This window comes from Trifolium pratense, linkage group LG7 (assembly GCF_020283565.1).
Source record: "Trifolium pratense cultivar HEN17-A07 linkage group LG7, ARS_RC_1.1, whole genome shotgun sequence".
Lineage (NCBI taxonomy): Eukaryota > Viridiplantae > Streptophyta > Magnoliopsida > Fabales > Fabaceae > Trifolium > Trifolium pratense.
In genome coordinates this window covers 58,082,993-58,306,150 of record NC_060065.1, presented here as the reverse complement: position 1 = coordinate 58,306,150, position 223,158 = coordinate 58,082,993, and the positions used below count along the sequence as shown (strand labels likewise).

Below are 223,158 nucleotides of genomic sequence, written 5' to 3'. Positions count from 1 at the left end.
GCAAGGACATTCCTTTTTCTTACTTCCCCATATCCATATATTCCAACAAACACAAGTTAGGTGGATATTGTTTTTTATATTTCTTAAATAAATAAATTGTTGCATTTGCCACTTTCTTAGATTTGCTTTCATCGCTTAAATAAATAAAGACTTCCTTTTAAAGAAAAAAATACAAATTGTACAAAGACTTTTGTCACATGAATAAATGAATGAATTGTACTGCACTTTCATTTCTAATAGAATTGAATAAAATACAAATATAGATTTAGTGTTAGCCTAACTCATTTAACTACAAACATTACCAAATTGAGTAGTGGTGGGTGTTAGGGTTGAATTCTCTACCTTTTAATTTTGGTTTATTTATGAGAGCAATTCGTGATTAAATAAAATTAATTGGGTTGAAATACAGACAAAAGTAATCATATCATATTTTAGCTTAGAGGTGTAATGTATGTATAGGTAATAGCTTGACTTTGTAATATTAAAGTCACGTTGAAATCTCATACAAAACAATGACTAAATTGGAGATAATGATTTGGGTTCTTCCTTAGGAGGAGCTGAATCACTTAGTTGAGTAAATTGGATGTAATGATTTTATTTAGTAGAAAAAACAAAAGAATGATTAATTGAAAAACTTGTTGATCGTTTTCGTGAGTGTGCCCGTAGCATAGAATCAAAGTTGAAGGTAACAAGCGAGCGAACAATTAAGTGGTGGTCTGGTCTCTAATAATAATTCCCCTCCCTGATCCCTGTTCATTATGCTGCTGCGACCTCCAATTAAGGATGATTTTTCTGTCTATATAGTGCATTTCTAGAGGGTGCGACACAGTGTGGAAAAATAAGTTGGGCGAAAAAATGAGGACTGAGAGCCTGCCTGCTGTCACCTTGAGTCCCAAGGTCTTGGATTAAGTTGAGATTTCATTCCAAAGTTGTTCTGGAAGGTGTACCCATCACTTTAATTATTTAGCCCAGTTAAAGACATTTCATTCATGTGTTGATAAAATTCAAATGAAGACTGCTGTGTCACTGATATAGATATTGCAGAATCAAAATGGAGTACGTCTTTACTCCTTGGTGACTTATTTGCGTGTCTTGTTGGTGTTGATCATACATATATAGATGATTAGCTAGCATACTTAGTTGTTCTGGTCCTATTTGAATGCAGGAATTAATGTGAAGAATTGATGTTTCATGATAATCAAAGGGATCAGCGGCACTGGGAAAGGATTTGGCCTTTCTTGGAGACGTTTGGCTGGGTTCTGCCAGCAACCACTTTTGTTGTAAGTCACTTCGCCAGACAGGGCTGGCTGCTGCTGAAAGTAGAACAAGGAATGGAGTTTTGCTAGCTGCCTTGTGGACCTCAACCTGTAGTGTAGTGTAGTGATAACAATATTATTAAAGTCTGCCCTGAGAAGGAGAGTGCATGATGACATGTGGGGTGAGACTGAGTGATAACATTTCTGCTTCATTGCTGTGTGTGTATTGTGACAAAATATGTTGACCCTCCCTATCTATTTGAAATTCCTCAATCTGCACCCATACTTCAATTTCAACTCGTATAGAAGAATAAAAAGATCATTCAGATGTCATTGCATGGGCAGATCTGGGTAAATCGTGCAAGCTGTCTGTCTTTATAGATGATGTATGTATGTATGTATCTATAGATAGGTTGTACTTTTAGGAGGATAAACTTTGTTGTGACTTGAGGTCTTTCTAGTGATACTGTAAGTTGTTAGATGTGTGCCCATATGTATGGTATAGTAATAGTTAGCAAGTAGTAAATGATTTAAGTTGCACTGTACTGTACTAAACAGGGTCACAAGTAGTAAATCTTATTGTAACTAAAACTTCAGAATGTGTTTTTCGAATTTTTTCCAAATTTGAACTAAAAAAATTTGAAAAACGCGTTTCGAATTTTTTAGTCAAGGGCAAAAATGGAAAAACAGGGGGGTGGGTGAGAAAATGAATAGGTGGGATGAGAAATTTTCCAGAAGAAACAAGTTTCAAAGTCTGGTCTTGCAAATTTTTGTTGTACTCTATTGAGGCTGATAGGTTCTTAGCTTGTGGAGAATGGACATATTCACATGGGCCTTATGCTGCCACCTAATTGTACGCAAGGGTACGATCCTTATCCTTTATATTATGTCCCTCCCAAAATATAAGAGCTAGTTTGACTACTGCATGTATGTCAACGCACAATTTTCATCACTAATATCATTAATTTTCTATTAGTAAAAATTATAAAAACTATATTTTAAAAATACTCATCACAACAAAACAAACAAGATCTTATATGCTTATATAAAAAAAAATCTTATATGCTAATATTTATATCTATATATTATTAAAAAAAATTGGTCAAAACAAGATAAGTGAATAGTGTCATTTAGTCGAAGTAGCTCTTATGGGACAAAGGGAGTATATGGCACCATAATGTTTGTAAATTACTACTATATTTTAGGTTTAACTACACATTTAGTCCCTTACATTTATTTTAGGTTTTAATTTGGTCCCTTACGATTAAAAAGTATTAATTTGGTCCTTTACGTTTATTTTAAGTTTCAAGTTAGACTCAATTCAAAGATAGATGAAATCTAGTTTTTATTCATACCAATCTTTTGGTCCCTAGTTTTAATTAAAGTCTTGTGTACTTTCACATTTTTAAATGATTTTTTGTTTCCATGTTTATAATATTATAACATCGTCTCTGTTTTAACAAATGCTAGCCTATAAGACATTGTTCAATTTGTCTCGATTTTCCAAAATATTAATTTTTCATAATTTTTAAAATGAATAATTAAAAATTTAGTGATCAAAGTTGTGCATGTGTGCAATAGTGACACTTAAAAAGGAACTTTAGAATGACATGCCAAATAAATTTTTAATGCGGTTGATGGTTCTGTTTAACTTAATATAAGGTGTGTCTTTCCTAGTCTAAATTTGTTTTATCAATATTTTTTTGTTTAATATGAATAAAAAATAAATTATTTAGTCCTATTATAAGATGGTATTAATAAATTAATTAATATAACAATAACAATATTAAAAAGTTCTCTAAAAAATAATAATAAAAAGCGGATATCGATTAAAATACTATTATAAAAATGTGCGGTAACGTATGACATGACTCGTAGGTACGCACATGTATGCAATTAATGTAATATATTGGATATATAAATACAACGTGATAAGATTGATATTAATTTGGTAAGGAAATTAGAAGATAGATTTAGAACATGTTACTGTATGTGATTAAAAAAATATGAATACAATAATTGGTAATTGAAGAGAAGAAGAAAGGAAAAACATGAGAAGAAGAAAGAAAATGTTAGGTGTGGGAGGGGGAAGTTTTTGTTGATGCTCATGATCAAGGAACTAATGGGAACTCTGACTCGGAGATGGAAATAGTGACTGAGACAATCAGTCTTTCGTAGTTTTGGGTGTTGTGATGCAAATTTCTATGTTTGTTTAATAATGAATACAAACAGTAAAATATTTGTGTGGAACTGCAGAGGTGCAGCGAGTACGTCTTTTTATCGGTTTTGTAAGCATTATGTGTCTCTACACAATCCAATAATGCTTGTTGTTATGGAGACTAGGTGTGATCCAAATAAACTTCGACGTTCATTTAGTTTACTTGGGTTTGATGAGTTCAGTGCAACAGAGGTGCAAGGGTATGCAGGAGGTATTGTTTGTGGCTGGAAAAAGGATTATATCACAGTAGATGTATGTAAAAAACATTTTCAATATATGCATCTTAGAGTGAAATATCCAAATGATAGTTGGTGGCAGTTTACACCCGTATATGCTAGTCCTAATGAGGCATTGCGGAACAGGCTGTGGGATGACTTAAAGAAGCTAGCGCTAAACATGCAGGAACCATGGTTAGTGGCTGGAGATTTTAATGATATTGCTGGTGTTGATGAGAAGAAAGGGGGGGCAGTAGCATCGAGTCGCAAGTGCAGCATGTTTCGTGACAGAATAAATGCGTGTAGTCTTCTTGACATAGGTTCCATGGGCGTTAAATTCACTTGGAGGGGACCGATGTATCATGGTGGCCAAAGAATTTATGAACGGCTCGATCGAGCTCTGTGTAATAGTAAGTGGAGGTTGATGTTTCCTGATGGTTTTGTGAAGGTACTTACTAGAGTAGATTTCTCGGATCATCATCCTATTCTTATCTCCCCGAAAGAAGCTCCTCACTTAGTGGCACCCAAACAATTTCGGTTTGAAAGTGCTTGGTTATTAGAAACAACGTACACTGATATGATGAAAGCAAGCTGGGATAGTGGTGGGACAATCCTAAATAACTTAACTAATGTTGAAAGAATTATCAAAGATTGGAAGTATCAAACTATTGATCAACTTTTACACCAAAAGAAAAAGCTTATGGCAAGGATTGGTGGTGTTCAGAGAAGCTTACAGAGGGGGCTGAACAGAAGTGGTCTTAGAAGGCTAGAGAAGAGACTTCAAAATGAATTGAGTAATATTTTAAGGAAGGAAGAATTGATGTGGTATCAACGTTCCAGAGCTAAATGGTTGATGGATGGTGACCGGAACACTAGATACTATCACCTTAAGACTGTTAATAGAAGAAGGAGGAATAATGTTATCATGCTTAAGAATGATAGTGGACAGTGGGTAGAGGATGTGGGTCAACTTCAGAATTTAGCCTCGGCTTTTTACAAGAAATTATTCTCTGATGATCAAATTAGTAGAGATTGGCACACTACTTCAGTTTCTTATCCTGGACTGGACATGATAATGAAAAATCAGCTTGCAGCGCCAGTTAGTAAAGATGAAATCAAAAGGGCCGTTTTTAGTATGCATCCTTGGAAAGCTCCAGGTCCGGATGGTTTCCCTGCTGGTTTTTATCAAAAATCATGGGATATTGTAGGAGAGACTGTTTACAAGTTTGTGGAGCGTGTGTGGCAGACTCCTAGTCTTATTGCTGACGTGAACATGACTGATATTTGTCTTATTCCAAAGATGGACAAGCCAGAATATGTGACACAATTTAGACCAATCTCATTATGTAATACAAATTACAAGATTGTGAGTAAGGTTATCGTTGAAAGGCTCAAGGAGTGTGTTGCAGCTCTTATTTCCCCATATCAAACTGGTTTCGTTCCGGGAAGAAATATTCATGAGAATATTGTCGTGGCTAAAGAGATGGCGCATACCATGCATTATATGAAGGGTAGGAAAGGAGCTTTTGCTATTAAAGTTGATTTAACTAAGGCTTATGATAAGCTCAGTTGGGAATTTATTTGGAGGGTGCTGAGAGAGATTGATCTCCCGGAGACTCTAATCAATGTTATTATGCACTCAGTGACTAGTGTAATGACAAACGTGAAATGGAATGGCACCAGGACAGAGTATTTTAGGCCTCAGAGGGGTATTCGTCAAGGAGATCCAATTTCACCTTATTTGTTTGTCCTTTGTATGGATAAGTTATCTCACATCATTCTACAAGCGGTGGAGGAAGGGAAGTGGAAGGGGATTAAAGTTGGAAGACATGGTCCAATGATTTCACATCTTATGTTTGCCGACGATCTTCTTTTGTTTGGTGAGGCTACTGAAATCCAAATGAAGTGTGTGATTGAATCCTTAAATATTTTCTGCAGCATGTCGGGGCAAGAAGTCAGCCAAGACAAAACTAGTGTGCTTTTTTCTAGGAATGTGACTAGAAGCTTGAGGTCTAAGTTATTGAACATTACTGGTTTTAAAGAAACTAGTAATTTTGGGAAATACTTAGGGGTTCCTTTGCATGGTAGAGCGCCTAAAAGAATGGATTTTCAATATCTGCTTGACCAGGTTAGTGCGAAGTTATCAATGTGGAAAGCTACTCATCTTTCATTTGCAGGAAGGGTAACTTTGGCAAAGAGTGTTATTGAAGCGGTCCCTATATATCCTATGATGTCCACTGCTATTCCAAAAGCTTGTTTGGATGACATACAAAGGATGCAAAGAAATTTTATTTGGGGAGATACTGAGAATAAGAGGAGATTTCATGCGGTTGGGTGGGATAAGATTACTGCGCCAAAATGGAAGGGAGGTTTAGGGATGAGAAAATTGGAGGTTATGAATAAGGCTTGCTTATGTAAGCTTGAATGGAAGTTGCAGACGAATAGTAAGGAGCTCTGGTGCAACGTTTTACGCGGTAAATACAGCAGAAATGCTATGTTAAATAATAGAATGAGCAAGGCTACTGATTCCAGTCTTTGGAAAGCGCTGGAAAATGTAAGGCCTTTGATAGAAAGAACGAGCTTTTGGAGTATTGGGAATGGAAGGTGTATTGATGCATGGAGTGACGCTTGGATCGAAGATGGTATTGTTTTGGACCAGATAGTTGTAATTCCTCATCACCTTCTTGGCAGGAAGTTATTTGAGCTGGTGGATGGAGAAGGGAAGTGGGATTGGGGAGTATTGAAAAATTGGATGCCTGATGTTTTATTAAAGAAAATAGCAGCAGTGCTTCCTCCCATGGATGATCATGGTAATGATGAGCGAGTGATGACTGGTGACAACAGCGATACTTTCTCTGTATCTGATATGTACAAGAAGTTGTGTGGCTATTATGGTGAAGTAGAGAACACAAATTGGAGGAGAATATGGAGGCTGAATGTTCCATAGAGGGTGAGGGCTTTTATGTGGATGATGTTGCATGGTAGAATGCTAACAAACTCTTTAAAAAGTAAAATGGGTTTGAACCATGCAATGTGTACTTTATGTGGGGATGTGGAGGAAACAATTATTCATGTGATGAGAGATTGTCCAAGAGCTATGGAGTTATGGAGGTGTGTCATCCCAATGCACGATACAGTAAGTTTCTACAGGGGTGATTTACAACATTGGATTGATTTGAATCTTAATAACTCAATTCAATGGAATGGAAATGAAAATTGGTGTGAGTTTTGGGCACTGTGTTGTCATTGCCTTTGGAAATGGAGAAATAAGGAGTTGTTTGAAGATGAGTTTGTGAGGCCATCAAGACCATTACACTACATTATGCAATTGAGTAGTGAGTATATGAGTGCAGCTTTAAGTAGCAACTTAGTCACAGATAGGGGTAAAACAGTGGCAATGATAGGATGGAGTCCTCCAAAAAATTTGTTTGTTAAGCTTAATACTGATGGGGCTTATAAGGCAAATCTTGTGGCTGGGTGTGGAGGAGTTATTCGGGGAAGTCAAGGAGAATGGTTAGGGGGTTTTGCGAAGTGTGTTGGTTTGTGTAATGCGTTCGTAGCGGAGCTATGGGGAGTCTATGAAGGGCTTCAACATGTTTACAGGATGGGATTTAAAAAAGTGGAGCTGCACATAGACTCAGAGGCTGTGGTGAGTGTTCTCAAGAAAAGAAACTCGACGAGTTCTTTAGGTTGTTCTTTGTTGAAGCAAATTTGGAAAATGTTGGAGAAGGATTGGTTAGTTGAAATCTGTCATACTTACCGGGAAGCTAATAAGTGTGCGGATGCTTTGGCTAATATCGGATGTTCGTTAGATTATAACATTGTTTTTTATGATAGTTGTCCATCCCAAATTAGGGACATGTATAATTTTGATCTCCTGGGAAACTCCACCCCTAGATTGATTAACTTGTAATCTTCTTTTCTTGGGCTTTTGCCCTCTTCATCATAAAAAAAAAAAAAAATGTTAGGTGATGTATAGCATTTTTAGGTAATTAATTAAAGTGAATAATAATAAGTTTGAAAAGAAAAAAGAAAAAAAGAAAGTGTGTTGGAAAGAAGTGATATTTCTGCGAAGCTTCGCATGGTGTGACTTCCCACTTGCCGGCCATTCAACGCTCTCTCGCTCGCTCGCTCGCCAAATATCTTCTTTCCCATCATTTCATTTTCTTTTCTTTTCTTTTCTTTCTCCTAAATCACATATTCAGATTCATTCATTCATTCGTTCCTTCCTTCCTTCCTTCCTTCCTTCCAGATATTATTATTACCTATCATCACACACCGATACATCTGCTGCTGCTGCTGCTGCTGCTATTGCTATTGCTGCTGCTAGATTCATTCATTTATTCATACACACCACCACCACCACCTGCTTCTTATGCTGTGGGCTCCACTTCTCTTGTATTGCTAAACACAACACAACACAACACAAAATCGTTCACTTTAGGCTGTAAGCTTAATTTCACAGCTAGATTTACTTTCATTTGATCTGATCTGATCTGTGAATTTTCCTTCCTTACTTCTATTGTTGTTGTTCAAGTTAGTTAGTTAGGAGTTCCAGCAGCAGATGGGTTCTGTATCTGCAGAAGACAAGATGGACACTGATTTCGATGAAGAGACACCTTTCAGTTCTACTTCTTCTACTTCTTCAGCTCCATCTAAACAACAACCACACACTTTTCATTTCGATTCTTCTTCTTCTTCTTCAGTTACTTTGCCTAAATCATCATCTTCTACTACTTCTTTCTTCAATCATTCTCGGACAAGACGAATCAGCAGGAGTATTTATCTTGTCTTAATCAAAGCTAAGATCAACATCTTGCTACCATTTGGTCCCTTGGCCATCTTCCTACATTATTTCACCGGAAAACATGTTTGGGTTTTTTTCTTCGCTTTATTGGGTATTGCTCCTTTGGCTGAACGCCTTGGTTATGCTACAGAGTAAGTTACACTTTTGGTATACCATTCATTCAGACACCTTCATTACTACTTACTAACTACTAACCAACCCATTTTGTATTCTCTCTTACAGACAGCTTGCGTTTTACACGGGACCAACAGGTATGTATGTACTATATTTGCATTGTATTTCAAACATGGAATGGAATGGAATGGTACCACTTTTTATGACTTTCTTCATTTACTACTGTTCCTATATGTATAGTTGGGGGTTTGCTTAATGCCACGTTTGGAAATGCAACTGAAATGATTATATCTATTTACGCCTTGAAAAGCGATATGATTAGAGTCGTTCAGCAATCTTTACTTGGTTCAATCTTGTCAAATATGCTTCTTGTTCTTGGTTGTGCATTCTTTACTGGTGGGATTGTCCACTACAAAAAAGTTCAGGTTTTCAATAAGGTATGTAATGTATCATGTCATCACTTTACTCAACTGTGCATGTCATGTTGTGTCCTCACCTCACGGACTTCCCCTTGCAACAGGCAGCTGCTGTGGTTAATTCAGGGTTGCTCTTGATGGCTGTAATGGGAATATTATTTCCTGCTGTGCTTCACTTTACTCACTCAGAGGTTCATCTTGGGAAGTCCGTCTTATCTCTATCCAGATTTAGCAGCTGCATAATGCTAGTGGCCTATGCAAGCTACCTTTTCTTTCAACTTAGAAGTCAACAAAATTTTTATAGTCCAGTTGACCAGGTTGGTTCTTTTTCTTTCTAGTTCTGTATCTTATGTTTGTGATGTATATTTAACTCGTCATGCACTGTTACCAAATGAGCAGTGTAAATCTAATACAAATGGGAGAAGCCATTCACATGTATTTTGTGAATGTTAGTACTTAGATAGAATTCTGATGGATTCCTTAAGACAGGGGGGAAATCTTAGGGCTACAGTCATTTATCATTCTATTACAAAAGGAACAACACTCTTTCTTTATTGTTTAAAAATTATTATAATACAGGAAGTTTATGTGAGTCAATCCGTGCCTATGATATGCCGTTTTTCTCTATTATCCAATGGTCCCTTTACAGTTAATCTCCGTAAATTATAATACAGGAAGTAGATACATGTGAAAACTCTGACGAGGAGGAAGAACTTGAGTTAACTAAATGGGAAGCGATAATCTGGCTTGGTATTTTGACAGTATGGGTTTCGGTATTGTCTGGATACCTTGTGGATGCCATAGAGGTATAACTATACAGTTACTCTCAAAATTTCTCAATTATTAAGCTTCTGTTATTTGTTATTCTCGCGAAATGTTGAGTTTGGGTCTGTTTCTCTTAATGTTTGCTTCATTTTTTTGTATTTTATTTTGGCGTAAAACTTCAATCATAGAACATGTCTATAGTCTTATAATGCGCCATAGAACCATTTCGGAACAAAACCTATGGTTTACCCTGGTCAAAGTCAAAGACCTGATGATAAAACTCATTTATAACCATAGTTTTGAGCAAGTAAAAGAAGTGTGTAAGCCCAGCTCAATATCACCTAACACAACAATGTTACTTAATACAATAAAACTAACTAAAATAAGTCGCACACTACTTAAAAACATTATGGGAGTTGAAAAAGCCACTAGATACTAAGTAGAGCAAAAAATTGAGTACACCAACCAATTGGGTCAAAAGATTGTTGATCATTTTTTATACGGCATTGAATTTTGAAGAATGGGGTGAAAAAGTGGAGAAATATATTTTAATCCACCAATAGGTTTTATTTTTAAATAATGCTGATATAAATGCTGACTTTATTTTCATAACTGTACTAAAATCTAGATCAAGTACTAGTAGTTTTCTAGGCCAACTCACTAAAACTTAAAAATAGTATTTTGACTCTTAAATCTGTTAAAATTGCAATCATACTATTCATGTAAAGATTGCCTCTTCTCCTCAGCACCTTTTGTTTTTGGTTCCGGTATGGATGGACTCTTCTGTAGCATTCCTAAGCAAAGCAACTCCTGTCAGTCACCTTCACACTGACCCATGCTATACAACAAAATAATATTGGAATTCATGAGACAAGATTCTAAAGTCATGAAAAGGAAATATGGTAACAGAAGTGAAAGGGTTTAAACACACTTTAATCTTTGCCCTAAACATTAGTTGACCCAAAAACTACACAGGAACAGAAACTTAATGATTGCTTTGTGATTTGAGATTATACACCTCTGAAACATCTATGTAATTCCTGTCCTTGATGACAATGAACTATGAAGAACTCTACTATCCCTAGTATTTTCCATAAATATCACATTAACTCCTTAGTTGAATCATAAGCAAATTATGTTTCTGGTCTCTTGCAGGGAGCATCTGAATCATTGAATATGTCAGTGGCTTTTATTAGTGTCATCTTGCTTCCAATAGTAGGAAATGCTGCAGAGCATGCAAGTGCTATCATGTTTGCCGTAAAGGACAAGCTAGTAAGTAGCTTTCAAAGCCTACATTTTTTTCTACAATACTGTTTAATCTGTTAATGGATTCAATATTTTCACAGGATATCACAATTGGAGTTGCTATTGGATCATCAACCCAAATATCGATGTTTGTGGTATGGCCTTGAACTGTTATCAAATAGTTTTTTGGGGTTTACATTTATTATTATACTGTTATGTGAATAAACTAGCCTGGTTTCTCCATGTCATAGGAAGATGTTTCTAGTTTATTGACTTATTAAAGCAGGGTGATGGTTGTTAAAAAATTGATTCTTATTCTCTTGAAATTTGTAGATCCCCTTCTGTGTGGTTGTTGGATGGTGCATGGGAAAAGATATGGACTTGAATTTTCAACTCTTTGAGACTGCCACACTTTTTATCACTGTGCTGGTAGTTGCATTTATGATGCAGGTATGTGTTTTCTTATTTAACCCTATGAAATTGTGTTGACACGATTTGTTGATGTTTCCCCACTATATAAGCAATTAATGGATATTAGTTAGTTTTCATCTAAATTGTTTAGTCAAGCCAAAAATTCATGTCTTACATATTGAAGTAGAATGGAAAATCCAAATGACTAGAGAGATAGAAGGACTTCAGAAATACTCTGAATTCTTTCAATTATTTGTCATTTGTTTTATCAAAAAGTCATGTAAGAATTAAGAAGCTTCTTATATGGTTATTGCTTATGAAACCTAATTCAAAAGTTAGGTAAAAGTAATGATTATTATTCTATTCGGCTTGTGTTTCGGTGTGATACTAAATTCCATAATCCTGTGTTTGTGTGCATCTCTTTTTAAACAAATGAATGTACTGAGGAGAGAATGGATTAAGCTGACCAGCTAATACCTTATTCCCCCTAAATGGACATGCATTAGACACTCTTTCTCAATTCTTTGTATACTATTCGCACACATGGATTCCACATGTTTCTCAATTTATTTCCTTCTCAACACTCATTTTGTACCATTACTTGCTTTGGCATTGGACATCTCTTCAGTTTACAATAAATAATTGAAACAAAGTGAAATATGGCATTATTATCTTATTTCTTTTGCTCTGGTATTCTCATTCTGCACCTTGTCCTTTTTTAAAAGCAAATATCTTGCAACGGAGATTTAGTAGATATGTCCGAAAAGCATGAACGCTGGTTTACAATTTGCTGTTAAAACGGCCTATTTATGACTATGGAATATGGATCTCGTTCAAACTGGTTAGGGTCAAGTATCTGTTTAGTCTATGCATGAGATTTTTGTTGCATTCACTTCATCTGTCTATCCTATTTTTTTATTTTTTTTCATATTTTTCTCCATTATTATGTCAGTTACAACCATCTTTACATTGCTTTTATCCTTACAGGAAGGGACGTCAAACTATTTTAAAGGCTTGATGCTTATTCTATGCTATCTTATAGTTGCTGCCAGTTTTTTCGTACACGTAGACCCTAAGAGTGGTAAGTTTACTGATAATATACTGCCTAGAGTCATAGTATAGACTTTATCACGAAGCAGAAGCTATAGACGAATCTCTAATTCTCTTATTGCTAAGAAAATCTTTCAACAATCAACATGCCTGGTGTGTTGTCACCTGTTTCTTTCCCTATCAACGTACAAGCGATGCATATAGTTATATGTTTGGTATGAACATTCTGTACTTTGACTAGAAGTACTAGTACTTACTAGACAAACCACCCTAGATCAAAACACCAAGTACAGTCTAGTAAGTTGCTCTCAAAATTGTAAGATGAAATTCACACAAATTAAATTTTAATGCAGTTCTAATTTTGTAAAATATAAAAATTCTATCGTTAAAATCTGAACCGTTAATCTCAATCAATGTCTTTCTATTCCTGAACCAGTTAGTGTTGATCAATGTCTGGATCACACTAATCCTAATTCTATTGATATATCTGAATCTAATCATGACACTACACCTAGTCATGATCAACCAACCCCTCTCAGACAATCCACTAGACCTAAAAGACCACCATCACACCTTGTGGATTACCACTGCAATAATGTAGTTCACAAGACACCTTATCCCATCAATAAATTCATCAGTCATAATCATCTTTCCCCTTCTTATTCCACATTCTGTTTATCCCTTCTCAGTGATAATGAGCCTAACAACTACGCTGAAGCTTCTAAGCATGACTGTTGGGTGAAAGCTATGCAAAGTGAGCTCCATGCATTATCTAGCAATAACACATGGACTATTGGGTGAAAGCTATGCAAAATTAGCTCCATGAATGCCGTTAAAATCTGAACCCTTCACGTAGACTCACACCTGTGTGTGTCACACGAGTCTTTCTTCAGCTCTTGGCATCCAAACAACGACTAACATGAATGAGACATGTTATTTACAAATATAAAAATTCTATCGTTAAAATCTGAACGGTTAATCTCAATCAAATAACTCTAATTTTTATTGACTAAGTTGGTTGAGTATATTACTACTCATAAAACGGAATTTCTTAGTCTTTGTTGTAAAAACAAGAAAATAGGAACACCTCAATAAAACACAAGTTTGTTTATTTCCTTTTCACCTGAAACCCTATTTTATTTTGCAAAACTATTGAATATTGAAATACATATGAATCTAAGCAGTAATAATCTTTATTCAAGTTCAAAGAAATGTTACAAATTAAGATGATTAGAAGTGTGCTAAAAAGCTAAGTATGAAGTAACAGCTAGCACATCTAATCAAAATGAGGCCGGGCTACATACATAACTAGAACCGACGGATGTCTTTAGGAGGCCTGAAGTTAAGGGGATGTGTTTCTTGAGTGGCATTTTGATCTTGTTTCCACATTTTTATTGTTTTGTCGGCTTCACATGATATAAGCCTCGTACCGGTGATATCATAGGTTAAAGCATAAATACCAGCTTCACTATCCAGTGAACCAGGTTGTACAATTGTTTGTAATTGCTGGAAATTGTGACCACTCTTCCAATCCCAGAACCACATACTACCGTTGTCACCTCCGGTAACCATAACACCCTCCTCATTGACTGCCAGTGCATTGATAATAGTTTTCTGTTGAGAGAGCATATTGTGACAAAATTGTCCTTTTGGAAGTGTGAACTTTTTAATATTATCAGCCGATGCAGATGCAAAAGCTCGCTGTTTAGGATGTGGAGCCATTGCTCGAACAGACTTTTTATGGTTTGTAAGTGTAGTTAGCAATGTTTTACCATAATACCTAACATCCCACATCTTGATTGTAGAATCATGAGAACCAGTAACAACTTGATAAGGGTCCGTTTCCGTTGTAAACACAGAGCAGACAGTATTGTCATGACCTAGAGCATGAATTTGGGTTTGTTTACGTATGTCCCAAACCCGGCAGACAGAATCACGTCCTCCGGTAACTAACATGTTGTCGTCGGGATGAATAGACAAGCAGTAAACACCACTGAGATGACCATGATAAGACCTAATAACCTTGTTCTGTTCAAGATCCCAACATTTAACTTGTTTATCATCAGCAGCAGAAAACATGTAGGTATGTTTGTTGCTAATAGCAAGTGCTCTTACTTGTTGGATGTGACCTGTTAATGTGAGTTTTAGAACACCAGTTGCTAAATCCCATATCTTGATAGTTCGATCTGCAGAACCAGTAGCAAACCATGTATTACTGGGATCAACTGCAATAGATGTCACCCATCCTAAATGACCACTGATGACTCTGTAGTTTTTCCATGGTGCATGCCAATCAGGTCGTGGCCATTTACTTTCCATTCTTTCCATCAAAGAAGATGTTGAGAAATTCCTGGAAGATCCTCTGCTTGGCATTGATGGACCTGGAAGTAGAGCAAGCCCTGGTTCTTGAGACTGATTCTTTGTAGCAGAATTCTTCGTCTGAGGTTGAGCAATGCTTTCTTGAATTCCACCATACTCGGCATTCACTTTGTAATTAACACGGATTTTCTTGCTTTCGGAATCGGGAGGAGCGAGTTGTTGATCAAGTGGAGAGAATAGATCCAGGGGACGTTTCTTGAGTGATTGTGGTTCAATTGCTTCCATAATACGACGTATTAGACGGAAGTGTTCAAAAACCAAAAACACTATGCTTTGCTTCCTTCCGATGAATGAATGAATTATGGGAATCGATTAACCAATTTGCTGTCTATATATAAGTAAAAAAATAACCAATCTTTTTTAATTTTGTTTTTTTGATATACAATCTTTTTTTTTTGAAGCAAAATCTTTTTTGATATACAATCTTCTTAAAATATTCACTAAAAGATTAAAATTTATTTTTATATCAAAATATTGCAACTAAATCTTTTTATTTTTTTTTTGGTGAGAGTAACTAAATCTTTTTATTGTTTCTATCAAAAAAATAACCAATTTTTTTTAATTTTGTTTTTTTGATATACAATCTTTTTTTTTGAAGCAAAATCTTTTTTGATATACAATCTTCTTAAAATATTCACTAAAAGATTAAAATTTATTTTTATATCAAAATATTGCAACTAAATCTTTTTATCTTTTTATTGGTGAGAGTAACAATCTTTTTTTTTGATATACAATCTTTTTTTTTGAAGCAAAATCTTTTTTGATATACAATCTTCTTAAAATATTCACTAAAAGATTAAAATTTATTTTTATATCAAAATATTGCAACTAAATCTTTTTATTTTTTAATAGAAGATTAAATTCTCTTATCTTTTAGTTGGGGGGAATTTCTTTCAAAAAGCTTGAGCTAAATAGATACTTCTCCCTCTCATATATGTTCACATTTGTAATTAGAATGGTACCTCCAACTTTTGGAAGACTGGAGTCACTGATCCCCTTTTATTGATATGACACATCCATGCGGCATGCACCAAGCCTATGTGAATTTGTTCATCAAATCTGTACTCCTATATGATATAATCTACGTAGTTTGCAGAATATGTAACTTTCCATTTGAGTCAATCATTTAGGCCTCGATAAAATTAAAGACATGAGTTTACGTTTTGGTAAATAGTGTATTCTTAAGTTGGGCTGTCCACATTGTTGATCCTGTCAGTTTGGCACAACTGTTTTCAATCTAGTCGTGTTCAAGCTGTGTACTAGATGATTGGTAGTTCTACTTTAGGAAATTTACTTACAATACATGCCGTAACACTTGTTTTAATTCTGCTTGTGGAATCTGGTACAGGTGATGACTAAATATAGTGCTGGCCTGACAGTGGCAGCTGTCGATGTTGCCTTTGTATACTCGGAAAGGTAGTACTAGTAAGCAGTGTGTTTGAAAGATTTCCCCAAAAAAGAATCTTCATCCTGCTTTCAGCAATGGCATGGAAAACCATCAAGTAATCAGGGGAAATGCATTGCACTGTACTGGAAATTTTTAGCGTTGTACTATATTGAATTTTGAATGGATGATTTAATATGTATTATTTTGATCTCCATAGTTTTCATTCATTTTACCGTAAAATCTTGGTCTTTTCAGCTCTCATCATATCTAATGAATCACATTGAAAGTAACCAATCATTGCGAAGTTTTTTTCCTTCTATTTTTGTTGCTTTTAAATGTCTCTTCGGCTCTTATAGTAGTCAGTTTAGCAACATGAGAAAGTGTCGAAGAAATCAATACCTTTAATTTGTTTGAAACTTTTGGCAACAAGCCTATCCTTGTATCATTCTAAGGAAACATCAACTTTATATTTAATTCTGTAAACTCATTTACAACCAATAAGTTTCTTATCTTAGGGTAGCTTAGTAAGGATTCAAATGTTATTTTGATGAAGAGCTTCAAGCTCTGTCAGAGTTATAGCTTAGATCCAGTAAGGATCTTTAACCTGTTTATATGCCTCAGCCATAACATATATTGTGATAAGACAAAACATGTGAAAGGGGATATCATTGGTTAGTATGGTATATAATAACGACAGATCTGCATGGGAAATCTTTCAAGTATCCAAGAGGCTTTCTAGATCTTGCAAGCCTTCAAAATAGACTAATCGATACTGCCATCGGTAGAATTAGCATCGTAATAATAGGAGCAAAACTCGTACTAAATCATGTCCTCGAAGATGGATAGAAGAAAAAGTGGAGAGAAGTGGAAAAATAGTTTAAAAAAAAAACAAAGAACCCGCATTTGTTTTTGTAAAGATAATATTTTGAGTACATTATCATAGAAATGAAAGTTGGATTGAGATTGAATAATTTTACAGAATAGTTGTAAAATAAGATGAGAAGAACACACAAGCTTGTAACATATAATACATATATGGTTGAGAAATAAGATGTGAAGGTGATCATCAATTTGAAACAGCTTCTGCTGCTAACTTTGCTCTGAGATCCTTACGCAAAATTTTGCCTGACGGTGACTTGGGAATTGCATCAATGAAGAATACTCGATTTATTCTTTTGTAAAACACCACCTGTTTGGAGATAAATTGCTTAATTTCATCCTCGGTTAAGTCAGTGTGACCATTTGATCTCACCACAAATGCAACAGGTACCTCTCCAGCAGCCTCATCCTTCATTCTGATCAAATTTAACTTATACATAGATTAATTATATGAATGAATGAACGAACGAATGGAAATTGTTGTAAGAATAGATAGAGTCTTACGGGACAACAGCAGCATCAGAGATTTTGGGATGTGAAAGAAGAAGGGCTTCAAGTTCAGCTGGAGCAACTTGAAATCCTTTGTATTTGATCAATTCCTTCAATCTATCAACAATGAATAACTCATCGTCATCGTCAATATACCCAATATCACCTGTATGCAACCAACCTTCTTTGTCTATTGTTCTCTCTGTTGCCTCCACATCATTTAGATAACCTTTCATGATCTGGTCTCCTCTTATGCATATTTCACCAGATTGGTTTCTAGGTAATGAATTACCAGTTTCAGGATCCACAATCTTCATCTCTGCATTTCTTACAACTGTTCCACATGCTCCTGGTTTCACAGTCACTGCTTCTTTTGCAAATGCTAAGCTCATCGTTAACACTGGCCCTGCCTCAGTCATTCCGTATCCCTGTAAGTAATATTCATTTATTAAACTTTAATTAACATCCCTTAATTATTAATTATACTAGAGTTAGGGTAGTAAACTTTTTTTATTTAAGGATATTATTATTATTCATTCAAATAAAACAATACTAGTTTTCCTTGTGTTATTCTAACGTAATAAGTTGAATGCCAACATCGTCAAAGTTGTGAGGTAACAGACACACAATTTAATTGACATTATTTTTGTGGTCAAAAGTGATGTGGAAAATAAGGATCTAGCAAGCGTTGACATTGACATGTAACCATAAAAAACATCAAACAGCTGGTCACATGAATATATTTATTGATATTGTTGCTTTTTATTGAAAGAATGAGAATAATTTGCCATCCCATTTTTTTTTTTGGTAGCGATTGCGATCCCATTTATTTATACAGGAAAACGTAATACTACTAATATTTATAGCAGGCACTTTATCAAATTTTTTTTTTGGTTACATAAAAAAAAAAATTTATAGCTAGCAGTTAGCTTACCATCATAAGAATTTAATTTGTTTTTGGTGTTGACACTGGATGGAAGGGTTTAAAAATTTGGAGTTCAGCCACCCTAGCTGGCCAAAAATTTAATTTTAATAATATGAAAATAATTTATGTAGTAGTATATATTATTTATTAAAGGGTTAATAAGTTTTCACCCTGCGCGAGTCTTGGTTTATTCCTTCTTTTTTTTTTTTTTTTCTTTTTGCGATTACTCCTTGTAATGTTAGCGAATTTTGGTTTATCCTCTTTTATTGAATATGTCAATTTAAGATTCTATTATTTTGCTTCATGTAATACAAATTTTGGTTTACCACCCTTATTGATCATGTCACATCATTATTTATGTGAAATCTTAAGTGAACATATTCTACTACGATAAATGATAGAATCTTTACATTACATGGATAAACACCTATTAACCCTTTATTAAAATAAGAATATTTTTTTTTTTGACAAAAATTAAAATAAAAAATAGTTAAGACTTTAAAACGGAAACTTGAGTTATATATATATATATATATAAACGCAATGCCAATGTGTTTGTTGTCTTATAGTATTATTTAGTATAGTATGTTATTTGTAGCTAGCTAGCTAACATTTTCATTGATTGCGTGGTGATCATTATTATGAAATGAATCTGGTGCGGTGCAACAGTTTAAATTTGTAGGTACTGTAATAATAATATAATACAATAAAAATAAAATATCCCGGAAATAATAAGTGCAGTGCAGTGCAGTAGAGAGTAGAGTATAGGGAACGGAATTAAATGCGTGAAGGAATAAGAAATGAAAGAAAGAGGTTGAGTGAGGAAGTAGCTATACATATATACCTGTCCAAGTATTGCTTTGGGAAATTTGGTTCTAACAGTGTGTTCAAGTTCTTTCCCAAGTGGAGCACCTCCTGATTTCAATATCCTTATTGAAGACAGATCATATTTGTTAAGATCCGGTGACTTTGCAATCGCCAAAACAATCGGAGGTACTACCGGTGCAACTGTAACTCCATGTTTATTCACAAGACTCAAGAAAGCATTTATGTCAAATTTAGGCATCAAAAGAATAGTAGCCTTGGCTCTTAATCCACATAGCAAAACAGAGTTTAAAGAGTAAATGTGAAACAGAGGAAGTACACACAGTATCACATCTTCACTGCTGTAATATAGATTTGGATTCTCTCCATCTACCTGCTGCGCTATGCTGCTCACTAATCCCTTGTGTGTTAACATCACCCCTTTTGGTAGACCCGTTGTCCCTGATGAATATGGAAGCGCCACCACATCGTCAGGGTTAATCTTCACATCCTCCGGTGGTAATTCCTCCTTCTCATCACCAGCATCGATCAGTGTTGAGAAATGAACATGATCATCATCATCATCATCATCTGAAGATGTTGTTGTAGAGGGAGGGAGAGAGTCTATGAGCACCAACTTGTTCTTCTTATTGTCCAATGACAACAATATTTCCTTGACTTTGTGGTAGTAACATGCCTGTGTTATGATCAACTTGGCTTTGGAGGCTTTTGCTTGCTTTCCAATCTCCGCAGCCATGAAGAAAGGATTGGCTGCTGTGGCTATGGCACCGAGATAAGAAGCGGCCAGAAAGGAGAAGACAAATTCAGGGGAATTGGGGAGGAGGATCATGATGACATCACCCTGTTGGATTCCCAATCTGTTGAGACCAGAGGCAACTTTACGAGAGGTGACTTCCACGTCGTCGTAGGTGTACACTTTTCCGGTGGGTGCATTGATGAGACATGGACGTGAACCAAATTGGGACAGATTTTCAAAGCAATAAGAATGAAGTGGTAGGTGTTTTGGGATGTATATGTCTGGAAGTTTAGACCTGAATATTATTTCTTCTTGTTTTTGTTCTGTTGCTGCCATTGAATTGAATTGAATTGAATTGAAGGAAGATGAGAATTCTATGTATGTATCTAACTTGTTGAAATATTGGAAGGAATTCCGTCAGACACAAACTAATAAACAACCTATGCTTTCTTCCTTCATTGTTTGTTTTGTTGGATGGATTATTATTATTATTATTTATTATAATATAATACCAAAGGATTACGCACGGCCCCGCAATTGTTGTTGGTAAGGGGCAATTTCGGGATCATGAAAACATGTCATGGGTATAGATGGAAAATGGAAACAATTATATTCAAAAAGTTGGTGAAGGGGAAATTAGAAAGTTGGTGTGATATATGCAATGTAGAGTAGTGGTTATTTTACTTTTTTTTCCTTATGGTAATGGTATAGAATAGAATAGATAGATGGATGTTGAAATTGTTGATACACCTCCCTAATCCTATTATTATTATATTATTATTGCAATGTGAGTGGGTTGTTGGGTTGGGTTGAATTCTTGAGTGAAGTGGGTGGGGTCAATCAAATCAAATCAAATCAAATCAAAACAAGGATTATCGGGTCGGGCTCTACTTTCCTTTTACACCCACCCGATCCAGATTTTGCTTTTCACCTACCTCACCTCTCATCTCATCTCATCTCAATTTCATATGGCCAACCAAAGAACTCCCATTCCATCCCATCTCCCACTCACTCTCTCAAATTGCTCTTATCCTTCTTCACCTACCACAACTCACCATCATCACAACCAGCCATTACTTTTTTTCTTTTATATTTCGGTAAATCTAAAAATTCTACATTATTTTGAGAATCGACGTCAACAATAATAATTTATATAAAACACTCACACTTCTTAATCCATTAAGATGTCTTTTGCAAAACAACAAAATTGTAAGGACTTGCACACAGCAGAAAACGAACAGGACTTCAAAGTCGTATATTTAAAGGGCCTCTATCTGCCCATCGGGCTTTCTTTGTTCTGTCCCATTTGTCATTTCAGCCCAATTCTCATTTATGGGCCTTTGGTGTACTGTTGTTCATAACCTATCTGCCACATCATTCCTCCAAAATCCAAATCACACAAAACAAGGGGGTCTCCATCATAATTATACATGGATTGGACCATACAACAGCTTATTAGACAAATAAATAATAGTCTGCAAAAGAAATTAATGATAGCATTGAAAACTTAAAGAAATGAAGATCATATAAAGGAAAAGAATGAAACCAAGTTCTATAGGAGGAATTCATTTGAAAACGAGTGAGAGAATGCACAGCTTAAATTAAATCTAATTTATTATAGATAGATAGATGATAACGACAGTAGCTAATTTGATCAATACTTGTTAACTTCTTTACTTTTTTTATTTTTTAGTTGTTTGATATAATTGTTAACTAATTAACTAACGTCTTTACTATTGAGGAGGAGTTTATTGAAATCACTGCAGTTTTCAGCCACCACCAAGTATATATATTTTTTTATACAATTTCTGGCACCCCACAAAAATATAGAGAGAAGAAAAAAAAGATAAGTGGTTACATTAATTGTAGATTGAATTAATAAAAAAGGTATCCATTTTAGGGATAAATTTTGCATATATCTTTACATATGGTTGCACGGTCATTTTGGCATATTTATTTTATATGATTTAGAGAGTGTTATAATTAGCATCTTTGGTACGTCTGAATGGTCAGTGTGATTGGATGTTAACCTTACACATTGGGCTCCCTAGCTAGCTATGAAGGTGAGAGAGGTTGAGCTAACTGTTTTCTAATTCCCCTTTATATATATATATATATATATGTGTGTGTGGATTGAAGTACTAGTGTATGTATGTATGTGTGCATGTCACATAAGTAAAATATATGCACACAAAACCAAACTGAAGAAAAAACAATTAAGCAAGCTTGCAAATAAGTTAATACTATATTATGGAGTACTACTCAAATATAATAATTAATAGTAATGGTGCGGGGTTAGTGTTGATGATGTTTTTACTTGAAGTTGCAGTGATCATGTGTTCCAAAGGTAGTAGTAGTAGTATGATGATAATCGTATCTAAGGATGGAAGTGGAGATTATAAAAGCGTGGGTGAAGCTATCAGCAATGCTCCTGATTATAGTAAGCAAACTTACAATATTCACATTTTGGGAGGCATTTATGAAGAGTACATTCTGATTCCACCAAGTAAGACTAATATTAAGCTCCTAGGTCATGGTTCAACCCACACGATAATACTGGGACGCCAAAATGGTTCCACCATAGGTACGCTATACTATACTATACCTTCACTGCTTCATCCATTTTTATTTTTATTTGGTAAAATAAAACATCCTTATAATTTCATGTATAAGTCTTACCATTTTTATTCTCACTAATTTAACTTCCGTCGTTAATTTTCTTAATTAATTAAATTTATTATTATTATTATTATTATTATTATTATTCATATCTATCTTAATTAATTACTTACGTATACTACTAATGTTCAATTTCCAACCTGTATTAATTTTAATTTCTTAGTCATAAGTTAAGTATAAAGTCAAAAAACAGTTATGTGTTTCGGAGATCATAAACTTACAAATTGAATGTTGACTGCAATTTTTTCATCAAACTTGTTTTTATTTATTTATCGAACACAGAAGCTCTAACATACTATCTAAATCTCTTATCACTAGATCAAACTTAGTCGCTTTAATCTTGTTTTTATTTGATTAAGTCCATATTATAAACCAAGATTACAATATATTTAAAAGCAAAATACAAGTGTTGGAGGGGGTGTTATACCTGCTTGCAAGTTGCAACAAAATATAATAAACAATTAAGGCAGATTTAATTTCCATACAAAGAAAAGATATTTGGTGATATATGTTAATTAGATTACTGACTCCGCACTCATATTGTAGAAAACAAGTGCAAACGCCCACAACGACCTTAGACGTGTACTTAACCTATAATTGTTATTTTTTATTTAATTAGGTACTATTTGGTATCCTACATACAACTACAAAGAAAAATTATGACCTAATTGGGTCATGTATCGCTGTCACAAAACAGTACTCAATTTGATTTTTATTTATTATTATTGTTATTTTTAATTGGGTATTCTAGTTGTGATGATTCAAATGGTTATGAGAAAAAATCCTTTTAAAAATGACATTCATAGATTTGAGAGTCACAATTTTTATGCATGATTTTTTCAAATATTTGCATAGAAAAGTCACGGCTTCTATACTAGGAAGTCAAAAGTGTCGAATGCAAATATCATAAAACACATTGATTGTTATAATAAATTTTCTCATGTTTTGCCATTTTACTTAAAACAGCTTTGAGCATTACTTGTCGGAATTAGATTTTGTGTAGTCATGATTGTATGCAGTTAACGTCTGTAAATCGTCTGATCAAAATCAGACAATTTAGATTTTAAGACAATTTTTATATCTTGCATTATTTCAAAGTTTCTCAAAGAAAATTCAAGATGAGTATCCTCTATGTGGCATATGCGCAAGAAGACAAATCATTGTGAGAAATATTGTCAACATGGTTGTGAACAACATATTATCTATGCTGCCCAAGATTTCAATGAAGAATTGAGTCGAAATTGGTAATTGGATAATTGTTTGTTGCATCAATCATATGACTAAATACAAGAGCATCTTTTAAGTAATTGATATAATGAATTTGAAGAAAATTAGAATTAAAAATATATATATTTTCCGTGAAAACAAAAGAATGTTGGAATGAATAGCTAGCTAGTATTGATTAATTGATGAGAATGCATGCGTGTGAATGCAGACATCCGTGGAAATGGGTTCATGGCACAGAACATTGGATTTGTGAACTCAGCGGGTCTAGATGCAAGCGCTGCAGTGGCAGTTCGTAACGAGGCAACCAATAGCATTTTCTTTCAATGCTCCATCCAAGGATTCCAAGACACCTTATGGGCAGTTTCAGGCAGACAATTCTACAAGAACTGTGAAATCTACGGTACCGTGGATTTCATCTACGGCAATGCAGCCGCTGTATTTCAAGACTGCATGATTTACGCACGCTATAGACAGTTTGTGACATTCACCGCTCAATCACGGGAGAGTCCAAACGAGAAGACAGGTTTCACATTCCAACGTTGTAAATTCAGCATGTCACCTGAGGATGAGAACAAAAAGTCAGAGGTGGTACGTGCCACGTTAGGACGTCCTTGGAGAGCATATTCCACTGTGGCTATACTGCAGTGTTACATAGATTCCATGGTGGATCCTGGAGGTTGGGAACAGATGCCAGGACAGCCCATTGATAAGGTTACTTATGTGGAGTATAAGAATGTTGGTCCTGGTTCTAACACTGATGGTAGAGTGAATTGGCCTGGTGTTAGAGTTCTTGGCAATCCAAATGAAGCACTCCCTTTCACAGCTTCCTATCTATTGGATGCTCACTCTTGGATTCCATCTACAGGTGTTCCATATGATACTGGACTTTAATATTCTTCTCTTCTCTTCTCTTGTTATTATTAGACCATTATTCTTAACCTTCAATATCACTTCATCAGAAGTACTATCATGTAAGCTACCCAAAAAAGATATGTACTATATATCATGCATTTACAAAAACAAAATTAGTATTAAATTTGTGCAGTTATGGTATTTTTCATTTGAATAAACACTTCTAAAATGATTGAAAATATTACTTTCTAATATTTAATCATAAATATATGCAAAAGTAAAATGTGTTTGGTCAATTTCTATCAAATACATTTTGACTTGTTTATATTTAAAGTTTGAAAGAAGATTGTAAGTTATTTTAAGTATCAAAAAAACTTTCACTCACATTCTGGGTATTATATATATGATTATATATAACACTTCTGATAAAACCTCCGAAAACCAGTCAAGTGTTTAATCTGCTCAATTTTCACCGGTTTTCAGAAGTGTTATACTTATATATAATCATGTAGTGTATAAATTCCTAGAATATTATTGTTATAAATTAAAAAAACAAATGTAATACCTTCAACAATCAAATTGGCAGCTATAGTTGGATCAAGAATTTGTGGTTGATCGAGAACTTCTGGCAAAGACACACGATTCAAATGTGGAATCTGCGGACGCTCTAAAATCTCAGCGTGAGGATGAAGTCCTTCATCTTCCACAGCATATCAAAGTTTTGGTTAGATGCAGCATCTTCATCGTTGTGTTGTTCTTCATTGATATTCAAAGGAACAAGTGATGGATTCAAACGCGGAGGCTCTAAAATCTCAGTGTGAGGATGAAATCCTTCATCTTCCGCTTGAGACATACTGAAAAGTTTAAAACTCCTAACTTGATTATGGACCACTTGAGATTAGGGGTGGCAAAACGGCCTCGGCCCGCTGGGCCGACCCGTTTGACCCGCCATTTTTTACGGGTCGGGGTGAGGTTATCAACTCGCCATCTTAAGTTGGCCCGTCTCGCCTAGCCCGCTTAAAAATGGGGCAAAGGCCGGCGGATTTGTCCGCGGGCTTTGTAATTTTTTTATATATATTTAGAATGAAAATTGAGCATGCATTGATGAAGTGTTTGACATATGTTTTGTTTTGTCCTTTATTTGTCTTTTTAACTACTAATTACTACCCCGGTCTAAAATATAAACAAATTTTAATCAAATAAAATTGACGTATTAGATCTAAATTTTATATCAAATATAAATTAACTTTATTTTAACCAATTTCTATGTATATTTGATGACCAACTTTTACTTATATTTAAAATCAAAGTAACTAAAATAATTAGCACTTTAACATTTGATTGAGGATAAATAAGAAAGGTTCGATCTTGGTGCAGTTAAAATGTTTAATATTATTTAGTTTTTATATATTGCAAAGTGCGTGATGTTACTATTTACTAGTATGTTTGATGGAACAATAATGAACATTGGAGTAAATTGCATGTTTGTTCAACGCGTCGTGCGTGAAATGAGTCGTGCTATATAGCGTCACTCTTTAATTTAATATGTGTTTGTTTTTGGTATTGTTGAAGTTCTCTTATGCGCTCTTAAAAAATATTTTTTGCCGACCTCTTTGATAATGATTAATAAATTTATAATTAATGTAGTAATTCAAACTATTTAAAAAAAAAAGGCGAGCCGGCCCGCTAATCCACCACCCCGCTAATAAATGGGACGGACTTGAGGTTTGAGGCCATACACCTTAGTTGGCCCGCCCCCACCCCGTCCTGTTCTTAAGCGGACTTAAACGGGGTGGACCACCCCTACTTGAGATGTTGTTCTATAGCGTTGACGAATCAATCTTCCTGGCTCTCCTATTAATGGAAATTAGTAGGATGTTGCATTTCTAACAGGCATATTGTGTACACAAAAATATGCAAATTAAACTTAAAGAAACCGTAGAGGAGAGCGTAATTATTTTAAGGGTCCCTATAGTTTCACAAAATTTTCTTTTTAGTCCTTGAAATTTATTTTCATATTTTTTAGTCCCTGAAATTTTTTCACTCAAGGTTTTTAGTCCCTACTTTTAATCAAACTATTGCACACTTTCACATTTTGAATGATATTTGATATTTATGTTATAATATTATAAGAACATCTTCTATAAAAATTTATATTTTTTTAACATAAGATGAATTATTTATGAATTTTTATGTGCAAAAAACTAAAAAATTCATATTTAATTCATCTCTTGTTAAAAGAAATTAAACTTTTGTAACAGAGATTCATATAATTTACTAAACATGACCGCATAAAAAAATTTAAAATTTTGAATGATATGCACAAGTTGAATGAAAAGTAGGGACTAAAAACCTTGAGTGAAGAAACATCAGGGACTAAAAAGTGTGAAAACAAACTTCAGAGATTAAAACGAAAATTATGTAAAACTACAAGGACCAAAAATATATTTAACCCTTATTTTAAATGATTTTTGGGTGATCAATATAAAATGAAAAAATTGTTTGGTTAAACAATAAGATAATATTTTTAAAAAGATAATATTATTTAAAAAAAATTATTGTTTGGTTAATTATTAGAGTTTAATTGTGGTGGACAGACAGTGCAAACCACTTTGCACACTCATCCAATAGTAATATGCCACATCATTTACTCTTAAAATATATTTTTGATTTAAAAAAAATCTAAAATTAATTATGATTTTGTTACAAGTCATGTAACTGGCCAACATAATCACATCCCCTTCATTCTAGGAGTTTCACGACAACCAACTCTGCAATCAACTCTCTTCCATTGTTCCTCCTTAAAAAAAAAAACTCTATTCCATTGTTTGTGGTTTTGTAACAACACTAATCTTCATCTCTACTACAATCTGTTGTAACGTCCACCACCTCTGCATTCCAAATTGGTAAGCTTTTGATATGTGAAAGGATAATATTTATATTTTTGTTTTTGTGCAAACTTGACAATGCTCACCTCTCTTTTCTATACCTCTATTCTACTAGTTGTTTTAGTTATATGGTTACATAAGTAGAATATTTTCATGATAATATTTATGACTTGTAATCTTTGGGTTGCTGTTGTGACTTGTGAGTATCATTACTTGAGGCGTGGATATTTCTTGTGTGGAAGTATAATATGGCAGAATTTTATTTTGTTGTTTTTCAAGTGAAACCACTTTTTATAATTATAAATATTGATAGGTAAGCATGGATGCTGATTTGATCACACATTTACATATATAACAGGATTGTGTGTGCTACAATGACAGATCATGAGATGGTAGATATGCATGAACATACCACCATGATTAGCTCCGATGAAATACATGTAAGTGCTACTGATGCAGATCCCCTAAATGATAGAATAACATCAGAGCTCGTGTTAGAGCCCTTTGAAGGAATGGAGTTTGCATCAATTGAAGATGTAAAGAATTACTACGTAAGCTACGCCAAGAAGAAAGGTTTTAGCTTTCGCATGGGCCGCGTTACCAAATCAAGAACAGACGGTGTGGTAATTGGTCAACAGATTCTTTGTTCAAAGGAAGGGTTCAGATCCAAAAAAAATTTGAAAAAAGAAAATGGTAGTCTGATAGTTCATGATGAAACAAGGGTAGGATGCAAGGCTATGTTGTATATCAAGAAAAAGGAAGATAGGTGGGTTATTTCTAGATTTATGAAAGACCATAATCATGAACTATTTTCTCCAAGAAGTTCGCAGTTTCTTCGAGTACATAGAAAGAAGACCAAGGTGCAAAAAAAACTTATTGATGTGCTAGATGATTCTGGTTTAGGCCCTAGTCAAATAGCATCAGTGTTGTGTACTGAGAGTGGTGGTGTTGATAATGTTGGAATTAGCCAACAAGATGTTATTAATTATTTAAGTGGAAAGAGACAAAAACAAATGGAAGCTGGAGATGCTCAGTTGATGTTATCATACTTTAAGAATTGTCAATTGAAGAATCCTGGGTTTTTCTACGCATTTCAAATGGACGCAGATGACAAATTAGCAAATTGCTTCTGGGTTGATTCTAGGTCTAGAATGGCTTACAAATATTTTGGTGATGTGGTGACTTTTGATCCAACATACTTAACAAATAAATACAAAATGCCATTTGTTCCATTCACCGGAGTGAATCATCACCAACAATCTATTTTATTTGGTTGTGCTATGTTATGGGATGAAACTGAAGAGAGTTTTGTTTGGTTGTTAAGTACTTGGTTAGAAACAATGGATGGAGTTAGTCCTAAAACTATTATCACAGATCAAGACGCTGCTATTTCTAATGCAGTTGCAAAGATTTTTCCAGATGTTAATCATCATTATTGTATGTGGCATATTGAGAAGAAAGTTCCACAATACTTGAACCATATCTATCATGAACATAGTGAGTTTAAAAATCAATTTTACAAGTGCATTCATCAATCTACCACCATTGAAGACTTTGAATCTGATTGGGAAGCAATGATAGATAAATATGAGTTGCAAGATAATCAATGGCTAAAGAAGATATACTCCATTCGTGCAAAATGGATTCCTTCCTATGTACGTCACAACTTTTGTGCTGGAATGTCCACCACCCAAAGGAGTGAAAGTATGAATAAATTTTTTAAGGATTTTTTGAATTCAAGCACTCAATTGAACAAGTTTGTGAAACAGTATGATAAGGCTCTTGATGCACGTTATAACAAGGAAAGAGAGAAGAACGTCAAGACAAGAAATTCAAAACCACAGTTGCGCACTTTATATCCCATGGAAGAAGAGGCTTCAAAAATTTATACAAGAAAAGTGTTTAGGAAATTTCAGGATGAGTTGGTTGGATCCCAAATATTTATTGCGGAGAAAGTTGAATCTTCTGTTGAAGTTTCCAAATACAAGATTCATGAAATTTTCAAAGAAAAACCTAACTATTATGTGACTTTTGATGTCATTTCAAAAGAAGCAAAATGTAGTTGTCACATGTTTGAATTTGTGGGTATTCTTTGTAGACATGTGTTAAATGTATTCATAAAGGAAAACGTTTATTCTCTCCCATCTCAATATGTTCTGCATCGATGGACCACAAATGCTAAGAAAGAAAACATTAAAGGGACTGCAATTGAAGACCTTCAGGAAGGCAGCAACAAAACTTCAAGTACTTCATTGTTTAATAGTATCATGGTTGAGTCTCTTCAAGTATCTGAAAGAGGTTCGCGATCAAAAAAACATCATGATATTGCAATTCAAGCTTTGCGAAAGGCAATCACGGAACTTGATCTATTGGATGTTGAAGAAACAACTAAAGAGAGTGTTGATTCGACATTTGAAGTTATGCCTAATGCCTCTAACAATCAGACCATAAATTTGTGTGATCCTCCATTTGCAGCATCTAAAGGTCGTCCACGCACTTTGCGAACGAAAAGTAGCTTGGAATTGTCCAAAAAAGGTTCATACAATTGTGGTTATTGCAAGGAAAAAGGCCATACAAAAGTTAAATGTCCAAGTTTAAAACATGGAAGGTATCTTAAAAATACATGTTACAAGTAATTGTGCAATAAATTTGATTTTTTATTTTTATTTTACCATGTTAAGTTGATTTAGTGACAAACCAATGTCTTTTAGGTCTGATATCATTAATGGTCAACTTTCAAATTCCAAGGTTAAAGCTTCTAGTTTGGCTGATTAAGAGGTATTGATATTAAGTATAAGTATTATTTTGTTGGCAATGCTATATAATTATTATTTTGATCCTAACAATATTATTGTTACAATTGTATGTTGTAGGAATATGGAAAGTACATTAACAAGTTTCAACAAGATCACATGATTCATGATGCAGGAGTTGTTAGCTCATAGTTTGCAACTTGGCTTTACTCTAGATTATAGGATTTATATTATTGTTTTTTAGTTTAATTTAATATTTGTAGTCAATGTCATGATACTTTGTACTACTTAGTTAGGATTTATATATAACGGTCTCAACAATTTGTTCTGGTATTCATGTCTATTTCTTTCAATGGATTTGGTTTCATATAAATCTTAATTTTCTTTTAATTTTAAATAGTTATGACAGTTGGTTCTGTTTTGTCTTCATGTGTTGATGGTGTATTCATGAAGTGTATGACATGAGTGTGGTCATGCCGAAACTACACATTATTAATAAAAGTCTAATTATTTCTAAGAGAGCTTTGAATTTTGCTTTGCCCAAGCCAGGTTTTATTTGAGCAATTCCGTTCTGCAAGTTATAGGGGCTGTATGGAATTTTGGTGCTTCAATTTGATTCTGTTTTGCATTCAGCTATCAATCAAAGTGTGGAGCAGTTGTGGTGTGTATTTGGTGCTAGGTGATAGCCAACTTGTAGTGGATGTTAGGTGTATTAATGTTAGTCAAAATTCTGCTTGGGCTTGTATTTGGGTGTTCTAATATTTATGACTTGTATTGACTTTGGCTTATCTTATGCCTCATTTATCTAATATATTTTTACTTTGCCTTTTCAAAAAATAAAATGGAAAAAGAGTAAAATACAATCAACACAATTCAAAAGTATATCACTTTTATTTTCACAAACCATAAACAATTCAAAAGTATATCACTTTTATATTTGCAATGTGAAAGTGATTATAAATAGTTGGCAGACAATATAGTGCATGTTCCCATTGTCAAACACAACCTTTTACATGGTACATTGACAAGTTGATAAAAAGTAAATAAAAAAATGGTGGACAATAGTTGTCTAGATGAGAGGTGCATAAGTTGAAGTCTCGGGCTTCTCTAGATATTCATTCTCTTCCATCTCATATTCAAATTTGGGATCAAACTGTCAAAGTGCTCTTAGAAAAGATTGAGGGAATATGTCCATAGCTACCGATCATATTCATCTGCCTTGTATCCACACGTGTTCTATTCTCTTCTTTAGCAAACATCTCATTATCAAACTTCCATGAAAGTATATATAATAATCTCAACTGACTGATTGTATATCATTTCTTGCACACAAAACTTGTGCACAAGTGCCTGCATAATGGTGCAAGAAGAAAAGTCATTACATTGTTACTTGTTAGATCAAAAAGCTAGATAAGTCTTTTGCAAAAGAAGAAAAGACAGAACATTGTTACTTGTCCTAGTCCACAACATTGATATATAATTGAATATATTGCTAATTATAGTATTAAGTTAGAAATGTCATTTTGAAACATTGATATATAATTGATATATAATTGATGCAAAGGTGGCCCTCTTGGTAATACATTGTACAACATTTATTGCATAAGAGCTAATAGAGACTAGGGAAAAACCTTGATCAATAGCAATTTGCAGCCATGATAGGTTCGACAGAAATGCTCTCTCTTTTGCAAGCGCTAAAAATGGTTTCACCAACCTGATTGTGTATAGACAGTCCCCAACCAATGTATCCATTCGAAAAGCATCTTGTATCAACAAACATTGAAAAGGCATCATTTTATAATGTCCAGCACCGTTTTTAATCTTTGCTTTTATCTTAGCTATTTTTTTGAAAAGGCAAAAGTTTATTAATGTAAAGAAACAGCTCAGCAACACATAGATATTCAAAGAGGCTTTGGAACTAAGTCACACCAGTCCATGGAATGCAATCCAAAAAACACATGGAGAACTATGCTGAAGGAATGGCCCAAAACTCACCCCTGCAATATTGCACTTGCAGCAGCATTCCTAATATATAGCGCCTTAGAATCTCGGTGTCTTTTCACAAAATAACTCTCGGACTTCAGAAACAAAATTGCTTCCGTTCCGAGACTGCTGGACAGAGACATTATGGGATACGACTAAGAACAGGGAATATATACAAGAAAGAACACACAACAGACCTATCTAGAACAGTCTCAACACCTGCATTATGAATAGAAGCAATACCAGCAGACAGATAACAAAATCTCAAAATATGGAATAAAGCACAACATGCACTAACATTATATTTAGGCCACTATCAGGCTACTCGAATACATTCTCGTGGTTTTGTACACCGCAAATTTAAGTCGCAAACAAACCCTTTGGACCGGGCTCTAAGAATTCTCCATGATATTATTTTAACCTCCAATACAAGCTTAGCTATTAATTTTGGTTAACAAGTATAAGAATTAGAAGTCTAATTATTTTCCAAGCCTATAAAAGGCATGCTTGAGCCATTGTTGTACTTGTAATCAATCATTTTTGTGTATCAAATATAGTGGTGAAGTTGAAATACTATGAAATGGTAGAAAAGAAAAGAAAAAGAATCAAACTCGAACCAATTTTTAACACTATATTTGATTCAAGGATCCGTTTCCCATGGATTTTAAATAAAAATTCAAGGATTTGGTCATGTCTTACAAAAGAACTTAATCGCAGGATAACAATGGGTCAGAGGAATTGTATTTGAATTGAATAAATCCAAATTAAAAAATATAAAATTAAAGAAACCAAGTAATTGAAGGCGTGATTGATTGACCTGGTAAGCATTTGTGGTCTTGGCCAAACTTCCAGATTCTTCTTCCACGGCAGTTATCAACAGAAGAGAAAGATGCACATCGTCAAGACTGGAAAAACTACTTGTTATTAATACTACTCTCAATCTCAAATTCCGACGAAATCGTGTTCGAACTTCGTCGACAGTATCAGTAAAGTAGTTTCCCTTCAATACTACTCTCAATCTCAAATTCCGACACTTGTTATTAATTTTTAAATCAAAATTATAGAAACTCTTGAATGAATAGATGATGAAGGATGCAGAAGAGAGAGATGCACATCGTCAAGCCTGGAAAAAGTGAATGTGGGAACTATTATGGTGATTTTAGATTTTTTTAAATCAAAAATATATTTTAAGAGTAAATGATGTGGCATAATACTATTGGATGAGTGTGCAAAGTGGTTTGCACTGTCTGTCCACCACAATTAAACTCTAATTATTAACATGAAAAAATAAAGAAAAATAAAATAAAATAAAATAAAATAAAATAGAGAAAAGATAATGAGTGGAAGTGATTTTTTGGATTGAGTGTGAATGGATATTATGTTATGTGGCGGGCAATGGAAAGAAGTGATGAGATGAGATGGCGAAGCTGTTACTACCGTTATGGGTTCTTCCAACTCCCAACCTTTCATTGAAACCGCAATTCTGTGTTCGTTGCTGCAGTAACAGTATTAATACTAATAATCGTGATGAAGATAACAACAACAATAAGAACAAGAAGTTGTCAAAGCAGTCTTCATGGGAAGCCAAGGATGGTGATGGAAAAGATTATCTGTACAGTCTCGGCAAAGAAGCTGATAACATGAACATCGCCGTTGGTCAGCGTGCCGGCATCATTGATGATGTTTTTGTCGGCAATTTTCTCGGCAAAGACTGTAATTATTATTATCATCACTCTCTTATATATATATATATATATTATTATTATTATTTTAATTATAATGTAATATGTGTGTGGTGTATATATATATACTGCAGCGGACATTGTGTTTGATTATCGTCAGAAAGTTACCAGATCCTTTGAATACCTTCAAGGCGATTATTACATCGCCCCTCTTTTCATGGTAAATTACTCCTGATTATCATTATGCCTATAATTTCTACTTTTGTTAGTTCCTTACTTACTTGTTTTCACTAATTTGTTCTTTTCACAGGACAAAATTGGTAAGTCCCATTCTCAACAACTCATTTTCATACACTAAGAACAAACCTTGGTAAAAACTTATTTATTTTTCTATCGTTGTACAAGTCATTGTAACTGCTAGTATTTGTCATGGTGTTCTGCAAAATGCATTGGCAATCACTTTATATATTGTTCCCTACCCCGTTGTCGCGACGCGAAAAAAATGAACCCCGAGCGTAAAACAATAGAAGAACAAAAACAGATTCGCCGCCGAATTTTATTTATCCAAAAAAAGGGAAAGGTAAATATCGAGAAAACCTTGAGAAAAGAATGGTCTGAGAACCATTAGATAGATTCAGGAGTTGGTGTTGGTTATGTGAGGGGAAGATATTAGCACCCCTCACATCTATAGTATTCAATGGGAACGTTTTAGAGGGAAGATGTTTGTCTGCTTTAATGTGAATTAAATTAATTGCTTAAATATTTGTTTCTTATTTAATAGTTATGGGAAAAAAGTTTGTTTTTGATAATTATGTCTCACAAGATGTTAAATTCTGCTCCTATGTATTCCCAGGTGCAATGGGAAACTCAAGACTTCGTAGTTTAGGGTAAAAAATGTTTATGGGTTGGTTACTTTTAGACGAATGGCGTCTAAGTCGCATTCTCGTATTTAAACGCCGCTTGTATGCTTGCACTTCGGAGGCTTAAGCATTGTTTCTTTTACAGAGAATGTCGCATTCTCGTATTTAAACGCTGCTTGTATGCTCGCACCGTGGAGGCTTAAGCGTTGTTTCTGTTACGGAGAACGGACAAAAACGTCACACGGTTTATGAAAAGAGCTTTACTTTTACTGCGCGCAAGGGCAGAGACAAGGTTTGCGAGTGTTGAGTGACTTTTAAGAGTGTTCGAGAATGAGAATAATATGAGATACGAGTCTACGTCGGGACCTTGAACCATCCGGGGAGAAAAAGTAATACGTCAGTTTTCCCCTTTTCATTCTATTTAATTTAAGTCGTTTTAGGTTGATTTAAGAAAATCAAAAGAAAATATTAACGGGATTGTTTTTTAGTGTTTGAGAATGAGAATGATCCAAGATACGAGTCATACGTCAGTAACTCGAATCACCCGGGGTGACAAAGTCATACTTCAGTTCCTCCTTTTTCACTCAAGTTTTTTTTCTTTTTTAAAAAGAGTTTTTGTACATCAAATTAATCACAAAAAAAAAAAAAAAAAACTTCTTGTTAAACTTGTTCTTATTTTACTTGTTTCGAGTTGTTCTTAGTTTATGTGTTGTTGTTGTTGTTATGCGTAACAAAAGAAACTATTTTTTTTTTTTTTAATTTGAAATAATAATAAAATAATGGAATGTGGGAATATATGGAAAAAATGAAGGAAAAAAAAATGGGATGGAAAGTGTGTATGAAAAATGGGTTGGACAAAATTAGGGTGTGACACCCTTCCAATTCAAAATGATTTGCTTTCATAAAACATTTCTGATGATTCTGTGTTTGTGTGCCTAAACTACTGTAGTATTTAGTATATTCAAATTTAGAATGCTACTTACTTGTGTGTATATGATCCCAAGGGGAGCCTCGGCAAAATGGTTGGAGTTTCTCCTATGTGACTACGAGGTCACATGTTCGAGTGGCAGGCAGAACTAGTCTAGCGCAATTGCAAGGCAGGGCAAGGCTGCCTACAATTGACCTGCAATGGGTGGATTCAACCCTTTTTGGGATTTGGAACTCTGTATAACAGGTTTCCCTTTTACTAATATATAATTTGCATTATTGTAACTTCTTTTTTGCCAATGCAGCATGTCACATTGTCAAGAACTACATTACTCATCTCCTCAATGCTAAGGTTCCTTTAATTCTAGGTATAATTTATGAACCAATTTTCGGGTAGCTTATCTAAAACCATATGTAAAGTAAATTAATAATGGCCAGGGATTCATTTTCGATTGTTTTTTTCATTAATTTGTACTTGTAAGGTTCCTTCTCACCTGTTGTTAGAGAGATATATTGAGAAAAAAAATAGTGTGTGTCTTAGTCCTAAATATGATATTGATTTTCACATTGAATGTAATTTCATATTTAATCAGACCAAAAAACTGAATAAAGATATGCTGCGAAGAATTTTCAGGCTTCATGTATAATCTAAATGCATGTCGACAAGTTTTAAAAGTTGATTTCAATTTTCACTTTCTTCCAGGTATTTGGGGAGGTAAAGGGCAAGGAAAAACATTTCAAACAGAACTTATATTTCGAGCCATGGGAGTCGAACCTGTAATTATGTCTGCAGGGGAATTAGAATCAGAAAATGCTGGTAAGCTGTTTGCTTTTATAAACATAGTTCTTTCATTACATAATAACATTTTGATGCTAATTAATTATTGCATCTCACGCCAGAAAAGATTGATGGCATTATTCTGATTTTTTATTTAATATTTATTTTCCCTTTTTTTTAACATTAGAATGAGTTTAATTATGCCCTCCTCTACAGTTTCTTTAAGTTTAATTTACATATTTTTGCATACACAATATATGTGTAGCTGATAGAAATGCATCATCCTACTAATTTCCATTAATAGGAGAGCCAGGAAGATTGATTCGTCAACGCTATAGAACAGCATCTCAAGTGGTCCAGAATCAAGTTAGGAGTTTTAAACTTTTCAGTATGTCTTGATTTTGATGTTTTTATGTTAATTTATGTGATTAGTTATACATTTTTTCCTTGGGATTAGATAACATTTCATTCATCCAAATAAATTGAACATTATGATATCTTCTTGACTTTGCATTGCCTATGTTGTATTCAGAAAATAATGCAAATGTGAACCATTTTGAAGAAAGTATTTGTGCCTCGGTTTAAGCTAATGGAGGCTTTTGATATTGATCACCCAAAAATCATTTTGCATACTACGTTTTTTCTGCCTATGGTTTTTAACCATCCTCCCTTTTCCTGCTTTATTTGCCGATCTATTGTTTATTTAGTAACATTTAGTATTTGCATACTACTGAAAAACATAAAAAAAATTAACTGAAGGAGGTTGAATTGTGTTTCTAAGAATTTTTTAAAATGGTAACATTTTTTTCAAAATATAATCTCAAAGGCTTTAGATGGAAGTATCGTCTAATAAAAGTCAGATGATTGCACATACATAGATTTTGGAAATCAAGTTTTCTATGCAGTCTGTATCTTCTACTAGCCTTGTTAGTTTCATTAGTTCTACAAAACTAGAATCTGAAAACATAGAAAAGGGTTAAAGGAAGGATGCAGAGACTTTTCTGCTTCTATTCATAGAGCTTATAAGACTGAAATATGTTAGACACATCCAATTCTTTTGAATTTGAGTGTTGAGAAGCAACTAACACGAATGGACGCTGATGTTATCTTTACTTGTCAAAAGTTGCGCGATTGCAGAAAGTGTACGACAGTTTAGTACAAAAGTTGTTAAAGAACTTCCCTTTAAAGGATCATACCAAAGGCATGACAACCTAGAATTCTCCGTGTTTCATTTGAAGTGATATCAGTCATATCACATGCATTTCTCATGGCTTTCTTTTATGGTATCAAGTTCTGTTAATGTATTAGGAATCTTCCTCAACACACCTTTGCCTTGAACTGTTTTTATCAAATATATTTCCTTATACAGATCAATTGTCTAAATTCTTGGAATGGCTATCGTCTCTTTTTCATATGATATCATCAGAGAATTGTGATGGATGATGTAGAAGGACATTGCACAGACATTGTTTGCTGACTTAGAGTAACAGTAGTTGATACCATTGTAATTTTCTTCAACTCATGGAGTGTTTGGATTTACCAAAACATGGAGTCTCAAGGCATCAGAGATCTTGAAACTCAACACTAACATACTAAGTTATATTTATTGTAAATAGAATTCAATTTACAAAGAAAGGAATGCCTAACCTCCTATCCTGCATCTTTGACTGGTCTAATGTCTATTAAAAACACTAAATTTTGATATACTGAAGGTTGATGTGTCCAATGCTCCCATTCTACTGTGGATGAAATACTTTAAAATTGCGCAAATCCGTTTTACCTATAGAGCAATATTTCCTTAATCTGCTGAAGAAGTCTAGATTTGTTTTCCTGATACAGGGAAAGATGAGCTGTTTAATGATCAATGATATTGATGCTGGCCTGGGTAGATTCGGTAAGCTAACATTTGATTCGACAGAAGAAAATGATTATTTGCAATTTTTATTCCATATCCCTTTTTTTGTTCATAAACTGTAGTTTGTGTGTTCACGTGTGTTCCATTGCGTCTCCTAGTGTTTCAGTTGCTTGGTTAACCCTTACTGAACAAACATTTCCGTTTTTAATACAGGGACTACTCAAATGACTGTCAACAACCAAATTGTTGTTGGGACTCTTATGAATCTGTGTGACAATCCTACAAGAGTTAGTGTTGGTCAAGATTGGCGAGAATCAGATATCACACACAGAATTCCAATCATTGTAACAGGGAATGATCTTTCAACTATTTATGCTCCACTGATACGAGATGGAAGGATGGATAAATTTTATTGGTATATTGTCTACTGTCTTATTCTAAGATTAATATACTTGACATTCATGAATTCTAGTTACAGTAGTTTTTTCCATGTGCGTAGTTGGATAAAAGGTTTTAGTTGAAATTTTACATAGTATTGTGGGATTAATTTTCATGATTGATGTGATTGACAAAAGCTATATTTTAGCATAATTACCTCATATAACGCATTGCTAATGTAATGATTCTGAAGTATCTGATTTCATGAAACTAGGTAAACTATGTCACCTAAAATGTTGTTGTCTGTTAATGTGAACAGGCAGCCTAACCGTGAAGATATAGTGAATATTGTTCACAGAATGTATGAGAAAGATGGTATATCTAAGGATGAAGTTGAAAAAATTGTGAACACTTTTCCTAATCAAGGTACTTATTTGTATGCTATGTAGGTCCATACAAATTCTATTTATCTAATTTGTTGTTAAAACATGATTAGTAAGAAAGTATATCTTATTCTTCAGTATAAATAAGTATTACAATATAAATTGTTTCCGTTGCTTATTTATTTATTTATATTTCATTCTGCCTATTTTATTCTATGCTTATTATTTGTGACTGATGTTGCCTGTAGAGTACCCTTCTTTTATCACTTTCATTCTTTAAATAACTTATTTTCCTTGTTTACCAAATGTGTACTGAGATATCAGGTCTTTCTCATTTAGAGCCCATTGTTTTGATTTTTTAAAGTGATTTTAATGTTGTGTTAACAACTATAACTTTTAAATATTTTCTATGTACGTAAATCAGAAACTATTTCTAGCTTGGCTGTTTAGAAAAAGCTCTTTTCTTTTGAAATAATTTCAATTATTGCTTTTTGTCAAAAGCTACTCAGTAAGTAGTTTCTCAAAATAAGCAGAAACCTGTTTTCTTTTTCATGTGTGTTTGTGTGTTTGTATTTTAAGTTTAAACAAACATTCTAAAACATTTGTAATCGTGAATTCCAAAACTTAAACAAACGCACTGTTATTTTGATACTGGCAGCATTGGACTTTTATGGAGCTTTAAGATCACGTACATATGACAGATCTATTTTAAAGGTATGCAGATACCCGAGTTTACATTAATATCTTACTGATCTATCTGACTTTCCATTTCCATATGAAAAAATTCTTATTTTTTATTACAGTTACTGTCCAGTTAAATATTAATGGTAGTTTTTCAATTAACTAAGACAACCAAAGAGGAGAAAGGGAATAAAAGATATTGAGACAAAATCTCTTATTATGTGACTCTTACAGTTTGCACTGTAGAAATTATTCATCATCCATCATCACCTGAGATACTTTTGTAGGGTGTAGGAGTGGAACAAAAGTTACTTCAAAAGAATCCCATGTCAGTTCCTTATTATGAACTTAAAATCCTATCGGAAATGTAAGCAACAATCTGTTAGAATTACTTGCATAGACAAATTAATACCACAACATTTGTCTACTACTCCCTTTTGTAATGGCTTTTGAGTTAACCAGTCGATGATTGCCCAATCGGTGTCGTGATTGTCAAGAAAAAAGATCTAGGGTGTGAACCAACCCTCAACTTGTATGAATGCAATATCCTTTTTCTAGTATTAGTTATAGACAAAATTGTGAGCTCTCTGATCTCTCTGCATGTGGAGTACTGTACTGGAGTATCAATCAACTATGCAGTATGCCAAAAGGAATCGGCAGGTTTAGTGCCAATGAACTAGTTCAAGTTGCTTAAAGTCCTTGGTACTGCTGGTGTTTGATTGTGGCTTTCTCTGTCCAAGTAGACATTTGACATTGTGGTCCATGGTTTTCTCAACAGGGTAAAAATCGACAAGATTCCTTGATCTAGAACAGTTTATATCATATAAGACACCCCTCTCATTAAAGAAAAGATTTGAAGCATGAAAATGCACATGCCCATTGAGTACATTGTCATGAAAGTTGGTTTAGTTGCGAAAATTTGAAGCATAAAAAATTGAACGCCATTTGATCATAAAAGGCTCTAATATCATATAAAGATAAATGATCTAGAGAGAGAACCCTGAATGTGTAAATTTATGTTACCTTGCATTTTAATATTTGTTTATAATAACCAAGGGGATGTGTTTCCACAGTAGTAAAGTTTGATTGATACAACTATGCAACATAAGTAGCAATAAATATTTCGACAGTGGAATTTGACAGCCGCCATTATATTTCCATGATATCCACATTTACTTTTTCTCCACAAAGATTGTTTCTAATGACATACAAACTTGTGATGGATTGTAGTGGGTTGATGATATTGGAGGCGCTGAAAATTTTGCATCCAACTTTCTCAAAAGAAGAAAGGACCAGAATCTTCCTGTATTTATTCCTCCAGAGGTAAATAGTCGGCCATTTTTTTTGTTGTTCGGTTCTTATTATGTGTCCTGTTGTAGTAAGCTAACTGATAGTAATTAGCTGTTTCCTGCTAACCAAATTAATATTGATGAAATATTGATTCAGCTAATTTATAAGTTGAAATATTGTTTATATACAAATATTGATTCAGCTGCTTGCTTTTGTATTTGGTTGGACAGCAAACGACCGAATCTTTACTTGAGTCGGGTTATTCTCTGCTCAAAGAACAACAGTTGATAATGGAAACTAAACTTTCAAAGGAATACATGAAGAACATAGAAGACTAATATAAAGGATGTTGATTCTCAAGTGCATGTCCTCAAGAATTATGATTGTGAAGTTGCTACCTTTGCTAAGGTCCACTTTCGAACAGAATGCTTCTCTTCATTTTCTTATTTTGTGTTATTTATCTGGATATAATATGATGAAAGAAATGAGTGAAATACTATCGAACAATAGTGCAATGATATATGGACTGTAATCTTATGTTGCATGCATGCAGAATTGCACAAATAATTACTCAATAAATTCTGATTGATTTTTGTCATCCTCTCACCCTGCTTAAACATTTCTTCCATGTTTTTTAAACTCTACCCCTCCCTCCAAACAGGACCTAAAAGTTATGATTGATGCTCCAATATGTTTCTTTGTATGGATAGTTGAATATATACCATCTAATATATCTTCATATATATACCACACTGAATTTTACTTTTGGGATGTCTTCCGTACATTGTTTTAAGTTATTTTTGTTGTGATATACGGATTATTTGTAATTAACACATTTAATTTGTTAATCGGTGATTGATAATACTAACTTTACACTTTAAACTAAAATTGTTCACTTCACAAAAAAGAGAATGCATTTCCTCATCCTCACTTTATGGTTGGTGATAATATATAAGAGTCACAATTCAAGTTGAACAAAAGCACTAAGAAAAAACAACCAAACAAACAAATGTATAACTAACTAATAAGGGTATCATTCCAACGTGTCTTTGGATTCCTTTAGGGTCACCACTTATCTATGTACGTTTTCATCCATCCTTCCATAATAGGATTATTGACGTTTAATGTTAGGCGGTTATTCTGACGGTCATATTTAGGTCATCATATCCATTTTCACAATGATGACTGTGACTCACATCGGAGGCTTTATATTTGCGCAAAGAGCTCAGGTATTATTCTTTACTTTAAAACCACTCACTTCGAATTTACACAAATAGTAACTTGCTATTAGAGTGTCTTGCGAGTACACCATCTTTATTTTCACAACCATTGTTCAGACGGGACGTTTTACCATCCAAAATCTTTCAAATTTGGTAAGATCAATTTTTATATTATGTTGAACAATGATAATTTGATAAAAACAATAAAATCAAAATTTAATTGGTGTGAAACAAATATAAGAGTGACAATTATTGTGTGAAACAAAATTCAATTTTTTTATGTTAACCTTCTGGTTTTTCAGAGGAATGAGTCTCGATAATGTAGAGTTCGGTCACCAATTCCTATTAGGAATCAGACTCATTTGGTCTTGAAATCTATTTTTTGGTTGTCAAAACCTTAAATACAATTTTGGTCATCATGAATCTATAAATATAGTCTGCGAATCCCTTCCGAGTCTGAGTAGATTTATAAGTACTTTGACTAGAAGTACTAGTACTTACTAGACAAACCACCCTAGATCAAAACATCAAGTACAGTCTAGTAAGTTGCTCTCAAAATTGTAAGATGAAATTCACACAAATTAAATTTTAATGCAGTTCTAATTTTGTAAAATATAAAAATTCTATCGTTAAAATCTGAACCGTTAATCTCAATCAATGTCTTTCTATTCCTGAACCAGTTAGTGTTGATCAATGAATGGATCACACTAATCCTAATTCTATTGATATAACTGAATCTAATCATGACACTACACCTAGTCATGATCAACCAACCCCTCTCAGACAATCCACTAGACCTAAAAGACCACCATCACACCTTGTGGATTACCACTGCAATAATGTAGTTCACAAGACACCTTATCCCATCAATAAATTCATCAGTCATAATCATCTTTCCCCTTCTTATTCCACATTCTGTTTATCCCTTCTCAGTGATAATGAGCCTAACAACTACGCTGAAGCTTCTAAGCATGACTGTTGGGTGAAAGCTATGCAAAGTGAGCTCCATGCATTATCTAGCAATAACACATGGACTATTGGGTGGAAGCTATGCAAAATTAGCTCCATGAATGCCGTTAAAATCTGAACCCTTCACGTAGACTCACACCTGTGTGTGTCACACGAGTCTTTCTTCAGCTCTTGGCATCCAAACAACGACTAACATGAATGAGACATGTTATTTACAAATATAAAAATTCTATCGTTAAAATCTGAACGGTTAATCTCAATCAAATAACTCTAACTTTTATTGACTAAGTTGGTTGAGTATATTACTACTCATAAAACGGAATTTCTTAGTCTTTGTTGTAAAAACAAGAAAATAGGAACACCTCAATAAAACACAAGTTTGTTTATTTCTTTTTCACCTGAAACCCTATTTTATTTTGCAAAACTATTGAATATTGAAATACATATGAATCTAAGCAGTAATAATCTTTATTCAAGTTCAAAGAAATGTTACAAATTAAGATGATTAGAAGTGTGCTAAAAAGCTAAGTATGAAGTAACAGCTAGCACATCTAATCAAAATGAGGCCGGGCTACATACATAACTAGAACCGACGGATGTCTTTAGGAGGCCTGAAGTTAAGGGGATGTGTTTCTTGAGTGGCATTTTGATCTTGTTTCCACATTTTTATTGTTTTGTCGGCTTCACATGATATAAGCCTCGTACCGGTGATATCATAGGTTAAAGCATAAATACCAGCTTCACTATCCAGTGAACCAGGTTGTACAATTGTTTGTAATTGCTGGAAATTGTGACCACTCTTCCAATCCCAGAACCACATACTACCGTTGTCACCTCCGGAAACCATAACACCCTCCTCATTGACTGCCAGTGCATTGATAATAGTTTTATGTTGAGAGAGCATATTTTGACAAAATTGTCCTTTTGGAAGTGTGAACTTTTTAATATTATCAGCCGATGCAGATGCAAAAGCTCGCTGTTTAGGATGTGGAGCCATTGCTCGAACAGACTTTTTATGGTTTGTAAGTGTAGTTAGCAATGTTTTACCATAATACCTAACATCCCACATCTTGATTGTAGAATCATGAGAACCAGTAACAACTTGATAAGGGTCCGCATCCGTTGTAAACACAGAGCAGACAGTATTGTCATGACCTAGAGCATGAATTTGGGTTTGTTTACGTATGTCCCAAACCCGGCAGACAGAATCACGTCCTCCGGTAACTAACATGTTGTTGTTGTCGGGATGAATAGACAAGCAGTAAACACCACTGAGATGACCATGATAAGACCTAATAACCTTGTTCTGTTCAAGATCCCAACATTTAACTTGTTTATCATCAGCAGCAGAAAACATGTAGGTATGTTTGTTGCTAATAGCAAGTGGTCTTACTTGTTGGATGTGACCTGTTAATGTGAGTTTTAGAACACCAGTTGCTAAATCCCATATCTTGATAGTTCGATCTGCAGAACCAGTAGCAAACCATGTATTACTGGGATCAACTGCAATAGATGTCACCCATCCTAAATGACCACTGATGACTCTGTAGTTTTTCCATGGTGCATGCCAATCAGGTCGTGGCCATTTACTTTCCATTCTTTCCATCAAAGAAGATGTTGAGAAATTCCTGGAAGATCCTCTGCTTGGCATTGATGGACCTGGAAGTAGAGCAAGCCCTGGTTCTTGAGACTGATTCTTTGTAGCAGAATTCTTCGTCTGAGGTTGAGCAATGCTTTCTTGAATTCCACCATACTCGGCATTCACTTTGTAATTAACACGAATTTTCTTGCTTTCGGAATCAGGATGAGCGAGTTGTTGATCAAGTGGAGAGAATAGATCCAGGGGACGTTTCTTGAGTGATTGTGGTTCAATTGCTTCCATACGACGACGTATTAGATAGACGGAAGTGTTCAAAAACCAAAAACACTATGCTTTGCTTCCTTCCGATGAATGAATGAATTATGGGAATCGATTAACCAATTTGCTGTCTATATATAAGTAAAAAAATAACCAATCTTTTTTAATTTTGTTTTTTTGATATACAATCTTTTTTTTTTTGAAGCAAAATCTTTTTTGATATACAATCTTCTTAAAATATTCACTAAAAGATTAAAATTTATTTTTATATCAAAATATTGCAACTAAATCTTTTTTTTTTTTTTTGGTGAGAGTAACTAAATCTTTTTATTGTTTCTATCAAAAACATAACCAATCTTTTTTAATTTTGTTTTCGGCCAAACCAATTAACACCTTCCTCACTGTTTCCCTTCATTAATTAATTAATTATACAATTAGTGAGTAAGTGGTGCGTGCGTGCATAGTAACTAACTAACTAAGGGCATCTCCAATGGGGGGAACTTAGATGGGTGGTTTAAGTTACTTTTTGTGGACCCAAATTGCCATGTAGGATTTAAGAATTTGATAAGCAACTTTCACCAATTTTACTCCAATGGCATTAAAATAAGCAACTCATATTTGACCCCACCAATTTATATATATTTTTTATTTTCATTTAATTTTGATTTAAATTTTTTATATCAATTATTTTATTAATATATATGGTTAAATCTAATAAATGTTTAAAAAACATTAAAAATATATAATAAATACATAAAAATATAATAAATTTATTTTAAACGATGAGAAATACATAGCGACAATAACTAGCAAGTGACGAAAAATACGCAACAATAAGAAATGCATAATAAAATAAAATACATAACAATAAATTATATAAATTAATTTTCGTTGTTCTCATGCCTGAAGTGTTCCCAAATATGCTCCACCAAATTTGTTTTTGGTTTGACACATAAATTCCAATCCTCCAATTTTTCAATAAAAATAATAACTATGGGACCCACTAATACCTATTAAAATAATGATTTTTATTGTTAAGCCACCCAAGTTAAGAGTTGCAATATGAAGTTCCATCCCCTATTTCTAAGCAACTTCCAATGTCATGTCATCCAACTCCAATGGTAAAAAAAAATAAGATATGGTTGCTTAGCCTTAAGAACTCAATAAGATACTTGCATTGGAGATGCCATAACAAACATATCCTTTGATATTTGAGGATGAGTATTAGCGACCAAATAGGAGGATTCAATTGAGTCAGTACAGTAGGATCCACATGTTTTTCATCCTGCCCTGCCCTGCCCTCAAACTCTACTACTACCCCTACATCACGGAAAGTGCATGTCCTATATAGTATCCTCCTATATGTTCACTGTACCCCCCAGCTACACTTTAATCACAGACAAGAGACCCTTTTTTTTGTTAATGGTCCCCAACCCAACAAGTATATATATATATATATATATATATATATATACTAGTATGTAGGGTGGTATGTATCAGTTTATTTATTAATAATACATTATACATGTTTATGTGTGATGCAGGAGCAGGATTGGTCAAGCTTCAAGCCGATGTACAGACTTGTGAATATGAGGATGTACAAGTCATGTGGGAAATGCTACACAAAACAGAAACCAATCATGTTATAGACAATCGTAATAATAATAATAATAATAATAATAATAATAATAATAATAATAATAATAATAATAATAATAATAATAATAATAATAATAATAGCCGCAAGCAACTGCAGTTCTGGAGACTCTTTGTATGGTCCAGCTCCAACCATATATAGTAGTAAAGCTTCATCACAATCTTCAAATTTCACTTAATAAAACCAGACACACACAACACTTTGCTGTTAGTTTTACCGATAATAATAATAATAATAATAATAAAATTGCTGCTGCTGCTGCTCATGTACAGCAGTGACTCAACTATATATATCTGCCATTTCATAATCCTCTCATTGCCATCACTGCAGGCTCCTAATTCTATAATTTTTATATTAACAAAAGTATGTCAGGTTTCTTTCTTACAACTGAAACTGTATCATAGTAGTATAGTATGTATGTATGTATGTATGTATGTATGTATGTATGTATGTATGTATGTATGTATGTATGTATGTATGTATGTATAGATGTCAAATATTTTGTCCAAGCTCATACCCATAAATTCATTTTGGGAATAGGTACTGACTCTTTTTAACAACAGAAAAGCAGGTTTCATATGTCATTGAGGTTTGAGAGACACAAAATCAATATGATTAATTGTGGCTTTTGTTAGTAGTAACAAACAAACATCGAAATGTTTTGACTTTTAACACGATTGTCTAAGGTTGTGTCTGTGTCAAAATACAACTTCGTGAAGCAGACACAACCTTACTTTGCTTCTAGAATATAGAAGATCAATCCACAGACATCCCAATAATAGAATTTTCATGTTATGGCTCTCCTTTACCATAAGTATCAAATATCCAAATATCTCCTCCATTTTTAGATGCAATAATATTTAGACTCACTCCATGGTTTGGAAACGAGAATGCAAGTAGTTTGTCTCAATTTTTAACTCATTTCAAGGAAAGAATACACTATTTCACCAACAAATTGCCTCTATATTCTTCTCTGCCTCAACTGATAATTAACAGCCTATTAAAGTTCCTTACAAAACCTAACTCACTTATAAACTTATATCAAGCCTTATCTCATCAAATATGCGCCTCTTGACAGTAAGACATGAGTGGATGACACAGAAATGTGTCGAGTCTGAGTAACTTTTAATCATAAAGAAAAGGATGTAGCAATGGCCATGCATATATATATATGTCTTTACTGGATTGGTGGGATATATGCATTTGAATCCATTGTTGTAGCCCCCTAGAGGTGTTATACTTTTTGTTGGTCAAGTTGGCTGCTGCACTACTGGGAGGGAACTGCAGGTACTGCCAGTGCCAGGCTAAAATTTTATTCTTCCAGACATGCTGCCTGAACAGAGAGCATGTCTTTGAAGCTGAACTCTTCATCCCCAAATTGAGATACCATACAACTTTACTTCTTTTTTTTTTTGTGTTCTATACAATCACAGGAAACAGTGATACTCCTATTGACAACTGATCAGGCAAACATGTTGTTATGATCTCAAATAACACAAGGAAGGGAGAATACTCACAGCCGGCAATAACCAAAATTGAGGAATTTAGGGGACACATAGCATGTGATCTCGAAAGGAAGGAGTTGGGGAGTGCAAAGGCTAACATAAAATATTCCTAAGCATGAAAGCAAATGATTGACAAAGGTGTGAATAATTTGATGAAACTACCTTCTATCAATTGGGCTGCTGTATTTAGCATGCTGCTAGTACTCAGTATTTCTTCTGGTACTCAGTTTACTTTCCTAAATTGGCTATAGTCTTATAAGTGAATTCATTGTGTCCCGTGGATAGATTTCATTATTGTATTGTTCTATTGGTATAAAATATAAATAGTGAAAACGTTGAACTCATCATCCTCTTTTCTTCTTAATTAAATTTTTTGTTACCTTGCACATGTTTTGAATGCCATAACACAAATAGAAGATAGAGCCAGTTAGTTACCATATCCTAACAATTAGGGTTTGAGGGGGGGTTAAGTATACTTTGTCCAACTTCAGGATCAAAGAAACCAATCAACATTAAATTACTCAATCCATATACTCACATCTGAAACCAAGCTGTATAAAAGTATGGAGTAGTGAAGATACTACCAGTTACAAGTTTAGAGTGAATTGTTTTAGGAATTAGGAACCCCCTTGTTATATAAACTTATTAATCTACAAATTGTCCAGATAATCCATACAGGGCCTCTAGTCCTTCTATTATATACATACTTCACAGAACACAAACAGTGTGACATTCATCTCTCAAGTAGAGAAGAAAACCACACACAATTCACAAATCCCTGATAAATGTGACATCTTCTCTGAAATTGAACAAGGCCATGTTGAAATAAAGACCTGTTATTTATGCGCGAGTGCTGTAAAGTAGTTGTTCAGAAGATTGATCAAATCAGAATGTAAAGTAGGGTTTTCGATTTAGAAAAACTCATTCAAAACTATTTTGGACATGAGCTGCCCTGCCCTCACTCACTCTCTTAAGAGTAGTTCTATTCCAATTCAATCATGCATTAAGTTTCATGTACCCAAACATTCATAGCTATAAATCTTAAAAGTAAAGTAGCACACGTGATCAAATTATATAAAGAAGTTATTCCAGTATTCAAACTCAAAGTAAGCCAGTACATAATATTTTCAGCGATTAGTCGCAGAGGCATTGGTGAGCTAGCCTTATAAGCTATTATTGCTACTGGCCATCCCCAGAAATGGGAAACAATTTATGAACTCGGGGATGATGCAAATCAAATGATTGCATTCTTTCAAATAAACATAACAATGACATTTTCTGGAATTGAAAATTAAATTGTACTATTTCCAAAAGAACCTTGTGTTGTCCTCCTTTACTTGCTATGGTGTAGTATTATGGTAATTAATCATGAGTAGGCATTATACGCGGAGGTAGACAGCAGCACATAGATTGACGAAAAAGTAAGGAAAAGAGCTAAAGCATTGTTCGCATCAGACTTCATCACCCCTGACTTAGCTCCCTCTTCATTCTTAGGAGCTTCAGCTGGTGACATTGCCGGTACAGGCCCTGGTGACATTACCGGTACAGGCGCTGGAACTGCAACTGGTGCGGAAACTGGAACTGGCGATACAACTGGCACTGGAGACTTCACTGGACCTGCTATTGGTGCTGGCGAAACTACTGGAACTGGTGATACCACTGGCACTGGCGGCATTGTAAATGGTATGGTCTCTGGGACAGGTGACTCCACCGGAGCAGGGGATACAACAGGAGCTGGGGCTGGAGCATGTGATGTGGCATTGGAGGAAGGAAGCAGAGACGGTGGCATGATGACAGTGCTGATCTGCACCACTGAAATATTGTATGGTTGTTCGAGGACAGGTTTAACCAAATCAGCACCTGGTCCATTAGGATCAGAAGCAGACGTAAAAGTGACGGCACCTGGGCTTAGATCAGTGAGTTTCAAGAAACCCTCCTGTCCCTTAGCTTGTCCACTGGCTTGAAATAGAGTGGTGACAGTTACATTTTGATTTCTCATGTTCTGAAATTTTTTATCGTCATAGTAATCGAGGATGACGTGGACGCTTAATATCTTTTTGATAACATCCATTGGCTTTCCTGAGATAGGTGTCATTCCACTGTTATCGACAGCAAGTACTGTTATTGTTTGCCTGGTGTTTATTTCGGTTGCTAGCTGGGTTTGGGTAAGGTAGTTGCTGTAAGTGCTGTATGCAGGGAATTCGGACAGCAACTTTGTTATGTCAAAAGAGGTTACAGATAAGGGAAACAACATTATTATTGTTAGTGAAAATAAGAACAACATGGAGGATGATGAGAGACACATTTTGAACATTGATGATAGTGAGAGAGAGAAAGGAAAGAGATAACTATAGATGTGTGTGATTTGAGAAAGATGAGTAGTAATGAGTTATTTATATAGAATTTGTTGTGGGTTATGATCCATTACTCAAGCATCATTGTAAGTAGACTTGGTCTGATTTGTTCAACCAAATAATAAGGAGCTTTAATTGGACGAAAAAGGTGGAGCTTTCTTCAAATTGCTAGGCCAGTTTCCATTTTGACATTGTATACATACATACATACATACGCATATACCTATACTTAGCTATTGTCCAAAATTAGTTAATTATTAGTACTTAATTAGGCTTAAATGCAGTTTTACCCCCGCTATTTTAAAATGCGGAATTTTACCCCCCTATTTTATAATTTGTTGGATTTTGTCCCGCCACCAAATATTTGCACAAAATTTGCTTCTGAGCCTCAAGTTCAAAGCTTTGCACAGAACTCAATTTGGATCAATAATTCACCAAACTGGTACCGAAACGACCGCAATCGAGTTAGTTTTCCACAGAATCAAACTCCACTAAATTTGGATTTACAGAGAGAGATTAATTACTGTTTTAGTGAAGGTCTGTTCAAATTAATTATCGTATGAAACTACTACGGGTTTTTTCGTCATTCCTCTCACCCTGTAGCTCATTTTTTAATACTACTAGACTCTGACCCGTGCGTTGCACGGGTTTTGTGGAGTGTCAGATTCACATGCATACTGTTATAAAAAAATACCAGCATATTATTATCATTATTAGTCTACATTGACATAAACTTATTTATAGATAAGAAAAAAATATGAATTTTCTAGTTATTATTTATTCAATGATGATAATCAACCGTACATCTATAAAGAAATAAATTTGATGCATGATTAGTGATTTATTCCACAACAAAATATACATATTTTTAAGGCATTTTTTGTTATAATTTTAAGGCAAAAATCAAGAAGAAAAAACGAAAGGTTTATTCATTGGAAAATTAAAAGGAGATAAAAACAATTAATGATTGCTATTTTTTTAAGAAAAATAGTTAAAATCAAGTCTATCACCTCATAATACATCCATCCGTCCCAATTTGAATGAGCCATTTTGACTACGTGCACTATTCATATATCTTGCTTTGACCATATTGTTTTACTAATAAATACAAATAAATATTAGCATATAAGATGTTGTTAGATTCGTCTCGATGAGTATTTTCAAAATATCAAATTTTATAATTTTTAATTTTTTACTATTATACAATTAAAAATATTAATCATTAAAACTATGCATTGATATGCATAAAATAGTCAACTGGCTCACTTACATTGGGACGGATGGAGTATGAAAAAGTAATTTAATTTCTTGCTATGTTATTATTAAGGAAAATATTAATTTCTTTAGTAAATTGACCATAAATATAAATTGTGGTATAAATGAAAAAGAGTGCTAATATTATTAAGGAAAATATTTATATAGACGATTTTTGTTACATAATTTAATATACATGATTTTTACTTTTAATAATTTAATACATACAATTTTTTAATTTAAATTAAGTATCACTAATGTAGTTGAAAAAATAGTACACTCACTAAATTCATAAAATTACATCATAAAAAAAATCATAAAAGCAAGTTAAAAAAAGATGAACATAAATCTAAAAACCAAATCAGAGAAGTTAAAAAAAGCAAGAAATAAAAAACACTGAAAATCATCGTAACTACACTTAGTTTGATTGGTTGAAGAGACACTCTGTTAACCCCAACTACCATTAAAACGTGAATAAAAAATGGAGAGAAAAGAGAGAAAAATTATGAGGGAGAGAGTAAGAGATCCATAGACAGAAATTAACATAAAAATATTTCAAACCTCTCAAAAAATGGGGTTGAAATTCAGATCAAAAAATGAGGTTGAGATGCACAGATAAGAAAGCCAAAAGTAATGACAAAAGAATAAAATTAGGTTGAGAGTGAGAAGAAGTGTGCTTTTTTATTTCCTATGCGTGATATTTTTTAGTGGCTCTAGGGAAAATTAGGTAAGAGAAAAAATGATGTCATAAATAAATGGTTGGGAGGGTCATTAAGAATGGATTATGAGGGAAAAATTAGGGTTAAGTGGTAAGAATAATTAGGGTTTAGAAGTTTGCAAAACATAAGTTTTATTATAATAAAGATAAAGATAAAGATTTACATGTATAGAAATCTAACGAAATTACCCTTGTTTTCATTTCAATTTCGTCGAATTTGGAGTTACGATGTGTTCGGTAGACGATGTTGAATTTGAAGATCACAAGTAGATTTCTGCAGAATTAGTAATTGGACAGATCTTCACTAAAACGGTAATTAATCTCTCTCTGTAACTCCAAATTAGTGGGGTTTGATTCTGTGGAAAGCTAACTCGATTACGGTCATTTCGGTAGTCTTTTGGTGAATTATGGATCCAAATGAGTTGTATGCGAAGCTTTAAAGTTGTAACTCGAAAGCAGATTTTTTGCAGAATTTTGGGGGACATACCTTCACTAAAACGATAATTAATCTCTCTTTGTAACTCCAAATTCAGTGGGGTTTGATTATGTGGAAAGATAACTCGATTACGGTCATTTCGGTATCCTTTTGGTAAATTATTGATCAAAATTGAGTTGTGTGCGAAGCTTTAAAGTTGTGACTCGAAAGCAGAATTTTAGGGAGGGCAAAATCCAACAAATTATAAAACAGGGGGTAAAAGTCCGCGTTTTAAAATAGGGGGGATAAAATTCCGATTTAATCAAAATAGGGGGGCAAAACTGCATTTAAGCCTTATTATTATTATTCACTTAATTAATTGTAAAAGAAAATTATTGACTTAATTAGTTAGGTTACTTCCCTACCCTTGGTTACTTTTCTCCTTCTATTCACCATGCAATATTCATGTATGTTAATCATATATGCAAGTATATCTGAGGATGTTAATTAAAAAATGTTAATATACCCTACTCCCAAACTATATTTTAAATATTTCCCTTGTATATATTATATACGCTTTTGTTTTTTACAGTCATACTTTTTGACGCTTCCTAAAATTAAAATAAAAACAATCATATTGTATGGTCCTTCACTAATTTATTTTATTAATTCTTTCGGGAGTTACAATTAAAAGTGCGATTTTTCAATTTTTTTTTTTGTTTTGTTTTCGATAAATTACTCTTTGAAAATAGTTAAACCACACTTTTTTTTACCGGTAATTATGAGACCTAAGCCTAAAGAAAAAGACGATTACAATTTTGATTGGCTAACATATATCCATATATTGATTCGCTTCACGATATAAATGATCAATTAGACTTGACCAAAAAAAATATGGTCTACTAGAACCTCCAAATCTATTAATTTTTGGGTCTTCTCAACAGAGGCTCTCTCAATTACGCTATCAATGGGTCACGATTGGAGTTATTCGTGACCCACATAATCCACATGCTACTCTACGTGATTAAAGTTCTACCTTTTAACATATGTGAGCCCTTCAAAAACTCCCCACAACTCTACTAAATACGTATTACCTTGGCGCAAAGCGACATATATTGAACCAATTTAAATTTCCTACTCCAATATCTTTGTAGTTTGTAGTGAAGTTCTAACTATTTTTTTTGTTTGATCAGAAAAAGAGGATTGTATATATAATGATGAGACAAAGTATAATCGGTACAAAGTACAATTGGTACTATACCCAAACCTCTAATTAACCCTAATCCACCTCATTAATTTTAATTTCCCTCCTATTTTCTCTCCTAATCCCTATTAGCATCAACAATTGAAGTGGGTTGCTTATCAAAAAATAAATAAATTGAAGTGGGTTAATGAAGGAGATTTGAACTCTCGGTATTTTCATGAGTCCATTAAAAGTAGAAGAAGAAGAAATCAGTTGGTGGCTTTACAAGATGGAAACCATTGGATTCAGGGAGTGGATAAATAAAAGGGTTTGTTATTTTGAGAATAACTTTAGGGAGAGGTGAGAGAGTAGGCCGAATCTTAATGGGATTAACTTAATTTTGAGGTATTTGATTATTGCAGATTTCTTCACTCTCGAAAGTTTTTATTTATAAAAAGAAAAAACAATGTGTCTTTTAAAATCTTTTTATCTTTCTAAAATTAAACATTATTATTTAAAATAAAAACCAACATTGGTGATGATATTTAGCAAATTGCTATTATTCTTTTTTTTTTTATAATGGCCAATTGCTATTATTAATTAGTTTTTTATTTTACAATTTTTATAACTTAATGAGCCTAACTAATTAATATTAATATAAGGAAAATGTTAAATGGTGTTTTCAGGGTACTCTTTAAACATTTTAAGTAGTAGTAAGTTTTTGATAAAATTTTATGAAAATATGTGAAGTCAACACATTGAAAATTAAAATGTTTTATATTTTAATACTTAAAAAGTATGTGATTAACCAACCAGCTTAATTATTATTTTTTTCCTTCTTTGTTTTTATAAATATTTTTTGAAGTAGAAAAATAAAAAAGTTAAGCTTAAGAATTTTAAATTGAGATTTGAAAAAGTGTGTGTGTGTATGATATGATTTAGATTTGTGTGTGTGGGTATCGCGAAAAAGAGGAAAGTATAGTATAGACAGAGAGAGAGTATAGTGGTTGCTAGGGTTTGTTGTCCTCTTTCTTTGTTTTTCAATTTCACAAAATTAGATTCCGATCGATTCTGTTTGATTGATTGCCTGCCGAGAGAGTAGTGAGTGAGTGAGTCATGAAGCTCACTGTGAAAACTCTGAAAGGCAGCCATTTCGAAATCAGGGTTCAGCCTTCTGATTCTGTCAGTCACCTATCTTCTTCTCTATTTTCTCTTCAATTCATTATGTATGTATGTATTTCCCCAACCTAATTCTTCATTAATTACTACTTTGTTTTTAATTCCCCAACCCAACAGATAATGGCAGTAAAAAAGAATATTGAAGATGTACAAGGCAAAGATAATTACCCTTGCGGACAGCAATTGCTGATTCACAATGGTAAGGTTTTGAAAGATGAAACTACATTATCAGATAATAAAGTCTCCCAAGATGGCTTTCTTGTTGTCATGCTTAGTAAGGTATTATTATTATTATTGCTCTGCTCATTCTCTATTATTATTATTGTTATTGTTATTGTTATGTTATAACAAAAGATGATGATTGTATATATATGAAACATTTTACTGCAGAGTAAATCCTTGGGATCTGCTGGAACTTCATCTACTCTTCAGGTATGTATGTATGTATGTTGCTCGCTCATTTTTAATATCATATCTGTTCTTCCCCCCCTCCCTCTTATCGTGTATGTGTATCTTATGAGTTAGTCGTCATTTGTGTGTGCATGTTTGACAGACCCCTACCAATCCACCTACAACTCTACCAACACCAGATTCAACACCTCTAGTACAAACGCAGTGAGTTTTTTTTAATTAAATATCTACTTTTTCCATGCATCAATCAACTTATTTTTCATTTGCCTCTGCAGATCTGCAAACAACAATGCATCTGCACCACTTGTCTCAACTACAACAAAGTATGCCTTTTGTCTCTATGTTTCTCTAGCTATACTATTATTTCTAGTCACTAACCTCTTGCTGCAATCAATCAACAAATTCACTTCTTTGCCATTTTCTTCTATCCTCTAATCAACCCTTCTCAACTACATTATATATTTCAACGTCATTTTTGCTTTGCAGTCTTACTACAGAGACTTATGGACAGGCTGCTTCAAATTTAGTTGCTGCTAGTAATCTTGACCACACTATTCAACAAATTATGGACATGGGTGGCGGCACCTGGGATAGAGATACCGTTAATCGTGCTCTGCATGCAGCTTTCAATAATCCAGAGCGTGCTGTCGATTACTTGTATTCTGTATGCCTAAACTGCTCATTATAGATCCTATCTGTTTCAAAATTTATGCTTTATCTTATTTGATTTAACAACTATTTATTTATTTATTTGCAGGGAATTCCTGAAGCAGCAGAAGTTGCTGTACCGGCTGCTCAATACCCAAGTAATCAAACTGAAACAGCTGGGGTCACTTCCGGAGTTGTTCCGGGGGTCCCTAACTCAGCTCCCTTGAATATGTTTCCACAGGTAAAAATTATAATTTGAATGGATTAAGACACTGTACCTTGTTATGTGTTTTGCTGTTATTTGGTTCTTAATTTTGAGTTGAAACTCTTTCAGGAGACAGCTTCTGGCACTGGTGCTGGCGCTGGATCGCTTGATTTCCTGAGGAACAATCCCCAGGTTCGTTTTTTGTTTCATTTATAATACACCCAGTGTTAAGGAATTTGTGTTCGACACGCCCATGTCGGAAGAAATGGTTTTTGTATTTGAACTTGCTATACCAATGGTTGGAATCTGAGACAATTTGCATATCCTGCATCATTTTGACAATTCTGTATACCATGCCTAATATCAAATCTTGGTTACCTTGTTCACAAACCATATGCTTTTTTTTTTTGAAGAAGCTAAATTAACCCACCCAAATTGGCACACAAACCATATGCTTAAATGAACAAATGAAGTAGAAAGAACTTCCAAAAAGGAAGCAATAAATTTATTGTTGCGTGCTTTGTTTAATTTCACCGCATTGCTTATGCAAGATATTAAAAGAAATGTTTAATTTTGGCGTCTTATCTTGGCTGGTAAATTGACTTATATTTTTATATGGTTGGAGCTAGTTTTTGAAATGTATAATGATTTCAGCATGCCCGAATAAACAGCTGTACCTAGTCAATATGCTGAACATCATTAGTATGTAGATTAGTAGACATTACTGCACAACACTTGTTATTCTTCTCTTGTGTCAAATTTCAATAAATTGTTAGTAACCGTTTCTATGTTGTGCATATTTAGTTTCAAGCATTGCGGACAATGGTGCAATCCAATCCAGAAATTCTCCAGGTATCTAACCATCTATTTTCTCAATCACCTACTACCTGACTTTTGGTCATTTGTCAATGTTTGAGATAATTTTCTATTGCAGCCTGTACTTCAAGAGCTCGGAAAGCAAAATCCCGGTCTCTTGAGACTAATTGATGAGAATCATTCTGAGTTTCTTCAGTTGATAAATGAGCCCATGGATGGTTCTGATGGGTAAGTATACTGTCATTGCATTTTACAATCATAAAATTATCTGTTTTTAGTTTTTTTTTATATGGTATCTTTTCGATTTTATTAATAGTAATCCTTGCCATGTTTGTGACACAAAGGTAGCTTTTTAACATGGTGGCTTGCTATTCAATCTAGGAAGTATTTATAGCATATAAGATTGACACTAGTAGTTTACTATCTTCTTGATAATGTGTGATGGTAGAGATATATGGCCTTAGGCTAATATGTCACTTGTGCATGGTGCAAGACATGCTCAAGTTGCATATAAAAACTGATTTTTTTTAAAATTTATTTAAAAAAAAAAAATCTGTCTATGATTGGTCAATTGTGGTTGTCGGCTTTAATAAAAAATAAAACAAAATTACAAGAGTAATAAAATGAAGGGCAGAGATTGCACTGCAGGAAAAAAGTACTGCAGGGGATCTTTTCTCGATGTTGTTGTGCACCGTAGACACTGCCAAAATATATTAATGATAAATGTAACCCTCTTTTACTAGGGATAATTTTGACCAGCCTGAGCAAGACTTGCCTCATGCCATCAATGTGACGCCAGCTGAGCAGGAAGCAATTGGAAGGGTATATCTATTTTTTATGTCCAGACAGAGTTGTGCTTTTTTCATTTCATTTGATTTACCGTATGTGCTGATTCATTTTTACTTATGATCCACAGCTAGAGGCTATGGGATTCGATAGAGCCTCTGTGATAGAGGCATTTTTGGCATGTGACCGTGATGAGCAATTGGCAGCCAACTACTTACTGGAAAATGCTGGGGATTTCGAGGATTAAATCACTAACCTACAATCATTCATAGTTTTGTTCATGCCGGCCTCTTTTTTTCTTTTGCAAGGAGGGTGGGTGGGTTTGCAATTTTTCTTCTTACGGTGTCTTTCTAGAGAAATTTATGTGGTTGAGTTTCTGATTTGTGTTGATGTATTCTACTATATATTACTAGGTTTGGTTTATATAACAGCGTCATTTTTTTTTTTGTGGTCAAGTTAGCGTCTTTTTTTATTTTAAATCTTTCCTGATTTGTAGGCTCGGTTCTTCTTACTAGAGGGAAACAAAATATCTCATTAATGTGAATTATATTTCTTTTCTTCTCCCCAATGAAAATCGCACTTTTGCTCTATTAAAGATTAATTTTGGTCGTCCCCATGAGCTTAGCTCAATTGGTTGGGACATCAGCATTTTATATGCAGGAGTCAGGGTTCGAACCCTGGACACTCCACTTATCCATCTTTAAAGGTGGAATTTCAAGCCACTAGGCTACCTGACCAAAAAAAAAAAAAAGATTAATTTTGGTCCTCCAATATTTTGAAGTAAATTTGTTTCTTAAATCCCTTTAAATGTTGTAATTTATTAACTTATTATTAGTTCACAATTTGGTTAATCCTCCTGATATTGGAAAATTCTGAGTGCAGAATTGACACTCCTACAATCACTATCACTATAAACATAAAAGGGGGGAAAAAGCATTTTAATGGTGAATTGTTGTGGCTCTCACTCGGCAGTCACATTGAATGAAATATTACATAAAAAATATGTTTATAATTGATGGACTGGAATGAATTACACTAAACCTAAATTCTAAAAAAAAAAAACGAGTGAGTACAAGAGAATGAATGGAATATATTTTTACAAAGGCAAACAATTTAGTGTACTTTGTTTATAAACAGTGAAGTGAAGTAGGGTCTTTTGTGCTCCCAAGTAAAATACGTAGTAGTAGTTGAAATTGAATAGTTACCGTTATAGCGGGAGCATAGAGAAGAGAAAAACTAAAATACTAGTAGGGAAAACAGTACGTTACCCAAAGGTTTGTTTGTTTTTCAAATTCAAACGAAGACATAAAAAGTAATGGGACCCACCCACCCATCAACACCAACGAACTAGAAGCACTTAATTATGAGCAGAGCAGAGCAGCCAATTGAATTCATAGAAGTAAGTAAGTAAGTAAGTACAATACAAATCAAATAGATAGATAGATAGATACCATCTCCTCTCTCTCTCTCTCTCTCTCTCCCACACCAACAACAGTGAGTGACCCAACAAACAAACAAGAATGTTTAAAACAAAGAAAGAAGAAGAAGAAGAAGAAATGAACAAGAAGAAGAACCAAAACCAAAACCAAAACCTGGGTCGTATGTTTTCAAATCCCTTGAGCGAGATCCAAAACAACGCCCAACTCAGGCATAGTCGTAGCTGCGCCACTACTACTACTACTCACCATGGTCCCACCGACCACAATAACAAGGAAAACGCAGACAATGTTTCTCCTTCTCTTCCAAAGTCATTATCAACAAACACAGACAAACACAACAACAAGTTTGTTAATGTTAAGCCTTCCTCGCTACAGTACTGCATGCAAATCAACCAAGATCCTCCTCTTCCTCTTGCTTCTTCTGATTCTTCCCACTTTTCCAACTCTTTGAAAATTTGGGACTACTCTGACTCTGAACCTGCTCCTGCTCCTGCTTCCTCCTGGTCCACTTTACCCAACAAGTAACTAACTAACTAACTAATCTGTTTTTCTTTTTTTCTTCTTCTCACTTCTAATTAATCTGTTTTCTCTTGTGTTTTACTTTTAGGTCTTTGATCTGTAGACCCTTGCCTATTGATATTGGAAGGTGCACATGTGTTATTGTCAAGGAACCAATCCCTCAGGGACTCTCTAATGGCACTTTCTTCTCTCTTTATACCTATGTATGTAGTATGTTCTACCTGTTACTCATACTTATTATTCACTGCCATTTCTTATATGTATAATACTAACATATTACTGCAGGAAGGTCAGGGACGACAGAATAGGAAACTGGCTGTGGCCCACCACAAGCGCCGGACCGGGCGCTCTCACTTCGCCATAGCTCAGAACCTCAAAGGACTACTCTCCAATTTTGATGATACTTTCCTCGGGACAGTAACCGCTAATCTCACCGGCTCAAAATACCACATTTGGGATCAGGTAGGTTAGGTAGCTTCCTAATTTATTTGTTTTTTTACCATCTATAGTTTTTGTCAATCAATACACAATAATAAATATAAATAAATAATGTATCAACATTTGGTCTCTCATTATCTGTTTGATTATCAGGGATATCGCCATAAGTCCCATAGTAAACAACCAAAACCACCTCTTGCTGTTGTTGAGTAAGCCTAAATCCTCATCTTTCGCAATCCCCAACCGGGCCTCATTGTTCTCTGCTAACTACAACATTTGGATTGATTTTTATTTGCAGGTATGTACCTACAATAGCAACATGTACAGGAACTCACAGAAGCATCAAAGCATATATACCAAACCATCAATCTATGTCTTTCAAGAACACCAACCAGGTACAGCATATTAAGGGACTGCCAATGAATTGGGAGGGAAAATTGGACAGAGTCCATCAACTATTCTCAAGGGATCCACTCTACAACAAGGTATGAGGAGCCTGACCGAGGAGAAAATTCTTAATTTGTCATTTATTAAAGTCAGTAATGGATAGGATGGACTTTGATTAATTTGTTATGTCTTCCTACATCAGAGTACAAAGCAATTTGAACTTGACTATAGAGATAAAGGAAGGGCAGAACTTGGAATCCAGAGATCAGTCAAAAACTTTCAGCTTACTTTAGAGGTATAATCATCACACAAGTGTTTTTATGTTATAATAACTCAATTAGTTAGCTTTGTTGTCTGCTTTAGCTGACCTGTCATTACTTTGATTGTTAGGAAAATGGGAAGCAGACAATCCTGCAGCTAGGGAGGTTGGGAAAATCTACATTTGTTATGGACTACAGGTATCAATTCAAAATTCTCTAATTGTGTTATCGACTGTAAAATTATTTCGACGTGAGTAGGTTTCACAGCTAGTATCATTTCCTCTGAATCTGCAGATATCCTTTGACTGGTTACCAAGCGTTTGGCATATGTTTGGCTTCCATTGATGCAAAGCTTTGTTGTGTAGTGTAGTGGGAAATCTCTTTTCCAAAATTGGTACAACTTCGGAACTCAAGATATCTTCTGGTTTTCACCTAGCCCCGTCCAGGAAGAACTCTTGGTGGATTTTCTCTAAGTACATTTTTCTTTCAAAAGAAAAATGAAGATTTTGGAGTTGTATTTGGTGTGGATAATCTTCAGCTAGGAAGGTATTAATGCCATCAAAATCTCGAGAAATAATTTATGTATAAATAATCATTGTGCTCGGATGATCGATTTGTTACTATTAAATGTTTGAGACTATTTAACTAAATATTGCTTTCTTTAAATTCAAAAAGTACTCTTTGAGCCTGCAACAAATTTTGTTCATTTTATTGCCGCAATGAATCAGAGAAGGTAAATGAGCTGGTCTGAATTAGTTTAATAACAGATGAAATGACATCATGTTGCACCAGTACTTAGATATATAATGTTCACATGGAATTACTTCTTTCATTGTTGTTTTATAATTACCTTATAAATATACGACTATCAGAGAGTAGTATGATTGATCGCAAGTGATCAAATGATGATTAAGACTTAGACAATCACGTACTAGTATATTCTAAAAAGCTTAACCCCTTTGGGGAAGCCTAACCTTTACTAAGAAACTTAATACTGTCACATAAATGATTCATATTAACATACCTGTCAAGTGGAATTTTAATGAGGATTTTTTGCATAATGCACTTTAATTCGGGAAGCACTCTTGAAGTTGAGATTCAGGATTTGATTAACCTCACATAAAACCACCAAATCATGTAATATTGTTCATGATAGGCACACTTAAGGCAGTCTCAACTCCATATAGAATACAGTTGTGCCAACAGAAAAGATAGGCACACTTAAGGCAGGATCAACACAATAAAAAAGACAAAAGAACAAACTTATGACATGAAATTATTTGAAGACAAGAAAGACGGCAATCCGGCATACAAACAAAACTAGCCTCTCATGAAATTCAGGGAAGTGCCTTCATTTGTTTGGAGTGCCCAGGAATGCACTTCATTCAATCAAGACGCTGTAATTGAACCATAATTTTACACAAGATAAAAAAATGATTATTATTGAAAACCAAATTACAGGTTATGGTTATTATTGAAAACCAAATTTCTGATTATCCATCCATACATGTATGATTGAAAAACTACATATGATAGAGCAAACTTTTGAAAAACTAAAGACGATAGAGCAAACTCAATAAAACTATTCATATATTTTTATTATTAACCAGAATTTTATTTATCAAAGCTGTTAATATCTTATATTTGAGATAACTATACTGTGAGCTGCACTTAGTAAATATGTAGCTATGCTACAACTACTAAATTTACCAGCAATATAAGTTACGACTAATACTTAAAATGGTTTCTCGGCTTGAGTTTTACTAGCAGGGGATGAAGCCTGTGGGTTGTAAGACCCATGGTATCCACATTCTCTTCCTCCCCTTGTCCTAGCTCCCACTCAAATTCCTGTACCAATCTGCCAATTGCCGTGCATGCTATCAACATGGCCTGAAGGGAGCCTGCACACACCCTCTTCCCTCCTCCAAAGGCCATAGTCTTATACAAATCCGAGGGCTCATATTTCTCGTCAAGAAATCTCTCTGGAATCCACTGGTCAGGATTTTCCCAACAGTCACAATCCATGTTACATCCATATATATTTATTGCGATCTGTAAAACAGGAAATGGAAATCAATCAATCAATCAACCAACCATATAGACAATAGGATAGTAATTTCATTCAGAGGATAAATATGGTGACCTCGCTTCCGGCAGGAATATGGTATCCACCCAATTCGGTATCCTCATGAACATATCTTAGTGGAACAATTGGAACTGGACTATGCTTCCGTAATGTTTCATGGAATATAGCCCCCAAGTAAGGTAGCTTAGATAATTGGTCTTCTGTAACCTTTTCATGTCCACATACATTTAGGAGTTCCTCATACAGACGGTCCTGCAATATAAAGATGTCACCAGTGACAAAGTGTCAAAAATGGTCCAAAAGAAACCACCAAACGAACCAACCAACAAGTAGATTTGTTGGTTAGTGTTGTTAGTCCTACATTAATTAAATAATGACACAGCTTGAACAATAGTTATAAGTTGGCGACAGCCTTCACCACAAAAACTAATTTTTAGGGTTGGGATAGGCCCGAAACTAAGTTCTAAGAGTTAGCCAAAGGCAAAGTAAAACTGTCAACCTGACGTATTTTGTCTTTGGCAAGTTCATACATAGCCCATTCTGTTGTAACTAAGGTAGTATCAGATGTCTCAATAATTGGCTCCCAGAGAAGCATGATCAGTTGTTCTTCAGTCACGTCTTTAGCTTCTGATATCAGGTAGTCATAATAACAATTTACTTCCTATTACATCCCAAAAAATCAAGTTAGGATAACATTATCATGGATTATGCATAGTTTTGAAGTTACAAACAAGAAAAACCTACCTTCCCTGATGCCAATCGCTTCTTCTGCTCATTAATCAATGCCGTCATGACATATTTTCTTCTGAGATCCACTTTATGAATTTTCTTCTCCATGCTCTTATTTGGAATCCATTTCAGGTATGGAAAGAAATCTCGCCAATCCACTTCAATGGCACCCTCCATAAAATCAACCACTAGAATGTGATATAAGTCCTCTTTTGATAATGTACTCGCAAACTCCTCCACATAAATGGATTCAACATCACTTCCCAGAGCCTGCAAATTATCCATGAGGTTTGTATGTTATGTTGTGTTATTCTATTCTCAGCAATGTTTTTTTAAAAAATAATTAAGAAGGGGTAGACTCACTTGCTTTAGTGCTAGTCCGAAAAGTTCAGACACAAATATTTTCCTGAAATCAACAGCTAAATCAGAGAGGGTCTTTGCATGTTCACTAAACTGCCTGGACATATTTTCCATCATGACTTCTCTGTGGAGACGGTGTCGCTTCTGAACAATGATATAATACACTTCAGGGACACTTTTCATCCAAGCCATAAAAGAGATAAGTGTGTGTGTGTGTGTGTGTGTGTGTTCTATTTACTCAAATACTCATGAGGTAACCACGAAGTTTTGTAACCAACCTGTGCATTGGCTCCAAGCACATTAGCAAGAATATGTTTTTTGACCATTTTGTGAAAATCGTTGTAGTCACTTATAGCAACCATACATTTATCAGAAGTCAGAATTGTCAGTGCAGTTGATAGCTTCCTTGTTGAAATCGACGGAAATTTAGTCACCATTGCCTGAAATAACCGCAAAATAACATAATCCAATTAACTAGAAATAAAAATAAATAAATTATGAGCACTCAATGTCATTTCCCCTGCATCCTTGTACTAATTAGTCTAAAAATAAGGAAACAAATGAACAATATAGAGCAGTGTTCTCGACTAACATCCAAATAGGATTCAAATAGCATCCTAATAAAAATGACTTAAGGCTGGTTTAGGTTGGGACTTATTTGAGATTATTTATTGGCATAAACACTTGTAAGACTGTTTGAGATAGTTCACAGTCTTAAAAAGTCCCACATGTGAGACTATTCTTAATATATGGATCCAGCTTATGACATGTCGACATGTTGTTTTCAGCTTATTTCCATAATTGCTTATGGATTGATTATATAAAAATACTTTGACTATTTTATGTTTTAATAATAATATAAGCGATTAATGAAGTTGTTTATCTAAAGAGGGTAGGGATTGAAATTGCAAGGTTGGAAGAGTAGTAAGGAAGGAGGGAGGGACCTGTTTGGCAAGTTGAGCAGTGTTGAGAACAATGATGGTGGAAGAACCAGCTCTGATGGAAAAAATAGGTCCATATTTGTGAGACATGTTTGTGAAAGTTTTGTGAGGTTTCTTCTCTCTCAATTGAAGTAGATTCCCAATCAGTGGCAAACCAGGAACCACTGCACAAAAAAAAAACAAAAACAGTTTGATTATTAATTGATATATATATATATATATATATATATATAGAAGAACAAAATTAAACATGAATGAATGATATGATATGATACCTGGTACATATGGAGGTTTGTTATGAGTAAATAATCTCCTCCGACTACTACGGAGTAGAAAGAGGAAGAAGAAGAAGAAGAAAAGAGAGAAAGCAGCAAAAGGAAGTGAAGTTGTGGTGGCAAAGGGCTGTTGTGTCTGTGTCTGAGTCTCCATGGCTTCAACTCTTTCTTTCTTTCTTTCTCTCTGTGTCTGAGTCTCAAACAAAACAAGTTTCTTTTTCTTCTTCTTCTTTATTATTCATTTTTGGATTGAATTGAATTGAATAGATAGATAGATAAACAGATTCTATATATTATTATGAGTTATGGAAGCAATTTGGAGGGACATGATCACAGCATCTCTCCCATCAGATTCTCTCTGTCTGTCCTGTCGTCTCACTCTCACCCAGGCAGGCAGGCAGGCGTGCCCTACCAACCACTATATATAATCCAACATTAATTTAATCAAAATAAAAGTCACAACATTAATTATTTTCAGAGATATTACTACTATAAAACCTCCCTCCTGTACAACATGAATATATATGTATTCATAGTTTCTTTCTACTACAAATAATATTAAATACTACAAATTTCTACAAAAATTATTTAGTTTTGTACTTAATTATTTTTTTGTTAGAACAATGATAGCAGTCACAAATCATGTAATGTCAGTCAAATTAACTAACAATGCATTGTTTCTATCTATCTATATATAGAATTACACATTTTGGCAATTAAAGCCATAATAAACAAGTCCCTGATTATTACAGTACATGTATACGATTGATTCATGATAATGAATGAATTAATTAATTAATGTTGTGGCATGCATAATATATTATACTATCAATCAATATGATCTCAATGAATTGAATGAATTAAATAAATGTCATAAAAGAATTATTCCTGAAACAGCTTGCTTCATCTGGTATGGAGATATATAGAGCAATTGGCACAGATAAACTTCCATATATATATATATATATCCTTTGTTGAGTTGAGCTTGGAATGTGAACACACAATCTACTCTACTCTACTCTACATGGTGTTGCTGTTGCATACCAACTCCTCGATCCACCACATTCATTTCAAATATGTTATATCGTCTGCAAGCATTGCATCACATCATGAATTAATTAATATTGAATTTACTACACTATATATGTTAGAAATTAAATCAAGTATCTCCTCCTCCTACAATATGTTAGAAGCTTGACATGCCATTGTAGACCTCATTAGAAAAAAGCAAGAGGCACCGCCACCTCTTGCCTCCACCGTCTGTCTCTTTTGTTTCCTTAATAGAAGATAAGTTCTAGTTAGCTTAAGAACCAAAAGCCTATATAAAAAAGGCATACTTACTTGTATTCATAACACTTTATCATTAAGTTTGAAAATCAAATTAGTAGTATTCATGTTCATTCTCTCTTCCTCTGTTTTCTTGTTTCAACTTTCTTTATATATATATGTCCCACTGATATCACACTACGTAGTAATTAATTAATTAATTAATTAATTAGAGTGTGTGTATCCCATTATTAATTAATAGAAAATTAAGATCATCGTAAAATCAGAAGGCATATATGGCAAATGCGTTACAACATTTTATTTACGTACGGGTTCTTGTGTTAATATTTTCTATTTAGTGTACCAAATCATTTATATATATATATATATATATATATATATCATGAATTTGGTTTATAGGCTGGGTAGAGAGTAATGTAAATTTTGTAACAATGAACAAATAACCAGGAAGTGGAACAACCAACGAAAACACATTTATAATTTAATCCATTATTGTAACAATGATATCAAATAGCACTCATTATTGTAGGATGATTATATGTTTCACAATTTTTTGCTTATGAAACTCTTTTTTTTTTTTAAATCAACAAATCCAACCCTCACAATTGTATATATAAACTAACTGCTTGAGGTATTTTAAGAAATTACTATCTCCTAACAAATATTTTTTCATGCTCACCTATTAAAGATCGAATGTTAAACTAAATAGTTTATTTTTTGACGCATTTTAGACTAAATTGTTAAAAATTCCAATTATTTATTTATTGTGTCACATGTTTTTTTTTTTATTAATACAATTATGACGATGCTAATTTCATTTTTTTAGATTTAATTTAATAAATTAAAAGAAATAAATAAAAAAATTAATAGAGATTAGAAACGTTTTCTTAGAGTGACACATCATCAAAATACTTGTCTATGAACAACTCAACCTTCCTTTTACTATTAAAAGAAAAGATATATGTATAAAATTTTCAGTGTTGTTTAACTATTCTCTTAGCACTTTGAAACAAACAATTGTATTATTAGTTAACAAATAAAGTAATTAAAAATATGTCATTTTTTATCTCACAAGTCTTGTATAAATTGAAATGTCATGCAAACAACATGTAACATGTATCACATGTGATAAATATTTGATCCTAACCAATGCATAAAAATATTTTTCGAAGAAATTCAACCCTTTAAATAGATCTCCCTCACATAAGCTAGCCGATATGTTAGCTTATAGATTAAACCGTTGAGTTTGTGTTCTAGTGGCATGCGCAGACTATTTTTCAATTCGCTGCACATTATGGTCTAAACTCATAAATATGTAATTCATTTAAACTCATAACGAATAAAGTAATTAAAATTATATTAATTCTTGGCAAATAATAAAAATACAATGAAAAATAAATAAAATTTAGTCTTTATGAGCTTATCTGAGTTAACAAGGTTATTACATTTTATGTGTAAGGGGTCATGTTTCGAAAACTTGAGACACCACATCTATTTACCTTATGGGAAATTTTAGCTAATAGACTGCTTGATCAAATAAAATAACATTCATAACAAAAACCGATCTTCATTGGTTAAAAAAGCAAAAAAATAAATAAAAAAATGGGTAAATATCAAATATGGGTAAAAAAACAAGCCAACCAGGTAAAATTATATCTTATTTAAATTAAATTTTTGTTTATTTATTTTTATATAAAAAGAAAACTAAACGATATTATATAATCATTTAGTACTATTAAATTTATAAATGACTATGTTTTTTTTTTTTTATGAACTTATAAATGACTATCTGATGATCAATTTTATAACCAGAGAGAAAAAAGAAAGAGAATATTCTCTACCAAATATCACTTATTGCACTGAAATACATACCTTTTGAACCATTTCTGAGAATATTAATTCCCTACCAAATCTCAACCACCTAATTCCATTGAGATATTATTTGATCTTTTGAACTGTTTCCGGTCACACTTATGACTTATTGCATAGCAAAGCACTGCAACTGCAAAACGTAGTTTGTATATAACACTTAAAGAAACACCGTCCTCTTTATATCTTTATCTTTATTATAATAAAATTTAAGTTTTGCAAACTCTTAACCCTAATCTTAACCCTAATTTTTCCCTCCTAATTTCTATCTTAATTATCACTCCCAACTACTTAGGAGCTTTCAATGCTATGCATTGTGTGAAGTGTTATTCACACTTCTCTATAATAATATGACCTACTTTTGTGCTTAGAAAATTCATTACTTTAATTGTACTCATCTTAAAAATAAAAGTATATAAAATTTTCTTTCAATCGGTCTCTCTTGCTCTCTCACGTGTCAATTCTCTCTTCTTCTTCTTTTTTTTTTCTTCTCTTAGGTTTTTCCATTTTTTTCTCTGTTTCCCTTATTCTCCCCATTTGTTCCCACGACAGAGAGAAGACCGATGGTGAGAGTGGATATGACGTACGGTGGTGATTGGTCGGAGGTTATAGCAGCGCCAATCTCTTCTTTCATCTTTCCCACAATCTATCAATTTGATAATAGAGGTACATACCTAAATTTGTCATTTTTTTTATGGTTTTCTATTTTGGATTTAATGTCTTTTTATACTTCTGTACTTTTGGTTTTATGATTTCTACAATTTGGAGGTCAAAAGTGCTCTACAAAGATTAAATTACGCAGTCGACAAAGATTTGGCAAAACTCAAAGTTTATGGTATATCATCTCTTCAATTTATCTCATTCTTCTTCTTATGCTTGCATGTGTTTACTAAAAAGTAGGTGGATCTTCATCTTTGTTAATATACTTTTATTATTATTATTATTATTATTATTATTATTATTATTATTATTATTATTATATAAACTTATATGAATGTTCATCTTTTTTTAGAGGCTAAAATGTTTGTTTTTAAAACTATTTTATGTGATTTTTTTAACCTTAAATTGGCTAGGAAAAATCATATGTTGTTTATGATCTTTACCAAGATGTTTTCTCGACAATGATACATGAATAAGTTGGTCAGTAGTTATATAAGTTTGGTGAGAACCATATATTTAAAGGGTATACTAAAGAGATTTTAATTTTAATGATATATCTTTATTAATTTCTTTTGTATTTTTTTAAAAAAATTATTAAAAGTTTATCGGTAAAAGTACATTTATAAATCAAACTGATAATTATATTTGATGGTATAACAAACCCGTGCATCGCACGGGTCGGTGTCTAGTTATAATAATTATAATGTATTGAAACCTTAACCTAAAAAAAGACAAATACGATTAATAGTTTACTAAATTTACATTAGTCATTAAATTATTAATTTAATAAAAGTGGTATTAGTAAAAAAAAAGTGGTAATTCTCAATTGTGGTACGCAACTTAAACAAGTGGGAATACAATCATCCACATTTACAATAATATTGTGGGTGCCTTTAAAAGAAAAATAGAATTACTTGTTTACTCAAAATTAAACTTTTATAATTCTGTTGCCTAAATTGTTATCATATAGACTTTCAGGACTATACATACCTATGACGAATAAACTTAATGTACTTTCATGTAAATGTGTGCTTAAAAAATCATTTACATTTAAGTAAAACTTTAATTCTTATGCAATGCAAGTTTATATTTGTATGTATAAAAGTAACTTCAATAAGGAAGTTTATGATACAATTTTTTTAAAAAAAATATTTGGTCAATCTCAAATCGCATTTGGTTGATTTGGCGGTGGATATTGGTCTTCCTCGATTGAATAAGAGAATTTTTGCCTTAATTAAACTTCATGAATAGTACTGTATTATTATTTTATAAATGACTTTTTACCAAAAAAAAAAATAATAATTATCTGGATGATAAATTTTTATACATACTAATTAACTAGAGAGAAAAAAGAATCTCAACCGCCTACCTACCTAATTGAATTGTCAAACCTTCACTTAATGTATAAATGACTTTTTCCATTAAACCTTTCTATAATTGCCATTTTCTATGAATAAAAATGGCAGGCAAATTGGATCAAACCTTACTTTGATCGAACCTTCACCGATAAAAGACAAACCTTACTTAATCTCGTCGGTCGATCTCTAGCTATAAATTGGATGCATCATATCATAATATTTATTAATTAGCAAACTAGCAATTAGAAATATGGCTAAGTATCGCATACAACAAATTATCTTAATCTTAGCAGCAGCGGTTCTGGTTATGCAAACGACTGCTAGGAAAGGTCCAGGTATTACTAATGATGATGGTCGCAAATACCGCCTTGTTTTGCCCTGCTGCATAGGTCAAGGCTGACCATTTCCTCCTCTCCGAACCCCTCCACCACCACCACCAATGTCTCATGAAGAAGATCATGCTAATGCTATGATGGCTAATGCTGCTGCAGCTGGTGGTGGTGGGGTTCGGAGAGGAGGAAATGGGCAGCCTGGACCTATGCAGCAGGGCAAAACAAGGCAGTATTTGCGACCATCATTAGTAATACCTGGACCTTTCCTAGCAGTCGTTAGCATAACCAGAACCGCTGCTGCTAAGATTAACATAATTTGTTTCCCTCTAGTAAGAAGAACCCAGCCTATAAATCCCCAGGTTCTGGCACTGGTGCTGGCGCTGGATCGCTTGATTTCCTGAGGAACAATCCCCAGGTTCGTTTTTTGTTTCATTTATAATACACCCAGTGTTAAGGAATTTGTGTTCGACACGCCCATGTCGGAAGAAATGGTTTTTATATTTGAACTTGCTATACCAATGGTTGGAATCTGAGACAATTTGCATATCCTGCATCATTTTGACAATTCTGTATACCATGCCTAATATCAAATCTTGGTTACCTTGTTCACAAACCATATGCTTTTTTTTTTGAAGAAGCTAAATTAACCCACCCAAATTGGCACACAAACCATATGCTTAAATGAACAAATGAAGTAGAAAGAACTTCCAAAAAGGAAGCAATAAATTTATTGTTGCGTGCTTTGTTTAATTTCACCGCATTGCTTATGCAAGATATTAAAAGAAATGTTTAATTTTGGCGTCTTATCTTGGCTGGTAAATTGACTTATATTTTTATATGGTTGGAGCTAGTTTTTGAAATGTATAATGATTTCAGCATGCCCGAATAAACAGCTGTACCTAGTCAATATGCTGAACATCATTAGTATGTAGATTAGTAGACATTACTGCACAACACTTGTTATTCTTCTCTTGTGTCAAATTTCAATAAATTGTTAGTAACCGTTTCTATGTTGTGCATATTTAGTTTCAAGCATTGCGGACAATGGTGCAATCCAATCCAGAAATTCTCCAGGTATCTAACCATCTATTTTCTCAATCACCTACTACCTGACTTTTGGTCATTTGTCAATGTTTGAGATAATTTTCTATTGCAGCCTGTACTTCAAGAGCTCGGAAAGCAAAATCCCGGTCTCTTGAGACTAATTGATGAGAATCATTCTGAGTTTCTTCAGTTGATAAATGAGCCCATGGATGGTTCTGATGGGTAAGTATACTGTCATCGCATTTTACAATCATAAAATTATCTGTTTTTAGTTTTTTTTTATATGGTATCTTTTCGATTTTATTAATAGTAATCCTTGCCATGTTTGTGACACAAAGGTAGCTTTTTAACATGGTGGCTTGCTATTCAATCTAGGAAGTATTTATAGCATATAAGATTGACACTAGTAGTTTACTATCTTCTTGATAATGTGTGATGGTAGAGATATTTGGCCTTAGGCTAATATGTCACTTGTGCATGGTGCAAGACATGCTCAAGTTGCATATAAAAACTGATTTTTTTTAAAATTTATTTTTAAAAAAAAAATCTGTCTATGATTGGTCAATTGTGGTTGTCGGCTTTAATAAAAAATAAAACAAAATTACAAGAGTAATAAAATGAAGGGCAGAGATTGCACTGCAGGAAAAAAGTACTGCAGGGGATCTTTTCTCGATGTTCTTGTGCACCGTAGACACTGCCAAAATATATTAATGATAAATGTAACCCTCTTTTACTAGGGATAATTTTGACCAGCCTGAGCAAGACTTGCCTCATGCCATCAATGTGACGCCAGCTGAGCAGGAAGCAATTGCAAGGGTATATCTATTTTTTTATGTCCAGAGTTGTGCTTTTTTCTTTTCATTTGATTTACCGTATGTGCTGATTCATTTTTACTTATGATCCACAGCTAGAGGCTATGGGATTCGATAGAGCCTCTGTGATAGAGGCATTTTTGGCATGTGACCGTGATGAGCAATTGGCAGCCAACTACTTACTGGAAAATGCTGGGGATTTCGAGGATTAAATCACTAACCTACAATCATTCATAGTTTTGTTCATGCCGGCCTCTTTTTTTCTTTTGCAAGGAGGGTGGGTGGGTTTGCAATTTTTCTTCTTACGGTGTCTTTCTAGAGAAATTTATGTGGTTGAGTTTCTGATTTGTGTTGATGTATTCTACTATATATTACTAGGTTTGGTTTATATAACAGCGTCATTTTTTTTTTTTGTGGTCAAGTTAGCGTCTTTTTTTATTTTAAATCTTTCCTGATTTATAGGCTCGGTTCTTCTTACTAGAGGGAAACAAATTATCTTAATCTTAGCAGCAGCGGTTCTGGTTATGCTAACGACTGCTAGGAAAGTTCCGGGTATTACTAATGATGGTCGCAAATACTGCCTTGGTTTGCCCTGCTGCATAGGTCCAGGCTGCCCATTTCCTCCACCACCACCAATTCATGCTAATGCTATGATGGCTAATGCTGCAGCTGCTCCTACTTCTCATATGGATAAATAAACTATTGTTAGTTATATACTACGTACACTGCCCTGCCCTACTCTGCTGCCTCTTAAATAAAATTACTATTAAAATTAAAATATAATTAGTAGCTTGTGCAGGCAGATTATATATATAGTTATTATTTCACAAATCAAAGTATTGTAATCATCATATCATATATAATTAAATAAGTAAAATAAATATATATTGCTTACACATCCCTTATTGCATTCTATAGTGTCAAACAATAATACTGACCTATACCATTACCATTAGTACATAATGATTCAACCATTTGTTAGTTAAAGTGGTCCGTGATGTTAAATTGACGTTAATTCTGATGACATGTCCTCTTTTTTTTGTCACATCATATGCTTATGTGTTACTTTCTTGTTTATATATGGATTCCATGGTGCTTAAGGACTAAAATGAATACAATGTGTCTTCTTCAACCCAAAAATTTATACAAAACCCAGAAAACTATTTCCCCTCAACCTAAAAACTCATACCAAATCCATCAATTTATTCATCTTCATCCAAAAATTTATCCCTCTACTTATCCTCCCTTTTTGTTCTACATGAAATCAACCTTAAAACTCATTAAGGACAAACCCATTTCACCATATGATTAAACTTCTCACTCTTAGTTCATAAATCATAAACAATGTATGCCTCATATCCAAATGCATATAGAATTGGATTAGGTAGTGAAATTCACAACTAACTTAAAGAGTTAAACCACCGGTTGAAACAACAACACAACAATCCAACTACAGAAAAATACCCAAAAAAATAAAAATAAAATTAAACACAACATTAAGCACTAAAATAATAACCTTTAATTGAGCTTAATTTCATATTATAATAAATAAAGGTTTCAAAAAATTATACGATGAAGATTGAAGTTTTGCTCAATTTGACACAAAATCAGAATTGAGACCAAATCAAAATAAAACTAATAATATGAAAATTTCAAATAAAAAATAGTCTCTAAATCTATTAATTTTGAAACACACTATGCAAGGTGATAGTTTTTAGATTTAACAATAGAATTAAAATTTATGATTTTCAACAAAAATTAGGGATTTTTTAAATTATTTCGAAGCATGAATTGAAATAGAAGATTTGGCAAAAGTTATGATTTTTCCTAGGTGTTTTTTACTCAAAATTTATGATTTTTATAACATCCAATATTTAAGTAGCATAAGATAAAAGAGAAATATAATCGATAAAATGACAAAAGTAAATCTCTTTTCCAAATCATCATCTGGGCCGTTGATTACAATTCCATCCTCCAACAATTATGAGGCACATTATTTTCTCAACTGAGAGGATCCTCTCTCTTTTATGTTATTTGCTTCTTCGTCGTCGTCTTCTTCTTCTTCTTCTTCTTCTTCTTCTTCTTCTTCTTCGGTTCCATTTCCCATTCCATGAACGAACTTCATTCACCAAACTCAACATCAATCAATCAATCAATGAATCAATCATCGCACTAAACTTAATTCTTGTTTGTTTTACAATCAATCTCTCTCTCACAGAGGTAAATTTACTTTCTTCCAAACTTATTTTCGTTAAAACGAACGATCCCCTTTTTACTGCCACCCACACGAAACCAACCTCCGATTTCACCCTACTCTACTCTAACTAACTCCGGAGGACTCCTCAACTTTTCCCTTTCTGTCTGTGTAATTCAATTCACTTTATTTATTTATTTAGGTCTTATGCTTTTCTCACCCAATTATTTCCCTTATTCTTTAATTATTTCTTTGGCTGAGGCTTAGGCATATTAATTAGCATAAATGTTTTCATGTGTTTTCCATTGTATTTGTATCTGCTAGCTAGCTAGCTACTTGGCCTCTTACTTTTCGCTCATGTTTCATTTTCATTCATAATAATAATCATACTTTGCTCTCTACATTTATTTATGAATAACATAACTGATTGATTACACCATTATTATAGGTATAGATAGATAATATTAACAACTGAACATCACTGTGCAGTTATCGTATGTAGTATGATTATGTTTATAAACTAACTACTAAGGTGCCTCATATATGCTATGCTGCTTTCTGCAGTTACCAAACCTCCACCATGGCAGATCTTAAAGAGCGACTGCTCCCGCTGAAACCTGCATCAGCTATTAACTTAAGAGAGTCCGTCGTCAACCGACCAACTGCCTCTGGAAGACATGCTTTTCAAGGAGTCGATGTTGTCGAGGTCAAGAAGCGTGGCCAAGGTCTTAAATCCTGGATTCGTGTTGACACATCTGGAAATTCTCAGGTCATTGAGGTAGACAAGTTTACTATGATGCGTCGTTGTGATCTTCCTGCCCGTGATCTTCGCCTACTTGATCCTGTCTTTGTCTATCCATCAACAATCCTTGGTAGGGAGAAGGCTATTGTTGTAAATCTGGAGCAGATACGCTGCATTATTACAGCAGATGAGGTTCTTCTGTTGAATTCCCTTGATAAATATGTATTGCAATATGTGATTGATCTTCAACGAAGGTTGACAACAACTGGGGGAGGCGAGGTGGGTGATGTAGGCGAGGTCTGGCAATCAGACCATTCTGAAATGAACCAAAGGAGAGGCAGTAGGAATTTTGAAAATTTATACAGCAACACTTCCCCTGATTACTTACCTTTTGAATTCAGGGCTCTTGAAGTTGCCCTCGAGGCGGCGTGCACATTTCTTGACACCCAGGTTAGTAGTACAACTTCCTGATTTCAGTTTTTTGTATAAGATAGCTTATGTGGTTTGTTAGTGGCAAAATTCTGTTAGGAACCAAAAATTAAGAACTGAAACAATGAATTTAGAGAGCAAAGATTTGGATCATTATGTAAGAAATGAGAAAATTACATAAGAGAAATCTTTATCTGCCACAGGGTGAGACCCTTGTAGAGAGTGGTGGCTCTCCATTCTATTACAACTTCAATATTCTCAAAAATATTTTCCTACTAGGTCACCCTCTATTTATCAATCCTTCTCTAACAGATACAGTTTCACACTTCCTTTCTTCCACTCACACAGTCAGCTCAGGTTATTTCCCCTTCAACACTCTTCTTTCTCTCGCACGAGTACACATTCCCAATCTTAAGCCCATTAGTTACTTTCTGGACCAATTGCCCTTCTGGGCCCATTAAACAAGGTTGGGTTCTAACAAATTCACTAGGTGTTTCTTACCTAAGAAGTTAGAGAAAATTAGAGATGGAAACAAATATAGGAAAAAGGAACGAAATATGAACCTGTGCATCTCCCAGGGAATTTCTTCTTGCTATGTAAAGTGTGGGAAACAGCAACTAACAATTTGACAATGTTTATTACATATTAGAGAACCAAGTTGATTCTACGCCGAGGATATCAACCACGGAGGCTATATGTACCTTCTGTGGTATGATGGAATGTGATCGAAGGCAACAGTAATATGGCCTTCATTTATATAGAAAAAGAAGGGTGAGACAAGAAACCATATGAAAATGTGCTAATGTACAAAATTCTGTTATTATGTGTCTACTTCAGAATTTTTTATCCATATGCTTGCTTAGGATATTTCTCTTAATATTCCTGTTTATTTGTTTTCATAAATTAGTTGGTAACATTCCCTGTTCCATTTGCAAAAGGCAGCAGAGTTAGAAATTGAGGCTTATCCGTTGCTGGATGAACTGACATCGAAGATTAGTACTCTAAATTTGGAACGCGTTCGTCGGTTGAAAAGCAGACTTGTTGCCCTGACTAGGAGGGTTCAGAAGGTAATGTTCATTTTATGGTTATTCTTTCTTCACGGTTGAAAATGACAATTGATATGTACCATGTTTGCTGAGCCAATATGTGGACTTGCATTTATATATTCAGGTTAGAGACGAAATAGAGCAGCTTATGGATGATGACGGTGATATGGCTGAAATGTACCTTACGGAGAAGAAAAGACGGATGGAATTATCATTTTATGGAGATCAGTCTATGCTTGGATATAGATCAGTTGACGGTGCGTCTATCTCTGCTCCAGTCACTCCTGTTTCATCACCACCTGATTCTAGAAGGCTTGAGAAGAGCTTGAGCATGGCTAGGAGTCGACATGAGAGCATGAGGAGTAGCGAAAGTAATACAGAAAATATAGAAGAGCTTGAGATGTTGTTAGAAGCATACTTTGTTGTCATTGACAGCACTCTAAACAAGTTGACTTCGGTAAGCACACACACTTTTATCAACATTAACCCTTTTCTTTTCAACTTCACTACAGTTTATCTATCACTATTTCCCCTTTTCTTGTTTCAGTTAAAAGAATACATAGATGACACGGAAGATTTCATCAACATTCAACTGGTGTGTTTTGTTTTCCTTCTTTCTCATATTAGTCACCAAAGGTTATCCTATTATATGTTGCTTATAAGTTATAACTGGTCAAATAAGAAGGCACAAATTATCACACATGTTCACACAAACAGTGCAGAATTGGGAGAGGGAGGGTTAGTTTTAAGAGAAAAGGACAGATATGGATGGCATTCAGTAATGTATTTATTGTTACAGGATAATGTTCGGAATCAGCTTATCCAGTTTGAGCTTTTGCTCACAACTGCAACATTTGTGGTTGCAATATTTGGAGTGGTGGCAGGAGTATTTGGGATGAACTTTGAAATTCCATTCTTTGATGTCCCATCTGCATTCCAGTGGGTCCTTATAATAACAGGAGTTTGTGGAGTGTGTATATTTTCTGCATTTGTATGGTTCTTCAAGTACAGAAGACTCATGCCCCTATAAGAATCTACACCAACATGAACATGATTCAAACAATTGCAAGATGGCATATGATGTTTTGGTCTTAATCATCGGGATCTCAGGAAAAAAAGGACCTGGTAATCCGGAATATGATGTTTTGTGTTTGTTATGCAATCATAAAATTCAAATGCAAAGCCGGCTGCAATTTTCTAAATTCAATTTTGTATCAATTTTAGGCAATTCCAAATGGTATTCTGATACGTCAATCAATGTATGTATAGTTAGACAAAATTAATAATTGATGGACAAATCATCTTCTTAGTTCCGATTTTTTCTTTCTTTGTTTTCTATATAGGCTCTACAAAGTTTCTTTCAACCGCAAGATATGTATGTATGTTTTGGTTAGGCTAAGACAAGGACATTTTGAATAGAACCTCACATGGAGTGATAGCGACAAGGCATTCAACTGCATGATTGAGATTATTTTGTTACACCCCAAATTCTTCACAATATTACCCCTAATTTGTTTTCAAATTTTTTGCACGTGAACTTAGTTCCCGTATGGATATGTTAACTTAATTTCCGTATCTTCAATTCTTTCATGTGTATATGTACGTGAACTTAATTCCTGTACGTTCAAGTCTCCTATGTGTGCAGTGTGCTTAAATAAATTTAGAGAAATTCGTAAATGAAATCCAATCAACCTATTTCACGGACTTAATAAACTACCATAGCAGCAACGTTGGATTGGGTAACAATGAGAGTTATGTTTGGTTTTAATTCTCGGGGCCGCCAAAATTGATTCTAGAGGTGTATAATTAATTTTGGCTTGTTTGGTTTGTCAAAAGTAGAATTGATTCTGCCTCCAGAATTGATTCTACATGAAGCTATAAATCGTAGCTTCTGATTCTAGAATTGATTTTTACACACACTCAAATTATTTGTTTAACTCACTTTATCTATCTTGTCGGGTGGGTCCTCATCTTCAAAAAGAATGTTAAATGAATAAAGAAAAAAAAAAGAATTATTTTATAGGGAATCCAAATCCAAGGAAGTGCGTGACATTTGTGTTTTTGAGAGTGGTTAAATTTTGGTAGAATTAAGCAATAAGCAGGTGAAGTGAAGTGAAGTGAAGGTTTCCATTCCAATGGCTCAACGTTGTTGCAACTTTTACATTTCAATTTCAAGGCGGCTGAATGCCCTTCCAATTCTAAAACCTCCTCCTCCTCCTCCTCCCTCTCAGGCATTCTATCAAACACTTTCAATACACTCTCATTCAAACAATCACTATCCTCCTCCTCCTTCTCCTTATCCTTTCCACTTCAACTTTGATTTCAATCACCCAACTCTATTGAAATTCATCCAATTCCTCAAAAACAACAACGACAAAAACGATGATGATGATGATGTTCATTTCCTTTCATCACTGGAAGAACCAAATGCAGATTTAATATGTTCCGCAGCAATTTGGGTTTTAAGGGAAGATTGGAAACCTGCATTGCGTGCCTTCAAATTGAATAGCCTCTATAATAACGAAAAAGCTTGCAACTTGATGATATGGGTTTTGGGAACTCATGCAAAATTTTCCATAGCATGGTCCATCATTCGAGATATGCATAACTCTTCTCTCTCCACTCATCAGGCTATGCTTATTATCATTGACAGGTACATCACTTTTCTTTATCCTTTTTTATATTGTCATTCGATGCATTGCTAGAATCATCGGTTGTATGTGGGTAGGAAAATTAGGAAGTAACATTCACTTTTCATCTATAGGATTGTTTCTGCTTGATAGATAATTCATAAAGAAATAATGCATATGCAAATAACTCACCTTTTATTGTGCCATTTCATTTCAATCAGATATGCATATGCAAATAACTCTGCTAAGGCTATTGAAACATTCAACTTTATGAACAAGTTCAGATTGACCCCTGATCGGGAAGCATTTCGTGCACTTTTGACTGCTCTTTGTAAATATGGTAACGTCGAAGAGGCTCAAGAGTTTATGCTAGTCAACAACAAGTTCTTCCCGCTTGAGATCGAGAGCTTCAACATTATTCTTAATGGATGGTGTAACATAACAGTTGATGTATATGAAGCAAAAAGAGTTTGGAGAGACATGTTAAAATACTGTATAACACCAGATGCTACTTCATATAGCCACATGATTTCTTGCTTTTCGAAGGAAGGGAATCTTTTTGACTCTCTTAGACTCTATGATCAGATGAAAAAAAGGGAATGGATCCCTGGGATTGAGATCTACAATTCCTTAGTGTATGTTTTAACTCGTGAAAATTGTCCCAAGGAAGCTCTCAAGACTATAGATAAAATGAAGGAACAAGGTTTGCAGCCAGACTCTGACACATTTAACTCCATGATCCGACCTCTCTGTCAAGCTGGAAAACTAGCAGCGGCAAGAATAGTGTTGAACACAATGGTAGAGGAGAATATTAGTCCAACTGTTGAGACTTACCATGCATTCTTTGAAGGAACAGATTATCATGGAACGTTAGAATTTCTGAGTAAGATGAAAGGTTCTGGTTTGGGTCCAAATAAAGATTCCTTTCTTATAAATCTGGTAAAGTTCTTAGAGTTGAAGCAACCTGTAAATGCACTGAAAATTTGGGCAGAAATGAAGAAATATGATGTGGAGCCCAGTTGTATACATTACAGAAAAATGGTTGAAGGGCTTGTAACATGCAGATGGTTCATAAAAGCCAAGGATTTTTATGAGGAGATGATCTCAAACGGATGTTCAGAAGATCCAAAGCTTAATAAGCTCCTTCAGAAAGAAGTGCTTGATAGTGGTGATAAAAGAAAACAGAATGTTATAAAGGCTATTAGTGATAAAGTGTGAGAATTCTGAAAAGTGATAAGTTGAGATGGCGAAAACATTGAGAGCAGTGAAGATATAACGATCTCTTACTTGAAGCAGAGAAACAGAAGCTCCCGATTTTTATCTTGTGATTCTGCATTCTACCATTGGGAATGTTGAAGCATTTGCAGTGCCAATATTGTTGACTAAAAGGTGAATTTCTTGAGGTCACTTCATAGTCCTGACATGTATTAATCTGGCTGTTAGCCCTTTGACAGCCTGCCTAATTTTTGAATTTTGCTACAAGAGATGTTATCTGATCTATAAATGAATCCTTGATAGTTTTGGTCGTTGCTGCATGCTCTGGCCCTCATACTTTGTTGTTTTGATTGTCTTGTGGTTCATCATTGAACAATATACAAAGTACATATTTTTGTTGTCTTCCTGAGAGTTCTCCATTGTTGATTAGTTGGCTATATCTTACAAAACCGTGAGGATTTATGTTGCAAACACTCAGCTTGGTCCGACATTGTATGTGAGTCCAATTTCTCACAAACTGAATATAAGTAGAAGAAAAAAAAGACATATAAACCTCCATAGTTTTCCTTACTCAAACATTAAGAGACCGGTCCCTTTTAAAATTACAAGTAGTATTAGGAATACTTCCAAAAATTAGGACAAAGTTATCATATCTTGGTGCTTGTCTGTAGGATTGATTTAATTTACTACTCAAAACTTGGATGTGCTGATTTCCCAATTATTTGGGGATTTGCAAGTTTTTCTTTATGCTGAATTTTGTGAATATGCGTACAGATAATGAGTTGTTCTGTCAAGAAAGGTGTTACATTATTTATTACTTTCATACGCCTATATTGGATGATTCATTCCCTTTGCCTCCCTCCCTTCCCTCATCATACAATAGAAACAAGGATTCTATCTGTTTGCTTCTGAACCAAATAGTAATTTGTAGCGGATATAAAGGGCTACACACGGTTTGCAGAAGAGTAACTGAGTAGGCCTTTGCTTTATGAATGCCAACGAAGAAGCATAACATGCATCAATGTAGGAAATGCCGGATACTTTTACAAACTTCTCCGCTAACTATCTCCATTTGGTTTGCAATATTACATACCGGATCTCTTTTTACATACTAGATTTCTTTTCTTAACTGTTCTGGTTCGAAATTTTGACTACCAAAAAACTTTGTCGTTCTGAAAAACATTTGTAAGGGTTAAGTCAAATGATAAAAAAGGATAAAATTGGAAATAAAAATTATTTGTAGGGGTAGAGGTACAATTGTTGGGATATAATTTTTTTTTTCAAAGATTTATTGTTCGATCTTGAAACTGTGACATTAAATTAATTCATTCTCTCCGAGAAGATAACTCCTGTGCGGATTTTATGGCCAGACTTGGTGTTTCTTCTAATGTTGAGGTCCTCGTCCATTCCTCTTCTCCTCTGGGACTTCGGGATCTTCTCTCAGCCGACTCTCATGGTGTCTTTTTTTTCTTTTCTTTTTAGCTTTGTAACAAAAAAATAATACAATATAACACACCCAAAAAAAATAAATTATATGTGCGGTTAAAATCAATTTTGGAAAAAAAGAAATTCAATCCAACGGTTATGTGCCGTTGGTTCCTTCCTTGTTTGTTTGTTTGTTTGTTTGTTCACCTCCCTCCCCTATTTTTAATTTTTAATTTTTAATCCCAAACAAACAAACAACTCTCAATCTCATCTCAATCGCCGCCGTGTCTGACTCTCCGTTCTGATCAGCTCAGTAACACAACACTTATGTACACAACACAACGGAATAGGTCAGTAACAAATTTGTCAATCCTATTTTCCATTCTCATTTCATTTCACTTCACGCATCTCTTTCATTCTATGCTAATTATTATATCATTTTTCTTTTGTCTTCATTATTATAAGTCTGCTTATGCTTCTGGAACAAATTCTCATGATTTGTTTGCTCTTTCTATCTAAATTCTAATCTTATATATCAAAACTAACTACTAACACAACAACCTAAAATTTCATTCTTTCAACAATTCTCACATCACCTCTGTTTCGCAATGCCATATTTTGAGCTTATAACTTATGCCTTATAGCTTATAAGCTCATACCAAGAAGAAGAAAAAAACAGTCTTGTTTGGTAACACTTCTTTTTTTTCTTACGAGCTAATAGCTTATTTTTAATTGCTTATAGCTTATTTTGATAAGCTAATTCAATTAGCTTATATAGCTTAAAGCTTATAGACGTCCGTTTGGTTTGGTTTATTTTTGAGATTATGTAAAATAGCTTTTGCAAGGAAATAAGCTTTTATGTAATATTCATAAGCTTGTCAAGAGAGTTTATGAAAACACAACTTATGAAGATGCAACTTTTGTTAGTTAGAACTTATGAATTAACATGAAATCTTATTTATTTACATAAGCTGAAAAATAAGCCAATCCAGACTGGCCCTCAAGCTTATAGCTTATCATTTTTCTCTCTCAATTTTACCCCTGCCATCTTACTTGAAAAGATAACATATTTTTAATGTCATTTCATATTTATAAGCTAGTTCATCCACTAATTTTACTAAATATTACAAATTCAACCAGCTAGCTTATAAGCTATTCGATGTAACCTCATCCGTTATAAGCTTGCTTATGAGCTATGCACTATTTTTACCAAATAGACCCCTCACCATATTTATATATCAATAATAAAAGAACGAAAAAATGGATGTGAAGACAGAGTTATGATGACACAGTGGTATACAAGAGCAGCCGCGAAAGGTGTGGTAATTAGTGGACAATTGTGGCAACCAAATCGTCTGCTGAGGATGTCAACTAACTGTAACAACGACAACACCAACAACCGTGATGACCTGGATTCCATTTTCAAACAGAAACGAATTCTTCGAACTCAGGTCAGAAAAACCCTCAAGGCCATCCACCCCTCCCTCAGGTCTCAACAAGGTACATTTTAATCTTCTTTCCTTCTTTTACTGTTGTTTTTTTATTCCTACAAACAAATTTGGTTTATTTGCTTTTTGTTCAGACAATGCTATTCAAGACATAATTTTGGGAGCTCCGTGGTTCAAATCAAGCCTTAGGCTATGCGCATACATTAGTTGTAGTGCTTTACGAGAAGTTGATACTTTCAAACTCTTATTACAAATTTTGCAGCCTCCACCCAGTGGTATGTCGTTTAACAATTGATTTTGTATTTTTTGTTAATAAATTATACTTTTGGGGAAGTTAGAATCTTGATCCTACACAAGTGTCTAATATATAAGAGAAAATTGTTTGAGGAATTATTAATGACAACAACAACTTTAAATTATATCAATGTTGTCGAATAGCGGTTGTAGCCGTAAGCATAGTGGAATTTGACCAAATCACTTTTGTTCTGCAATATGCTATTTAGAGAGTACACAGTGTTTGTCAAATAGAGGTTCTTGTAACACCGTTAGCATTGTATGCTTTGTAGCATACTAGCATAGCAGAGTTTGAACAAACCACTATTTTCCGTGATCCGCATTTAATGGAATCTGTCATTTCTTTGAAGAATGGAGATGGTCTCCACTTGTTTGTATTGTAGACATACAAGCTATCAAAGTTTTTAATTTTTGTATTGAAGACAAAAAACAGAATGCTGTATACATGATTATTGTTGAAGTTTTTTGAAAACTATGTTAGTTATATTTCCTCGTGACATTTAATCAAATACTCTGCGCTGTCTAGCTAAATCTTGGCAGTTGGATCAATCTACAATTCATATCCAATGGCTGGCATATGGCTATACCGGTTAGAGATAATCTGAGCAGAAGTTAGGGGCCGTTTGGTAAGCAAAGAGAGATGTAAGGCAACAGGTGTAAGGGATGCCCAACTGAAATTTTAACCGTTCTCAATTAGTATACTATACATATATTATAACAAAAGATTGACGTGAGAGACACTGTGTGATGGTATTGTGACTAATTCTAGTATACAAATTAGAGGTAGGCAGCAGTGAACTATGAAGCATGGACAGAGGCACGGACACCAGACACTATACTAACATGTCTTGTTTGTGTTTGACACTGACACATGTCAACACACCGAGTACCTCTTCAATCTGTACTGTCAATGCTACATAGGTCGCAAATCCTATTTCTCAACACGGACTTAAATTCAATAATATAATATAATATGATTATAGAACAACTATATCCTGTCCTCGATTAGGTAGCTCATGATATTTATACATATATTTTACTGGATTCTATTTCATAGATGTATGGTTTGATACAATCAGGGATTCAGGAACAACTGCAACAATTGAAAGAACTTTTTTCTATTATAAATATCATCGTGAATCTGATGTGAAATCGTAAGAGAGATGGCTGTTTTCATAAATGATAAGTTGTAGAGAGCAATTATGTTATATATTAATATTATACTTTTAATTTTCAAAAGTTGTATATTATGTTTTTAATATTCCAAATTTATACGAATGAATATTGCACCTACAAATTAAAAGTCATGGTAAATCCTACAGCAAGCATACCTTCATAAGAGTAATGCTTTGGGTAAATTTTTTTAAAAAAAATTTACATATTTTCTTTGCTTGTTCTTAGAAGCCTGTCATGTGTCAAACAATATTTATTCCCTGCCTCCAAAATAAAATCTTGTAGTATATGAATTTTATTTATCAAGACAATCTGATGACCAAATGCAGGTGGTAAAAAACTATATGTACCACGGGTGGAGGATAAAAATAGTAACATGAGGATGCTTAACGTATCACGTATTGATGATCTTGTTGCAAACTCAATGAACATCTTAGAACCAGATCCTGTCGATGCTGATGGAAATGCACGTGAAGATGGTACTTGTCTCTCTCTTTCATTGTTGGGTTTTTTGTTTTCATTTACTGCCAAACACGCAATCTCACTGCTTGAATATTTAGCTGTCAAAGATGTAGCAAAGTTCCAAAAAAAGTGTGCTTAACCTCCAAATTCAAATTTGAATCTTCTTCAAAATGCCGCCATTATCAAGTCATAATTACATCACATGAAGCTAATTTTGTTGAATCTTACATGACATAATTTCACAGATAATATGAAAATCCTAATCAGGGTTTCTAATCTAAAAGTTTTTTTTTTTTTTAATTTTAAAAAAAGATAACGAAATAATGAAGCCAGTCAGAATGGTATAACTTATATAAAGCTGCTTCCACAAGATCAGGTACAAGTTATGTACATCGATGTCCTACTCCCTTTCATGGCTACTTTTGTGCAATTACTGTTATTTTTCTGATTCTTGTAGTGTTGACCTCCGTCTAGTGTATTTTTATACTTATTCTGATTGGCCAATATCAACAACCTTCTGTTCTGATTGGCCAACAACAACCTTCTGAAAGATCTATTTGGTGCAGTTTTGCAGGCGAATGAACCAGTTGATATTTTGCTTTTACCTGGTAAGCTTCTCATATCTTATTTGATTATTGATGTCTAATCTTACATATAGCTAATCAATAATATTTCCCAAGGGTTGGCATTTGACAAATCTGGACGACGTTTAGGCCGTGGTGGAGGGTATGCTTCTATATTTCTAGCATCCAGACGAAAGCATTAGGTTTTCCATTAGTATATTATGTAACCAGTTAATGGTTTCCAAACTCAAATGATGTCTCGTCTTGTTAATTTCACAGAAAAGGTTTTCCTTCATAGTCCAAGGATTGTTAACAGTTAATATTCCCATTTCTACAGTTACTACGATACCTTCTTGAAAAATTATCAGGACCTTGCAGAGACTCGGAATTGGAAGCAGCCGTTGCTTGGTATTCATTTCCTCCTTCTAGTTAATATATATTCGGTTGAATAAAACCTACAATTGTATCACTATAACGCAATTTGGATTTGCAGTTGCACTCTCATATTCACAACAAATACTAGATGATGGTGTGATACCAGTTACTTCAACTGATGTTCTAGTTGATGCTCTTGTATCTCCAGAAGGTGTAATTCCCATCAGTTCTGCTGCCTTCAACAGGTATCACTGAACATACTCATTTTTTTGTCATATTGAGTTCGATCAATTATTATTGTTTATATATATATTTTTTATCATTTTAACCAAGTGTCAGATTCCAGAATGGATATCTGAGCTGGACTTGAAGCTGATGCTGAACCCTTTCAATGGATTATGTATCATCTTCAATAAAATTTTATGGTTCATTAAGTATTTGGCGCTAATGAAGGGTTGGATCCGGAGCTTTTTGTGTAACAAGTAAAAAGAGCAACCAATTAAGCAAATAAAATGTTTAATGCGGGGTCTTGACACGTTAAAAATTAAGTGGTACCCCTACTAAATTAGTGATTTGTTAGAAATATTTGTAAAAACTAGAAAATATATTGCATATTCAATTGTATTTTTATTTACGTTGTTAGCTTTAATTTTGTCTATGGCCACTGCAACAGTTGAAGTTGAACTGGCATAAAGAGTGAATTGTTGAATGCTTGTTTGGTCATATATGTTCAGATATCTTCACAATTTTAGACATACAATGATATAATTTTGTATTCTCTAAATTTTTACATTTTTTTGGGTAAATGTTATTAAATTAGCTAGTTACTTTAGTTTCTAAAGTTTGAGCTCATGAACTTACTAGCTCTTTTTAGCGTCTCTTAACTCATCAATGATAATGATATCATTATTTTATTTTTTTTTGAGCAAAATGATATCATTACTAGCTCTTTTTACCCTTAATTAATATCACCAAGTGTTTTGGAATATAAAAAGTTAAGATTAATGATATACAAATTTATAAAATATTTTAGGTACATTTACACATAAAATGGACACATTAACTACACTAGTAATATATATATATATATATATAAATCCTAGATAGTTGTGGAATTGTCTATCTAAACCCTAATCCACAAACCAATGAAAACCTTTCATTTAGCCACATCATTCACTTACATCCATTTAATGTGGGGTACTAATTGTAATTATTATTATTATTATTATTATTATTATTATCATTATTATTATTATTTTGGGCTATTATTCATTTTAAATTTTTTTGTTCATTTTTTTATTTTGTGTATTTTATTGTCTTTTTTTTTTCAAAAAAGTTAATGTTTTTGCTAATAATCTTTTGTTCAATCTTTATAAATATAAGGAGTTGGTCAATTGTCATGACTACTTTCTAATGTTAGTAAAAAAAAAATAGATAAAATAAATTTTACTAATGGTTGTTATGCCCTGTATGATTTTTATCATATTCGATATTTGAGTATGATCAGTTAAGTTGGTTTATCTTTGCTCCAATAAGTTTCAAATTAATATAAATGTCAACTTCGATAATACAGTAGTTTTTTGGTAAGAGATAATGAAGTAGTTTATCAAACTCAGAATCCTCCAATGAGATTTATAATATAAATAAAAACTTGTGTTTCAACATCGATTGTTCCATGGTCAATTATATGTTATCATTTCCATAGTTATTTTGAAGAATGAGTTAAAGATATTGATAATCAATGTTAATGAAGAAGATACCAGAGTTACTTCAAATGTGATGTATAAATAAGTTTTTTAAATGTATAAATATATATATATATATATATATATATATATATATATATATATATATATATATATATATATATATATATATATATATATATAATTCCTAGATAGTTGTGCAACCACTAATCTAACCCTAATCCACGTCAGTCACTTATATCTAATTAAACCACTCAATAATGTCACATCACTTCTACTTACATCATTGTCATCTCTATACACTTTTCATATGCCTACATTTATATACCTATGACTTTTCATTATACACCCACTCAACTAATAATAATAGGTTTTACTAAATTATACGCAATAATTAATCTTTTATATTATATATTGAATTATAGTGTCCAATTAAGAATCAAATGCACAGTGTATGAGTATCACCACAAACTATTTTCATAGCGACATGACAATTTATGGATTACCAACTTATTTTGGTAGATGCAATAGGATTCATTGTAATCTTTTCGAAATGTATAAACGCATCTTTATTATCTATCTTATATTTACATCATTTTTTTTTTTATTATTATTATTTTGTTGTTATTGATGTTATTATTATAATTTTCATAATACTTATTGTTTCAATTTATACAAATAATTTTTCAATATTACAATATAAAATACTGCATAATACCCGTGCATCGCACGTGTGTGGGACTAGTTTTTCTTAATAAGAATAAAATATACAACTGTTTATATTTAGAAGCAAGCAAAGTAATCTTAAATTAAACACATTAGTAATATAGTATTTTAGGAAGTTTCCCATCCAAAATGGACCCATTAAGATTACTACTTTATTTTTCTTAATACCGCTTAGGCCTTAGGGGGCTTAGCTTAGTACATGTGCACCAGTTCGTTTGACTCATAAAACAACAAGAACCGAACAATACAAGACAAAACAAGATAATACAGGACATGACAAAACTATACCGGAGAGATATAAAACGATAATATTTTTATATTCAAAAATAAAAGGGATATTTTCGTGTTTTTTATAGTTGTACTGTGGACAAAAAGTTGTCATGTGGTTTAGTGAGGGATAAAAAACTGTCCATTGTTACTTAATTTGTTGAGTCTCATAACCAGTTTCAAATCAAACAGGATACAACAAAAGTTGTTCAGTTCAGTCCTCCATTTTTTAGCGGATCAAACGCTGAGTGTTATTGACATAGTTGTTACCGGAGCAGTTAGACGTTTTGAGATACTAAAATACTCTTCTTCTTTTCTCTCGAAGGAAAAAAATAAACTAAAATACTCTTATATCATCACTTCACTCTCCTTTTGCATTAGGAAGATACCTATCAAAAAATGGAAAAGGAAGCTCTACTTTGTTCTGTTGATGCTGATGAAATGGTTTCTCAACAACCTAAAAGATGCAAGGCTGGTCTTATCACCATGCCTTTCATCATTGGTATATTTTCTATTTGAATGAGCTTGAATTTTGTGTTGTATAATATGGTTTTGTTGTTGATGTGATTATTTTTCTTTTGCAGCAAATGAGGCACTTGCTAGAATGGCAAGTTTGGGACTTTTGTCCAACATGATATTGTATTTGATGGGAAGTTACAAGCTTCATCTAGGACAAGCTACACAGATACTTCTCTTGTTCTCTGCAGCTAGCAATTTCACGCCTATTGTTGGTGCTTTTGTTGCAGATCCTTATTTGGGTCGATTCCTAGGTGTTGGATTAGGTTCTGCTGTCAGTTTCTTGGTATGCATGGATGTTCTGTGTTTGTATTGACTTATTTGAACTTATTTACTGACATAAGCACTTGTGAGGCTTTTTAGACAACTTATAAAAACAACTTATGACATGTTCATAAGCCGTTTTCAGCTTATTTTCATATGCTCTCTAAGATAGCTTATGAAAACATCTTATAGATTATATGAAAACAATTTAACTTTATTTTATCTTTGTTATAGAAATAACTTATACATAAGCACTTATCATGATAAGCACTTACAATATTAGCTGCAAATTAAGTTGTTTATCTAAACAGATAGATTATGTTCATCTGATAAAGTAATTATTAGTGGATGGATGAATGAAATTCTGTTCAAGTCTACTTGGATTCCTTTTTATGATTCAAAATTAGATGTTGAGACTTGAGATAGTAGTAATAGATTCCCTTGTATGAAAGAAAACAATCATACAAAGGAAAACAGTTCCATCAAACTTGGTAACAATGCTTCTCTTTGTGTTATAGGGAATGACACTGTTGTGGTTAACAGCCATGATCCCAGCGGCACGGCCTCCAGCTTGCAGCCATCTAACTGAAGGCTGTAAATCAGCAACAAAAGGGCAAATGACAATGTTACTCTCTGCATTTAGTCTCATGTCAATTGGAAATGGTGGTCGTTCATGTTCCATAGCATTTGGTGCAGACCAAGTAAATAGGAAAGATAATCCGAATAACCATAGGATCTTGGAAATATTCTTCAGTTGGTATTATGCTTTCACAACTATTTCTGTCATAATAGCTCTCACTGGAATTGTTTATATCCAAGATCATCTTGGTTGGAAAATTGGTTTTGGTGTTCCAGCAGCACTCATGCTTTTGTCTACCCTCTTATTCTTTCTTGCTTCTCCTCTTTATGTCAAGGTTACAAGAAGAACCAGCTTGTTCACTGGTTTTGCACAAGTAACTGTTGCTGCCTATAAGAACAGAAAACTTTCATTACCACCGAAGAACTCACCTAAATTTTATCATCACAACAAGGACTCGGATCTTGTTGTTCCAACTGATAAACTAAGGTATATAGAATCAAATTACAAATACCATCTTTTTAGCTTATACCATGTGTCAAAACTCATTAACCCTCAACGTAACTTCATTAACTATGAATTTGATCGTGATTAGCCACAATTTTTTAGGTGTGCAAAATTTTCATGTAGTTAAACACCCGAAAATTATGGTTATCCACGTCCAAATTCTTGGCTAATGAAGTTGTGCTATAAATGAGTTTTGACACCTGATATATTCATTAACCATCACCGGAATATAATTAACCACATATTGAATTGTGTTAGCAACTTAAAAAGTTATTGCAGAAGTCGTCTTAATTTGCTTGTAGCAAAATCATTTCTCGGATTAAATATTTGATTTCATCAGCTTATGCTTTTCATTTTCAGGTTTCTGAATAAAGCTTGTGTCATTAAGGAACATGGGCAAGTTATAGCCCCTGATGGTTCAGCAATAAATCCATGGAGACTCTGCACCGTAGATCAAGTAGAAGAACTAAAAGCCATTGTTAGAGTTATTCCATTGTGGTCTACAGGGATCATGATGTCCCTTAACATTGGAGGATCATTTGGATTGCTTCAAGCTAAATCCTTAGACAGACATATCACCTCAAACTTTGAAGTACCAGCAGGATCTTTTAGTGTTATCATGGTAGCTGCATTATTTATATGGATAGTTCCCTACAATCGCATTCTTATTCCTCTAGCATCAAAGATCAGAGGGAAACCAATTAGAATCAGTGCAAAGAGAAGAATGGGAATTGGATTGTTGGTATCTTTTCTGCACTTGGTAACTGCAGCAACTTTTGAGACTATAAGGAGAAAGAAAGCAATCAAGGAAGGATATCTGAATGATACTCATGGAGTGTTGAAAATGTCTGCATTGTGGCTTGCACCTCAACTTTGTTTGGGTGGTATAGCTGAAGCATTCAATGGCATAGGCCAAAATGAGTTTTATTACACGGAGTTTCCGAGGACTATGTCTAGTGTTGCTGCTTCCCTTTCTGGATTGGGAATGGTTGCAGGAAATTTGGTATCTTCTTTTGTATTCATCACTATAGAAAACGTCACTTCGAGAGGAGAAAAAGAAGGATGGATATCAGATAATATTAACCAGGGTCGTTTTGACAAGTACTATTGGGTTATAGCCGGATTTAGTGCTCTTAATTTACTGTATTATCTAGTATGCAGTTGGGCTTATGGACCTACAGTTGATGAAGTATCTAAGGTAAAAAGATTGGTCATAATATATATATAGGTTCTTGCTAATTATTATGTTTCTCAACTTCTATTAATATAAGTCATGTGTATATGCTATTCAAAGTAATTTTATCTATCTCTTTGGTGTTTATCTCTAGTGTAATAGTTCTAGTGTTGAAGTTAATAAGAAGGCTAGGGTTCATCCATCTTCAAGCCAACCACCTCTAAAGGTTAACTAATCACAAATTAAACTCTCCCCTTCTTTTCTATTCTGTAATTTCTCTCTTACTTGTATATATGTGTAAGTTTTGCTGTCTTTCTTGATTGTCTTAATTATACTTGTTAGAAACTATGACCGTATAATGCTGAGGTGACATGGCTAAATTCATTGCTCTCAAAACTACTATGGTTCATAGGTGTATTATCCTGTCACTGTTTGAAACGAAATCAATTACTACTAAATTTATAATGTTTGTTCATGAAGTTTGTATCTGTCAAATTGGGTTTGAATTCAGATAGAAGAAGAAAACATGCGCAAGTAATCATGTTTGGTGTCATGTCATATGTACTATTCAGACCTGCCACCTCAACATTAAACATTTAAACAGCTACATAAACACTTTTTAACGGAGTTGCATGAAAAAGGGTAATGTTACAGATATTTAATGACTTAAAAACCAATTTGTTACAAAAAAAAAAAAAACTTAAAGGACTAATTTGTTACAAACATTAACTTAAAGGGCCGCAAGATACATTTGACCTATTATTTATCAATATAAGTCATGTATATGCTATTGAAATTAATTTTATCTATTTGATCCTTTTCTCTATAGTGTAATAGCTCTACTGTTGGAATTAATAAGACGGCCAAGGTTCAGCCATCTTCAAGCCAACCACCTCTAAAGGTTATATAAAATTAACTTTCTCCCTCTTTTCTATAATTTCTCTCTTGTATATATGTGTATGTTTTGTTGTTTGTTGTCTTTCTTGATTGTCTTAATTATTTTTTTGGAAGAGAGAAATTAATTAAAGCAAATGAAATTCTTATATATCCTTAATTATAGGTAACTTCAGAAGTATATACTAATTATATTATATATGAATCTGAATGAATCAGGTGAGGAAGGAGAAGCTAGGTGATAGAATAACAGCACTTCACCAGCTAGTTTCCCCATTTGGAAGGGTAATTGTGAAACTAATTAATCACTCCATTATTATCATTATTTTACACAATTAAGCACAATTCAATATCATAAACCATTGTTTGTGTTAATTTGGTTTTCAAAGTAGCCTTTCATGATTCAAGTTATGTGTACCTCTTTTGTCGTTAATTAGAATTTCACTTTTGTCGATATTGGAAACTTCGTACCTATAACATGATAAAAAAAAATCACTTTTAACATTAAAAAAAGAAAGATGAGAGCTTTGATGTGTTGTGAATTGTGAACTGATATGTGGTTCACTTTTGCAGACTGACACGGCTTCTGTATTGTCTGAAGCCATTGGATACATCAAGTTTCTTCATGGTCAAATTGAGGTCATGTTTCTTATTTATTAATTTATTTTGTTGGACTGTATGTGCTAGTAGAACTATAGAATATAGTATTATTGAATATACTTTCTTCTTTTTATTCCCATCTAGCTGTTGGATGACACTGGCCTAAAAAGAAAGGGTGCTCCAATTCCAAACCAGGTATTCTTTTCTAATTTCACTTATCTATGAAGTCAAATTTCATAGAGAAGTGAAATTAGAAATTTCACATAGAAGTATAATTATTTGTAATGATATCAATTAAATTAATTGATTAATCATTTTTTGAAAATAATAATCAGACTGCAAAAGCGAATAAGGGAAAGAACTTGAGGACTAGAGGGTTGTGCTTAGTCCCTATGTCAAGCCTTTGTCCTGCACACAACATGTTGGAAGCACAAATGGAGCTGAATATTTGCAGGGAGGCGTGGAAATGAGTTGAAGCGAGTTAGGTTTTGCACGACTCAAGTTTGACCTGGTACAAAAATAAAGGCATATGTCTTTGCCGTTACCTATTAAAGGCTTGTAATAAGTGGTGTAAATAGATTAACGAACTAATAGAGTGTTGTAAATAAGTGGCGTAAATAAGTTTTTTGTAATTATTAATCAAGATTCTATTTGAGCAAATTAATGCTTGTCCTATTTTCATAACATTGAAATACAATCAGAAATATTTTCTACATGGTATCACGAGTTTCCAGTTTTGGGGGTCTTGCTTCCGAAACATAAACCTTAGTTGTTGTCATTGCAGTTTTGTTCCTTTTTTTCCGCCTACATTGCGGTTTATTGCCCATATTTTTTCCTCTCCGTGGTTGCTGACCTTTGACTACTATTGCTCACGTGACAGAAACATTGTTGTGCATCAGAAAAGCACTATTTACTAAATCATTGTTCAGACGCCATCAACACGAGTAGGAGAACAATGTTCACACAAACGCCATTGCTTGTACGTCGGTGGTGCTCACTTGGTCAAACAACATTGTGGTAGACCCCTTTGTTGCCAGTTTTTCTGCAGATCATTGTTCTTCTTGGTTGCTATTTTTCTAGGCGTTCCTTTCTGTATATTTCTTATACAGTTGGCTTTAATTTTGTCTATGGTAACTGCAATAGTTGAACTGACATAAAGAGTGAATTGTTGAATGATTGTTTGATCATAGATGTTGAGATATCTTCAAAATATATTTTAATTTACACAGGTTTTTTTTTTTTTTGGATTAGGTGGCATTTGTAATGACTTTGTCCTCTTCAAGAAATGGTGAAGATGAAGACAACTAGATGATTTTATGTCATGCAAAAATATGGAAAAAGAAAAATATACCAGTGGGGATTATGGCATGTATTTTACTAAGGAACAGAACAAGCACTGCTGTTTTATAGTGACTTACTTTAGTCTTTGATTATGACTAGTGTTTCTGTGGTCCATCCATAACTACACGTGTAAATAAATAAAACATACAACATGTTACAGTCAATATCAGCCAATTTCAAGCCCCATTTTAGGTGTTAGATTTAATTTGTTTTGTTAACCAAAAACCAACTTAGTTGTTGGATTGGATATCCTAAAATAGACCAACCATTGTTGCAAAAATGAATCTTTGTGCTAGCTTAGCTCCGTGTTCTTTCATCAATAAGAATTGTTTATATTTTTTTTTGAACAAGCCAAAATGAGATATAAGAATTGTTTATACTTAATTGCTTTGGAGAATGACTCAACATTCAGAAGCTTGATTCAGCTGAACTACTGCATTAATTAAATATGTAACATATAGATTCATTTTCTTAAGAAATATAAAACAAATAAACAAGGTAGTTAATGCCAAGAAACATTTAACATTACAAAAATCTATTCTACATTGGTCTTTTGTTTTCTCCTTGATCTGCTGTATAATCTGGAAGGTGGAGAAGGAGAGAACTCAAATGGAAGTGGTGGAAGTTCCATCTCCCCCTTTAAAATCTTAACAATGTCTCCAATATCTGGCCTCATCTCTGGAATTTTCTGTAAACAAGTGAGTGCCAAGTTGATACACATGCTTGCTTGTTCCTTGTTGTAATCATCTTGTTTCAATTTTTCATCAACTAGTTCTAAAATGTTACTGCCACCAGCTTGAGCCAAGTGTCTACACCAGCTAATTAAGTTAGCTTTCTCTAGCTTCATAGGAGATGCAAGAACATGTAATGGTCTTCTACCTGACACAATTACAAGAATCAAAACTCCAAAACTGTATATATCAGCTTTCTCCATTAAGAATCCGCACCCTCCATATTCCGGTGCTACATAACACAGTGTACCTCTCATACTAGTTGTGCTGCTGAGTTCGCGGCTGAAAAGATCTCCACTCCACATGTCACTTCCAATCGAACGCGTGCTTTTTTTCCTCCAACCTCTTCTGAAGCTAAACTCACCATTTTGTTCACACTCATGATGTCCTTCCTCTCCATAGTTCTTATTACGTCGGCAAAGATAGAACCTTCTACCCAAACCAAAATGAGGCATCAGTTTCAATCCTTTCTTCCATTTAGTTTGAAGACTTTTCAGCTTGTTGGAATTCTTCTTGCTTAATTCAGCAAGATGTTCTTCTTTCCACCACTCTTGCATCTTCCTATTCTTCATCTTGTGGCTTTTCTTTCCCTTCAGTTCTTTCATATCAACAACTCCATTATCTGCATCTTCCATCACAGATACCTGTAATTGTGGTCCATTTGCAATTGCATCACTGGTTTTACCTATTGGACTTGAATTTTCCAACTCTGATTTCTCCTGAATGTTGTTGTTCTTAGTACTATCAATACCATCATCCCAATCAGCATTTGATGGACAAATCTGACTTCCAATCCACTCCATGACATAGTCTTTACTACATAACTCACCACTTCCATCTTGTTTCCACCACCAATCTTTTCCCCATTGTTTCCCATTGTCCTTCTCATCATCAACCAAACAAGAAGCATTATTAACAGCCAACTCCTTACTATAATCAGTGCTATAAAACTCATCATCATAAGGAACAAACATATTATTATTATTATTCCAATCATCCCTTCCTCCTCCTATATCCAAACTTGAAATTTCCTTACCCTTTGTATTTACACTAGTCCTACTTTCACTTTCACCAACAATATTGGCATTATAATTCAAAGAGTTCAAGTTCAAAGCTTTAACATTTAAACAAGTCTTACTATTTTTGGATGAAGAAGAAGCTTGCAAAGCAAGAGCAAAATCAACTTCACTAACACTCTCAACAGGAGTGCCAATTACAGGAGTTTCTGCAGTCAAATTACCTGAAAGGTCTTGGCTTTTCCAAAGATCTTGACTCTTCCCCAAATCCTGGCTAAACAAGTCAGCTCCAAATTCACCCTCCACCTTAATCCTTGACAAACCAAAATCCGAGATCTTCCCGCGGTACTCAGCATCAAGCAACACATTGCTTGGCTTAATATCACCATGAATCACAGGTGGATCACATCCAAGGTGCAAAAACTCCAATGCTCTAGCAACATCCATTATTATGCAAAACCTTCTTTCCCAACTCAAACCAAAACACTCATCACCAAAGAGTGAATCTTGCAAGCTTGTGTTAGGCATATACTCATACACCAAAATTCTCTTATTCTTTTCAACACAATAGCCCAAAAGGGTCACCAAAAAGGGTGATCTCAACCCTCCAAGAATCTGCAACTCATTTTGAAACTCTCTCTCTGATTGCAAAGACAATGAGTCCAAGCGTTTGATGGCAATAAATTTTCCATCTTTAAGTAGACCCTTGAAAACAGTACCAGAACCACCTTTGCCAATGATATTGGAAGTGTCAAAGGCATTGGTGGCTAGCTTTAAGTCTTTGTAGGAGAATCTTTGGAGCTTCAAAGGAGCACTAGCATCAAAAGGGATGGTCTTGGCTCTGTGTACAAGAGAATGCCAAAGATGGTAAAGGAAGTAAAGGATTGAGAAGAAAATCACAACAGAAGCTGAAATGGTGAGTGCTATGAATATGAACTTGGGTTTGGTGAAAAAATTGGAACTTGTTGTAGAAGGTATTTGTCTTGAAGGCATTTTGTGAATGAATGAATGAATGAATGAATGAATATTGATCACAGGTTGAGCAAGTAATGAAGAAAATGGGGATTGTAATTTTTCATAACTTTTTTGTGTTAGTTTAATGAATTTGGGCATCCAAAGTGGTTGCTTTACAATTAGATAATCATTACTTAGAGGAGGAGCTGTATTCTACTATTCATAACTTCTTCTTTTCCTTGATTTATGCTTTCCAACACCTCCTCCTATTATTCTAACTTATTTATTTTATATAAATATAATATAATAATAATGTTTAATGGGATGAGATTAAGATTGGCAATTGGGAAAGTAAGTGAGGATTAGAAAAAGGAAAGAGAGGGATGGACCCAAACCCAACCCAATGTACTTTTGACTAAAGAGAAAGTTTTGATGGCAAAGTCTTGGACTACTACTTATTACACTGATATTGTGAAAACTGAACTGACAAACTATACATTAATATTCTGTCAAAAAAAAAAAAGAGACAAGCATACATTAACATAATAGATGGACATAGATGGACATGTATCGGTTAACGAAGTGGTAAGAGTTTTGGTCCTCATGTAGTCAGGGTTCGATTCATGACTCATATCATATGTATGAAGAAAATTCGATTGAAAGGAGAGAACACAACTTATGTGCCCAATAGGTTATTCGACGGAGATTAGTTATCGATAACGGCCGTAGAAAATTGGTACTCCCTTCGTACCACAATATATGTCACTTTGGGGAAAAATTTTGTACCACAATATATGTCACTTTATATTACCAATGAAGTATTTAATGCTATTTTTTCTATTATACCCTTAATTATTTATTACCCTCTCTTCTTTCAATTCTTCAATTTATTTTTTCCATACCATAAATGAAGGACAATTTTGTAAATTAACTCATAATCTCTCTTTTCCATACAATATTAATTATATTTCTTAATATGTGTAAAATTGCCAAAACGACATATATTGTGTTAGTGAGAGAATATTAAAGTAAAAGGAAATGTGAGGTCTTCTGTGCAGTTAATTTTGTCTTATGCTCTATGACTTGGGTAATGTAGGAATCTATGGATACTGTCCATTTTTTAATTAACTCTATCTTGTTTGAAATTTTTGACCAAAGAAGGTTCACACTTCACACTAGCAAGCATATAGGTTCACATGGTTGGATATATGCCAATAATTTCCTCTTTTTTTTCGACAAAAAATCATGCAATAATTTCTTGTACTCCATCATTCTCACATTGCTGCTCCGGTCCCATGTTGCACTCACAATGCATCACTCACTATATTAAAGCTTTGATTAGGTGATCCTTATTACTAAGCTATTGTTAGGGGTCATAGTTGAATATATAAATTACTCTAAATAATTCGACTTTTATGAATTACTCTTTTTTATCAAATGACAGGAATTTTGATTCATATTTATTTTTCCAAAAAAGAATAAGAGAAAAATGAATGTGTCATCTCATCCTAATAAATGCTCAAATAATTTATATATATATATATATATATATATATATATATATATATATAACTTTTTTTTTCCAAACGACAAAGCTATGAATGATATACACATATGTATAAAGGACGATTGCGGGAGCAAAAGCTTCATGTTCTCATCAAAACCATCGAGCTGCCTTAATTGTAAGACTGGTGGATGATGGCATCACTATAAACTTGAAGAATGTTCTCATCAAAACTATAGGGTTAATTTTTATTTTTTTTGTTTTCACCATCAGTTTAATCTGATTCGAGGATAAATTATGACATCAAGTGAACTATAAGGTTAATTTTGTTAAAAGACAAACAAAAACTTTGTTACTGACACTCTTGTAAGAGCATTAATGTCTTATATTATCCCCGATTTTTATTTTTTTGTTTTTATTTTTCCCGATTTTTTTTATTTAAGTCCAATTTATTTATTTTTTTACACAAAAGTCCAATTTGTATTTCAAAATTCATTTTTGGGTATGCACCACATGACACGTTATTTTTGGTATGCACACATGACACGTTATTGGTACTACAATAAGATAAGGGACTCAATAATTTTGTTATTGTAGGCCCCTTTTTTTTTACAAGCCTCTCTTATATTTTTTTGTTTTTGTTTTGGCAAACCGTTAAAAGTTTAACGGTTTAAAGACTTCATTACAAATATATGGTCCCTCTAGTTCAAATTATGTGCGATTTTTACCTCAATTTCTTAATTGTTTCAATTAAATCCCCTCTTACCTTTTAATCAAACGCTCAAATTCTCATTTTAGCAAAAAAAATAATTCAAATTCTCATAATCGATTAAAAAATTCATAATTGAAATTGTTTAAAAAACTGTTTCGCCTAAACTCAACAATTCAAATATTAAATTGTACAAATAAAAATACAACCTCAAACTTTTTCTCTTGAACCCCTAATCCCACATTCTAAAATAATCTTCGATTTATATATATATAAAAAATACTTTTAAACTTTTGATTTTACTCATATCCCAAATCCATCATTGAGCCCCAGATATTTTAACTAAAAATGAAACTTTAAAGGACTAGTGTGAAAGACAAATGATGGTAGGACCATATTTAATTAATTTCAAAATTGAGGGGCTAAGATTACTCAAAAGTGTAATTTTTTTTCATAAAGCTGGAGTAGTTATTAAGTGAAAAACTTTTCTTAGTGCAGTCATCTTAAGTAATTGCTTTATTTGAAGCCAAAATAAATTTGGATATTAGTACCCCTAGACTTGATTTTTATCCATATGAGTACTTATGGGTGACAGTAAATTAATCGTGTACTTTCTACTTTTTCATATTGATGGGTGGAGAAAGCAACAAAATAAAGATCACAAGTTCAATCAATCTTAGTATGTGTGGTGACCAAGGCTTTGTTTGGTAACACAAATAAGCTAGCTTATAGCTTATTATATGAGCTTATAAGCTTGTTTCAAAAAATTAGAGGTGTTTGGTAACAAGCTTTTTGTACTAGCTTATAGCTTTTTTTCAGATGCTATTTCAAGTAGCATTTGAGCTTATAGCTTATAGCTTTTTACACTTTATTCCATTTTTACCCTTTAATTTAATAACTACCCACTCTAAAAAATAAACTACCCACTATCAATTATGTAATTTTATATTTAATAACCACTTTAAAAGCTAATTTTACCAAACACTTTAATTTCAATAAGCTAGCTTTTCAGCTATCAGCTATAAGCTAGCTTTTCAGCTATCAGCTAGCTTATCAGCTATCAGCTAGCTTATAGCTTATTTTTACCAAACGGACCCCAAATCTTGAAGGGCCAAACCAAAAGTGAATAATATGCATGTCATAGATAGGTCTCTTTGTTACTTTACCATCCCACTCACACAAAAAGGAAGAATACACACATAGACATAGACAATATTAGGTAGCTGTCGTAACAAACAAAGGAATAATAAAAGATGGAATGTCGCTGTTGCGCGGGGGATTACATTACGACAGTAGTAATAGTAGTAGTAGTACTACTACTGTATAGTGTACAATGCACTGCATAATCAACATGCGTGGTGGCAATAGCAAACAGAAGAATGTGGGTGTTTGTGTTGGTGGAATCAACATGCGTGGGACCTATCACTACAGGAGGGAGATGATATTGGTTTTGTGGTTTGCGTTAGGAAGTATGTATGTATAATCACAAGCTTTAATTTCTCTTTTGAGCATTTTGCCTCTTCTATTGGACATGCAATCATATACTTCTACTTTTACACCATGGATTCCATTGCTGTTCTCCATTGAGTTAAAGAGATTCAAACAATGAGAAATCGGGTTAACTGTTGTTAAAATTTTGATGCAGGCCAGCACATCCTAACCATTGGATCGAGCGAGATCAAACCGAATTTCAAATTTGAACCATCCTCCTGTTTTTTTTTTTTTGGAATATAAGAGGGCCTAAGCCCAGAGAAGAAAGAAATTACACCTGAGGAGTTGAAACTCCTATAAAATCAGCATGAAAACTAGAACTATCTTGAGGAGGACAATAGTCATACACTATCATATCACTACCATCGTCACAAGCCAAATTTGCTAACGCATCGGCCAAGTATTAGCTTTGCGATGGTATGTTCAATCACAACTTCCCAATTCAAAGCAAGCATCTTCATAATACTTTGCACTAAGATCCTCGCATCCGGAGACCCAACACTTCTAGATTGAAGTGTTTTAACCACCACATGTGAGTCAACATGCATCTCTATTTTTGTAACCCCCCTTAGCCTAGCAAGCTTCAAACATTCTAACACTCCCCAACACTCCCCATAACTCTGCTACATAAGCACTGCAAATGCCTATATTCTTTGAGAAACCAAAAATCCACTCAACATTGTTACCTCTCAAAACACCACCACACCCTGCAATTGCCCCAACCTTTGCCGCTCCATCAGTGTTGAGACGAATCCAACCTACACTAGGGGCCTGCCACTTTATATACAACAATGTCAATACTTAAAACATGAGCATACAAATAGATAGTATCTACGTTGCACCTCCTCCCAAGGACGAAACGGCAATACGCTACTGCCATGATGCATCAATGTTTTACGCCAAAACCATAAATAATGACAACCTATAGCCCAAAGTTCAGTCCACTGTATGAAACCATCTCTTCCCAAATTCATATTCAAATTAACATACAACCATTGCTGCAAACTAGTGTTAAAGAAAATGTCTCTATGTTGAATATTCACCACATTGAACCAAATACTTACTGCTAACGGACAGTCGTCCCTCAAAGTGTGAAGTGCAGTTTCAATTACATCTTCACAATGGTAGCAGCATGGATCCCGTATATGCAAATGATTAAGTCTACTTGTTGCTAACCTGTCATGAGTCAGCAACCATATAAATGTCCTAACAACACGCTCCTGAACATTAATTTTCCATATTTGTTTCCACTTGAAATCAGCTAGTGCAGTATTAAAATCACATAAACTATTGTAGGCATAGGCCACTGAAAAATGACCTTTAGTAGTATCAGGCCAAACACATATCAAAATGAGGTGGAAGAATTGCTTTTAATTTCTTTAAAAAATAATCAGGAAGCCATCTTTGTAAATCACTCCTCCATCTCCACTCCCCATTACTATCAATCACCTTTAAATACCTCAGGTTATGAGGAATTGATAAATCTAAATCATTAAGTTTAAATCCTTTCTCATAATCAAAGATTGTCCCATCTAAGTTTAATAATGATGATTATAATAAATGAAAAGCAACAAGTATACAGCAAATATAACATCCGAAAAAAGGCTCATATACATATTATTAATAATAATAATAATAATAATAATCCTGGTTGCTTAAATACCAAATGGACCGACCCTCATAAAAGAAAGAGTAGTAAATGAAAAATACAGCTTAGAAATAAAGAATAATCTATTAATTCATTCATTCTTGTTTTGAAATTAAGATATTTGATTGATCCTGATCCTCTTCCTATAGTAGAATTTACCTGGAACTAATAATTGATTCATTCATCATCATCCTTGTTGTTGTTGTTCTTGGGTTTGCGATATGTTTCCTCGGTGACTTTGGCCATGAACAAGAAAGTGTCAGCGACCTTGGCGACGTTAGGTACTTTATAATTCTGAGCGACGTAAATTCCGGTGACAGTTCCAGCTATAAAAGAGAAACAACTCCTGATTATACCCATTATTATTATTGCCTGTTCAAATCACAATTAAGCAAATAGTCAGCATCTACGATGGAATCGAGTGAGTGAGTCAGTGAGTAAAAAGGGAAATTCAATAAAATAATATAAAAAAAGGAAAACCTGTATTGTACTGTACTGTACTGTACTACGGTGGCTCACCTGCGATTCAATGGAGGAGGAGGAGGAGGAGGAGGAGGAGGAGGAGGAGGAGGAGGAGTTAGCTCTGTTATGTTTTAGGGTTTTAGTTAACGTGTTTCAAATTGGAATCTCTCCATTTTCTTTTCTCTCTATTTATACTCATATTTTAATTTAATATGCTCACTTTTTATTTGCTAAAATGAGAATTTTGAAATTTAAGTATGTTGGCACGGATTATTTTCTTATAAATTTCTTTTAACTCTTTTATAAATTTATTTTTTACCCGTATTTGGCATGGGTCGGTATACTAATTTATAATATGTGAAACTTTTTTTTTTTTTTTAATTTATATTTTGAACTATATTATACGTATTTATTAATATAATATACGCATTTATATATAGATATTTTTACTAGGGTTATGATCAATTGACATCAAAGTGTCAAAATTAAATTATCAACAAATCATAATCATTAATTTTATTTAATCTAAAGGCTCATATTTATTTGTTAGTAAGTTAATGAGTCACATGGTAATTTTGTATAGGTAATTTTATTTAGGTAATTGGCAATTATCTTCATCAATAAGAAAATACTCTTGCTCTTTGATTTTCTCTCTTACTATCTCCCTCTCTCATGTCTTACCCACTTTTCTATGGTTTAATTCAATGATCGGTATTTTACATAAAATAAATCTCAATAAAGATAATTCACATAGAATATTTTGGAATTAATTTTTTTGGTGACATTTTATTTTTCAAGAACGGTCCATATATTATTTCAACAATGATTAGTTATGGATTTATAGCACCTTGTAAATGAGTCTATATGGCCATATGCCATTTGTGTCTGTAATCAAAATTTTCTGCTTGAGCTTGAAGCAAATATGCAGGGGGCACGGTGAAGGTTTAATTGTTGAAAAAAGAGAAAACATGCCGTAATAAGAATTATATTAATTGGTTTTACAAACAAATAAAATAAATTCTAAATAGAATCTCTTTTTTTTTTTTTTTGGTTTACAATGAGTGAGAATCGAACTCATGACCTATAACATACTACTCAAACTCCTCGCCACAAGACCAAATCTAGTGGCTTAATAGAATCTCTTTTTTATTTGACGGAAAAATAGAATCTCTTAATCGGTGAAAATCATGCTTTTAAAAAATATATTTATATATTTATTGGTGGTCAAAAAAAAAATGGCGAAGATTATGATTAATTAGTTACCATATTGGTTTTTTTTTTTAAAAAAAAAAAAAGAAGTTACCATATTGGTGAAAATGAGGATATTATATTATCATAGTATTTCGTAACAAAAAAAATAAATCATTATTTCAACTTCTTTACAATCATCGCCGTCGTCGTCGCCACTGTAGCAAGGCTCTCGCCGGCCGGCATCACGTTATAAGACGCGCCTCCATCAAAATCATTGGATGAGTAATCAAAAGAATCATCACATGGATTCAGATAAGGTGTTGGGAGAAGCGGAGTCTGTTATTAACAACAGCCAAATCAAAACCGTCAAAAACAAGGTTAGCAGCAACAACAACTATATACACGATGATCTTGCATTTTACATTCTTTCAAAACTTCTAATCAAATCATTGAAGCGTTTTGGATGCGTACGCAAATCATGGTCCATTTTGTTTCAAAACTCTCATTTCAACACCATGTTTCGCAACAATTTCATATCTAATACATATGATGATGATGATGATGATGATTCCCATCATACATTTCTCCTCATGCATCCTGATGATGATCGCATTTTTGAAAATCAATTGCTTTTGCTCCCTCCTGATCACACTTTTCAAAATACACTCAAATTAAATCTCCCACCTACTTTTCAACTGGATAAACCCCCTTGTCTTGCGATTCTGGGCTCAACTAGTGTTAACGGCATTCTTTGTCTCATGGACTATTGTCCAGGAGGAGATTTAAATAAGGTCCGATTTGTATTGTGGAATCCGGCTACCCATGAATTTGTAGTCGTTCCTCCTAGCCCTGATGAATCCGGACTACCACATCCATTTGGCCTTTCCACTCGATATAACTTTCATGGGTTTGGTTATGACAAAGTTACAGATGACTTTAAGGTGATTCAGTATGTATCATTTGACTGGGACCTAAGATATGAGAATGACAATGGAATATATCGTGACCCCTTGTTTGAGATATATAGTCTAACTAATAACTCTTGGAGGATACTCGACATCCATATGCCTGATTGCTTGGATTTTCATTATACGTCCCTAATACCAACAGTGTACTTGGATGGAATGTGTCATTTGCTGCTAGACAGTCGATTTGAAATGTTTGAAATGGTTGTGTTTTCATTTGACTTGAGTCGTGAGGTGACCTTTATGACACCCTTCGATAAAATTTTTGATGGCGCCCTCTTTATAACAAATGATTTTTCAATCTATAAGAGACGTCACTTGGTGGTGTTAAATGGGTCAATTGCTTTGATCTCAGATAATAACAGCGATACTACTTTACAGATATCAATTTTGGGTCAACTCGGTGTGAAGGAATCATGGATCAAACTATTTATTATTGACCCCATACCTTCTTTTCAGTGGAACCTAATTGGAGTTGGGAAGAAGGGATATATTTTCTATAGAAAAAAAGATGGTGAACTAGCTTGGCTTGATTTGAGCACTCAAATAGTCGAGGAGATTGGTTTTAAAGGAGAGGAAAACACTTGTGATATAGGAATTTACAAGGAAAACCTTCTTTCAATTCGAGGATTAAATAATTAGTTGTTTTTCTTGTTTTAACCCAGAGGTATATGACTATGTTATTTGGATTTTTACGTTGTATACAAAGTGATTTGTCAACGGCTCAAATTATAATTATTATCATGTATTTGACAAATTAAGAAGCTGGTTGGTTATATGGATCTTGCTTTATGAATTTTATTTTGAAGGTTTACACTTTTTCAATTTTCAAATTGATCTTGTTTCTATTTCAATCGTAAGAATGATATTTGTTTTTTTTTTTTCTTTTTTCTTTATTGAACGTTCTCAAATTTTACACTTATGTATCTCCTTTTGAACTTCATTAAGTTCTGCTTGAAATATATGTACCTTTGTGTATAATACCGTTCATTTGTTTTTCTAATGATCCATATCAGTTAACTCGACGTGTACATGCTTCATGACTTAGTAATAGATGTTATGAAATCTCACAGTGGTTTTGCAAACAAAAATGTATAATATCCAAGCCCACTTGTTTCAACTTATGTCTTACTATTGAAGTTTGACAAGTGTATGTATAATAATACACCCCTTTTGTCCTAGTTCTTAATCGCAAAATGCTGCACTCAGTATTTAATTTTGATCTTCATTTTCTCTCAAATTAGAATTTCTGCTAGAGCTGTGTAATGCCAACAAGCTTGGCAACAATACAAGGGGTGGTTTTAATTTCACATGATTTATTTTGTTTTGAAGTAGTCAAGTTTGTATATATGGTCAATTATTTGCTTAATGATTTTCCTTTCAAGCACTCTCAGTATCTCTATTTTTGTGCACTTGAAGGTGATTTTTTGTATGCTCAGTAAAGACCTTTTGTGTTGGGTGGGATTGATAGTCTTTTATCACAAGTCATAGAGGTGATTTAAATTTTCTTTGGGGTTTTGTTTCCCTTTTTTTCCTATTGATGACAGACACTACTGACTTTTTGTATGCTCAGTAAAGCTATGAATAATTTCCAAGAGTAAGTTAAGATTTGTTGATGGTTTGCTCCCTGCTCCGACAAAATTCAATTCCTGCTATTATGACTCACAATAATCTAGCTATCAAATTTTTGGATCTTGAACTCTGCAAGTCCTCCATCACCAAGCCTTGATTATGCTGAAGAAAAAGAACTAACTATTGTCCATTTGGCAGGGTATTGTATCATGACTCAGATGTTATTATGCTTGACGATGTCCTGAGTTCAGTTGATGTACAAGTTGCTCGGTGGATCTTACACAATGCCATTCTCGGTCCTCTTATGAAGGGAAAAACCCGATTGCTCTGTACCCACAACACTCAGGTTATTGTGTAGTCGCTTCACAATTATTTTATGTGTGCGTATGTGCATGCGCGCGCCAAATTTTTATATATAACATTTTTAAAGTAGTCCAATTTTTTTTAACCTATCATGAGATATATCAATATTAGTGTTATATGCATTTTTCAAAAATATAAAATAAGAACTATTTTATTCTAAACTTATTTTTGTTTAAAATCTTATTGAAATCTGACACAAATAAGCAATGTAATATATAGTTATTTTTAAACAGTTGGATCATCAACAACCACATATTGTATCTAAAGTTTTTAATGGTATAACAGTTAATCTGTTACACCGATATAATCTGATTCCTCCTATGTATGTGTGTGTGTGTGTGTGTGTGTGTGATAGAAGTTTATTTAATTACGGATTTTTTTTCTTGACACAATATAAGGATTAGCATAATGACGTGTCTAATTTATATGCAGGCAATATCTTCTGCTGATATGATTGTTGTATTGAACAAAGGACACTTAAAGTGGATGGGAAGTTCAGCTGACTTTCCAACTTCTTCATATACAGCATTCTCCCCATTGAATGAAATGGATTCAACTTCACATAATCAGAAATCTTGCAGCACAAATTCTTCTATATCCAAGGAGCAATCTCTTATTGATAGAATTATCATGGATTCCCTAGAGGGAGCAGATGGTGTAATTGAAGTTGAGTTGAGGAAGGAGGGAAAAGTTGAACTTGGTGTGTATAAGTGAGTATAAACACATTGTAATTTGGAGGTGGAAATATTAATCAAGCTTAACTGAAAGTTCTTTTTTGATGCTCATAACATTAGTCACTGTTAGCTACTAATACTAAATGCAACTTTCTAACTTTGAGATGATAATTAATGCCCCAGACTATACTATGTCTCTTTTGTATTATGAATTCCCTTTTCACATTAGTGAGGGCATTCTCTTTTGCATTTAGTGGCTTACAAGCGGCAACTAAGGTGCACAATAGACTACTCAGCAAGCTTATCAATGCACCTGGGCAATTCTTTGATCAGACCCCTGGTGGAAGAATACTGAATAGGTTAGAATATGATGACTACAGGCCTTAGAAGATTATACAAATATGAAATTTGTAGATTTCATGATTTATAATGTTTTGTGTAGGACTGTTGGGTATTGCAATTATTTTATCTTACGTACAGGTATTCATAATATTTTTTGTTTTTCTTATGAACTATGAAATTTTGAAATTTGCAACAACTTTATCCATCATCAGTATATTTTTATATTTTGGTTCTCTGTAGGTCTTCTTCTTAGTTCTGTTATTGCCCTTTTGGTATATCTACAGTAGACTTCAGGTGTTTGTTTTGCTTATTATCATTTTCATGGATTTAAGCACTCTGCTTGTTTTAGCTTTCAAGTTGTAAAAACACTTTGGAATTTTTATGTTATAATGTATGGTTCAGAACTCTTCATGATTGTGGAGTAAGAAATATGAGTTTATAATGCTTCAAATCAATTATTTTGGAATAAATTGAATTTTAAATTTTTAAAACATTAATGACTTTTTAACTTAGTATGATAGACAACATTCAACTTATCAATGCACTGGTTTCAGTTCTTCTACAGGTCAACATCGAGAGAATTGCGAAGACTGGATAGTGTTTCTCGCTCTCCAATATATACATCCTTCACCGAAACACTTGATGGATCATCAACTATTAGAGCCTTTAAATCCGAGGTAAATGTATTTGTATTTTACAGAAACAATAATAACTGCATATTTTTCTTTGCATTGCATATATTATTTCATAGATCACTACAATTATAGGTAAGGAGTGTCATTGAATGAGTTCCATTTCCTACCACTACCATAATTTAAAAGCTAAATTTAATTATGAATGTGAAGGCTGCAATTTTTTAACTTTGGATCATGTGGTCGGACAAATTTGTGTCATGTTGTAGTACTTTACTGAAAAGCTTAACTGTTAAACAACGGACAAAAAGGGTTTCTAACTTAAGATGTGATGATAGCAAGGTTTATGGATGAAAATTAGCTTTTTGTTTAATATCTTTTACTTATTATATCCATGATCCATATGAAAAATTGGTGCATGGAATAGGCCTACTCATACAGATTATTATATTTTGAGTTTCAAAAACCCACTTTAACTGTGTGAAACTTCTTATAGAAGCTTTGTTATCCACAGCCAAAGATTTTACTCTTGATAAAAAAAATTAAAATAAAGTCCAAAGATTTTACTTATTGAAGTTTTGTTTCTTTGGTCATCTCAGGGCATCATTTTCTTAAAGTGTGGTGTGTTGAAACTTCCACACTAGCCTTTTTTGTTTTTGCAACTGTTTAACTCTGGTGCAATGGTCATTGTGGACAGGACTTCTTCTTCGCCAAATTTACTGACTACGTAACATTATATCAGAAGACTTCCTATACAGAGATAGTGGCGCGTCTGTGGCTTTCCCTGCGTCTTCAGGTATATGGCTTTCTTTTTGAGTTTACTAATAATAGCTTCTTTTTTTTCCAGTTATTAGCTGATGGCTGTTGCCGGGTCTCGTGACAGTCTTCCTATTAACTTTGGCACCCCAGGACTGGTTTGTGTGTTTACCTTTTAGCAAATATGTGACTTGATCTACTGACTAATACAAAAGCTGAACATGGCACACTTTAAATTTTTTCAACAAGTTGGATTGGCCCTCTTGTACGCAGCTCCAATTGTGTCTCTGCTGGGGAGTTTTCTAACAAATTTCACTGAAACAGAAAAGGAAATGGTTTCAATTGAAAGAGCCCTTCAAGTATGAATAGACTCATTATCTCGATTAGTATAAACATGTTTAGACTCCGACATTTATCAGACATTAAATGTTTTGTAGTACATGGATATCCCCAAGAAGAACAAGATGGATGTCTATACTTGAATCCAGCTTGGCCAAATCAAGGAGTTATTGAATTCCAACATGTTACTTTGAAATATATGCCATCTTTACCAGCTACGCTCTGCAATCTTAGTTTAAAAATTGAAGGAGAGACACAGGTAGAACCTAAGTCTTGAATTTGTTCTGTTTTCTTATAATCTTGAATGATATAGTAGCTATGCTTAATACCTTCTACATGGAATGTAATCAGGTTGGAATAATTGGAAGAACAGGTGCTGGAAAATCTAGTGTGTTAAATGCACTTTTTCGTCTTACCCCAATATGTGCAGGCTCCATCACAGTTGATGGCATGGACTATCGAAATATTCCTGTGAGAGAACTACGAACACATTTGGCTATTGTTCCTCAGAGTCCATTCTTGTTTGAAGGACCATTAAGGTACGTAATTTGAACTTTATTTTGCATAATATATTATTCTTACTATCTTTTTGGGAAAGAATTGCATTGGCATTGATTTTCATTGCACCTATATTTCATGTCTACTTGATATCCTGTACTTTGAATATCTTCAAAATTCTAGGGATAACCTAGATCCATTCAAAAGGAACGATGACTCAAAAATTTGGGATGCACTGGAGAAGTGTCATGTGAAAGAGGAAGTAGAAGTAGCTATGTGCGTGTGTAGTGGTTCGTCACATTTTAACCACATTATCAGAATTTCATACAATGTTTGTGTATTGGCTGTCATTCAAAAGTTCCCTCGAGTCTCAAGTTATTCACCAAACATAAAAGTAACATCAGTTTTTTTTTTCTTTCTCCTTTTCAAGGCTGAACAAGGAAAATATTTGTCTAGCTAAATGCAATTATTAAATAAAACTTGCATGTACTAGCTAAATACAATTATTAAATAAAACTTCTGGCCCTGTTTTGTGTTAATTAATTATGTCATCAATTATGTTTCAGAAATATTTGTATTAAGAAGAGTTCATCAATTATGTAACACTACAAAATTGATTCGAAATTCATGTGATCAAACACATTTGCCTCGTATTTCTAACCAAAAAAATAGACCCATATTAGTGACAGATAATTAATTTGGTATTTTTTTTTAAAAAAATTAATTTGTATGGATGTGTATGGGGGAGATTCTAATCAATTATAGGTGACGAAAAACAACCATTTTTATATATATAAATTAAAAAATTTCTTACGAAATTTCAACCATATTAAATTGATAAAAGATATGTTAGTTTGATTAAATTCAACCAAAGCTTGTCAAAGTATAGGGTATTATTAAATGTTAAAGCAAAAACAATAAATAAGTTATATAATGTAAGTTATAGATTTCCCACGGTAAACATCATTGATGTGCTATTCTATTTCTAATAGATGTATTGTTTTTGGATATAATAAAGTATGATCGAAAAATGTTCTTGTGAGATTCGGTTGGTAGGTACGTATGACATTTTATATGTAGAATCAAGTTTCGACACATTTCACTTATTCATATTTACAATGAAATTTCTAGTAATTAAACTATGGCAAATGCTAAATAGTGCCTCCGGGGCACTCTTTAAACCCTTAAATAGTAAGTTTTTTATAGAATTTTTATCGGAATGCGTAAAGTCAACACATTAAAAATTGTAGTGTTTAACTTTTTCAATAAAAAATTTCTTTAAATGGAATGCTTAAAGAGTACCCCGAGGACACTCGTTAGCAAGACCCACTATGAAATAAAGTATAACATGGAAAAGTATAACATGGAAATAAAAATAAAGTCGGCCACGTGAAACATAGGTGCATAGTGAAAATGTGAGAGGTTCGAAATTAATAATAATTAATAATAATTTGATCAATTTGGATCATCTGCTGCAATTCTGTCCGCTGCCACCTCTGCTGCAAATCTGCAATGTATCAGCCATGCGATTAAAATATAAAATATTGATAATCCTTTAGATTACAAATAAACAGCAGATTACAAATAAATATAGAAAGGTTCCAATCCCACATTTATTAACGGGGTCACAGTATTTATTGAATTACTTTTTTCTTCTTTTCTTTATTTTTATAAAAGAAGGAAGTATTTTTTTTTCTCTAACATTAGCAACGATGTTTACATTAGTTTTTTTTTCCAAATAAGAAAAAAATACATTGTTACATTAGACATTAGTTTTTTTTTTTAAAAAAAAATTATTTTAATAATAACATTGTTACCTTTGTTACATTAGTTAAATTGTTGGATTTTTTTTTTTAGCTTGCTAAATTGGTAGTGTTGATTGAACTAACAGTTTGTTTGCATTTGAATTATTTTTAAGCTTATGAAAACATAACTTATACAAATAAATAAATTTTTATGTTAATTTGTACATTTTCACTAACAAAAATTATATATTTATAAGTTATTTTCTCGTAAACTATCTTAAAAAATTTATAATAATACATAAAAACTTATTTATTTGTATAAATTGTTTCGCATAAGCTTAAAAATAAGTCAATTCAAACATGCACTAACTATGGTGTCCATTGTAGAGTCATTAAAATATAGATCAAATGCATTTGTAAGTCCTTTAAGTTTTGTGTTTGTATACAGTTAGATCATTTAAATTTTTTAGGTAATAAATAAGTCATTTAAGTTTTCTAACTAAAAAAATCGATTCTTTTTATAAATGTCGGATAATCGGAAGGGCAATTGTGCAACAAATTAGAAACTTAAAGACATATTTGTTATTTGAAAATTTTAAAGACATATATGTTACAAATGCGAAAATTAAAATACCTCTAAATACATTTGGCCTAAAATATCTAAGCCACTAGATTCCGTCGTAAATAAAATAATTTTCTTTTGGTCTTAGATGAAATTAAACTCACATTTGTGAGATTCTGGATTCGAACCTGGGTCACGACGTCCGACCTAACAATTTTGGTATTTTTGTCGGTTAAGCTAGGACTTGTGGAACTAAAATAAAAATATTTTATTGTTTATCTTATTGTTAAGCAAATTTTTGTTTGACTTGTTAAAATTTAAAATTATCGAATATTTTGTTAAAAATAAAATATTTTGTGGATGTAGTTTTTCGAATGTTGTATTTTGCTATACAAAAAGTTTAAGTGCACGTATAAATGCGACGTCCCTACCAACTGAGCTAAGGTCACAGAGACGGTGTAAAGTTATTTTACAAATGCATATAATTTATTAACACATCTTGTATTTATATTTGGAAACACATGATGTATTGATGGGAAGAACGCTTTACTATATTAGTACAATATTCATTCATTCACCCACTCTATCCCTCTATAAATTGAATTGAGATTTTCATTGTTTAATTATTCAATACAACATGGCTTCACAAAATATGAATTCACTAATAATTATCTTCACCCTCATGATTTCATTTTCAGCAACATTAGGATACTACGAGTTTTTTGTTATGGTTTTTCAGTGGGGACCTGGACACTGCAGGATGCCCGGTAGCAACTGCAAAGCTCAATTAATAGTACGCGACCGTTTCACAATTCACGGCATGTGGCCGTCGAATCACTCCGATCCTCAGCCAGATACATGCATTAACGATCGCAACGCGAAGGGACGATCACTCGACCCGACCATGGTGATCATTAATTTTTTTATTTTGTTATTTTAATCACTACTATATATCACTAAGATTAAGTACTAGTACTTTTGTTGTTGTTTTTTCTCCCTGCAGTTACCTGTGGAGTTACAAAATAATCTCAAGAGGTCGTGGCCCAGTTATACTAGTCCAGACCCTGAGATTTTTTGGAAGTCTGAGTGGGTTAAACACGGCACTTGCTCCTTCAATAAATTCAACCAAATCAAATACTTTTACCAGGCATTCAACAATTGGAATGGTATGGGTCTTTATGATTTACTTAAGTCGGAAGGGATTGTTCCAGGTGCTTCTCAAACAGCACCAAACACTTACGAGAAAATTAAGTTTATAGAAGCCATCAAGAGACATCACTTTAGGGATCAAGTTACGGTTATACCTAACTTCTATTGCAACAAAGGAACCAAAAAAGGAACCTACGATTTAAGAGAGATAAGGATGTGTATGGATAATAATGGATTCGAATACATGAACTGTACAGGTACAAGTAAAGATCTTGTTGAAACTTGTGGAAGTAAAATTGATTGGTATGCATGATCGATGATGATCCGATGATTTAGACTTACTTACGTACTATATAATGCATGCATGCATGTACTTCTCTAGCTAAATGCAATTATTAAATAAAACTTCTGGCCCTGTTTTGTGTTAATTAATTATGTCATCAATTATGTTTCAGAAATATTTGTATTAAGAAGAGTTCATCAATTATGTAACACTACAAAATTGATTCGAAATTCATGTGATCAAACACATTTGCCTCGTATTTCTAACCAAAAAAATAGACCCATATTAGTTAGTGACAGATAATTAGTTTGGTATTTTTTTTTTAAAAAATTTAATTTGTATGGATGTATATGGGGGAGATTCTAATCAATTATAGGTGACGAAAAACAACCATTTTTATAAATAAGATGAGGTACTAGATAAATTTGGACTCAATCGAAAGGTAGCATTCAATGAGAGGAATAATTGGGCAAGCAAGTGGCATGTAAAAGAAATTAACCTTAAAAATTGAAATTGCCATTATGTCCATTTTCTTTTCTTTTTTTGTATTCAATTTTATTCTATAAGATATTGACATTCACACTTACTGTGTCAATAAATCAAACATAGTTTACTATTACATTAATATTAATATATAATGTTTATTTTAAAAAATTAGTGGCGGAGTTAGGACACTGATACAAAATGCGTAATTAAAATTTAATTAATAATATATATAAATTAAAAAATTTCTTACGAAATTTCAACCATATTAAATTGATAAAAGATATGTTAGTTTGATTAAATTCAACCAAAGCTTGTCAAAGTATAGGGTATTATTAAAATGTTAAAGCAAAAACAATAAATAAGTTATATAATGTAAGTTATAGATTTCCCACGGCAAACATCAGTGATGTGCTATTCTAATAGATGTATTGCTTTTGGATATAATAAAGTATGACCGAAAAATGTTCTTGTGAGATTCGGTCGGTAGGTACATATCACATTTTATACGTAGAATTGAGTTTCAACACATTTCACTTATTCATATTTACGGTGAAATTTCTAGTAATTAGACTATTTGATAAAAAAGTATAACATGGAAACAAAAATAAAGTCAGCCACGTGAAACATAGGTGCATAGTGAAAATGTGAGGGGTTCAAAATGAAATAATAATTAATAAAAATTAACATATATAAGTGCAAAATATAAAAGCCAGGGGTGCATCATCTCCATTGAGAGGGAGTATCAATCTTGAAAGGAACACCGTCCTCCTATTAACCTTCCCTGCAAAAAGACAAATATGATTTTAATACTTTACTATATTTACATTAGTCCTTAAATTAAATTAACTATACAAAGACATTATTTGACCTGCTAGTGAACCTCTTGATCTAACTTCTTTCTTAGACATTCAATAGTATAGTGTAACAATTAATTAATATTCCATATTAGTTTTTTTTTTTGGACAGACTATATTCCATATTTGTAATAATATACTAATTCCCATCTCTATTAAATGTTAGCGTGTAAAAGTAAAACTCTAAAATACGGCAAAGTTTATAATTTAATAATAGTAGCAACTTAAAGTCTACATTGCACTACCAAATTTTCTATATTTGACTCTGTAGAATTTTTGGTTTCCAACTCATTATTTGTGATGTTTTGGGATATTATTCCTGATCTCAATGGCAAACATTGAGTTGTCAAATTTTGACCTCTTCCATTTATATCTTTTGAAAACAACTCAAAATGACCAAAGTTGGAGGTGAGTGTTAATATGAGTATAGAGAATGATATGATAAAGATGACCAAACAAGCAATTCTGATCCCATTTGAACTCAACTCCAACCATACCATGATGATGATGATGATGATGATGATGGCTTCAATGACTTGTAATTAGCATCCACTATCCCCTTCAATACCAAGAAGATGAATATATGATCAATCTCTCACTATTTATATATTATTAATAAATAGTGGTTTAAGAAATGTTCTTGACTTTATTTGAAAGCAATGCAACAAATTGATACTAATGTTCTTGACTTTAGTGTATTATAATGCAAAAAGCCATAAAATTAAAACAATATAATAACACAAAAGCCATAAAATTATCTTCTCAATATTATTTTTGAAGGCAGAATTTCATTTTGCTTCTCAATATTGATTTTCAAGTGCATTCTATAAAAAAAATACAACAGTGCCCAATTTACGATATATATTCATGTAAAATTCAATTCCTAGTCATGTTTTGCAATTGGCTCAATTGATAAAACGGTCCCTTAAAGATATTTTTGGTTTTAAATTGATCCCTTAAAGAAAAAAAAAAGTCTGAATATGTCCCATAAAAAAAAATGACCAAACTGATTAATAGAGATGTATTTAAGGGACCTATTCGGACCTTTTTTCTTTAAGAAATCTATTCGGACCTTTTTTTAAAGTGACCAATCTAAAACCAAAAATATTTTTAAGGACCATTTTATTAAGCCTTTACAAATTTTCAATTGAAATTGGGCAGATTCATTCATTTTTCAATTGGAATTGCGTTAAAAAAAATCCCATTGGTTGAGATCTGTCCCAAAATATTAATATTTTTTTAATAGAAAACCAAAAGAAAACAGTCTAGCGCAGCATCGCCGCGATAACCCGGTTCACTCTCATCACCGCTCGGCCGCACTGTCACCCTCGCTGTAGTCTCTGCTCGAATTGGCACCGTCACTCCTCTTCTTTCGTTACAGCACCGTTTGCCGTCGCCATATTTTGTCTTTTTCAGTTCAACGGCTCTGTAGCCGCCTAACACCTTAAAGCTTGACTAAGTGTTTATAAACTGGAAGCAATCTTCACTTTATAAGTCGGTTTTGTAAGAATGAGTTAGGCCCAATACACATTTCTAAGACTCACTTCTTTTATGTGACATGTCAAATTAATTGTTTTTTATTGGATGATTATGTAAAACTATTTTACATAGTCAAATTTAAATTCTTAAAAATATATAAACATCTTGGTTTAATTTGCTGTTTTTTTTTTGTGATGTTTAGATATGGGAAATACATCCAAAGATGCTGATAGAGGGAAGCGTGCCACTAAGGCTAGTGCATCTACCAGGAAGGAAAAGGCGGATCAGAACCCTCCGAAGAAGCGGTCACGGAAAGATCCAGCTATGCTAGATGCTGCTGAGACTGTTCACCCTAAGCATGAGGCTACAAATATGGAGATTTAGGGCGAGATGTAGTGCGTGAGATGGAGGAGGAGGAGATGGTACAGGAAGGTGATGAAGGTTCGCAGAGGGCCGTTGGATATGTCAGTATTGTATGATTATGGAGCGCCGGTCAGCAACGGGGGAAAGATGAATTCGATTATTTATTTTGATAATGACTTCAAATGGTGGCAAGCAACCATGGACACCATAGGATTGTATGGGCTGGAACTAACTGGATACTTGTTTCTTGATCCCGCGCTATTGTCTACCTTTGTGGAGCGATGGCACGGGGAGACCAATAGCTTCCATATGCCGAGCGGGGAGATGACAGTCTTCTGCATCTACCCATTAAGGGACGTCTGCTAGACCATAAGTATCCCGACCAAAACTGAGGGTGTTGACCTAATGATTAAGCATATGGGATCAACTTGGGAGGAAGCTCTGCATCTACCCATTAAGGGACGTCTACTAGACCATAAAGGTATCCCGACCAAAACTGAGGGTGTTGACCTAATGATTAAGCATATAGGATCAACTCGGGAGGAAGCTGAGCACAAGGTTAAAACAACCAAGGGTGCACATGCAAGGTTCATATATTTGAAGGAACTCATCGAAAAACACACGCCAGTAGTCAACAAAGTTGAGGTGGACGGTGATAAGGACTTTTTTGATAGGTATAAGAGATATATTACGAGGGCGTACCTGTTGTTGTTGGTTGGAACCAGTATCTTCTCTAAGAAGGCAAACAACAACGTGGACCTGACATACTTGAAGTATTTCATAGACCTGGATCAGGTTCACACATATGCGTGGGGCACTGCTGCCCTGGCGTTCCTTTACCGGGAGTTGACAAACGCCATTGTTCCATCCTGCAAATATGTGGCTGAATACATGACGCTGCTACAGGTACAGTTATATACCTTAACTTTATTTGTTTAAGTCGGTTAAATTTTTTTTTAACCTTTGTATGCTATTGTATTGATGTTTTTTTTTTTACAGGCTTGGATCTACGACTATTTTGTGGACACTGGAGGGTCTTTGGATACGCAATACCAACAACAATACCCCCGAGCTACCAAATATGATCCGACAAAGAGGCAGTCAAGCCAGATGGCAATGCGGAAAATGATGGATTGGTTGCTTCCACATGACATCACATGGACTCCTTACAAGGACCACCGAGATGTTTGCCCCTTTGAGGATATAGCTTTGTACTCTGGTTGGATCAGGTGTGGGCCGATCAAAGTAAGGTATCTACCAGAGCGGGTGTTATGACAGTTTGGCTACGTGCAGACCATTACCCTTCATCCAGATTCCACTGCGAATATATTCGACACGGCAGATCGTATTGATGAGCATTGGCGCAATTACACGAATCACGTTATGACTTATGATATGCTTGGCAGCCGCGCTACTATTCCGCCAGACACCTCCCCCGGATACATGTCGTGGTATTTCAGGATATCACATCCTTACATCGTCTGTATCCCCGCGAGTCTGATGCAGCCTATGCATGTTGAGTCTGATGCTGCTATGCTTGGTAGATTGGCTAGCATCCGAAACATACTCAATGATGTTATGCACAACGATGAAGTTCGAAACGGCTCTCGTGTTTACACCGAACTCTAGTCTGCATACACTTTGACACTTGTACCGAATCAGGGTAGACCCGGTTCTAGTAGTCAGCACTAGGAAAGGTTATTTTTAACTCGGGTCGTTTTATTTTGTTTCTATTTGATGCTTTGGAATTATTTGGATATTAATTAATTTAATGTTATGTAAATAAGTATTCTCCTAGATGGATTATGCAAGCAAACACAACCTTCTTCCCTGATGTACATTAAGTACGCTCGCTCTGTAAATGGCAAACGTTTGGATGTTCGCTCTCAAGGTGGCGAACTAGGGAGTGTTCGCCAGGGGGTGACCAATGGCGAACAATGATGTCGTTCGCCGTTAAAATAGCGAACTGGGGGGTGTTCGCAGTACAGACGGCGGCGAACTATTTGTGTGTTCGCTTTCAAGGTAGCGACCGTTATGTACGAAAATAATAAATTTCAGAGATACAAAATTTTGTTTTATTTAATAATTAGACAAAAAATTTACACCATTTCGAATATTACATCCAGCATTTTCATTTCCAATTTAATAAACTAATAAATCTCAATCTCCTCTTCGTCCTCTCATCTTCAGCTGAAACCTTCGATGAATCCCCACCTGAGTCGAAATGAAACTTATAAATACGGGCCTATTTCTCTTTCAATATCCATGGGAGAGTCTCATTTGTGTCTGCTAAAGTCCCAACTGCGTAGCTCAAATATGAAGGTTGATAGTACCCGTTTCGATTACTTATAACTTTCTCAAAAAAAATTAAATTACAATAAACAGCCTCAACCAACGGACCCATTCCAAAACTTTGGTAGTTTGATCCAAAAAGTTTTGCATAGACCCAACTTTAAGCGAGGTAAGACCGGTTTCGGTTACTCATATAACTCCTAAATAAATTACTACATAAAAAATTAATAAAACCGAAAAGTTGACAGATGGGAAAACCTCAACAACATACAACATAACACCTATTTCGATTACTTATAACATTCCTAAAACATTCACAACTATTGTGACAAAACAACATAACATTGACAACTACGATGACAAAACTAACTTAACTAACAATAAAAACTATACAAATAAAATTTTAAGTGAATTAATGAGTGAAAGAGGAAGAAGAGAGTTTTGGTGTAAATTTTTTTCACACAAATGCATCCCTTTTATAGAAATTTTGCTGCATTTTAATTGGTTGAGCTACTGTTCACACCTCCCTCGTAGCCAATCATAATTAGCCACGTGGCAATCAGTTTTGACTGCTTGGGGGCTGTGTTTTTACTGCCGACACGTTCGTTACTTGGAAAGCGAACCCTACATTATCACATCGTTCGCAATGTACCAAGCGATCGACGGTGTTTTACTTTTACAAATTTGTACACTCGCGTCGTAAACAGCGAGGGGGATATTTTGGGATTAACGGGGGACGCTCGTGACTGCCAAGGGGCGCGAAAAGTAAAATTCACTAAATATTTGTTTAAGACCATATTAGCCCAACACCCCGGTGAATCCACCACAAAAGTATCCTCATAACTTCCACCTTTTGGACAAGTTAAAAAAGATTATTATTATATGGTCACATGATTAACTATAATTCTTTTAGTTGAACTCATAAAATTTTACTTTTTCATTTTATTTTCTTAATTATTTTATAAATAATTAAAAAATTATGTGAATGTGTCTATATGGTCACATGATCATGGAAGTCTTACTCAAATAAAAAATTAGTTTTTTTTTTTTTACAAAAAGTAAAGGATTAATTTTAGACTCAACTAATTAAGCATAGCTTTTTAAGTTCTCGCTTCTTTGTCACATGGTACGAATAACTCTAGCATTTTAAGTTTTCGCTTCTTTGTCACATGATACGAATAACTCTAGCATGTGTTAAACTTGAAATTCTCATATCCACCACCTTATGTGGACAAAATGATTCCACTTGACGAACGTTAAAATGATCGTTTATGAAAATTAACTTAGTGGTCATAAATAAAAATATGAAACTTTGACGTTCATGATAATTCCACTATTTATCTACAATTTTTCATTATTGACTTTTTACGACTATAAAGACATCTTTTATAATTTATATTAAAAAATTGCAAATTTTATAAAGAGTTAAATAAATTTTTTATTTTTATAAATATCTCAAATTTCGTTTTTACTCTTTACAATTTTTTTTAACAAATTTTGGTTCTCAAATATTTTTTGTAATGACTTTTAGTCTCTGTTTTTAAGTCAATTCATCTGTCTTATTTTTCGTAACGACTTTTAGTCTCTGCTTTTAAGTCAACTCATATTTTATTAAAAATTCTAAATTTCAATAGGAGAATTTCGATAAATTTTTTAACAAAAGAAGAATTTTTAAATGCCAAATTTTATTTTTTGATGAATTAAGCGTCACAAACTTAAAAATTGATATTTAACGCATCCCATGTTAAAAACAATTAAAATTTTGCAAGATAGATTTATATATATTTAATAAATATGACTGTGAAAACCACTAGGTTTGGTCTAGTGGTGAGGGGTTTGGATATTACATTATAGGTCTTGGGTTCGATTTTCATTCATTGTAAACAAAATATATATAGGGACTAAAATACGCTAAAAAGAATATAGGGACTAAAATAAAATTTAAAATATTTATAGAGATGAAAAATTTCTTTAACTCTTTTATAAATTTATTTTTTACCCGTGTTTGGCACGGATCCAGATACTAGTTTATAATATGTGAAACTTTTTTTTTTAATTTATATCTGGAACTATATTTATACGCATTTATTAATATAATATACACATTTATATACAGATATTTTTACTAGGGTTATGATCAATTGACATCAAGGTGTCAAAATTAAATTAACATCAAATCATAATCATTAATTTTATTTAATCTAAAGGCTCATATTTATTTCTTAGTAAGTTAATGAGTCGCATGGTAATTTTGTGTAGATAATTTTATTTAGGTAATTGGCAATTATCTTCATCAATAAGAAAATACTCTTACTCTTCGATTTTCTCTCTTACTATCTCCCTCTCATGGCTTACCCACTTTGGCACTTTCTATGGTTTAATTCAATGATCGGTATTTTACATAAAATAAATCTCAATAAAGATAATTCACATAGAATATTTTGGAATTAATTTTTTTGGTGACATTTTATTTTTCAAGAACGGTCCATATATTATTTCAACAATGATTAGTTATGGATTTAAAGCACCTTGTAAATGAGTCTATATGGCCATATGCCATTTGTGTCTGTAATCAAAATTTTCTGCTTGAGCTTGAAGCAAATATGCAGGGGGCACGGTGAAGGTTTAATTGTTGAAAAAAGAGAAAATATGCCGTAATAAGAATTATATTAATTGGTTTTACAAACAAATAAAATAAATTCTAAATAGAATCTCTTTTTTATTTGACGGAAAAATAGAATCTCTTAATTGGTGAAAATCATGCTTTTAAAAAATATATTTATATATTTATTGGTGGTCAAAAAAAAAATGGCGAAGATTATGATTAATTAGTTACCATATTGGTTTTGTCAAAAAAAAAAAAAAAAAAGTTACCATATTGGTGAAAATGAGGATATTATATTATCATAGTATTTCGTAACAAAAAAAATAAATCATTATTTCAACTTCTTTACAATCATCGCCGTCGTCGTCGCCACTGTAGCAAGGCTCTCGCCGGCCGGCATCACGTTATAAGACGCGCCTCCATCAAAATCATTGGATGAGTAATCAAAAGAATCATCACATGGATTCAGATAAGGTGTTGGGAGAAGCGGAGTCTGTTATTAACAACAGCCAAATCAAAACCGTCAAAAACAAGGTTAGCAGCAACAACAACTATATACACGATGATCTTGCATTTTACATTCTTTCAAAACTTCCAATCAAATCATTGAAGCGTTTTGGATGCGTACGCAAATCATGGTCCATTTTGTTTCAAAACTCTCATTTCAACACCATGTTTCGCAACAATTTCATATCTAATACATATGATGATGATGATGATGATTCCCATCATACATTTCTCCTCATGCATCCTGATGATGATCGCATTTTTGAAAATCAATTGCTTTTGCTCCCTCCTGATCACACTTTTCAAAATACACTCAAATTAAATCTCCCACCTACTTTTCAACTGGATAAACCCCCTTGTCTTGCGATTCTGGGCTCAACTAGTGTTAACGGCATTCTTTGTCTCATGGACTATTGTCCAGGAGGAGATTTAAATAAGGTCCGATTTGTATTGTGGAATCCGGCTACCCATGAATTTGTAGTCGTTCCTCCTAGCCCTGATGAATCCGGACTACCACATCCATTTGGCCTTTCCACTCGATATAACTTTCATGGGTTTGGTTATGACAAAGTTACAGATGACTTTAAGGTGATTCAGTATGTATCATTTGACTGGGACCTAAGATATGAGAATGACAATGGAATATATCGTGACCCCTTGTTTGAGATATATAGTCTAACTAATAACTCTTGGAGGATACTCGACATCCATATGCCTGATTGCTTGGATTTTCATTATACGTCCCTAATACCAACAGTGTACTTGGATGGAATGTGTCATTTGCTGCTACAAAGTGGATCTGAAAGGTTTGAAATGGTTGTGTTTTCATTTGACTTGAGTCATGAGGTGACCTTTATGACACCCTTCGATCAAAATTTTGATGACGCCCTCTATATAACACATGATTTTTCAATCTTTAAGAGACGTCACTTGATGGTGTTAAATGGGTCAATTGCTTTGATCTCAGATAATAACAGCGATACTACTTTACAGATATCAATTTTGGGTCAACTCGGTGTGAAGGAATCATGGATCAAACTATTTATTATTGACCCCATACCTTCTTATCGGTGGAACCTAATTGGAGTTGGGAAGAAGGGATATATTTTCTATAGAAAAAAAGATGGTGAACTAGCTTGGCTTGATTTGAGCACTCAAATAGTCGAGGAGATTGGTTTTAAAGGAGAGGAAAACACTTGTGATATAGGAATTTACAAGGAAAGCCTTCTTTCAATTCGAGGATTAAATAATTAGTTGTTTTTCTTGTTTTAACCCAGAGGTATATGACTGTGTTATTTGGATTTTTACGTTGTATACAAAGTGATTTGTCAACGGCTCAAATTATAATTATTATCATGTATTTGACAAATTAAGAAGCTGGTTGGTGATATGGATCTTGCTTTATGAATTTTATTTTGAAGGTTTACACTTTTTCAATTTTCAAATTGATCTTGTTTCTATTATCATGTATTTTACACTTATGTATCTCCTTTTGAACTTCATTAAGTTCTGCTTGAAATATATGTACCTTTGTGTATAATACCGTTCATTTGTTTTTCTAATGATCCATATCAGTTAACTCGACGTGTACATGCTTCATGACTTAGTAATAGATGTTATGAAATCTCACAGTGGTTTTGCAAACAAAAATGTATAATATCCAAGCCCACTTGTTTCAACTTATGTCTTACTATTGAAGTTTGACAAGTGTATGTATAATAATACACCCCTTTTGTCCTAGTTCTTAATCGCAAAATGCTGCACTCAGTATTTAATTTTGATCTTCATTTTCTCTCAAATTAGAATTTCTGCTAGAGCTGTGTAATGCCAACAAGCTTGGCAACAATACAAGGGGTGGTTTTAATTTCACATGATTTATTTTGTTTTGAAGTAGTCAAGTTTGTATATATGGTCAATTATTTGCTTAATGATTTTCCTTTCAAGCACTCTCAGTATCTCTATTTTTGTGCACTTGAAGGTGATTTTTTGTATGCTCAGTAAAGACCTTTTGTGTTGGGTGGGATTGATAGTCTTTTATCACAAGTCATAGAGGTGATTTAAATTTTCTTTGGGGTTTTGTTTCCCTTTTTTTCCTATTGATGACAGACACTACTGACTTTTTGTATGCTCAGTAAAGCTATGAATAATTTCCAAGAGTAAGTTAAGATTTGTTGATGGTTTGCTCCCTGCTCCGACAAAATTCAATTCCTGCTATTATGACTCACAATAATCTAGCTATCAAATTTTTGGATCTTGAACTCTGCAAGTCCTCCATCACCAAGCCTTGATTATGCTGAAGAAAAAGAACTAACTATTGTCCATTTGGCAGGGTATTGTATCATGACTCAGATGTTATTATGCTTGACGATGTCCTGAGTTCAGTTGATGTACAAGTTGCTCGGTGGATCTTACACAATGCCATTCTCGGTCCTCTTATGAAGGGAAAAACCCGATTGCTCTGTACCCACAACACTCAGGTTATTGTGTAGTCGCTTCACAATTATTTTATGTGTGCGTATGTGCACGCGCGCGCCAAATTTTTATATATAACATTTTTAAAGTAGTCCAATTTTTTTTAACCTATCATGAGATATATCAATATTAGTGTTATATTCATTTTTCAAAAATATAAAATAAGAACTATTTTATTCTAAACTTATTTTTGTTTAAAATCTTATTGAAATCTGACACAAATAAGCAATGTAATATATAGTTATTTTTAAACAGTTGGATCATCAACAACCACATATTGTATCTAAAGTTTTTAATGGTATAACAGTTAATGTGTTACACCGATATAATCTGATTCCTCCTATGTATGTGTGTGTCTAATTTATAAGGATTAGCATAATGACGTGTCTAATTTATATGCAGGCAATATCTTCTGCTGATATGATTGTTGTATTGAACAAAGGACACTTAAAGTGGATGGGAAGTTCAGCTGACTTTCCAACTTCTTCATATACAGCATTCTCCCCATTGAATGAAATGGATTCAACTTCACATAATCAGAAATCTTGCAGCACAAATTCTTCTATATCCAAGGAGCAATCTCTTATTGATAGAATTATCATGGATTCCCTAGAGGGAGCAGATGGTGTAATTGAAGTTGAGTTGAGGAAGGAGGGAAAAGTTGAACTTGGTGTGTATAAGTGAGTATAAACACATTGTAATTTGGAGTTCCTTTTATTTTTTGTAATTTGGAATCCCCTACTATCATCCTGTAAAGATCACGGTGGAAATATTAATCAAGCTTAACTGAAAGTTCTTTTTTGATGCTCATAACATTAGTCACTGTTAGCTACTAATATTAAATGCAACTTTCTAACTTTGAGATGATAATTAATGCCCCAGACTATACTATGTCTCTTTTGTATTATGAATTCCCTTTTCACATTAGTGAGGGCATTCTCTTTTGCATTTAGTGGCTTACAAGCGGCAACTAAGGTGCACAATAGACTACTCAGCAAGCTTATCAATGCACCTGGGCAATTCTTTGATCAGACCCCTGGTGGAAGAATACTGAATAGGTTAGAATATGATGACTACAGGCCTTAGAAGATTATACAAATATGAAATTTGTAGATTTCATGATTTATAATGTTTTGTGTAGGACTGTTGGGTATTGCAATTATTTTATCTTACGTACAGGTATTCATAATATTTTTTGTTTTTCTTATGAACTATGAAATTTTGAAATTTGCAACAACTTTATCCATCATCAGTATATTTTTATATTTTGGTTCTCTGTAGGTCTTCTTCTTAGTTCTGTTATTGCCCTTTTGGTATATCTACAGTAGACTTCAGGTGTTTGTTTTGCTTATTATCATTTTCATGGATTTAAGCACTCTGCTTGTTTTAGCTTTCAAGTTGTAAAAACACTTTGGAATTTTTATGTTATAATGTATGGTTCAGAACTCTTCATGATTGTGAAGTAAGAAATATGAGTTTATAATGCTTCAAATCAATTATTTTGGAATAAATTGAATTTTAAAATGCATATGTAAAGTCATTTTTGGAGTTTTGCACGGAAATTAAGAAAATGATATGTAAAGTCATTTTTACCCTTACTTTATTAAGAAAGAGAAAATATATTTAATTAATGTTTTAACTTTTGTAATTGTACAAATGGTAAAGTATTACTAAATGTGCGTTGGTTTCTTAAGAGGACTAAAGTTTTGAGACAAAATAAAAAGACTAAAAATTTGAGATGGAGTGACTAATAACAAAAGCTAATTAGCTTCTCAATATTGATTCAATATACAACAGGGCCCAATTTGCAATAGATAAAAGCAATAAAAAGAATATGTACCAAAAAAAAAAAAGCGATAATAAGAAAGAGTATGTCTTACTTATGTATCAATTAAACATAAATATTATAGTCACTTTATCAATGATTAAGAATAAGTATAATCTGCTAAAAAAATTACTCTGCTATACAACAATAAATACATATGGATTGATACAGACTTTAAATTGAAACCAAACTTTGAAGTAAATATGCTTGATCAAAATGCTAGTTTTAATTAAAAGCTGTCAAAATGTGGCAGGGCTAATCTCGTTTGGCAAACCAGAAGCATGATTGATCTAGTTGATCTATACTTCTCTATGGCAAACAAGATTTGCTCTGTCCTTCTTTACATTGATTTGTGACACCGTGCTAGACGTCATCTACGTCGAAGTATAACAAATTAACAACAATCTGTTTGTAACTATGTAAAGTGAAATTATTTTTGTATTTGTTTCAACTTCTCCAAATTTATTAACCTTTACTATGATAACAAATATATGAAGTTGATTGCCACCTTATGCAACAAAAACTATAGGTTGATTCACCGGCTCAACTAGGTGATCTCAATTCCAAAAAAATAAATCAAATGGGTTTCTTCTATCTAATATTCTAATGTTTAAGATCATGAAAAAAATCATATTTACAAAAAAAAAATAATGCCTAAAATAGTTTTGATGTCACCATAGACTAAAATTAAAATCTTGCAAAAAAAAAAAAAAAGGATAAAATATTAATAGCTACTGAAGATCATTGACCAACTTTACACCCAAATTATAGTCCACACATCTCCTCATGTAAGGAAAAGCTTTACCAACATCATCATCTATAGGTTTCTCCATGCAATCAAGTTTAGGAGGTATATGATAACAAGGCTCCATAGAGACATCTTGCACACATGGCGAATCTGGGAGGTTGTTGTCTTGTAATTTGTAAAGAACCCATGGCTTTAGGCCTCCCAAACTCTGAGCCACATACCCAAAAGTTGATAGAGAGCTAGTTACCAAAACATCACATAAACTTAAAAGATACATTTCTGTCAATGCTTTCTTGTTTTGCAAGTTATCACCAAACTTTTGATGCTCTTCGTGACTTGGCTGATAAACCCCTATGATTTCCCCTGTAACACTTGGTTTATTCAAATACATCGTTCTAAGGTTCTCACCATACTCTCGATATAAAGATGCTACCAAAACCGACTTCAAAGTTTGATTTTTCCGTGGAGATTCTTTTGAATCTTTTGGGGCAAAATTGGGCAGTATCTTATTTTTTTGGGCGCAGGTCAAAATTTGCTTTGTGATTGTTTGGTGTGAACTGATATTAGGATAAAATACTCTTACTTGGATTCCAATCTTCTCATCTGCCTTGGCCAAATATGCTTGATAGAACCTTTTGATTGGTCCCCATACATCATTTGAAGGGAAAAATAGGTAGCGTCCCAAATGGTGAAAAACAGTTTCTTTGTTTGGGAACATTTTTCTAAGCTCTTGACCGAAGGATGGACCCATAAAAAGAGAAGGTACAAAGTATTGATCTGATCTTAAAATCAAGATTGGAACTTTATGTAGAAGATGTTGGCTATGATCACAAGAGAAAAACATTTCATGTTCATCATCTGTGTGTTCTATCTTGAGATGCATAACCGACGGTAATAATAATTCCTTTGAATTGTTTTCCCTATCCCTTTTCATCACAATATCATATGTTTCAAAATCTTTTTTTCCATTGTCGTCAGTACTAAAAGGAAATTCTTTAGCATTAGGTAATAACCATGATGAGTTGAGGAACGGTTCACAAAATAAGCCAACCATGTCATCTTGAAACTTCACTAGTAGGACGCGGTCAGTGAGGATTGCATAAAGGAATGTTGCAGCCATGCTAACAATTCTGTTCCCTAAGCCATTAGCAGGTGTCCATACTATGTACTTACATGATCCAATAGTAGTAACATTGGATTTGAAACTATTAAGATGTACCATGGTTCTCTTGTAAGCTCTAGTATGAGGTCCACATCTTCTGTGAAGATCTTCATAATTGCGAAGTTTGGATATGAGATATGGAGAAGGTTTATAAGGTGATACTTTTCTGTATAAGTAGGATTGATATCTACTTAAGCATGATCCTTTATTAAATCCAGAAGGTATAAGTCCATCAAGGAATTTATCAGCATGATTTCTAGTTGATGAGGAGGAACTATTTGTTGATCCTGCAGATTTAGACATGTTAAATATATTTTCATATATCAATCATATTGAAGTTTACAACATAATAAGCTATAGAAATGGATATTACCTATATTTGACTCTGTAGAATTTTTGGTTTCCAACTCATTATTTGTGATGTTTTGGGATATTATTCCTGATCTCAATGGCAAACATTGAGTTGTCAAATTTTGACCTCTTCCATTTATATCTTTTGAAAACAACTCAAAATGACCAAAGTTGGAGGTGAGTGTTAATATGAGTATAGAGAATGATATGATAAAGATGACCAAACAAGCACTTCTGATCCCATTTGAACTCAACTCCAACCATACCATGATGATGATGATGATGGCTTCAATGACTTGTAATTAGCATCCACTATCCCCTTCAATACCAAGAAGATGAATATATGATCAATCTCTCACTATTTATATATTATTAATAAATAGTGGTTTAAGAAATGTTCTTGACTTTGTTTGAAAGCAATGCAACAAATTGATACTAATGTTCTTGACTTTAGTGTATTATAATGCAAAAAGCCATAAAATTAGTTTCTCAATATTTTTTTTGAAGGCAGAATTTCAATTTGCTTCTCAATATTGATTTTCAAGTGCATTCTATAAAAAAAAAATACAACAGTGCCCAATTTACAATATATATTCATGTAAAATTCAATTCCTAGTCGTGTTTTGCAATTTTATGGTGGAAACATCTCTTGCACCAAGTACAAACTTATTTTTTCATCGGATCAATAAGTCTTATCAAATATTTTTAAAAAATAACGTTGTGTATTATACAATCACATTAAAGTTGAAAATGTACTATGCACATTTTTCCTTGATTTGTCCAAATTCAACGAAAAGATGGTGAATTCAGACAAACCATGTTTATAAAAAAAAAAAAAAAAAAACGAACATGAAAAAACATGAAACAAAAAAATTCAACAATTTGAATTCAAAGTTGAGAGCAAGACAATTACGTACCTGGAGAAGATTATGTGCTGCAATCAGTCCTTGTAAATATAATTTTGCAAACCACCGTTTTATATATGGTTAAAAAATATCAAGTATATACTGTAATAAAAAGAAATCAAGTATATATTTATTGATATTGATTGGCATACTTTTTTCCATATATATTTTTAAAGAAAATCAAATATGATCCTATCCTATATGTGATTTGCTGGTGACAAAATATTCTTTTCCCAATGCATTAAATGTACTATATTTCATATTTCATAATTTATATTTTTGTCAGTTTTTTTCCTTTCTAACTTCTCCCCCATGGGTAACTCTTTTCTTAATGCCTTTTTCCCAATGAGACTTTCTTATTTATTAAGCATTAGAACTATTGTTTTTTTATTTTATTTTATTACATTACTAACTAGAGTGCAGAAGGAACCGATGTGACTATTTGTCCACTAATTTAGAGCCCGTTTGAATTTGACTTATCTTTGAGCTTATGAAAATAGTTTATGCAAATAAATAAATTTTTATTTTAATTTATAAGTTTTTACTAACAAAAATTGTATCTCTATAAGATGTTTTTTCATAATCTACCTTGAAAAACTTATAATAATATATAAAAACTTATTTATTTGCATAAGCTTAAAAATAAGTCAATTCAAACGGACCCTTAATGTTCTGGCTTTCAACACACTCAAGGACTGTTTTCTTCACCAACAGTATGTTAGTGATGGCTGTATTTGGAAATGAGTTCTTCTTTTCGCATCCCCTGAGTTTCTTACGAGTTTCCAATTTTATCCCTCTCGTTGGTTAGGTAACGAGTGTGTAAAAGTGCAAAACCTGGGAAAACATAGTTCACTACTAAAGTAACGAACTGAGTTTGCACTTTAGTTAGCGGCCCTTATAAAAACATTTTCATAGGGGGTGAAGGAAGGGTGAAGGAGACAAAAATATTAGATTTTATAAGGTTCGCTACTTAAGTAGCGAACTTTTTTTTTTCTTCAGTTTTGCACCCCCTTGAGTTTGCTACTTAAGCAGCGAAGTGTTTTCTTTTTTACTTTCATATTTTCACCCCCTTTAGCGAGGGGTATTTTTGGAATATCGGGAGCGCGCAAGAAAAGTCAGGAGACTCGAAAAGAAGTTCTCTTTGAAAACATGACTTAATCGGCATGTTTTGCCTCTAGAATTGATGTTATTATACTCTTGTGCAGCTCAACATAGTCTTCTGTTTTAGTTCGGCGCATCCAAACCGTTTGGATAGACTTATTTTTTGGCTTATGAAAAACGGTTTATACAAATTAATAAGCTTTTATGTTAATTCATAAGTGTATTTGGTTCTTTTGTTTTTATATTAGGGATTGAACCCTAGACTAAATAGTTAAAGAGGCGGAGTATCTATCACGTGTTTCACAGTTTGTCAAATTGATTTTAGTTCAAAGTAATTTGAAAGTGAAGGTGGATTTATCAGGTAAAAGTGAGATGGAACATAAATTTGAGTGGAAAAATTGTGTTTGACGTAAAAAGATACAAATCCAAACTTAAAGCTAACAAACAAGTTAAGAATATAATGTTTATATTCCATTAATCCCAACTCGAACCAGAACTAGCTATATCTTATTCAGAGCACACAAATATAATTACAATGCTATTAGCAAAAACCAGTGACACAAAATACAGTAACTAAGTTAAGAATTTATGTTACACAAATTGGTTTACTCAAAATAATGCTCAATAGAGAGACAATATACCAGTCACATTAAGGGGTGTCCAACAAATAGCAGTTAAGCATAACCATGCAAGCCTCAGATAACTTGTCTACCAAAGGACTTCAGTCGTGTGAGGTTCATTTGTGTATCATCTCATCACCAATAGATTACTTAGCACTAGCACAAGCAGAGGATTTCAGTCATGCGAGGTTTCCCATCAATTCACTGAACTAGGAATAGGGGACCATTCCAATGAAACAGTTTCTACTAGTCAATAACACTTTCACTGTTCTTGAGGACCTCAAATACGGTCAAACATAGAAGTATGAAGTTGAGTAGTGAAATGTTAGAGCGAACATGGACCAACGATGTTAATTTGTTACCTACGATTAGCATTAACCAACCTCAATCCACTTTTTACATCCTCACAATGCTTCATGTGATGATAAAGGGAAGTAAAATCAACTGTGTTGTTGGCCCTACAGGCATATTTGGGAGGATAATGGAAACAAGGCTCCATGGACATTGCTCGTTGACAAGGTGGATTTGGGATGGTTTCCCCATATGCCCTCTTTAGAATCCATGGCTTTAAACCTCCAAGACTATGGGCAACATACCCAAAAGTAGACTTGGGGCTTGTAATCAATACATCACACAGACTCAGTAGATATATTTCTGTCCATGCTTTAATATTGTGCGTGTCATTATTTGATTTTTGACGCCCTTCGTGACTTGGCTGATAAACTTTTATTACCTCACCGGTCACAGTTGTATTTGCCTTATACATAGTCCTCAGCTTCTCACCATATTCAGAATATAGAGATGCCACTAGAACAGCTTTTGATGTCTGCTTCTTCAAATGAGATGTTGCTGTCTTCTGCGCGTCCAATTCGGGCAACAGCTTATGCTGAAGGGTGCAGGCTAGAATTTCATTGATAACAGTTGTATGCGGTACTTGGTGAGTGTTATATACTCTAATCTGCAAGCCAATTTTCTCATTTGCCTTGGCTAAGTGCGCCTCGTAGAACCTGGTAATTAGTTCCCATGCCTCATTGGATGGTTGAAAAAGGTAACGCCCCAAATGATGAAAAACAGTGTCTTTGTCAGGGAACATTTTGCTTAGTTGTTGTTGAAATGATGGAATCATAAAAAGAGAAGGGACAAAATATTGATCCGACGACAAAATGAGAACAGGAACTTTGTGGAGAAGACCTTGAGTTTGATCACAATGAAAGAAGTTGTTATGACGAGCATCATGGGAGTGTTGTAGATTAAGAATAAGAAATTGCGGCAAAAGTTCGTTTGATCTGTTGTTTTTGTTGCTGCTATTGATTAGCATGGTTTCATATGTTTGAATATGTTTATGATCTTTCCAATATGGAAAGTTCCTGGGCAATAACCAGGAGGAATGAGGAAATGGGTCACAAAAGAGACCAAACATGTCAATCCCAAATTTGACAAGTAGAACCCGGTCTGTAAGGATAGCATAAAGAAATGCTGCAGCCAAGGTTATTATCCTGTTCCCCAATCCATTGGAAGGTGTCCAAACAAGGTATTTGCAATCATTTTTGCTAAAATTTTTTGTACCCTTTTTTGTGACTTTGGCGTATGATTTGGTATGAGGTCCACAAGTTGTATGAAGAAGTTCATAGTTTCGTAGCTTGGATATCAAATATGCACAAGGTTTATAAGGTGAAGGTTTGCGGTATAAGTAAGATTGATATCTACTCAAGCAAGATGGTGGGTCAAATGTAGAAAGTAAAAGTCCATCAAGGAATCGGTCATTATTAGGAATGGTAGTAGAAGAAGATATAATAGATGTAGTATCCTTGTTTTGGTTTTCAAGGGAATCATTTTTTGGAGCTGTAGATGTGGAAATTAAATAAAATAAGCATGATAATTAATTGTATAAGAAATTTAAATCCAAAATTGTAATAATGTTGATTTCACTCTCACCCTAAGTTATGGTAGTTTTGAGTACCATTAATTATAGTGTATATCTGAACTAACTAACTAACTAATGTGAAGAAGCAGTAATGATGATGGTATATGTAAGTAAGGAAGAATATTGAAATTAAGAAAAAGAAGAAGAAAGTGTAATAATGCTGCTAACCAATAATGATAGCCACTGTTTGTGATGCGGCGTTACTCTGAGTCTGATGAGGTGGTTGTTGTAATTGAAAGTTGGTTCCCGTAACATTTTCTGACAAGAAGACAACAAATAAGAGAGAAAATAAAATGTTAAAAGAATGAATTAAAGACTTAGTGAATAGATAGATAGATAGATAGAGTGACTGACCCGGCGGTGAGTCTGTAACAATAATAATGTTGTTGTGATCTTTGGGTCGTTCATCAGATTTGAAGCTGAAAAGAGAGATAGAGTTGTAGTAGTTGTTATGGTGAATGAGGAGGAGAGTGAAAATAGAGAGAGTTGTTGTTATGGAAGCCAGAACAAGTAACAATAATCTCAATTTATCCATCAATCAATCTGTCTGTCTTCTTCAACGCGCGGGTGGGTCGGTGGGTTCAGATCTTCCCTGTCTTGTGTTGTGTTGTGTCAATTTCTATTTTATTTTGATTCATTGATCGATTGATTGATTTTTTCTACTCTACTTACACCCCAGATTGACTAAAATATCCTTACAATAAATTAATTAAATTTCCAATACAATCCAAGAAAAACCTTAAGCCTTCTTCTTGCCTCCATCTCCTGCCTCCTTAATTCACACCATAAACATCAAGCTGTCGTCGCCGTCACGTTCATCTCGATCTACACTTCTCAAACTCAATTTGAAAGGTATGTTTGCCATTTCTTTGAGTTTAATTGTGAATCTGCTGCGAGTTCCTTATCAAATTAGGTTGATTTTGAGTTCCATCTCTCGATTTTTATTTTTTGGCTTTGAAGTGGTTAACATGAATTCAATTTTTCTTTTGTTCAAATTAACTTGGTTATGCATGTAATTTGTTGGAGCTAAACTAAATCCAAATCCTTCCCAATTGATGTCATCAGCTTGATTATTTTCACCTATACCATTGCATTTACTTACAAAAATGGTTGATCAATGAATTGAAAATTGATAGTAATAGCTTCTAAAAGAAAAATTGCACCTTTCAGAACCTTAAAATTGTACCTTTCAAATTTATTTACTCTGTTTCAATGGTTTTAGATTGAAAAAAAAAGAAGAAGTAAGGAATAGTTTTAAATTGGTTCGGCACACCACTTTGTGGACAATTTAGAACTCAAGGAACAATCACATAATTAATAATGTGAGAAAGAATCCTAATAAACACTCACACTTTTTAGTGCACTTACCCCTCACGGGTTTAGGGTTCTTCCAAAGCCTATACTTTCCGCTTCTTTCACAAGCAAGAATTAGCTTTCTCCTTGTTCCAGGTTTTGCTGTGACTCTTTCAGACCTATAAATCACAACCGCAACACCATTTTCCTTCCCAACTTTTTTAGCCCATTTCAATAAATCACCACGTCTAGCAAACACTTTGTCAGTGGTAAATACAACTGCAGAATCTACTAATTGTGCATTTTGAGGTTCCACTCCATCTCTAGGTGCGGCAAAATTTTCATTTTCCATGTCCATTTTCTACAGAAAGAAAGAAAAAGGAAAATTAAATCGATTGAAAATCATGTGTAAGTTGTAGAAATCTATACTATAAGCAATGAGAGTTTACATAGATTAAAAAAAAAAACTAAAACGAAATGTAAGTGTGAACTGAGTTTACATAAGATTATGTGAATGAATTGAGTTTACGTAGTTATGTAAACTCGGTTTACATGTTCTTATGTAAACTGAGTTTATTTAAGTTTACGTAAACTTAATTAACCTAAACCCTTAAACCACCGATGTAAGTCTGACCTAAGTTTACTTTACATAAGTTATGTAAACTCAATTTACAATTTAGCATTAGCGGTTCATCGTGCAAGATCATTGTGCAAGAAAACTCAGTTTACATTCACTAACCTAAATAATAAAACATAAAATTTACTATGTTAGGAGTTCATCGTGCAAGAAAACATGAAATTTAGACTTAGGTTATGTAAACTCAATTTATATTCACTAACCTATGCAATTATGCAGGAAATCATCATGAAATTTCCCATAAAAAATAAATAGACAATATCATAAAATTGAATGAGTATAAACTCACTAACCTCTTAATAAAAAATACCTTCAAATTCAATCTTTAATTGAAATGAATGACACATCAATGAGATTTGTGAGAGAGAAAAGTTTATGTGAGAGAGAGTAGTGAAGTAGAAGCATTAGAAATAGAATAAAAGATGAGAAATTGTTTTTAAAAGTTTAAATAAATGACAGTTTTGGTATTATGATTAAATTTTGATGAAATTTGGGTGTAACTAGATTTATTTGGGGTGTGGGTAGAAAAAATCTTTTATTTTATTCTTTTATTTATTTATTTGTTGTACAATTACCATAATACCCCTAATAATGAATGACTGGAAAACCCTATTCTCTTCTCTTCTCTTGTCTCCAGCAGAGCAGACGGCTTTTGATTGTTGACAGATTCTTCTTCAAACCACAAAAAACGCAGCAAAGGTATCCATCCATCGATCGATCCCAATTGGAATTGGGCAGAAGATTCATTCATTTTTCAACTCTAACTATTTTACTTTCTTTCTTTTTCTTACAGATTGATTCTTCAAACGCAGCTATGAAGGTCATGATGAATGTAAATGGAACATCATCCTCTCTTTATCTCGCACTCTACACAGACGTCACCAATTCTAAGTTTGTCTTTCCAGCCATTTCGAATTAACTTCTGTTCTGTGTATGCTCATATATATACTGCGTATATACCAAACTTCGCTCAACTTAATTATTATTATTATTCTTGCAGGGAACTATTGGAAACTATGCAAGCTGGGACATTGGACCCAGAACTTGCATTCCTCAATGCTTCACTTGTCTGTATTATTAATTATTATTCTCTTCTACTAATTTTACTTCCTTCTCTCTCTCTCTCTCTCTCTCTCTCTCTCTCTCTCTCTCTCATAACATGCTCCTCTTATGTTGGTAGTAATCAGAGCTTCCTAATCATGTTGTTGCTTCTACCTACGTATATTTTTAACCACCACTGTTTACAATGCTTCTTTCTCATGTTACCACTGTTCCTTCTCAAATGCACCAGATTCCAGATATTTTCCCTCTTCTAGCAGCTGCACACAAGACACTTGTCCTCAAGTCACGGGACTCCTTGACCACACGAACTCTTCATTCAGAGCTCGTTTACAACTACTCAGGGTCCAAACATGTAAAATTATCTCTTTCTATTTTACCTGTCATGTTATTATGGTTCACACTTCCAATTAGAGTTACTAATTTCAACATGTCTTGTGACTAGATTACTGAATCTTTAAAAAGATGTGGTATCTCTGAAACCACAACTTATGTCCTTGCTGCTCGATTTGATGCTACTCCTGATGAGGTGACAAGATTCTACAATAAAGTACTGGACCTTTTTTCTTTTTCCTGTCACTCACATAGCTAAAATGATATATGTATCTCTTTACCAGATAAAAGCCATAGAGAAACTCGTCATTGGAAAAGAGATCGATCTGGAGGAGCTGGAAGGGAGAGCTAACCAAGCCCAAATACAAAAGGTTTGTGTTGTGAGGGCTCTTATATTAATTTGCATTTTTCTTTTTTGTGCCAACTAGCATATTCAATAATTTGTTATGTTTCAGCATTACAAGATATCTGCCTCGGAACTTGGAATATCATCACTTGCAGATGCAATAACTTGCCGTATAGCTGCTCGTGATGCCTTGTAAAAGAATGACTGTGATCTGCTTGTATGCTTAGCTTCTAGCCTTATTGTGTAAGAATGATTTAGATTTAGTGGATTTATCATTAAACATTATTTATCATGAGATATTATGGCATCATTTGATCTATGAAGTTGACTTCCATCTTGTTGCCAACTGTAGTCTATTCATATAGCTGAAAAAGAACACTTTGTAGTCGTTGTAGAAATAGGAAGTGTGAGAATAAGAGTTATCACACGATAAACAAGAGGATAGGCTTGTGCTTTTTTAGATTTTACAAACCAACGGCACAAATGAATATAGTTTTCCAATTCTCCAAAATTAGGATGCTTCCAGACATGATCTAAGTGTTCAAACCATGTCCTCAATTGTAACATCTCATACAAAGTCTCTTGGGTAAAATTTCTTTATATCATATGTTATTTCTAAATCATTGATATTCTAAAAAGAGAATTCAGGCTTTGATTACCGGAGAAAATAAAAGATCGGTTGCGAAACTGGAAGAGAGGGAGTCCCATACTGTATGTATGTACTCTGAATTTGAGATGTGGTGAAAGTTAAAAAAGCACTGTTAGAATTGTTTAGATTTATGTTATGGTTGTTGTATGATCATATTCAACAATTTAATCTGTTCCAGTTTTATTTTAGAGAAATGCTTCTTATCGCGAAAGTGTAGCGAATTACGTGTCACCTATTAGTCAAAACACCCCTTCTTTTCCCTATGAAATTTTCTCATCTAAAATCTTCATTCTCAGATTTTGGACTGGTTGTTTCCTCTCTCTTTCATGATTTCTCTCCTAAACTCTTGTAATCAATTGAGGTCTTTTTCTATCACCTCTCAAGGATTGCCTCTTTTCTCCACTGGATTTTGTTTTTTGCTTGTTTGAAAGAACTGTTAAAATGGGGTTTTGGTAAGTGAAGATTTTGATAACAAATTGGGTTTGGAAAGTCTTTGGTTTGAGGGTGTATCCGTGGAGATGATTGGTGAATTGTATCCGTGGTGATTCTTACTCTTTTGTTCAATGTTTACTGGGTTGTTCAACAAATTAAGCTCAAAACTTGCAGGACTGTGGTTGATATGGTGTTCTGTTGAAACTTACAGGGCATTGTAACTTTTGGAATCACTTCTGGTTCATGATGGTGGGAGCAGAAAGGGTTTGCTGCATTTCTTGTGTAAATGGAGTTTTAATAATTTGCATAAAATTTGATTTTGTTTATCTATTGACAGTTTGACACCTTAAAAACAATTAGGACTTTGAATTTTAGAGGACTTGCAGTTCTCTAATAAACTGTGACGGTATATTTTAACAAAACAACAAGGAGTAGTAGTTAGTAGTATAGGAGTATTGTATAAGAGTACACTAAAAAAGAGTATATAATACGTATTCGTGAAAATTCGCTAAAAATACATTCGCGTTATATAGCATAGCTGTTTATTTTATTTTTAAATCTCAAAATGTGTTGATGCATACTGGACTGGACATAGCTAGTGAGTGGAAACGCCTGATAGGCTTGACGCTTGGTGGATTATAAATCCCTAGTGATGGGGAATATTGTACACATTTGTATGGAAGGCTAGACGCTCAGTGGCCATGGAGCGTGTAACCGAACGAAGGGTTGAAACTGACCGACCACTTAGTAATCCTAGCATAGAGCGTGCCTTAAGCAATAGAGGGGCGATCACCTCGGCCAGTATTATTTGGGGTATCTTTGCCACATGGTACTAATCATTAATAGCCTCAATATTCTCTTGTTTCTCCTTTACACTCCTTTCTTTTGTTTTTTGGTACAATACTCTTTTTTTTTTGGTCCAGAGGTACAATACTCTTTTTTGTTTTTTTGTTGATAGACGAAATGACAAAGTTATTAAAAACTCACACACAAAGTGGAGTGACCGGGGTTCGAACCCCGATTCTGACGTCCGACACTAGCAATTTCAGCATTTCTGCCGGTTGAGCTAGGATTTGTGGACAGGTACAATACTATTCCAATTGTTGAAGAATGTGATACAAATTTTTAGAATATTAAAAGTTAAAAAAAAATGACAATGTACTAGTATTAGAGAAAATTAAAATACTAATGCTTAGATTGGTCATATAAATCCCGATCATACTTTTTCTTTTACAAGTGAAGTGGAGTTATGATATGGATGGCATTTGTGAGGCCATCTCAAAGGTTAAAGTAAGCTCAGATTTTAATAGAGTAGAGAGCAGAGATTCGGGGAACTTTAATTTAATCCCTTATCATGCTTCCTTTATGTCTATTGCCATGCACATGATGAGGCTGAATCTTGTTGCAGATTGATTGTGGAGAGTAACTTTGTCATTGTTCATACCTTTCTCCATTAAGTTTCCACTTTATTAAAGTGCTCTCTCTCTGGTTTGGTGGTCATCGATATAATCTACACGAATGAACTGGTCCTTCGGCGTGGTGTTTTACAAAGAAACTTTCTTTATTTTTGGAATATGATCATGTGTTTGTTTGGTATTATATTGAACGCAACTTAAAATTCAAAGTATTATTATGTCTTCAAATTCAATATGCTTTAGTAGTATCAAATTTTCTTGTTTTATTACTTTATCACTTTCGGTACGTAAGTCCGTAACTGAACAAACATCATCTAACTTTCAAATTTTCTTATTTTATCCAAATTTTGTTAAAAGTCACTTTGTCATCGCTGCCTAAAATTTATTTTGTAAAATTGATTCTGAGTTACAAATAAATTTAATTTAAAGTAGTTTATGTTTAAATACATTATCATAAAGCAATTTTTTTACTCAAACCATAAAAGTAAACTAAACAATAAATTTGAATGTAAACCACCATATAATATCTATATTTTTTTTTGGACAAAATCTTAACTTTTAGTTAGGATTTGTTCATGATTTATACTATTTCATTTAACTTAAAAGACAATCATTTAAAAACTTGTAAACATTTCAAAATTAATTTTATTTTATACATCCAAAATCATTTTTTTCTAAAATCAAACAATGCGTAAAGTCCATATCTCTTTCTATTTATTTTATTTATTATATATTAAAAAAAATACAGCATTATATATTTATTCAATGTCCCTGTAATATTTTAATGTACATATATCGTTGGTGTAAAGTAGGTTAACACTTGCGTCAAAAAAAAAAAAAAAGTCTATTACTAACATTCAATAAAAATCTTCCTTAAAAAATTCAATAAAAATCTATTATTCTTTTATATCACACAATTAATTTTAAACTAACTATATATGAGTCCGTGATACGACAACTTAATGAATTTTTATTGGATGTCAGTATATTTTACACGATTTTGCATATCCTTTAAATCTAAAAAAATGGATGGTAATTTTTTAAGATAAAATAATAAATAATAAAATCCTAAAATAATGTAACTTTTAAAAAATAATAATTCTTATAAAAAAAATTAATAATAATAACAATAATAAATAATATATTTGCATGAAAAGAACTTTGGTGGGATATAGTATAAAAAAAAAACTTGAAAGGAACCGAACCCCACAATAAAACTAAATTGAACTCAAAAGTTTTGCTCTCTCTCTCTCTCTCTCTCTCTCTCTCTCTCTCTCTCTCTCTCTCTCGGTTTCTGCTGCTGTGCTTGTGTTCTGTTATTCATTCATTCCATTTTCATTTCCATGGATCACTTCTTCGTTCTGATTTGCCCTAATTCTCCATTTGTACGCATCTCTTCCCCTTCCCATTTTCAACTCTTTCATTTTTTTTATTCTTAACCAAACCAACACTTATCACACTAAACCTCAACCTCATAAATAATCTTAAGCTTTTAACTTGTCAATTTTTTTCCAAATTCTAACGTTAATTATAATCTATATTCTTTTCATGTTACTCATTATTAGCTATTATTTCATTAAAGAATATCAAACTACATTTTTTGTGAAAATTTCAATAAGAAGAATAATCATATTCTGCATTTTAATTGACTCCAAAACTTACTTTGCTTTATCAATGTAACTTTATATTAAAGGCTTGTCCGGTGGTGTCTGATATGTGTCGGTGTTGGACAATTTCTTCCATTTTTTAAATTATTATCCGTATGTCAGTGTCTGTCCAGTTTTCATGCCTGACAAATCCGTGATGGAATATTACAACATTTATGATCATGGATGTTCTTTGCACTCTCATCATGCATTTCACCTTTTTATGAATTGTCATGGTTTCCAGGTATGGGATGGAAAAGGATTCTCCGAGTGTTTTGAAGACATATATCCTTATTATTTTTTTAGATTCTACTTGTTTTAAGTTTCTGCATGTCAATTTTCCCCCCTAGTATGATTTGATTTTCCTTAATAATGGCCACTGTTTTAGATTTTGCAGTGAATATAGTGACTATTGTTATGATTGTTGTGCTTGGATTTAAACAAAAAATTGACGGTCGAGAAGCTCAGAGATCATTCACTCAGGTACTAGTAGCTGATCTTGCGATCTTAAAGGGTTTTGAGAAGGCACTAGAAAACTAGTGCAATGAAAAATTGTAGAAAATTCATAATCTGCCCTGTTTTCTGTTCACAACACAGTTCTTTGCAAGCCTTCAACTGTTATCCTTGATGATACTTTGAACTCCGAAGTCTGAACTGTGTTATGTTCAGTAATAAAGCTCATAGATTGTCCATTAACTGTTAAACATTGTTGAAATTAACTGAATCACACAGGAACAAACAAGTTATTACTAGTATCCCCACAAATTATAGTATCTATGCTATATACCTGAGGTAATTATGTCCATATTTGGTGTTTTTGAAATGAATAAAGAGAAGACTCTGCCAGAGAAATTTGTCCTGGATTTTGTACCAGCCGTTGGAGCATGTTTTTCAGTTTTGGAAATAATTTTTCTGCTGAAGAAAGAACATGATGGTCACTTTATTGGATATCATAAGTGGTTATGTAGCTGTTCTGAGTTGTTGGTGTGGGTAAGTTTCCTAATTTTGTAGTTGTCAGCTACAATGTTCTGAAGAGTTTAATGTATTAGATTTCTTGTGATCTAAATCTCCACTTACGCCTATATGCAGGCAAATGTCATTCTCTTTACGAAATGTGCAAGCAGAAGTCATACCATAGTCTTCAACCGTGTCCTATGTTTCTGGTGGATTCTAAAACCAATATTGGGGATTTTTCATTTGATAACAAAGTTTCCATCATTGGAGGTGCTATTATTTTATGGCTTGTATATTTTGGGCATGTCAAGTTTTACCTTTATTACTAGTAATATTTATTCATTTTCAAATAAATCTTATACCATATGTTAGATGTGTGAATGAGTTGTTATAATTTTCATTTCAGGTTTCAGTATGCATCATGGAAAGCTTAGTTGTCCTCTTGAATATCTCATTTGGCATAGTTATCAATGTGATCAGGATAAAGAGATCATCTTCCAAAAGCAGGTATATATCAGCCTGTCATTCTTACATAGTTACTTTCTTTTCAAGATTAGTGATAAGCATTAGTGAAATTTTAAAAGATGGTAGACCTGATATATCTCTTTCACATACGCAAGTTACTTAAGCCCATGTACTTTGCCTATAAATTGTTAGCCATGTTTGATGCCTAGCTATCCTAGTATGCTGGATGCATTACATGTAATTGTGCTTATCACTTATCCAAAATGATTTGATTTTATAGTGGTACTAAGAAAAGTTCATTCATTTGATTGTCTACGTCACTTAGTAGAAGCAATATATGTTTTGCTTTCAAAGTATATTGAAAGCTCTTGTCTGAATCTGCTGCTGCCATAATTTTAGTTTATTGGAAGATCCACTTCTTTCCAATGGAGGGGACCTTGAGGAAGGTGGCAACGATGACCTTGTAAGTACATGTCAATTGTAATTCTCTTCGCAAACTGTGTTACTCTTACTCACTTAAGAAAATTAGTTTATGATATATATATATATATATATATATATATATATATATATATATGCCAGACTATAATTGTTAGATTTGAATACAATGTAATTCTTGCATACTGTTTTGTTTATACATTGAGGAGTGGAAATGTGCAAAACTCTTGTTGAATTTGACATCGTCAAATCTAGTCATAAACTTTCAACTCTGGCAATTAAATATTTAAATCCATTCACTTTGAAATTGTGTCAATAGGTAGCTTATGCTTGATGAAATTGCTAAATTTAAAATTGAGTTCAAAGCATGAAACTTTTAACATGGAACCAATGTATGGGTTGACAGTAAATTTTTTAATTTAGGAGTTGTATGGATATATATAATTTCACTAACCAAAAATAGATAATATAAAAGCTGTTCAAAACATTTTTCAAACTTGGTGGTTAATTACCAAATCAAAAGATGGCAGGTTTATTTGCCAAAGACCCCAAGTTGAAAAAGGCTGCACGCAGTCGCATATCCCTTAAACTATTGTTTCCTTAGAGTATTATCTTGTTGAAGTTTTCTTTAGTTAATGTGTCCGATCATATTCTTCTTTAATGATTCGGCTACTCTTTTTTTTCTTATTTGGTGCATCCTTTCTTTTAAATATTTCACTTGGTGCGATATTTACATACAAATAATAACTTGTCTATCATTCATCTTAAATGTATGGAGTTCATTGATGTGGTTTCTTGTGTTTGTTGTAACCTCCTTACATACTTCGAAAGCAATAATGTGGCTTGTATCTCCTGTTGTTGACAAGCTGCTGAAGACTAGATGTGTAGTAAAATTATGATGATTTTGAAGATTTTAATTTTCTTAATAGATAATTATGTGTTTGGCCTATTTTTTAAGCAAAAAATAATGCCTTTTAATGTTGTCTAATCATTACCTCTCTTTTATTTTATTTTTCAATGTTTAAAGATTGATATGCTCAAATTAGTTAAACTTTCTTTCTGAAGGGAAATAATGGTAACTTTTTGGATTTTATGACTTTCAAATTCATAAGTCCCGTGATGAATCAAGGTGTGCTAAAGCAATTGGACTCTGATGATCTTCTGCCGCTACTACCTGATATGAGTCCTTCTTACTGTCATGATATAATTTTGTCCAGTTGGCGAGCTCAAATGAGTAATAATGGTTCAAGCCCTTCCTTATTTAGAGCACTCTGTAATGCATATGGATTGCCATATCTCTGCCTTGGTTTATTGAAGGTACTTTTCTAAACCAAATCACAGTTTCCATCCCTGTGCTAGGTAAATCTAAGTTCATAACACATTGAAGCTTGCACCTTTGCTATTTATATATTTATTATATATGCTTAATCTTCCTTCTATAGACTGTTGGCTGTTGTAACAATGCTGTCTTCGAGCATTTTTTTTAATGTATCTAAACATATTTATTAGAAGAAAGCAATTCTTATCAATACCCAAATAAACACCAAAAAAATCTGTCCTATATCCCAGTTAGCAGTTCTGATACCTTGATGTGTTTTAAATTTATAGAAGAAGCTGAATGGGTTATCACTTCAGTTTAATGGTGTTGACACCTTGACAGTTGAATTATTTACTCTTTGTTCACTTGTGGAGAAACAGGATTATTCCAAATGATATTTAGTCCTTATCCCGTCTTTGTTTATATTGACTTGCCTTTTGTGAAGTAAATTCATGTCAATATTAAAAAACCACTACCTTGCCCAAGAAGAAACCAAAATTATAATCTGACTATGTGTTGTTTTATTTTATTTCATTTCATTTGTGCTCTAGAACTACAAAGTATTTGAAATTCTTCCAGGTGATAAATGATGGTATTGGTTTTGCGGGGCCATTGCTTCTCAATAAGCTGATCAAGTTTCTTCAGCAAGGTTTTGAAACAAGGCATAGTTTGTGTTATTTTTGCTTGCATCTCTAGCTTTATTTGTTCTCTTACTTGAAATGCTTCTCCATTATATCACTTTCTTTGTGCATAATACTTTTATTTCGTAATCCTTGATGCATAACTTCTTTTGCCAAACGACACATGGTAACAGCAGTAATAGTCCCCCCCCCCCCCCTCCCTTTCATTTTGGGGAATGTTTTTTCTAGCTTCGTATCAGCCAATTCGCACATAAAATATGGGTTCCATTTTTGTTGCATCTTTCAGGTTCAGCAAGTTGGGATGGGTATTTACTTGCACTATCCTTGGGTATCGCATCAATAGTTAAGTAAGTTTGGTTATTCATGTTTATATAATTCAGTATGGTTTTTCTCTTGTTTTTCTTCTTGTGTTTTATGTTTCTATTCTAGGCTTCACATATTGTTTGTCTACTTATTGCTGCTACTGTGGATGGTTTATCCTGCACTATATCAGAGTAAAGATTTATGGACAAACATCTTTATGGGGGGTGATCGATTGATTTGTTCAAAACTTTGTGAAATTATGTTGGTGCATTCGATATATAAAACCATTGATAGGCAGGCCTCCACATAAAAAGCTTACACTTCTAATAGAAGTGGTTAGGGAAGAGTACAATTAGTGGGAGGATTAGGTAGCCTCAAGAATGCACAAACTGAAACAAATATGGGCCAGTGTTACTAAAATTTCCACAAACCTGTCCAATCTCTGCAAATCAGATATTGAAACCCCCTTAAAAAGTAACCGTGTGTAGAATAACAAAGAGAAAAGATTCTCTTAATGAACCTCCGTGCAGGTGTGGTTAATGCATTTTATTTGTGTTGGTCAATATTTTCATATTGCATTTCTCTGACTTCGAGTCCAATGTCGGATCTATATGGATTTATATAAGTTCTTTAATGCATTTTTTTTGCTGCAATTACCAATTGCAATTAGTAAATCAGTGTCCTTCTGTTCTAGATCTTTTCTAGATACACAATATACTTTTCGCCTTTCCAAACTGAAGCTAAAGCTGCGATCTAGTATCATGACACTAATCTATGAGAAGGTATGCTAAAAATTTATTGTCTGTACATAATAATGAAATTCACATGTTGTCCCTCTCCTCCTAAATGATGATGTTATTGGTGCATATATATATGGCTTCTACAATTTAGCAAATTCATCTAAAACGTGTATATTGATGTTGCTTCAAGTGTCTATATGTGAACCTAGCAGAGCGTTCAAAATTCACAAATGGCGAAATTCAGACATTTATGTCGGTGGATGCTGACCGAACTGTCAACTTGTGTAATAGTTTCCATGATATTTGGAGGTACTCCCTTAATTTTCAAAGTATTCTATCAAACTGTCTTTTTCCTTATCTTCTGAATAGTCCCACAGACATATTTTGTCTAGTAAAAGACCTTTCTGAGTTATTAGTTGTATGCAATAATTGAGGTTTACCTAAATGTATTTGATAGAATTCTTATTCTTGTGAACTGGAAACCATCTTCTGTAGTTTACAATTGATTACAAATCATGAATGTTAATGTTTTAATAATGTTTAACTTACATATATCTTAATCACACTGTGGCTTTATTGTTTCAGTCTTCCTTTACAAATTGGAGTGGCGCTTTATCTTTTGTATACTCAAGTCAAATTTGCATTTGTGTCTGGATTAGCAATAACCATTTTATTAATACCAGGTAGAACTATCACTCTAACAAAATTTCAGTTCATTTTTAATTTGTTTTTCACCTACTTGTGTGCATTGGCAACTGAAATGAATTCGTAGAGAAATTTATACTGTATCAATAACTGAATTTGTTTCATACATCCTAATATTTAATTTATCAATTAATTATTATCATCAACAAACATGCATTACTGCACTGCACTCACTGTCAGATTCTTATGAACGACATTCCATGTGGATGCAAACCTACGGATTTTGTGAGGGAGAGAGAATGTGTCAAACACATTGCACTATTTGAATCTTATTTAAATTTAATTTAAAAATAACATGTCAACATTTCCTGACACTCGAGTGATGTGACAAAAGACACATCACAACACTAAGTTGATAACCATCCTCTACAATGCAGTTCCCATTCTCATCAATAACAGCTATCAAAATTGAATACTTTTAAACAATAAGAGATCCAAAAGTCCAAAACTAAACATAGACTAAAAACTCATTTTAATAGACAAAAATATATTTAAGTCTTTATTTATTAAAAAAATGTGGTTATTATTGAATTTTAATTGATGCAGTGAATAAATGGATATCAAAATTGATTGCAAGGGCCACTGAGCAAATGATGAAGGAGAAGGATGAAAGGTATCTATACACTATTGCCTTTTCCATTAGTAATAATTTTTTTTCCTTTTTCTTTGGGGAAAGTGTTCTCCTTTGCATTTAGGGGATCCTTTATCCTCCATACTCATTACTTCTTTTGAGGCTTCCATGTCCTCATTGAGTCTTGTTGTCTTCCCTGAGATTAAAAGTTTATTATTCTTTTTTCGGATTTTACTATTTCCCTTCATTCAGTTGGACATTAATGGACGGATATGAACCAAAGCTGCTGGTACATATAATATTAACATTATGCTTTTTCCAGGATTCGCAGGACTGGGGAACTATTGACTTATATTCGCACTTTGAAGATGTATGGATGGGAGCTTCTTTTTTCAAGTTGGTTGATGGAAACAAGATCTTTGGAAGTCAAACACTTAGCTGTAAGATTTTTATGTAAAAAAAGGTTATTGGAAGCTGCTAATCCAGTGTCTAAGAATGGCATAATCAAATGGAATACTTACCTTTTCTTCTTAGTTTATTTTGATTGTCATGTTTCATCCATATTTTACAGACTCGAAAATACTTGGATGCATGGTGTGTATTCTTTTGGGCTACAACACCATCACTATTTTCTCTTTGCACATTTGGACTGTTTGCATTGATGGGACATCAACTTGATGCTGCAACGGTATGTTCGAACATGTTTTACCTAATCTTCCTGACAAGTTTTTCTTCTTTTTTTCATTTAATTATTTTTTCCTGTCAGTTGTTTAGAAATTTGACGTGGTCGAGGAAATCTTAATTGCAGGTTTTCACTTGTCTTGCTTTGTTTAACACTCTGATTTCACCACTTAATTCATTCCCTTGGGTGATTAATGGGTTGATTGATGTGAGTCTCCTACATTCCATGAATTTATATCAACAAAAGTAACTTTGTACACATTCATTAGTGATTAGAATGAAAAATATCTCTAACTCCACCGTAGGCCTTCATATCCTCCAGACGGTTGAGTAGGTTTCTCTCTTGCCCTGAACATAGACGCAAAGTGGGAGAGAACAGTTCCTGTTCATCATCATTCCCGGGTAAGCAGCCTGATTCTTTACAAGATTTAGCTGTCTCTATGCAAGATGCATGCTGCTCTTGGTCAAGTAGTGATGAACAAGCATTAAATATGGTGTTGAATCATGTGACTCTTAGCCTATCAAAGGGTTCCTTTGTTGCAGTTATTGGAGAGGTCAGATCCTTGTTTGAATTTCGTCAATGTCTTTTACCAATAAAATAAAAACATTTTTATAAGGAATAACAGTGGATATCCACTATAACATTTCAACAACACAATGATAATGGATATTTGAGATCCTTAGTTCAAAATATGAGAAATAGGTCGTGATTCCTATCACTTAGTCATCTGTGTCTGTCGGAATCACCAGTATTTTTAGTATTTCATAATTCAATTTGATAAATGAAATGGAAAGAAATGCATTTCACCTAATATCTGAAGCACGTCCATAGTTGCATTTATTTCACTTAACTGCATATGTTCAGGTTGGTTCCGGTAAATCATGCCTGTTATATTCAATTCTCGGAGAAATGCGGCTTGATCATGGATCTATTTATTCCAGTGGATCTATAGCTTATGTCCCACAGGTTTGTATGAAAAAATGCTATATACTTAGCCTCATAATGAAATTTCTTATTTATTTCCCCATAACTACAGGTCCCTTGGATTATATCTGGAACAGTACGTGACAATATATTATTTGGGAAAAGCTATCATCCTGAAAGGTATAATGCCTTCAACAACCCCATCGTTTTTATCTAATTGATGCTTTATGTGAACTTGATCTTTACAAACATGTTTTGAACAAAAGAACTTGTGCTCTTCCCCGTTATTATCTTCCTGCTGTAAGCAGGTATGCAGATACAGTAAAGGCATGTGCATTGGATGTCGATATCTCATTGATGGTTGGTGGTGACATGGCTTATGTTGGAGAGAAAGGAGTGAACTTATCAGGTGGACAGAGAGCCCGTCTTGCTTTGGCAAGGTGCTAGCGTCTTTTTTGCATTTCATTGTACTACTTTATTAGTGGTTCTTAAGCCTTGATTATGCTGAAGAAAAAGAACTAACTATTGTCCAATTGGCAGGGTATTGTATCATGACTCAGATGTTATTATGCTTGACGATGTCCTGAGTGCAGTTGATGTACAAGTTGCTCGGTGGATCTTACACAATGCCATTCTTGGTCCTCTTATGAAGGGAAAAACCCGATTGCTCTGTACCCACAACACTCAGGTTATTGTGTAGTCGCTTCACAATTATTTTATGTGTGCGTATGTGCACGCGCACGCCAAATTTTTATATATAACATTTTTAAAGTAATCCAATTTTTTTTAATCTATCATGAGATATATCAAGATTAGTGTTATATGCATTTTTCAAAAATATAAAATAAGAACTATTTGATTCTAAACTTATTTTTGTTTAAAATCTTATTGAAATCTGACACAAATAAGCAATGTAATATATAGTTATTTTTAAACAGTTGGATCATCAACAACCACATATTGTATCTAAAGTTTTTAATGGTATAACAGTTAATGTGTTACACCGATATAATCTGATTCCTCCTATATATGTGTGTGTGTGTGTGTGTGTGTGGTAGAAGTTTATTTATATACAGATTTTTTTTCTTGACACAATATAAGGATTAGCATAATGATGTGTCTAATTTATATGCAGGCAATATCTTCTGCTGATATGATTGTTGTATTGGACAAAGGACACTTAAAGTGGATGGGAAGTTCAGCTGACTTTCCAACTTCTTCATATACAGCATTCTCCCCATTGAATGAAATGGATTCAACTTCACATAATCAGAAATCTTGCAGCACAAATTCTTCTGTATCCAAGGAGCAGTCTCTTCCTGATAGAATTATCATGGATTCTCTAGAGGGAGCAGATGGTGTAATTGAAGTTGAGTTGAGGAAGGAGGGAAAAGTTGAACTTGGTGTGTATAAGTGAGTATAAACACATTAGCTGTTGATATCAGTCATGTATGGGGAGGTTATGTTGTCAATTTCGTAAGTCATCTTTTGCGGTTTAAATTGTTCATTTACATTTTAATGCAGGAACTATGCTGCTTTTACTGGTTGGTTCATTGCCGTTATTATATGTCTATCAGCTATTCTGATGCAAGCTTCACGTAATGGAAATGATTTATGGCTTTCATATTGGGTGGATACCACAACGGAAGACGGTCAAACAAGTTACTCTATGTCTTTCTATCTGGTAACGGGCTGATTTGTAGTGATCATTTTCATAGTACTTTTCTTGCTGGACATATTGTTGATGGACTAAATTTTTTTGGGCACTGTGTGTCTAATTTAAGAACTACAACAATATACTTTTAATCCAAAAATTCATTTTAATAAGTAATGCTGTGAGAATTTCTTTGTCAGAAAAATCCATTATATATACAGTTTGAAGTTCCTTTTATTTTTTGTAATTTGGAATCCCCTACTATCATCCTGTAAAGATCACGGTGGAAATATTAATCAAGCTTAACTGAAAGTTCTTTTTTGATGCTCATAACATTAGTCACTGTTAGCTACTAATACTGAATGCAACTTTCTAACTTTGAGATGATAATTAATGCCCCAGACTATACTATGTCTCTTTTGTATTATGAATTCCCTTTTCACATTGGTGAGGGCATTCTCTTTTGCATTTGGTGGCTTACAAGCGGCAACTAAGGTGCACAATAGACTACTCAGCAAGCTTATCAATGCACCTGTGCAATTCTTTGATCAGACCCCTGGTGGAAGAATACTGAATAGGTTAGATTATGATGACTACAGGCCTTAGAAGATTATACAAATATGAAATTTGTAGATTTCATGATTTATAATGTTTTGTGCAGGTTATCTTCAGATCTCTATACAATAGATGATTCTCTTCCATTCATTATGAACATTCTCCTGGCTAATTTTGTAGGACTGTTGGGTATTGCAATTATTTTATCTTACGTACAGGTATTCATAATATTTTTTGTTTTTCTTATGAACTATGAAATTTTGAAATTTGCATCAACTTTATCCATCATCAGTATGTTTTTATATTTTGGTTCTCTGTAGGTCTTCTTCTTAGTTCTGTTATTGCCCTTTTGGTATATCTACAGTAGACTTCAGGTATTTGTTTTGCTTATTATCATTTTCATGGATTTAAGCACTCTGCTTGTTTTAGCTTTCAAGTTGTAAAAACACTTTGGAATTTTTATGTTATATTGTATGGTTCAGAACTCTTCATGATTGTGGAGTAAGAAATAGGAGTTTATAATGCTTCAAATCAATTATTTTGGAATAAATTGAATTTTAAGTTTTTAAAACATTAATGACTTTTTAACTTAGTATGATAGACAACATTCAACTTATCAATGCACTGGTTTCAGTTCTTCTACAGGTCAACATCGAGAGAATTGCGAAGACTGGATAGTGTTTCTCGCTCTCCAATATATACATCCTTCACCGAAACACTTGATGGATCATCAACTATTAGAGCCTTTAAATCCGAGGTAAATGTATTTGTATTTTACAGAAACAATAATAACTGCATATTTTTCTTTGTATTGTATATATTATTTCATAGATCACTACAATTATAGGTAAGGAGTGTCATTGAATGAGTTCCATTTCCTACCACTACCATAATTTAAAAGCTAATTTAATTATGAATGTGAAGGCTGCAATTTTTTAACTTTGGATCATGTGGTCGGACAAACTTGTGTCATGTTGTAGTACTTTACTGAAAAGCTTAACTGTTAAACAACGGACAAAAAGGGTTTCTAACTTAAGATGTGATGATAACAAGGTTTATGGATGAAAATTAGCTTTTTGTTTAATATCTTTTACTTATTATATCCATGATCCATATGAAAAATTGGTGCATGGAATAGGCCTACTCATACAGATTATTATATTTTGAGTTTCAAAAACCCACTTTAACTGTGTGAAACTTCTTTATAGAAGCTTTTTTATCCACAGCCAAAGATTTTACTCTTGATAAAAAAAATTAAAATAAAGTCCAAAGATTTTACTTATTGAAGTTTTGTTTCTTTGGTCATCTCAGGGCATCATTTTCTTAAAGTGTGGTGTGTTGAAACTTCCACGCTAGCCTTTTTTGTTTTTGCAACTGTTTAACTCTGGTGCAATGGTCATTGTGGACAGGACTTCTTCTTCGCCAAATTTACTGACTACGTAACATTATATCAGAAGACTTCCTATACAGAGATAGTGGCGAGTCTGTGGCTTTCCCTGCGTCTTCAGGTATATGGCTTTTATTTTGAGTTTACTAACATTTCAATCAAAGAAAGTATGGTGATGTACAATTCGCAAAAACTATTATTCAATGTTAGCTTTGAACTTATGAAATATGGAATATCAATTGTTGCTAATAATAGCTATTTTATTCCAGTTATTAGCTGCATTTATCATCTCATTCATAGCCCTGATGGCTGTTGCCGGGTCACGTGACAGTCTGCCTATTAACTTTGGCACCCCAGGACTGGTTTGTGTGTTTTCCTTTTAGCAAATATGTGACTTGATCGACTGACTAATACAAAAGCTGAACATGGCACACTTTAAATTTTTTCAACAGGTTGGATTGGCCCTCTCGTACGCAGCTCCAATTGTGTCTCTGCTGGGGAGTTTTCTAACAAGTTTCACTGAAACAGAAAAGGAAATGGTTTCAATTGAAAGAGCCCTTCAAGTATGAATAGACTCATTATCTCGATTAGTATAAAGATGTTTAGACTCCGACATTTATCAGACATTAAATGTTTTGTAGTACATGGATATTCCCCAAGAAGAACAAGATGGATGTCTATACTTGAATCCAGATTGGCCAAATCAAGGAGTTATTGAATTCCAACATGTTACTTTGAAATATATGCCATCTTTACCAGCTGCGCTCTGCAATCTTAGTTTTAAAATTGAAGGAGGGACACAGGTAGAGCCTAAGTCTTGAATTTGTTCTGTTTTCTTATAATCTTGAATGATATAGTAGCTATGCTTAATACCTTCTACATGGAATGTAATCAGGTTGGAATAATTGGAAGAACAGGTGCTGGAAAATCTAGTGTGTTAAATGCACTTTTTCGTCTTACTCCAATATGTGCAGGCTCCATCACAGTTGATGGCATGGACATTCGAAATATTCCTGTGAGAGAACTACGAACACATTTGGCTATTGTTCCTCAGAGTCCATTCTTGTTTGAAGGATCATTAAGGTACGTAATTTGAACTTTATTTTGCATAATATATTATTCTTACTATCTTTTTGGGAAAGAATTGCATTGGCATTGATTTTCATTGCACCTATATTTCATGTCTACTTGATATCCTGTATTTTGAATATCTTCAAAATTCTAGGGATAACCTAGATCCATTCAAAAGGAACGATGACTCAAAAATTTGGGATGCACTGGAGAAGTGTCATGTGAAAGAGGAAGTAGAAGTAGCTGGAGGGCTGGATATTCTTGTAAAGGAAGGAGGGATGTCATTTTCAGTTGGCCAGCGGCAGCTTCTTTGCCTTGCACGTGCACTTCTCAAATCTTCAAAGGTAAGAACGATCACAATTTAAGAGAATTAGTTTGTACTATATATTTTCATCATTGTTTAATTTTTCTAATGATAATAGTATATCTTCTTATGCAACATCTTCATTATAGCTCGTTTTATCATCCAAAGGAAAACGTTTCTAGATACTATGAATGAAAATATCTCAACATAATATAATATGCCTCTTCCAAATCTAATCAATATATTATTGTGATGCGCTTAGGTTCTTTGTTTGGATGAATGCACTGCCAGTGTCGACATTCAAACTGCTTCACTGCTGCAAAGCACCATATCCAGTGAATGCAAAGGAATGACGGTGCTCACAATTGCTCACCGGATTTCAACTGTCATAAATATGGATAACATTCTAATTCTTGATCATGGGAACCTGGTATGTTTTATTTTCCTGTCTTAATTATACTTTTAGTTCACTTACTATAGTCATGTCTCATGTGTGATTTTGGTCTCTTAACCTTGCAAAATTTTTACATTCCATATTCATGGGAGAAGTAGAAAAAATGAGTTACATATCATTTCTTAACTTGCTATGTGCGTGTGTAGTGGTTCGTCACATTTTAACCACATTATGAGAATTTCATACAATGTTTGTGTATTGGCTGTCATTCAAAAGTTCCCTTGAGGCTCAAGTTATTCACCAAACATGAAGTAACATCAGTTTTTTTTTTCTTCTCCTTTTCAAGGCTGAACAAGGAAATCCGCAGATTCTTCTGAAAGATGGCACCTCTATATTTTCTAGTTTTGTAAAAGCTTCATCCATGTAACCATGGAAGGCAGCTAAGGTTGAGTTTAGTCTGCTGTTGGTCTTTAGTTATACAAATATCATATTTCATTATCAGTAAAGAGGTGTAAGACATGATTCACTATGGATTTTGAGTTGGACTGAAAACGGATGGTCAACAACATCTACCGTAAGAAAACAAGCGTTTCCGACTTCGGTGCTATTATCAATGATTGCAGACGTATTTTATCTACAACTCTTGTGAACTCTCATGTTAAATTCATTAGGAGATAGACAAATGAAGTTATCCACAATCTTGCTAGGATGGTTCTGTCTTTAGCTAGTTTTCACTTTCCATATTTTTATCGATATTCCAACATTTATTCAATCGATTATTATAAATGAAATTAGCTACCACCACATTAAAAGCACTCCTTGTTGTCTTCGTGAACTTAGCTACCACCACATTATTTGCATCTTTCACTGCCGTAAATAGCCCCTAAAATATTAGGCCCCTAAATTCTTGGGTTGTAGGTTGTTGCACTCCTTGCCTAAGTCCAGCTGTCCAGGGCTGTCGTGGTGATCTTTATATACATTTAAGTTTTACCGTACAATATTTGTTAACACACTATCATTCTAAATTGTAAAAATTTGACGTATCTGTGTATCTCTATCATATACGTATCCCAACTTCTTCATAAGGTCTCAATTGTCATTGTCCAAAAAAAGAATACTACCTATATTAGTAGCCATTTATTATATACAATGGACCGACATAGATGAATTATTCCGACATACAATGGCCATTCACAAACTAACAACCCTAAAATTCAACGTAACTGTCTTTCTTCTCTATAATAAATTGCTCAAAAATCTTCATACATCGAAGAATATACTTCAATAAAATTTACACTATACAAAAATACATAAATTATTAAATTCTACTTTTTTTTCGATAAAATAATTTCTACTTATATTAATTTCACTTTTCTTTCTTTTGTTAGAATATTTTCTAATATTTTGTGGGCTGCAATCAATTGTGGCTTTTGATTTTAATAAAAACGGGTTGATGTTGTTGTGATCCATTTGATGATGCTTAAGCCCGATAATTGTGATCAGTAATAATGGGCTTGAACACTAATTCTGATTTGTGTAGAAACAAAGTGTAGGCCCAACTCTAGAGTCCATGATGGGTGGTACTAGGGTTGTGATCTTATATAAGATTGGCTAGGTCCCCTTTGCCGTCACTTAAAAACACAGTAAGCTCATTTGTGGTTTTACCCATCAAAGACCTCAAAGACCGGAGCAAGTGATAGGCAAAGGAAGACCTTGTCTAATATATCGATGTTTTCGATATTAGTGCGCTTTCGGTAACTGGTTTGTGATTATGAATATCAAGTAAGTGTGTTCTAATTTCATATAATATGTCGATCTAAATTATTAATTATTACATGTGGTATCAGAGCTTGATATTATATGATTTAGAACCCTAATTTTTATATGTGAATCATAGCCATATTTGATCAATTGAGAAATTTCCCAGCCGATCACTTTTATATATTTGAAACCTCATTGAGTTGTTTCATGAATATGCATAAACGTAGATTAGAACCCTAACTTTTATCACATGAAATTTTTATTCAATGAACCGATTCTATTAGAATCAAACTTTGAACAAATTGAATATGCCATGAACATAACTGTAGATTTATGTAGGAATAAATCATTTGCTTCGTGCATATATCATGGCTATCATTAATCTCTTTGGCAAATCGGTTTTAATCGTGGTGATGTTTTCTTCAATTTGTGGATATGTATCGATCGATTTTATCTGAAGTGCTTTAATTTGGGGTTATCGTTTGATAAATATGCAATCCTATCCTTGTTGCTTTTGTGATTACTTTTGTTCCCTAAATTATATATCTCCCCAATTTGATTTGTAAAATAGAATAGTTGATACCATTTGTTATTGGGATTCAATTGTTTTATGTGTTATTACATAATTTATGTTCCAATAAAATTTTGCTTGATATTCTTTAAGATACAAAGTGATGGGAACATCATATAAGCATCGAACTTACGAATCATGACTTAATAAATTCTGCTTATATTTAAGATGTGGAACAAGAATAACCACTTTTAATTCAGTATGTACATATTGCATCCTTTTGTATGATTATATCAATATGACGGCCGTTCTTCGGTTTGATCGATCATTAAACCATGTTAATTTTAGACTTGCACAGATTATTTTGGGCACAAGTTTCGTGTAAACTGTTATAGTGTTTGCAATGTTATTGTATTAATTTATGTCATCAATTAGAATCCATGTTTGATTATGTCAATCAATTGGATTAATGAATCTATTTTGGCATATTATTGTATTAATTTCGAATCAGAATTGGTTGAATCTATTTTGGCATATTATTGTATTAATGAATCGTGGATCAAAATTCATGTTTTCATTTTTAATCGGTCGCCCAATTTCTATATTTTTCCCACTAAAAAGAATCATGGTTTGCATATTAAAACCAAAATCAAAGACATATGATTTTGTTATTTTTAATTTTATTACCGATTCTCGATTTTATATCAATGGATTGATAACTATTAAAACCCATGTTAAATTGATAACATACACTGTGCTTTATAGTTTGCGGTCTTCTTTTATATACACACCGTTTGGCTTTGGTTTTGCGATAAGCTGATAATCATGGTTTTGCAGACTTCTGTTTTAGTTTTGGCCAATCTGTGTGATAATTAATTTTCTAGTATTTGTTTGAGGTTTTGGCCATTCACATGTTTTCTTCAAAGAATTTATTTATTTACCTTTTGTTTGGCATATTTCCTCAACTGTTACTTGTTGCTTGATACTGTTGTTCAATTCAATTGTACTACAAGAAACATGTGCATCGTTTACATGATTAATTATTGGAACAATTAATTGGAACATTTAAAATTGCCAATGTTTTGCAAACTGATAAATTGATAATGAATCATTCTTGGGATTAATAAAGTGAGACCCCAAATTTGTGTTTGTTCCAAGTTTTGCAAACTGCCCTGTTAGTGGGTTTATTCTTCCTGATAGCCTTTTGGCTTAATTTTATATTCTATATATATATATGACTTAGCTATCATATTGGTTTTATGTTTGCTGCCAATTTTATAATATTGGTTTTGGCTAATTCAGGGTACGTATATATATTTTTATGGATATTAGTCGATTGAGTAAAGGTGCATATATATGATCGATATTTGCTAGATGCATGAAAGTACTGTTTGCAATTTATTTTCAAAAGACCCTATTTGTGTATTTCTAGCTACTAGGCATTTATTTTAACTGAGTTGGCAATGCTTTAAATTGGTATGAGATTTTCTCGTTGCATTTCAAGCATAATTACAGGAAATTGTAGCGTAACGACGGTCATACTGTGACTTTGAATTAGAACCGTCATGGGGCATTTTCAAATTGGTTCTCTGTTTTCTCGGTGAAAGAGTAGACATGATTGGGTTGTGTACTTCACCTATTATTTGATATTGGAATAGAGATGACACCGTCATAGATCTTATGATAATCGTAAAGTCATAAAAGCTCATTGATTCTATTTGTAAGGATGAAAATGTCGCAATATTCGAGGTTAGTGATGCAATTATTTATCCTCGTGAGATATATTACTTGACATGTTCATTGTGTGATAGAGAAAATAGTTGAATATTTGATTAAATATTTTTAAAAATCTTGGATTTATAATTCAACTATAATTCTCAATCAAGTGGGAGAGTTTTACATGTCAATTTTCTAAATGTTTATAGAGACTTGAATTGATGAAATATGGTCCTATGTTATTTATAAAAGTTCGGGACTATTTGGTTTATATCCTCAATTGATTTAAAATTGAAGTCTCTTATTTTTCCGCTGCGTAAATTATTTATTTATTATATTGAGTTGACTGTTTCACAGTGATGATCTCTTATGAGTTGACTGTTTAAGAGTAATGAACTCTCTCCCCAAATAATAGCACATAATATATTAATATTTTTTTGTGTTTTTCTAATACCACTACGAATGAATAAACGACATGTTCAGAATGCAAATTAAAATAATGAGTGACCAGTTTAGATGCATTTAAATGATGCATATTTTTACTGAGTTGTATTTTGACAAGAGACAGGAGATAATGATTCCTATGCAAGAGATTTCATGCATTGATATAGGCCGTCACCATCAAAATGGGACCGTTTATATTATTGATTTGATGAAATTTTCTTTGTAGTTTGAGGAATGTCTTTAATTATTGATTCCTATGCAAGATATTTCATGCATTGATAGGCGGTTACCATCAAATTGGGACCGCTTATATTATTGATTTGATGAAATTTTCTTTGTAGCTTGAGGAATGTTTTTAATTGTGACATGTGATTTTCTGCCTAAAAGTGATGATTATATGTTATAATTAAAAATTAATTTGAGATGAAGTTATTGGAGGATGTATTGATCGGAGGAATTTGCCTGTCTAAAGGTGACAAATCTCAAAGTTCAATGTATACTCATTGATTAACTCATCTGAGGTTTTGACTGAGGATTTAACCTTAGTTTGTACATTCTGCCCAAAGGTGATTGTACTATTATATTGGCCTCGTTGTGATAGCTTCTTGATTTTGAGCTATATCTTGTCCTTGAGATAATTGACTCATGAGGTTTTTACTGAGACATTGATCTTAGTTTGTGCATTCTGCCCAAAGGTGATTGCACTATTATATTGGCCTCTTATGATAATACTAATGCATTTTGGTTTTAATTCAAGTATGAATTTCTCCACATATAATTGTTATGCTTCCATCAAAATTTTGAACATCATAAAATTATAAGAAATGGAAGCAAGATTTGGAGAATAAGCCTATGATTAATGTGGAGAGCACACCTGAATAAATGGATCATTTGGGTAAGTGGGAGAGAATTGATTACTTGATTGTCACATTGATCTTGTTAAAAAAAAATTTATATTAGTTGATCCCTTAATCAAGAAACTTAGGTCCGTTGTTTTCAAGAGTAACATTGCAAACACGGACATAGTGAGTTCTTTTAATATGTTTGATTAGTGAGAGTTTGAAAAGAACTTTTGAACAAGTGGTCGATAATTAAGATTTTCATATGCTTGATTAGTGGGAGTTTGAAAATAACATTTGATCAAGATTCTTTTGATATGCTTGATCGGTGGGAGTTTAAATTTAATATTACCTCCTTTATAATAATGTTGAAATTATTTTGTGCCTTTTATAAACTGGAACCATGGTCAAGCATATCAAAAGTTATATACGAGATTTTCTGGCTCAAATTTCCTTTTGGCTATTGCTACAATTTTTATTCTTGCAGGGTAACCTTTTGAGTTTTGCAGGATTATATAATTATTTTATGGAATTCGATCCTTTATATGCTATGAAAACTTGTTCCAAACTTATTTATTTAATGAGTTAAAATCAACATGTTCAAGCCAAATCATGTTTGACAATTGAAAACAAATTTTCTGCCATGTTTATTTTGCTCGGCTTGTACTTTGGGGTTTTGAGCATCTTTAAGGATTCATTTATTCAGCAATCGTGATACTAGTGCATTTGTTAAATTCTTTTCTCGGCCGTTTAATTGGATATAAGCTGAGTACTATAATACTTTTATTCTCTAATTATGTTGTGGGTTTTCTTCCTCAATACGTACTATTGGGACCAATTAAATTGTTCTATGGAAGATTGCTACTAATTCTATTTTGCAGCAACCATGTGAAGTATGTTAAGAGAAATTTGATTTTGGACTGTTAATTTTGGGTGTTACTATAATTCATATTCTCTCCCACCGAAGATGTTGATCATTTTGGATTTTTGAGTTTGAAGCTTCTGTGGATGCAAGACATTGTTCACGTTCTATTTAGTATTATTTAATCGTCAATTTAAAGTATGTGATAATTGGTGCTTCAATGAGTGCAGCAACAAACAACTTGTTTGGCATGCTTGTAGGAAGGTTATTTGTTGGGACTGGCCTGGGCTTAGGCCCTCCTGTCGCTGCTCTGTATGTGACAGAGGTTTCTCCTGCTTTTGTGTGTGGTACCTATGGGGCCTTAATCCAGATTGCAACTTGCTTTGATAGATTGGGCTGACTATTTATTGGAATCTGCTTTGCCAATGATAATGGCACCGCAAACATGTTCATGTCAAACAATAGAAAAATATAAAAATATTGTAGCTCAATGTTATTTGGGATCACTATGCCGGTGATCAACACTATTTTGGAGCTGAGGCATTATATAAATAAATATTATAGCTCAGTGTTGTTGGGATCACTATGCCGGTGATCAACACTATTTTGGAGCTGAGGCATTATGTGTAAACATAAATAAATAAATTAAGCTCAGTGTTGTCGGGATCACTTAGCCGGTGATCAACACTATTTTGGAGCTGAGGCATTATGGTATCTTAAGAACCATGTAATTTCTCTGGCTTTGATGCATTTGAGAGAAATTATGTCTAAAATATTGGAGCTCGATGTTGATTAGATCATTATACTGCAGTAGTCAACATCATTTGGGAGCTTGGACTTGTGGTAACTTATGGACCATTGAATTTCTCTGGCTTTAATGCATTTGAGAGAAATTGAGGACTGACGAAGAAAATGATAGTATGGTTGAGATCACAGACATATCATTTTCTCGCTACACTCTACACAGATGACTAGTCGACGGAGTTTGGTGGTATTTGTAACCATGGAAGGTGTTGTATCGATAATGATATAATTACCGCTATGATTCGATATCATTTAACTTTTGTTGGACGGAGTCTTAATTAGATGTTGCATCTTGGGATCATTGTGGCCACATTAATAAATATGTTATCAACCTGAGAGTCATTTTCAAAGTGTTTTCTTTAAATTAAATATACACAATTGATTTTGCCCAAGTGGGAGAATGTTAGAATATTTTCTAATATTTTGTGGGCTGCAATCAATTGTGGCTTTTGATTTTAATAAAAACGGGTTGATGTTGTTGTGATCCATTTGATGATGCTTAAGCCCGATAATTGTGATCAGTAATAATGGGCTTGAACACTAATTCTGATTTGTATAGAAACAAAGTGTAGGCCCAACTCTAGAGTCCATGATGGGTGGTACTAGGGTTGTGATCTTATATAAGATTGGCTAGGTCCCCTTTGCCGTCACTTAAAAACACAGTAAGCTCATTTGTGGTTTTACCCATCAAAGACCTCAAAGACCGGAGTAAGTGATAGGCAAAGGAAGACCTTGTCTAATATATCGATGTTTTCGATATTAGTGCGCTTTCGGTAACTGGTTTGTGATTATGAATATCAAGTAAGTGTGTTCTAATTTCATATAATATGTCGATCTAAATTATTAATTATTACATCTTTTTCATGAAAAATTTATTCCACTTTCAATCACAGTTAATTTAATTAAAATAAATAAATAAAAATGAAATGATAGTTAGTTCACCCAACCCAATTGAAAATCTAGATTACCCCACACTCAACTGCCACCGGGTTAACTACTACTCTACAATCTTATGTATGTATCTATTGCCTTTTTTTACTTACATTTTTTTTCCTTTTTTTTAATTTAAAAAATAAATGAAATAATAAGCTATTAAAAACTTATATATTTTTTATTACAACTTATAGTTGATAAGCTAAAGCTTTCTTTGATAACAATTTTTCAAAAAAACTTGTAGCTTATTTTCACTAGTTTATTATAACTTATTTTTCAAATGTCATTTCAAGTAGCTTATATGAGTGCATAGCTTCTCATTTTTTTCTACCAATATTACTGACGTAGGAGGATTTGTTTAGTATTTTATTATTTTAGCTATATTTTAGTTAGATTTGTTATTTCTATTTCGCTAGGTTTGTTATTTACTTTTACTGTCTTTTAGCTAAATTTGTTATTTTTATTTTTCTCAACTATTTAAGTTAAACTATTGTGGCCTTGCAACCTTTTTCATTCAATAAAATTATAGTTTGTTGCTTGCAAACTTGTGTTCTTGTTATAGGATTAGCGTTTGCTATTTCTTTTCGCTTCCGACTGCGTCAATTACTTGAAAAAAATTAAATATTAATCAAACATATATTTTTTATGTTATTTCATTCATACTTATAAAACTATAAATTTAATCAGCTAGTTTATTCGCTTATCTGCTATAAAGCTAATTTATAAGCTATATCCACTATTTATTTTTATTTTTTAACTATAAATTAAGGATCTGTTTGGATTAACTTATTTTTTAGCTTATTATGCAAACAGCTTATGCAATATAAATTATATTTTATGCTATACCATTGAAAAATATATTTTTATAAGCTATTTTATCATAAACTAACTTAACAAACTTATAATAATACATAAAAATTGCATAAGATGTTTGCATAAACTCAAAAATAAGCTAATCCAAATGTGCCCTTAATCAGCTAGCTTATTCGCTCATCTGTTATAAGCTAACTTATAAGCTACTCCCTCCGGTCACAAATATTAGCAAAAAAATTATTTACGCGGTGTTTAAGAAATTTAGTTATGTGTAGTTAATTTTCTTGATTTAATGCAAAACATGAGTTAAATTTACTATAATACTCCTTTTGAAAAGTGAAAAAGTGAAATAAATATCTAAAAAAATATAATTAAATAAGAGTATATTAGAAATGATAGTATTATTAATTAATTTAAAAATAATTAATTTTTATTTATAATAGTGATCAAAATTTGAAGTGTTTTTTTTTTGTTTATAAATGTGCCCGAGGAAATATCCACTATTTATTTTTATTTAAAAAAAAAAACTAAGTAGACAATTTAGCTTTTCCCTTTCCAAAAAAAATAAAAAATTTTCCCATAATTTAATTGCAAATAAAATTAAGAATAACATCGACAGAGAAAATTGACACACAACACAAGAAAAACAACATTGGAGTTTCCTCAACTAAACCAAAATCGCCACAAACAATCCCTTCGGAGCTACCTAAGATCATTCATTCATTGTTTTCATCTTGTCTCACACATGCTCTTGCGTTTTCTTCTTCATTCTTCTCTTCTATATACTACATATTATTAATCATTTATTATATAAATTTCTTAGCTTTTGTAGTATACAACATCAATTTTTTGTAGCTGTTTTTGTAAATGGCCAATGCATCTGGGTTGTTCTATACTCCTTCGGTTCCCAACTTCACTGTAAGGGTTCGTCCTTTCTCTTCCATTCATCGATTTCAAGGTTTCAAAGTTTTCTGCTCTGGAGCTCAAAACTATGCTTCCACTGTTTCCCCTTCTCAATCTCCAACACCCAGGTCACTTTTTCATTTCTAATTCCTCTGCCCGATCTATTTTTCTTTCAAAGTTTTCATTTTTAATCACACCCAACATCAATAATAATAATACTTTTCAACATTTTAGTTATTATTAATTATTTTAGGTGGTTATGTAAATCAGGGTTTTATCACATATTTTTTTATGATGTTATTTGGGTTGGGATCACATTAAGAATGCTCCTTTTTGTTTTTTTTAGTATTCATGCAATTCATGTTTGTTTGTTTGTTTCTTTGTTTGTTCACTTCACAGGCTTGTAAGTAAAGGGTGCAAGTTAGTTGGATGTGGTTCTGCTGTGCCAGCTCTTCAGATTTCTAATGATGACCTTTCAAAAATTGTTGATACTAATGATGAATGGATATCTGTCAGAACCGGGATTCGTAAACGGAGAGTTCTTTCCGGTTAGTCTTTTGTTTTAGTCCATGTTGTTGTCATAAACAATATAGGTACTAGTTGGATTGGATTATTACTTGCTTAGTTTCAGATTTAGGCTGTTAATGATAAATTGGCAAGATGTAGCTCTAAGATTAGGTACCTTGAGTGTTGTTTCTCGTAGGGTGAAGCTTCCTATGTAGCATCAAAACTTCAGATTGACGGTGTGTCCGGTGTCTTATACAGACATGTATTATATCATTATTACATTCAATAATTCCATTTTCTCAAATTATTAGCGGTGTCTGTGTCAGTGCTTCCAGGAAGCTTCCATTAATGGAGCGTTGCCAGCTTTGTAAACCCCTTTTTCCCTAAGATATTCTGATAAATATATATCTGGAAACTTGTTTAGAATCTTTTAGGACGTTTTATAGTATTATATTGATTTTCTTGGCGTGCTATTGCCTGTTGTTGTGCTTAAAGGTGGAGATAGCTTGACAACCTTAGCAGCGGAGGCAGCTAAGAAAGCGCTTGAGATGGCAAAGCTTGATCCGGATGATATTGACCTTATATTAATGTGCACATCCACACCGGAGGATCTTTTTGGCAGCGCTCCACAGGTATGGGTTCATGATATGTCATATTGAGTATAATTCTTTACATTCTGCTGGTGTCTTTGTCTTTAAGCTTAGTTAATTAATCTGTTGCATTGCTTGCTTTAATACCCTTTAAGTGATTGATAAAGTACTTGAAAAATTATGATGTTACAAGATCCCTATTAAGTATTGAACTTATTCCAATGCTGGCATCTCTCCAAGATTGGGTATATTTTTTTAATCCTAATTATCCTATGAGTTGCAGATTCAAAAGCAACTTGGCTGCACAAAAAGTCCATTGTCTTATGATATTACGGCTGCTTGTAGTGGATTTGTATTGGGTTTAATATCAGCTGCGTGTCATGTTAGGGGTATGAATTGGTTATTTTGTTGACTCAATTCCCTCTAAATGTGATGAAATTCATTTCTCTTTATCTGTCTGAATGCAGGGGGTGGATTTCGTAATGTTCTAGTTATCGGAGCAGATGCTCTTTCACGATATGTTGATTGGACAGATAGAGGGACCTGTATTCTTTTTGGTGATGCTGCTGGTGCTGTAGTAGTACAGGTGATTGTATATCTTCATGGCTGGCATTGTTCAATGTGTAGAAAATATGAGTTAGCAATTGGAACTTGTTTCTTTACTGCAACTTTTAGTTTGCTGATCATGTTTATCATTTCTTTGTTTAAGATGAAGAGGAAAGGTATTGAGAAAAAATTTAAGATGATAGAAAATTACTGTCCTCATCCTTTGAACAAACTTATTACATTATTTCTGAGATAAGTCTGCTGTCTTTAGTTTTTCACGTGATATGATTGTTGCTTAGGAACAATAGCAAATTGATTCTTTTTTATTCAACAAGAAGTACTTTATTGTGAACAGATATAAATTGGTTTTATTGGTATTATCATTATATTGCAGGCGTGCAACAGTGAAGAAGATGGTTTATTTGGTTTTGATGTGCATAGCGATGGTAGTGGTCTAAGGTATGTGTGTCTCATATTGAGAAGATCTGATCTCGTCTTCCTATAAGCTATGTAATTAAGCACCTACTCTCTCTTCATGTAGGCATTTGAATGCTGGCATAAAAGAAAACGAGTCGAATAATGCATTGGATTCAAATGGTTCTGTGCGGAGCTTTCCTCCCAAACAGTCCTCGTATTCGTGCATTCAAATGAATGGAAAAGAAGTCTTCCGCTTTGCTGTACGATGTGTGCCACAGTCGATCGAAAATGCCCTTGAAAAGGCTGGTCTCCCTGCATCTAGCATTGATTGGTTACTTCTCCATCAGGTACACAGAAATTTCTAATACAAAACTCAGGCATGTGATATCCTTTATATACAGCAATACAATAGCTGCACATATGTTTTGGTACTATTACTTTGCTAATTGGTTTGTTCAATTCTAATTGAAAGTGAAAACTAAATGTCATTTGAGTTAACTTGCGAATTGCATGACATACACGATAATGCCTTACTTTGAGAAAGGAATGTTACCTACACTTCATAATAAATGCAGGCAAACCAAAGGATTATTGATGCAGTTGCGACTCGGTTAGAAGTACCCTCAGAACGGGTGATATCGAATTTGGCTAATTATGGTAACACAAGTGCAGCTTCCATTCCCCTAGCTTTAGATGAAGCAGTTAGAAGTGGTAAGGTTAAAGCAGGCCAAACTATTGCAGCTGCTGGTTTTGGTGCCGGTCTTACTTGGGGTTCAGCAATTCTTCGTTGGGGCTAAGTCGCGTCTTTCATATCAGAATTGCATTTGCAAACAGAATAGATTTTCAAGTGCAAGTGCTCTACATAACCCAATTTCTTAAACATATATATGTAGAAATCGGGTTTGGTGAGTTTGCACAAGGATAATATCCAGAGCATCCAGCACTTCCACAACTTAGTCCTTTTTTTTTGTCTTCAATTCATATATTGTTGTCATTGGTCTTGTTTTGCCAAGTATCAATTTTCTTTTTTTTTGAGGTATGTATTTTTCATTCAGATTTATTTTTAATTAAAAGTGGCTTACTATTCAATATGTTTCTCAATGATAATTGTAAAAAACATTGCAGCATGGACAGTGTCTGCTTGATTGTACTCTAGATATCATTTTCAACAGTCAAAACCAACCAACTACCTAATTTTAGACATGTGCTTTACCTTCTATATTAAATGCATCGCATATCAATTTCAATATAGTTAGTATTTGCCTAATCCATGTGGTACTGTGACTGTGAGTGGCAAACAAAGTTTTGTAGGCAATAATGATGCAATAAAATCATCCTAGAAGATGGAAATGCATTAGCTTAACAAAATACATACTAAGTGTCAATCTTTCAAACAAAGCTCTAGAACTTGGAAGTGTTTTTTTTTTTTTTTTTTTGTCTTTTTAGATAAGCTGTGGCAACTAAGGATTTCTTGCACGGAACTTTATATTGGTTATGACTTATGACAAGTTTATGTTAGGATTGTCCCTTGAAGTTTTGTTCTTATCTTTCTTCCACTCTCATCTTATGGAAGCGTGCCCGAGTCCTCCTCAACTGTTTCAAATCATACAAATCTCTCTCTATAGTTTCCCGTCAAAATGATATAGATCTTATTACTATGTTATGTGGTGATGGTTATTGTGGTGAACTTGAAAGATTGAACCATCGTAGTGAATTAAAAAATAACGGTCAATATCCTATCCTAAACGATAATCAAGTCGGCCATCACATTGAGTTTCTAGGATGGTACGATTTACCAAGTTCACCATGTTATTTTATATAGATAGATGATTATAAGATGGAAACTAAGGAAATTATTTTACTCGAATTTTATACAAGAAAATTGTTAAGTAATACTGGTAATTATACAAGAATATTTTGGTGGAGAATATTCCAGGAATGAATAAAAGCTTGCCGATAAGTTTGTTGTTAGTAGTTGTGAAAATGTACTTTAGATTATCAACCACAATGATCAACCGCAACGACATTAATATTAATGTTTTAGGGGTCTCTTTTGAAGATCTCATTGTTACCACTTCATTTTGCCTACATAACCATTAACCATAATAACCGTAATTTAAAAATCTAAATTTCTTCCAAAATAAATGTCATTTTTCACTTCCATTTTTCATCAAACCATTAATTTTTTAAAGTATACTCTCTAATTAGTATTATGTTAATTTGTTGATTATATTCTATTTTCATTTATTATAATGGCGAATTCATTGATGTTTAATATTTAGATCTTTTGAAAATAGTTCAAAAGGTCATACATAGTAATGTGGTATCTTTTAAGTCGTTAAATATATATGTTGGAGAATTGCCTTGGAAAATTGATGTTTGTTGGTCCTGGAGCTTTGCACTACGCCAGGGCGTGATGTTCTCACGCGGCGCGCAATAGCAGGATGGGTTGGTGCTGGTTCAGCTGCCGGTCACGCGCGGCGTGGCCTCCATCACGCGCGGCGGAAGAAAGAGAGGGGGAGAGAGAAATGTGAGGTTTTGCAAAGGGGTTTCTCACCAACATAGATCTAGGGTTCAAGGGGGTTTCTCTTGGGTATTCTCTAGGGTTGGGTGATCTTTGTAACACCGGGAAACACATATTGATTGAATCTCTTGGTCACCGGAAGAGATTCGAGAAAATGGTAGATTTAGGAAAACTCTAAATCTTGTAACTCTTTGGTTTGTATCTCTTTGTAATCAAGTTATTGGTTGATAGTGGATCGGAGAGTCTCTCTCCCCCATAATAGGTTGGTTTGAACCGAACTGGGTAAACAATTTCTTCGTGTTATTTATCGTTTTCGGTAGTTTTAGCTTGTTTGTTTAAATTGCTCATCCATGTTTGATTTGGTTGCTTCAATCCATTTGTCTCACACACTATAGATAGTTGGTTCTACTATTGGTTATTGGTGTGGTTTTCGGCTAGAATTCACAACAATATATAGCTTTTAAGAGGATTGGTTTTGCCAGAAAAATTTAGCAGCGCTTGTTTACTTTTTATTGATGTGTAAATTATCTTTGAATATATATATAAGATATATTATGTAGTGTAATAGAAAATGCAAGCTTGTAAAAACAAAATGGAGAAGTAGCAGCTGAAATAGTTATTATAAAATAAATAAAAAAACAATAATAAAGTGAGGAGGGACCAGTTTTATCTGCTCCTACATAACAGGATGAGGATGTCATGGCACACTTGATTCACAGAAATATATAATATATACCAAACGCGTCACTATTTTATTAGTTGTCCAAAAGTATCATTAAGATTAGAAGTGGACGTCACAGATTTATTTCCATTCTAAAAGATATAGATAAATTCATTGTGCTCTATCTCTCATTTCCCATGCTATCTGCTAAGCCATGTCTTCTGTCTCTTTGAATATATAACTTCATTTTTTCTCTCTTTAATTCTCAAATCTCTATACTCTTTCAAGAATGTCTGTGGCTATGGCAGCTTGCAGTCTTGGACTTCACCTCAGTCCTGATAATAATAATAATAATAATAATAATAATAATTGCTTCAAAGTATTGGAAAAATCCATTTGCAGTGTCTCCATGTTGAAGACCACTTCTATGTATGATACTATTAAACCATCTTCCATTCTTCACAAAACAAGGTAGTATAAATTTTCTAACACTTTTACTCTTTTGCTCTTTCTGTCACTTGACTTGCCACTTCTGCTTAAAAGTGCTGATTCTGACAAGTAATTTATCTTATCTATTCACTTCTTTTATTGATACCTAATATAATATCTTGTTTGGCTATTTTTAGATATATCTATCTATACTTGTTAATTAGACTAGAGAGCATGATGAGTACTTAAAAAATGTCATATCATTTGATTAAGTATATTCAACTTGGGAAGTGACAAGTGAGTGAAGTAGCCTGCTATGCTAGGATTGCACATTAATGAAGTGTCCATTATGTGTTAATTGTATGTATCCTTTTATCAGATTATCATCTTCAGGATTTACAATCATCCCTCGAGCAACGGCTATTTCTAATGTGGAGGTATTTGGCAACTTTAGCATGTCAATAGGCCTCTGTAGTAGACTTATATATTCTAATGACTGAAAAGAAACATTTGCATTTAACTCTCGGTTTCGAGAACAGGATGGAAATCAAGGTGTCGCTGATATCGTCCCAACTCCTATAGTTATAATTGATCAAGATTCTGATCCAGATGCAACTGTGGTGGAAATAACCTTTGGTGATCGCCTTGGTGCTCTTCTGGACACTGTAAGCATTTGAATTCTCTCAATAAATCAGTGTTCCATTTTTTTATAGACAGGGCAATATGTAGCACCGACACTTCATATTTGAAGGTGTGTCTAGTGTCTCACACGCTTTGGTGTTGACGTGTCATGTTAGTTGTCCGCGTTCGTGTCAATGCTTCATAGTGTATTATGTAGAACTTTATACCTATGCAGATATGTATATCTATGTATGCTATTCTGTATTATTTTGAAAAAAGAATTGAGAGGTGTTTGGTTAATAATTGGCTTGCAGATGAATGCATTGAAAAACTTGGGGCTGAATGTTGTTAAGGCAAATGTGTATCTGGATTCCTCTGGCAAACACAACAAGTTTTCAATCACAAAAGCGTAAGCGATATTATGCTTAAGGAGTTGTTAATAATGGCCATATCAAGTTTATTGTTAGATTGTGTAATAATCCCTATGGAGATGCATGTGGTGCTTTGTTGCAGTGATACAGGTAGAAAAGTGGATGATCCAGAGTTGTTAGAGGCGATTCGTTTGACAATTTTAAATAACATGATCACATATCACCCGGTAAGTATATATGCTTCTCAATTATCCCATTATTTTGGAGCATATATATATACAATTTGGTTACATTACATGTGCTTTTAATTGAACTAAAGTTACATTTTCAATCTGGTTGTAAAGGAATCAAGCGCCCAGTTAGCTCTAGGAGCAGCTTTTGGACTTTTGCCTCCAAAGGAGCAGGTGATGATGAATTCAATATTTTTCACTCTTTAGTCTTTTCTGTTCACAATATGCATACTAATTTTATGAAATACTAATTTCAGGTTGATGTGGACATAGCAACCCACTTAACAGTCTCTGATGATGGCATAGACAGAAGGTGATGATGCTAATATATACGAGCTTGCTTGGTCCTTAAGTAAGTAACATGTACTAGCTACTAAATCTGTTTTTTGGCGTTGGTGCTGCAGTTTGCTGTATGTGGAAACAGCCGACCGGCCTGGATTATTGGTTGATCTTGTAAAGATTATTACTGACATTAACATTGCTGTTGAATCTGGAGAATTTGACACTGAGGTAATTAAATACATTGCATTGCCAAAATATGCTGTGCTGCAACTTGATACCCCTCCATATGTAACAATTGATTATATATGATTAAGTTTCTTACATTGAAAACATTACTGTAAAATGTTAGGGTCTGTTGGCTAAGGCAAAGTTTCATGTCAACTACCAGGGTAAAGCCATCATCAGGCCTCTCCAGCTGGTAACTTACTTGAGGATGCTGAATGTTTGAATGAATTAGACTGATCAAAATGACATTTAATTAGTTTATGAATTCATTCATTCATTCTAAAGTGATTAAAATTGTTGTCTATGCAGGTTCTTGTTAACAGCTTGAGATACTTCTTGACACGGCCTTCAACTGAGGAATCAAGTTTTTAGAGTGGCACATTGTCACAACTAAATTGGGAATATATATAATAACTGTCTACAGTACAATATTTATTGGCAATGCATTTGGGGCACAAATGTAGAATATTATTGTTATTGACTTATTGTTAAACCCCAAAGTTGGAGTACATTAATTCACTCAATTTGGATAGCATTGCAGAATGATCATATTGTAAATTTACAAACTCATAATGTTCTTGCTTGCACTTCCACGGCTTTATATATTCATTCATGTTTATATTTATTAGAGTAACTTTTTTACAAATATTGAAAATTATTACACATTAAATCTAAATTATATTAAAAAACAAAAATTATGAATTATAGAACATAATTAAAGTTAATTACATAACAAATGTGATTATGATTTATTTATTTTAATATTTTTTGTGTGAAACATACGTATTTTTTCCATCATACTCACTCAATATAAGAAGATCAGTTAACACTTAGGATAAAAATGTTGTTAGAGATTTATCAAAATATAAAACACTTTTAAGGTTTGTTTGTTTGAATTCATGTGTCTGTTATTTGTGGTTTTGCCTAACCAAGTATTCCTCCTCCGATTAAACTCTATTAATATTAAAGTAATTTTCATGAAAAAGAAAAAGAAACATATTATTATTGATTAAAAAAACAAATTAGTGGGCAGGGTATAAATACAGAGAGACGCAGAGAAGACGCAAACCCTTACTTTCTGAGTTTTAGCTATAGACACTGAGTTCGCTCTCGCTGAAGAAGAAGAAGAAGAAGAAGAAGAAGAAGAAGAAGAAGAAGAAGAAGAAGAAGAAGAAGAAGAAATAATGAATATGGAAGATCTTTTCCCAGAGTTTGCTCCTATTTCGACTTCTCAAGAAGAGCTTTTACAGCGCAACAGATTCGAAATAGAAAATCCTTTCCATGAAATCACCTCAACCTACAACCATCGTACCAATATTGCTTCATCCTCAACTAATCCCATCATTTCGCTATCTCGTCCTGACTTCCTCGTGGACATACAAGGCTTTGTTCATGCTCCGTCTTTTGTCTCTCTTGACAATGTCGATGTCGCTAACTGTTCGTTCAATACAGCCGATGATGAGACACTCGACTTAATAGATTTTGGAAACTATTTTAATTTAGGGTTTTCGGAAAACTCCACCACCCGTGTTGAAGTTGAAGGTGATGATCGTGCTCAGATGGATTGTGATGATGATTTGGGTGAGCCTCCGCATAAAAAGATGAAATCTTTGGAGATGAATGATGAAGATGGTGTTGATTCCGTCAACAATTACAATGATAGTCACTTAGAAATCCCAACGAGGAATGACAAGGGAAAAAAAGTTTCGGTTTTTGATGCATCGAGGTTTCTTGCAAACGCTAAGAAAATTGAAGACGAAAATAAAGATCATATTGCAACGCGTAATGGTGTTACTCTTTCTCATCCAAGTTGGAGGCCGAAGCCTCAGGGACATTAATGGTGCTTACATGGAGGATTCCCTATAGTATATGTGGTGTTTGTACATGTTTTGATATTAACCAATGATGATTTTGTATGGTATGGTAGAATTATAATTTCTATCATGTTTTGAATATTATATATGACTTGTAACTGTGGTTCAGAACAATCTTCTTGTAAATCTAATCTAATCTAAAATAGTACTTATTAAATTAAACTTATGTTATAGTTGCTATATTTTCCTTTTGTTTTTTATAACTCCAACCTTTATATCCGTTTCTCAATCCATCATGTCTAAGTTAAATATTCATTCTTTTTTTGTTCTAATGTTATGTTTATCATGTTCAATGATGGCAGTAATGTGAATCAGCCTTAAAGCACTTAATTATTTATTTGTTTCAAACTTTTTTGGTGCCTACAATAACATGGTTGACGATCAGATAAGCCAAAACAATATGAGAGGTTGTAACGGATAAATTAGATTCTAGGGACGAAACCGATAGAATCAAGTCTCAAAGTAGGAATTCTAACGAATTGAATAGAATTCGATACAAATAAGATTATACAAACATAAATGAGAGAGTTTTGAGAGAAGAAGATAATTATTCATTCATTCATTGATTGCCTTTTCAAAGTGAGGCACAATGCCTTTAAATACAACCCTAAGGGCTAAAATAGTAAAATGACATAAGATAATTATTATTTAAAATAAACTATTAATTGATACTTAATTACTGTCACAATACCCTCTCCTTCAAACATCCTTGTCCTCAAGGATGAACAATCACATGTGCCATGTTTAAGAGGCAAGGCTTTCCATTTGATTAAAACTTTAGCATCTCGAACATTTCCCCTGTTGATCATCTTCCTGTGAAACACAACTACAAAAGCAAACCGATTTAGCACTAGACGAGATCGCTTTGGTGAAAAGTAGGCAGCAACGTATCTGGTTGTGAAAAGTTTCAATCCAAACACATGGAACAAGTTCTGAGTCTCTAAATTGTGAAATGTAGTGGATTTGAACATTGAAGCCCCATCTAGCTGAACTATTGTATTCCAAACCTCCACTCTCTTAAGCCTATTTTTACCCAAGAGGGATTGGATCATTCTCTTGATTTGCAAAGAACCTGAGAGAACTAGCAAATGCCCACAATTCAATTGCGATGATTCTTTTTTATCAACATCAGAATTGTCCTTATGAGCAACAATTGCAAAACAATAGTCTCTAATCGATCTAGCACTTAACTGGTAATATATGCATTGAATTAGAGTATTGTCATCTGAAAAAGGATCCACCGGTATCCAAAAAGCTGCAGAGTTGTCAAAAGATAGAAAAATCCTTGCTATATCAAATTTAACCCAATTATCACTATCACAACACAGACCAAACCAATTCATAGTGTTACTCTTACCAACATTATTTTTTAACCGGAGAATGGAACCCAAGGTTTCACTATGCATAAGAGTGGCCCAAGTACAAAATAGCAATTCATAATTCTCACAGAGCCAAGTAGAAAAAGAATCCGAAGCATAATTCATATAAACTTCTACATACCTAGGGTCTTGGAGTAGAAAATTTTGAGCAGCAAGATCAACTTCTCTAACATGAACATCAATAGGAATTATATTTCTGTCAATAACGGCAGCACCAACATCCTCTAAAACCTTGTTATTTGTTTGGTACTGAACTGTAAATTGATAGTATTTGTCAATGAAATCATAGGAAACAAAAACTTTATCATTAACATGAATGATGACATATGTTGTTCCATCATTATTCTTTTGGTTGTTCAAAGCATAACCACCCTCATTTTCATCCTGTGATATGCAGTAACTCCTTTCATGATATAAAGTAAAATGCTCATAACATGACATACTTAGAGCTCTTGCCAATTGATTTGCCACTTCTGTTAAATGTGTCTTCATCCCACCTATGCACCTTGAATTATAATTAGCAGGACACCTATCACAGCAATGTAAGGTCCCACTCATGCTATAAAGACAACATCCATCTCCATTTATGTTAAAATCATCTTCATAATCACCTGGACGTTTCACAACCTCTAATTCTAAAATAAACTGCATAGTTTTTTTATCTACAAATTGAGTGTGTCTTCCAAAACAGCAAAACTCCAAATAGTACAAGCTCAACAACATGTTGAATAAGGTATAGTTACCAGGACTAATACACATGCTATTCATGCCTTTGGAAAAATCAAAATCAACAAATTCAGGTCCATTACTAGTGCACTCAACAGTAGGGGAGGCAACCCAAACTGTCACCATACTCTTTGGCATTTGATCAAACACTTGGAGGGGATAATCATGGTCTTCAAGTGGATCATGGTAAGCACAATATATAAACAAATTTGTACCATTCAATATATAAATCCACATTCCTCTTAAAAGCCCTTTTTCCATTTCATCATAATACATCCAAACACAGCTAGAATCACAACCTTTAATAAGAAAATGGTAGTGAAAAACCTGGAATAACACTTTCTTCCTCTGAAAATACTGATATGGTGGTTTTGGCGGTGGTGTCGGAGTCGTATTGCTGCACTGTGTGAACGGTATTCTTGCTAGAAGCATTTCTTTATCAAACAAATATGTTTCCCATGATGAATCTGGAAGTAATGTTCTCATTGTGACACTTGAATTGTTGTTCTTTGGTGTCTTGAGAAGCAACCCATCAGACATGGAACGTTTCATCTTTTCCCAATCCAATATTGGGTCTTCCATTCTCAACTCCCTTACCCAAAACCATGATAGCTGCATCTTACATGTTGGTGCGAGTCTTGCCTGTAACTGCAATGGATTCTCACATGTCGTGGAGTCTCGGTGGTTGGTCTTTGGCGAACTCTCCTCAATAGCAGCTCGGTGGATGTTTCTTGATGAAACTGAGGCAACAACCTTGTCTGGTGGTTCCGGCAGCGGAATTATTGTCGGAATCGAAACAGGGAGAACACAGTGGGTGTCGTAACCATCGCTTGAGACAGACGAGGTTTCGTCGAGACACTCCATTTTCGTGTTGATTTTCATGGTTTTGTCTTTATCGTGCAATTTATCAGTGTCGTTGTCACCGAACTTCAATGGGTCGACGGAAAACATAGTTGAATTGGTGAGGGAAGGAGATTTTGGTGGAATTGTGGTTGAACTAGGGGTTTTCTGAATTTGCTCGTCTGTTTCTGGTTCATGAACATTTGTGTTGTGGTTGAATGTATCCATACCTTGTGATTTAGAAGGAACTATGGTGGTTCTGGTGGTGAGGGAATAAGCTTCTGCAGATTTAGAACCACTATCCAGTTCAGTTTCTTCTTCATTTTCCTTCATTATCATTTGAATATTTTTATGATGATGCAATTGATGTTCCACAGAAAAAGGTTTATCACATATGAAACATATACCCATTTCCATCTTTTCTTCGGCTTCCTCAACACTACAAATTTTCACCAATTTGTATTTTGCACCCATTAGCGCTGAATCGAATGCTCTAGATACCAATTGTAACGGATAAATTAGATTCTAGGGACGAAACCGATAGAATCAAGTCTCAAAGTAGGAATTCTAACGAATTGAATAGAATTCGATACAAATAAGATTATACAAACATAAATGAGAGAGTTTTGAGAGAAGAAGATAATTATTCATTCATTCATTGATTGCCTTTTCAAAGTGAGGCACAATGCCTTTAAATACAACCCTAAGGGCTAAAATAGTAAAATGACATAAGATAATTATTATTTAAAATAAACTATTAATTGATACTTAATTACTGTCACAGGTTTGGTCAATGCCAATGCATGGTTATATAAACAATCAGGCAAAGTGGCACAACTTGAGAGAAAGAAAACCAGACTGTGGATTACTTGCACGTGTAAGTAAGTTTTTGTATGTTTGTACAAATCTATATATGTATTAGAAAGTCACCTTTGGCTATTATTCTAGTTCTCATGTCATTTACCATAGCTGGTTTGTACATATTGGAAGAGCTTAACTTGGTTCTTTCCTATGCTGGTGGTATCTCTCCAAGATTGGGTGTATTTTTTAATCTTAATTATGTGATGAGTTACGGATTCAAAAACAACTTGGCTGCACAAAAAATCCATTGTCTTATGATATTACAGCTGCTTGTAGCTGATTTGTGTTGGGTTTAATAATTAATATCAGCTGTGTGTCACGTTAGGGGTATGAATTGGTTATTTTGTTGACTCAATGCCCGCTAAATATGGTGAAGATCTGTTCTCTTCTCCTCTAAGCTACGTAATTAAGCACCCACTCTATATGCTGGCATTAAAGAAAACGAGTCCGATAATGCATTGGATTCAAATGGTTCTGTGCGGATTTTTCCTCCTAAACAGTCCTTGTATTCATGCATTCTAATGAATGGAAAAGAAGTCTTTTTCTTTGTTGTACGACGTGTACCGCAATCCATCAAAAATGCCCTTGAAAAGGCTGCTCTTCCTGCTTCTAGCATTGATTGGTTACTTATCCATCAGGTACACAGAAATTTCTAATACAAAACTCAGACATGTGATATGCTTTATATATAGCAATTCAATAGCTGCGCATATGTTTCCGTATTATTACTTTTCTGATTGGCAGGTTCAGTTCTGATTGAAAGTGAAAACTAAATGTCATTTGAGTTAACTTGGGAATTGCATGACATAGATGAGAATATCTTACTTTGAGAAAGGAATGTTACCTAAACTTCATAATAAATGCAGGCAAACCAAAGGATTATTGATCCTATTGCGACTCGGTTAGAAGTACCCTCAAAACGGGTGATATTGAATTTGGCTAATTATGGTAACACAAGTGCAGCTTCCATTCCCTTAGCTTTAGATGAAGCAGTTAGAAGTGGGAAGGTTATGGCAGGCCAAACTATTGCAGCTGTCGCGTCTTTCACATCAGCATTGCATTTGCAAACAGAAGAGATTTTCAAGTGCAAGTGCAGCTTTCTACATAACCCTATTTATTAAACATTATGTAGGGTTTGGTGAGTTTGTACAAGGATAATAACCAGAGCATCCGACACTTCAACAACTTAGTCCCTTTTTTTGTCTTCAATTCATATATTGTTGTCCTTGGTCTTGTTTTGTCAAGTACCAATTTTCTTTTTTCTGAGGTATGTATTTGTCATTCAGATTTATTTTAAATTAACAAAGTCTTGCTGCTATTTAATATGTTAGTATCTGCTTGATTGTAGGCAATAATGATGCCATAAAATCATCCTAGAAGATGACAATGCATTAACTTAACAAAATACATAAATTGTGTTCAAAACTTTAGAAATCTATTATAACGGTTAATGTGCTAAACTCTATAATCATGCTAACCGTCACATTGATTTTCTAGGATGGTTCAATATACCAAGTTCACCAAAATACAACGTTTGTTTGTGCCGGATGTCGACTCCATTTGATAAGGATGACTCATCAATGTTCTCTCAGAGTTGTTTCCATTAACCCCTTCTCCTCCCATTAGATTATTGTTACTCATTATTTCATCAGATTTCCTTTTTATTGAAGGGCTTAACTCCTTATGATCAGGATTCTTTCTCATATATTCCATCAAGTTGTTTCTCAATGTGTTGTAATTCTCACACATTTGTCTTCATTCCTGTCAACTTTTTGTTTTCTGCACTTGACTGAAATATTGTCATCCTTTATGATATAGACTGAAACTGAATAGAATCACAAACTTTATTTGTGGGTTTAATTAGGCTCAAAATGTAAAGTCACACAGAGTGTTGAAAGACAGAACTCATGTTGAAAGACAATTGAGAATCTGAGATTACTAAAATACATCATTTTTTAATAACATATGTGATTAGTTAGTTGTTAAATATTATATTGTATTTTTATTTTTTTGTGAGAAAGTTGGATAGATTACCTCCTGATCACTCTAAACTCTAACCTTTATCACAGGTCCCTCCGTAGGATAAGGATTCCATGTAGTAACTATGTCTCTCGTCCGTGTGATTTAAATCAACAACTAAAATTGGCAATGGTCAAGAAGTTTGATGTAAATCTTGTTATGGATATGTAAAACAAAAGTTAAACTTCTAGTTGTTGAGAAGTACATAACATATTGGAAGAGTTTTATTTGGTTATTTCCTAGCTATAGTATAGTTACATCAGTGTGTGTTGAGCAAAGTTTAACAAACCACACTATATAAAACTTGGAATCATACCTAGAAGTAATCTTGAGGTATCCTGCGAATAACCATGTACAATCTTTCAAGCTTCATCCTTGATTGGTTGATCTAGAGTGCAACAAAATACATTATAGAATAGTCCCATACATTGTATGTTTAGTTTCACAATAGTGTCAAAAATCACTCACAAAAATCATACCTAAATGGCTTTTCAAATTAATTAAGAGAATGAATCTTGCAAGGCTTGAATCAGATGCTTCTGCTTGAAATAAACTCTTAGAGACTTTTTAGCCTTTATGCAGGTTTTAATCCCTTGGTTTCTTGCATGACTGATCTTCATCACTTGAGCTGCTTTCAGAGTTGTTATCATTAACTCCCCCTTCCATTAGATTACTGTTACTGCTTATTTCATCAGATTTTCATTCCTGTCAACTTCTTGTTTTCTGCACTTCACTGAAATATTGTTTCCATTAATTTAAATTTTTACTGATACACTGAACATTAAAGTAATGGGCTCATCAACAACAACAGTTCAGGATATCAAATTCTGATATTTCTCTTCTCACCCCCCAAATTTCTCTTTTCGCGCAGAAAATTTCGAAAAACATTTTCCGAAAATTTCTGCGTGTTTTGCGCGAGAAGATAAATTTGGGGGTGGGAAGAGAAAACATCTCAAGTTCCTTCTTTCTTATTCAGAACATAAAATATTGCATATTACAGTCACAACTCATTTTCAAAGACAATTGAAATTCCTAAAATACATCATTTTTTTAATAACAAATGTGATTAGTTAGTATTAAATATTATATTGTATTTTTTTTGTGTGAGAAAGTTGGATGGATTACCTCCTGTTCACTCTAAAGTCTAACCTCTATCACAGGTCCCTCCCTCGGATAAGGATTTCATGCAGTAACTATGTCACACAGATACCGATCTTGTCCGTTTGATTTAAGTCAATGACTGAAATTGTTTAAAATTGGTTTAATTTATTTAAACTATCTGATCTAAAATCAGTGGTCTAGATTAATTATTGTGAATAACTGTGTACTTTTATTAATGTAGGGAATATGGACCATCCTCCCTCCCCAAACCACCAGCAAACTTTTATAACTTTATCATATATAAGCTAAATATTCCTTCCTTTTTCTGTAATGTTCTAATGTAATGTTTATCACGTGTAATCATGGCAATACATTAAAGTGAAATAGCCTAAAAGCACTAACTTATGTACTTATTTTCAAACATTTCTGCCACCTACCGATCTAGCAGAATATATTATTATGAAAAATGAAAGATCCTTGCTTCCTGCCCCACTGATGAATACAAAATAAATACAACTCTTGAGGATGACAAGAAGACAAGTATGAATTTCTTTTGTCATGAAGTGTGTAAATTTATGTCTTTATACTGTAGTATACATTAGGCCATTTCCATTTAAAATATCCTGAAGTAGAAGTCATAAGCAAAGACCTTGGTGAGGGGAAGATAGAGAGTGGGATATACATTCATTCATGCAATGCAAGTGGCTGACTAGTCTAATAAACTACCACCTCAACTCTAAAAACCAAAGACAAATTAAGCAAATGAAAGGACCAACTTAGGTCAATTGTCATATTAACAATCAGGCAAGTGGCACAACTTGAGAGGAAGAATCCGCGGCCCGGCTGCGGCATGTGCAAATATCAATACTTACATGTGTGTGTGTGTGAATTTATGTATGTATATGTGTTTTTTGTACTGATCAATATGTGTGTGAGAATGTATGTATGTATGTATGTATGTATGTATGTATATATGTATTTGACAATCAGTTAACTTTGGAAATTCTTCTAGTTATCATGTACTAATCATATTGAAATGACCATAGACAGTTTAGGCAGTCATATTATAAATAATATAGGAATAGAATAAGGACCAGGACCAGGTATTCTTTAATCTCCTCTGCTATTCTCTTTTCTATGCTTTTGGTTAATAGAGTATTCTGAAAGAAGTCTTATGGTCAATTAAGTACATCAAGGTAACATAATAATCTTGAATTAGTTTAACAGTATTGATTTGAACGCCTCAGGATTGAGGTGCTTTATACTTCCTACCTACTATTAGGAAAAATCAAGGTTATAGTATTTTAGTTAGGCTCAAATGTTGGAAAATGTCACATTGTCACACCAACAACTAATCTGAAAATGTTGGATCAAAATTCAAATGTAATACAGCCTAAGGAGAAATAAAATTAAAAGAAGTAAATGTGTTTGGAAAACGTTTGATAAACTTGTAACTTTGAAATATTTTGATGTAAACCTTGTTACAGATTTATAATGTAACACAAAAGTTAAACTTCGCGCCCTATCGGATGGATATGTTTAGTTCAAAACATGAGAGGTATGTGTTGAAAAAAAGTTCCACGTTTTAACTAGAATTGCATTTGACAGGAGATCAAATTGGACACTATACATTGTGAAACTAAACATACTGTGTGTCTATTCTATTAAATATTTTGTTGCACTCTTGATCAACAAATCAAGGATGAAGCTTGGAAGACTGAACTTGGTTCTTTCCTAGGAAACCTCAAGATTACTTCTACAGTTCTAGTTCTGTATATCATTCGAAACCTCGTCTCACTAATTCCGCTAGTACTCAACACACTATAAATGTTATGAGTAGACTATTATAGCTAGTTTGTTATCCCATAATATTGATCCAGTTTTCAATAACCAACTTGTTTTACAAAAACTATATATGTATGTAGAGTTGAAAGATCGATCTCATTGTCATATAGATAATACGTCATTTGATTTATATTCGTAGTTATGGAAAAACAAAACTCAGGCAGGAAACAAATCAGAGACTATGTATAATGCATTAAACAGCTTGTGAACTATATCTGATCGTTACATCACTATAATGAACCATTGGTGTTGTTTGTACCCAAAAAAATAACCACTGATGCTGTGAAAATGGAAAATAAGTGAAACATGGCAACATCACAGAAGAGATTTTGTTGCTGCTTTATAAATTTTGGAAGAACTTAGTTTATAAATTTGAATTGTGATAACATAGCTAGTTCTTCGCCTTGCTTGATGCAGAAGAATATAAACAACTAAGTTGAGCCTTATTTGCAAAAGCATAATCAATTGGACATGCTATTCCTTTCCTATTTAATTGAACAAAATGAGGAATTTTCTCTGTTGTATTTACATATAAAGGGATCCTATGCTATGCTTTTAAAAATGATCCGTTTATATATAGAACACTTAACTTGACAATGAGTTAAATACAATTGACTCTGATGCAACATTTTTTACTATAATTAACTCTGATGCAACATTTTTCCTGATATAGCAGCAGCTAGTGCTGCTCTGAAGTTAAGATCCTTGGTCAATGAAGTAGCCATTTGTTCCACCAAAATCTGAGGTACTTCCATTTTGGGATTATTTATCATCATTTTCTTAGAAGAAGACTCATTGCTGCACTTAGATTTTGTCCAATCAATGGTAACTGTACTTGGTGCAGAAGAAGGCACTGCTGAACTTATTGGATTCCTACAACGGTTATTTGTGCCGGATGATGTTGACTCCATTTGAGAAGGATGAGGATGATTGTGTTCTCCTTCATATGTTGCAACAACTACTGATGGATCTTCCACACTTCTTTGCACTTTCTTCTTCACTGTGCAGCTTGGAGCAAATGAACATTTGAAATATGCTCTTGGAGAAGGATTATCCCTTGTCACCTTTTGTCCATATTTTCTCCATTGATATCCATCTTTCACAATCTGAAAATTAATTAACACAAAAAATGTCAAACAAACAATCACTCACAAGTCACATCTAAATAAATGGTTTTGCAAATTACTAATTAAGAAGAATCAAACTTACAAGGCTTGAATCAGATGATTCTTGTTTGTAATAAACTCTTGAAACTTTTGCCTTAATGCAAGTTTCTAATTCCATTGGTTTCTTGCATGATTGATCTTCATCACTTGAACTGCTCTCAGAGTTGTTTCCATTAACTCCTCCTCCTTCTCCTCCTCCCATTAGATTATTATTACTGCTACTTATTTCATCAGATTTTCTTTTCTTTGATGGACTTGACTCTTTATCAGGATTCTTTCTCATATATTCCATCAAATTGTTTCTCAATGTGTTGTAATTCTCACACATCTCTGTCAACATTCCTGTCAACTTCTTGTTTTCTGCACTCACTCGTTTCAACTCTTCTACCAAAGCACCACTTGACTGAAAATATTAGCAACAAGTAATAAGTAAACACAAAAACCTAAGCAAAAGATTAGAAGGGAGAGGAAAAAATAAAACAAAAGATTTGGCACAACTAACTAACCTCTTCTTTTGGAGAAGATTTCTTCATCTCCAATGAGAAAAAATTGTTTTCCACCACATTTTTCTGAAATGAACACAAGAAAACAATTATATATTAATCCTTGAGATGGCATACGTGTGATAGTTCTACTTCTAAATTGTGGTCTGCATCTGCAATTACGGAGGCAATATAAAAAATGATTTTAGGTAACAATATCACAACAAAAATTGCAACTACATAAGCGATACTTGTTCATATTGAAATATTGTCAAAATTGACCCCGGATCAGATTAGGCAGTCCAGTGGAACGCAACCATCACCTTGTGAATATAGAACATGGGCATGCAGTTATATATACTTACAGGAAGTTGTTGATGAACCCTGTGGGAATTAATGTTGAGATCCAAGGAAGTGTTAATCCATGATGATGAATAATCCATGCTAACTATAAGTGATGATATGATATCTTGTCTTGTTGAAAGAAAAAGTGATGATATATTGAAGATGAAAAGAAGAAGTCTGTCTGTGAAGTGAAGAGAGTGAGAGAAGAATATATAATATTAATAGAAGAGGCCGCCAAGAAAAGACTAAGACTAAGTAGAAGGCAAGCAGGCACAGTTGGTGATGAGAAGAACACAAGTTGAATAAGGAAGCTGTGTGGAAATTAAGAGATTTTTGGATGGAAAATGACACATGGAAATTATGTTATGTCTTGTGCATATATTTTATTTATTTTATTATTTTTTTGTTGTTGTTTTGTTTCTATCTTTATTACTAGTATGTGTAGTAGCAGTGTTTGACTAGAGGAGTTCTATACCAAAGACAAAGATAAGAACAACGTGGTCTATATATGTTTTTATTCCTTTTTTAAGTAATAATAAATTAATTAGTATGTATACTAGTATCAGTTTAATTAAGAATTTGGTGTGGATATTTGAAAACAACACTGAGAATTAAAAGTTAAAACCTTTTGATCCATTCATGATTCTATAATGATAATAAAAAATATAAGCAAAAACGAGTTAAAAAAATTTGATGTATTTAGTTAAGAATTTATGCTAAATATATTTACTTTTGTTGACTAATTTTTGCTTGTATTTTGATTACAGGAGTAATATATGTAACCAACATGTTTTTTTTTTTGGAACAGAATATGTAATTAAGATATTGGATTCAAGTAATTAATCAATTTTTCTTAAGATGAATTATCCGAGAGAATCCAAATTAAATATCTTTCAAAATCAAATAACTATTTTGGACTTGGAAGTCCCTTGTATAGGCCAAAGTAGTACTCAATATTATTCAAAATGTAAATTTTCTTTTATATTAAAGATCGGATATATTGCATGTTTCCTGAGAGATCACATAGTTAAAGATTTGTATAAGTATTGAACCAAAATTATGTAAATGTGACTATGAAAATTTTGCCTGGAAGAATATAGTATAAGTATTGACCCAAAGTCATCTTATTTTGTCCTGGTCTTACTTTGTTTAGTAATTGGGGTAGCCTTCAAATATTTAGTAAATAAAAAATAAAAAAAGTGGGGTAGCCTTGTCTCTTTCTTGTCATCGTTCATTCGTGTTTCGAATATTTATTTCCCACGTTGCTTAAAACGTTGAACACTGTACTTACTTACGGTCTAGAGACTATACTTGTAGTATATTTGGTCATTTTTTTATACTGTAGTAATTAAATTAAATATTGTTATACTATTTAAAAAGTTAATTAGAAGATAAATAAAATCATGTTTTAGATGTGTTTACCAATGTTTACCTAAGAAAATGAGTTTTGTTTACTAAAAATAGAAAAGTATCGATAAGAATTGTTTCTTTAAAAAAAATTATTTTACTAAATCACCATTTTAAATTATAAGTATCAAGTACAGTAATTTCATTTGAAAATTTAAATATACAAAATATAATTAAATTGTTTCTCCAAATTATTTAACTTCAACTAAAATGCTTCCTTCGTCAAATAGGTTGTTAGAGGTGATGATATGTCATATGAAGTTACATTTTGGTTAGTTCACGTTAATATCTTGTCACGCATAATTCTAAATGTAAATTTCACATCGTCAAGATACAGGTCACAAGGGAGTAATTAATTAAAATTTGGAAAATCAGGGGGTTAATTTCAAAAATAGAGTTAGAGAGGGGGAGAAAAGTTAGTCAATTACTCTCGATGATGTGCATCCTGATCAATTACCCCTCTCATGTGACGTAGCGCCACATTGACAGGTGTCGCGTATGCTGTTAACAGTTACATCATCAAAATAGACGGAATAAATGGGATAAGAGTCAATTTGATTGATGTTTTATAATTTCAGAAGTATTTGTCTATTTCCAAATTTTAATGGGGTATATGACAAGTTTTGAAATTTCAAAGGATATTTGATATTTCACTCCATTGTTAATTAAAAAATAATTGTATGTGTATTGAATTTTTGTCATCAAAATCCTATAAAATCAATTAGCACGAATGAAAAGTTTATAGTTTTATGCATTAAATTTTATTTTATTAAAATAAATCTCCATATTTTTATTTATTTTTTGTGACAGAAGATACTCTTGTGTTAGTAAAGACTGAAGAGTCTGTTATTGTGGATCTAAATAATTACCGTACCATAGAATTAAGGATGAAAAGTCAGAGAGATAATAGAAGAAAGTGAGACCGAAATATTGACCCTGACCAAAATAATGAAACCACTCACAAACAATTGCCACCCACTTTTAGCAAATTATTGGTCAATCCATATTCATTGAATAAGAAGTAAGAACTCGATCGGAACGTTCATACGCATGTTCACATTCATGAATGGCTTATTTTTCCTCCCATGCATGCATGTCCTTTTCCAATTGATTACGGCACCTCATTCTGGAAAATCATCACTCATTGGAATGGAATTCAAATCCCGTGGTCTCACTTCCTACCACGTATTACTAAGACCATCTCCAATGGTGTAGTACCTATTAGGTATTCATGATACTTATTAGGTGCTATCATTGGAGCACAACACATTTTAGTACCTAATAGGTATCACTTCTAATATAAGAACTCTCTATCTCGTCTTTTTATGGGACTCACTTTATTTAATATATTCAAAAAAATTTAATTTGGCAATATTATTTTAAATTAAATTTCAAATTTTAATGATGTGGAGTTATTGATGGAACTCATTTTAGAACTTTTTATGAAATGCTCCATTGGAGGGGTTGAGTACCTATTAGGTACTATTATTAAAAAAATAATAAATTGATGATGTGTCTATGTGGGACCATTTAAGTACTCAAAAATGGAGTGCTCCATTGTGGATGCTCTAAGTATATCACTTTTATCCCGGTTTAACTCATCACTATAAAACCTATGTTTGATAAAATTAACGGTTTAACATATATTTTTTTAGTTTATTAAGTAAAATTGATACAAATTTTTTTAAAAAAAATAGAAAATATTTTCAGAAAATAGACAGGGACTAAAATATTCCCTACAGTACTTTGAGAAATTCATCCCTAAGGATTCTACAGTTCAATGACATCCATTACCTAAGTGCCTTTCGGATTAAATCGGATCCTAAGCAAAAAAAAAATGGAGCTCTATCAATTTTTGAAATAGTTTTTTTCATTTTTTTAGTCCAATTCTAAGCAGCAAAAAAACGGGGTCAATTTTTTTAAAAAAAAGAGATCAATTGCAAAGCCAAAGTGATGTCATGCGTGAGATAAGCATTGCCCACGCCATCTTCTTTTAATAATACCAACGCCATCTTTATTTTGTTCTTACTAGTAAATTTTAATTTAGGATAATGTTAACTTGTGTTTTTAAGGGCACATGTTAAGAAGATAAATGTGAAAAAAATTTATTGAACTTGTGGTGTATTCAACTATCTAAACATTAAATTTTTTGTATCATGCTATATTTCTATTTTTAGGTACCTTAACATGTGCCCTTAGGGCACAAGTTAACATGACCCTTTAATTTATACTTCCTCCGTCCCGTAATATAAGAAGAAAAAAACCTCTTTTTGATGTCCCAAAATATAAGCAAAAAACAACTTTTTTAATATTAAAGTTACAAAATTACCCTTAGTCATAATTCACTATTGTTTAGTTTCCCAATAAACTTTTGGGTAGTTAGCTTATTTCAATATGACTTTTTAGCTTTCATCATTCAAAAAGCTAATTTTTTCCATTAACAAGAAGTAATTATAACAAGGGTAATACGGGAAATTCAATTGTTTGTTTTGATAAAATTTAGAGTTTCTTAATAAGTGTGAAAACTTTTTTTTTTGCTTATATTCCGGGACGGAGGGAGTACATAGATTTTGGTAACGAGAGTTCCAAAAAAAAAAATTCAATACACTAGTGAGACCCAGGATCACTGCAAGACACTCTAACGGTTTCAGCACAAAATTAGTTGCACCTCCCACTCATAAAAGAAAAAAGGGTTAGCATGGTTTTTGATCAGATACTCCAAGATAAAATTTTGACTTTGTCAACCAGGTATATTCGACATATGACAGTCCTCCAACAAAAATTAAAGTCATTTCGGGAGCTCTACATCGATCAAATAATAGGATGTCAAACTATAACAACCACCCCCATTATTCCTCCTACCTACACCATCCCTAAAAAAAGCTCGAACATTCTTACACCCACCGACAACACACTCAAAATATAACCACCTAAAAATAGAATATCATACTTGAGAAGAGAAACCACAATTTAAGAACAAATGTTACGTCGACTCTACTGAAATGCCACATCAAGCGCACAAGTCATTACGCCTAAAGAGATTTTGACGAGTTGGAAGCTTATCATGAAAAAGTTGCCACGAGAAAACAATCACTTTGGATGTCTCCCATAACTTTCACACTCGCGACAAAAGGTTTCCGTTCAAAACAGGGGAAGCAACGCCAACAATAGGGGTTTACACAAGCACCAATTTGCTGACTTGACAGAGAGGATCATTCTAAGTTTTCTTTTTTCCGCATGTTTCAATTTTAAATTGTTATAAATATCTATTAGTCATGTTGTAAAAGATTAATTATTTTCATTACTCAATTATAGGATAATAATATTAATATACATACTCTAGGTACACTACAAAAAAAAGATTGATTTGCGACAGATGGTTTGGGGCGGTTTCTACACAACCGTCGCCGCCCTTATAGTTTTTAAGGATTGTAGCCGTTTCAACTAAACCGTCGCGGCTTATATCATAACCATGAATATTCACTCGCATTCCCTCTCTTTTTTTCCAGAACCCGCTACTCTTTTTCACAAGTTTTCATTTCATTTCACTCAATTTCAGATTCAGATGAGTAACGAAAAAGATGATTCAGTAACGTCGTTCAATCTTTGTTCGTTCGTTCGTTCAACCTAAGCTTCAATCTTCGTTCAGATTCGATCTTCGTTTTCACCATAAGCTATTCAATCTTCGTTCTTATTCAATCATGGTCGTCACCCTAAGATTCAATTTCAAGTTCGTTCTTCATTCTTCAACCTAAGCTTCAGATTCAAACTCGTTTGTTCAATTGTAAGCTTCAAATTCTCCTCAGATTCTTTCTTCAGCTTCAATTGACCTTCATTCAACCTTCAAAATCACCTTCAGGTTCAGTTTCTCATTTCATTATTGTTAATTTTTTTATTTATTGTCTCCAATTTTTTTCATCATTTGGTTTTATGAATTGGTTATTAGGTATATGAAATTTAATTTATCTATTGTTTGTTATTGAGGATAAAGAACTAGGTTTACGAAATTTATTTATTGGTTTGTTGTATGTTTTGATTGAGTATGAAGAATTAGGTATTTCAAAGTTCTTATATATGAGTTATGACTATAAAAGAAAAGAAAGCTGAATTTAGTTCTAGTGAAGCTGAATTAGGTACATAACTTTGTGTATAAAGTGAAGTACAAAAATTTGATGATGACTATGGATAGGTACGTAACTTTATAAATTGAATTAGGTACATAACTTACAAGTTTCCATTTCCCGACGGTTTACTTTGATATTACGACGGTTATGAACTGACGCTAAATATGTAGCGACGGTTTGTGTGGCGGTTCTTAAAACCGTCGCAATTTGTAGCGACGACGCCAGGTTTTGCAACCCTTTGCCAACTGTCGTAATATGGTGTTGCGACGGTTCAAAACCGTCGCTAATGCCTTTTAGAACTGTCGCAAGGTGTCAAATTTCTTGTAGTGGTAGGTATGTACAATAACATTACCCATACGTTCCAACCAATTTATATGGATGAGGCAGATGTTTTGTTTGATAAAGAGTTGTGAGTGGTGGTTGAAGACATCATGGTTGGGGGAGGTATGTTCTTTGAGACCTTCATGATATGATTTCGACTTTTGATTTTAGCAATTTTGCTAGCAAGGACACTATCCTCTCTAAAGCTCAACATGTTTTGGCGAATGTTTTTATTTTTTGACACCATGTTTTGGCGAATGTTGTTTTTAGTAAAATTATTCAAGACATAAAAGTTAATTTTTATATGACCACGCCAGACAAAAAACCGTAGACGTAGTATACCGGTCGGCATATATACACCGGCACTGTTTCCATGCACAAAGTAATGTATGCTAGCTTGCATTTTGAGCCGATGTGCGGTGTCCCATGTATTCCAATAACATGCTCTTAATATATAGATACCAAGTTAATAATTGAATGAAACTGTCTACTATGTGTAAGCTCAATAAACTTTAAATGTTAGCCAATATATATGTTGGTCCATTTGATGATTCAATTCAGATTGATCGATCTCTATTGTTAATGTGAAAATTTCGGTCTTTTCAAAACAATGTGAAAATCTCAGTGATAGATAATGTATGTAAATATATTTATCAACATTTTTTAAGTTTTTATATTTCCCTAAACCTTGTAAGCCAAATATTGGAACACAGATTAAACTTGCCCATACTTTTTATTAAAAAATAAATAAATCAACTTGATTTTATTTATGGTCAGATTCCTGAAAAATGTCCCAGCATGGCAAATGTGTAGTTTTGTATGAATATGAGAGATCCCCATATATTTTCTTTGTTGTAGTAAGTACTTGTTTGAATAATGAATGTCAAACTTTTTCAAGGATTACGTGCGGTCAATAAGACCATCATCGTCATTTTTTGTTATTCTGCTTTTTTATAACTATACTATAAGTAAGACCATTTAATTAATTTTTTCCAATATACTTAAGGACAAGATGATTAACTATTCCGGTTGTGTTTCTTGACATTTGCTTTGTGCTATTCGCCTAATACTACAATTGTTTCTATTTTTTTCTTTAAGGATTTTTCTACACGTACTCTCGTTTAATAATTTAAGGATATTAGCATGCGGCGATTTATTATGAAACTTGTCATTCGGATATTAAGGACATCTTGTTAGCTGACGAAAGGAGGATTACTACCCCTAAATTGACTGTGGCTTAGTTTTGCTTTTCTTCATGCGTTTGAATAAAATAAAATAAAATAAAATCTATATAGATAAGAAATAAAAGTTAGTTAAATATTAATTGTGAGTACTACATGAAAATTTCTCGTATGCTTATTCTCGTTAATTGTTGGATAAATATCTCCAAATTAATAAGAGCAATTAATGTAAGTCTAACAACCTTAATTTATTTTTAGGGTGAAGATTCAATTTATTCTTTCATAAACTTTTTAATTATAATTTAGGACAAAAAATAAACTTAAATAATTTTTTTTTGACATAAGGACAAATTTAGTTTGTCTGTTATAATGAATTAGGGATTAATTTGTAAAATAAATACAGAGAATTGTATCAAATTAGGATTATTCTCCACTTTTAATTAATAACAATATTTGTAAAGTAAATACAAATTGAAGAATCGTACGTACCAACAAAAATAAAGAATCTTTTGGTATATTTCACGCTTAATCTTATTTTTTTTACTAAAATTATCCTAATCTTCTTCTTTTTAAATAAAAAAAAAATTATAATCTTGAGTGACTTCTTTTAAAATAAAGAAACATTCAAATTTTGAGTGAAATCTAAACTACTAGAAAAACAACGTTTAGTATCGACCAAAAATCCACGCTAAAGAGTCAAAAACTGACACTAACACTATGTTAGCGTCTAATAAATGTTGGGGTCGGAGGCGAGACTAAAAGTCTCGAAGCAAAATTTTGTTGATATAGTTGAATTTTTTTTATTTTTTTTTTGTTAAAATTTTGTTGATATAGTTGAAATTTATACTCACCATGCTTTGGATAAATTTTGTTGATATATCCGACCGATATATATATATATATATATATATATATATATATATATATATATATATATATATATATATATGGGTTTACAAGTAACAAGTAATAACATGGAATGGAGAGTTGAAAAGTATGGAAAGCTAGCAAACAAGAAATGAGCACGAGGATTGACTTGACTTCTAAACGACTGAACTAAAGCTAATTATTTTCGTCACTTTCTTATGCCACTCTATTTATGGTTGATTAGAGTAGGATGGAAATGAATTGAGTTTAAATTTTACACTTCAACTTGGTTCCAACCCAAACCCAGCATATAAAATACGATGTTCTTATCAACTGAGTTAAGCTTACGAGGATTGAACTAGTCATTTTTAATTCTTAATTAATAACTTTTTGCCTAAAAAAGAAAAAGGAAATCCCTTGGCAACTACTCTCTTTATATCTTGTATTATTAGTCATTTTAGCAACAAAAAATGTCTTATGTTTTTCGTAAAGAAGTTCGATTTGGTTTGCATGTGGTTTATTTGACTTATTGTTGGATTGTTTTGAAGGAAAGCAACAATAGACTTTTTGCTCATAAGAGTCATCGATGGAGGTGTTATTTGACAAGGTGAAAATAGTGTTGTGGTGGTGGTTGAAGACTAGAAAGAAAAGCCTTAATTTTGATTCGAATATGTGATGGTTAAATCCATTGTCTTGTTTGAGATGTTGATTTAGTTACATATTGTGTTTAACTTTATTTCGAATTTCAGTCTCTACATATTATATGCAATGTTTGTATCAATTGAATTATGTTTACGGGACAAAATTGATTTTCTTTATTGGACAACTTTTAACAAAGTGGTCTCCCTTGTCCCCTTTCTCAAAAAATTCAAAAAATATAACTCCTACATTGCTCAAAACAAGTAAAAGAAACACTATCGAAAGTTTACTTCGGGTAGAATTTGAGGGGTTTAGAGAAGGGGGTTTAGAGTGGAGGGGGGAAGAGCAATCAAAAACAATTATCTTCCCAAACACAAAGCTGGACCAAGACTAGCATATTTGGCCCAAATTTATCCAAACCACCCTAGACCTTGGAAACATCAATATGAACCCCCTTTATCTCAAAACATGTATTGATTTGTAGTGGATTGAAACAATATTGATGTTTTGTACATGACCTTGGCATTCTTATGCCAATTTTATTTAGAAAAAGTTGAGTAAAAAATTATGCTTATAAGGGCAAATCAGTTATATTTGTTTAGATTGATTATTTCTTAATTATGTGAGTTTGTCTAAGCCTAAAAGATAAAAGATCATGGACATGTCATAGAGAAGCACACTCATGAAGTTTGTACAGAACAAATTAACCTACACTAATATTATAAACATTTATTTTTTACTTTTTATGTAAAAGTAAAGAGAGTATTTCATTCAATTTAATATAACTCATAAACAACCTTAATATGCTTTCTATAAGCTTATTTGGATCAAATTTAAGAGCAGCAACAAAATCTTCATAGACATAAAGACGTGGGCACCTAAATATAGGACATTAATTTTATGTGGTTAGTAAATTTCCATAGTAGAGAATCCGAGTTTTTATTAGATTTTAATTATTTCGTAGTCAAGCTCTGAATTATCAAAATTCTCTTTTCTTAACCAAGTCATTGGCTCAAGTGGTTAATGAGTTTCACCAAAAATGACAATTTCTTGACCAAATTTTATTTACCTCACGGCCGAACTCTGGACTACTAGGACCCCTTTCTCCTATGAACCAAGGGTTATAAACCAAAAAAAAAAACAATTCTCTTCTCCTAAAAATCAGCGGTTTAATATATAAAATAAAAAATATACCCAAACTAAATGCAAAATGCATTTCACCATACTAGTATTTGGGACTCAATTTCAACTCACACTATTATTCAAGTTATAATACACATGGACACGAGCGCATACTCACACACACATACACTATTTTTATTTTTTTTAAACTTGGTATCCAGTCTTAGACCGACTAATCCAATGAGATCAATCCTACCGTCCACTTGTGGGGCTCATTTAAAGCCAGAGTTTTTTTTGCTCTGTATGGACTTAGCCAACCGAAATTGGCACCAGTAGGAATTGAACTTGAAACCTTGAGAGGAACATACTCCAAGAGTCTAAGTTAACACAGCTCGACCAACCCCAAGTGGGTTCACACATACAGTATTTTGTTCTAGCTCTGCCACAATAATCAGTTCTATGATAACTCATAGCTGGGCCACTAATACTTGAGATGGTTAGCCAAAACAAAAAAAAAAATACTTGGGATGGTTGGTTAATTTGTTAGATAACTGGAGAGAGAGAGAGAGAAAAAAAAACAACAAAAGTTGTTATAGTGAAAAGCAAAAATAAAAGTATACAAAATTTTCATTTAAACAAATTGATCACCTTTGATTGTGTCAAGATATAGTCCTTGCGGTTTTGTAGGGCATTCACTTGGATAAGGATTTAGTAATTTGTGGTTGGATTTTGATCCTCTCCAAAAAAAAAATTTCATGTTTTCTTTTCTTTTTATTATTTTTAACCATGAGTTGATTTTCTCTTATTTTTATTATTTATAATTTATCAACCCTTAAATTAAAAATAGAAGAAAAAATTGGAGAGCATATCCAAATCCATTTGACGATTGCTAAAGAGAAGCATACAATATGTAGGTCCTACATAGCGAAAGAAAGAAAGAAATAATATAATTTTTTTATAACATTTGCATCCTACATAGCGAGTGATAATTTTTTTTACTCAACCCCAACGTTTGCACCCTACACGCCCTCATAGATAAAAGTATTATGGAAAAACACAGTTCACTACTTCGAGTGCGAATTCAAACAGAGTTTGTTACTTAAAGTGGAAACTGAAACACAATTCGCATCCTAGGATGAGAACTCAGTTTGCACTTTAACTAGTAAACCTTATAAAAATTTGGTCACCGTCCAATACCATATTTTGATTGGCCATTCGAGCGGTTGCGACAGTATCAACCAATCACACACACATATACACAGACATACACACCGTATAATTCTATAAATTGAAAAATCTTTTTTTATTTTTTAATCATTCGCTCATACAGTATTTCATTCAAAATATCTTCTTAGAGGTGAATGAAGAGTTCACCCCTTTAACTTGTGAACCGTATTTCATTTATAATTGTTTTATGTAAGGTGAGAAAATGGTGAAGAGAACGTAAAAAATTGAACTTTATAAGGTTCGCATCCTAGGATGCGGACTATTTTTCTCCAATTTTTATTATTTACACACACACATCCTACATTACGAGAGAGTAGAAATAAAAGGCCGGTGACGCGTGAAAAACTCATAAGATGCGAAAAGAATGGCTCTTACTTATAAGTTTTTAATCGGTTATGGATTGGGGTCATAAATTGATAATCTATGGGTTGAATTGAATTATGTAACAATTTAGGAAATTGCTATCCACCCGGCTCTCACTTTTTCTTTTAAGCAAAGTCGCATCCCGTGCATATGCATAAATATTATTATTTTTTTGTTAAAAAGTTTAATGACTAAAAATTTTACCTTTAAAAGTGATTAATGTCCGAAATTTGAACTTCAACTCTTAATATATAAAATATGGCGTTCCTACCAATTAAGTTAAGCTATTTGAGACAACATGGATATTATACTATTTTTTTTTTACGAAAGGATATTATACTAGTTGTAATAATAAACAAAGATTTGGCTCGTTTATAAAATGTTTATAATTAAGCAATGATGATATTTGGTTTTTCTCCTTCCAGATATCACATGTCTCATGTGTTGTACTACGCAATTTGAGTCAAACAAAAAATGTCTAAGCTAGCAACCGCCGTTCAAATAATATAAAGGCATACAGTCATACAGATACAGGCATTATTATCACATAAACATTAATTAACTGGCCAATAGAAAGGCGTGGTAGGTTTTAGTAGTATTCATTGATTAATTAATTATAATTATTATTATTAAATTAAAAACGAGATCACAAGATCCACACCACACACATAGCTGTATTCGACTCACTTCCACGTCATCCGCCGCACCAATCTCCAATCATTAATCTTATCTTTCTCCTTTTTCCATCCTCCCATCTCCACCCAATTTCCATTCATTAATTATTAGTAGTAGATTTACTAGTAGGACAAAAATCTAGTATTTTCATTATAAAAAAAAATCTGGTATTTTCCTTCAATAAACTAGTCTTTGGTCAAAAAAATAACTAAATCAATAAACTAGTACCGATTATTTTACTTATTTATTTATTTATGTATTACTAATTTTAAAGTTCAGGGGAATATTCGGTCAAAAATATCATTTAAATGAAAATAATTAAAAGTAATCATTAAATGACAAAAAACTAAGTCATCATTCTTATCTATGAAACACCGACACCTCTAAGATTAGACTGTTGCGGTGTTCGACACATGTCGGATAGTTCAGATCGATGTCCAAAAAAACTCAAGTTTTTCTTTACTTTGACACTCCTTGATCAGTGTCCGACACCTGTAAATCACTCGTACAACACGTGTCTAACAAGTGTCCCAAAAAAATTATTTTTTCTTTGCTTATACTCTCATTTGACATATCTACAAGTGTTAAGAATGTGTCGAAACAACAATATTGATCAATAGAAATTGAAGATATTACATTTTGATTACAATATTTTTAATTTTTTTGAGAGTAGATGAATAAATAAAGGTAAAAAATATTATCATATATTGTTTTAAAACATTTTTTAAGAAATAATTTGCTTAACTTAGATTTACATGTATATATTTTGACTCTCAATTTATCTTTTATAAATATATAGTGGTGTCGGTGTCTTATATTTTTTACATTAATGGTATCGCTGTGTCCGTTTTCGTGTTGTGTCGTGGTGTCCGTGTCAGAGCTTCATAGTTCTTATCTCTTAATAATATTTTATTTTTCTTTTTTGTACAATCTTATTGTTTTCAATTATATAAAATTAAATGCGTCTAAAAAAAATTTATATAAAATTAAAGGAACTTACCAAAAAAAATATAAAATTAAAGGGTCAGTCATCCTAATAATTAAATAAATAAATAGTATAAAGAGTACTATTAGATTTTTCTTTTTTAATAAAAAAAAGAGCAAGTAGTATTAGATTTTTGGCTAATTAAAAAAACAATCGATAGCTATTATTAGCTATGCTCCCACACATAAAAATATATGAAATCTGATTCTACGTAGTTGCTGAGCTTTCGCATTTATATGTAGTCATTACATCAACTACCGTTAGATTAAAATCAAACTTTATATTCACCAAAAAAAAAAAAATCAAACTTTATAAACTTGAAATAAATTATTTATATTTAAAAAAAAATCTGATCTAAAAATATTACTCCTGTACTATATTTAACCTGAATCGAAGAGTTAATAGTATTGTACTAGTAATCGTGTGACTTTGTTGACCGCAGCTAAATCGTATTCCAAAGACTATTCTATTCTATCATGTAAAAAACGCTAAAGAAGAAAAAAAAAGAGGTTAGGGTCTTCACGTTTAGTCCCTCCTCATGTTCCGCGGCTGATTTGACCAAAAATCAGCTTAATTTAGTTAATTTTTTATTAAAGATATTTTTTTGTTGTGTTTCTTTATTATACTATGCTATGCTTGGTCATAAGCACATAGACATAGTAATCATCTTAAAACCGTATGTCCCTACCCATCGTTCAATTCAATCCACACTCTCTCTCTCTCTCATCAATTAAAACCCTATTTTTGCCACAAATACCAGTAATTCTATTCTATTTTATCCAATTTGTTACACACCCCACACCCTAAATTAAACAAACACAAAAACCATATAAAATCAGATCTATTCTTTTCAAACCCTCTCACACCTCAAACCCCTTTCCTTCTCCTCTTTCTGTTTTTCCTTCCTTCCTGTATGCACCATGAAGATCTTTAACCCTTCTCGTTCCTTTCTTCCAATAAACGCTGTGTCTCCTTTTGACACCATCTTCGTAAAGCCTATGAAGCTTTACATCCTTGGTGCTTCTCATGTTAAACAATTTCACTTCCTCAGCAATAACTGAATAAAATCTTAGATCAATTCAACCCAACACCACCAAAATTCATCATCATCATAACCAAAAACAAAAACAAACACACACTCTCTCTCTCTCTCTCCCCCCTTCAATAAACAAAAACAAAAAACAATGGATCGCAACAACAACAGTAGCAACAAGAAAAGGAACATTCTGTTCAACAAATACGAGATAGGTAAAATCCTAGGACAAGGCAATTTCGCCAAAGTGTATCATGGTAGAAACATGAACACAAACGAAAGCGTAGCTATAAAAGTAATTAAAAAAGAAAAGCTGAAAAAAGAGAGGCTGATGAAACAAATCAAACGTGAAGTTTCCGTGATGCGTCTCGTTCGTCATCCACATATAGTTGAATTGAAAGAAGTCATGGCAAACAAAGCAAAAGTATTCATGGTTGTTGAATATGTCAAAGGAGGTGAACTCTTTGCTAAAGTAGCAAAAGGTAAAATGGAAGAACATGTTGCTAGAAAATATTTTCAACAATTAATCAGTGCTGTTGATTTCTGTCATAGCCGTGGTGTTACTCACCGTGATCTCAAACCTGAGAATCTTCTTTTGGATGAAAATGAAGATCTTAAGGTTAGTGATTTTGGTTTATCTGCTTTGCCGGATCAACGAAGATCCGACGGTATGCTTCTCACACCGTGTGGGACTCCTGCCTACGTTGCACCTGAGGTTTTGAAGAAAATAGGCTATGATGGTTCTAAAGCTGATATTTGGTCTTGTGGTGTTATTCTATTTGCTTTGCTTTGTGGTTATTTACCCTTTCAAGGTGAAAATGTCATGAGAATTTATAGCAAATCTTTTAAAGCTGATTATGCTTTACCTGAATGGATCTCACCAGGTGCTAAGAAATTGATATCTAATTTGCTTTGTGTTGATCCTGAAAAGAGATTTTCTATACCTGATATCATGAAAGATCCATGGTTTCAAGTCGGGTTTATGAGACCTATTGCTTTTTCAATGAAAGAATCTGCTGTGGATGATAACATTGATTTCAGCGGAGATGAAGGTAACAATGGCAGTGATGGAAATAATGCTGCTGCTGATGTTGTCGTCGATGGGATTGTTGGAACTAAGGGTAATCATTCCCGTCGTCCATCTTACAATGCATTCGAGATAATTTCATCGCTGTCGCATGGATTTGATTTGAGGAACTTGTTTGAAACAAGGAAGAGATCGCCATCCATGTTTATATCTAAAAATTCTGCATCTACGGTTGTAGGGAAGATGGAGAATGTAGCAAAAGATCTGAATTTGAAAGTTACTGGAAAAAAAGATTTCATGGTGAAAATGCAGGGGACGACTGAGGGGAGGAAGGGGAAATTGGGTATGACGGTGGAGGTGTTTGAGGTGGCACCTGAGGTGGCTGTGGTTGAGTTTTCTAAGTCTGCAGGAGATACACTTGAGTATGTAAAGTTCTGTGAAGAAGAAGTTAGACCTTCTCTCAAAGACATTGTCTGGAGCTGGCAGGGTGATACTCACTGATTATCCACTCTGTAATCATATTCATTACTTTTTATTTTTACAGAAAAAAAAAACTAGAAATATCAGTAATCCTATCATTAATTTTTATTGTTACATAAAACAACTAGAAATATCACAGAGTAGCTGTTTCAATTAGGATTCTTCATTTTAGATTGTATTACAGATTGATGACTGTGTGATATTTCATTTGGAGTTTGTGAATTATGGTTAATTAGCTTCTAATACATCATTGATGTTGGCTTAAGTACTGTTTATTTTTGGTTTTTTATTATTACAGTTGTTTTGTTTTTTGTTCTGATCGATTCATTTGCATTTTGATATCAAATGTGGAGTTAAGGACATAATATCATTATTGGTTAAGATAGATATGCACAATGAAACAGGTTGAAGAGCTTTTTCAAGGACAGTACTAGTTAGTATATGTGTTAGGTTGATTGTTTCTGTAGATGTGGCGACTTGTATTTTGCTTGAATTTGTCAACTTGTGATAGATATATATATGCATATGCTCCTAATCAATCAATGAATTTGCATTTGCATATATGCACTGCACCAACTTGTTGCGTGTGTGTTTGTGTGTACAGCATATCAAATACTAATTTGTTTGATGCACCAACTTGTTGTGGGGATACAGTACACCATCTCAGTTAATTTGTTTGGTGCACCGCTGCATCAACTTTTAGTTGGTGTTTATTAGGCAATGATTTCGCCTGCATCTGCTGTGACTTGTAGTTTATACATGTGTTGGATTTAACTATGAGTGTATAGTTCTAGATTGATTATGAATATGAAAGACTTAAATGTTAAATATACGAGGGAATCATGTTTTAATGTTTCGGGTGAATACAGAGGCAAATGAAGAGTAGCGTAGCTAGCTACACGATCAATTACCTTATGAACCCATGACCAGTAGTTTGGAAAAGTATGATGTGTGACTTCATGTGAATATGTGTGACTACAGTTGATAACCTCAACGATGTGGTAGGACTTAAGCACATGAGGAAAACCTAACCTAAAGGACTAACCCAATAGGTGGGAGAATCTCATGGCTTAAGTAGAACATCGAACCCTTTGATATACTCAATGTGAGACTTCTATCAGGATGCGTGTTGACTACTAGCTAGGTTAATGAGAGATGGGATTTGTGATTTCAGCAAGAGTGGTTGAATGAAAATCGAGTCATTTTTGTCAAACTTTTGTTTCATTTTGTAGCGTGTAAAATACATTATGTAAATATTAGACCTTTGTTTACTGTGTCCTGAATCTTGATTCCTAACTTTGCCATTGGGTGGAGATGCAGTGCCAATGTCTCCTATGAGTCTTGGATCGTCTACTCTTTTATTGCTCCTAACACTCATGTTGTTGTCCCATGTATCAAATTTATGTTTTTGTTTTTGTTTTTAGGAATAGTGAATACTAGACTATTAGTATCATACTATTGCCATACACCATAGTGGTATTTAGTGTTGTCTGGATAACCAATGGGAGGAAGAGAAGAATTGCATACCACTATTACTATTAGGAACTTTGCTTTTTTCATTAAAATTGCTCTATCCAAATTATGATTAAAATTTGGGTAATGGATGATTTTGGCGTTAAAGGAATGAGTTACGTCTATTTTAGAGTTCCATTTACGTATACTACTAATAATTTGGATTGCAAGGGAGAAGGAAACAAAAGTGAAGCAATGAGTGAGAGTAGCAAAACTTGAATACGCTTTATTTATTTGTAGTAGTTTTAGTTATGTCAAAGTCATTGCTACTATTATGTTGAGAAAGTTAAATTGTTGTTGTTGTTGTTGTTTGTTGTACATTTTATTTTATCCTATCCAATGTTTATTCATGTTTAGTCATGACTTATTACTACATGTATTGTATGTGGTTACAAAGAGCCAATCATAGTACTAGGCGGTGGGAAGGAGACAATGATATTTTCCATCGTTAGGTTGGGTGATACTAAAGTGTGCGTGGAGGACAACATAGGATTATGACTCTCACTCACGTCGTTAAGTACCAGCTATGAGCTGTATCTATCTATGTCCTTTAATTATTTATGAAATTAATGGTTGTAAATACTATCAAATGGGTCCTCCTTTATCTACAAGCTGACTCAGATCATACTCATTTTTCTCAAATATATGATACTATATGAGGTTCCAATTGAAATGACGTTGCACAACACAAACTAATCATGCTATAAATCAAGTTGTCAACTTGCCAACTTGCCGGGGAGGGGGATCTCATTTGGTACGCATATCTCCTCAATCTTCAACCCTTCCTCAACATGATATGCTTATCACCAAATAAATTACTAGTAATGTATATAAATTATCAATAATTTTAGCGTATTTCAAACGATTAGGTGATTTTAAGTCTAATTGAAAGTGACATGCTTAGGCCTTAGGACACTTTTAACTTTTATAATGTTTGTTTCATTACTTTAGGAAACTAAAAGATAATTAAATAGTAAATTTTTTTCTTTGTAGGTCATAAATCAAAGCAGTTTATTGGTATAGTGAAAGGCCTATTAGATTAAATGCAACATTGATACGGTAATAGTGGTTGCGCATGGTGGTATTTTTCGGTTAATTCTGCGGCTACTCTTGTTTATTTTACTAAAATTTTTGGTGTTACCTATGCTTTTTAAGTTGAGATTGTTGGGCTGATGCTCAGGGTGGCATTTAGGGTGCACAAATTTAACAATTTGTGCATGGATGCACAACTTTATAAATTAAGTTTTGGCCATCAGATCAAATAAGGAACACCATTTTACTGTAGTCTATCAACACTAGATTGTTTCTCACACCCAAATAAAATCTAACCCCATTCTCTATGACCATCTCCCTCCTCACCATCACTGCAGCAAACTCGGTGCAAAAATTCATCCACCGCCGGATAAATCACTCTAAAGAACCAAAGCAACAACACATCCCTTCCATGCCATATGGTAAAGAACAAAGGGGCAATTACTGTTGATGCATTTTTCTAGAGAAATGAACAAATTGACGACAACCATTGTTAACTTAAATACTATAATGAATATAAAATTTGCAGCAGAATTGAAACATGTTGAATGTTAAAAATATTCAGATCTTAGAGAATCTGAATCCAAATATGGATCTCGAAAACGAAAATGTCGACTAGATTTTAGATCTGATTTCGATGGCCGAAAAATTGACGGTGGAGTCTTCCAATCTACCATTCCTCTGTCTAAAATCACAGTTAATTGAGTCGATCTCAATAGATTCATTGTTATGATAAATGTTTTATTTTTTATTTGATTTGATTCTTAATTTTGAAGACAATTCAATTTCTGTTATTCAAATTATATTGGGTTTTACATGATTGGGTGATGGGGATCATACATAGTGATGAAAATTGATCTGAAGTTTCTTCCATGGACAGAGGAAGGAGCAATGGGGTGAGGCCGTGAGGGGGAAGGAGATGGAAGGAATTTCAATCTACTGTGGGAGGAGCATGATAAGGTTTAATGGGACTGAGAAATCCAGCTCTTGATTTAGGTGCACAAATTTTAAAACTTACTCTGAATTAAGATTGATTTTATTCTAGTTACTCTTGCTTTTAAGAATTCTTCTATGATTCTTTGGATCCATCATAATCATTGGTTAAATTTTGTTGAGCTCATATTTTTCATTATCTCACAAATTTATAAAGAAGTCAATCGGCGTGCAGATGATATTGCTACTCTTGGATTGCAAATTCAAGACTCGCAATGGTGAGACACAATTCCGAATACTATAAGTCATGATTTCACTAGAAAGAGATTTGGCATACCTATAAATTTTGTTAATTTCATTTGGAGCGTTGCACTTTTTTTTCTTTCACCTGACTTTTCCTACAAATTTTACAAGCAAGATTTTTGAGGTAATTTTATTTATTAGCTCCTACTTTGTTATTGGCCGGGCTGATCCCCCAAGTTTTTGCGTGTGAGTTTTATTATTATTATTATCTATAATAACACTTTTATTTAAGCGCGCTATTTAAAATCTTGCTTCGTGACTTTAATAGCGCTTCACCTAAAAATACAACCAATTATAGGATTTCTGTGATACGTTATAATAACGTTTTCTAAGTAAGTAAAGTTAAATTTGTCCCAAAAAAAAAGTATGTAAAGCTAAATATGAGCTAAAGTCGATTTTTTGAATTGTAAGATTAATAAGTATACCCTCCGTAACAATATATAAACAAAAATCATATTTCTAGGTTCATTGCATATTTAATATATTTAGTCTATATTATAAAATAGATATTAGATATATTAAATATACAATGAACCTAAAAAATTAATTTTTGTTTATATATATTGTCACAGAGGATATGTATGTGTGTTTATATATATCAAGGATAGGGATAGGTGCTGTTTTGCATGAATGGTTGAATACAATTGAAGAGTCTGTGGTGTTATAAAATCGAAAAAAGGGAAAATCAAGATGGTCTAATTTTGTGGTTAATGTGAAAGCAACGCTTAACATGTTGAATAAAAATGTTTTTTTTTTTTTTAATCATGAGAGTATCCTAATTCACTCAATAAGCATGGCAATCCTTCCAGCATTAAGATAAGTCAATGGGTCATTGTGTGGGTTTGCCATGTCCATATACTCCTTCCAAATAACGTCACCGGCTTGTAGAATGCAACAAAACATTTTTTAGGAATCAAAAGGCCGGTGGCGGAGCTTAGATGTTTTTTTTATGAAACTCTTATATAATTGGGAGGTTAGTTGTAAGTTATATGAAACTCTTATATTTTTGGGAATTTTTTTACCCACCCTCTTTTTTTGGGAAATTTTTTCTTTTCACAAGAATAAAATTTAATAAATCTGTAACAAATACGTGAATGCATTTTTTCTACGGTATTATTTTATTCTCAAAATTTACAAAGATACTAGTAAGTAGTAACTTAAAACAAACACCTCCTTATAAAAGGCCAAATAGTTGTGTGTGCGCGCGCTACTTTGATTCTTCGTGCTATCTACCAACAAACTAGGCTAATCGATATATATATTACATATTCAACCAACAAATTATTTTAGTGATTTAGCGTAAGGCTTGTTTCTTTTAATTGTCAAAATAAAGTTTATTAACTTAGGCATATGTATTGAGAAATAATAAATTTAAATATGTTAAATCATTTTACTCTTAGTTAATCAATAAAATTTAAAATTTATTAATAGTATTATGATTTCTTATAATAAACAAAAAAATTGAGACAAAAAGAAAAAAAAATCAATTGGTTTTTGTAAAGATAAGAAAATTCAATCTATTATAATCTATATCTATATTCATACTATATATAAAGAGAATACATAAGTTTTGACGTGGATTTTTCATAATACCAACAATACCGTTGATTTTTTTAGTAGCAACAAAAATATTTTATTAACAAACTTACCGTAACATAAGACATATTTTTTTTAGTAGTAAAAATATTTTATTAACAAACTGACCATAACAACATAAGACATATTTTTTCGTCAAAAAAAGCATAAGACATTTTTTTTTGACATAAGTTAGACATAACGTGTCTGCCTTGCCCGTTAGTAATAATAATAAAAATCAATCTAAATTTTTAATTTTTTTTTTGGAAATAATTCAATCTAAAATTTAAGATAATAACAAAGTCTATCTAAATCACCATCCATTATATTATTTACACCCCAACTCTAATAATAAATATAATGATCGACTCAGTGGCATTTTGACAAATCTACTTGATCCACAACTTTTTCTTCAAATTTTTTTTTTCTACCTCAACAATTGTCGATCTACCCCAACATTAATTTTTAATTGACGAATTTACCCTCATATATAAACTAAACTCCTGAAGAAAAAAATTTGGGGTAGAGAAACACTTTGGAAAAAAATGTTCTGATATGTAAATTTTTTTTTGGTTACCGGAACACTTTGGAAAAAAGTGTTCAGGTATATAACATTTTTCTAATTTTTTTTTTACCTGAACGCTTTGAAAAAAAGTGTGTAGGTATGTAAAATTTTTCCAAATTTATTTTGTTACCTACACACTTTGGAAAACAGTGTTCAGGTATGTAAAATTTTTCTAATTTTTTTTTGTTACCTAAACACTTTGAAAAAAAGTGTGTAGGTATGTAAAAATTTTCCAAATTTATTTTGTTATCTACACACTTTGAAAAAAAAGTGTTCAGGTATGTAAAATTTTTCTAATTTTTTTTTGTTACCTGAACACTTTGAAAAAAAGTGTGTAGGTAACAAAATAAATTTGAAAAGATTTTACATACCTACACACTTTTTTTCAAAGTGTTCACGTAACAAAAAAAAAATTAGAAAAATTTTACATACCTGAACACTTTTTTCCAAAGTGTGTAGGTAACAAAATAAATTTGGAAAAAATTTACATACCTACACACTTTTTTTCAAAGTGTTCAGGTAAAAAAAATTAGAAAAATTTTATATACCTGAACACTTTTTTCCATCGTGTTCCGGTAACCAAAAAAAATTTACATATCAGAACATTTTTTTCCAAAGTGTTCCGTTAACCAAATTTTTTTCTTCAGGCTTTTAGTTTATATGTGAGGATAAATTCGTCTATTCAAAATTAATGTTGGGGTAGATTGACAATTGTTGGGGTAGAAAAAAAAATTTCCCTTTTTCTTTTTTTTGACACAACTTGATCCACAACTTAAAAACCCACAAGAGTGTGGACAATGTATCAGTACTTTTAAAAAAGAGAATTTCTTTTTCACACCCCCTATCGTCCTCACGCGCTCCCTGTTTTTTTTTTAAAAAAATACTCTCTTGCATTAGAAAAAATATAAAAAATTGCAATTATACATGTTTAATTTTTAGAATGCGAATACATATACATAAAATTTTAGGATTTTACACGTTTAAATTCAAGAAGGTGAAACTTATTTTGAGTTCTAGAATTTGAAACTTGATTTAATCGACATAAATTGATATTCTTAAGTTGTTTATGCTTTTTTTTTTCTTTTTTGTTCCTTTACAATGAATTGGGAATCGAACTCAGAACCTATAACATACTACCCAAACCCCTCACCACTAGACCAACCCTAGTGGCTTAAAAAATATCATAAAAATATGCTTTTTAGTTAGTGATGCTCCTCAAGACTTTCAAGCTGACATGAAGTCAGATATTGCACCAAAAATTGTGTGTCATCTCGATGATTGCATTGCTGCAATGCCTAGCTTCGCATCAACGGGATAATCCACAATTTTAAGTGTTATGTCTGACTTCACATTAGTAAGAAAATCATGAGGAGTATCAATATCTGAAAAGTGTAAACAACTTAAGAAAAGAAGAAGAAAAAAAGAAGAGTCTCAGTAAAAAAAAGTTTTAAGTTCAAAAATCCAAAATAAGTTTCACCTTCTAGAAGACGGACATAGAGGAGATGATATTCACATTCTAAAAAGTAAACTTGAGTAAGGTAGTTTAAGAAATTCAAGAGACACACAAAAATTCGGGGTTTTTCTTAATGAAGCTATAAATAGGGAAGTATGTAAAAACTCCAAATATTAAAAACATAATACTAGCACATAACACTTTGTCAAAAAAAAATAAAATATACAGCACATAACACAAAAAATAGTATATCTCCTGATTTGCCACACTTGTAAAAACAAATTTAACCCAAAAAAATCAGTACATAAGGATATTTTCACGTGTCTTTGACAATCAACATGATAAATGGGATTTTTATTTCTTAATTTGTTCTCTTGAAGATCATGATAGAATTGAAACAGATAGAGTAAGAGAGATCGATAAGGTCTCATTCTTTGTGTTTGATATGCACGCCTCCCCCAAAAATCATATTTATGGTACATATAAAATGACTCTTTGTTTTTTTTTTTTTTGTAATAATAAAAGGCCTAGCTTGAGAAAAATAAACTACAAGCCTTCAATCAACAAATATAATTCTATGGTTTCATCTCTAATGCTAGCAAATTCTCCATCTTCAAACAAATTAACCACCAACATTTTCCAATAATTTTTTAAAATAAAATATATTACTAATAAATTATTGCTATTTATTAACTATAAAAAAAATGTGCTTTAGGGTCTCTTTCTAAGTTTACATTGGTGGCTTCTTTTTTTTTGGGATGTGGGAAGTTGGCTATAATTTTTTCAATAAAAAAAATCGAATGGTTTGTTTTTTTCGTTATGGATTTCCCGGAACATATCGTCGTATTTTTCTCCGAGTTCGTATGGAAGATATTCAGTCCTATACAGGTTTTTTGTGTCGGTCCTTCTATTGACTTATCAAACACTTGACTTGTTGGGGAATTTTCAGAATATATTCGATGTAATAGTTGGTTTGAAATAATGTGTATATTGATTTAGTTTTATAGACTTTTAAGAACCAAAGTGAATCAATATATTGTTTTAAATAAACATTGTTGAATATCGTTTAAGGGTTATTTTTCCCTTTATCAAGTGGTATGAGTTTCTCTATAAATATAGACAATTACGAGACAGAAAAAAAAAATCACAACTGAAAATCATGTTTCTATATACAAGTCAAATTCTGTCTAAAATATTCCAAGTCATTTCTTCTTTTCTCTAGTGCACAAGAGTAATTGAAAAAAATTATTATGTAAATTAAACAATCATCAATCATTATGTTTGATATAAGTATGCAATATTCGTATCATGGTTTTCAAAATATTATGAAAAAAATTCGCCGATTAACCCATTTGCAGCCGATTTGTATAAATTGATGGGGATGAATTGAATCTAAAACTTAGTGTAATATCATCTTCTAGTTATTGCAGCAAGGCAAACCCCCAACACATGACATTTTTTATGTATTTTCATATAAAATACTGCATTTTGGTTGGGAATTTTATTGGTTGAATTCTAAACTCTTGTACCAGCCGCTCCTTTTGTTTTTGGGGTTCACTATAGATTTTGATAAGAGATACTCGTTTATCTTGGCTCTTGATATTTGGTCTACCGTGTATTTTAGTTGAAAAGCAAAGAATGTGCTGAAAATGGATCAGTCTTTCGCCCACAGCCATGGACCATTACAGATTGGTCCCTATCCATGCATGTTATGCCCACTTCTCTATTACACATGGTCACCAAATTTTAGCAGAAAATAAAGATAAAAGAACTTGCGGTGCGGCTATTGAGAAAGAGAATCCAAGCCCAATAAAGTTATGGCATGTCATGATAAAACTGATAAGAACCATTCATTGAGTTGCCATAGATTTATACCTTTACATAATACTGTATAGGGTGTAAAAATTAGGTCGGAATAAGATTTCTTGTTGTAACCGTATGACATAATTACAGTTTGAGCCATCCGATTAAATTTGACTGTCTAATAAATTACAAATAAACGATCGAGATCAATTACAGTGTTAATCTTGATCCGTATAAAGTAGTGAATTAGACTGAATTATATGTCTCTCTTTAATTATACTGGGAAACGGATTTCCTGCTGTTACAGCAGGACGCTGTAACAGCCAAGGACCGTTCGATCTGAATCAGTGGCTCGGATTGAATACATATAAATTGATCACAGCTGTCCGATCAGAAATCAGTGGCTGTGATTTGAAACAGCGGGAAACTGTGTTAATATTTACAGCAACAAATCTGGATCCATTATACTGTACTATGTTTAATTTTAGAATGTTCTTTGGACGAATTCAGAAAAGAGTTAGGAACAAAATTTACTGGGTTAACCCGCTCATGATCTGACACATAGTCACACACACATACACACTCATTTCACTGTATCATGATACTCTTTTTTGTCTTATATATAGTATTTCATTCTCTTACGGCATTTAGATTTTCAACCTACAACGTAGTCAACTAGATTCTGGAACATTTACTACCTTTTTTTATCTTACGTGGCAACATACTCTCGCATGCTTTTTTGCCACCAAATGTTCTCCTACTCTACACCTTGTGTGGTCCAAATTTCTCTAACTTATCCCTTCCCATACAAAACTACATACTACTTTTTTTCGCATTCATTTGCAACTTCTCCTACGTGGGAAGGAAGTGACTAATCTGCACATGTTGTATGTTTTGCTGCCTATTTTATCTTTTTCAAAAAACACAATAACATGGAATTCCAAATCGGAGGAAAAAATCACCATCGTTACATTGTCTATGACAACTAGAGAATAATACTATAAACTATCCTTGAGCTTCGACCATCGCACGACTCTCAGTACTCTCACTCTCTCCAAAGCAATATAACTACATCTTACAACACTCTAAAACAATATCATAAGCGAAAAATGAAAAAGGGCAAGTATAAGGTTAAAGTACTGTTTTCGACTGATGCATATTTTAACGAAGAATTATAGTCTATATGTAGAGAGATATAAACAATAAAATCTAAAACAAATATATTTAAAATAAAATAGAATCTCTCTTGATTTTGAAAGATGTCCAATTTAAAATGATATTAAGGCAATCTTCACAAATCTCATCAATGTAGGATTTTTTTGGATAGTATATGCTAGAGGTTTTGGGTTCGATTATCAGCTCAATTGTAAACCAAAAATAAATAAATAAAAAGTACACTCTACTTGGAACTAAACAATTCCAAGAATTTGCACATGTCGAAAAATACACTGAAAATTATGGTGCAACTTTCATGTTGGCAAGAAACTATTCAACCACCGACATAATTAATCTCCCACGATGGACGGCACTTGTTGGAGAGTCTGCGATAGTGACGAAAGAAACAATGAGTCAATGCTTCGGGATCATAAGTGAGGGAGACACCACATCGATTTCAACCTAAAACCAAAGAGTGAGACGAACAAACAAAGACGTAAAGTGCATCGAAGAGCTTCGTCAAGCCCATGAGTTTTGTATGTAAGAGAATATCCTGAAACACGGATCTGATACCACATGTTGGGAATCCAAAAGATCGTCGAAAGAAACAATGGGAAAATACTCGAGGACCATTGGAGAGGGAGACAACACATCGATCTCAATCCAAAACCTTAAGACTTTAGGTTTATTGGTCACCGCTCTTATATATCCAACATTTTCCATTTATAGTCGATGTAGGACTTAAACTACATTTACGCTTGAAACCCAACATATTCTAATCAATAACAATAAAATACCTTGTAACTACTTTTTGAAGGCGCTGGATAGCATGCACAAGGCTCCTAGGTCTCCCACCATGCACAAAGCTCCTTATGCATTGGATTAAAAGTAATACATGATATTATGGTGTACTGTCAGCACTATATTATTATTTTTTTAATTTTTTTTTTTATCAGCATTTTTTTTTTAACTTTTTAGTTTTCAGGGGAAGAGTTTTTATGAGACTGTTTGGTAAGACTAATAAACAAACTAATTTATAAAAGTAATAAGGGAAAATAACATATCAGTCAAAAAAAGAACTAATTTTACCACAAGAAAAATAATAGCTGAGTCTTTATTAAAATAACATACTTTGTTCGGTAAAAATAACGAATGACTGATAAGCTAGCTGATAACTTATAGTTGATGGGTAATGACAGATAACTTATAGTTGATAAGATAAATGGAGTGTTTATAAACAAATATAATAAATGTGTTTACATTTATCATATAATAATTTTTTATCCATATATTATAATAAATATTTTGAGATGCATGAGAGGGACGATGTAAATTGCATTTTCTTCAAATTGTCGACCTGATCAAAAGTAAAACGTTTGCCTGTACCAAAAAAAAAGTTTACCAAAAAACCTGTCAAAAAAAATTATTTGCCAAATAAAATATAATGTTTCGTAAAAAAAAATAAAGTATAAAGAAAACAATAAAAAACAGAATGTCTGGTAGGTAGAAGTATGTCATATTCAATTATAAAAAATAATAACTATAAAGGATAAAATTGGATTTTAGATAAAATAATAAGGGTAAAAATGGACGAAAACATGATAACCTATAAGCTCAAAAGTTATTTAAAATTACATATAGAAAATATTATTAAAATAAGTTATAAGCTCATGGTAAAAAGACTATTACCAAACAACATATATTTTAACTTATAAGATATATGACGTGAACTATAAATTAGTTTTTTTCTTATTGGTCTTGCCAAACAGTCTCATAAAGACTCTTCTCCCGAAAACTAAAAAGTAAAAAAAAATAATTATTGTTGATTAAAAAAAAAAATAATAATAATAATAATATAGTGTTGACAGTACATCATAATATCATGTACTACGTTTAATCCAATGCATAAGGAACCTTGTACATGGTGGGAGACCTAGCAGCCTTGTGCATGCTAGCCAGCGCCCTTTTTGAAAGTCTCCCTTATAGTAGTTTTTTAAACAAATTCACCATTCTTTTTTGGTGGTGAAACAAATTCATCATTCAAATCTTCGTAGTGTATATTTGGCTTCAAAGTGTCACTTTAGAAAGAAAAAAAAAAATCAAGATGAATACCATTTAATTAAGGAAAATGTTAATTATAGTCTGAGTGTTCACTATTTTCATAGTCATAATTTTAGAATATTATTATCATTATTAGAATATTCTACTTATTATTAGTCATAATAGTATATCAAACAAAAATGGTATATATATCATTGCAAAACTAATAGATATATCATTGCAAAATTAATAGAAAGACAAGATCTATTATTCTTACATGTATCAGAGCATATCCAAAATTTATTGGGTCATCCATTATTGGGCCACCCATCATTTATATCCACGCATAAGCTTAAGGGTCTGTTTGGTTCAAAAGAGTAGAAGGGGAGGGGAGGGATTTTTATAGAGGGGAGGGGAGGGAAGGGGAGGGGAGGGAAAAAATTTAATTGCAGATGTGTTTGGTTCAAAAGAGGGAAGAGGAGGGGGAGGAGAGAGATTTTAATTGAAAATATGTTTGATTCACGAGGGGATGGGAGGGATGATATAATTAAATTACTTTTTTATCCTTATAATTTATAAGAGTCTCATAATTTTAAAATTATTCACCTTTTAAATATTTAAATATAAGAACTCAATAGACTCGAAACTCCACAAATGTAATTATTTGTTGATGTTAATTTTTTTTTATCTTGATGGTTGATTGAATCTAATAAATAATTTATAAAAATTAAACTGCACACAAAAATTTAAAATTTAATCTTATAAAAAAAATTATATATATATATACCTTTAACGTAATAGGCAAAGACAAAAAGTTATATAAAACAAATTAATCACATGCAACAAAATATAAACGTAGGCAATTTTTAACCTTAAGTTATCAGCAATTTTTTAACCTTTAGTTATCAGCAATTTTTTTTTAATAAGTAAACAAAACGATGGGGTTCAAAAATTATTTAAAAAATATAAAATAAACACATAAACAAATATAGAATAATTAGTCCATGAAATTCCCTATACTACTCTTATTGAAAATGCTCTTAGAATTTTTGTATTTTATTTTTTATTGTTACATATTACATCTAATTAGACCCATGCACCGCATGGGTCAAAGTTCTAGTATAATAAAATTGTATATTCGATGCAACAGGTTGAAAATTGTGTGGAAATAATAAATATCAACGAATCAAAAAAAAAATTGAAAACAAATTATATATGTCTGTGTGAGTGAATAATAATTAACGTAAGCAAAAACCTAAACAAATAGCAAGTTCTCTTTTTATAATAAAAAAGTAGCAAGTTTTTTTTTTACACAAAAAAATAGCAAGTTAGCAACATTAAAAATGCAAGTAAGGATGATTTTGGTATTTAAAAATAAATATAAGGATAATTATGTCAACATAATTAAAATTGTAATAACATTTAATGCCTCCCCTCCCCTCCCCTCCAAATCCCCCCAATTTGGGGGAAAGCAAAAAGTGGTCTAAAATGTGTTTTGAATCCCTCCCCTCCCCTCACCTCCCCTCCTAAAAAATTGAACCAAACATAAAAAATTGAAAATATCACTTCACCTCCCCTCCCCTCCCCTCCAAAACCCCCGAACCAAAAAGACCCTAATAGTGTTAGATATAAGAGGTGTGTTAAGAAGTCTCACATCGAATATGAGTTTCCCTGGATTTATACTTAAGAGACGATTATTATCTTAAGAATCGATTTTGTAAGGATAGATAACAAACTAGTTTTCAATATTTACATATGTGAAGTGGAAATGGAATAATTTGGATTCAAACTCATCTTACTAGTGGCCATACGTAACGTAACAATGTGAGTGAGATTTGTTAGTGGGAGAATCAAATCAAGCTATATAAATAAAAATACCGTATAAATAAAAGGATACAAACGAAACAACTTCATCACTTCAGTTCAGTTCCATTCTTAAGAATCCCAAACAAACAACAAAAGACAAAAAAAAGAGTGTGTGCGCCTTGTAACATCGTCCGTTGTTCGTTCATTTTCTTGCCAAACACAAACACTTTTTGTTTTATTAATTGTTGTCTATTTTCTGACCCTACATCTTTGGTACGCAATCTTTCTTCTCATTTCAATTTCAATCTTTCTTCTTTCTTCTTTCTTCTTTCTTCTTCTTCTTATTCTTATTACTATTACTAATGCAACTACTCAATTCTTTTAGCTTGCATGTTGTTCATTCATATTAATCATAGAAACAAATACTACATTTTTTCATACGAATTTACTCAATTTTCTTAGCCTGCATGTTGAAGATTCTTTTTTTATTGCACCCCAGTTGTTTGATTTTTGTTCACTGAAAGATTTTTATTGAGTGTTTGCTGCAGAAAGGGGGGAAAAATATGGCTGTCTCAGGTTCTTCTGGTTCTGGGCAGCCACAATTCATTTCAAGCACTGGAAACCAAAACTTTTCCAATGCACCGCTCATTGACAGTGACACCACAAATCCTGATCAAATTGTTGTCCCTGATGTGAGTTTTGCTTTTCATTCATTCAATCTCTTTTCTTAACTTTTTATTTTGTTAGTTGGTTGGTACAATTTGTAACATTTTGTTTTAATTAGAGTTTAATATTGTGCAATTTAAGTGCTTTGATTGTAGATTACACTGCAGTAATGCACATACTTCATCCAATGTGAAAAGTTGATTTTTTTTTTTATATCTATCATTTTATGTGTGTTTTATGTTTTGCAGAGGACAAGCTGGAAAAACTTATTTGCATATATGGGGCCTGGATTTCTTGTTTCCATTGCATATATAGACCCAGGAAACTGTAAGATCACACTTTTCATGTTTTCCTTCTCTAATAAAAGGAAATAAATTGACATAATATGCTTATAGCATTCTTATAATCGCTTGCAGTTGAGACGGATCTACAATCTGGGGCACAATTTAGATATGAGGTTTTATGATGCATTCTTATAGTACTTATGGTTAGGACTTAGGAGTCATGACCTATGCTCAAGACTTCATCCCTTTTTCTATTTTTTCAGTTACTTTGGATCATATTGGTGGCATCTTGTGCTGCTCTTGTAATTCAATCGATGGCAGCCAATCTTGGGGTGGTCACCGGTACTTTATTATACAATCGGTTTTAGTTTTACTGAATAAATTTGACATGTGTGTTGTGGGTAGTAAACTTCCATTTTTCTTTTCCTGATTGTTTCAGTTCTATATGCTGCTTGCAGGAAAGCATTTAGCAGAGCATTGTAGAGCTGAATATTCGCGGGTGTCCAACTTTATTCTTTGGATTATTGCTGAAATTGCCATAGTGGCCTGTGACATCCCAGAAGGTATTGAGATTATTTTATTTGCATATGTAAATAATACTACTTTTTGGGGGGATTTATTTTCTGCTTAGGATTTCGATTAGAGTTGACTGAATAAACATATAGTTACCAATATATTGAATACATTCAAATAGTCAATACATTCTTTGCTACCCAACTCAATCAAGATCCATTTGAAGTTTTATAGTTTAAGGAAACAATGTTATTTCACCTTCCATCTTTTTTGTACACTCATTTGAGCTGCATATAGTATCAGGGTTATTAGAAATCATATTAGAAGACAAAATGAAACTCAGATGGCCAAATTATCAAGCTTTAAGAACACAAACCATAGTTTTCCATTTTTCTTTCGGCTTCTCTTTCATTTTGTTCATCTTTATTTTTACGGTACATATGCAGTGATCGGGACAGCTTTTGCGTTAAATATGCTCTTCAACATACCTGTTTGGATTGGTGTGTTACTGACCGGACTCAGTACATTGATGCTCTTAGCATTACAACAATATGGGGTATTTTACTGTAGTCCATTCTATGGTTTGATTTTGATATCATAAAGAGAATTTTTCGTGTCATGAGCAATTTGAGTCATTTTTGTATTGTTGTTGAACAGGTTAGGAAACTTGAATTCTTGATTGCATTTCTTGTGTTTACAATTGCTGCGTGTTTTTGGGCTGAGCTTGGATATGCAAAGCCCGATGCTAAAGAAGTTGTGAAGGGTCTTTTTGTGCCACAACTAAAAGGGAGTGGTGCTACTGGCCTTGCAATTTCACTCCTCGGTGCTATGGTCATGCCGTTAGTTCTTCATGCCTTCTTTTTCCATTTTTATTTTTCTTTGCTCTTAAATTGTTTTGACACACCGTGATTCTATATGTATTTTCCTCAGGCACAATCTCTTCCTGCACTCGGCACTGGTACTCTCTAGGAAAATACCACGATCAGTTCGCGGAATCAAAGTAATCATTTAAACTTTTGTATATACACTTAATTTCCTTTCAACATTTATCTCCATTTTCATTTCTTTGGTCATAATTTTTGTTAAAAGTAAATCTTATTGGAATTTGATTATTTCTATGAAGGCCTTGTTAAGTTAACTCTGTGAACATCCATACAAAATGATCCAACTAAAAACAGGGTCATAAGTCAGTTAATTGTGGTAAAGCAGTATCTAATGTCTTATTTAACAATTTTATTTTACAGGAGGCTTGCAGATTTTACATGATAGAAAGTGCCTTTGCTCTTATGGTGGCTTTCCTCATTAATGTTTCTGTCATTTCTGTAAGTGGTGCTGTTTGCAATTCTTCGAATTTGAATGAAGAAGATCGGATGAGCTGTCAGGATTTAGATCTCAACAAAGCTTCCTTCCTACTTAGAGTATGTGAAACCTGTTTCTACCTGTGTATATCGTAAAGTTAATTTACCTAGTCTAACGCAACTTACGTAACCTGTTTCTACCTGTGTATATTGTAAAATTTATTTACCTAGTCTAACACAACTTACGTAATCAGTAAACTTCATATACAATTGTTATTGGTAAAGTGTTATAAAAATATAGATGATCATTTCTGAAATGTGCCATACTCAGAATGTCTTGGGGAAATGGAGTTCAAAACTGTTTGGAGTTGCTTTGCTTGCATCAGGTCAAAGTTCTACGATAACAGGAACCTATGCAGGGCAGTATGTGATGCAGGTAGACTCTTTCATGTTTATTATCATGTTCTGCGTGTAAAATTAATACATTATATTTGCATCTTCTCTAGAAAACAATACACTGTTTATCTTACCAGTTGACAATAATAGCCACTTGTAATAATTGTTTATATGCATATGCATATCCATATCCATTTCCATTTATCATCTGTGCTCTCTATTAAAAAAAGTTTGTAGCCTCAATCAAAATGCATTAATTCGTCAAGGCTCAAATTAAATTATGAATGCTATCATGAACCATTGTGTTTAGTATTTTTGTGTTCAACATACCTGTCATATCCTTTATGAAATTTAATAGTAGTAACATGTGTCCCTAATGGGCTTTGAATGTAACAGTTTTTCTTAAATTTGCTAAGGTTTACTTGCAAAGTGTCCACTTTGAAGCATCAATTACCTCATGATGTTTCTATTTTTCCCCATGAAACTTCTTCATTTCTTGTAGGGATTTCTTGATTTACGACTGACGCCATGGATTCGGAATATGTTAACTCGTTGCTTAGCCATAGTTCCTAGTTTGATTGTTGCGGTCATTGGTGGCTCTACTGGGGCTGGGAAGCTCATAATAATTGCATCTGTAAGATAATCTTACCATCAATTTTTCTCTAGTTGTTTTGGTCCTAAAATATCTTCTAATGCTTTTTTACTTGACAATATGTCTATTACAAACAATATGTTGTTTAATTTGCCATGTTATGAAATCACGGAAGTTTCTCATATATTTGTAACTCAACTATATTGCGGTCACAACTATTTCTAATTGCACTATTGGCTTCATCCGGATGATCCGTGTTCAAAAGGGATTAAGTAGGACCACTTACAGGGTTATATGAAGTTACATAAGTATCAATTTGTTCTTTAACAAAACAGTTGCCAACATGGCATCATTTTTTTTTTTTGCGACAGCATCATTTTTATAATTCCTGTTGTTTAACTGAGCCCTTATCTGTCTGCTGATCAGATGATCTTATCATTTGAGCTTCCCTTTGCTTTGGTACCACTCCTCAAGTTCACTAGTAGCAAAACCAAGATGGGGGCACATGTTAACTCTACCATGGTATATTTTATTTGTTAACACAAATATGCTAAAGCACTTCTTTGTCTCCTTTTGTAAAATAAAATACAATAGTGAAGTAGGCTTTGAAAGAAGCTTTCAAAAATGTCAGGCCAGAGTTTAAAAATGGGCCTATGACAGGTACCAAGTCGGGCCTAAATTTTGTAAAGTAGGCCAGACTTGGGCTTTACAAAGTCTAGCTTAACCTATTTTCACCTCTATGTTTTGAAACAAAAAGTCTTCAGTTCTGTATGTTGTTTTTGACATAGTATTTACTTTTAATTCTTAATTGCAGATATCCGCCGTTACTTGGATAATCGGCTCACTTATTATGGTTATTAATATATACTACTTAATGAATGGTTTCATCAAGCTTCTTCTTCATAGTGATATAGAAATTGTAGCTAAGGTGTTTCTTGGGATATTAGGATTTTCAGGCATGGCAGTATATTTGGCTGGTATAGCTTATCTTGTACTTCGCAAAAATAAAGAGGGTACACACCTTTTGGCTCTAACAGCACCTGAAAATCAGCAAATGGCAAATGAACAAGTAAATGGGTCAATCTATTGTCTTCCAAGAGAAGACATAGTAAACATGCAATTGCCTCAGAGAAGTAGTCCTGCAGATCTTGACTGACAAAAATATAGATTAGCAAGATAGATAAATAAATATCATTTTGTTATTTTCTAGAGTTGAAAATAGATTAGTATCAAACTGTCTTTTGACATCACTTGGATGACATTGCTAAGCTTTTGATGTTTTCATAGATGCCCCTCATACAGTAATCCCAGATGTACCAACGTGGAACTGCGCCTCATATTTTACTCCTAGCCTTGTCCAAGCTCCAAAGCTCGGACATCGGAGAAGATATGAAATCATTCTATGGTTCCCATTTAATGTTATGTCTTTTTTCTTATGGTTTCATCTAGTAATATAGTACTTGTAATTATATCACACTGTTTTTATGTGATCTTTCGATGTGAACTTCCTGTAATGTAATAGTATATAAAAGCAATGAACTTGTGTTCCGTGAACTTAGCTCAATTGGTAGGGACATCACGTTATATGTGCAGGAGCTGAGATTCGAACCCCGAACACTCCACTTATTCACCTTTAAAGTGCAATTTCTAGCCACTAGGCTAGTTTGACAAAAAAAAAAAGAAACAAGAATGAACTTGTAAATCGTTTGTTTACCAATGTGTTTATTTTTTAGTGTCGATTTTGATTTTGGGCTTAAGTTGTGTATATAGAATTGGAGTGTGGATACTCTCTCGTGTAATATTCATAGGAGGGAGTCTAGTGAAAATCAGAGCCCTATATTGTTTTTTGTTGTCTTGATCTATGTGTCGAAAAGAAAAAGGAACAGTTCAGATTTCATCGGACATAAAATGGACAGAAGAGAATCTTTTCTTTAAGCCTGATGCCTCGCATCAGCACCCTGATGAGGCAAGGTCAATTCATGTCAATTCTATGAGAAAAGATTCTCTCCTGTCAATTTATGTTAAGAGAAATGGACGGTTCCTTTTTCTTTTTTTGGTGGGATTTCACGTTACAACCTTTCATTAATTCTATGAGAAAGTCAGAGTTTTTTTTTGTTCTGTATGGGCTTAGCCCACCAAAATTGGCACCAGTGGGAATCGAACCTGAGACCTTGAGAGGAGCATACTCCAAGGGCCCAAGCCAACACCACTCGACAAACCCTAAGTGGGTTTATATTGAATTTCATAAAAAGCAATTTTGTTCAATTGTATCTTCATTTTCTACAAAGACCCAAGTTTAACACAAAACTATAAAATTCTAGAAGGACAAAAAATTAGTGATGGCTGAAATACTTTTTAAGTCGATTTATTAGTCTCACTTGAAAGTTAACAAATCCTTAGTTGAGACTTATGTAAGACATATGTTGAATTGGCTTAAAACCAAACAAAGATAAAAAAATTCTTAAAATCATCAAATTTGAATTTATGAAATCAGAGTATTACTGTAATTTGCTTTCTTCCATTTTCCTTATTTTTCACCTTTAAGGAACCCTGTTTTCCAGAAGTAGCTCAGAACATTAATGTTGGAGGTATTGCACAAACTAACATCATTCATGGATGGTAGACATGTAAATGTAAGAACATTACTATTAATATAGTATGTAATAACATCACTATAACATCAATACAGATTATGAGAGTAAAAAATAAAATCAAATTGAAGACAGATAATAACATTAATCAATCATTTTATTTAATTGGTACTTGCTATTATTCATATTATTATTATAATAAGTACATTATAGATTGATTTACAGACATATGCATGGTTATACACATTAATTCGATGTTTAGTCAAATTAACTTGAGTTTGCATCCACAATTTTCACGGTATCGATCCCTTCCAGCAGCTTCACAAGTTGTATTAAATGTTGCAACAATGAAAATTAGAACAACAACTCTTTTCATCATTCGATCTTCTTACTTTCTTGATTATAATTATGTATTGTGCTTTGTAGTAATGTAATGTGTCTCAGTACGTACTAATTTATAGTGGAGGGGAACTTCTTACCTCCCCGGTCGAAATTCTAACTTAACATACAGTTGTGCAATTCTTAAAATAAATTTCACTATCAAGATCACAAGAGTCTAAGTCAATTTTTAAATTTAATTATAATTATTATTTAATTTATTTATTTATTTTAAAACACATGCACACGCGAGTGCGGACACACACATGCATGTAAGGTGCGAACCTTGCAAACTTATCTTTTGATTCTGATTTTGTTTTTCATCAACTTATATAGAGGTATGTGTCTATTGCCATTTGCCGACATGTGTTTATATAGAGGTATGTGTTTATCGTAAATTATCTTGATAAACTTATAACAATACATAAAAATTGCATAAGCTGTTTGTATAAGCTCAAAAATAAACTAATTCAAACGGGCCCTATATACATTTTGCGAAGGAAAAATAAAGCTAACTTACTACTCCTTCCGGTCCTAAATATAAGAGACAATCAACTTTTTAGATTCATTGATAATTCAATGTATCTAACCTATAATATAGACCAAATGCATTAGATTGTTAATGAATCTAAAAAGTTAATTTTCTCTTATATTTAGGACCGGAGTGAGTAATAAAAAAATCTTTTTCCATTGATCCCAGTGAGATTTCCTCATAACGGCGAACACAATCAGCTACTTAAGTAGCAGAGATGTGTAAAAAAATATTCAAATTGAACAACGATTTAAGATTTTACGCTCCCGATAGACCCTATTGAAAAATGCTCAACTTTTTTTGTCATCCGCTACGTAAGTAGCGAACCGAATGAAAATATCCACTACTTAAGTAGCGAACTGTGCTGACATATGTATGAAAGCCTACCATCTTCCCCCTTATACTATCAGTTTCAAAAAACGCAAGAAAAAAAAAACTCCAACACTCCATATCGCATTTCAACCTCAAATCCACCAATTTTTTTGCATTTGTGGTTGAAATCTACTAAAAAAACAACTTTAGCCAACTTCAATGACGAGGTTAATACATATTTGGTCACATTTCTTTGATTTTTCAAGTATT

At 33.1% G+C, this 223,158-nt stretch overlaps 27 protein-coding genes and 2 pseudogenes across 52 annotated transcripts; 19 read left to right on the top strand and 10 right to left on the bottom strand.

The window, feature by feature from the left end:
• Positions 1-7,690: 7,690 nt before the first annotated feature.
• On the top strand, positions 7,691-16,503 carry LOC123899858 (vacuolar cation/proton exchanger 2-like). Its single transcript, XM_045951103.1, has 10 exons — positions 7,691-8,627; positions 8,719-8,747; positions 8,851-9,047; positions 9,131-9,343; positions 9,701-9,832; positions 10,947-11,063; positions 11,138-11,191; positions 11,370-11,486; positions 12,435-12,528; positions 16,225-16,503. The coding sequence occupies exons 1-10, from the start codon at positions 8,254-8,256 to the stop codon at positions 16,233-16,235; spliced, it is 1,338 nt and encodes a 445-aa protein (XP_045807059.1). The 5' UTR covers positions 7,691-8,253; the 3' UTR covers positions 16,236-16,503.
• Positions 13,771-15,236, bottom strand: LOC123899859 (protein pleiotropic regulatory locus 1-like). The gene has a single exon (XM_045951104.1). The coding sequence runs from the start codon at positions 15,099-15,101 to the stop codon at positions 13,806-13,808; it is 1,296 nt and encodes a 431-aa protein (XP_045807060.1). The 5' UTR covers positions 15,102-15,236; the 3' UTR covers positions 13,771-13,805.
• Positions 16,504-17,200: 697 nt separating the features above from the next.
• LOC123899856 (4-coumarate--CoA ligase 1-like) lies at positions 17,201-20,855 on the bottom strand. The gene is made up of 3 exons (XM_045951102.1): positions 19,401-20,855; positions 17,647-18,059; positions 17,201-17,558 (listed from the first exon to the last, which is right to left on the bottom strand). The coding sequence occupies exons 1-3, from the start codon at positions 20,451-20,453 to the stop codon at positions 17,330-17,332; spliced, it is 1,695 nt and encodes a 564-aa protein (XP_045807058.1). The 5' UTR covers positions 20,454-20,855; the 3' UTR covers positions 17,201-17,329.
• Positions 20,856-21,639: 784 nt separating this feature from the next.
• LOC123899855 (pectinesterase-like) lies at positions 21,640-25,129 on the top strand. The gene is made up of 2 exons (XM_045951101.1): positions 21,640-22,701; positions 24,232-25,129. Exons 1-2 carry the CDS (start codon positions 22,368-22,370, stop codon positions 24,912-24,914), a joined length of 1,017 nt encoding a protein of 338 aa, XP_045807057.1. The 5' UTR covers positions 21,640-22,367; the 3' UTR covers positions 24,915-25,129.
• A 3,309-nt stretch (positions 25,130-28,438) lies between these two features.
• On the top strand, positions 28,439-30,399 carry LOC123896703 (annotated as a pseudogene).
• A 3,453-nt stretch (positions 30,400-33,852) lies between these two features.
• Positions 33,853-41,939, top strand: LOC123899854 (ribulose bisphosphate carboxylase/oxygenase activase, chloroplastic-like). Of its 2 annotated transcripts, XM_045951099.1 has the most exons (13): positions 33,853-34,212; positions 34,316-34,401; positions 34,492-34,501; positions 36,046-36,138; positions 36,274-36,336; positions 36,672-36,785; positions 37,051-37,112; positions 38,586-38,640; positions 38,815-39,016; positions 39,299-39,405; positions 40,021-40,076; positions 41,274-41,366; positions 41,564-41,939. In XM_045951099.1, the coding sequence occupies exons 1-13, from the start codon at positions 33,918-33,920 to the stop codon at positions 41,669-41,671; spliced, it is 1,344 nt and encodes a 447-aa protein (XP_045807055.1). In that variant the 5' UTR covers positions 33,853-33,917; the 3' UTR covers positions 41,672-41,939. The 2 variants fall into 2 exon arrangements, with proteins under 2 accessions (XP_045807055.1, XP_045807056.1); XM_045951100.1 differs by lacking the exon at positions 36,046-36,138.
• A 2,131-nt stretch (positions 41,940-44,070) lies between these two features.
• LOC123896702 (protein pleiotropic regulatory locus 1-like) lies at positions 44,071-45,404 on the bottom strand. The gene has a single exon (XM_045947061.1). It carries the CDS (start codon positions 45,402-45,404, stop codon positions 44,106-44,108), a length of 1,299 nt encoding a protein of 432 aa, XP_045803017.1. The 3' UTR covers positions 44,071-44,105.
• A 4,211-nt stretch (positions 45,405-49,615) lies between these two features.
• Positions 49,616-51,027, bottom strand: LOC123899853 (fasciclin-like arabinogalactan protein 14). The gene has a single exon (XM_045951098.1). The coding sequence runs from the start codon at positions 50,854-50,856 to the stop codon at positions 49,909-49,911; it is 948 nt and encodes a 315-aa protein (XP_045807054.1). The 5' UTR covers positions 50,857-51,027; the 3' UTR covers positions 49,616-49,908.
• Positions 51,028-55,349: 4,322 nt separating this feature from the next.
• LOC123899851 (ubiquitin receptor RAD23b-like) lies at positions 55,350-59,079 on the top strand. Its single transcript, XM_045951095.1, has 12 exons — positions 55,350-55,648; positions 55,763-55,924; positions 56,036-56,077; positions 56,199-56,260; positions 56,332-56,379; positions 56,543-56,720; positions 56,814-56,945; positions 57,039-57,101; positions 57,714-57,761; positions 57,844-57,953; positions 58,469-58,547; positions 58,642-59,079. Exons 1-12 carry the CDS (start codon positions 55,583-55,585, stop codon positions 58,756-58,758), a joined length of 1,107 nt encoding a protein of 368 aa, XP_045807051.1. The 5' UTR covers positions 55,350-55,582; the 3' UTR covers positions 58,759-59,079.
• Positions 59,080-59,846: 767 nt separating this feature from the next.
• On the top strand, positions 59,847-62,247 carry LOC123899850 (tubby-like protein 8). Its single transcript, XM_045951093.1, has 8 exons — positions 59,847-60,471; positions 60,558-60,672; positions 60,755-60,931; positions 61,061-61,116; positions 61,206-61,392; positions 61,497-61,589; positions 61,685-61,752; positions 61,849-62,247. Exons 1-8 carry the CDS (start codon positions 60,032-60,034, stop codon positions 61,922-61,924), a joined length of 1,212 nt encoding a protein of 403 aa, XP_045807049.1. The 5' UTR covers positions 59,847-60,031; the 3' UTR covers positions 61,925-62,247.
• Positions 62,248-62,968: 721 nt separating this feature from the next.
• Positions 62,969-66,411, bottom strand: LOC123899848 (ent-kaurene oxidase-like). Its single transcript, XM_045951091.1, has 8 exons — positions 65,946-66,411; positions 65,674-65,834; positions 65,008-65,169; positions 64,733-64,873; positions 64,385-64,639; positions 64,140-64,301; positions 63,698-63,892; positions 62,969-63,606 (listed from the first exon to the last, which is right to left on the bottom strand). The coding sequence occupies exons 1-8, from the start codon at positions 66,097-66,099 to the stop codon at positions 63,283-63,285; spliced, it is 1,554 nt and encodes a 517-aa protein (XP_045807047.1). The 5' UTR covers positions 66,100-66,411; the 3' UTR covers positions 62,969-63,282.
• Positions 66,412-69,911: 3,500 nt separating this feature from the next.
• LOC123899846 (magnesium transporter MRS2-1-like) lies at positions 69,912-79,034 on the top strand. 4 transcript variants are annotated; one of them, XR_006805748.1, is made up of 9 exons: positions 69,912-69,936; positions 72,478-72,525; positions 72,608-72,717; positions 76,066-76,693; positions 77,611-77,739; positions 77,843-78,175; positions 78,266-78,313; positions 78,518-78,817; positions 78,850-79,034. XR_006805748.1 is itself a non-coding variant. In XM_045951090.1 (8 exons), exons 1-8 carry the CDS (start codon positions 69,934-69,936, stop codon positions 78,746-78,748), a joined length of 1,530 nt encoding a protein of 509 aa, XP_045807046.1. In that variant the 5' UTR covers positions 69,912-69,933; the 3' UTR covers positions 78,749-79,034. The 4 variants fall into 4 exon arrangements, 3 of the variants coding, with proteins under 3 accessions (XP_045807046.1, XP_045807044.1, XP_045807045.1); XM_045951090.1 differs by having other exon boundaries at positions 78,518-79,034; XM_045951088.1 differs by having other exon boundaries at positions 77,843-78,313; positions 78,518-79,034.
• Positions 79,035-79,796: 762 nt separating this feature from the next.
• On the top strand, positions 79,797-81,972 carry LOC123899849 (pentatricopeptide repeat-containing protein At1g80880, mitochondrial-like). Its single transcript, XM_045951092.1, has 2 exons — positions 79,797-80,371; positions 80,570-81,972. Exons 1-2 carry the CDS (start codon positions 79,854-79,856, stop codon positions 81,564-81,566), a joined length of 1,515 nt encoding a protein of 504 aa, XP_045807048.1. The 5' UTR covers positions 79,797-79,853; the 3' UTR covers positions 81,567-81,972.
• Positions 81,973-84,204: 2,232 nt separating this feature from the next.
• Positions 84,205-88,087, top strand: LOC123899852 (5-formyltetrahydrofolate cyclo-ligase, mitochondrial-like). Of its 2 annotated transcripts, none has more exons than XM_045951096.1 (8): positions 84,205-84,488; positions 84,571-84,711; positions 86,233-86,382; positions 86,932-86,973; positions 87,046-87,091; positions 87,266-87,336; positions 87,422-87,548; positions 87,643-88,087. In XM_045951096.1, exons 1-8 carry the CDS (start codon positions 84,269-84,271, stop codon positions 87,671-87,673), a joined length of 828 nt encoding a protein of 275 aa, XP_045807052.1. In that variant the 5' UTR covers positions 84,205-84,268; the 3' UTR covers positions 87,674-88,087. The 2 variants fall into 2 exon arrangements, with proteins under 2 accessions (XP_045807052.1, XP_045807053.1); XM_045951097.1 differs by having other exon boundaries at positions 84,212-84,488; positions 87,650-88,087.
• Positions 88,088-90,233: 2,146 nt separating this feature from the next.
• LOC123899845 (protein NRT1/ PTR FAMILY 1.2-like) lies at positions 90,234-95,308 on the top strand. Of its 4 annotated transcripts, XM_045951087.1 has the most exons (11): positions 90,292-90,504; positions 90,587-90,804; positions 91,301-91,483; positions 91,697-91,848; positions 92,227-93,064; positions 93,195-93,266; positions 93,870-93,941; positions 94,154-94,219; positions 94,508-94,573; positions 94,679-94,729; positions 94,870-95,308. In XM_045951087.1, exons 1-11 carry the CDS (start codon positions 90,402-90,404, stop codon positions 95,002-95,004), a joined length of 1,956 nt encoding a protein of 651 aa, XP_045807043.1. In that variant the 5' UTR covers positions 90,292-90,401; the 3' UTR covers positions 95,005-95,308. The 4 variants fall into 4 exon arrangements, with proteins under 4 accessions (XP_045807040.1, XP_045807041.1, XP_045807043.1 ...); XM_045951084.1 differs by having other exon boundaries at positions 90,234-90,504; positions 91,301-91,848; positions 94,870-95,307; XM_045951085.1 differs by lacking the exon at positions 93,195-93,266 and having other exon boundaries at positions 90,271-90,504; positions 91,301-91,848; positions 94,870-95,307.
• Positions 95,309-96,317: 1,009 nt separating this feature from the next.
• LOC123899844 (putative receptor-like protein kinase At1g80870) lies at positions 96,318-98,847 on the bottom strand. The gene has a single exon (XM_045951083.1). It carries the CDS (start codon positions 98,733-98,735, stop codon positions 96,411-96,413), a length of 2,325 nt encoding a protein of 774 aa, XP_045807039.1. The 5' UTR covers positions 98,736-98,847; the 3' UTR covers positions 96,318-96,410.
• A 3,065-nt stretch (positions 98,848-101,912) lies between these two features.
• Positions 101,913-104,572, bottom strand: LOC123899842. Of its 6 annotated transcripts, XR_006805745.1 has the most exons (4): positions 104,448-104,506; positions 104,088-104,300; positions 103,345-103,456; positions 101,913-103,057 (listed from the first exon to the last, which is right to left on the bottom strand). XR_006805745.1 is itself a non-coding variant. In XM_045951079.1 (3 exons), the coding sequence occupies exon 2, from the start codon at positions 104,286-104,288 to the stop codon at positions 104,106-104,108; it is 183 nt and encodes a 60-aa protein (XP_045807035.1). In that variant the 5' UTR covers positions 104,289-104,300; positions 104,448-104,544; the 3' UTR covers positions 101,913-103,456; positions 104,088-104,105. The 6 variants fall into 6 exon arrangements, 4 of the variants coding, with proteins under 4 accessions (XP_045807035.1, XP_045807037.1, XP_045807038.1 ...); XR_006805746.1 differs by having other exon boundaries at positions 101,913-103,456; positions 104,409-104,551; XM_045951079.1 differs by having other exon boundaries at positions 101,913-103,456; positions 104,448-104,544.
• Positions 104,573-105,883: 1,311 nt separating this feature from the next.
• On the top strand, positions 105,884-107,188 carry LOC123896701 (F-box protein CPR1-like). Its single transcript, XM_045947060.1, has one exon. The coding sequence runs from the start codon at positions 105,884-105,886 to the stop codon at positions 107,186-107,188; it is 1,305 nt and encodes a 434-aa protein (XP_045803016.1).
• A 2,037-nt stretch (positions 107,189-109,225) lies between these two features.
• Positions 109,226-112,244, top strand: LOC123899841 (annotated as a pseudogene).
• Positions 112,245-123,863: 11,619 nt separating this feature from the next.
• On the top strand, positions 123,864-127,952 carry LOC123899837 (ABC transporter C family member 13-like). 8 transcript variants are annotated; one of them, XM_045951072.1, is made up of 5 exons: positions 123,864-125,326; positions 126,377-126,524; positions 126,922-127,199; positions 127,473-127,577; positions 127,661-127,952. In XM_045951072.1, the coding sequence occupies exons 2-5, from the start codon at positions 126,405-126,407 to the stop codon at positions 127,734-127,736; spliced, it is 579 nt and encodes a 192-aa protein (XP_045807028.1). In that variant the 5' UTR covers positions 123,864-125,326; positions 126,377-126,404; the 3' UTR covers positions 127,737-127,952. The 8 variants fall into 7 exon arrangements, 4 of the variants coding, with proteins under 4 accessions (XP_045807028.1, XP_045807029.1, XP_045807027.1 ...); XM_045951073.1 differs by having other exon boundaries at positions 123,864-126,099; XR_006805742.1 differs by having other exon boundaries at positions 127,473-127,952.
• A 1,050-nt stretch (positions 127,953-129,002) lies between these two features.
• LOC123899836 (probable fucosyltransferase 8) lies at positions 129,003-130,918 on the bottom strand. The gene is made up of 2 exons (XM_045951069.1): positions 130,628-130,918; positions 129,003-130,541 (listed from the first exon to the last, which is right to left on the bottom strand). The coding sequence occupies exons 1-2, from the start codon at positions 130,872-130,874 to the stop codon at positions 129,076-129,078; spliced, it is 1,713 nt and encodes a 570-aa protein (XP_045807025.1). The 5' UTR covers positions 130,875-130,918; the 3' UTR covers positions 129,003-129,075.
• A 2,077-nt stretch (positions 130,919-132,995) lies between these two features.
• Positions 132,996-135,747, bottom strand: LOC123899835 (probable fucosyltransferase 8). Its single transcript, XM_045951068.1, has 3 exons — positions 135,510-135,747; positions 135,324-135,413; positions 132,996-135,073 (listed from the first exon to the last, which is right to left on the bottom strand). Exons 1-3 carry the CDS (start codon positions 135,688-135,690, stop codon positions 133,590-133,592), a joined length of 1,755 nt encoding a protein of 584 aa, XP_045807024.1. The 5' UTR covers positions 135,691-135,747; the 3' UTR covers positions 132,996-133,589.
• Positions 135,748-135,857: 110 nt separating this feature from the next.
• LOC123899840 (EKC/KEOPS complex subunit Tprkb-like) lies at positions 135,858-140,982 on the top strand. 4 transcript variants are annotated; one of them, XM_045951077.1, is made up of 9 exons: positions 135,941-136,007; positions 137,723-137,784; positions 137,879-137,976; positions 138,086-138,152; positions 138,377-138,499; positions 138,590-138,673; positions 138,762-138,848; positions 138,933-139,066; positions 140,863-140,982. In XM_045951077.1, the coding sequence occupies exons 3-8, from the start codon at positions 137,900-137,902 to the stop codon at positions 139,017-139,019; spliced, it is 525 nt and encodes a 174-aa protein (XP_045807033.1). In that variant the 5' UTR covers positions 135,941-136,007; positions 137,723-137,784; positions 137,879-137,899; the 3' UTR covers positions 139,020-139,066; positions 140,863-140,982. The 4 variants fall into 4 exon arrangements, with proteins under 4 accessions (XP_045807032.1, XP_045807030.1, XP_045807033.1 ...); XM_045951078.1 differs by lacking the exon at positions 140,863-140,982 and adding an exon at positions 140,116-140,414; XM_045951076.1 differs by lacking the exon at positions 140,863-140,982 and having other exon boundaries at positions 135,858-136,007; positions 137,726-137,784; positions 138,933-139,169.
• Positions 140,983-142,593: 1,611 nt separating this feature from the next.
• LOC123899834 (ABC transporter C family member 13-like) lies at positions 142,594-156,886 on the top strand. The gene is made up of 36 exons (XM_045951067.1): positions 142,594-142,704; positions 143,210-143,250; positions 143,346-143,448; positions 143,800-143,955; positions 144,055-144,189; positions 144,326-144,426; positions 144,784-144,847; positions 145,888-146,139; positions 146,720-146,789; positions 147,068-147,128; positions 147,779-147,866; positions 148,015-148,133; positions 148,410-148,507; positions 149,076-149,142; positions 149,423-149,540; positions 149,672-149,788; positions 149,909-149,989; positions 150,087-150,335; positions 150,647-150,748; positions 150,819-150,886; positions 151,015-151,146; positions 151,247-151,394; positions 151,842-152,119; positions 152,231-152,390; positions 152,763-152,938; positions 153,022-153,133; positions 153,236-153,289; positions 153,550-153,672; positions 154,325-154,423; positions 154,572-154,664; positions 154,755-154,865; positions 154,944-155,105; positions 155,198-155,385; positions 155,528-155,717; positions 155,940-156,107; positions 156,418-156,886. The coding sequence occupies exons 1-36, from the start codon at positions 142,663-142,665 to the stop codon at positions 156,496-156,498; spliced, it is 4,407 nt and encodes a 1,468-aa protein (XP_045807023.1). The 5' UTR covers positions 142,594-142,662; the 3' UTR covers positions 156,499-156,886.
• An 8,481-nt stretch (positions 156,887-165,367) lies between these two features.
• LOC123899833 (3-oxoacyl-[acyl-carrier-protein] synthase 3 A, chloroplastic-like) lies at positions 165,368-168,920 on the top strand. The gene is made up of 8 exons (XM_045951066.1): positions 165,368-165,785; positions 166,057-166,205; positions 166,660-166,796; positions 167,038-167,143; positions 167,222-167,340; positions 167,695-167,759; positions 167,842-168,064; positions 168,293-168,920. The coding sequence occupies exons 1-8, from the start codon at positions 165,622-165,624 to the stop codon at positions 168,512-168,514; spliced, it is 1,185 nt and encodes a 394-aa protein (XP_045807022.1). The 5' UTR covers positions 165,368-165,621; the 3' UTR covers positions 168,515-168,920.
• Positions 168,921-171,042: 2,122 nt separating this feature from the next.
• On the top strand, positions 171,043-173,688 carry LOC123899832 (ACT domain-containing protein ACR11-like). Its single transcript, XM_045951065.1, has 10 exons — positions 171,043-171,373; positions 171,711-171,768; positions 171,871-171,996; positions 172,267-172,361; positions 172,466-172,550; positions 172,668-172,727; positions 172,811-172,866; positions 172,958-173,063; positions 173,185-173,253; positions 173,370-173,688. Exons 1-10 carry the CDS (start codon positions 171,192-171,194, stop codon positions 173,430-173,432), a joined length of 900 nt encoding a protein of 299 aa, XP_045807021.1. The 5' UTR covers positions 171,043-171,191; the 3' UTR covers positions 173,433-173,688.
• Positions 173,689-184,151: 10,463 nt separating this feature from the next.
• Positions 184,152-185,988, bottom strand: LOC123899831 (probable WRKY transcription factor 40). Its single transcript, XM_045951063.1, has 4 exons — positions 185,719-185,988; positions 185,378-185,440; positions 184,915-185,274; positions 184,152-184,811 (listed from the first exon to the last, which is right to left on the bottom strand). Exons 1-4 carry the CDS (start codon positions 185,794-185,796, stop codon positions 184,347-184,349), a joined length of 966 nt encoding a protein of 321 aa, XP_045807019.1. The 5' UTR covers positions 185,797-185,988; the 3' UTR covers positions 184,152-184,346.
• A 13,232-nt stretch (positions 185,989-199,220) lies between these two features.
• On the top strand, positions 199,221-201,414 carry LOC123899830 (CBL-interacting serine/threonine-protein kinase 5-like). Its single transcript, XM_045951062.1, has one exon. The coding sequence runs from the start codon at positions 199,794-199,796 to the stop codon at positions 201,168-201,170; it is 1,377 nt and encodes a 458-aa protein (XP_045807018.1). The 5' UTR covers positions 199,221-199,793; the 3' UTR covers positions 201,171-201,414.
• A 13,971-nt stretch (positions 201,415-215,385) lies between these two features.
• Positions 215,386-220,380, top strand: LOC123899828 (metal transporter Nramp6). Of its 3 annotated transcripts, XM_045951059.1 has the most exons (14): positions 215,386-215,599; positions 215,875-216,018; positions 216,241-216,319; positions 216,409-216,449; positions 216,540-216,618; positions 216,735-216,839; positions 217,236-217,345; positions 217,447-217,628; positions 217,720-217,789; positions 218,034-218,207; positions 218,419-218,523; positions 218,986-219,117; positions 219,502-219,597; positions 219,890-220,380. In XM_045951059.1, exons 2-14 carry the CDS (start codon positions 215,890-215,892, stop codon positions 220,229-220,231), a joined length of 1,644 nt encoding a protein of 547 aa, XP_045807015.1. In that variant the 5' UTR covers positions 215,386-215,599; positions 215,875-215,889; the 3' UTR covers positions 220,232-220,380. The 3 variants fall into 3 exon arrangements, with proteins under 3 accessions (XP_045807015.1, XP_045807016.1, XP_045807017.1); XM_045951060.1 differs by lacking the exon at positions 215,386-215,599 and having other exon boundaries at positions 215,637-216,018; XM_045951061.1 differs by lacking the exons at positions 215,386-215,599; positions 216,409-216,449 and having other exon boundaries at positions 215,984-216,018.
• Positions 220,381-223,158: the final 2,778 nt, after the last annotated feature.

Coding starts and splice junctions, on each gene's coding strand:
- LOC123899858 (XM_045951103.1), top strand. CDS start 8,254: ATGGGTTCTGTATCTGCAGAAGACAAGATGGACACTGATTTCGATGAA. Junction 9,048..9,130: donor AAGTTCAGGTTTTCAATAAG/GTATGTAATGTA, acceptor CCCTTGCAACAG/GCAGCTGCTGTGGTTAATTC. Junction 11,487..12,434: donor TAGTTGCATTTATGATGCAG/GTATGTGTTTTC, acceptor TTATCCTTACAG/GAAGGGACGTCAAACTATTT.
- LOC123899859 (XM_045951104.1), bottom strand. CDS start 15,101: ATGGAAGCAATTGAACCACAATCACTCAAGAAACGTCCCCTGGATCTA.
- LOC123899856 (XM_045951102.1), bottom strand. CDS start 20,453: ATGGCAGCAACAGAACAAAAACAAGAAGAAATAATATTCAGGTCTAAA. Junction 18,060..19,400: donor CCAAAGCAATACTTGGACAG/GTATATATGTAT, acceptor TATTACTTACAG/GGATACGGAATGACTGAGGC. Junction 17,559..17,646: donor TCTGATGCTGCTGTTGTCCC/GTAAGACTCTAT, acceptor AAATTTGATCAG/AATGAAGGATGAGGCTGCTG.
- LOC123899855 (XM_045951101.1), top strand. CDS start 22,368: ATGGAGTACTACTCAAATATAATAATTAATAGTAATGGTGCGGGGTTA. Junction 22,702..24,231: donor CCAAAATGGTTCCACCATAG/GTACGCTATACT, acceptor GTGTGAATGCAG/ACATCCGTGGAAATGGGTTC.
- LOC123899854 (XM_045951099.1), top strand. CDS start 33,918: ATGGCGAAGCTGTTACTACCGTTATGGGTTCTTCCAACTCCCAACCTT. Junction 34,213..34,315: donor CAATTTTCTCGGCAAAGACT/GTAATTATTATT, acceptor TATATACTGCAG/CGGACATTGTGTTTGATTAT. Junction 40,077..41,273: donor ATGACAGATCTATTTTAAAG/GTATGCAGATAC, acceptor GATGGATTGTAG/TGGGTTGATGATATTGGAGG.
- LOC123896702 (XM_045947061.1), bottom strand. CDS start 45,404: ATGGAAGCAATTGAACCACAATCACTCAAGAAACGTCCCCTGGATCTA.
- LOC123899853 (XM_045951098.1), bottom strand. CDS start 50,856: ATGTTCAAAATGTGTCTCTCATCATCCTCCATGTTGTTCTTATTTTCA.
- LOC123899851 (XM_045951095.1), top strand. CDS start 55,583: ATGAAGCTCACTGTGAAAACTCTGAAAGGCAGCCATTTCGAAATCAGG. Junction 55,649..55,762: donor GGGTTCAGCCTTCTGATTCT/GTCAGTCACCTA, acceptor CCAACCCAACAG/ATAATGGCAGTAAAAAAGAA. Junction 58,548..58,641: donor AGCAGGAAGCAATTGGAAGG/GTATATCTATTT, acceptor TATGATCCACAG/CTAGAGGCTATGGGATTCGA.
- LOC123899850 (XM_045951093.1), top strand. CDS start 60,032: ATGTTTAAAACAAAGAAAGAAGAAGAAGAAGAAGAAATGAACAAGAAG. Junction 60,673..60,754: donor TCTTCTCTCTTTATACCTAT/GTATGTAGTATG, acceptor ATATTACTGCAG/GAAGGTCAGGGACGACAGAA. Junction 61,117..61,205: donor CCACCTCTTGCTGTTGTTGA/GTAAGCCTAAAT, acceptor TTTTATTTGCAG/GTATGTACCTACAATAGCAA.
- LOC123899848 (XM_045951091.1), bottom strand. CDS start 66,099: ATGGAGACTCAGACACAGACACAACAGCCCTTTGCCACCACAACTTCA. Junction 64,640..64,732: donor TCGGACTAGCACTAAAGCAA/GTGAGTCTACCC, acceptor GATAATTTGCAG/GCTCTGGGAAGTGATGTTGA. Junction 63,607..63,697: donor ATATTCCTGCCGGAAGCGAG/GTCACCATATTT, acceptor CCTGTTTTACAG/ATCGCAATAAATATATATGG.
- LOC123899846 (XM_045951088.1), top strand. Junction 77,740..77,842: donor TGACTAGGAGGGTTCAGAAG/GTAATGTTCATT, acceptor TTATATATTCAG/GTTAGAGACGAAATAGAGCA. Junction 78,314..78,517: donor ATTTCATCAACATTCAACTG/GTGTGTTTTGTT, acceptor TTATTGTTACAG/GATAATGTTCGGAATCAGCT.
- LOC123899849 (XM_045951092.1), top strand. CDS start 79,854: ATGGCTCAACGTTGTTGCAACTTTTACATTTCAATTTCAAGGCGGCTG. Junction 80,372..80,569: donor ATGCTTATTATCATTGACAG/GTACATCACTTT, acceptor CATTTCAATCAG/ATATGCATATGCAAATAACT.
- LOC123899852 (XM_045951096.1), top strand. CDS start 84,269: ATGATGACACAGTGGTATACAAGAGCAGCCGCGAAAGGTGTGGTAATT. Junction 84,712..86,232: donor TTTGCAGCCTCCACCCAGTG/GTATGTCGTTTA, acceptor GACCAAATGCAG/GTGGTAAAAAACTATATGTA. Junction 87,549..87,642: donor AGTTCTGCTGCCTTCAACAG/GTATCACTGAAC, acceptor ACCAAGTGTCAG/ATTCCAGAATGGATATCTGA.
- LOC123899845 (XM_045951084.1), top strand. CDS start 90,402: ATGGAAAAGGAAGCTCTACTTTGTTCTGTTGATGCTGATGAAATGGTT. Junction 93,065..93,194: donor CAGTTGATGAAGTATCTAAG/GTAAAAAGATTG, acceptor GTTTATCTCTAG/TGTAATAGTTCTAGTGTTGA. Junction 94,574..94,678: donor TTCTTCATGGTCAAATTGAG/GTCATGTTTCTT, acceptor ATTCCCATCTAG/CTGTTGGATGACACTGGCCT.
- LOC123899844 (XM_045951083.1), bottom strand. CDS start 98,735: ATGCCCAAATTCATTAAACTAACACAAAAAAGTTATGAAAAATTACAA.
- LOC123899842 (XM_045951081.1), bottom strand. CDS start 104,288: ATGGGTATAATCAGGAGTTGTTTCTCTTTTATAGCTGGAACTGTCACC.
- LOC123896701 (XM_045947060.1), top strand. CDS start 105,884: ATGGATTCAGATAAGGTGTTGGGAGAAGCGGAGTCTGTTATTAACAAC.
- LOC123899837 (XM_045951070.1), top strand. CDS start 123,976: ATGAGTAATCAAAAGAATCATCACATGGATTCAGATAAGGTGTTGGGA.
- LOC123899836 (XM_045951069.1), bottom strand. CDS start 130,874: ATGGTATGGTTGGAGTTGAGTTCAAATGGGATCAGAAGTGCTTGTTTG. Junction 130,542..130,627: donor TTCTACAGAGTCAAATATAG/GTAATATCCATT, acceptor CTAAATCTGCAG/GATCAACAAATAGTTCCTCC.
- LOC123899835 (XM_045951068.1), bottom strand. CDS start 135,690: ATGGATAAATTGAGATTATTGTTACTTGTTCTGGCTTCCATAACAACA. Junction 135,414..135,509: donor TGTTACAGACTCACCGCCGG/GTCAGTCACTCT, acceptor TCTTCTTGTCAG/AAAATGTTACGGGAACCAAC. Junction 135,074..135,323: donor AACAGTGGCTATCATTATTG/GTTAGCAGCATT, acceptor CCACATCTACAG/CTCCAAAAAATGATTCCCTT.
- LOC123899840 (XM_045951077.1), top strand. CDS start 137,900: ATGAAGGTCATGATGAATGTAAATGGAACATCATCCTCTCTTTATCTC. Junction 137,977..138,085: donor ACAGACGTCACCAATTCTAA/GTTTGTCTTTCC, acceptor TTATTCTTGCAG/GGAACTATTGGAAACTATGC. Junction 138,674..138,761: donor TTGATGCTACTCCTGATGAG/GTGACAAGATTC, acceptor TCTCTTTACCAG/ATAAAAGCCATAGAGAAACT.
- LOC123899834 (XM_045951067.1), top strand. CDS start 142,663: ATGGATCACTTCTTCGTTCTGATTTGCCCTAATTCTCCATTT. Junction 143,956..144,054: donor GTTCTGAGTTGTTGGTGTGG/GTAAGTTTCCTA, acceptor GCCTATATGCAG/GCAAATGTCATTCTCTTTAC. Junction 147,129..147,778: donor GGTATCGCATCAATAGTTAA/GTAAGTTTGGTT, acceptor CTTCTGTTCTAG/ATCTTTTCTAGATACACAAT.
- LOC123899833 (XM_045951066.1), top strand. CDS start 165,622: ATGGCCAATGCATCTGGGTTGTTCTATACTCCTTCGGTTCCCAACTTC. Junction 166,797..167,037: donor TTTTTGGCAGCGCTCCACAG/GTATGGGTTCAT, acceptor TATGAGTTGCAG/ATTCAAAAGCAACTTGGCTG. Junction 167,760..167,841: donor AGCGATGGTAGTGGTCTAAG/GTATGTGTGTCT, acceptor CTCTTCATGTAG/GCATTTGAATGCTGGCATAA.
- LOC123899832 (XM_045951065.1), top strand. CDS start 171,192: ATGTCTGTGGCTATGGCAGCTTGCAGTCTTGGACTTCACCTCAGTCCT. Junction 171,769..171,870: donor CGGCTATTTCTAATGTGGAG/GTATTTGGCAAC, acceptor TTTCGAGAACAG/GATGGAAATCAAGGTGTCGC. Junction 173,254..173,369: donor TCATCAGGCCTCTCCAGCTG/GTAACTTACTTG, acceptor TTGTCTATGCAG/GTTCTTGTTAACAGCTTGAG.
- LOC123899831 (XM_045951063.1), bottom strand. CDS start 185,796: ATGGATTATTCATCATCATGGATTAACACTTCCTTGGATCTCAACATT. Junction 185,441..185,718: donor GGGTTCATCAACAACTTCCT/GTAAGTATATAT, acceptor TGTTCATTTCAG/AAAAATGTGGTGGAAAACAA. Junction 184,812..184,914: donor AATCATCTGATTCAAGCCTT/GTAAGTTTGATT, acceptor ATTAATTTTCAG/ATTGTGAAAGATGGATATCA.
- LOC123899830 (XM_045951062.1), top strand. CDS start 199,794: ATGGATCGCAACAACAACAGTAGCAACAAGAAAAGGAACATTCTGTTC.
- LOC123899828 (XM_045951059.1), top strand. CDS start 215,890: ATGGCTGTCTCAGGTTCTTCTGGTTCTGGGCAGCCACAATTCATTTCA. Junction 219,118..219,501: donor AGCTCATAATAATTGCATCT/GTAAGATAATCT, acceptor TCTGCTGATCAG/ATGATCTTATCATTTGAGCT. Junction 219,598..219,889: donor CACATGTTAACTCTACCATG/GTATATTTTATT, acceptor TCTTAATTGCAG/ATATCCGCCGTTACTTGGAT.